This window comes from Microtus oregoni, unplaced genomic scaffold, assembly GCF_018167655.1.
Source record: "Microtus oregoni isolate MIOR12 unplaced genomic scaffold, Mior012 000014F_ref0000157, whole genome shotgun sequence".
Lineage (NCBI taxonomy): Eukaryota > Metazoa > Chordata > Mammalia > Rodentia > Cricetidae > Microtus > Microtus oregoni.
The window spans coordinates 7,973,705-8,262,062 of NW_024543073.1; the positions used below are offsets into that span (position 1 = coordinate 7,973,705).

The following is a 288,358-nucleotide window of genomic DNA, read 5'->3' on the forward strand; positions in this document are numbered from 1 at the left end:
TAGGAAGGCAAAATGTAAGCCTAGAGGTTCCTGTTTTTACAGCAAAAACAAAAACTAGAATCGATCTTTCTACCAGAACACCCCACCACACTCACACACACACACACACACACACACACACACACACACACACACACACCCTACCCAGTCTATCCCTGAGAGGTTGTCTTTCCCAGCCCTATGTTTCACCACATGAGCTGTGGTTGTGCTGAGTTCACAGCATGGACTCAGGATAGAAAGGGACTCTCAACAGGTAGGGGCAGTGGGTAGACAAAGCAAGAGCAATTAAGAAAGTCAGCCTTCCATGACCTAACCCTAGTACAGTGAAAATGAGTTTAACTGAAAATCAAGAGGAATTCTACACTAAAACTGTCCGGTCTTGGGCTGTTTTTTTGGTTGGGAGATTTTTATTGACTGCTTCTATTTCCTTGGGGATTATAGGTCTATTTAAATTTATCTGATCTTGATTTAACTTTGATAACTACCTATCATCAAGAAAGTTAATCATTTCTTTTAGATTTTCCCAATGTTGTGGAGAGCAGGTTTTTAAGTATGACCTAATGATTTCTTAAGATTTTCTTGGTATCTGTTATGCCCTCCTTTTTGTTTCTGATTTTGTTAATTTGTATTCTCTTTCTGCCTTTTAGTTTGTTTGGATAACAATTTGTCTATCTTCAGGGTTTTTTAATTTTTCTCAAAGAACCAGCTCTTTTCATTGATTCTTTGTATTGATATCTTTGTTTCTATTGTATTGATTCCCGCCCTCAGTTTGATTAATTCCTGCCATCTAGATATGCTTATTTCTTTCTATTCTAGAGCAGTGGTTCTCAGCCTTCCTAATGCTGTGACCCTTTACTATGGTTCCTCATGGTGTGGAACTGGATTAAAATTACATCATCGCTACTTTATACCTATAATTTTGCTACTGCTATGAATCATAAGCTGATTGATATGAAAGGTATATAATATACGACCCCTGTGGAAGGGTCCTTCAACCCCAGAGAGGTCATGACCCTCAGGTTAAGAACCACTATGCTAGGGCTTTCAAGTGTACTGCTAAGTTTCTAGTGTAAAACCTCTCTCCATTCTTTGGTAAATGTTGTTGACTGGGGTTCCTGTCCTGCCAATTTTACAGCTATTCAGTCCCAAAGAAACAGACAGGGGCCTGCATTAATTATAAACTGGTTAGCCTATTAGCTCAGGCTTTCTTACTAACTAACTCTTACATCTTACATTAACTCATAATTCTTGTCTGTGTTAGCCCCGTGGCTTGGTACCTTTATCAACGAGGCATTCTCATCTTGCTTTCTCTGCATCTGGGTGACAACTGCAGACAGAGCCGTTCCTCTTCCCAGAATTCTCCTGTTCTGGTTGTCCTGCCTATACTTCCTGCCTGGCTACTGGTCAATCAGCATTTTATTAAACCAATCCATTGACAAATCTTTACAGGGTACAAGACCATTGTCCCACAGTAAAACGGTAGGCACTTACTGCCTTCCTCTCAACATCACTTTTCTTGTGTCCCATAAGTTTGGGTATGTTGTATATTCATTTTCATTAAATGCTAGAAAGTCTTAATTTCCTTCTGATTTCTGTCTTGACCTAGTTTTTATTCAGTAGAAAGCAGCTCATTTTCTGTGAGTTTGTAGGCTTTCTGATGTTTTGCAGTTGAAATTCAGCTTTAAGGGGCTGGAGAGATGGCTCAGTGGTTAAGAGCATTGCCTGCTCTTCCAAAGGTCCTGAGTTCAATTCCCGGCAACCACATGGTGGCTCACAACCATCTGTAAAGAGGTCTGGTGCCCTCTTCTGGCCGGCAGACATACACACAGACAGAATATTGTATACTTAATAAATAAATAAATAAATATAAAAAAAAAAAAGAAAAAGAAATTCAGCTTTAATCCATGGTGGTCTGATTAGATGCAGAAGGTTATTTCAATTTTCTTGTATCTATTGAGACTTGCTTTGTGACTGAATACATGTGGTCAGTTTTGGAGAATATTTTGTGAGGTCCTGAGAAAAAGGTATTCTTTTGTGTTGAGGTGAAATGTTCTACAGGTATCTGCTAGGTTCACTTGGTCTATAATGTCTGTTAGCTCTAGTATTTCTCTGTTTAGTTTTTGGCTAGATAATCTATCTGTTGGGATATTGAAGTCTCCCATCATCACCGTGTGAGGGTTAATCCTCAAGTGAAGAGAAGATAAAGAAAATGTGGTACAGTTACACAATGGAGTATTCTTGAGCAATTAAAAAAATGACATCATGAAATTTGCAAGCAAATGGATGGAACTAGGAACAATTTTAGGAACAAAACTCAGACCCAGAAGGACAAACATGGAGTCTATTCACTTACAAGAGGATATTAGCTGTTGAGTCAATGGTAATCATACTACAATCCATAGACTATAGAGACTAAGTAACAAGGAGGGCTCTATAGGGGACCCATGGATCTACCTGGGAAGGGGAAATAGAATCGACTTTGTGGGTGCACTGGGGGAAGGTGGGAATGGGAATAAGAGGGATCAGGTGGGGAATGAGGGATGGAGGAAGAGAGGGCAAGGAGAGACAACTGGAAGTGAGGGGTATAGTAATAAGGGCGTGGGGCTGCGTTCTCAGCACCCCCGGCCGCCTGCCCGGCTAGCTTATGCCCCGAAATAATTACATGGACACTGTATTCTTTTAAACACTGCTTGGCCCAATCTCTTCTAGGCTAATTCTCACATATTAATTTAGCCCATTTCTAATCATCTGTGTGTAGCACCCCAAGGTGCGCTTACCGGGGAGATTCTAGCCTAGAACATCCTGGGTCGGAGCTTCATCCCGGGAGCGGGGCATGGCGTCTCTGCTGAGGCGTCTGCTCCGGAGAGCAGAGCTGTGGAGTCTGAGCTCACTTCCTCTTCCTCCCAGTGTCCTGTTCTGTTTACTCCTCCCACCTATCCTCTAACCAATAAAATGGGCCAGGGCAGTGCCTTTATTAGCCAATGACCTTCCTCCATCAGAGGGGCATTTGGGGGGTGGTGTGGAAACCTAGTGCAGTGGAAACTACAGGGGTGACCCTAGAGAAGATTCCTAGTGACAGAGGACATGCAGCCTGAACTGGCCATCTCCTGTAACCAGTCCGGCTTCCAGTGTTAGGGGAACACCAACCCAGTCACAAAACCTTCAGCCTATAATCTGTCCTCCCTGAAAGATGTGCCAAGACAACAGTGGTGCAGAAGTTAGAGTAGTCAACCAAAGACTGGTTTAATTTGAGACCCCCTCCAGGAAAGGGAGCCCATGCCTGACACTGCCCGGATAACCAGGAACCAGAGGCTGGGAGACGTAGGGTAGAACCAAACACGACTGGCAAAAATGAAATAAATAAATGAAATGAGTCCTAATGATGCTCTGCTATACTCATAGATAGATACCTAGTCTAGTCGTTGAAAGAGGCTGCCTCTGACAGCTGATGGGAGCAAGTGCAGCCAAACATTAGGCAGAGAGAGACAGAGAAAACCCAAGTTGGAGGTCTCCTTCTACAGGAGCTTGGTTTTTTGTTTGTTTGTTTTGTTTTGTTTTGTTTTTTGAGAGAGGGTTTCTCTGTAGCTTTGGAACCTGTCCTGGAACTAGCTCTTGTAGGCCAGGTTGACCTCCAACTCACAGAGATCCACCTGCCTCTGCCTCCTGAGTTTAAAGGCGTGCACCACCACCACCCCTCCCATTGGAGCTCAGAGAACCCAACAGAAGAGGGGGAGGAGGAATTGTGGGACACAGGTGGGTAAAGGACCCGGGGAGAATACAGCCCTCCGAATCAACTAAGCAGGGCTCACGGAGACGGAAGCTGCATTCATGGAGCCTTCATGGGTCTGCACTCCATCCTCTGCATATATATTATGCATATATATTATATATTATGATTGTTAGCTGGTGTTTAGGGAGTGGGGGTACCTCGGCCTCTTTTGCCTGCTTTTGGGACCCCTTCCCTCCTGCTGGTTTGCATTGGCTAGCCTTGATGTAGGGATTTGTGCCTGGTCTTATTGTATCTTGAACCATGTTTGGTTGATATCCTGGGAGGGCTGCTCTTTGCTGGAAGATGGGGTGTGGATTTAGGAGATAGGGGAGGTGTGTGTGTGGGGGAACTGGAAGGAGTAGAGGGAGGGGAAGCTTTGGTTAGGGTATATTGTATGAGAGAAGAGTAAATAAAAATTTTTAATGAGGTTTCAGTGATTGACATAAAGCTTTGGGGGCTCCCACTGAGTAGTCAGTGAGAAGATAATGCCCAAAGCATGTAAGTTTGACTGCAAGGCTAGGAAGCTGAAGATTTCCCCTGGAGCTCAGTGGGAGATCACTTGGCTGGCATGCACAAGTCCCTGAGTTCAGTGCTGGATGTTAATAAACAAACAAAGAAACAAAGAAATCCTTGTTTAAGGTTTCATTTCATGTTACAAATAAGTTGGTTAGCAGACTTGAAAAATCCTTTTGAAATTAGAGACAATCGTCATGTATCTGTCCCCGTTTCTATCTAAAAGGAAATTTCAAACAAGGGAGAACTTAACTAGCTGCATTGGTTTTAAACAAATTTGATCATTGTTACTTTTTCCCTAAGATCTGAAGATTCGGCAGCCAACAAAACAAACTAAAACCGTTCTCTCCGCTCAGGGACAGAACATTTGTTCTCACGGCAGCTTACAAGAAAGTTAATGCATAACCAGGCAAGAGAATACGTTGTGTTCAGGTTGTGGCAAGCACCACGAAGACAGTCAGGGCATGGGGACTTCTGAGGTGGGGACCTGCCTTGTTGAAGTGTTTCAGGAAGGTCTAGGTGACAGAAGGCCGATGTGCTTTGCTGTGTTTCCGAGACTCACTATGCAACAGGGATGGGGAGCGGGACTTCTAATGTAGCCCAGGCTGTCCTCAAACATATTTCTCCTTCCTCCTGCTCCCCAGTGCTATCTCATGACCTCAGACCTTACATTTTTACCAGTCTGAGAGATGTGAGTTGCCATCTCACTGTGGTTTAAATGCACATGCTCAGAGACACTGAATGTCATTTCCTGAGTTCATTCACTTTATCTTCTAAAATTTATATTTTTATTATTCAGTTTAGATAGTTGATATCTGGATTACTTAAAAATTGTCCATTTGCTTTCTTTTGTTTTGAGACAGGGTTTCTCTGTAGCTTTGGACCCTGTCCTGGAACTAGCTCTTGTAAACCAGGCTGGCCTTGAACTCACAGAGATCCACCTGCCTCTGCCTCCCGAGTGCTGAGATTAAAGGCAAGCATCACCATTGCCTGGCAAATTTTCCCTATTTTTAAACAAATAGTCAGTCATGTACTTCATACAAGTATATAAGGTTGGAGAGTTGGCTTAGCCAGTACAGGCATGCCACATCAAGCCCTATGACCTGAGTTTGGTCTTTGGTATCCACATAGTGGAAAGAGAGAACTGACTTCCAGAAGATGTCCTTTTATGTCTACACTGGCATATGCATACACGCAAGCAAACCACCCACACATACACTATTGAAAAATAGATGGACACACACACACACACACACACTACAACTTTGAAAGTTGTTGGTGTACATAATGAAAACCTCCCTTCTCTCTTTTCTCCATTCATTCTTTCTGTTATCATTGCAGAGATGTTGGCAATTTATTTAAGAGACGATACAAACAAATTTTGTCTCCATCCTTTTTAACAATACAAATATGGGAAAACTTGACACAGTGGCATATTCCTCTTTTTTTCCTTAATAAACAGTGTATCTTGACGATACTTCCATTGAAACTATTTATTCACCTTTTACATCTACACTGTATGACTCAATCACAATTTATTTAAGCAGCTCCTTGAAAAACATTTCAAGGGTATAGTCTTTTGATAAAAGCAATAGCAAACACATGCATATCAGCCCCAGGTACCACTCACATAGTTAATGCACTGAACCTCCCCACCAGCACACTCAAAAGAGGCAAATGATGCTAGGTTCAGTCGACAGACAGAGAAGGGGAGGGAGATTTGGTACCCTATTCAAGGGTACGATGTCATGCTGTGTTGGAGGTGAGATGTTAACAGGCTGTCAGGCTATGATCTCCATGCTTATCAGGTGTGCTGCTGCAACGAAGAACGTTTTCTTTTCTACAAAAAAGCTAAGGTGTGTGATTTTTTTTTTATCTCAATTGCCCTAAATGTATAAAGATAATTTGGTCTCTTTAGACTATTGAGATGAGCCCAGATATAAACATATTTACTAATTCTTCATTTCTGAAAACCATCTTTTCTTTTTTGAGACAAGATCTCACTGCGTAGCCCAGGCTGACCTCAAACCTCAGATCCTTGCACCTCCGCCTCTGCAAGTTGAGATTTTAGATATATGCCACCATGCCTAGCTTTTGTTTTGTTCTTTAAATAATTTTGTGCATGTGAGTGTTTTGTCTGAATGCATATCTGTGTACTATATGTGTACCTGGTATCCGTGAAGGCCAGAAGAGAATATTAGCTCCACAGCGCGGGGCTTACAGATGGCCATGAGCTGCCATGTGAGGATTGGGAATTGAGCCCCAGTCCTCTGAAAGAGCAGCTTGTGTTTCTAACCACTGAGCATCTCTCCAGTCTTGCTAGCTTCTTGGTTAATGTTGTAGTTTTCCCTGTTTTTGTCTTTCACATATTCTGTTAGAATTGCTCATAGGAAGATTTGTATTTATTACTGCTCCTTTAAATTAATCTGCAAATAGAAGCTTTATGCGTATTTATACTGTTCAGTTGTAAATTTAAGAACATCGCTAATTTTTAGATTTAAAATTGTGTGCACACGCAGATAGATGAGCCATGGTGTAACCAAGGCCACAGAACAACATCCTGTTCTTCTCTTCCACTGTGGGTGGGCTCCAGAGATTGAACTCAAGTTGTCAGCCTTGTATGATGGGCACCTTTACCTGCTGTGTCATCTTGTTAACTCTAGAACATTATTCATTTTTGTGTAATGCTGTGTCTTTTGTTTTCCCTAAACTCTCATTTTATTAACTTGGATATTGATTCTTTTAAAGCTTATCTTGAGTTAATGACAACTCTTGAGAATAAATAAAATTTTATTTCTGTTCTTCATTTTTCATCCACTGAGAGACGACTGAATCTATACTGGTTACTTCTTATTCTACACTAGTTACTTATGAACTGAATTTTACCGATGACCATTGAACTTTACTGAGAGCCAGGGTCACGAGGTTTTTAAAATGCAAACCTCTGGATCTGGTTGTAGTGAGGCACACTAGTAATCCCAGCACTTAGAGGCTGAGACAGGAGGACCACCATTGGGATATACAGCAAGTCCTTATCTAATATATATATATATATAATATATATATATACACACATATATATATATATGTACAAACGCACATGCACACACACACACACACACACACACACACACACGCGCACTAAATCAGGGATGATGATTTAGTAGCCCTGAAGGGCAAACCACCATTTCCACACATACTCTACATGGTTCGGATACAGATATTACTCAATACACTTTAACAAGCTGTGTAGCCTGTATCTTCTGCTGTGTCTTATTGCCTACCCAACTAAGTTATGGACTCTTCAGGGAAGAGACTCTCTAACTTCCTTTTGCATCCTTGTTGCCTAGGAGAGTAACATACACACTGTAAATGCCAAATGAGTGTGTACACGTGTCAACTTGCTGCTTACGTGCCTTCAGATGAGTCCCTGCGTATATCTTCCACACACGGAGGTAACTTTGGTATTGTAATCAGGAGAACGCAACGGCAATGTTCTGGGCACATCCCACAACAGCTAGCCCAGCCTCCTTGAGGCATTTCCTCTCCATTTCTCTCCAGCCTGTCGGGCTCAGGGGCTTCACTGCATTTTTACTGTAGGCTACTGACACAAACTATGAGCCTCAGACAAATCATTTCCTTTAGGGTAGTCCTGTTAATGCAGTTAAAAATTACTAAATTTTCATGCTAGAAGTGAGATATGGGGAGATACCATCTTTTAAATGACAGTTACTACTGTAACAATCTTCCCACAAACTCCAGTCTTTTGAAACTGAATAAAGATGTCTTTCCTCTGTGAGGAATTACCACAAGCGAACATGAGATTAACTCTGACTAATTGGATTTCAAATGCCATTAAAATGCTTTCTGTCCTCCCTATATCATCTGAAAGTTTATTTAGTCAATTTATCTTGATGCCACAATGGACCAGATGGGATGGGGGAAAAATCCAACAAATAGTCACTTATAATCTTCTACATTTTGTGATACAGACCTTTTCAAATAGAACTGTTATCATAATTTGTTTCTTATCAATGGCCAGCAATGCACCATCAAGGAAAGCTACATTTTAATGCTATAACTGAAACAAGGATTTACAATAACTAATTAGGAAAGCATCATCATATTTATGCTTTAAAACTTTACTAGTTCTGTTTTTCTTGAATTTATTACCACACACTTTGTTATTTGCATTGTACACTGCTCTGTAAGTTTAATGTAGACAGTTAACTGATGTTTTTACATTCTATAAGTTCACATAATCAGAAGATATGGGGAATCTATCTTACTGGGGGAAATTCATTTGTACTATGTTCATGTTTTGTAAGCTTATTATTTTAATAATCACTGAGGTAACTATGTAATTTCTTACTAACACTGGAAAATTATTCCTTTGACTATCATTACAATTTTGGAAAATGTTCATCAGTTTGGGGTAAGAGGATCAACCGAGGACACACTCCTTTCAACTCAAAGTCATGTGCATGCAAAGCACATGCTCCCCCACTAACTTACACTCAGCCAAAAGACATTCTTACTAACAGACTATCAGATACAATATTATTTATAAGTCATATGCTGCTTTGTATTTTTATAGCATATTGAATTTTTTAAAAAAATTTTCTTAGCTTAAGTTTACCTTTAACAAAACATAGACTAGGAAGGTTATAAACAGAAATTAACTCACAAATGTGTGGATGCTAAGGCCAGGAACAAGAAACTGTCAATTTGGTGTCTGTAGACTTCACTTCACGGGACTTTCTTGCTGGGTTTGTGTTAGTAGAGGAGGCACTGCAGCTCTCTGGAACCCTTTTAAAAGATGCTCCTTTCGCTGGGACTCTCATCTCAACATCTAATCAGCTCCCCAAGCCTCCACCTCTTCATGCCAGAACACTGTTGAAAAGGTGTTACCACGTGAGTTTAAAGGAGCTCACAATAACACTACTGCAATAATAGTAGGGTCACTAAACAGCAAGAGGCGCCCAGAGTCACTGATTAAAAAGTATGTGTGAGGGGCTGAAGAGATGGCTCAGTGGTTAAGAGCACTGGCTGCTCTTCCAGAGACCAGGGTTCATTTCCCAGCACCCGCATGGCAGCTCACAACCATCTGCAAACTCCGGTTTCAGAGGATCTGGCACACTCGCACAGACTTATGTGCAGACCAAACAACAATGCACATAGAAATAAAAAAATCTTTTCTTAAAAAGTATGTGTGAACCTTGGTCACAAACAAGACTATGTATTCAAGTTTTCCTAAACTGTCCAAAGAATATTGCCTTTGATTAAAGTTCATATTCTGAGCTGTTCTCTTTATCTTAGGCATGTGGTTGGTGTTTATTGGTCACTTGGACAGTTCCGAAAATCAGACAGTGGAGATGGGTATATACAGACCAGTGACTGAATTCCTAAGCAAACAGGAATTCCTAAGTTGTTTTCTAGCATTCCTTCTCTTTGGCACAGACCATCAAGCACTGACTGTGCCCATGGGTGTAATTTAAAAGGCAGTATCTTTGCTGTTGATTTTTACATACCTATTTTAATGCATTTCAAATGAGTTCTCTATTTCCAGATACATAGATAAACCAATCTAAGGGTCAGGGATGTAGTTCAGTTGCTAGCATGCTTGCCTAAGCACACACAAAGTCCTGGGTTTGATCCCCAGCACTACATAAACCAGGGACACATGACTCACGGCAATAATCCCAGCACTTGTGAGATAGGAGAAATAGTCAAGGTGACCCTCATCATAGTGAGTTCAAGGCTTTCTTGGGACGTGTGAGACCCTACTTCAAAAAAGAGATATATAGAAAGAGAAGGAGGAAGGAATGGAGGGAGGGAGGAGGAGGGAGAGAAATGTGACTTACAACTCCAAAGCAAAATTTGTGTCATTCAGTTACAGCTAACTTATTTCAACTTTCTTCTTTTCTGCCAGGACAAGGAAAGATTAGATTTGTTCAAAAGGCTTAAGGTGTTACAATAGGTGGCAATGGTGGCCCTTTATGACTTAGAATCTAGAAGGGAGTGAGCTCTTGGTGCATTGAAAACCAAGAGCCCAGTGTCTTGATGATGTACATGGGCAGCTCTCAGCCCTTAGAAAAGCCTTTTTCTGTAGGAGATGGTGACTGATAGACTCACACCTGGTCAAAATGCAGAGGATAAGGGACTGTGGAAGGCTCAGTTCTGGATCACATCTGGATCACATCTTCCCCCAGGGCTCAGGGATCAGAGCGAAAGAGGGAGCAGAAAGCCTGCAAGAGTCAGAGGCAGCTAAGGAATGTTGTGAAACAGTGTTTTCTGTCTGTGACACATAAACTCACGTAAGTTGTGACTATATGCACAAGGACTGCCTAAGATCAAGTCAGCTAAAAGTCCAGCATGGGTCAGCGAGGAGATCACAAAATCCCAGCACTAGCTGACGAGCTATTGCCAAATGGCGGTTGCTGGAGTGGGGGTGGGGAGTACATTTTCCCCCCTGGGATGCAGTTCCTGGTAGGGTTCCCATGCTCCAGTGGATGGCCTTGTACCCATGCACACGCTGACGGCACTAAGCAAAGTCAGTGGATGGAAAGGTGAGAGCAGGGGCTTGGAAGAAGTTGGAGGTGGAGGACAGAGTGAATTGTTCAAAATACACTATAATGCTAGTATGAAAGTCTCCAACATTAAATTAAAAATAAAAACAGAAACAAATGAAGCACATGCCCATGCAAGGATGTAGCTAACAATTCACAAGATCGTTTCTATTCTTCTGAGCACAAAGCAAGTGGTATTTCCCAGTCTTCCTCCCATTTTACACTTGGTCGTGGAAATTAACTTCTGGTCAACGGAATTTGAGCCAAGTGTTACTTGGCACTTCCTTCCAGGTGAGCAACTTTGTGCTCACTTACCTTCTAGGTAGTCCCCTGCAAGAACAACAAATACCCTGAACCACTGAACCATCTGTCCAACATATAGAATTCATTTGAAAAAAAGTTAATACTGATCTCAGGTGTTGCAGAAAAATATGTAGGTGCTTTTGATGTGGTAATAAGCAAAACAGATACAATCTTTGCTCTCATGGAATATTTACAGTCTGAAAGGGACAGCAAGACAAAGAAAAACCAGATCATCTTGAGATAAGACCCGAATACATTTTCACAGCATGGTACAACCTGAAAGTAAGAAATCTACTAGCTGAGTGCTTTTGTATGTCAGAGATATACTTTCTTTTTATGACTTCATGTGTTTTACTCCCTTCTACAAATGACTATCCTAGCTTAATATGTTAACTTACAAAGTCAGTTCATCAGTGGCCACTTTATAATTCAGATGAAGACATTAGAAACTCTTACCATCTCACTCAATACTCAGGCGCATTCAAATCCCAATCTTGCTGCCCTAACTAGGAACCGGGGTTACAGGTGTCACATCTAGTTACTTCTTCTTTCTTGATGAATCTATTATAATTTAAAAATAACTTTAATATTTTCCAATTTCTATAGTGACCACTACTATTTTTAAGTATTTATTTTTATTTGTGTGCATGCACACGTGTGCATTACATCATGTGTGTCCACGTGTCCGAGAAAAGAGTTCTGGACTTCAGGACCTGGTGTTATAGGAGTTGTGAGCCACCTCAAGTGGGTGCTGGGAACTGGACTCAGGCCATCTCAAAGAGTGGGCAAATGCTCTTAACTGCTGAGCCATCCTCCAGTCCTGGCACTTGCTTTTTTTGTTGTTGTTGCTATTGACATTGTTTCCTTCCTTCCTTCCTTCCTTCCTTCTTTCCTTCCTTCCTTTTTGGTTTGGTTTTAAAGACAGGGCTTCTCTGTGTAGTCCTGGCAGTCCTGGAGCTAGCTCTGTAGACCAGGTTGGCCTCAAACTCACAAAGATCCACCTGCCCCCACCTCCCAAGTACTAGAATTAAAGGTGTGTGCCACCACTGCCTGGCCTGCCACTGTTATTTTTAATAACTTTTTTTCAATAGTACTTACCAAAACCCTAATAAAAATTGCATACAAAATACAAAAAAATTATAACACTATAATATTGATAAAAATGATTAACTCAATTTCCAGAGATTTATTAGCAATCCTTTAAGTACAGGTTTGAACAGTGCATTTATTTAGGCACTCCAGATGCACACAGCAGTTTTGATGGAGCATCATGTGACAGGGAGGGAAACTCGAGTCACAGGCCTAGCTCTCTGCTCCTGCTGGTGTTTGTTTCCTAGTTTGGGGCTGCTACTAACCTGTGCTACAAAGGACAACACAAACCAAAGAGAAGTGGCCTGTGTCATTCCCTTGAGCCAGTGCTGAGCATCAGTGGCAAGGAAACAAAACCGCCAGCCAGGCCTAAGGCCACTTGCCAGCTCGGCAAAGTTTACAATATAAACACTGACAAATACAAGGCATAAAGCACAGCTTGAGGAACCTGGTCGCTGACACAAGGACCACATGACACCCTCTTCCTGAGGATGCCTCAGGAGCACGAACCAGGAGAGCTGAATAGATAAACTAGTACAGAAGCTACTGGAGTTTTCATCAGTGCCAAGAGTGCACAGGGCGTTTACTTGCCGATTCTAATACACATAATACTGATAAAGATCACAACAGCTTGCCTTATTTTTCCCTGTTTTGAATGCCAGTTATCTGATTAGAAACAGACAGTGGAGAAAAGAACCATACACCCCACATCTGAAACTATTGTTGACACAACTATCAAGACATGTTATGTTTTATATTACAGGGACTGGTTTATAACTCCATTGGGAGAGTGTTGGCCTTGCATGCAAGAAGCCCTGGGTTTGATCTCAGCACCACACACATTAGGTGTGGGGGCACATGCCTGTAATTTCAGTCCCTGGCAGCATCAGAAATTCATGGCCATCCTGGGCCACATAAAAACTTGGAGGGCAACCTGGGTTACATGAGACTCTATCTCAAAATATGTTTACATCACTTGAAATAATTCTAGAAATCAAGATTTAAGATTGGCTTAAGGTAGCAAAGAAGGAACTTCAAATGTTCTTTGCAAGAAAGAACTGGGCATGGTGGCGCGTGTCTGTAACCCCAGCACTTGGGAAGCTAAGGCAGCAGGATCCAAGTGGGATGCCTGGCTGTGAGGGTTTGAATGAGAATGGCCCCCATAGGCCCATAGATTTGAATACTTGGTCACCAGGGAGTGGCACTATTTGAAAGGATTAGGAGGTGTGGCCTTGGTGGAGAAAGTGGGTCACTGGGGGTGGGCTTTAGGGTTTCAAAAAGCCTATTCCAAGCTCATAGGCTCGTTCTTCCTGTTGCCTGCAGATTCAGATGCAGAAACTCTCAGCTCCTTCTCCAGCACCATGGCGGCTTACATGCCACCATGCCATGATGAAAATGGACTAAACCTCTGAAACTTTCAGTAAGCCTCAGTTAAATGCTTTCCTTTATAAGAGTTCCTGTTGTCCTGGTATCTCTTCACAGCAATAGAAACCCTAAGGCAGTTCCCAAGAGTGTATTTGTGTATTTGATATTGCACACTGCCCCCACACCACCTCTTTCAATATCTCTCTCTGTTTAAAGAAAGAGCAGAGAGGGAAAGCAAATAGTAACAATGATACAAATGTTCAACATAATTGGCTTAATTTAGGCATTGGGCTACGTACACAGCAAGCTCAAGGTCAGCCTGCATACTTAGATAGACTGTGTCTCAAAATAATAAAACCAAGGGCCAGAGAGATGGCTAAGCAGGTAAGAACACAAGCTGTTCTTCCAGAGGACCCAGGTTCAATTCCCAGCTCACAACTGTCTGTAACTCCAGTTCCAGGGGATCGGGCACCCTTACACAGACATATACATGCAGGCAAAACACCAGTGCACATAAAAACCCGACAAGAAAGGAAAAGCCATATCCACAACTGAAGAGTTAACTATAGGCCATGAATCTAATACTTCTTAGCGCTCAGTCCCTCTTGTCCTCCAAGCACTGGTGCAACCTTCTCTGTCAAGAACAGTGCCAGGAAAAGTGGTTGTTCATTCTGCAATTGGTTTTCCCTACCACACTTTCTAGAAGGTAAAATGCCCTGTGCACCAGGCTTCTGTTGCTCCATTTCTGGCAAGGTTTAAGTGGTCTAAGTGCATTGCTTTAATGAGCTAAATCAATCCATTCCCCTGTTCCCCACCCCTTGGTTTTCTTGTTAATATCTGGTCACTGTGATGAGAAAAGTAACCTCTACAGGAAAGTAAGGGCTGGAGAGATGCCTCAGTGGTTAAGATTGTGAGCGGTTTTTTCTAGAGAACCCAGGCTTGGTTCTCAGTATCCACATTAGGTGACCCACCACTACCTGAAACTCCAGTTCCACGGGCATCAGACACTGCTGAGCGGCTCCACAGGCATCCGCACACACCTGCACATACCCACATAATGAAAATAATAGAAACAATTCTTAAAAAACCAGCTGGCACTGAGGGTAGGGTTTGTGATAAGGCTGTTGCTGACACAGAACTAATCATGTTTTGTGAACTTTGGAACAAACTTGCAGGAGAAATGTGGAACGGTTTAGAGTTTTGGGTTAAAATGAAGTTCTGAATGCTGTAAATGGACTCACTGGGCCAATTCCATAGGAGCTCAGAAAAGCAGAGATGCCTGAGGGTCCAAGGGGAAGAAGGGCCCCATCAGCTATGGAATGGGAATGCTTTCTTGTTTACTACAGGGATGAAGAGATATTGGGCTTTCGATTGCTGAAGCAGGAGTTTGGGGACTTCTGAAGTGGAACTGAATGCATTTTGCATTGAAATGCCATGAACTTAGAGACCAGTGATGGAGTGTGAGAAGTCCCCCATGGGCTCCTATGTTCACATATTTAGGCCCTAGCTGGTGGTGCTATTTTTCAGAGATTGCAGAATCTTTGGAAGGTGGAGTCTAGTGGGAGAAAGTAGAGGTCACCTTCAGCGATGATGGGTCTTGACGTTTCTATCTGGCCCTGCTTCCTGTCCTGTCTCTGCCATCTTGCCTGCCTCCTGCTTCTGCTGTTGCAGCTACAACCTGCTCCTTCCCACCACAACGGCCTGTATATTCAAACTGTCTGCTAGAGTCACTGCTTCCTCTTTTGTTTGTCAGGCATTTGATCTGAGATGAAAGAAGTAAATAAAATATTCACCATTTCCCAAGCTTGCCTCAAGCTTACAAAGGCCCTTGTTTCCACTTCCCTAGTCAGTCACCACATTCACGTGAGTCTTAGTCATTGTCACCGTACATGTACAGCATGAGAAGAATTCCACTGAGAGAAGACATGTCTACAAAGGTCATTTTAACCTCAGCAGTGCAGTGAAGGTGTCGTGCACTCATTTTTCTTGCCTGGGATGTGATGTGGCCAGCTGTCTGAAGTTCCTGTCCTGACTTCCCCACAGGGATGGACTCTATCCTGGGATTGTTAACTGACATAAATGTGTTCTCTCCCAAAATGCCTTTGTTCAGGGCATTTTATCGCAGTAAAGAACTGAAACTAGAACACACACACACATACACACAAACACACACATCCATACACACACACACACACACACACACACACACACACACAATCCCCTAAATCTCATACACCCAGAAAAAGAAATGCGGAAGTTAAAAATATTCACTAAATAAGTCTTCTGCCCAAATCTAATGCCTAAGGAAAACATAATGCAGATCACAATGTATACAAGATACACACACAAACACACATCTATGTGTGTGTTCTATATATACAGTCAGGGAAATGTCTGAAAAAATCTGTATAAAACACATTTTGGAACATTCTGAGATTAGGAGAAATAATGACTCCATTATAACAACACAGAGGGGTTTATACATGCTGAATCTGAAAAATTAGACAGAATTATGCCATCTCATCTAGTGAAAACAAGTAAATCCTATATGTGGACATAGGTCTATATAGAATCGTAATATAAAGGAATACACACTAGACCAATACAACTGTGGAAAAGTGTGAAGAATGGGGGAGGGGTACTTGTTTGAGAAGACCCGGTTTCTACAATAGCATCATGGCAAACAGGACAGTATTTAAATTATACATGTGATAGACAAGTACAGAGAATGCCTAAGTCCCGGGTACCCTGGAAAGATCCTAGGTGACCATTACTTTCCTTTTGGAGTTTTACTTTTTAAAAATTATCTATAATGTTTAGAAGGGCTGGGCCACAGACGGAGAAAATGCCCTATAGGCCTATCTACAACTCCATCTTATGGAGTATTTGTAAAATTGAGGTTCTCTCCTTTCAGATGGTCTGGCTTGTGTCAAGATGACATAAAACTAGCCAGGACACATAGAAAACATTTGGTCAGTAAAGTCAGATATTAGGCCTAGCACTAATAGTAAAACCTAACAATTATACACTTAGTTCTCCAGTTCACAGAACCCTCTTTTACTACTCTACTGCTGCTAAGAATCAAGAAGAAAGAGAACGCAATATTGCTGTCAGAGGGGCTGAGCCCTTAGCCCGGTGGTAGTCCTCCTGCCTAATGTGTGAGGCCCTGGGTTCAATCCCTAGTGAACATGTATACACACACACACACACACACACACACACACACACACACAGTGGGGGGCGCTTCATAATAATCGCTCTGGGTTGACACAGAAAAAGAGAGAAGAATAGAAATTTTATTACAACATTTCATGTTTAATCCAGACCCCAGCAAGGATCTTGTTGAGTCTGACAGGAAGGAAATGAGGACTGAGTACAGCTGCCCTTTGAAAGTAACAAGTGGTCAGGGGATTGCCACTGTTCAGACTGTAGGAGACATGAGCTGTAAACAGACAGAAAGCTAGAAGACCTCAATTACATGGAGCTCTCAATAAGAGAATATAAAGTTGCGATGTTACCTTTGCAAAAATACCTTTTCTTCTAATTATCCTTGTTAAAAATCCCCCTGGAGGTGGAAGGGGGCGGCTGGTAGCACAGCCTGGGGATCCAGAGCTGAGACACATCCTACACTCATCAGACCTACAGGCCCGGCTGAGAACAATGACCTCTGTTCCTGTGCTGTGCCCACAGCAGCTGACCTAACACCAAGGCAAACGGGCTCAAACAGAAAGGTTTTCAATAATTAAACCACAGAGAAGTTTATTTCAGCGTTTTATACATGTTAACCTCATTTTAAAACACAGAGGTAAACATCCCAAATTCAGAAACTGACTAAAGAGTTAAAAAAAAAAAATTACACACACACACACACACACCCATGGCAATGTGGTACACACCTGTAATCCCAGCACGTGGGAAGCAGAGGCAGAGGAATGGCTGCAAGTTTGGGCCTATTCTGGTCTACACACAGAATTCCAGCCTAGCTTCAGACTAGCCAAGGCTACACAGTGAGACCTTGTCTCAGAAACAAAGGTAAAAGAAGAGCCCCAAGCCGAAGCCTGCACGAACGCTGCTGATGTAGAGGTCCGACGGACAAGGAGTAAAGGCTGGCTAAATCACCCTTCTTCGTCACTGCTGCTCCATGCATCCACAAACGCTGGATTCAACTGGGATTTAGTCGTAGCCTAAAAAAAGAGAAGAATCTATTTCTGTATTTCATAATTTTAGTCTCATACTAGGCTAAAATATGCTATTTTAACAGCAATTAGATTATTTGGAAACCATATTATTGCCAATCTAAAAACAAAAGTAATGTAAAGAAAATGTAAATTCATTTACAACTGACAAAACTAACTCTTCCAAAATAACCTGCTTTCCTCAAAGGAATCAGATCACAAGCATGCGTAGATCTGCTACAATGCTGTTCACAGTATTTCTACGCATGCGCAGATCTACGCTATGCCACTGTTCACAGTATTTCTAGACAGCCATAGAGCTATGCCACGGCACTTCACAGTGCTCCAGCTCTGTGCAGAAGGTACAACACTGACGTGCAAGGGTTAAGACTGGATGCACGCGCACAGCACACTGGACCGTCCAGAATACATATGCTGGTAACTTTGTGCTGTCTGGATTAACTTTACCATCATACATAAAAAATACCAAAATCTGAGAACTATTTCATCCATCAGAATAATGTAAGCCCTCACCTCCCCCTCCCCGAGACAGTTCTTGCTCTGTAGTCTAGGCTGGCCCAAAACTCAACACAGTTCAGGGGCTACAGAGGGTTGTGAACCTTATGTGGGTGCCAGGAATCTAACCCACATCTTCTGGAAGAGTAGCCAGTGCATTTAACCACTGAGCCATCTCTCCAGCCCTACACACTACAGTTCTGCAGCTCAGCTGACTTTTGAGTTTGTGGGAAGCACCACCCTTTATCCTCCTGGGGGCTAAGATGATAAGCATGTGACACCAAGCCCAGCTGAATACTACAGTTTGTAATAAAAGGTTACTGTGGCTTACTACGCAGTTAAGTCTAAAGCATAGGTAAACTACAGGAAACCGGTAGCAAGGGCAATAACTAGCACTGAGGTTTCCCTGGGAGATTTTTCTAAAAACTATTTGGATTTTTCACTTAAAACTGTAAAAAAAAAAAAATTCACAATATTCTTCCACCTTATAGCCATCAGTGAAAAGATTTGGCAACTATAGAGATTTTAATTAAATGAATTATCATGTCAGTTCACTTGTTTCTTATCTCAAGGAAATGACTTCAAAGGCTTAAAAGAGGCTCTTTTTTTTTTCTTGAATTAAGAATCAGGTTTGTTTCTTATATTGCAGCTTTTGCATCTGGCTACTTGATATGATCTGGATTTCAATAGCTAACAAATTGCAAGATTACTGTTAAATTATTTTAGATATTCTCTCTTTTGCAATGTAGGGAAACATCTTCTGTGAAGGTAACCCTTAAGTCATGTTTAAGAATGTGGTCTACCTTACGATCAACATGGCAGAATCTTACAATTCAAATGGGAAAGCCAGTGCTCCCAGTAATTTTCCTCCACTAGCTAGACTAGCTAGAAAACAATATAGTGATGTAGGCATGCTGCAGTTGTTAAACAGGCCAGAGGCCATGGCTAAACTTACTGGCTACCATCACTACACACACAATAAAAATTTACACTTACACTTGCCTCCAAATGGCCAAATCAAAACTATGACCAAACTCCAGCTAACCACTCATTTCCAGCAGCAGTGATGGAAGCTGGAAATCTATTTATTCACTTACTCTTTGATCCAATGTTTGCTGAATCTCGTGATGCCCGAGATTAATAAGGGTAAGTTCCTTACAGTTCAAATCTGACTTCCACCAAAGGTGCTGTTTGAAGCTGGGTGTGGTACAGCATGTCGTAATTGTTCCACTCAGGAACTTGATGATTTAACAACTACTAAGCTAGACTGCTCACGATGGGTTTAAGCTCAGAAATAACACTTCTCTCCTGTCTTTAGACTTTTAACTCCACCTTAGATAGCTACCAAAAATATCCTTGAGGAATAAAAGCTACACAAAGCTCATCTCTTCTAATTCCACAATGGAAGCCCAATGTGCAATCTAAAAGTCACTTTGATTTCATTTGACAATTCAACAGAAAAAATTTATTTCGTTATGAATTACTTTGCTTTGGTAAGGATAGAAACAAAAACAAGATTTTGACATATTTGCACATATATTTACTACTTACAGTGGTAAACAGATATTTAGAATGTATTATAATATTACTGGTATATTTTATTGCTAAAACAATCATAAATAAAATTTCAACCCTGTGGTCAAGAGCTGCAGTAACAATGTTGCAGGCGGATTTAATACACACTACTATTCGAGATAGTAACAAACACTATTTGAGTTAGTAACAATGTTGCAGATGGAGTTAATGCATACTGCTTTTTGAGACAGTAACAATGTTGCAGGCGGATTTAATACACACTACTATTTGAGACAGTAACAATGTTGCAGGCGGATTTAATACACACTACTATTTGAGACAGTAACAATGTTGCAGGTGGATTTAATACACACTACTATTTGAGACAGTAAAAATGTTGCAGGTGGATTTAATACACACTACTATTTGAGACAGTAACAATGTTGCAGGTGGCTTGAATACACTACTATTTCAGAGTCCTCTACTTTGGTTTTCTCTACAACATCTCCTCCTAGTGGACATCCAGTCTATGCATGAACACCCCTCCTACCTTACCAGGTTTCTGGTTTACTGGCAGAGTTTTGTGCATAGAGATGCTTAAGTTGGGTTTAGAAGGGATCCAGTACAGAACCAAATAATGAGAAGGATTAAAACAGCACCACAAGGACATGTCTTGAGAAGTTTCAAGTGTCACTGGAAAGTCCCAGAGCTTTCCAAGTCAACAAATGATACATCTACACAAGTACAAAGTAGATACAGACATTTACTGTGCCAATGTCTAATGTTTTGTTTTGAGACTGAATCTTGCTTTGTAGTCCAAACTGTCTTAGTCCCTTTAATGCTAGGATTACAAGAATGAGTCACTACACTCAGCTGGAATTAGGATTATTGATAAGAAGTAAGATTAGAACTCTAGTGTACTGTCCCTATATATCCCTGGCAACTAAAGGTACCTAGGAGCTACAGATAGGCTTGAGGTGAGCATGCCAATTAGAAAATCTGAGTGAAAGCAAACAGACACATTCCTCAGATATAATACAACAGTCTGACAATTAAACAACAAATTTGAAGATCATAAAATATCCCTGTCATCTACGGTCTTTCAATTTGTATAGGTAGACTTAAAACACTCCTTAAAAATCTGAGAAACACTCCTCAGGCATTCTGCCTTGGTTCGAAAGGAAACCTAACAACAACTTTGGTTTAACAACCTGATACATGCACTAGCACTCAATTTAAAAATACTACTTTTTCATAAAAAAAAATACTTTTTGTAAATTTAAGGTAAGAGAGGCTACTACTACTTCAGGGCAGGGCTCTTGCCTCATCTGTTTAACACCTATACTTAAGGCTGTTTATTCACCCTGTCATATCATCCTGAGATAGGCACTGTGAGGTTGCTGATCTAAGTGTGAACTGACATTGTGAAAAGACAGATTTTTAAAATGTCATAAATAATAACTCCAAAGCCAACTCCAGCTCTTTCCTTTCCACAGCTGCCATGCCATCCAAACTGGGGAAGATCCAGAAACTCTGTGACTCCATGAGCTAGGGCCATAGCCGATAGGTGGCACCACAAGCACCCAGAAGGTCAAGGTAATGCTGGGGCATGTGTTACCACCACAGGATCAACTTAGACAAATGCCATCAGGTGACTCTGGTAAAGCTGGTATGTGGTCTTAACACTTAGAGAGGAACCAGGGCTCACCTGCCAAGCTTGGTAGACTGTGAATCTTGTCAGTGAACAGACATGGGTAAATATTTGCCCCCATCATCAGTGTGGTATGGAGTTCTGGGGAAGGAAGAGCTCCCTAAGCAGCCCTCATTGTGAAGCCCAAATTCTTCTGAATAGCCAAAGAGAAGATTAACTGTATTGGCCACAAGACAGTTGTCCTGGGGGCTTAAAGCCAGACAGGGAGCAAACAAACAACAACAAGAGATAACTCTACTTTTAGGAGTATATCCTAAAACTAATTAGAAATATGAACAGCTTTTGAAAATATATTTATATTGGTGTTGTTTAAAACAATCAGCAGAAACAAATACTTAAACTATGACATATAAATGACAGATTACTATATCATTAAACATATTTCTAATTCGTAGCTGGGCAATGATGGCATATGCCTGTAATCCCAACACTTGGGAGACAAAGGTTAGTGGCTCTCTGTGAGGTTGAGCCCAGCCTGGTCTACAGAGTAAGTTCCAGGACAGACAAGGCTAACTACATAGACAAACCCTGTCTCAACCCCTCCCGCTACAAAAAAGTTTCCAAATCTTACTCATACATGAATGGGGGCTATTGTATCATTTCAATGATAACTCTAAATTATGTGTCTATAAATTAACTATTGCTTTAAAAAAAAATTAATGACAGGGAAAAACAGTAAAGCAAATAAAAAATCTTTACTAATTAAAATTGAGAAATTATGTTCTTTTACTATTTTTCTGAATTTTAAATGGATGTGTGGCAAAAACTATCTGTACAACCAGAAAACAGCCAGAACTGCTTTAACAGTCTCCCCCATCAAATAAAGGACTAATCTTTATAATTAGCAATCACTGCACAGCAGGTAGAAATACCACTTACTTCATCATCGTCGTCAGGTATTGGTTCATATAAAGATGGTACCCAAGCAAGAATATTGCAATCCCTGCTACCACTGTACAGTTCCTGTAATACAGAAAGCAAAGACTGATTGTTGATCAATTTAAAGCTTGTATAATGAGGAAATGAGCTGTATCAATTTTTGAAATGATCAGACTAAGTAGGTTAATTAATTTAGACTAATTTCATTTATTTAATTTCTAGTCATTAAACAAAATACAATAATGCTCCTCAGTTTTTTAAAAATGTGATGTCTTTAAATTCTGTGCATGACACAGGCAAACTTTTTAGAAATACTACAAAGCTCTGGTTATATCCTGAGATTTCATTCTCCAAAAAGATCATACCAATTTGTACCTTCTATAAATGAGTTTCCACTCCACTGCCCTTGGAATCTTCCCAGGAATAACCAATATAATATGAAGCTTTATATTTTAAAATAGAGCCAAGCGTTAGAGCTTACAGTGAGAAAATCTTACAGACATCAATGTCTTACTAGTTTTGTCAATACTCATGAGCACATTTCTAAGTGTTAGAAAAAGTAAAATGTACAATATCTTTTCTCTGACAAAAACCTGAGGCATCTAGAATAATGACTTCAAAGAAGAAAACGAGATTCTACAAAAACAGGCCAAAAGTTCCATTTAGCTTACAGCTACCCGGCTGTTCTTCCAAAGCTTCAGGACCCCACTCTGTCTGCGGAGACATTCAGGACATGGAAGGAGTCATGGGCTGATGCACATGTGTGTCAGTGTCTTAATGAACATGCTATTTGCTCCCACTGAACAACGCTCACTCCTTCCCAACAAACTGAAAGCGTTCTGGTCATGCAGTAAATTACACAGTGTTTCCTGATGTGTTTAGTGACCCAATCTTTCTGAGTCTGAAGCAGATAAAGACATGGTATTTGGCTGTGAGTAGTGGCACATGACTTTAATCCCAGCACTTGGGAACTGGAGGCAGGAGGATCAGAAGTTTGAGATTACTCTCAGCTACATAGCAAGTTTGGGGACAGTCTGGTTTATATGAGACCTTGTTTCAAAAACAAAGTAGAATAAAACATAACAGGCAGAGCATTTCCCAGGTAACCGACCACCCAAGGTGTCTGGCAATCTGTCTCAGAATATTTTGTTTTTAGTTTGAAACTTGCTCTGTAGCCCAGCACAACTTTGAACTCTTGAAAATAATCCAGAATGTTGGGAGTGCAGGTGTCCATGTCACCGCACCCAGCGTATTTGGTCCTGTTATGTTTTGCCTATATGAATTTGTGTGGTCTGTGTGTGTCGGGTACCATGTACCTGGGGAGGCCAACAGGGCATCAGGTCCCCTGAAACCAGTTACAGATGGTTATGAGCTGCCGAGTTAGTGCTGGGAACTGAACCCAGGTCTGCTGTAAGAGCAGCAAATGTTTTAACTGCGGAGTCATCTCTCCAGACCCTTCTTGATACAGTTCCAACAGACTCCTAGGTTTTCCTGCGAAGAAGCTCCCGCCTAGAAGAATGTCATATACTTTGTAATCAGAATATCTTGTTTAAGATTTTGCTTGTGTCTCAGAAAGACTGTTTTCTTTGATCCAACAGAAATGAAAAATGTCTTTGAAAGAAAAAAGTAAAGACATTTAACAAAATTCACAGTACTGACAATCTTCACTGCAAACTTGACTGGCTCTGAAAACACACTGAAACACTTGTAGTTGTTCCTTTGGGGGTGTTTCCAGAAAGATTTGTTTGCTGAGAGAAGCACCACCATGAATGTGGGTGCTATCAGCCAGGAGGCTGGGGTCCTAGACTGAAGAAGAGCCAAGCCAAGTGTCAGCATTCACCTTGCTCGGCCTTCTGCCGGCTGAGGCAGAGACCACTTGCACTGTGTCCCTGCAGCCTGACCTCCTCGCCATTACAAACTGCGTCCTTTCTAATCATAAGCTCAAGCAAACTGTTCTCCGGGGAAGCTGCTTCCAGTTATGTATTTTGGTCACATGAACAGAAAAGTGACTAAGGTGAGTATTTAACAAATTTTGGGTTGCTGAGGTGGTTCAGTGAGCAAAGGCACCTGCTGCTTAGCCTGACGTCCCACAGGATGGAGGGAGAGGGTCGATTCCTGTAAGTTGTCCTCTGATCTCCACATGCATGCCCTCATATGTGCCATTCCACACACAAATAAATAAATGGGAGAAATGATGTGAGCTGCATTGATTCAAAGGGATTCTTTACTAGTCATTTCAGTATCTAGTCCTGCAAAGGCATACTTCCATCAGCCTCTGGCAGAAAATAAAGAAATGAAATAACATAGCTAAACCATGGTATACTATAGTTTGGAACATATATATATTTTACCTAAAGGATTATTCATGAGAAAATACTTGATTACATTTCAAATGGTTAAATGGAGCTCATATTCAAATGAAAAGACAACATATCCCAACCAATCGCACAGTATTATATTGATTCATATACACTTCCTATGCCATATGAGAATTAGGCTCTATTAATCTCTCTTAAAGAAATACCATCTCAATGGTGGATTGTTGGCATCATACTTCAGAATGATTAAAAGCATATAACACTTGAAAATAGAACTGCAACTTCCTGTTTTATACACTCTACTAGTCTGGCAAGCCAGCCGTCTAATGGTTGTTAATTCCCCTAAGTATCATTCTTACCTGGAAATGAGGCTGGAACACACAGCAGTCGACACTCTTATAATGTCCCCTAAGCACAGTCAGCTGCTCTCCTGAGTGAACGGCATAGACAGCAATGGTGCTGCCATATGGAACAAAAACAAACTCTGAGCTGCAGCCCCAGGAGACAGTGAACTTTAGTCCTTTCCTGCTGTCAATACAGACCTTCCCATAGTTCACCTGCAGAATTCAAACCATAATGTCACTCATTTTTTAAGTTGCGTTAAAAAAGCAACAAAGACTGAAAAAAACACTCCCTTCCCTTGTTACAATTTAAAGAAACTAATATCTTAATAAAAACAAGGGCCAATAATACAAATGTACATTTTATATTTGAAGAAATAGAAATAAACCCACAAGGGACAGATTACCATCTGTCAACTAAGTCAAACTTGAATTATTTCTGACTGTCAAACTTTCAAAAACTTTCCCCTCTCTTTTTGGTATCTGAAGACAAAACTCAGGGGCCTCATGGATGCTGGGTGAGACCTCTAACCTTACTACATTCCCAGCTTCTGGTTGAGCTATTTTTTTTTTAAAGATTTATTTATTTATTATGTATACAACATTCTGCCCGCACACCAGAGGAGGGTGCCAGATCTCAGTACAGATGGTTGTGAGCCACCATGTGGTTGCTGGGAATTGAACTCAGGACCTCTGGAAGAGCAGCCAGTGCTCTTATCCTCTGAGCCATCTCTCGAGCCCCCCTGGTTGAGCTATTTTAAGAAACCTTCATATTGGTAAAAAAGTAAGGAGAACATGTAATTGGCGTCATAATGTGGCTATTCTTTCAAACGGGACAAATGGGACTAAACTTTTCCTAAGAATGAGTTGTAATAAACCAACACAATGCATGCCTGATCATTACAACCATCTTAAGTGTGCAGATGAGCAGTATTAATGCTGCTGTACACTCTCCACTTTTATTAAAACTAGCTGAACAATAAAGATATTCTTACTTCTTGATCTAGTAATTGCTCGTGGGAATTTATCTTAAGGAAACAATTAAGCAGCAGAGAGTACCATGCCCAGAGGGCTCAATACAGCACAAGGGCAAAACAAGTGGAACTGGAGCCGAGCTTGTGCCTCTAGCCACTCTGTGGCAGCTGAGGTGAAGTAAATCAAACACTGAGCTTGGGTTCTGAAATCTATGTTAGAGGGGCCACTCAGATTTAATCTCCAAATTCCATTCCTCTAATATGCTAAACGGAAACAAAACCACTTACCATAGTGTCACTGAAAAAACACAAATGACATCATACACATGAGTGCACCTGGGAAATGAAGGTAGCCAGCCAGTGACGTTCAGACTTAATTGATTCAGACTAATTAATTAGGAGGAGCTATCTTCATTTCTACCTGGTGAGCCAGTATGTACCATCTGACTATGGGAGGGATGGTTCTGGAAGTTAGAACGGACCATAAACGGGGAGGGGCAGGAACATAGGGCTGATATGGAGATATCCTAAAGGATAGGATATTTAGATATCCTAAAGGAGTTTGAACACAGGTACCATGCATGGGTGGACAATGCTTCTCACAGAAGACACAGTTAAGTGAAAATCTCAGTGCCAGACGTGGGATACTTTCCTACAAGTTACTGGTCAGTGAGACCCAGAGGCCCTTCAAGTAACAAAGGATACAGCCATTGCTCTTGGTTGCTCATCAGCATGGCATGACCCTATTGCTGAAGATGCCATTCACTGTGGATGTAGTATATAGAGAAACCAAGTTATAACTGACCCCAAAACCACCCATGCTAGTGAGCTTTCAAGTGTTGGAAGGTGTGGTGCAGGCTTATGAGGGAGAAGGGTTATTAATGGTATTACCCAGTGATGAACCCTGAGTGTAACACCAACATGCCATGGGGCGAAATAGTGGCACGAAAGATCTTTGGGGAATCAACCATTTTCTGAGTAGGTTTGAGACCACGGTTACTGCAAACCCAGTCAAAAGCTATGGCTGTGGAACTCACAACTCCTAGAGGGGACCTACTACTAATGCTAAGGGGACATGGTATCACAGCCTTCTAAATATTTATGTTTATACCCATAGACCAGTGCTGCCTCAGGAGGAGCTTCTTTTTGCAGTGGGTAGCAGCTAGCGCAAAAACCTCTAACTGATGGAAGTGCTGAGAATAAGTGACTGTTGTGTGCTTAGTCACGCAAATGGGACACCTGTATCAACCCCTGTAAAACCCAGGAAACATCATGGAAAAGAGGGCAGAAAGAAGGGAATACTTGGAAAGGCTAAGTAACTTCTTTTCCTTTTTTAATTTTTTTGGTTTTTCCAGATAGGGTTTCTCTGTGTATATTTGACTGTCCTGGAACTCACTTTGTAGACCAGGTTGGCCTCAAACTCAGAGAATTCGCCTGCCTCTGTCTCCCGAGTGCTGGGATTAAAAGTGTGGGCCACCACGCCTGGCAAAGGTAAGTAATTTATCAATGTATCTTGGCTAGTACACATCAGACTCAAAGGCTGCATCTAAACTATGTTAACAAAACCACTGAAACATTTTGTTATATGACATTTTTCTTTCATTGTGTGAAGTGATAGTCATAGTACACTTCAAGACAATAAGCCCAGGGTACTCTGGGAGCTTTTAAGATAGAGTAGAAGATTCAAAGACAGGCTGAGATGAACCTTGAAAGCTAAGCTGTAGCAGCAGGAGGGGTACTCTAAAGGGAAGGCCGCAGTCAGTCCAGCAGAATAGAAGGGCAAGCGGGGATGGTAGATCTTTATCTCTAAGGAGATCAGTGCACTAAAGGTGGGGAAATGGGAAGTGGCAGAACGCAGAGCCAGAGGGCAAGAATGCACGGCTTATACAACTGGTGAAGGCAGTCAGTTTGAACAGCGCGGAAACGTGGAGGAGCTAGGAACAGTTAGGGCATTAGTGTAGTTAAACAGACACACTGGGGCCAGCACTGACACACGGAGAAACTAACAGCACTGTGGCTGGCTTAGCAGTGGTGTCAACAGTCTCAGTTCCTTCCCTGCGCCACCACACAACACGAAGGATGCGCCAGTAACTGGGACACATCAATTCCCACTCTCTATTCTTCTCTTCTTTTGTTGTGCCAAACCTGTCTCCTTGTGAACTGGCCCAGCTGGAATTTGCTCTGTACTTTAAGACATTGTCCCCAGACTTCAAACTATGGGGAGATTACATCAAGGATCATTAAGGATCCATTAAAGATTGTGTGAGGGGAAAACTTTTAAAATTCTATTTCTATTTATTGTTATCTAAAAAATAAGAAATTAAGCCTAAGTTTAATATGTAGACTCAATATTTGTATATAGTTTATCGTTAAACATATTGGAGATGTGTATTTGCACATATTTACACAAGTAAGGCAAAAACAGAGAATTGCTACTACACTCTGCCCGCTATTTGGTAGCTCAGCACTACATTGTTAAACTTGTAATTAGTTTTTAGACAGACAATATTCATGATTTACAAAATGATGACACCCAAGCTGAAAAGAGTATTAAGTAAATAGGGGTGGAATTTGTTTTTTGATCTGTAAGATGTTTACAAATTTGAGGACAAAGTATCTCCTTGGAGTTTATTTTTTGGAATCAGTGTCTCAAGTCCTTTCAAGTCCCCTTTCTAGGAGAGATTCTAAGTTAGCTATGTTTAATTCTTTATGAATAACTTACTTTGATGAAGTACTATTTTTTTTTTTTTTTTTTGTAGACAGGGTTTCTCTGTAGTTTGGGGCCTGTCCTCAAACTCACAAAGATCCGCCTGCCTCTGCCTCCCGAGTGCTGGGATTAAAGGCGTGCCACCACGTTTAAGGAGACAGAAATGGACTAAACGGTATCAGCCATGGCCGTATGCACAGTGCCATTGGCAGTCGTCACATCGGACTCCGACACACGCCGCAGAACACTGTCCAGTCTGGTCCTGTCACTTCTCTATTGAAGGCCTTTACTTGTTCTCCATCTAGCCTAAGCCTCTCGACATACTGGACGGTGGGGGGAGCAGTTAGCGGCAGAGGGCTGCCTGGCAGGAACAAGCCTCGGAGTCTGTGCCCACTGTGTCGCACACAGAGACAATTGTATCAGTGTTAGCACTAGAAATACTAGTATTAACAACAGTAGTCAAAGTGACCCTCAGTACTTAAAAGAGATTTATTAGCTAGAAAAGATGGGGAAAGGAAAGGATATGACTAATGTTAAATGTAAAATTTGACTGTTGGTACCTTTATCTGTAGTGGTTCTCAATCTTTTAATTAAAAGCATCAAGTTCACCCCTGTTATAGCAGTTCCACAGTAAGACAAGGAATGAGCCGGGGTGCCAGGTAGGGTGGCGAGCCTGAGAATTAGCCGTTCATACCTAAAGTATTTTTTCAAAATATATTAACAGCTGTGACTCAAGACAAGAAATGAAGTCACCTCTATAGAAAATGTAATATAATGTGTATAAATGTACATCACAGACCATTTACTAAACAGGTCCTTTAAAGCCTCTCACCAGTGTGTTCTCCCCACTGGAGCTATTCCAGAGCCTCATTCGGTTGTCTGTGCCAACACTGAGCAGGTGAAGTCCATCACTTGTAAAACATAAGCCATTAACTTTCCCATTGTGAGCAGTGTTTGCTGCAATGAAAACACATTCAATTTATCTTTTTCTGCGTTAATTATATTTAAAACACATTAAAGAATAACTAATGAATTACCTAAAATATAAGTTGATTATGCATAAAATTAACCAATCTTTAGGTTATGTAAGCAAGATAAGCTACATTAAAAAAACCTTCTAGAGGAAAAGAATAGGCAAAATATTTGCCAAGTATAATTTTTTTTCAGTAAGCAAACTATACTAATTCAATTAAAAATAACTTACTTTAAATGCTTTTCAACGCTTTCATATATTTCCCTCTAAATTAGAAATCATTTGACAAAGTATTAAAAATCCAAAATGGCAGGGCATGCCTATAATCCCAGCACTTGGGAGGCAGAGGAAGGAAGGAGGGCCATTTGTTTTAGGCCAGCCTGGGTTCAGTCTCCAGCACTATCAAGAGAGAAAAGAAATAAAGAAAGGAAAATATTAATGTTTTCTATCAAGAGAAAGTTTAACAGAGAAAAACTATTCTAATCTTGGGGAAAAAAAAAACCAACTGAGTTTCTAGTCTAGAATGGGTGGACACTGCTTTTAAATCCTGTATAAAAACACAACTGAGCCGAGTGTCACAGGGATGGCACCTGACTTACACGCGCACAACCTGTAGTCTCTGTGGTGACACAGAAGCACAGAACACGGCTCTTGCATCACTCTACTGCAGCTTTCTGTGTAAAACTGAGTTGACATAGTTGGCCTTAGAGCAAACATATTTGCAAACCAAGGTACACATGAGAAGCTTGTATGTTTGAAAGTTTGGAGGCAAAAGCAGTCTACATAATTATTTGGATCTTGGGAGAAAGAAAACCACAATTATGTTTGATTTTGAATACCATTTACAAAAATTAATTTTTAATTTGTCAATATATACTTATTTGATTTCAATCTAGAAAGCCACCATAAAACCATTACTGTATTATTGACTGTGGTCTTTGTTACCTGATTCAACAGCTTGTGACTTCTTCCCATTATGCTGATCTAGAGTGAGCAAACATCCTGATGCTCTTCTCACATCCCATAATTTCACTCTACTGTCAGCACTGAGGAGAAAAAAATAGCTCTTATATTGACATGTGTGACTAGGGTAATGACTCTACTCTTTACTTTGCTAGACTGAACATGGAGGTTTCACTCTATGTCACAAATATATTCCTATAATTGTACTGTATTCTTATTTTCAACAAATATTCAACATTCAAAACTCAACATTCCCATAAAATAGTGAAAACACAGTAAAGAAAGATAATTTTTCTTTACAGATCACAAGGATAGAATTCTGCTTTTCTCCTATCACACTAATTATGACGTATTTTCTGTATTTCTCAAATGTTATCTCATTTACTTTTCTCATTGTTCTGACAAAACAACTAGCAAGAGGAACTGAAGGAAGAAAGGATTTGTTCTGTTTCCTAATGTAAAAGTACCATCTGTCATGGAGAATTCATGGCAGACAACCAAGCAGTTAAATAATCTCATTGTTTAAGCATTTATTATCTTGCCTTTTATAGTAAAAATTTCAAAATAAGATATATAATAAGGACAATCTCTTTCCAGTTGTTTTTTGTGCTCCAATAAGTTTTGCTAGAAAACTGTATTTACTATCTTCTAGAAACTGAGCACTTCAACAGAATGTGAAACAACAAAGGCAAAGACAAATTAAGTATCAATTTCACCTCTAAGAAATAAATGAGCTCCCAACTAGATCCAGTCACCTATCATGTCTGCCTAAAGACCTTAACAATATTCTTTAAAAACTTGATTTTAATTATTTACGTGCATGCGTGTGTATGTGTGTGTGTGTGCATACATGTGTCCATGAACACAAGCCAAAGGTTAAAGGACAACTTGCATGAGCTGGTTTTCCTCCCACCACACAGGCTCTGGGGACTGAACTCAGGCTGGCAGCCTTGGCAGCCTTGGCAGCAAGTGTCTTCACTACTAAGCCATCTTGCCAGGCCTAGATGTCTTTTGATAGCTACAGTCTAGGCATCATTGTACCTCAGAAATCACACACTTTTACCTCCTCAGGTCACATTACTGATCCCTCCTACAGTTTGTGTGTGTGTATGGTTTTCTTTGTTTTAGCAGAGTTTCCACACCTTTCATATGTTGAGGCACTTCCCTTTAGTCACCAAAAAACCACTGTTTGTGTCATGTGATGTTTAGATTTCCGTACATCTAGACTAGAGTGGTACAGCTCTAGTCCATTTTTGAACTGAGCACAGCTGTCCAGCGCTTATGTACTTGTAGCCAGCCCCTCCCCCACAGCCTATCATTCAGTATCTTTATGATCTCAGCCCTTCAGTGGACAACCCCCACCCTCACACCAGCAAGCAGTCCTGCTCTCTTCCTGTACTAGTTACTGAAGGTCCACTCTTCACTATTTCTCCCTCATTCCTCACCCTCACACTGCCGGACCTCTTTCTGTACTAGTCACTCAAGGTCTACTGCCACTAAGGCACTCCAGAATGTTCTGTAGGCACTGGTCTTTCTGACGTCATGATCAACCTGTGCCTTTAGTACACTATTTGGACTGGGTAGTGCTATGGGAGCTCCTTCCGCTCCTTCACCCAATAGCCTTTAAGATACAAGCCCACTTGGGTGTGGTCTCTTATACTATAAATGCAGCTGTAGAGCATGTGCTCACTCTCTTGATTCCTTGCTTCCAGCTCTGGCTTCCAGCTGCTAGACTCTGTTCCTGTTCCCTGTTTGTGCAGAGGGCTGTTATCTAGGACAGTGATCTGTAAGTCTCCCCTAAATAAATAACCCTTTATTATTCATAATTCTGAACTAGTGTGGATTATTTTGTGACTTCCGCCATCAGGATAGTAACCATTAAATACTAACAAATTAAATCAATGGATTCATGCATACTTTGTATCAGGACAAAAGTTATGGCTAAAAAAACTAAAAAATGTCATCTTACGCGAGTAGTGTTTTACTTCCATGTAGAAAATAACAAGTTTTACTAGCAGTGCTAGATGATTTATGCAGAGGTTCTCCTGATTTCTCTCTGTTCTAAAAAGTGAAAGCCTTCAAGATGGATGACCATGGTGGGCACAGGGCAGATGGCCATTAGGTAAACCCTGCAGCACCCGTATGAGGACGTGAGTGCGGGTCCCTGAAAAGCTAAGTGCAGCTGTGTGCTGCAGAAGATAAACACAGTGGAAGGCAACTGAGGGAGACACCGAGTGTCAACCCCTGGCTTACACACAAGCATGTGCACCTGTACATGCACATACACACAAAAGGAAATCTTTGCTGACGTAAACTCAAACTTGTTACTCAATATTTCATTTTCAGGTATTAACAATTATATACAATAAAATATGTATCTTATGAAAACTACAATCTTTCAAAATGCTTCTAATTATTAATATTAATAGTAAAACCAAATATATTGCAATTTACCTGGCTGTTGCCAAGATATAGTCGTAGCGTGGTGACCAGGAAACTGCCAATATTTCTTGTCTGTGACCTGCAAATCCAAGAGTGTAAAAATTATACACTTATATTTTAAAAACATACAAAATATAAGGTGCTAATAATTTTGCCTAACTCAGAAAATAGCAAGCATAAATAGCAGTGAAGATATATGATGACTTCTTAAACTTGCAGGATCTATGTTTAAATACTAATGTGAGATTGCTGAGAAGTATTTTTAATTTCATTTTCTTTTTTTAAATTTTTTATTTAAAAGTTTGGTTTTTTTTTTCCCATTTTACATACCAACCACAATTCCCCTGTCCCTCCTCTCCTCCTGTTTCCCCCACCTTCTTCCCATCCAGTTCCCCCATCCACTCCTCAGAAAGGGTAAGGCCTCCCATGGGGAGTCAACAAATTTTGGCATATCAAGTTGAGACAGGACTAAGCTCCTACTTCCCCCCTGTATCAAGACTGAGCAATGTATCCCTCCATAGGGAATTGGCTCCAAAAAGCCAGTTCATGTACTAGAGATAAATCCTGGTCCCATTGCCAGAGGGCACACAGATTGCCCGAGCCACAGAACTGTCACCCACATTCAGAGGGTCTAGTTCAGTCCTATGCAGGTTCCCCAGCTATCAGTTCAGAGTCACTGAGCTTGGGTCCGCTGTCTCTGTGGGTTTCCCCATCATGATCTTGACCCCTTTGCTCATATAATCCCTCCTCCCTCTCTTCGACTGGACTCTGGGAACTTGGCCCAGTGCTTAGCTGTGGATCTCTGCATCTGCTACCATCAGGTACTGGATGAAGGTTCTGTGATGACTATTGGGGTGATCACCAATCTAATTACAGGAAATGGGCAGTTCAGGCACCCTCACCACTATTGCCAGGAGTCTTAGCTGGGATCATCCTCCCCTAGGAGTTTCCCTAGCACCAGATTTCTCCCTAACCCCATAAAGGCTCCCTCTATCAAGATAGCTTTTTCATTGCTCTCCCTCTCTGTCCTTCCCTCAACTCAACCATCCCATTTCCTCATCTTCTCCCCACTTCCCTTCACACTCAGCTCCCAATTTACTCAGGAGATCTTATCTATTTCCCCTTCCCAGGGGCATCCATGAATGTCTCTCTTAGGGTCTTCCTGCTACCTAGCTTCTCAGGGGTCATGGGTTGTGGCCTGTTTATCCTTTTCTTTACTACTACTGGTGGGAAGTTTTTAACCCACCACCTTTTAATATAAAAGAACTGGCTTCTGTTTTGAAAAAAAATACAATTACTAATTTATATCAATCAGTCTACATAACGGAGTCATCTCTCTTCATAATTAGAAACGCACGTAATAAAATATAACCATTTTACAGAATAAAATATTTATTTCTTATAAAGTTATAAAAGAAAAATTTGATTGAAAAAGCATCTTAATAGCTTTGTTCCTAAAAAACACAGGTCATAAATTCAAAGAATAGTTTTACCTAATGGAACTGTTCTAATCAGACATTTTCATCTGCCTAGCTTTTTAATCAACAGCAATTATTAGTAATAATGTCATCACTACCCATTGGGCTCGAGAACTGCTTCAGTGGTTAAGAGCCTTACTGCTTTTGCAGCTCCAAACAGTAACTTTAGTTTCGGGGGAACTGACGTCCTCTTCTGACCTCCAAGGGCACGAGGCACACATGTGGTGCACATACACACATGCAGGAAAAACACTCATAGATATAAAAGAATAAAATAAACCTTAAAAAAAGCTACCCATTCCATCAAGTTTTTCTGGTATATTTATTATATTTCTCAGAAACTGATAAAATATGTGTATTTCTGAATTATATCCCAGCATTTGTTGTTTAGAATTAGATGGCTAAAAATTAATAAAATCATTTATATTAATATAGTTTCCCCAAAGTATTGCTTCAAGACTTTTTCTAAATATTTGTAGTGAGGAAAAAAAAATTTTAAATATGAGGAACAAAGCTTCCCCATTAGTCACATTATCAGACAGCAGACACAAGACCCATCTGATGACCTAAGTCCCAATGCTCGTCTGTTTAAACGTAGAAATGGCTGACGGTTTTGAGCTGGCTTTCCTGTTCTCCTTATCCTCTGTGTTCCCCTTACAGTCACTGTTCATACAGACATCTCAATAGTTCTGCTGGACAAGAATAATGCATAGCAGGACTTCTCTTTCTTTGCTGACTTAACAACTAGCTCAAAATGCATCAGTCACGTCTTTTACAAAGAACACATGGTAAGTCATGTTTCCTTTTACTGACTAGTTCACTCAAAGTAGTAGTTGTTGCAATTAAGAAAAATACCTTGTAGAATGTGAGAACAGGATCCAGACTTTAAGTCACAAAGTTGTACCTTGGGTCCTCTAGTACCAACTGTCAGAGAAAAAAATGAAAAGATTTTATATAGCATTTATTATAAATTATAAGATCCTAGCAAACTACAATTAAGAATCACAACACTTTCACTGTATCTACACAGGAATATAAAATGTATGTCACATTTACAAACCTCTAAATCATCTTGAATGTTTGTGACTATAGAAATGTTCCTGTATTTGCACTGTATTCATGCAGAACTGTGTGGTCCACAGTCTATTCTCATCACAGCAGCTACAGATGTGCACAGCCTGTGGAACACAGTCTATTCTCATCACAGCAGATACAGATGTGCACAGTGTGTGTGTCCACAGTCTATTCTCATCACAACAGTTACAGATCCACACAGTGTGTGTGTCCACAGTCTATCCTCATCACAGCAGATACAGATGTGCACAGGCTGCTGGGCTACTTCACAGACGACCGAGAGGTAACCACAGTAAAATATCACAGGAAATCTCTAGCAGCACTTTAAGTGTGTTTATAGCTCTTTGCCACTTTATCACAGAAGATCATTCAATTTCAACAGTTCAGTTTTCTCAAGCTAATGCTATTACTACCCCTCCAGTTGCTAGACACAGCTTCATAGCAAGTCTGACTCAGATGAATGGATCTTGCAAATCCGTTAAGTGTCTCTCTCCTATAGATGAAGCAGCTGATTGGTGTCCAGCTGTGAGGAGAGGCATGCAGTTCTCAGGAATAACTGAGTCTTGGGGACCAGATACCTGATAGTAGGTTAATATTTTTTCTTCCTTATGCGCTAATATTTGTTATTGTTACAGGAATTATATAGATGCGTATCTGCTTTCAATCAATGTTAGAGAGAAATAAGTTTTCCTTTCATTGTGTTGAACTTGAAAATTTATAAATTAAAAACATTACATTTACTTTGTGTGTGTGAGCCGAGGATGGAGCATAGCCTGCTGTAGTCAGCTCTATCCTACCATGTGGGTTTCAAGGATCAAATGCTAGGTATTAGGTGTGGCAGCGACAGCCCTACCCACTGAGCTACCTCACCAGTTCAAACTGTCCTATTTTGTTCACATAAAATATCTTAAAGTTTAGTGACTTAAAAGAACTCAGGGAACACATAAAAACTGAAAGAAACCAAAAAAAAGGGAGATAGAGAATCAATACTCTCACAGTCTGAATCCCAGATAATAGCATTGCTGGACTTACACTAGTTTATAATGTTTAAAAGAATCTTTCCCTGGCTTAAAGTTTTTCTGTCAAACATAACCCTAAAAGGGGACAGTGTCCCACATGCAAAGGGCAGAAGGATGGTGTACGCACCTGCTACCAGACAGTGCTTGGTGGCTGCTGGAGACATGTGATGGCTATAAACCGTTTCCTCAAAGTTAAACACATCTGCAACCTGTTAAACAAGAGACGTTAAAAATGCGCAAAATCAATTAACAAATTCTCTTTCCCACATTTTAAACATATTTTTAATTGACTGTCAGCAATTTATCAACTAAAACAACAAATCCCAGAAATTAAGGAAAGACAAGCCTCTAGAGGTTCACTGCCCCTCTCCAGCAGGCTAGCGTCTCTATGGTCTCACCACCCCTCTCCAGCAGGCTAGCACCTCCATCCAAGTTCTAGCTAGCTAGGAATCTGCCTCTCAGCACCACGTGGCCTCCGTTTCCAGTATGCTAATCACAATCCTTTGGAAGGATAAATTGCAGTTATCGGTAACCACAACATCTATCCTTCTGGCTTTCTTCACCAACTACTCTAGAACTTTTGAACAAGCCCCAGAGTCCCTAGCATTCTTTCCTGCCCACTTTTTCCTAGTTGCATTCACTGCTTTAGTAACGTCTGCCAGCCTACAATGCACCATCTCAATAAACTAGTTGTCTGTTTTCTCCGAGAACCAGCCTATCAGAATCTAGATTTCTTAGCAGGTTTTCAAAACCTTTAAACAGAACTTTGCTGGGTTTTGTCAATGGAGATTGGTTCAGCTACAAGGTACTCCACTGTGGTCAAAACGGGAAGTTCATGACATGCATTTAATCTATTTAGTTTAGGTTTTTTCTTTTTTCTTTTTTTTTAAGATAACGCAGAACTTACTATTTAGCCTGGGAAATGCCAACTCTAAAATTATGTCACATTTCTATAAAGAGGTATTACAGGCAGGTAGATATAAAGCTGAGGATAAGTAGTACTATAAATTAAATTTCATTAATTATATAATTCTGATCTCTATTATCTATTTTTACTAAGCTATATTATGAAAACTTCCTTTTTCTGCAAGTTTTTAGATAAAGAAGGGAAAAGTCTAATTCTATTACTTAGCTTGAAGTTTTCAAATAATAAAAATATTTGCTAAGGTTTTGAATGCTGGTTACATGTTAGGCCTTGTGCTAGGTATTTTATGTATGTTGGCTCATTTAACCCTCAAAACCATTCTAGAAGGTGCCATCTTGGCCCTCATTTACAGACAAAGGAACGATGCAGGTGCTCTGGCATTTGCCCACTGTCAAAGTGTTAACCAGCAGAAGTTAGTTAACCAGGATATAAGCCCAAACACTAGTTCTCCTTAACTATACTACTTTCATATCTGACACACAGAATGTCTTACCAAGAAACCACACCAATATGGTTGAGGATTCAATTTTCCATTATCCTACATAGCATTTTGGAAAGGTTTTAATGTACTTACCTGCAATGTATTTGTATCCCACACTTTCAGAGTTTTATCGAATGAGCTGGAAGTGAACATGCCTGTGTCATGAGGGTACCACTGAACAGTCTCTACGCTGTATTTGTGAACATCAGGATGGCTTCTACAAAACAGCAATCGAAATTTAGAGACTGCTGACTTGGGTGGGTTTCAAACGTAGTATTATGAAAAAGTAGCAGGCATGGGTAAGGAGATACGGATTACTACACTCACATCACACATCCTGTTCTAGCTGTTAAGAAGGCATCTTCAGATTAAGTTTCCGCAGTGAGATGTTGGGGGCCTGCCCTCTCCTAAGGCTCATCAGGTATCACTCATTCCTGTACTGTATACAGTTGGGGGGTGGGGGTGTTGGACAACCATAGCAAACTTCTTTCACCTTGCAGGTGGAAGGGGTTTTCTTAACTGGAAAAATACATCTTTTTGCTTTTCTTTTCTCAACTATCATTATTAGAACTGGGGAATGCTTCACACACTGCCATGGGAACCCACACACTGCTGTTTACCAAGAAACTTACTCTGGCACAAAAGAATGCAATTGGTGGGTGTCAATGGGACCTACTAGTTTCATGTAACCTATCATGAAATTACAAGTATCATCTTGTGAAAGGCTGTCTTGCTTAAAAGACATGTTGTGTTCTCTGAGCCAGTCATCAGAACAGTAAGTATGCCATCTTACCCAATCTTAAACAAACTGGCACTGTGATACTTTTGAGACAATGAAGGCAATCTGAATACCAGATGTTTGATTCCAGGGATTACTGTATATGTGAGATAGTGGTACTAGAGTTATATTTACAAAAAAGGTCTTCATTTCAGTGACACAAACAAGTAGTTATTGATGCAATAATGTTATCTGGGATTTACTTGAAAATAATCCTGCAACTGTTTGAATATGTAGTAGATATGAAACAAATAGCTTATGATTGACAGTTGTGAAGGTTGGGTGATGAGTAAATAGGTTATTATACTCGTTATGTTTGTACATGGGAGAAATTTCCAAGAATAAAACAAACAAGTGTATAGAACATTATGTAACCCTGTGCAAACAGGACCATTGTGGGCTCTAATTTCTAAGAGTGAATGTCTGTAGTGCTAAATAGAGGCAAGGTCCTAAAGGCCTGCTCTGGCCTCGAGACAGATGTATATAACATATGGTCTGTATGACCACCCATGTTTCTGTATGTGTGCATGTATGTATAAGTAGTCACTAACTTTGCTGCTTTCTCCATCATTTTATATGGGTTAACTATATACTTGAGCCCACAATTTGCATAATTCTGAATTGTAGATACATCATTAGGTTATGCCAGAACCGTGTTTTTAAAGGCTACGGGGGAGGCACATACAGACGTTGAGTCAAATGTGTGGGCAGCAGTACTCAGGTGTCTTTCTTTTCTGTTAAGGATTCAAACTCCTCCTAGTTACAAGGAACCTCTGCCTTGTTATGAGCAAGTAAGTACCTACTTTCTGCTATAGAAATCGAGGGACTCTAGGCATTGTCTTTTCCTCTTCCTTGGCACCAAAGTTGCGTGCTTAGCTTTATTGATCTGTTAGGAACTATCATTGTCCAGGTCTGAATGGAAATCCCCAGGAGAGTTAGCTATTAGTCAGGGCTGTGGAGTTGGCCAACACTGGTCACATGTACTAAAGTTAATGGAATTATTTCTGTAGTGTGACCTTGGCTGTTCCTTGCTTTAACCTTTCTTTCTCCTTCCTTCCTTCCTTCCTTCCTTCCTTCGAGTAAATTTGATTCTCTAATTTTCTCCACAATTTCATGATATACAATCATCATTTCAGTAAGTTTCTATTTAAAATAAACAGAATTAACTTTGATATCCTCTAAGAATCTTGATTTCAATATAGACTTTCTGGTGAGTTGTTTTAAATAAAACCAGTTCTTATTGTAGAAATACAAACAAAAGCTCATTTATATTTTAAATTTAAATTTTAAAACAGGATATGATATTGTATCATTCTCTTATATATGACATTATTCCCATGCACATTTAGTAAAAATATTGGTAATAGAATCTTTTTAATGTCCAAGAACAAATAAATTAAGTATATTGAGAATAAATATTACAACGTAGTCTAAGCCACAATACTATACTAATTATTAAAAATACTATAAATACTATACACATTCGCTACATTTCCTTTTAAAAGGTGGATCTTGCCCACCTCCCTTGTCTTGTTTGACTCTCTCTCTCTCCCTCTCTCTCTCCTCCCAACAGGCTAGCTTTTATGGTGGGGAGGTGTTATGCAAGCCACTAGGAGAGAAGTCTCCTCAGTGGTTCCACCCAGAAATGGACCCTGCATCCTACAATCCCAACCTACCAGGCAAGGTAGTGAACAGTGTCAAGACTGGATTTGAGGTCTGCTCCACAGAAAGAACTTAGTCCTTGTTAAAATGTAAAAAGCAGTGAGGAGGGACAGTCATGCCATACAACAGGGCTCACATGGGGGGTTACTGGAAGAGGAGAGAAAAGGGACAGAAAAAGGGACAGAGAAAAGGGAAGAGTAGGGGACAAAGAGGGGGATGGAGACTAGTCTCTGGAGATAAAGTAGCAGGAGAGAGAGAGAGGGAGAGAGAGAGAGCCAAACAAGACAAGGGAGGTGGGCAAGATCCACCTTTTAAAAGGAAATGTAGCGAATGTGCACAGGAGGTGTCCTTAGTGGCTGCAGCTGTCAGGACCCCAAGGAGAGGCCAGTAGGTGCCTGAACACTAACAGTGCTGGTATTGTAAATGTGGCCAAAAGTCCATGCTGGGGAGTTCACAGGCTCTGCAGCAACTTGCCTACTACTGTTGTTTGCTAAATGGACCTGGAGTCAAAGGCCACTTCTCTTCTACTGTGTGGGGTCAAGGACAGAACTCACTGAGCCACCCAGCTGACCCTGGACTTTTTCTTTAGCTATATTCCTTTCCATTTACACAATAGTTTTGTTTTTTTAAACAGCTTTCAAGATGCTTTAACAATAATATTCACAGAAACCTGGTAAGAATGAGGGAGCAAATAAAATTACCTCTAAAACAAAACAAGCTGAGTCTCAGAAAGATTTTCAATAATTGTGTTTCTAAAATGAATCAACACTGTAGACACACAATTATAAATCTTCGGGACCATGACCTCAGGGCCTTTCCATGCTTTGGGAATATCTACAAAAGGGTGGCTGCTTAGATCTGTGAGCTTCTTGTGAGAACACCTCTTGGCAGCTAGTCTCTAAGGCAAAGTTGACTTAACAGATCAGAGAAACGGCAAAAGAGCTTTAAATGACTGTCACAAAAGAACTACCAAACAGCTAAGGAAGTCAGGACAAACAGGGCTATTTTAAGTTGAGCATTTTTATTTGTTGTGTTTTGTCTTGTTTTTTGAGATAGTTTCTCTATGTAGCCTTGGAGTTGTCCTGGAACTCACTCTGTAGACAAGGGTGGAAATCCGCCTGCCTATGCCTCTTTAGTGCTGGGATTAAAGGCATGCACCACCGCCACCCAGTTCAAGCTGAACCTTTTGAGTGAGTAACAGACAAGAAAGAAGGGCACACATGTGTGTGTGTTGAGAGGACTGCCTATACATTTATTACATCATGTTTTTAATCTATTCTCCTTCAGCATGAGTTGAAAATTTAGTTTGTATTTATAATTCGCGAAACATTCATAACTGAATCTTATACTAAGTGGTATTAAAACCATAGCCACTGAGGTATGCTCTGTAGGTGCAGAACAAAAAAGACACAAAAGTCTTTTTAGAATTTCATTTGAGAGCTGATACAAAAACTGTTTGGAGGAAATCACATGACAAAAAAAAAATCTATCAAATTTTAATTGTTTTTTAAAAAAGCATCAAGGGAATTCTCAGTCAATTGAAAAAGCTGCTTCTGTCGTGCATATGACTGCTATTTTCATGTTTTGCATTTGATGCAAACAATACTGAACTGTTTACATACTCATGAGTTACACTTTCAAATACACACCTGCCAACGGAACACACTGCTTTACATGTGTAATAGGGTTGTCTGCTGGCGTTCTCAAGGTCATAGAGTACAATCACACCATCTGAACCACCCGATAACATGCTGACAATGGAAAAAGTCACATTAATCACTGTAAGAAGTCCACCTATTGATGATGATTTCATATCTGCAAACACTGGCCTATATACACCCCAAAGTAGTAAGGTAATAAGTACAGTTAATTCTAACAGACTTTAATAAACTAAAATTTCTTAATATTTACAAAAGAACAGATACAGAAAACCTCAATCTCTGATCATTTTAAGTTTACCCCAACAACTGCAAAAAAGAAAAGATGGTAGAAATAAGATGGAAAAGACACTTAAGAAAGTAAAACATTACAGTATTATTTTACATGTCTTCTTAAATCTGTACGAAATGAAAACAGTGGCTACCTGTTCCTGGGCAAGTTATATCACCTATCTCAACCTTTCAACATTTGTAAGAATAGCAACAATGGAGTGTGTGTTGGGGGAGTTCTCCCCTAAATAACAAAGCTGACATGGCAGTAAATGGAAGCAGGCTTCCTTTCCTTCATAATCATAATCATTCACTTTGTTTGTCCAGAGTGCCTACAGAGCATAAGGCACTGTGCTAATAACTGGGAATGACACCGACCACCTGGAAGGCCAGTCTAGCAGGAATGACTTTGTAACTGCCTCACAAACTCTATGTACTAATTGGAATCACTGTGGCAATGGATGCTCCTTTTATTTTAGCTTGAAGCTTCAAGGATAGCATCCTTGGTTATATTGTATTAAAACTGGTACCTGAAGGCAGAAGAGAAAGTAGCCAGCAAGGTATGGGAAGTTTGCGATCCGTACTCAGTCTAGTGACCGAAGGAAGAAATATGTTGCTGACATGTGTACGGAAGGAAGATTTTTACATATTTAACTTGATTTAAAAATATGTATCAAGCCGGGCGGTGGTGGCAAACGCCTTTAATCCCAGCACTTGGGAGGCAGAGGCAGGCGGATCTCTGTGAGTTCGAGACCAGCCTGGTCTACAAGAGCTAGTTCCAGGACAGGCTCCAAAACCACAGAGAAACCCTGTCTCGAAAAACCAAAAAAAAAGTCTTCCTTTGGGCTTTTTGTGACCCTTTCCCTTACCCACACACTGACAGTGTGACCCTTTCCTTACCCACACACTGACAGTGTGACCCTTTCCTTACACACACACTGACAGTGTGACCCTTTCCTTACACACACACTGACAGTGTGACTCTTTCCTTACACACACACTGACAGTGTGACCCTTTCCTTACACACACACTGACAGTGTGGCCCTTTCCTTACACACACACTGACAGTGTGACCCTTTCCTTACACACACACTGACAGTGTGACCCTTTCCTTACACACACACTGACAGTGTGACCCTTCACCCTACACACACACTGACAGTGTGACCCTTTCCTTACACACACACTGACAGTGTGACCCTTTCCTTACACACACACTGACAGTGTGACCCTTTCCTTACCCACACACTGACAGTGTGACCCTTTCCTTACACACACACTGACAGTGTGACCCTTTCCTTACACACACACTGACAGTGTGGCCCTTTCCTTACACACACACTGACAGTGTGGCCCTTTCCTTACACACACACTGACAGTGTGACTCTTTCCTTACACACACACTGACAGTGTGACCCTTTCCTTACACACACACTGACAGTGTGACCTTTTCCTTACACACACACTGACAGTGTGACCTTTTCCCTTACACACACACTGACAGTGTGACCTTTCCCTTACACACACACTGACAGTGTGACCCTTTCCTTACACACACACTGACAGTGTGACCCATTCCTTACACACACACTGACAGTGTGACCTTTTCCTTACACACACACTGACAGTGTGACCCATGCCCTTACACACACACTGACAGTGTGACCCATTCCTTACACACACACTGACAGTGTGACCTTTTCCTTACACACACACTGACAGTGTGGCCCTTTCCTTACACACAGTGTGACCCATTCCTTACACACACACTGACAGTGTGACCCTTTCCTTACACACACACTGACAGTGTGACCCTTTCCTTACACACACACTGACAGTGTGGCCCTTTCCTTACACACACACTGACAGTGTGACCCTTTCCTTACACACACACTGACAGTGTGACCCTTTCCTTACACACACACTGACAGTGTGACCCTTTCCTTACACACACACTGACAGTGTGACTCTTTCCTTACACACACACTGACAGTGTGACTCTTTCCTTACACACACACTGACAGTGTGACCCTTCACCCTACACACACACTGACAGTGTGACCTTTTCCCTTACACACACACTGACAGTGTGACCTTTTCCCTTACACACACACTGACAGTGTGACCTTTTCCCTTACACACACATTGACAGTATGACCCATTCCCTTACACACACACTGACAGTGTGACCCATTCCTTACACACACACTGACAGTGTGACCCTTTCCTTACACACACACTGACAGTGTGACCCTTCACCCTACACACACACTGACAGTGTGACCCTTTCCCTTGCACACACACTCACAGTGTGACCCATTCCCTTACACACACACTGACAGTGTGACCCTTCACCCTACACACACACACTGACAGTGTGACCCTTTCCTTACATACACACTGACAGTGTGACCCTTTCCTTACACACACACTGACAGTGTGACCCTTCACCCTACACTGACAGTGTGACCCTTTCCCTTACACACATACTGACAGTGTGACCCTTTCCTTACACACATGGCAGTATGATCCTTTCCCCTACACACACACTGACAGTGTGACCCATTCCCTTACACACAGTGACAATATGACCCTTTCCCTTACACACACACTGACAGTGTAACCTTTTCCTTTACACATAGTTGTAGATCTGTAGACCAGGCTGACCTTGAACTCAGAGACCCATCTGCCTCTGTCTCCCGAGTGCTAAGATTTAAGGTGTTTGCCACCATGCCTGGTTCTAGTTGTAGATTTTACTCCATGTAAAAAGGTTTATTTTATTATAGTCTCAAGGTTATTTTGCTTGCTTGCATTGGTTTTCTGTGTCGACTCTTGTCATATGCAGTCTGGGTCTTCTTGGCTTTTATTCTGTTTGTCTGACTACCTTCACATCTGTTGTTAGTGCTGGGATTGAGCCTATAACCTCACACATGAAAGGCTAGCACTCCACTACTGAGCTACAGCCTGGTCCTTCATCCCTTTTTTCCTAATCTTAAGTTCTCTACACTTTTGCCTTCTGTTTCTAAGGAATTACACCTGTGGTGATTTGCTTGTGTTCTTTATGCTTTGTCTCATTTCTGAAATATTTTTCTTTTATTTCTAATTTTCCATTGTTTGGTAACCTCATTTCTGAGATTTTTTAAATTTGAATTTATTCTTTCATGGATTCCATGTTTTGGGGATTAGGCAAGAGATGGATCAGTTGGTAAAGTGTCCGCCACACAAACATAATGACCAAAGTTCAGATGCCTCAGGAGCTGCACACATGTAAATACACACATGAATGTGTACCACACATACATGACAACAAACTGACTTTTCATTAATTTTGCAATATCACATTAGCATTCTCACATCTTATGACATAACCTGTCAGGCATGAAGTCATTGCAGTGGCCATCAGTTCTCTTTATTCTCTTAGCTCTTACATCTCATATCCTATTTTTGCATATTTTCCTATTCTTTCAGAATGGAGTTAGAATTTAGGTTTAGAATTTATAATCCAGATTTAGAATAACATTTAAACTTTTATTCTCAGAAAAATCCTCATTCTAAAATATATTTTCTTTTCTTTTGAAAGATACTTAAAAACAAACGTTTTTAATTAGAATTTTTTTCTGGTTCTGTTCATGTCCTAAACTTTTAGGTGAGCTGTCCTTTCCCATGTCTCTAGCACCACACTGCTCAAGCTGGGTTCTATTCTTCAGTGTGGGGCTCTGTTCTGCAGGGAGCGTTGACCTATTAGTTCCTAGGAATGATTACAAGGGCCACACTGAGCTCCTTCCAGTCTCGCCTGTTACTGAGGTGTGACATGCTTTCTTGAAATTAAATGACTTTCTGTTTAGTATCTTACACCAATATTACTTAACTATGAGGTTAGAATTTTGCTAATCATGATCATATTATGCTGTAGGAGGATGGTCTCTAACCTATCAATTGTATTTTAATAAAATGCTGATTGGCCAGTAGCCAGGCAGGAAGTAAGGGCAGGGTGATGAGAACAGGAGAATTCTGGGAAGAGGAAATGTCAGTCTGCAGTCATCATCCAGACACAGAGGAAGCAAGAAGTGACTGCCTCGCTGAAAAAGGTACCAAGCCACATGGCTAACACGGACAAGAATTATGGGCTAATATAAGTTATAAGAGTTAATAAGAAGCCTGAGTTAATAGGCCAATCAGTTTATGATTAATGTAGACCTCTGTGTATTTCTTTGGGGCTGAAAGGTTGCAGGACTGGGTGGGACAGAAACCTCAGCCAACAATATTAAAGAGGTAGGGCACTGCTTTTATGTTAAAGGAGGAAACTTACAGAAGGTGAATAAATTAGAATTTATAAGATATACAAAATTTAATCTTCATAGGTGGTATGCAAACGTATTCTCTGTAGTTGAACCTACAAAAATGCAGTGTATAGGTAGTCTTCTTAAAAGCACACCTAATTGTGGAACTGCAGACTGGTCTACCAGATCCGTGCATTCTGGCTGTGACTGTGGTTTTTAGTGCTTCTGCTACAGCGTTCATAGTAGATGATAAATATTAAAAGAATTTTGAACAACTTAAATGTACACTGATGTTTGTTAAGGAAATAAAAGACTTGGTTTTCGATTTGACATATACTTTCATCTTGATTTCTTCTTGCTCCTGAGTGGGACTGAATATGTCTTAACAAACAAAGAAATAAACAATTGTACCTTTTACCATGTATTAAAGGGAGTGCTGCTATGCTGAGTGGGACTCCGACAGCCCCGTGGAAATGCTCTTCAGCCTATATTCCTCAAACATACTCCACACATATGTAAACTGTAATTCACCAGTTCAGACTGACTCTGCTAACAGGTTCCACCATGCCACACAGCTGGGCTGGAACACTACTATATTTTCTCCCCACTCGCACCAACGACCAAAAGAAATCATCTGTCCTTTATTCCTTGGATCTGCACCTATTTTGACAAATGCGAGCCCCACAACTGTCTTTGAACAGGAAATACTATGTTTTGCCTTGAAAAGCTAGGGAAAAGGAAAGAATTATTGTGTACCATCTTTTAAATTTAGCCACGTGCTAAATGGAGAACTCTGTTCACCACACATTTCTTACACACCATTATTATGGCAGAGGTAAAAGCAGAAAGTGCGATTCTGCCAGGCCTATCCTGACTTACGTTAAAGCGAAGGACAATACTTTACTAAAACAAAACTCTAGGGTGACTGCTGAACAGACTATAGCACGAGAAACTATTTTCCTTAGTTTTTTCTTTCTTTCTCATTTTTTTTTTAAATATACAAGGTCTAATTGTAGAGCACATAAAGACTGATTTGTTCTATTTTCTGTAGTGTGGGGCTTGAGTCCAGGTCCTTGTGCATGCTATTTAAGGGTCCATTACTGAACTACAGCCTCAGCCCTCATGAAGGGCTCTGAGTTCACCTTCCTTACTGCTGTTCTTTTCTCCTCCCCCTTCTGCTCCAGATTGAACCCAGATCCTTGTGCATGCAAATCATATATTCTGCCGGACAGTTGCATTGTCCCCCAACCCCTCCTATATGAGTAGTGTGGTGTGACGACAAATTGTGACTAGCTACAGTGTGGACAATGAGCTGAAACAATTCAACATGCATGTGAAGCTGCTTTCAGTAGATTTTCTCAAATTCTTATGACAAATAAGCTAAACACGATCATTCCCATCAAACAGCTATGGCAACTGGAAATTTGGAAGGTTAGGTAATTGCACAGGTCACAGAGCTGGTAAAAAAGAAACTCAGGAAAATTGATGCTTCAAACTTAATTTGCCAAATACATTTCTGCTTTTCTATTTTAGTTCCCATTAGATTTCTTGACAGTAACAACTATATTTAAAAGAGCACCCAAGACACATCCCAGCACTTAGAAACCTACTGCATAACATAAATTCCTGGGTTTATTGATTTAACATGAATATATCTATGCCACAGTAGTTTGGAGTATTGATCGAGCTGGCAACATTTTGCATATTTGATTTTGTTTTTATTTCAAATGAATAAATGCCAGCTCAACAAATGCAACAATTTAAATTTTTTAACATATTATAACTGATTTCTACTAATCAATCTAAAAAGACAAGATTTTACTGCATCTCATTTAGATAGAAAAGTGAAGACACAACTTACTATCTTCCTTCAACAGGCTCAATGTCAAGAGTGTTAACTCCACTGCAATGGATTCTTTCAACATCTCTGTCTTTGTTTAACTCCAGTCCCAGGACCCTTCAAAAATTAAAGAGAAAAAGAAAAAACTTAGCAATAAGAAAAACTTTAACATAAGCAAATTCCTTATTTTCCCAAGATTACATGGATTACTGCAAATCTTTAGTCTCTTACCATATTTAAAGGTGTTCAGATTTGTAAATGTAAGCCTCTCAAACAAGTTCCCAACAACTATATGCAAATATTTCACTTGAAACATTACCTTAAATTTCATTTAAAGAGTTTAGTCCTTAAAAAGTTATCTAGGGATAAATTTTCAAGAAAAAGATTCTGATAAACTTGACTGAGGACACCCAGTGGATAAAAGTTTGAATTACACAATTAAAAAGATTCTCATTTCTCTGAGAGCATAGAAATGCAAATTATACTTCTTCCTGCAGCAGTTTAAACGAAGTGAATTATTTTCTTTTTCCCATTAGTGTCTTGATTTTTTTACATGTCTTTATTATTCTGAATTCTGCCTTGGGCCCAAACATGAAATGTGTGGTATGACAGTAACCATAGGCCAAATTTACTGACTGAAGGACCAAGATGGGAGTTCCAGAAAACTGGGCAATCACAGCAAAGAAGGAGATCAGAAGGAGAGTCCATAAAACAGTTCACAAACTCCAAGACTCATCCTCAAGTGCAATATGCATGGATTCAATCCTGAATACTCCGCAAAAGAATTTCCAGACTCAACCACATGCAACTTAGGTCACTGCCTGGCCAGTGAGAGTCATGCACTGTGGAAGACCTAGTGGTTTTGAAGCACAGCCTACAGAGAGGTAGGAATCATAGCCTATATCTAATCTGATAAATTACTACTGAAACAAAAATATCAATATTTTTCATAGAGTAAAGAAGGACGCCACACCCTGCAAGTGCTCAAAGTATTCAGATGAAATTCAAAATTATTTATTCTGCATATGAAGAACCATGGAAATTACAACTTCCATGGGAAAAGACTTCAATCAGGAGGAGCTATAGCTGAGACAGCATGGCTTTGGAGCCACACCTCAAGGCAGTCGTAGAAAATGCTTGTGCGAGAGATTATAAACACGTCCACACTCACTTAACGGACTCGGTAGCAGATGGGAACTGGCACAAGCTAACAACATATAGGAAAAGACTTGGGGAGAGGACATAATAGAACTTTAGGGACCAAAGGAACAAGTAAAACAGGACTAAGGTTAATCTAACCAGACTCCAGAAGGACAAGAGAAAGAACACAGGGCAGGCAGTACAGCCAGAAGGAAAAATGACTGAAAACTCGCTGTGAACCTACAAACTCGAGAAGTAAAACAGATGCATGTAGAGTAAACCTAGAGAACGCTACATCTAGACACACCACAGCCAAATTGCTGACAACTAAAGACAGCTTTAAAGCAACCCTGGTGTCCCAAGAGATACGCTACCCACGTACACATCTGTTCATACGCCTTCCTCCCCAGGTGGAAACTTTTGACACATGTGTTATAAACCAGGAACTTTTGCTAGAGAAAAAGCAGCAGCAGTTGTCAATCATCTCAGCGTAAGACTGAAAGGGAAACATTTATAGTCGAATCTCCTTTGCTTTTGTGTCCTAAATCAAAAAAACACCTAGAATTGCTGCAAATTTGTTTTGTGGGAAAGTACGAATTGAACCCTTGTGGGGGTATTTACCATCATTTTTGCATTTGTAAATCAAAATTTGTGCACATGTTGCTATATTTATTGGAGAAATAAAACATAATAAATCTCAAAAAAAAAGCAACCAATTGATATAGATATCAATCTATCTACAAAGAAAAAAGATACTGGGATACAATCTGTGCAGTCATCGGATGTCATGGTGGCTTGAAAAGGTATGGCCCCCATAGACTCAAGTTTGAATGCTTGGCCTATAGGAAGTGGCATTATTAGATGCAGAGGTGTGGCCTTGTTGGAGGAGGTGTGTCACCATGGGGGTGGGCTTTTAGGTCTTAGACTTGGCTCCTCCAGGGTTGAACATAAAGCAGAAAAGCCTCAGATCCCATCAATGGTCTCAATCCAAGCACAGCCAGTACCATTTTATTATAAACACACAAGACAACTGGTGGGGAAAAGTGTTTGGTGTTGCTAAGATACAAGTTTGCAGGCAGAAGCACAAAATTGTGCTTTGGGAATAACACTTCACAGAGAAATGAATTTCGTTGAAGGTAGATTAATCTAGTGGGACCTCTTACTTGTTTGTAACTTTTATTTTCTAATGAAACAAGAAATTTAGGTCACAGACTGTTGACAAAGACCTCAGGGCTTCCTTAGAACAAGGACATTTGGACATTAAGACTTGAATCCCACATTTGCAGATCCTCTGTGGCTTACTTACTTAAATTATTATAAGACTAACTATTAACTACAAGGAGAAAAAGAGTAATGCTGTTTTTAAAAAAGTTTTTTAGCTGAAATTAAGGTGAAGTAAACACGGCCATTCATTTCCCAGTGTTTCCTTTGCTGAACATAAAGAAGAAACCCCAGAACTAGTTGGAGTAACAAGTCACATAATCAGAAAGATGGGCAATCCTGATGTTAGGTTCTTGTAGTCTCCGAAATGAAAACTTCTGTCTATGTCCAAGAATGCAGAAGTGAGTTAGAAAGGAGTCATTTCTGCACGGACTGATGAGAGAACATAAGGAGCAGATACAAACAGCGCCGATCATGTTTAGAACTCAGCAAAATGTGGCTGTAAAAAGGTTGCCTGTTAACTCATTTAGTTAAAACAATTTAAATACATTTTGGAAGGTATTATTCTAAATACAGAACACTAAAATGTAAAAATGAACGCAATATAATTATATTTCAGTATATAAAGCGTAATTATTGAAAGTAGACAATTTGTTGGTTTTGTTTGTTTCTCAATGATCCTGGAAGCCTGGAATCGTCTTTCAGTGGTCTCTAATTCTTAGTATTGGTGAGCTTTGGTAATTCGCTCACCTTGAGCGAGCCAGATCTGTGACTCACTTCTGATTGGCTAGGATATGACAAAAATGATGAGCGAGAAATCCCGAGATTAGGTCACGTGAAGAGGCTGCCTCCCACCTTCCGCTGCAGTGTGCTTTGGTGAAAAGTCAGTTGTCATGTTCAGGGATCCTATGGGGTATTTCAAAATAGTGCAAAATTACAAGCACGGCTTCCCCTTGGGAAAATCTGGAGTACGCCACCAGCATTTGACCCACAGGCATATATCTGAGCCTCAAACTCCACACATCCGATCTATTTCTTCGATAATTCCCAGCTCTATCCATTCCACCTGCAACCTCACTCCCTGAATGAACGCCCATCAGCTCTCCTGGAGCGACAGTTCCCTAACTCGACCCACACCCACTTTCAACTACATTCTTCAAGCAGACGGCAAGCTACGATAATTGTGACCGGCGTTCCACCTTCAGACTTTGCTCTACGTGCACATGCGGGTCTTCCTCTCTGGCACCTGCCGACTTCTTCATCTCCGGACCAACGGTCCTGCCATCCTAAGTCCCTGCTCGGGAGTTTCACTCCGTACGTTAGAGGAAAAGACAAGGCGTCCCCTACCTCCGTGTGGACTGCGCTCTCCGCAAACGAAGAGGGTCCTCCAAACCCGTCTGTCGAGCGGACAGAAAACTCAACATCTCGGTTCCGCTCACCGGCTCGAGGCCTGGGTGCCGCCATGACACAACTTGGCCCGAGGTGTAGCAACACCGTCTCCCATTGGCTCATCCGCGATGTGACGTAACCAACGGGGAGCGGCGTTACTGGGAGGCGCGAGAACGCGAACCTGAGCGGTAGGCGGGGCCTCGTGTAGGCGGGCCCTCCCGGCCGGCGCGAGTCCCGGTACACTGAGCTCCGCGCGGCGGCATGGGCTGGTGGCGGGCTGTGCTGCGCTCCTTGTGGAGCTCTCTGTCGAAGGAGGTGAGGGAGCACGTAGGCACGGACCATCTGGGGAACAAATACTACTACATCGCCCAGTACAAGAACTGGAGAGGTGAGAGCGAGGAGCGGCTGCGGGTCGGTGCGCCTTCCAGGCCGGTGTCTGTCGCCGCTATCCGGGACCGGGCCTCGAGTGTCCCGGCCCCTTCTCCCGGCGTCCGAGGGCTAGGTCGTTGCCTTGCGTGACGAAGCCTGGACCGAGTCCTCTTAGATCTGCCAGAGGTGTTTGGGAAGCATCGGGTAAAGCTTTTGCATCAGTGCCCAGCCAGCCTGGTTTTCTGCTCCTGGCTGTCTGTCTTCAGAGTTTACGTTTTCCAGTGGCGCTGTGGCTGGGGCGCTCGCCCTTGTCACCATCTTTATCTTATAACTAAGAAGTATCCACACACAGCGATCTTTTCTAATTAGCAGTTCCCGTTTCCTTTCCAGGGAGTCTGCGTCCCAAGAACCTGTGCAGGTCAATTTCAGAGAAGGATCTCTAAAGATGTTTTCAAGAAGTGGAGCGTGTTGTTTGGGGGAGGGGGGAGTGCTTCATTTTAGCCAGGCGGCGGTGCCACACACCCTTAATCCCAGCATTTGGGAGACTGAGGCAAGGAATCTCAGAGTTCGAGGCCAGCCTGGTCTACAGAGCGAGTTCTAGGATAGCCAGAGAAATCCTGTCTCGAAAAACAAAACAAACAAAAGAGGAGTTCCTTTTTGTTGTTGTTGTTTGACGCCATGCCGCTAGCGGCTTTCACAGCGCCTTCTGCTTTTCTCTATTGCTCCAGTGTAGAGTCTCAGAGGTGGAAGAGGAAAGAAGTTGGATTAGAACCTCTGACTGAGGTAGCCAAGGGACAAGTCATTTATTCTCGCCTTGTCTCAGTGGTCTTACATTAAAGAGACAGTAATAGTGTCACTACTGGGACACCTGAAAACCCATTTAACGCTGTTTTCGTTTACTTCTCACACTTACTAAGTATGTTAAATGTTTATGTAAAATTGTTTTTACTTAGCTTTTAAAAAAGATTTTTAAAATTTTATGTGTACTGCCTGCATTTATGTATGTATGCCATAGAGGTCAGAAGAGGGCATTTCCTGGAACTGGAGTTAAAGATGGGAGATGGGATTTGAACCTTTGTCTTCTGTTAGTGCAGCAATCACTCTTAACCTCTGAGCCATCTCTCTCCTGACCCTGCTTAGCCCTTTTCTATAACTCACTACCGTGGACTTTTTTTTTTTAAAACCTACTGAGCACTTAAATATGGTCTCCTTGCTTCCTATACCCAGACAACCACGGATCTGATTTCTAACATGATGGACTGATTGTTCTGCATTTTCTACAAGTTTTATCAGTGAAAACGTATAGTAACTCTTCAGATTTCTTTCTGAGCTCTTCAATTATGATAATTTTGAAATTCACCCTCCTGTGTACTAAAATGTTAACTCTATGCTAACGTTCCAATGTATGGAATGTAATGTAGTTTGCCTATTCATTCACCAGTTCACAAATCTTTAGATTATTACCAGTTTAAGGCTGCCACAAATTAATCATTAACATCCGTGTAGTTACGGCTTTATATAGATAAAGTTCAGCTCTCTTTTAAAGGGTCTGCAAGGAGAATGGCTTTATCAGCCAGTAGATGTATGCTTCACTTTGTAAAAAATAAAATGACCATGGTGGTGTCACATGCCTTTAATCCCAGTTCTCGGGAGGCAGAGGCAGGTGGGTCTCTGAGAGTTCGAGGCCAGCCTGGTTGACAGAGTTTCAGGACAGCCAGGGCTACACAGAGAAACACTGTTGCAAAAGAAAAAAGGAAGGAAGGAAGGAAACAAAGTGACTTATCAAGCTGAGTGTGGTAGCACACACCTTTAATCCTTGTTTGAAGCCAGCCTGGTCTACAGAGTGAGTTCTACGACAGCCAGGGACACACAGAGAAACCCTGTCTCAAAGAACAAAAACAAACAAACAAAAGTACTGATATCCTTGTATATTACCAGCAGTCAGGCTGGAGGGTTCCCTTGTTTCTTTTTTAGTTAATTAGTTGGTAGTCCTGAAATCTCAGTTTTTATTTTTTTTTTATTTGTTTGTTTCCAAGCACTAAGGAAATGGCCCACTGTTTTTGATAATCGTCCAGCAAACAGGAGGGTCTGAGTTTCGATCCCCAGCAGCTACATAAATAGCTAGGCAGGCCTGAACCAGGCATAGCTCTGTCTACCTGGCAACCCTAGCATTTCAGGAACAGGCAGGGTGGTGGATGGTCAGGCAGACTAGCCAGGAGGCAAGTTTCCAACTCAGAGACAGTGTCTCAAGGTAATCAAGTAGAGAATATACAGGAAACATCTGCTGTCCAGCTCTGCCCTCCGTGTGTGTGCACAAGCATGTACACTGGCACACTCAGGTGTAGTAATAAGAGCGGCGGGGCTGCGTCCCCAGCACCCCGGCTGCCTGGCTAGCTTATGCCCCGAAATAATTACACGGACACTGTATTCTTTTAAACACTGCTTGGCCCATTTCTATCTAGCCTCTTCTAGGCTAATTCTCACATATTAATTTAGCCCATTTCTAATCATCTGTGTTGCACCCCAAGGTGCGCTTACCGGGAAGATTCTAGCCTATGTCCATCCTGGGTCGGAGCTGAATCGCGTCTGTCTGCCTGGGAGCGGGGCATGGCGTCTCTGCTGAGGCGTCTGCCCTCACTTCCTCTTCCTCCCAGCATTCTGTTCTGTTTACTCCACCCACCTATGTTCTAAGCTATGAGCCCAAGTAGTTTGTTTATTACTTAACCAATGAAATCAAAAGATTGATATATGACACTCCCACATCACTCAGGTGTGTGCAATGCACACAGAACTCACACACAGCGCAAGCTTTCTTTCCAAATTCAAATGCTATAAATCGGTCCACATTTCACATTTTGACATGTCAGAGATTGATCTAACCGTATGAGTCAGGCATGTCAGAGATTGATCTAACCGTATGAGTCAGGACACAGAACAGGCACTGCCTTCAGCATCTTGCACATGCTAACCCTTAGTAGTTGTTCTCTCAGTTCCTAACCTTGGTAGCTGATTATTATATCAATCATCATTTTGTCGTATGAGAATATTATTCAGAGAGAGTCATAACGTATGTAACTTTTTGAAAATGGCACCTTCTATTCTGCATAATAATGCCTTTGAGAGTCATTGTATGTTTCAGTGGTTGGTATATACGTGTGTGTGTGTGTATATAAAATTGCTGACTAGTACTCCATGCCAAGGATACACTGTAGTTTGTACATTGACCCATTGATGACCACTTGGGCTGCTTCCAACTTTGGGGGCTTAGGGATAGAATTGCCATAAACATTCGCATGTGGATTTTGCATGAACGTTTGTTTTCATTTCTCTAGAGGCATGACTGATTTTTAGCCTTTTATAACACTTATTAATCTCCATACAAGCTCAGTAGCTCCAACTTGCTCTGTAAAATGTAAGCAAAAATATACTTACCTGGCATCAGGAGACATTTTTGGAACTCAAGAAATAAATTAGATAATGTCTCTTTAAGAGAGTGAGATTTAATGTCACAGTCTACTTGATTTTGGACTTGCTTCTTTGATTTATCACTTAGAGTTTTCAGCATAAGGAGTGTTCATATATTTTGTTTTATTTGTTTAGAAATTTATTGTGTTTGATATTATGAAGGGTACTTTTCTTCTTTGAAGCAGCCTTCCTATGTAGTTTTGACTGGCCTGGAGCTCCATGATCTCAAAAAGGTCCACCTGCCTTTGCTGTCCCAGTGATGGGATTTTTATCTACCTTGTTTGTTTGAATGAGTGCGTGTGTGTCTCTGTGTATGTTCCTGTGCACATGCCTGTGTATGGAAACCAGAGATCAATGTCAGCGTCTTCAGTCACTGTTTTCCCAGAGCTCTCTGCTACAGCTGGATTGGCTGGCCAGCATGTCCTAGGGATCCTCCAGTCTCCACCTCCTCAGCACTGAGATTTCAAGAATATGCTGCAGAGCTGGCTTTTTTTTTTTTTGAGATTGAAGAATAGATATTTATTGTTACAATTTTCCTTGTTACCAAAGTTGGAAAAGACACCCACAAAAGATATGTAAAGTTTATCAAGGTGAAGAGACATGAAGCTTCAATTGTTTATGAAAGAATATGTCTTAAGGTCTAGGTTGGAAATACAAGCTATGATAAAAAGTTAATTAGGTATAAAACTTTGACCTCACCAAGATAGAATAGATAACAGACCGTTTTCTCCAAAATTACCAAACACAAGTGGACTGGCAGTCTCGAAAAACAAAACAAAACAAACAAAAAACCCAATAAGAACAATTATCAGAGCTGGCTTTTTACATGGGTGCTGGGGAATTGAACTCTGGTCCCCACACTTAAACACCAAGCACTTTAACCATGGAACCATTTTTCTAACCCAGTTTTAAAGATTCCCTTTGTAAGCTTAATAGTTCCTTGCTCTTCTCTGATAGTTCAGAGAACTAAGCTGAAATTGCAAAAGCTGAAACTTCGATTGACTTAATCAATTAATAATTACTTGTTTATTTATTTATTGTTTGTGTGTGTGAGAGAGATGCCTGTGCCACAGTGAACTTGTGGATGTCACAAGACAGTTTGGGATTGTCTGTTCTCTCCCTCCACTGTATGTGTTTTGGAGTTCACACTCAGGTCGTCAGGCTTGGAAGCAAGCACCTTTGCTTTTGGAACCATCTGACTGACCCATGGCTTTACTTTTAGATCTGTTTTAGGCTTACAGAAAAGCTGACTGGAAGCTACTAACATAGTCCCTTTACACTACCGGTGTCTCACATTGGTGTGTTCCCCATTTTCTCCATCCACTTAATCTGTAGTGATCACTTAGTTTTTACTGTCTTTATAATTTCATTTTTTTCTAAGATGCCATAAAGTTGTAATTACATAGTATATAACCCTCTTAGATTGGCTTTTCACTTAATAATATGAATTTACATTATTTCCTTTTTTGTGTGTGTGAGACTTAATGGTTTTCTTTCTTCCTGTCTTCTTTCTGTTGATTATATGTTAGAATATGTTTATTGACTTTTTAAGATTAGTAGACTTTATTTTATGTATTTATTTTAAAGTTATGGGTTTTTTTTTTAGATTTTATTTATTTCTATTATATGTGTTTTGGTGTTTGAGTGTTTTGCCTGTTTGTATGTTTGTGCCTGCTATGCCTAGGAGGCCACATGAGGTGTCAGGTCCTCTGGAGCTGAAGTTATAAATACCATGCGGCTGCTGGGAACTGAACCTCAATCCTCTGGAAGTGCAGCCAGTGCTGAGCCATCTCTCCAGCCCTTATTTTCATTTCTCTTTATAACTATTTCTCCTCCTCCCCCATGTGTGTTTGTATGTCACTAGTATATGGGTTCCCACAGAGGCCAGAAGAGGGCATGGGATCCTCTGGAGCTAGTTACAGGAGACTATCCCAGGGTGGCTGTTGAGGATACTGATTTCAGTGAAGTTTTAGACCTATTGATGGAATGTTGATCCATTTTATAGTATAGCTCTGAGCCTCTTTTATATATAAATTGAGCAGGATTTGGGGAGATTATGAGGTAAACATGAATCAATGGTTTTATTCATTTGAATTTTACATAGTTGTAACACAAGTTAGGAATACATTTTCTTCCATTTTGTTCTCACTGTCTCATAACCTCCAGTCTTTTCTCTGTCATTTTCGTGAACTTAAATTAACTGTAGTTACCATTCTTTCATTAAATGTTGATTATTTAATATCTTTATACCCAGACACAGGAAACTCAGCTAAATATGGGGAAATGAAACGATGACCCCATGTTTAAATGAGAGTATTACCTAGTTGGTGGGTACTGCAAAGGCAGTATTAAATGAATTACCTTTTTGTCCAGGATTCTAAAAGTCAAAACAAAACAAACCACATAGATGGATGAAGAATCTTAAAGAATATTAGAGTAGGTAATTAAGATACAATAAAATAAATGAGTCAGATTAGCCTTGGAGTAATAAATATGCTTACCAGTAATAAGAGTGGCTGTACATGGTGCAGTCACCCTCTTGTGTGGGCCAGGTCGGGACCTGCCCTTCAGACCCGCTAAATTGAGTTTTATTACATCATCAGACTTCTGAGGGATGTTTAGCTTTACAGTTTCCCTTTAGAATCATCATCTAATTATTCAAAACCTGCGCCATCCACTGTTGTGTTTCTAGTAAAGGTGCATTGACTACAAGATCTCAGCCTATTCACATTCATTATCTAATGGCTCACCATTAGTGGGAACAGTTACAAAGAGTATGGAAAGGTAAACACGCAGAACTGAAAGTCTAGCTTCTTTTTTTCGTAAATATTTGGAAGGTGGTAATAAGGTTCCCCGGAATGACGCTTGACTCTTCAGCGTTTGGGACGAATGAAAATATTTCCGTTTTTCCAGCAGATGGCAGCATTGTTCCAAAAATCAAGGTTGACAGTTTCTTTACTTTTTTCTTTAAACTGATTTGAAGGAATGATCACCTCTTTCACACACCCAGGTGGGATCAGAGTGTTTATTTACCTCAACAGCAGCAGCAGCAGCAAAACATAATGAACATGGGAGGAAAGGGAAATACACAAGATGGACAGAGAACAAGGGGCAACGTGGCAGTAAGAAATACTTTGCTGTCAGTAGTTTTCCTCGAAGATTTCTTTCTTTTTTTAAAAAATTGTTTCCTGGATCCCCTCAGTTGTGTATGAAGTTCACACACTTAAATACTAATGGTACTTTGGCAAAGAGGGAAAGACCCATTGTTTGCCCTGTAGCTTTCAAATGAGATTCAGCAACTGAATCCTAATCTTGGTTTTCCTGCCAGGGGAGTGTGGGATCTTAGTGCTGAAATGGAGACTAATTGTGGGTGATTGACAAACTGTGTTATATCTATTTTTAAATGAGGCCAAACGTATTTCCTGGAAATGAGTTGCTAGCTCTCTGTCTCCCAGGGCTTCATAGTTGCTTTATATTAGGACAGTAAGGTCAGTATGAGTACTGATCATCGTATCTAGTAAATGCTGTGTGCAGACTGACTTCTTACCGTTTGTCAGGAGACACTGCCTTTGTGGGAAAATTACAGGACTTAAGAAAAACAAGAGTGTTGCTTCGTTAAAGCCACTCAATTGTATCGTGTTTACCCAGGGCCCAGTTTCTCCAGTATTTTAAAACAGATTGATTGGTTTCCTCGTCTGACTCTCAGAGAGCTGCTCAGGCCAGCGAGTCATCTCTGCTGCTGCTCAAGGCCAAGCTGTCTCCCCAGTTACCAACTGCAGTGCTTACTCTTAGATGTCACGGTTGAGTGAGGGCTGGTGTAAATAGCTTCAGAATTACGTGGCAGGCTTCATTATTCAGGTTTGTTTCTATTTTAACCTTTTTTTTTCTAAATCCATTTTTACAAAATGTGTGGAATATATACATTTAAAAAATACCTTGAATGATTTTTTTTTAAAAAAAAATAGCTTGAATAATTTCAATCATGCTTTTATCTTGCATTCCAGCTGTCTAATGGCTCCATCTTGTGGTGTAAATAACAAACTGCACCCTTTGCCCTAACTTTCCAACTTAGCTGAATACTTCACATAGAATTATTTATATTGCCTCATTTATTAAGACACGAGGCAGTAAACATACATTAGTTGCATCTGTGTCTCTCTAGGGCTTTGCTCTGAAAACCACCCCCCGTTTAATGTATTTTCTGTCTTCTTCAATGTTGGTTCCACCTTAGGGTTCCTTAAGATCCAGAAGCCATTTGTATAGTGAACTGCCTATGGGTAAATAGAGTTATTAAATGCATGAATTTAAGCTGCTCATGAATATACACAGCATTCAATAACCCTTAAAATATGTATATAAGGCTGGTTGGTGGTGGCTCACGCCTTTAATCCCAGTACTCAGAGACAGACTAATCTCTGTGAGTTCGAGGCCAGCCTGGTCTACAGAGTGAGTTCCAGGACAGCCAGGCCTACGCAGAGGAACCCTCCCTCAAAAAAACTAAAACAAAAAATATCTAAGGAGTTTTATGATGGTGCTGTGAGAAATGGACACGTTTGTCATGAAAAGTAAAGTGTAAATCTTCAGGAACATTAGCCCCTAATTACAGCTGTAAGATGGTTGCTACCGTTCAGAATGAATTAAGTATTTTCTCACTTCAGCTTTCCTTAGGTTTCTTTTGAGAAAGTTATATGTAGCTGTGCTGGTCGGGATTATGTCGGCAGTTACGATCGCACGATGTGACATTCTTACGTGTGCCTCTTGGTGAGAGTAAGAAGTGGGTTTTTTCTTTTCAAAATTTGAGGGAGTTATCATTTCTTCTAAACTTTTATAATGCTCTTTAATATATCCATTATTGTTTGAATTATTTTTCATATTTCCATCCTGCTGCGCTCTTGACCATGTTCTTAATTAAAAATCGATAGTGTTCTTGTAGTTCTGTATTACTGTCGTAGACTCTGTGAAGGTCTTTCTAGTATGTAGCATAATTTGGTGCTTGCACTGCAGACTGCACTAACATGTGTACTGACTCACATAATTGCTGTTTTTCCTTCTTTAGTGAGAATACCTCAAGCCCCACAGCAAATGTCAGGTTGGTAGTGCGTGGTTTGGTTTTAGCCATAGCCACCAGTGCTTGTAGTCAACACGTTCGTCCATCCTGTCCACCCCAGCTCCCAGCGTAACTCACCACCTCCTGAGAAGCAGCAGCATTGTTTTATGTGTCTTCGAGTTAACTGATTTTGTATTTCACATATTTGTGAGATTGTATTGTATTTGTCTTTCTTTGCCTCTCTCATTTTTTTTTTAGCACATTCTCTGTGGTTATTTGAATAGGTTTGACTTGTGTGTTTGAATGCTTGGTCGTAAGGAGTGGCACTGTTACGAGGTGTGACCTTGTTGGAGGGGCAGGCTTTGAGGTCTCACGTATGCTCAAGCTACGCCCAGGGTGGGGCATTTCATTTCTTGTTGCCTACAGATCAAGATATAGCGCTCTGAGCTCCTTCTCCAGCCCCGTGCCCGCCTGCATGCTGCCATGCTTCTCACCGTGATGATAGTGGACTAAGCCTACCCAGCCAGCACCAGTGAAATGTTTTCCTTTACAAGAGTTGCTGTGGTCGTGGTGTCTCTTACAGCAATAGAATCCCTACAATGTTCTCCAGATCTGTCATTTGGCTGGTTCCACTTCCTGCGTAAGCCTACTCAAATAGCACCACCAACTGGAGACCAAGTGTTCAGAGCCTCTAGGGGACATTTCTCATTCAAACTACCACCACATAATATCCTTTAAGCTTGTTTGTGATGTCACAGATAGGATTTGTGATTCCCTTTTAAAAGCTAAGCAATAGTACATGATGTATACACACTGTATTTTCTTTATTCAGTATCTGTTGACGATGGACATTCAGGTTGAATAATATTGTGTAACATAGGAGTGCCGGTCACTTCGTCAGCTTGGTGACACTATAACAAAACACATGACACAGGCTGCTTGTGAAGTAAAAAGTTTATTTTAGCTCGTGGTTGTGGAGCTTAGGGCCCCGGTTGGACAGGCAACCTTATTAGCTTGGCCCTCTCCTGAAGTTAATCATGGTCGGAGCTTGTTTCAGACCAAGGAATCATGCCTTAAGGAAGAAAGGTGTGGAGTGTACCACCAGGGCGCTGTGGTCCCTTTTAAAGGCTCACAAAGGCGCGCGTGCGTGTGTGTGTGTGTGTGTGTGTGTGTGTGTGTGTGTGTGTTTTAGAGAAGACTGTGTTGGGAGATTGCAGTTTGTATGACCCCATTATCTGGGGTTGCTGGTTTTGTTTTTTGAAGTGAGATACGAAAAACAGTGTCCTGAGGATTCTTGTTTAAGCAGTTGCAAGAGGAGAAAGACTGGGGAGGACAGACCACATCTTCAATCTTTTCCACTTGAGATTTTGGTTAGACATCTAAATAGAGATATTCAGAACATTATATAAATTAGCCCGGAATTCAGAAGTCTGATTTGGACATAGAGATTTGCAAACCACTGACAAGGGCAAGAGCAGATGGTTGAAGTCAGTTGGAAATGGTGGCTGGGTAGTGTTGCTAGCTGTCATTTGAGCTGTGGCTTGTTAAGACTGAAGGTGGTGGGAGGCTCGCTTGTTCTACACGGACTCTGAAGACAGAATCTAATATCATAGCATGCCTTGAGTTTCTGTGTATCACTTTGTTCAGAACTGTGGCTTTAACTTTTCCTAGGGCGGCATGAACAACATCTACTCAGTTCAGAAAGGGTACTAATGACAGAACAAAGATGGGGCCCTCTCCAAGTCCAGCCTGATGAATCAGCGAGTTTAATTGGGGTTCCTTACAGGATCACGAGTGAGGAGTTTTTAGAGATGTATGTTAACCTAGGGTAGCTAATCCACTCAAGAGTCACTCTCCCTCTCCAGCAACCATTAACCACCTATGTGTTTATTATTTTAATCGATGCCATCAATTAAAAGGATATAGTCATGTCAAGTCTGGAACATTTTACAGCAGATACTGAGAGTAGCGAGATCTACTTCTAAGTAATAAAAATGATTATTGTTTTTAAGTAGATCTTTTAAAAGATGACATCATGAAGTATAACTTCTTTAATTTTATTAAATTGGTTTTTTGTTTTAGTATAATATCTATTTGCTGTAATTCTTGTCTTGTTGTTTCCTTTTGGTTTCTTAAAATAGGGACTCACTGCATAACCCACGCTGGCCTGGCACTCCTAATACAGACTGGGCTGGTTTCAAACTTGTAATCTTCCTGCCATGAGTGGTGGTTTACACCACACTCAGCATTTTACTTTAATTCTAATATCTAATTTGGTGGACTTTGATTAGCGTTTGTGTGATTGCTTTAGCTTCTCTTACTCTAAAGTCAGAACCTCTCTGGGTGTGTGCCTAGGCTTCCTAGTCATTCATTTCTTTAAACCTTTCAAATGCTCCTGAAATGAAGTTTTTATACTTTTCTGTTGTCAGCACTCCAGTGATGCCAGTACACAGCAGCTGTTTCGTTAGTGCTTATTAACACTGAGGTGGACCTGGGAGATAGACTTTGGCTCATCTTGCCTCATTACCTTTCTGGCAGAGTTTCCACAGCCTTCTCTTGAAGCAGAATACAGAGGAAAGCAGTCCCTTTGAGGATATGCAAGCCCTTGAGGTGTGTCCTTGTAAACCTGAAGGATTTCCTTGGCATTTTACCTTGAACAGTTGACTTCCTTTTGGTGAGGAGTCCTGGTAGTCTGTCCTTGAGACTGAATTTCATACATTCTGTCTCTGCACGTCTTATAGAATGTTCGGCCACACTCCAGCCTACTGAGATGGTCTTTATCATAATAGCGTCCTCACGGACAATCCACATGTACGTTAATGTCAGAAACAGTGCTCCAAATGCCTGATCTCCTGGTCAGGGCACTATTGTGAGTTGTGACTAAGCACACAATGCTGTCCAGTGTTGAGAACAGCGGGGAGTTAGGAACGTGGCAGAACAGGACTTCCTGAACTACGATTTTAGCTATTAGGTGATTACTATGAATAAAGGAGAAAAGAATAATTTTCTGTACTTTTTGGTATGCTGTAAAGATTAAGAACACATAATTTGTTCTTATGCCTTTTTTTTCCTTAAAATGATCTGAAAATTAGTCTCCAGGAAGCTTCAAAAACATCTTTGGGGCGGGCTAGATGGTTTAGTGACTAAAGGTGCTTGCAGCTAAAATTGACAACCTGGGTTTCTTACCTAGAACCCACAGGGTCAAAGAAGAGGAGACTCCCACAAATTGTCCTCAAACCTCTACAAGCGTGCTATGGTGTGTGTGTGTGTGTGTGTGTGTGTGTGTGTGTGTGTACAAACACACACATAGAATAAATGTAATTTACAATTAAAAAAAATATTTGGATTTTCTCCCATCACTACTTTAGCCCATTGCTATGTTCATAAGCTGGAGAACATAAGGGCATGGAGAGTACATACTCACACAACTTTCAATAAAGCCTTTATAACAGAGACCTTAATACAAGAGCGTGTTTCACACGGACTGGGCGTGAGTGGTATGAGTGTGCTCATGATAGCTATGGGTGCCATGCTTATGTGGTGAGCTGCTTCTTGGTCCTTTGCTCTAAGTTTATTGACTGTTGTTTAAAGTGGTATAGATTTTCTGAAAATAGAAACTCGTGCCTTTTTCAATTGCCTTTCCTTCTTTTGTTATCTTTCTCCTTCCAGCAATGGCAATCTGAAAAGAAAGAAATTAGTAATTCTGTCACAGGGCCATAGAAACTTCTGCTGGAGTGCCTGAAACTGATTGGTGAGACCCTAAGGAACTTCCTTTTCCCTTCATGTCAGCTCCAGGAAGAGGGTGCTGAAACCAGTGTCAGCTCGGAGTATCATCCCTGTGAGGGTGTAACTCAGGTTTTGGGTGTGACTGTAACTAAGCTGATGGGAAGTCTTTGATCTCGCAGTATTTCAGATTTAGACCCTTAAGCATTGGAGCACTTACACAGTTAAAGTAGATAAATCTTACTACAAGGATGCCAGTACTGTTGAGTGGGAAAGAATAGACTTCAACAAATGGTACTGAGACACCATATGCAAAATGGATAACTGTTAACGTAGGAGTTAAGCTTATAAAACATCTAAAAGTACTACCTGTGGGTAAACCACCTTAACCTTAGAGTCGATGTATAATGATAATTAGACAGGCTTCCTAAAGCACAAATGACAAGAAATTAGATTTCATCAACATTAGACCTGTATTCATTGAAGACATTGTCTGGAAAGTTCATAGACAACTTACAGGAGGGAGAAAATACCTGTAATCCTATAGTGTATGTAGCATCTAAAGTTAGAACTGGGTTAACTTGGTGATGTAAAGAATGGGGACAAAAAGGCAATGGAGACCATTAGACCTTTCTGTAAAGATGAAACACAATGGCTAACAAGCTCATAGAAATATGGCCATCTTTCTTCTTTGAAAAAGTAGAAATCAAGAACTTTACCACCTTCAAAGAGGACAAAAAGTGAGTTAGGCCTGGTGACACAGGCCTTTTATAATCCTGGCTACTTGGGAGACTGAAGCAGGAGGTTACAGTTTCAGGCCTGCCAGTGAATTCGTTTTAAAGTAAACTCAAGGCAAGTCTAATTACTTAGGGAAACCTTACCTTGAGCCAAACAGTCATTTATTAATGATAATGAAGATGATTAATAATAATAATGATAATATAAGACAAAAGGGCTAGGTAATGGGGCTGTGGCTGAGTTGTTGAATGCTTGTCTAGCATATGCCAGGCTCTAGGTTCAAGCCCTGGTCTGAAAGAAAAGAGAATGATGACGAGGGTAGGAAATCGGAGCTCTCTATGATCCTGGTGAGAGCTGATGATGGTGTACTGCTTGGGACATGTTTAGTAGCCCCTCAGAGGGAGTGTTTAGTGTTAAATCTCCAACCCAGATCATCAATTCCACTATTGGATGTGTGTCCAAAAAGAAAGTATACTCAGGCAAATGCCTTAAAACAATGTTCACAGAAGTCAAAATGGAGAAGCGTCCCAAGTGTCCATCAACAGAAGAAGGATAAACAAAATGTGATACTCCTGATTCATGCCTGCTGCAGTGAGGATGAACCAGTGAGTGTCTTGTGCAAAGTGAAAGAAGCCAAACAAAGATTGATACTGTGCAATTTCATTTATCTGCCTTACCAGAGTGGATAGATACACTCGGGCAGAAATACCGCTGGGACTACAGGGAACTGTGGTGCACAGGTGGCAGCTTACAATTTAGGGGTTTGTTTTTTTGTGGGGGATAATGGAACTACTTTGGAACTGAGTAAGGAAGTGAATGCATTGCAAGTGCACTTTTTACCACTGCTTTTTCCACTTTAAAATAGTAAAATCTATGTTATGTGGATTTTATCTCAGTTAAAAGCAACAAATCAACCTGTAATTCCAGCTTCAAGGAATTCAGGATCCCTTTCTACCCTCCAAGGACATCGCACTTAATACACAAACCCACACACAGACATACTTAAATGCACATAAAAATAAACAAAATACTATATGAGTGCAAGTTCTAGCAATGTGGCTTGGCCATCTAAACCAGATCAAGACAGGGATAGATAGGATTGGCAGTGAATTAAAAGTATTCTGAAGAATTCACACTATTTTCTAGTGAGACTTGTATAAGGGATAAGTTTAGAAACTAGATTAGGCCTAAAAAATGTTAAATTTCCATCCTGCCTGGCACACTCAGCAAAAGGTGAATAATTAAGTTGTATTAACACAGACGAATAATGCTGTTCATATTAGTATTTTTAGAGTACTGTGTGTTTTGGGAAAACTATGTTGTAGAATATTTTTTTTTTGGAACTATTTAGCCAAAGTTCTTTAAAAATTAAAAATTCTGGGGCTGGAAAGATGGCTCAGCAGTTAAGAACACTGGTGTACTGATTTTTTTAAGGTTGAGGTGTGTTTGTTGTATACAGCAGAAGGCTGGGGTTCTGTTTTCTTACCTATTCTGTTAGCTTGTGTCTTTTTATAAGTGAATTGAGTCCATTGATAGTAAGAGATATTAATGAGCAGTGATTGTTATAACCCCAGAGAAGCTAGGTAAAAAGGAGGACCCTAAGAGGGACACATGGAGGGCCATCTCCTGGATAAACTGGGAAGGAGGGGATGGGGAATGGAAACAGGAGGGATTGAGATTGCCGAGTGGAAGATTGGCAGAGAGGGAGAGCAGTGAGAGAAATATCTTGATAGAGCAATTATAGGCTTAGGGAGAAACCTGGTGCTAGGGAAATTTCCAGGAATCCACAAGATTGACCCCAGTTAAGAATCCTAGCAATAGTGTAGAGGGTGCCTGAACTGACCTTCCTCTGTAATCGGATTAGTGACTACCCCAGTTGTTATTATAGAACCTACATTCAGTAACTGATGGAAGCAGATGCAGTGATCCACAGCCAAACACTGGGCTGAGCTCCTGGAGTTCAGTTGAAGAGAAGGAGGAGGGATTATATGAGCAAGGGAGGGGATCAAGATCATGATGGGGAGAACCACAGAGACAGCTGACCGGCACAGTGGGAGCTCACCGACTCTGGACTGACAGCTGGGGAACTTTCGTGGGCCTGAAGTAGGCCCTCTGAATGTGGGTGAAAGTTATGTGACTTGATCTGCTTGGGGGTGGGGTCTGTTAGTGGGACCAGGTACATGAACTGACTTTTTGGATCCCATTCCCTATGGTGGAATACCTTACTCAGCTTTGATACAGGGGTGATGGGCTTGGTCCTGCCTCAACTTAATGTGCTAGACATTGTTGACTCCCCAAGGGAGACCTTACCCTCTCTGAGGAGTGGATGGGGCGGGAGAGAAGGGGAATGAGGGGAAGTGGAGTTGATATGTAAAATGAAAAAAAATTCTAAACAAAAAAATAAATTAACTGGAAAAAAAAAAGAACATTTGGTGTTTTTCCAGAGGATCTGGGCTTGATTCCCAGCACCTCTGTAGTGGGTCACAACCAGCTAGAACTCCAGTTCCAGGGGATCTGATACCCCCCCCCCCTTTCTGGCTTTTGCTGGCACACACATCTAGAGCATAGACATATATTCAATCAAAACACCTGTACACATAGAAAATTAAAATAAGAATAAAACATTAATATCTTAATAATATATTTTGCTTTATTATAAGCTTTTGCTTTTTATAATAAAAAATTTGATAATGTTTACAATTCTAGAAAAATTTCCTTTTTTGGTCTGGAATTCACATAATGAATTTTGGCAGACTAAATAAAAATGTTAGAGGACAGCATAAAGGAAAAATTGAAATATAGTTATAATTGCTTGCTAAGGAGTATAATAAAACTCAGTGGAGAATCAGTGCTTCTATAATTTGTTAGCATGAAAAATTTGCAAACCCTCACATCACTTTAAGTGGGCGTGTGTGGATTTAATGATAACTGTGCACTACATGGTTCTGCTAATGGCACTGAGACATTTTGCTGTCACATTTGAGACGTTATGTTGATGGAGGGAAGCTCAGCCTCTTGACTGTCTCTTCTGCCTGTCGAGTACTAATACATTCAGCACTTTCTAAGTGGTGTGCTAATGCTTTACTCATAAGTTATTTTGTGTTTCATGTCAATAAATGTTGATAGGAAGTCATACAGATATAATCTTAGGTGTGTTTCTCTAATGATAATAAAAAGGAAAGAGAGAGAGAGAAACTTGCGGTCAGCAAGATGGCTTAACTGGGAAGGACACTTTCTACTAGCTTGATGCCCCAGGCCTGGATTTAATACCTGTGACCGACATTGTAGAAAGAGAACCAGCTCCTACAAGTTATCCTCTGGCCTCTACATACATGCCATGGCATAACACAAGAGAATGTGTGTGTGTGTGTGTGTGTGTGTGTGTGTGCTCATACACAATAAATAAATAAACATTCATAAAAATAAATTTAATTAGAAAAGTCAAACTTACTAAAATGGAAACAATGCTTCCTTTTGGAGTTGACCCTTTTGACCTGCCATCAGCCTGCAGTATGGAGGAACTGGGATCTGTGTATACATCCTCACTGGGTCAATTGCAACTTCTCACTCGGCTCTTTGATGGGTCATCCATCAGCTTCCTCTGACATCCCGTGACCAGTGACTGCTGGGGAGAGAGCATCTAGCGTACACAGAAGTTTGCACATGAGTGTGCTATAGGTCATAGATCAATGAGAGGGGCCCAGTCATGTTAACAGCAGACCAGCTGCAGCTGGAAGAGAGGTGCTGCAAGTTGAGAGTGAGGAATAGGACCAGCACAGCTTTGGAGTGCGGCGGAGGGACAAAGTATGACTTCTGGTCCACCTTCTTTCTCATTCTTCTGTGAATCATTACCACATCACACTATGGCCTTTTTCTAACGACAGCCTCTCTTTGGGCATCCAGCCACCACACGATACTATTCTTAAGGTTCTATTCTTATTCTCCTTCCTTGGCAGAAATACCCCAGGGGAAGAAGCCAACACCGCTCCCCATCCCCAATTACTTTCTAACTATTTCTCCTATCCCATATCCCCAGCTATTCCCCTCAAGGCTTTTCTTTCTCTAATAAGTCCAGATGGGCCCACCTTCTTTTTACTTTTGCTTTTACGTTGTATTTGTCTTCCTGTGTATTTAATGAGCTCTTCCCTACTCCACAATTGCCTGCATTTAAAAATGATTGCAAGGGTGCAAAGAAGGATTCGTAGCAGTTCCCCATGCAACTTTTATTTCTAAACTAAATACTACTTATAAATACCATTGTGAAGCTTGTGAATCAGCATTCCAGACTTGTAATTGTGCCCATGTGCTGTCTGCTTTCCATTAATATCTGGTGGCATTGCACTGAACATATTTTTCTCACCTGTGCCGTTCTGACAGTCTGGGAGACAGACTATTGGTCTCAAGGTAGTGAATCCTTATTAAATATAGTTTGGTTGGAAGCTATGTGTGATAAATATTCTATCTCTTTAGATATTAAAGCTTATTACATTGTGACGAATGATTTAATAAATAAAAGGAAGTCAGAGTTTCTGTTACCACTGCGATGTCTTATATTAGAGACATTTTTCCCTTTGTGTTTTTCTCTTTTAGACACTAACCTCAGGACTTGGCATCTCAGGCATCACCTACAGCCCCGGGTCAGACCTTCCTGTAATGTCACCCTTTATGACACGACCATTGCTGGTCCAGTGCCAGCTCAGATTATCTCTAAAAGTGAAACAAGATGGCAAACCCTGCTTGTTTCGTTTGCCCTCAAACCCGGTGTTCTCTCCAGCTGGATTAGGACCTGGAGGAAATGCTGATGGAAGGATGGCGGGAGCTCCAGCAGTGGACAGGGTGGGCCTGGAGAGGACCAGAGCAGTGCTGCCACTGTCCCTTTCCAGCACATCCTCACAGGCTCGCTTAACTTTAAGTCACCACTTAGGCTTTTTATTCCCCTACTCTGTGACTCCGTTCTAGTCCTCGCTTAACATCAGTAATGTGGTCTTGTTCAGTATCCGACTCATCTGTTGGGTTAGGGAAGGAGGACATTTGCTCCTAATCCTTTAGGGTCTTAATATTATTTCATATTCATTCTGATTTAAGATTCTGAAAATGTGGTTTTGTGTTTCAAAATCTATCACGGTTTAATCATTGCAGAAGTTCAAGGGCATTGGAAAAAGTATAATTTATGGTTCCCTTTCCCTCTCAGCATGAATAACTTCAAATTCAGTAAAGTGCTGCTTTGGCTTTTCTTCCCCAAATGGTTTACTTCTCTGACTCACTTCAGTGGTTGCCTGTTTTCCCTTTCAGAAATGTCTGCTCTCTCACCAGGACACTAAAACACTGTGCAGATGTACAGTTGGATACAATGATGCCAATATAATATATGCACTGTTCAATAATTTATTTTGTATCTGGAGTGATGCATCTGTTTCCTTCTTGTGGGAGGGGGTTTGAGCTTCGTTTTCAATGTCATTTTAGGTACTGGTCCAATTCTTCCATCCAGTTAACCAAAAATGAAAATTTCCATCTGTTCAATTGCCATTCAGAGGAATGTTTTATCTCTGAAGCACATTATGACAACTAAAATTGACAGCATAATCAGTCTGAGTTTTTTTCTCTCATTCCTCTTCATATTCTCTTGAGCTTTAACAAGAAAGGAGTCCTTTTTTCTTTTTTCTTTTTTTAATAGCTGCCCAAGAATTAGGGAGCTGATTTTCTTCTCTCCAGTAGCTATAGCCCAGCAGAGCATGCATGGCTGTTGTCCGCTATTCAGTGCTTCATTATATGTATTTTTTTTCTGTCCATTAGTAACCCTACTTGTTAGCTAAATGCTGTTAGCAGAACAATACAGAGTTCTGTTTCTTAAGAGTAGATGTCTGCCATGCTATGTAGTGTTCCCTTGCACTCCCAGATTCTCTCCAATTGGAAGGAATAGTTACAGGCTGATCTTTATTATTAGTATGTAGTTTTTAAAAGAATCTAGCTAAAGAAATCTTTGTAATATACTTGTAAAGCTTTTTTTTAACTTTTAAAGACTTGGAAACATTGTTCCAAATAGCTTCATTGCTGAAATAGCAGAAATGGTTCCTTTCCCGTACTGTTAACATTGGAGTTTAAGTTAGCCAGTTAATGAAGAAATTTTAGATGCAATGAATAACCTGTGGTTCTATCTACCAACTGCAGAGCTAAGTCGCTGGAGGAGTAACAGGATCAGAATAAAATAGCTGGTTCTTGTGACAATTTCCTAATATATTATAGACACCAATACACTGGGACCAGCTGTGTTGAACTCTATAGATAGCTATTTTTTAATGTCTATACTTTAATAAATACCTCTGATGCCTGTACCTCTTCTTGTGTTCTCAAAGAATTATGATGCTTTGTATAATAATAACTAGCACTTTGCTGTCCTATATAATATTTGCACCACAGCCTTTGAAGTCTCTGCACTTGCATGGTTGCGCGCACTAAGTTTGTCTTTATTCCCCTTGGCCCATGCTATTGGCTTACAGATTTCCCATTGCCTACCTAATGTTTCATGTACCTCTGTGTAGCAACCATGTCAATTATAAATTGTGTTACCCAATGGAAAGTACCGCTTTAAAACTGTAGGAATTAATGTTTTCTTATGATATAAAAGTCTGATAGACTGGACAGCCAGCTAGCTGTAGGCTGTTCAATATATGGAACATTTTTGCAGCTTGATTGTGAGGCCTGTTGGAATATCATATAAAAGGATAAAGAGAACGCTTGAGTGTGTGAAACATTACCACTGAAGGATTCCAGCTTTGCATTAGATTTTTTTCTTTATTGACATGAAATATTTGTACATTTTATGATAGATTGAATAAATTTAAATATCCTGTCGTTAGGATCCGAGGATCTGAGTAATTCGGTAATTAAAATGTAACTTATGTCTGACTCTTACTTCTCAGTCCTGTGAGTGAACAGGTTTTTAGGGGTGTGCAGTACTAAAGACATAGTCATATACTTTAAGAGGAGTACAATCTATTACCATACGAGTCCTTTCTTTTTAAATTTATTTTAAGCTACTCTCCTTAATGACCTAAAACAACAAAGGAGTTGAGAGAAAGAGGAGGCGGCTTTGGGAGGAAGATGGTGGATGGGGAAGATGTAAGAAAGATGTTGCTAGCTGAGGGAGGATGGGAAGGAAGAAGGGTGAGGGCTGTGGGGACTGTTGGTCACGTTTAAAGGATGGGAATGAGTTGCTGTAGAGTTTAGAAGTCCTCTTCTGTTTCTTCCACTAGTTCTGGGGAAGACTTATAAAACAAAAACAAGCCGTGACTCTTGAAATCAGAGTAGGAACTTTCTTAAATTGGGAAGACGGTGGGTAGGATTGCGACAGTGCCGTGGAAGAGAGTGGTATGAACTAGTTTGTTCTTTTAGGTGCTCCCGTGCTGCTTTTGTCACTCTGGCACCTAAAAATTCAAGGCTTGGAATCTGAAATGTTCCTTTCTTCAGTAAGTATATAATAATAGTATATTTTACATAAGCAGTGTCGGATGAGGAGGATACAGAAATAAAGCAGATTCAGTCCTGCTTTGCCAGCAATCCAGGATTAGATGCTGAGTTTGAATCCTAGCTTAAACACTAAGTAATTCTCTGATTCATTCACACATGTTTATTGAATGCATACTATACACTTGATTTTTATTGTGTTACTCGACTTTGGCAAATAAAATATAAAAGGTATATGCTCTGTCACTCTCCTTTTAGAAAATGTGGTATACTAGCAGAAAAAGAAATATATAAATGCCGTAGATCTGTGGAACAAGACAGGGAGAGAATCAAGTGGGTTCTGAACTTGACTGAGTGGTGAGAAAAGGCCTAAAGGCAGGAGCGACATTCTGTTCCTAGAAAGAAGGCTTGCAACTGTCCTCAGTGAATAAGACGAGAGTAACATGAAATGAGATCAGCTGCTGTCTGATTCCTCCTTATGCAGAGGTCATTGGTTATGGTACAGAGTTTGGTTTTTATTCAAAATACGTTTGGAAGCTCTTGGAAGATTTTAAGTGGGATAGTTACATGATCTGACTTCCTGTTTTGGCTTTTTGATTTTTTAAAAAAATAGCCCTTTTGTCCTATTTGTTTTGTAAAGTTGGATGTTCAAAATGGACGTTGAAAATTAGTTATGCCATTTTACATTTTTGCTTAACTGGGAAAACTGAAAATTTGAAATAAACTGGTGTTTCCTAGGAACCCGTACTGACAGTGTCTTTGCCCACTAAGAGCCAGTGAGCCTTGACGGGAGACTGAAGGTCATACTCAGCTTGGTAGCCTCAGTCCTGGACTGATAACTCGTACCTTTTAGGTGAATAGTGTTAGGCCTGAGGAGACGGGATAGGGGCAGGGATCACAGAGGGAGCTTCTCACATCAAAGACTCACCCCTAAGATGTTAAAGCTTTTCTGAGATAGCGACTTATCCCGAGCACTGAATGCAAAATAGTCTAGGCTAGGCCCTAAGCTTGCTTCCTCAATACACACTGACAAGCTAGATCCTATATGACATAATATACTTTCACTATGATTAGATATGTTTATTCATTTTTGAGATAGGTTTTTTTTTTTTTTCTGTGCAGCCCAGGCTGGCCTCAAACTCACATTTCTCATGCCTCTATCTCATGTTACCTGTGAGTCAAGATGTTAAGACTCTCTACTTGTCCAGGACCATGTTTGTCTGTACACCACCATGCCCCACCATGATGATAATGCACTCAACCACTGAGAATGTGAGCTACCCAACTAAATGTTTTCCTTTATAAGAGGTGCTGTGGTCATGGTGCCTTTCACAGCAATAGAAACTCTAACTAAGACAGAAGTTATGTTAATACATAGCTTATCATTCCTATAAATGTGTCTAATGAATGTACTAGAATGCATTACTGTCTTGTTAGTTAATATCAAAAGAAACTTGATTTTTCTCTATTTAAATTCAGTGGTCGTTTGACTTACCAGAAATATTCAATAATGCTATATTTCTAGTTTTGTAAAAAGCTGTCAGTCGATATTTACTGCTTAAGAAACTCATAATAGCGTCTCTCAAGTCTTGATTACCAAAAGTAGTCTTAAAAAACATTGACGGGTTGGAGGAAGCTCAGTGGTTAAGAGCACTGGCTATTCTTAGATGGGACTCAGTTTCAATTCCCAGTACCCATATAGCAACTCATAACCATCTGTAACTACACTTCCAGGGGATCCAACTCCCTCTTCTGGTCACTCTGGACACCAGGCACCAGATTCATAGACATATATTCAGATGAAACACCCATACATATAAAATTTTAAAATTGCTTTAAAAAATTAAAAGATTCTTAAATTTTTTAAATTAAAAAAAGTGATTGACAAGCATGTACATGTCGATAGCAAAGTCATATCTGTATGTATATTCTGTGTGTAATACCTAAAAGTTATATGGAATTTTAAAACAGTTCATTCACACTTTTGCTCTTGCTATTCAAATCATCCTTTTTCAAGATTTTCAAAAATATTTAAATTTGCTTAGGTTAGTTCCATTACTCTTGGAGGATTATGACTAGCAGATGATATGAAGAGCTGGGCGTGGAGTAGTGATTCATCAGTGTTATTACCACCACCTTTGTTTTCAACAGCTGTGTACAGCATGCCCTGGTTGGTCAGATAGCCAGGATGTGATAGGCCTGTGCATGACAAGGCTTACGGGTTTCCACCGGTAGGTACCTTATCCATTGTTCCAGAGCATACGAAACTCTCTAGGACAAGGACATGGACTAGGGCCTTGAGAAGTGATACAGGATCCAATGCTTTTTATGAAATGCCTTTCTCGTTTCACTCATTAGTTTTTCCTTTTTTGTCTTCCCGACTTTGCCTTCTGTTGTGGTTTCCTGTTCGTGCCATTTGTGTTTTGTATAGTCTTGCTTCTAGGGGCGCTATACACTCTTAACCTGGCCTTCGCTGTCGGTCTGTTGTCGTCCTGGCTATGGTTACTCTATGTTTTGTTCCAAGTTTATACTGATGTTTTCAGGTTTCTTTTCGTTATTTATTCATTTGTTTATTTTTAAGGCAAACTTTTTGCTTTGTAGCTTAGATGGCCCTGCTTCAGTCAGCTAATGCCACCACAACTGGTTCTCTGGCTCTGTCTGTTTCTCATACTTTTATGTGTTGTGTGCTGAAAGTTTTCTGAAGCCTATTAAGTTTGGGTAACTTTTTTTTTTTTTTGCAACAGGGTTAAATTTGTTATAATAACTAAATGCAGAACTTGTTAGAGTTTTTTAATTCATTATTATTCACTGTGAATATCCAAGAGGGAAAGAGGTGTAGAGGGGCCAAATATAAAATGAAACATCTTTAAAAGTGGTTTACCCATGAAGTGCACCCCTCTCCCTGATGGATATTGATGGATCAGTTCATTGGCCTGCACAGATTTAGGGCAGGTGATGGCCAGAAAGTTGCTGTGGGTGCACTGTAGGGTAGAGTGATTGGGGTGTCAGGTTTCATAGGCTCCGCCCCAGAACCACAAAACAGAATCTTGAAAAGTAAGAAACACATGCTGTGTCCTCTTTTCCATCTCTTAAGAGACTGGAGCAATGGGAGCTCTTCTCAGCCCTTCCATAGTCTTATTCTTCCTTTCTCTGACGGAATTTGAGAATTAGACTTAGCACTATTTTTCTGAGTCACTGCCAGTACCCTTCAGCTACCAGGAGGGTCAGTTATCCTTTCTGAGTAGCCCTGAATCTTTGGCCTGTCCCTCTCCTCGGGCTCTCTATCCTAGACTGTGTCTTTAATGCTTTCCTCCTGAACTGCAGCTACCCTGTGCTCAGTTTCCGCCTGCCTTTCTCTAATCCAGACCCTACGTGGTCTGAGCATGATTTCTAGATTTCAAGTACAGTCATGACTGTTGCTTTAATTCAGTAACTTGATACTATCCTTAAGCATTAAGGCCAGGCTGCTACATTTAAGAGGCCTTCCACAGAGTCAGGTTCCCACCTATCGGCCTGGTGAATAGTCTCACACGCCACACGGTTTGCTAGCCTGTAGCTCATGGGATTCTTCAACTCTAATTTTAGGTATTTATTACACTAGGTCTTTGCACTCTCGTTCCTTACCTCTTACTGCCCTCCTCTCTCTCCTCCTTCTCTCTCTGACCTTCAGCCCCCTGTCTTGTTAAACACCAATCCTTTGCTGGTCATTTAAACACCCTTTTCCCCCCTCGGAGATCTGCCTTCCTGTTAGACCAGATCTACACTTTGCCCTCGCATAGGATTTTGGGCTTACAGCACCACTTATCATTGCCACCGTGTATCTTATTGATGGGGCTCTTGCTCTCCCGTGTGCCATGCTTGATGCTGCAGTTTGCTTCCCATTATGCAGCCACCTTTTCTTTCTCAGTTTTAGCTGGCACTGTGCCACATAGTGCATGACCGTTCCGTGTTTCTAATGGGAAAAGCCATACTCTTTTTGTCCCTTCTGTCTCTTGGGCTAGAGCAACGTGAATGCTTCAGCTGCCCTCTTACTCACCACAAACTGAGAAGGCACTTTAGGGCACAGAGGATCCACAGAGAAGGACTGAGAAGCCCTTTAGATGGCCAGTATGCTATCATTTAAGGCCCAGACTCTTGTCTTCCATCATTTTTTATGAGGGAGAAAAATAAGCTGTCTTCCTGCCGTTAATGAGAATTCCTACTTTCTTCGTGGCATAGCAGTTCTTTGTGTGAGCCTTTTCCTGTTTGTATTCCTGTACCTTATGTCTTAGCAAAGAGCAGAGCCTGCCTTCCTTTAGTAAAGGATCTATATTCACACACCCCCAGCTTGCCTTGTAGCCAGAATGCGAACATATAGTCTAGGATCTGCCAATAGGAAATGTCTGCCCCACTTATGAATTCATGAATTAGTGATAAAAAGTTAGACAGTAGCAGAAAACCTTCCTGGCAGTGGGTACAGTTGGGCAGTAACTGAGGGGAGGGCAGCAGAATACTAAAGGATGGAAGCGGCATCCATCCGTACAGTGCCAGCAGGTTAAGAGGGGCAACTGTCACATCTAGTGCTTCATGACAGCAGCCATAGCTTTGTTGTTGTTACCATGTTGGTTTATTTAGGATGAGCACACACAGATGCCATGGTGTGTATGTGGAGGTCAGACGGCAAATTGCAGAAGTTGGTTCTCTCCCTAAGCCGTTGTAGGTACTGGGGGTTGAACTCAGGATGCCAGGCTTGTTGGCAAGTGCCTCTACCCGCTGACCAAATAATATTTTTAAATAGTTCTCTTTTCATTACATAGTGTTCTTCAAGCCTTGTACAATGCTATGAACTAACTAATGTTTTCTTTAAAAAAAACCAAACCAAGATTTCTATTGTTTGCACTTAGAGATCATCTGCTGCTCTGCTTGGCCTTCCCAGGCAGGATATAGATGTTGTAAGGACCAGTGTGCTTATCAGTGTTTCTCCACAGTGTGTCCTTCTTAACACCTGCACATTGAAAAGGTGCTCAGTTTGTTTCTTCTTTATCTAGTATAATAGTTGGTAGACCTGCGTCTCTGCTCTCAACCTTCTTACCTACCCCTGCAATTTTGTGTCTACTTCATTAGCAACTCAAACTGCTTGGGTAAGATTACTGGGGGTATCCTGTTTGCTTAACTCTCTGGAGTCTTTTCATTTTGTCACGTGACCAACTTCTTTAAAACTTTAGCCACAGTATTCCTTTCTGGGTGTCATTTTACCATTCTGACTGTTCTTTCAGGTTTCTAAAAGTACTCCTGCTTATCTGGCAGCGCTTCCATCCTTCTGTTCCCCCAGAATTCTTTCTTAAGTGCACCCACTCCTATAGCTTCGGTTACTATACATCTGATTTCCAAACCTTGGCTTCCCCCAGCCCTCTCACTTGAGTTTCATACCGCTATGTCCAGCTGCCTACTCAGTGTATGCACCGTGATATTCCGCAGAGCTCTCAAGCTTCACATGCTCTGCATGTCTGAGGATTCAGTGGATTTGCTGTCCTTCCCAACAGAGGGATAATGTACATATGGCTATTATCTAAATCATTGGCTTACTCTATTCTCAGTAAACTAGCTGAAATGAAATTAATATGCATGTGCAAAGGCACAGTTAAAATTTATTCAGATTTTTTTCTTTCTTTCAGTCTAGGGCTTATGATTTTCTTCTAGGATATAATTAAGGCTGTTTATGATTTCCAGAATTCTAGTTAGTACCAAGACAAGAATGTAGACAATAACAATAGCAATAATAAAAATGATACCATGTATTAGTAATATTAGTATGCTAAAAAACTTAATTTGATTCTGTTACTCTTCTTAGAGAAACCATTTTAATTACATATAAACAGTTTTAATTTATAATTTTTACTTAATAGAATTTTAACGCTTTTTAATGAGTATTTTAGCTTTCAGAAAAAAAGCATAAACCATTTTACAAAGGGAGGGATACTGACTGAAAAAAATTGTAAACTAAGTCACACCTCTTTCTTGTGTAATAATTTCTCCTATAATCTGAAATATTCACATTGCCATTTAAGCATTTGGGAAATTATGTCAACAGTTTGCTTTCCTCGGTTTGACTCCTGCCTGAACTCTGTACGGACAGTTCTGTAGCTAGTAGAGCTCTTCACTAGAGGCGTCTTCAATTTGCCTAATTTGACAGATAAAGATTTTCAAACAGGGGAATTGATAAGTCACTCAAACAAAGGCAAACTGTTGATGTTGCAAACTTCCAAGTACAGAAGTTGAGAAAACAGCTGAAACTGTCAGAGTGGGCTTTAAAATTTTTAATCACCCCAGGAAATAGCTGATACATAGAGCATGTTAGTGCAGTTTTGTTCATTTGAAACCTTCAAGCTTAATTAGATTTTTTTTCCAGGTACTTAATTTATGTATGCACCACAGTTTCCTTTGGATTTTAATTTTGTTTAATGTCTTTTGTTCAAAGGTACATAAAAAGAAAATTCTCCCTTTATAATAATTTCTTTCAACTCCTAAAATAAGGTATTTAAGATTTTCCTTTGTTGATACATTGATTTAAAGCTTTGTGCCTTCCATACTTGAATTATATTAAAGCCAATGGATTTATTTCTAGCTAATTATTCTTTTCTATTGGACAGCTGCCTGGATGTTTAGAGCTGTTGAATAAAGCGTGTTTTTATCCCAGCATCCCATGACATTGCATGTCGTCTGGAAGCTGCATTAAACAGACGCTGTGTATCCCTGGGGAGCCAGGCGAATACTCTTTGGTCCCGTTTGCTCCTGCGTTTATCATTTCCTTTTGTAGCGTTAGGAGTCAGTAAAGGGAGTGAGTGGGGGTAAAACGCGCATTCAGAGCTGAAGTGTTGCTGTACAAGTTTCCAGTGCTGGGAAACTCGTTGTTGCTTAGTACCCACACAGACCCCCGCCACAGACCTCAGTCTTGGGGATTTTTTAATAGTGCTTAGGTTTTTGGCGTAATGCCATCTACTGGTTGAGAAGAACATCCTTTGCTTTGGCTTTATAAGCGGAGTACAGACCCTGCTTCTCAGGGATCTTGTTCATTACCTTTTGAGACCCAAATTGAAGTAAAAGAATCCTCATCACGGGGGTGGCTGACTCCAGAGTCAAACTTTGTTTTGAAGCAGATATGCATAAGTCCCAACTCCCACTAATTTTGTGAAAGTGTGTCATGTCTGCTGGTAGAAATAAATATGTTATCTGACTGGATGGTACAATATCTATATCTCTGACTTGCTATTTTTAATTATTTTTAGCTGTTACTAAATATAAATCCAGTTTTTTTTTCTGTTTCTATATTTAAGATGAGAGTCATGGAAACATGTGTCTAAATAGTTCTCTGCCTTTCCCAGTACTCAGAAATTTTTCCATATTTAGTGAGCAAATGATATTATATTACTATCAATTACTTACTACTAAAGGATAGTTTAAAATCTGAAGGGAAGGGGTTAAAACGTAGTAATAATTGTGGGTATCTTTATTGTATGTATGATTAACTGATTTTAAAAAATGTTTCTACAAAAGAGATGATTCACCTTTTGTAATGATCAAAACCACTTTTTCTATACAAAGAGAATTAAAATAGTAATCTATCTAGATAGAGGTTGGAAAAGCAAAAGGTTGCAACTGTGTAAGATCTGTGTACTATGGGAAATGTGGCTGATCCCAGGGAAGCCGGATGATGGCTATGGTTGTGTTCATCTTGACACTGTAATAATGGCAGTGCTGATAGATGGCAGCCAAGTTTCATGGAAGCTGGTTGCAAACACCTGTGTTGTGGGGAAGCTCCAGGCTGTCAAGAGAAATCACAAGGTGTTCTCTTTTCTGGCCGGTTCTGTGTCTATTTCACTGGAGTGTTCTGTCTCATGTGGTGTATTTCTGAAGGGGGAAGTAAGTGCTGGGCGGTGACTCCCTGTTCTGATGATCAGAGTCTCTGGAACAGTTCTCTCACCAAAACCTGAAGATCCCAGGAAACAAAACCCTTTGTTTCCTCACTAGGTGAGTCAGCAGCTGTTACTTGGTATGGTTGGAGTTTATATTTAGGTGTGAGCTTGGTACCTGAATTGCTATTATAGTAAGAAAGTCTAGTTTAGGGACCAGTGTTATCTTGGAAAGATAAAGAGTGGTGTTGGCTTTTAGATGTGTTTCTTTTCTGCTAGGTGGTGGCAATAGTTCACGCCTTTAATCCCAGCACTTGGGAGGCAGAGGCAGGCAGACCTCTGAGTTTGAGGTCAACTTGGTCTACAGAATAAGTTCCAGCACAGCCAGGGCTACACAGAAAAACCCTGTCTCAAAAAATCAAAAGAAAAGAAAGTGTTTAAGGATTGACTAGTTGCCTCTGAATGTATACCTGTACATCTGACTGCACTATTGATATATGTGTGGTGTTTAGTCCACTTTGACTTGCTTTCTCATCTCTATCTGTTTAGGGACTCAACACTTGCCTCATAAGTTTCTTTCTTTCTCTACTTCCAGCCTTTTAATAAGTTCTTTCTCTAGTGGTACATGTGAGACAGCCTGCAATAGGGTAGGTAGCTGATTAATGTCCTAATAAGATTATTTCAGATGGCACATATTCCTGCCAATGAATTGACAGTGTATGTTAGCACGAGCTAAGCATGTTAAATAAGAACTAGGCTTGAGAATCCTTTCTATATAAATTCATAATCTAAATAAGAGCTTCATAGAAATTTTGCACTAAAATCTATTGTTTATAGGAAGATTTTTTTTTCATTCTGATAGCCCAATTTCTTTAGTTGCAAGTTCTATTTGCTATTCCCAATTTAATGATTTTTAATAATTCACCTATTTTAGGGGCTAGTAATAATGATTAAACTTTACTTAAGAATTCACATATGTAAGCCGGGCGGTGGTGGCGCACGCCTTTAATCCCAGCACTCGGGAGGCAGAGGCAGGCGGATCTCTGTGAGTTCGAGACCAGCCTGGTCTACAAGAGCTAGTTCCAGGACAGGCTCCAAGAGAAACCCTGTCTCAAAAAAAAAAAAAAAAGAATTCACATATGTAATGGCTCAGCTATTCTAAGTACTAACTGCTCTTATTGGTCTTGGGTCCAGTTTTGGACACCCTTCTGGTGGCTCACAACTCGTCTATAATTCTAGTTCCAGGAGAGCTGATGCTCTGGGCAGGCACTGCATGCATGTGGTGCATTTAGACAAAACGCTTACATGTATTTTTTTAAAAGTACATGTATTAGTAATTTTTTAAAATTTAAAGTCTACATGAATAAATGTCTGCTTTTTCACATGTTTGTAAATTCCTAGTATTGTTTACTTGTATTTTTCTTCTTAAAAGTTAATAACAAATTTGTCTATTTTCAAAGAACCAGATTTTTGTTTTGGTATTTATTTTCTGTTTCATTTCATGTTAATTCTACTTCTCTTTTATATATTCTACTTTCTTTATTTCTTTGTTCACTAGTTTTTCTATTTTCTTCAAAGTCTCAGGTCATCAGTCTTCATCCTGTTTGTTTTCTGATATAAAGACTTTGGGCTATGTATTTCCTGTAAACAATAATTTATACCTTCCAAGTTTTACTGTTATTACTAATATCATTTGACTAGTTTTCCAATATGTTCACTAGCATATTTCTTCATAATTTATTCTGTATGTGGTGCACCGATGCACATGCCTGTGTGTGCAGTTCATGTGTGGCCTGTATGTAGTGCATGTGTGTGGTGCACCTGATGCACATGCCTGTGTGTGCAGTTCATGTGTGGCCTGTATGTAGTGCATGTGTGTAGTGCATGTGTGTAGTGCACCTGATGCACATGCCTGTGTGTGCAGTTCATGTGTGGCCTATATGTAGTGCATGTGTGTGTTGCACCTGACGCACATGCCTGTGTGTGCAGTTCATGTGTGGCCTGTATGTAGTGCATGTATGTAGTGCATGTGTGTAGTGCACCTGACGCACATGCCTGTGTGTGCAAGTTCATATGTAGCCTGTATTGTTCGTATGTGGTGTGCCTGATGTATATGTCTGTGTGTGCGTGGGGAGACCAGACTAAGATAGCATCCTGTGTCTTCTGCCACCCCTCTCTGCCTGATTGTCTTGAGACATAGTCTCTTGCTAAACTAGAAGCTGGCTGTTTAGGTTATGTGCTGGGCAGCAGCTATCTTCCAGTGCTGAGGTTACAGGCGCGTGCAGCCTGTCTGGCTTTTACATGGATGCTTGGGATTCAAACTGCAATCATCGTCTTTGTGTAGCGGTCCTCCACTGAGACTTAGCCAGCCTCCCTCAGCCTGCGTGCTTTGTGTTCTTTTTCTTTTTTTTTTTATGTATACAGTGCAGGCCAGAAGAGGGTACCGAGTCTCATTACAGATGGCTGTGAGCCACCATATGGTTGCTGGGAATTGAACTCAGGACCTTTGAAAGAGCAGGCAAAGCTCTTAACCACTGAGCCATCTCTCCAGCCCTGTGTTCTCTATCAGACCAGCTTTCCTTTGATGATTATTCACTGTGCTTCTCTTGGGTTCTTTAAAAACTATTTTCCTTTTGGTTTTTCTCTCCCCTTTTAAAATTCACTCTAAACACTCAGAATTTTAGTTACTTTCCGATTGCAGATGCACCTTGTTTTGCCCTGTGGTTCTAGTCTCCTAGACCTATTGAAAATTGAAAGCAGCTTAAGTTAAACATGCATTTAATTTACCTAACTCTTTGGGCTTCATTGCTATCTGGGCTACCATAACTGTCTTGAGAACATGTATGTGTGCCCTACAGTTGGGTGAATTGAACTAGAGCCTAATTTTAAATAAGGTGGTGACTATCTCATGTGCTGTGTTATATACAGAATTATGATTATATGCATTTTGTTACATAACAACAGAAGGATGGTACAGATACCCTTTCACACCATCAAGAGATCGTAGGCAGCCATTCTAAACCAGAAACAGCACCATCCCAGTGCCGTTTTCTAATTATACCCACTAACGTTTTCCTTCATGGTGGTCTGGTCAAGCTGTAGTCATTTTCGTTCTTTTTTAATAATCATCTTCAATTGGAATTATTTCTGTAGAAATCTTATGTGGTGGGTGTCTCTATAGCACTATTTACTTCTATTTTGCTTGGATCCTAATATAATTTCAAAGGTCTAGCACGATTTTGTTGCTTTCAAGTTTATCTTTCACACTGTCCAACTGAGTAAATCTGAAACCCTTACATACCTGTGATATTTCTCTAAACTTTAAATTTCTTCCTGAGGCTCCCGCCTCCCCCTCCTTCCACACTGTCTGCTTTGCTCCAGTTCAGGCACCCAGGATCTTCTGGTAGATTTTCTGAGAGGCACAGCTCTTTGATACCTCGAACGTTATACACGCTCTCCATGTGTCCCTCTCCACCCCTCATCAGCTAATGGTGTATTTTCTCTCTGGCAAGAGACTACTGCCATTCTATGCCCTCAGGGCCTGCAGTTGGGTTTGAAACTCAGTGATTGCCACAGTCCCAATTCAAGCCCAATTTTGTGACAGCGTGCTATTTTGAGGTATTCTATAGAGCACCATTCCAGCCCACCATTAGTATGAACATTTTTGTTGTAAAAATTATATGTATTTAAAAAATATTGATGAGATTTCATTGACTTGTATAGTCCCCTTGTATTTTAAGAACATTGATTGATTCTGTATATTAATATCTTGTGGTCATTTAAAGTTTTCTTCTAGTGTTCTGTTTGTAAACTTTTGGGAGGTATTCATACGGTATGCAGTAAACATCCAGTAAATGTTTTCAAAGTGAAAATACACCTTTATGCTGGAGAGTTAGCCTTGTATCCTAGTTCTAATATATATAGTTATTTTACTAATAGACCTGGAATATGTCATGGTGTTACTGTCTTCCTCACATGCTGAGTGACACAGAAAGAAACCTGCCTCAGTTATGTGCTTGTCCCGGCAGAACTGGATTTGAGTCAAGTCTGGGCTCTAGGAATCTATGTTCTTTACTGTTTTACTATAGCTTTTGCTTTTATGAGTTTGAGCAATATGTTATTTTTATATTCATGCTTAAAATCCCTCCCACTGCCTTGCATTCCAGATGTTTCAATAAATGTTTTACTATTTCAAAAGTAAATGTTTCAGTAAATATTTTAATCCACAAGCCTACCTAGCATGGCCCATTGTATATCAGCCGTTTGCCTCTCCAGATTCTAAAAGCTTTACATAGTCACAGCGATTTCCTGCCCTGTGGTTGAACTGCATCCGCTCCTCTGCCTGGAGCTTGTCCCTCTCCCTTCTGCTGCCTTCCTGATAGCACACCTCTGTGCCTCTCTAGAAGTGTCGTCACTGCTCATTGTCAGTTGTCCTCTCCAGTGCTCTGTTCCAGTCCATAGCACCTGCAGCACCGTGCTCTCAGGTTTGTCTCTGAGGAGAGCACAGGGCCCTCATCTCTCGGTGTCCTCATGGCTAGTAAGCATTACCTACCCGGCACACCGGGGATACTCACTACATGTTTGTGAAATAAATGACTGAAGAGCTAGCTGTTGCTTCGTTTGTTATTCTAGAACCATCAGACTTGCTTACCACAGTGGCTTGGTGAAATTTTAAATAAGCCTGTGACTTATTTTGTACCTATGAAAACTCTTTATAAGTAGCGGGTGCTTGAGAAAAAGCGCAATGACTTTCTTATGATAGCTTACCAAAGCTCTTGACAGTTTGCTAGTTTAGTTGTAGAACAACATAGGTTCTGTAATGTGTTACTTAACAGCAGTTCTGATCGTTATTTGTCAAAAATGAGTTGTTGATGAAAAATTAACCCAGTTGTAATTACATATTAAGAAGAATGCCCGGTCTGGCTGTATTAATTTTTTTGCTTTAATATTTTTCTCTTGGAAGTATTTAACAACAATACATGTCATTACTTTGTGACTGCTTTTCAGTTATGGCTCAGTTGATATCATATATAGAAAATACTAATTTTACCAACGCTTGTCTCATTATTCACTTATCAGCTAGTGTAATTGAGTGCAGATGACCGTATAGAACACGTGCGTCTCTTCGGCAACAGTTCCTCTATAAAACACATCAGTGTATCTGTGGTGGGGGGGGGTGCCTTGTTTTCTTGTTATTTAATTTAATTTAATTTAATTGTCCAACACGGGAAGGGGGACTTCATGCTCCTTATACATTTTAACTCTTAAAATGGAGTGAAGAAGTAAGGATGGAGAGTTATTTGCTGCAGCCTAGTAGGCTGTTTCCAGGCTGGCAGCTGAAAGTCAAACGTGAGGAAATTGCAGAAATTTACAATTCAATGTGTGTTTCATCAGGGAGAAATCCACAGATTGTTTTGACACTCAGTTAGAAATTCAGCATGAAGATGGACGTCTCATGAAATTTGCAGCTGCTGATTGAATTTATATTTCCATAAAGGCCATCAACAGTAGAAGCCTGCAGGGAAAGAGGGGGGAGAAATGACAAAATTCGTGAGGCTAGCATTTTTCCTCAATGTTGCAGCCGCAAATTACTGGTAATAAGGGTTTACACTGACCAGGATTAAAGAAAAAATAGAAACAGCCAGGAGGGAAAAACTCTTCAGTTTAATTGATTTTAACTAAATATGTCTACATTTGATATCTAAATATATGTGTGTTCATCTATAGAAAACCTAATAGATACTTAAAAGTCAGTCTTTACTATTTAAACAGGAAAAATGAGGCAGTTCTTAAAGCTGCAGAACACTTATGTAGGGTTATCTTTATGAGTCTTCAAAAGATTTGGATATTTATTCAGAAGAACCGAAATATTTTATAATAATTAATTGGTATTCTCAGGTGAATTGTAGGTTGCTGTAAGATCATGGAGTCATTATTTCAGTTCCCTAGAAAACGAGCTTGTCCTTTGTTTCTGTAATACTTTCATTTTGAAAGGGTTTAGGAAAACCCTGTACAATCCTGTATCTTTAAGAACTGCTTGATTTTTCTTATTTATGAAGCAAAGATAAACTACCTGATTTTAAGTAGGTACTAGGTTTTCTACAGATGAACAAATGCATACTTAGATATCAAATGCAAGCATGGATAAATCAATTATTCTGAAAGGCTTATTCTCATTTAAAGTGCCTTTTAAAAGCAAAATAGACAAAACCTCATTTTTTATATTTAATGCTTTTTTTGTAGCCAATTCATATTTTACACAACGGAAAAATACTGTGGGCTGTAGGAGAACTGTAGGATCTGGGATCGGTTCATTGTTTTTTCAGAGTTCTTTGTGTGGACAGCCTTAGTGATACATCATGCTCTCTGATAGCTTTTCTGGAAAATTAGAATTTCTACAACTATAAGTAAAAAGTAGTGTCATACTGAGAAAAGAATTATGTTTAAATAACAATGTGGCCTAAATCTATTAGACTATCTAGAAATATATATGTAATTATTAGAGATTATTAGCATATTAGATTATGAATATCAGAACATGAAAAATGATTCCAATTGTTCTGTTGTATGGTCATATTTGGGAGTCTCAACTATTCTAATTTGAAAATAACAGTATTTCTGATGGCTCTGCTCTGAAGTCACATTAGGCCTTCCCCCCACAGCTCAGAATTTGCTTTAGGTGTCATAAGCTCTTTGGGTCAGATGATGTGAACTGTATATTTGGCTGGGAGGCCGTGAATTGGCTTCTTTTTCAGTATCACCGCCTATTGTCTTCTTCACCCTGTACTAATGGCCAAACTTTTAGCTAAATATATTTTTATCTCTTTTTAAGGTTTATTGATTTAGGTTTTATATCTATGCATATTTTGTTTACTTGCATGCTTATGTACCACATGCATTGCAGTGCCTGTGAAGGCCACAAGAGGGCATCTGAGTTCCTGGATTATGTTCCTGGGTTATGTTATAAATTGCCAGGTGGGTGTTGGGAACCTAACCTGGATCTTCTGGAGAGCAGCCAGTGCTGCTGCTGCTGCTGCTGCTGCTGCTGCTGCTGCTGCTGCTGCTGCTGCTGCTGCTGCTGCTGCTGCTTCTTGTTCCTCCTCCTCCTCCTCCTCCTCTTCTTCTCCTCTTCCATTATCTTCCATTATCCATTTAGAAATGTTATTTACTGTTTTGACTTGCCGCCTCTGTCTATGTCTATTTTTAATTTTTGTAAATGAATTGTAACTCATTCATTATTTATATAGCAAGCATTTACTGACCAGTGTCTGTGTAGCAGAGACTATTTGGATACCGCTACATGCGTGACAGCACGGACTTGCATCCATGGACTTCCTACTCGACATCCAGGAGACACTACTGTGTCGATGTCGAGTAGAAAAGGAGCAGTTGGAAAGGAAGCGAAGGACCTGGCGTGGGAAGAGCATGAGTGTGCTGCCTAGAGGGGATGTTCCTAAAGTAAAGTGATGAGACAGTACTAAAGGATTCTCAGAGTCCCACCTTAATTCGTAGCACAGACACTGGCTCTCTGATCTCGCTTTCTGACTGTGATTTTTCTCCTCTGAACCTCACCTCTTGGCAGCTCCTTATCTGCAATGCTTCTGCAGCTCCCATGACTGCCAACCTATTTGTATATTGATACATAAATACACATAAATAAGATTTGGAGAAGTATTCATTTTACACAAAACCACAGTTCTTCTGTTTACCTTTCCTGTCATTTGTCTCTTATTCTGCAGCAAACCAAGAAGACATTCAACTAAATTATTCTTTTAAAGCTGCATATTTTTATTTTTATTCTTTGACAATTTCATGCATGCATGTAGTGAATTTTAGCATTTTCCCCAATCCTTCCCATCTCTCATCTCCTTCCTCTCCAGCTGAGACCATTCTTCCTGCCAAGTCTCTCTTTTCCTTTCAAGTCTTCTTGAGTTCATAACCCTCATAGCTGCTCACACAAGCATGGGTGGGGTTGTTTATAGGAGCATCGGCAATTTATCAGTGGCTAACCACTGAAGAAAATGATACCACCACCACCTGCCTCAGCAGCCAGTAACCGACGGCAGACCCTCTGTGTGGTGGCACCTCATGAACCTCGGCATCTATTTTCATAGTGTAATGTACTATCATTTTTTTTTGATTAATGAATCGATGGTCATTTGAGTCATTTAATGGGTTTTGTCACTACTAAAATTGCTTCATAAGCATCCAATAAAATATTTTCTCCTACATGTGGTTTTCCTTTTTAAGAAAAATTCCCAGGTGTGACATTGCTGTGGCAGAAGATATATGCAATCATTAGTAGTAAATATTGCTAGAATAGTTTGGACCAGGGCCTTGGAGATTCACATCTCCCCAGCATTAGACATGAGTGTGCTCCTCGTCACAGCCTCCCCAGCACTGGACATTCCGTTTGCTGCATTACCTGCTACATTTTCTTTTATAAACACATCTGTCATCTCATCTCTCCCATGCTCCGTGTGTAGGTATTCTAAGCATGCAGTCTGCCTCTACAGAACAGAACTATACAACCATTTCCAATGATCTCTCTCTCTCTCTCTCTCTCTCTCTCTCTATATATATATATATATATATATATATATATTATATATATATATATATATATATATATTATTCACACTGACCTCAACAACTAAATAATACAAAGCCTGACACATGGAAGAAAAGAATTAGGTAAATTCCTGCTTTGAAAGTTAACTATTTCTTGGTGAGGATGTGGCAATAATGGGAAGGGCTGTGCGTGTATAGGATGAGTTGAAATAGAGGAGATTTCTATATCCCGCTTTCTATTTGTCTGTGAAGCTAAAACAACTCGAAAGAAAAGTTTTAAAAATACAATGCAGCAAATGTTTGAGACTTTTGACTGCCAATCATATTGGTTTCTTTATGAGTACAGATAAGCACCAGCTCACTACATTCTAAAGCTTTGCCCAAAACCTCAATGCATTCTTTGAAGGGGGCACTACTGCCCTTCTGATTTAGAGAAAGCATTTGTCTTAGGTGCACATTACTATGATCAGGACGTAGTTATATTTGTCACATTGCTGCCAACTCTTAAGTCACATGCCTCTTCTAGGCAGGTGATCTGAGTTGATTTTGAAGTAGCATTGTTGATGCTTAGAGCACTGTGTGCTGCGAATGTCTTCCCTGGTGTGGGATGCGCACCACTGACCAGTGGTCAGGCAAGGGGAAAAGCTGGTTTGCTTCGGACAACCTGTTTGTGGCATCCAGATGAAAGTATATTCTTTCTCAGACTGAAAGACTAATTGGAACCCTGCCCCCGTCTCGGCCAGCCTCTTTGTTTTAGAATCATCATGTGGAATGTTTCCGTTACCATAAGCCTTCATCTTGTTTCCCTCCCATTCTAGCACCTGTGTCTGGACTTCTGCCTTTCTTTTCTTTATTCAGCAAGTATCTGGGAGAGTGTGGAAGTTACATTAGCAGCAGGATTCTGAGGAGAGCTTTTTATTTATTTATTTTTTAATATTTATTTATTTATTTATTATGTATACAATATTCTGTCTGTGTGTATGTCTGCAGGCCAGAAGAGGGCACCAGACCTCATTACAGATGGTTGTGAGCCACCATGTGGTTGCTGGGAATTGAACTCAGGACCTTTGGAAGAGCAGGCAATGCTCTTAACCACTGAGCCATCTCTCCAGCCCCCTGAGGAGAGCTTTTTAAATAGTTGCAATCTAATGGGGTAACTGGATTTAGGGTTCATAACAAAATATGGCAATAGTAAAGTTTTCTGAATACATGACAAAAGATTGGTTCAAATTGAGTACATAGTAACTCCAATAGCACTCGCCAGTGTTGTATCTGTGTCTTCACTGTAGCCTTGGTTCTGAACACACATACATTCCGTACATAGAAACAAGGAGCACTTCCTGATATACTCACTACTGTGAGCATTATTTTACTGTACATACAAAGTTGTCTCCTTTTATAAAAGCATAATGGTTTAATTATGGAAAAACAAAATTTGTAACATTTTCCTACTGTTATTCCTCAACATATAAGTGTGAAGTTAGTATAACTTTGGCTTATATTGTGTTAAAACTGCTCTTTGAGTTGCTGACTTGTTTCATTAAAAAATCATTAAACAAATTTTAGTTTGAGGTTAGGGCAGAATTTCTAAGTTTCTGGAATGCCATTGTGTGCTATGAGTTTAGGTGAGGCAGACTTCTCAGCGTTGATGCTTATAAATCAAAATATCAGTCAACCCTGAAAAACACTAAATATTCTGAACATCTGACAGTATCAATTTTTCATCCAAAATTTAATTTATCACATAAAAGCATAGAAGCCTGTCTATCTCATTAGTATGCACATTTCCTTTTGTCTTTCATAAATGGTGAGATTATAAATATACCAAGGAATTGTCTCAAAATATCTTTTATGATTTATTACCAGTAGATGTTTTATTTCTATACACTTATATACCTATATAAACAAATTCCTGTAAAAAATTTCTCATTCCAAAATCGGTCACATGTAGAAAAAGCTTAAGAAGCCCTGCTCTGGAGCAAAGGGAAGGTGACTAAGCTCTGATTGACAGAGATTATGCTCTTACTTGATGGAGAACTTATTTCTGGGACCTGGCAAGGGTATGTCTTGGGCCAAGAGTGACAGATAGGCCATTTAACCATATAAGAGATATAAGATTATAAGAGAGGATAAACACAATCAATTCTCTTACCAAATTCCCTCCTTCCCCTCAATTTCCAGTTGGTATTCCTCATTACTGGAATCCCACTAGACCTCAGAGTGTAAGATTGCCTGTTGATCAATCCATCCACGTCACCTTTTGGGGCAGGGCCGGCTGGATCTGGAAGGGAAGCAAATATTTTCAAGGCCATGTTGATTCTTGCTTTCTAAATTAAATCCAAAGGAAAGTCTCCAACAGCTTGTGTCAAAGTAGAGTTTGACTGCTGCATGAAGAATTAGATGAAATACAAAGTGTGTATGGTGGCGGTGTTAATGCAGAATGCGTCCTGGGGAAGAAGCGGAATTTGCATTTGCCTATCATGGATTGACAGATTTAGAGAGATGAATTGGGACAGAGTTAGAAATGACAGTGTGTATGATTGCATGGAGTACTGTGCGTCAGAGTAAAAGGTGGCCATTCATGTAAATTCACAGAATTAGAGGTAAGAACAGAAGTAGTTTAGGATTAGCCTACAGAGAGCCATAAGAAGCAAACTGTCCTGGTGTTCTGCAACAGCTTACAGGGTATCCTGGGGTGAGAGGACTCTTCAATGAAATAAATTTGTGAATTGATAATTCCCCACCATGATACACACAGTGAAAGTTCACTGAGAAGACACTACTTTTTCAGCCAGGCGTGGCAGAACACGCCTCTAATCCCAGCACTCAGGAGGCCAAAGAGGTGGATCTCTGCTTTTATAGATCTGGTCTATAGAGTGAGTTTCAGGACAGCCAGGGCTACACAGAGAAACCCTGTCTTGAAATAAAAAGAAAGAAGGGAGGGAGGAAGGAAGGAAAGAAGGAAAGAAACTACTTTTTCTGCTAAGCACTTGGAAAAAGAATCTACCCTCTTTCTCCCTGTTTTAAAATTGAAACAGGTTAAAATCTTGTAAAACTGATATTCTATAAAACATATTTTGGGAAAGGCTACAGTTAATGGAAAGCGTTTCAGTCGTTATTTAAGTAGTAATTTAAGGAGATTATTATGCCAAGATGAGTTGGGATTCAGGTGCTCTTTAAGCTGCGGTTGGTACTACAGTGATCCAGGCACACGTTGCTCAGCTGGCGTGGAGGGCAGTGGGTGAGTTGTAAAAAATGATGACTTTGGAAGGGCGTTGGGAAAGAAATGCCAGAATGACTGGATGACAGAGTGGGTAGCCTATATGCCTACCCTGAACATGAGTTTGAGAGAGCATGGCCTTAAGTGTTTGTGTGTCCTGCCTGAAAATTCTCCCATCAATTTATTTTCCTTGCTTATTTTCACACATTCATCCTCTTCTAGCTTTCCAGAAAGTACAAATCCCTGGGTTTGAGTTCCAGCTCCCCTTGAGATGGGGAGAGAGGGTGTTAAAAAGTCAGAGCAGCAGGACACACCTAATTCTAGCTGGGGCATCACAGGTTCAAGGTCAGTCTAGAGAATTTAAAAGGGCTAGGAGTCTGGCTCAATAGCAGTTCACTTCCCTAGCACGTGAGAGACCCTGTGTTCCCTATCTAACAAAATGAAACATTTTTTTTCTTAATGACAAAAAACGGCAGTGTTCTGACTGAAAAAGCTTAACCCAAATCATTGGGGTTTTGTGTGTTTAGGCAACTCCAGCTCTGTCTCTGGTGGGTCTGCACACACAGACCTTTTATTGTCTGCCTTCACCCAAAGGGAAATTTGGATAAGCTGCAGCTGCATTCTCTTTATTTGGAGGATCAAAGTGATCGCTGAAAACATTCCCAGTTTCTCGAGTATGCCCTAACTCTTCTTGAAGCAAAGTGATGTAAACAATCAGCTGCCTGCATGCTGGGGGTTAGCGTGGACATGCAATGGCAGCGACTGGCGTTAGAAAAAAAGAGATGCTATGTACTCCTTCATATATTACTTGTCATTAATTCATAATTCTCACAATTAATCATTCTGAAACTAAAACGGGAGGGAAGCCAGTAGCTCCACTGTTGTTTGGGGTCATGTTCCCTAAGTTATGTTCTCTATGTTGCTGTGGCTCCCCCCCCCATATCATATGATGATTGTCATCTGCCCATTTCTCTGCATGTTTTACTTGTGTTTTTATCTGTAGAAGATGAAGTAAAATGTAATACTTCTTCCTTATTGCTAATTCCTTGCCTAAATCCTAAAGCCCTATTTTAATGTAGTTTAGGATAAATTTACTGAAAATATTCAGTGCTTATATTTTCAGTTTTGAATTTATTCATATTGTGACAGTAATTGGTAGAAAACTGTTTCTCACAGCTGACAGGCCAAAAAAAAGGGGGGTTGAGGACAAAGCTACCACATGCCAGAGTGCTGAGGCCCATAACACATTTAAATAAGTGAGGTTTGTATTTGCATTGTTTAAAGTACTATCGAAAAAAGAGATGGAAAAAGACTGTATTTTATCAACCATCTTCTAAAATTCATTTTGTAAATACTCATTTTTTAAAAAGAGGCCTGATATTTTATACAGCACATAAAACAAACAGACAAACACCTGGAAGCCACCAGTGCTGTTGTGAGTCTTTTTTGAAACTCAGATGTGTCTATCTCTTAGAAAAATGGTTAAGCTTCCAATGGAACCTTAGGCAATAATGTTATCATTTTCTACCATAAAAATACTGCTTAGTAAGTAGTCATTATGTAGTCCAAGTTATTGTCAAAATGTGGTTTAAGAATCCTCCAGGTTCCAGGCATAATGAATGGTCTTTAATCCCAGTACCCAGGAGGCAGAGGCAGGTAGGGATCTGTGAGTTCAAGGCCATTCTAGTCTACAGAGTGAGTTTTAGGACACCCAGAGCTACATAGTGGAACCCTTTCTCAAAAAAGAAAAAAAAAAAAGAAATCAATCCCTTGGTGATAAAATGGTGGTCTTTTGTGTTAATGATCATGTGATCATGACTGTGTTTCTGTTACTTCTGGCAAAGACAAAGAAGTGTACCTAGTAAAAACTCCAACATCTCATACATATTTTATGAAAGAGAAAACTAGGTATGTGCTGATGCTTGTCGGGTATCCTGGGTAGGAGGAATGGACTGAACAGTCACCCCTGCCTTACTGTTTTTAATTCCTGGCAGGTAAGCTTGGAGGAGGTTTCCATGTAAATGGTAGTGTGATGGTGCTTTGGAAGCTCGAGGGTATTATATCAAATCATTTGAGAGTCTTGTTTAGATGATGACTTATAAACTCCTAGCTGGATACTGGAGTAACTTCTCCGAATGCTGTGTCCTGGGACTTTCGGGTTAAGTTTCTAAATCCTCCTATGTATTTGCGTTGCTCTCTTTCACATGTAAGGCCTCTTTTTTCAGTTATCACATGCATATATGTACATGTATATACATATATATCTTCCTACATATAACCTGCTCAGTCTGTATAATGTTACGTGTATATTTTCAGGAACCAACTGCTTCGTATTGAATAACCAATTGGTGTGTTCTTCCCCAGGAAAGAGTGTATCTGCCACAGTCAACATTCCTTACTTGCCTCTAGCTTTTTGTGTTGGGTTGAAGCCTCATGTCTTTCTCCGTTCACTTTGGCATGTCTGTTGTTCATGTTTAGGCAGTCATGCTGTTGAGACTTGTTGGGTGTAGTGTCTGGCCATCCTAGGAGACACAATCTCACAGCAAACTTCCTCTCTCTAACTCTTCCAGTCTTCCTGCCCCATCTCCCACAATGTTCCCTGAGCCTTAGGTGCAAGCGGTTTTTGTGATGTATCCACTGGAACTGGGCTCCACAACTGTGCATTTTGATTGTTATTTTCCTTTTTATTTTTATACATTATTCTTATTCATGAATCTTTTAGGTCCTTGAATGTGAGACAGTGTCATGCTTATTCTCTACCCTCAGCACATAGTTCAGTATCCCTCAAATACTCATTATCATTGTGACTGTGTAGACATTCTTAGGTTTTAAGATCCCCAGATGTATTCTTTATGAACAAATATTAAACTCTTATTAAAACCCATATATTTGGGGAGGACTGCAGTAAAATAAATAACCATAGAATATTATATATGGAAAAGGTTATAGCTGATGGTGAAACTTGGTTTTCTATAGTTAGCAGAGGCAACTGTTATCACTTTTATGTCTCATCCAAATGACAGATAAGATCCAAAGTATGTTTTAAAGCAGCAACTGAACTCTCTGATGGGCTTTCAATTTGAATTCTTCAGGGAATATTGAATATTCAATAATTTTGCTCTAATATTATAGAGCATAGCTGAAATTACAGCTTAACTATCAAAATTCTGTCTGAAGCATAGATTACTTATAAAAATTAACATTTTAGTAAAAAGAGATATAGTTAAAGTTAAGTAAAAAGACTAAAAAGTGTAATTTAAAGTAGCATTTTATTTTAGAAAAGTTGTAAAGATTTAAATTCTTTTATGTAAAGAATTGGTAATATACTAACTTCCTGATGTGAGAAACAATCATTAAATGATCTCAGTATAAACACTCTCCACTTCACTTTTCTCTCTTTACTCTGAGGTAGTTCAAAAGCATTGCTTTGGATATTTCATACAGGAGTTGGAGTTTTACTAGTAGAAGTGCAGATATCTGCTTGGCATGTTGTGGGTGTTTTTACCTGTCTTACTGTTTTCATGAATTTTAATATGCAAAGATTCCCAGTGTTCATTAAATTCTTCACTCTTTTTGGAAAGTCTGAGGGCAGAGATATTGTTTAACACATTCCATAGACCAACATTGGAGCAAAACAGTGCCAGATTTGAAACTTGGCAGACTTGACAGTGTGATTCTTTTAGTTGCAGAAAGCATTGACCTATGAATTATAAGCAGATTTATTTTATCCAACAGAGTGAATGAGCATTTCCTGTCGGTGTAAGTCTTTATATATCCACGAGCAGACACTAAAATTATCTTCCAGTAAAGAGAAAAGTGATGTTTTTACTTGCTAATATATTTTTTTCCAGACCTGTATACACTTAGCTTCTTAGAGGACAGGGAAGATTTTACATGCTATAGAGCAAAATAAAAATTCATGGGAAGCCATGGTAAACCATGTATGCTTAACATGGCATTTGAGTGAAACACCAACATATGGACAAAATTGTTCAGATAGCTCATTAAATATACAGCCATGCCAAATATCTTTGGCACTAATGGTCCGAAGTCTTGTAAAGAAATATATTTGTGTATTTGGACTCAAAACTACTATTAAATATTCTGAACACAGGCATGTGTGTGCACGTGTAGGGGTCAGGCACACAATCATGACCATGTATGTGCATGCCAGAAGAGGACATTAGGACATTAGGTGTCCTCTACTGCACTTCCTCTACTGCACTCCACCTTAATCTTTTCAGCAGGTCTCATTAAGCCTGGAGCTGGCTGTTTAGGTGAGGCTAGCTAGCCAGTAACTCCTGGAATCCACCTTGCAAAGCTGAGGCTACAGACACACGTGCCAGACTCAACTATCATGTGGGTGCTGGGAATTCAAACTCATGCCCTCATGTTTGCACAACAAGTGTTTTTACTTACTGAACCATCTTCCAAGTTCCTCACACAGTTTTGATAGAACTGTTTTAACCACAAAACTATTATTGAGCTTTTATTTGAAATTTGTTGGTTCTTCTTACACAAATGACTCCATGACTATAATTTCAAGTTTCCTTATGCCTGTGTACTCATTCATAGATGGCCAGTTGCATAAGTTATGATACTTATACACAATAAATGCTACTGCAAAAATAATAAAGATAAACTTTTGTGTTAATACAAGCAAATTTCTATCATATACTATTACAAAACAGAAACATAGAACAGTGTTAAAAGTAACCTAAGAGAGAGAAGCACATTCCTATTGACTTTTTTGTGTATAACAGTGATCTGTGGAATGATAAACTTATTGTAGATAGAAGTTTCTGTCCCACATGTCCTGCAGTTCAGTCTCAAATAAACAACAGAGGCTTTTATTAATTATAAACTGTTTGACCTATTACTCAGACTTATTACTAATTCTTACCACTTAAATTAACCCATAATTCTTATCTATGTTTAGCCATGTGATTTGGTACCTTTTCTTAATAAGGCATTCTCATCTTGCTTCCTCTGCATCTGACTGGTGACAACTCTGTCTTTCTTCTTCCCAGAATTCTTCTAGCCTGGTCACCCCCACCTATACTTCTTGCCTGGCTACTGACCAATCAGCGCTTTATTAAATCAATACTAGTGACAAATCTTTGCAGTGTACAAAAGTATTATCCCACAGCAACTCAGGATAGTTCTGCCAGGAGGGTGTCTGCAGAGATGGAACCCAACACATAGGACTGCATGAGAAAGTCTTTCCTTTCTGTATCACTGTGTGCTGTGTGTTGAATCATGAGAATAGATTAGTCAAAAATAAAGATTTTAACCATGTGTATATGATGACTTATTGTGGATTCCAGAGGTTCGCACCTGCATCTTTTTACAACCGTAATTTTAGATGGTAATTTCTTCAAATAATTGTTACTTGTGTTTGTACTTTGAAAACTACTATCTCATTTTATTTATTAACTTAACCTAATTTATTACTCATTCTAATTATAAAAATAGCACAAAATTGAAATAGTTCGTATAAACATCAAAAAATCTATCATAGCCTGGCAGTGATGGTGCACACCTTTAATCCCCACTATCTCACTTTATTTATTAACTTAACCTAATTTATTACTCATTCTAATTATAAAAATAGCACAAAATTGAAATAGTTCATATAAACATCAAAAAGTCTGCCATAGCCTGGCAGTGATAATGCACACCTCTAATCCCGAGGCAAAGGCAGGTGGATCTGAGAATTCAAGGCCAGCCTGGTCTACAGGGTGAATTTCAGGACAGCCAAGGCTACACACAGAAACCCTGTCTCAAAAAACAAACAATAAGGTCTTCCATTATTCTTATCTGACTTCCTGAGACACTTTATAATGTGTGATAGATTTATATTAGGGTGCATCATTGTGCTGTGATGTGAGTGGTTTATTTTCACTCCCGACTTCAGTGCCCCTGACCTTTGTTAGTTGTCTGTAATAGCTACCATCATATACATGGCCTGTTGTTGACTCAAGTGTCATTTTGTGGTATATGGCTATAAATGGTATGGTATCGATTAGAAATACAACATTTAGTTGGGTGGCGGTGGCTCACTTTTTTAATCCGAGCACTTGGGAGGCAGAGGCAGAGGCAGGCAGATCTCTATAGTGAGAAGGAGGCTGCTTGTTTGTCCTGGCTGCCCAGAACCAAAATAATCACACAAAAACTGTATTAATTAAATCACTGCTTGGCCCATTAGCTCTAGCTTTTTATTGGCTAACATCTTAATTTAACCTATTTCTATTAATCTGTGCATCGTCACATGGCAGTTGCTTACCAGTAAAGTTTTGGCATGTCTGACTCTGGTGGTGGCTCCATAGCAGCTCTCTGACTCTGCCTTCTTCCTCCCAGCATTCCATTTAGTTTTTCCCACCTACCTAAGTTCTTCCCATCAACAGGCCAAGGCAGCTTCTTTATTCATTAACCAATAAGAACAACCCATAGACAGAAGGACCTCCCACACCAGATCTCTATGAGTTCAAGGCCAGTCTACTCTTCAAGAACTAGTTCCAGAAAAGCCAGGGTTATTACACAGAGAACCCCTGTCTCGAACCCCCCCCCAAAAAAAAGATAAAGAAAAAAGAAAAGAAAGAAAAAACTGACATTGTTAAAGTGCCCACATTATCTTAAGTAATCCTGAGAATCAAGTCCCAATAATAAAGAAAAAAATTCTAAAATTCATATGATACCATAAAAGACTTAAGTAACCACCACCATTTTTTAGCAAAAGAGTGAGAACAAGTATTTTGCTCTTGGTTTGAAAATGTAGAGTGTACTCCTCAAAACAGATAGAAAGGCCAGTGGAGCAGACCAGAACACCCAACGACAAACCTGTCTATTTCAGCAAAGATACCAGCATGGTGTGATAGGGTGTGATAGGGAAAGGACAGTCCCTTCAATAACCGGTGCTGGAAAACTGTATATCCCCTTAAGATAATGAAATTAGACCTCCACCTAACACCATACACTGATGTGGGAGTGATTTCTTATTAATAAAGAAACTGCCTAGACCCATTTGATAGGCCAACCCTTAGGTAGGCGGAGTAAACAGAATGGAATGCTGGGAGAAAGAAGCTGAGTCGGGGAGTCGCCATGATTCTCCCACTCCAGACAGACGCAGGTTAAGATCATTCCTGGTAAGCCAGCTCGTGGGCTACACAGATTAATAGAAATGGGTTAGATCAATATGTAAAAGCTAGCCAATAAGAAACTGAAACTAATGGGTCAGGCAGTGTTTAAAAGAATACAGTTTCCGTGTAATTATTTCGGGTAAAGCTAGCCGGGTGGCAGGACACAGCCCGCTGCTCCGTATTTCAACAATACACAAAATCAACTCAAAGTGAATTAAAGACTTACATGCTAGACCTAGAATAAGAAAGGGAGAAAAGCCCGTGGCCTTGACGGTAATTTACTGAATAGACACTGAAAGCATAGTTAAGAATGTGGTCAGGCAAAGTACGTGCGGAGGGAAGGGGAGCGGAGGGGAGAGCCAGGATAAACTGCCTGCTGAAGCCCCTTTATTAAGGCAGCCAGCTGGAGTTGCTGGTAAAGTTCTCTGCAGAGCAGTGTCCACCAGGTGAGGATTTCAAGTCAAAGAGTTACAGCTGAAGGCAGCAGCATCCACTGTAGGGGTGTGTGAAAGACACTGACTGGGAAGTTGGGCTGCCCGCTGGAGGTCCCTCCTGAACCTCTCTCCATTGATGATCTTGTCATGGCTGAACTTCCAGCTTCTCTTTCCCACTGTAGGCGCATTTGGACCATGAGCAGACAGTTGTCGCTTCTCTTGGAAGTCATTCTCCTCCAGAGGGGTGGTGCTGTTCCTCTTGGACTGCTTGCTGTTTTCTCTCTGACGGAGTTAGGGGCAGCAAATCCCCTGACAGGGGTTTGAGCTGATCCTATTTGGAGAGCCAGCTTCACAGTGAGCGCAAGCAGCAGGGGAGAATTTACCAATATGTTTTTAATATTCTGTGACAGTAACAGAGAGCAGACGGAGCATGTGACTTTTGCTTTGTTAATGTGTATTCCTTAGATAACGAATTTGTCAAAGAGTTTTTATCGTGAGAGTATCTTACATTTTGTCCAGTGCTTTCTCTTCTCTTACGGAAATGATAGTTGTTTCTGTTCTTCGTTCTGCTAATATATTTTAGCTCCTGATTTGCATGTGTTGGCAAATCCACGAATCACAGAACTAAATCCCAGTTGATCATACTGATGGTCGTGTTTATGTGATGAATGTGTTGAGGTCTTTTACATCCATGTTCAGCACCATTATCAACCTATAATTTTCTGTTCTTGTACTGTCTTTATGGGTTGCAGGTTTACTCTTAAGTTTTTGGAAAGAGTTTAGAAAGATTAGCACACTTATTATTTTCTTGTGCTATGATCAAATGTCTAACGGAAAACAACCTAAGGGAGGAGATGCTTACCCCGTCTTAGTTTCAGAAGAACACAGCCTGTCATGATGGGGAAGGCACGTAGCGGAGTGAGGCAGCTTGTCACTGTGGCTGCAGGGTAGAAACAAGGGAAGTCAAATACCAATGCCCACCCCACCCCCAGTGACTCATTTCCTCTAAGCACCAACCTCTTCCATTTCCCACAGCTGCCAGCTGGAGACCAAGTGTTCCAACACCGCAGCCTATGGAAGACAGTTCGCTTTCAAACAGCAGCATTTGATAAAGCTCAGCAATGAAGTCATTTGGTCTTGGATGCTTTCTTTATAGGAAACTTTGCTACTCATTCTATCTCTGTCCTCTTTATTGGATACAGATTCTTCATGATTTGATGGTGGTTACTATCTACCTATGTAGATGCTATAGCTACTATCTACCTATAACATCTCTTCTAAGGGACTTCAGTAACAGGAACATATCAGGAAAAAGGAAACTAATAATTTGAATGTGTGTTTTGTGATTGGACTAGAATTTAAGCAAATCAAGGTGACATTGGGATTTATTTTTAAAAAGCAAATGAAGCAAACATCACTATAGCATGCTATCCAATCACCCAGGGCTCGGGGGTCATGAGTGCTCTGCTCTATGCCCTAAGTGTACCTACCCAGATAAGGAGGAGTCCACCTCATACTCAGAAGGTAGTACCATGACCCAGAGTGCACAGCCTTCATCACATCTGTCCAGCTTCTCTTGTTGCCTGCCCCTCCTTAGTGTTTTGATCCTTATGTCATTAGCACTTTCCAGGCAAGAAATGTGTCTGCAGTGAAAGCTGCCAAGGCTGCTCTGACCTTGGTAGCATTAGACATCTTGTCTGCTTCTTCCCTTCAGCCACGGAACTGCTGGGTCTTAACCATGATCTTATTCTACACAATCAAAATCTGTCCCTTGAGGGCCCTGTATTCTCCCACCCTATGGTGAGCACTGATACAAAAAATAATGTTAACACATTTAATATTTACCAAGTACTTGGCATTATTAGCACTTTAGGAGACTCCCATGGTTAAGTTTTTTTTTTTCTTATTAGCCCTATTTTATAGATCAACCAGGACACAGAAAGTCACATAGTACTAAAGAAGATAGGCTAGTAAGGACAATATTCAGAGAAGACACATAACTGTGTGTGACAGAAGCGTAAGGACACCTCAGTAAAGCGTTCTAAACAAAGTGCATGACAAGCCCACTGAATACCTGGAGTTATGGGAGTGATCCTGATCGTTTTGGTCATAGAGATAAAAGTTAAAGCCGCGGAAGCTGACCTCTGGTGTCACTGATACGGCTCTCTGGAGTCGGTGTAAAATAGCTGCGGATCTCATCCGTCGTGTCAACAGATACCGGGTGACCGTGTGAAGGGCACGGTCTGCGCTCCACAATACAAGGCAAGCCCTGAAGTGCACCCAGTATTGCTGTGCCAGCATTCTACTTCTTCTTGCTGTGGATCTCACTCTGGAAGACTTAATGCTTCAATATGTTTTAATAATATGACAAGTTCCTAACCCACAAATTAGTTGAATTCTAAAAGTTCTATGTAAGCAGCTTATTTAAATTCAACACATTTTCCATAGAAATTGTGTTATGAATTGTAGTTCAGTTTTCAGAATAATTCATAGATCTCATTTAATCTAAAATGTATCTGAATTATTGCATATTAATAAAAGCGTATTGATTAGCAGTGAAACAAAGAGAGATGCAATAACTTCACGTTTTTTAAGGAGAATAGAGAATATATATGATACATGTTTTTCCACGTGGGCTTGACTCAGCCATAATAATAAAAAGGAGAACAAAAAGAAAGCTCAAGCTATGCGGTCATTTTTCTGAGGATTAAGGAAGTGGATGCTAAGATTTTCTATTTTCCCGGACTTTCTGCCAGTTCATCAGTGCTGTTGTCACAGACTGATACAAGCAAAGGCAGGACTGGACATAGGTGTGAGCCTGATTGTGGGGATACCTTTTGTAGCATAGGAGTGGCTATTCTAGATTATGATCTTAAATCCATTTGAAAATGTGATAGAATTGTATAGTTTTCCTCAATTATAAACATGAAGATTGTTGCAAGAATTAAAGTAGAAAAATAATGCCTAGAAGAACAATGTATGTAAATGTCACTATAAACAGTGCTGCTCACCTCCAGACCAGCCAGGCAACAATGACCAATAGCCCACGGTTACAGCATCACCAGTGTCGCTGAGCTGCACTGGATTATATTTCCTTGGGCCTCACAGTCTGAACATAAGGAACGTTTAGTCCATTGTTTGTGTCTTGGTAATGAACTCACTATCCACCCGACCAGTGCACAGGGGAGGAGGAGATTTCTTTCGTGTTCTGAGATCCCCATCCCAATAACAGCAGGTCTTCATCTTGTGACTGTAGCCATTTTCTTGCCGGTTTCTGGGTCTTGCCCTCCCCCACCGCCCAACCCGGCCCACGACAGGGTCTCACCTTGTAGCCAAGGCTGGTCCTGTTCAGTTGATGACTATCACATTCCATTAGACGATTATGTGATCTTTCTTACATCAGAATAGATTTCCATTTACTAATGATACATACTACTTGATGTTTAGCTAAATTAAACAGATTAATGAGGGGTATTAGTAATTTCATGGATTGATAAATATAATTTCTGAGAAATTAAGATTAATGCACCAGTAAATGCACTCTATTTTCATTAATCTGTTTGTATTTAAAATCCGTCATCTATCCTATGAACTAGGAACAGTAGCCAGCAGTGCAGCCCTTGACTCTTTTATGGCCTATAATAAATGACCAAATCCTTGATTTCTATGAAAACTTTTGAGTCTAGAAATCAATTTCTAAAAAATTGTTTTTAGTCTGAAAGTAACAGAATATATTTACTACATTTTAAATCCAAAGCAGAGTTTGGGCTAAGCTTTACAAGTGTTGTAATTTTAAAATTCTCTACATCCTAGTAATTGCTACTCTTTTTTTTAAGTTGAAAATAGTGTTTTTCATACAATATATTCTGATCACATTTCCCCTCCCCCAGCTCCTCCCAGGTCCTCCCTATTTTCCCAACCACATGCCCTTCTTTCTCCCTCTCTTTAGAAACAGGCTAATGAAACAAGCCAGAATTTAAAAAATAACAATAAAAAGCACAAGAAGCATACGTGCACAGAGACAAGAACTTATAAAAACACAAAATTGTGAAGCATAATATATAGGCATAAGACAAAAACGATAAGAGCCATAAGACAAAAAAGGCCCAAACAAAGCGAAGTGAGACAAAAGAGCTACAAACATACCAGTGACCTCATTCTGTGATGGCCTCTGCTGCTGGCCGTGGGGTCAGTGACCTCATTCTGTGATGGCCTCTGCTGCTGGCCGTGGGGTCTATCTTTAAGTGTGACTGCTATCCCCATCAGACTCCATTGGAGAAAACTAATTTCTCCTTTGTGAATGGATTGGATTGGAGATTGCTTCTTGGTTAAGAGTGAGAACTCTGGAATTTGTGTCCATTCCCCGGTCTCAGCACTGGGTCCCTGTCTGGTTTGAACCTGTGTGGCTCCTGTATATGCTGCCAGTCTCTGAGTTCACATGTGGGGGGTTTTGGGGTGTCTGGAAGACAATGTTTCTTTGGTGATAGTCATCCCCTCTGGATCATACAATGTTTCCTCTCCCCATGATTCCCCGATCCTTGATGGGGTTTGATGGAGATATCCGTTTTAGGACCAGGTCTCTCGTTCTGAACCTTGTCCAGTTGTGGCCTGTATGTTAATTCCCATCTACTGCAAAAGGAAGCTTCTCTTTTTAATTAATTCCTGTTTCTCTTTTTACTTCTTTAGCTTTACAGTGTTGTAATTTTATATCTCTCCAAATCTAGTAATATGCTACCATTTTCATTAATCCCTGCCATTCCTCATTTTAGTGCTCTATTAGCAGTCCCGAGTGTTCAAGTTACGTGTTCAATGCATAATCAAATACTTAATTATACTGTACTTCACTGTGAGTATTTGCTGAATTTGCTATGAAATTAGAATTTGTTTCCTTTGTTCTAGAACAAAGCTTTTCCATCACAGCCACGCATTTCCTCTTATTTTAAAAGCTTTTTTGCTGGGCTTGGTGGCACACTGTTTGTTTGTTTGTTTGTTTTGAAGCTATAGTTTAATCACAACATTTCTCCCTTACCTTTCCTCCCTCCATACCATCCCATATGCCCCTCCCCACTCACCTCCAAATTCATGGGCTCTTTTGTCATAAATTGTTAGTGTATGCACACACACACACACACACACACACACATATTCCCAAATATAACCCATTGTATTCATATAATGTAACTTGTAATATGTTTCAGGGCTGTTTGGCACTAGACCAGTTGGTATGTTCTTCTCTGGGGAGGTCCTCCTCTCCCAGCTTTCCTCAGTTGACCCTTGTTTTCTGTGTAGGGTTGAGACTTCGTGGGTTTTCCCCTGTATACTTTGGCATGTTCATTGTCCTCTTGTTAGGCTCACTTTGAAGTGATATTCCGAGGAGACACAGTCTCACAGGAAAGTGACTGATGCTCCGACTCTTAGAATCTTTCCTCTCCCACGTCTGCAGTGTTCCCAGAGCTTTCAGTATAGCTGTGTCCATCAGGACTGGGCTTCGTTTGCATTTTGATTGGTTGTGGTTGTCTGTAGTGGTCTCCATCTGTTGCAAAGAGAAGTTCCCTTGGTGAGGAGAGAAGACTGTGAGTATAAGGACAAATGTTTGTAGATTGTTAGGGGTTGTGTTGGTTTAATAAATTAGGGGTTGTAGATTCTCCTCCAATAACCATGATTTCACCAGCACTGAGTAGTTAGGTAGGTTGTAGCATAAATAATAAAAACCCAGAGGCAGATATTGGGGGACTGAAGATCAGAAAAACAAGCAGCCAATCACTACTAGTGAGCTCTTACCCTACCTCAGACTGAAAATGGGCAATCCTGTCTCCTCTACTTTATATACTTCTTTTCACCCAGCCACATCACTCCTGTCTCCACCTCTCCAGACGGGAGGTGGAGATTAAAGGCTTGTGACTCCTGAGTGCTGGGAGCACCTTTGTGTGAGTTCTGTTACTTTTTTAGACAGATGCTATCTCAAGTAGCCCAGGGTGGCCTTGAGTCCTGGGATTAACCTGGGATTAAAAGTGAGTGCCACCACTCCCTGACCTCTGGGATTAAAGGTGTGTGCTATTACTGCCTGGCCTGTGTGGCTGCTTTGCATTCTGATTTTCAGGCAAGCTTTATTTATTAGATACAAAATATTTATGAAATATTACTATAGTAGATTTTTAGTACCAGGCCTGGAACCCCTCTTGTTGAGTGGTTCCTTAGTCCAGTTTGAGAGCAATTGGTTACTACCGTAGAATGTGGGTGGTACCCGCTTTTATCCCAGTTCTCGGGTGATAGAGGCAAGCAGATCTCTGCGTTTCAGGATCACCTGATCCAGAAAGCAAGTTTGAGGCCATCCAGAGCTAAGTGTGTGTGGGGGTGGGGGGGCACGTAGAGCTGGCTTTTTAAAACTGTGATTTTTCTTATAGTATGTTTTATGGTCTATTTAATTTGGCTAAAACAAAATGCATCCTTCTCTTCCTTACTTTTGTACAAGATGTATGAACTCATAATTCACATTCATTTATTCCAGACTTTGCTAATGTTTCTTGTGGTATTTTGTTCAAATTTTCATTTATAAAGAAACTATATATTGTTTTACAAAGAAGTATAGAATATGTTAACAAAATACTTCCAACTCTTCCACCTCAAACAAAACTTAGATCTTCAGGTCTTCCAAGTGAGGTTTTTTTGGTTTTTGGTTTTTGTTTTTGTTTTTTGGGGGTTTTTTTTGTTTTTGTTTTTTTGGTTTTTTTTGGTTTTTCGAGACAGGGTTTCTCTGCAGCTTTGGAGCCTGTCCTGGAACTCGGTCTGTAGATCAGGCTGGTCTCGAACTCACAGAGATCTGCTTGCCTCTGCCACCTGAATGCTGGGATTAAAGGCATGCGCCCCCACCACCCGGCAAGTTGTTGTGATTTCAACATTGATGTTTTTCCTTTTTAACAGAGTCCCATGTATTTCTTCAGGGACTCAAAAATCTCTTGCAACTTGAAAAAAAAATTAAGTGCTTCTTAGAAACATACTGTAAGCAGGTGTTCTATGCGGTAATGAAAAAGATATAAACGATGTGAAGTGCTGGGCATTTCTTAGATATATGTGTTTGATATGGGCCTCTATCAATAAACCTGTTTAACATTTTATTGTAAATCTTCCCAAATGTGCAGTTTAAACTCCCTGATATGTTTGTTGCTTAAAAGATGTTTTCTGAACTTTACAGCTGTTAAGTGACTGGCTCGCGTGCTTTTGTGTGTGTGTGTGTGTGTGTGTGTGTGTGTGTGTGTGTGTGTGTGTAGGTAATGAGGTTTGAATGGGCCTCACATATTCTAGGCAGGTATTCTCAGATTATTCTCCCAGCTATTTTTAGAACCTGAAATTTTTGTTTGAATATAATATTATTTTGAGATTTTTATTAGTAGTAAATGAGAAAGTTTGTATTGGAAATTTGCTATAAACTGATGTATTTTTTCTTGAATTGTGATATTCTTGATATGCAGTTTCAGAGTTAAATTTTATTACATGCTTACTGCTTTTAAAAATATGAATGAGTTCAAGTGGTTTTTTTTTGTTTGTTTGTTTGTTTTGTTTTTTTCTTTTCAGTTAAGAGAAGAACACCAATATGTTACTAACTGGCCACAGAGCATTTTCACTGATAGAGGAAGCACATTGCTTGGGATTTTTCTGTTTCTTCCTATATGATGTTTGAGGTCCTTCAGCTTTTGCAGCCCAAGAGCTAAACCATGTTATACCAGGCATTTCAGAATAGCCAAGCTTTGTGGCACAATTTTTTTTCTACCCTGAAATGACCTCAGATTATTTGTGGGGACCCATGACTGTGGGAGACCTAACAGTTTCACCTGGTACAGTGAACTCACTGGTGGTCTTACGAATTCGGGAAGCATATCTATCTGCAAGGCCTTTTTAATTGTTTTTTAAAATGTTTTGCCTGCTAAGATCCACCAAGATCATCTTCAAAGCTCTCATAATTATGTGTAGAATATGTCAAATTACGGAGTCATCAACTTTCCAAGCAGGAATGCTTTATGTAATCACTATAGGAAAATAATAGCTTATGAAAGTTCTTAATAAATGTTAGTTTTCAGCTTAATATTTGTAATGATTCCTCATAGTAAATTTGTAAATACTAATTTAAAATTCTTAAACAGATCATGCTTATGCTTAGAAATAAGAAAAATACTTCCATTAAAATGACTGCTATCTTTCTTTACCCAGTGTCTTGGGATAAGTTAATCATTCAGTCTCTCTCATTTGTAAAAAGTTACTTTAAAGATGAGACGTAATATATGAAAGACAGTTAAACATTGTCTGGTCCTTGGCTGTGTCCTAATGAATAGATCCTGCATCTGAGGAACTTTCTTCAATTCTACTGTAAGTCATATGTAAAGTGGTTTTCAGTCTAAAGAGTTCCTATTTTGGTTCTTAAAATTGAGATTCATTTTATATATGATTCAGAATGTATCAAAATTTAGAAGTTCAAATCTAGTATCTGTAGTTGACTTTTCAATAGGCTTGACTTTCATACATTATACATTCATGTTTCTAAGCCTCCTTTTATATGCAGAATGGAATCTTTTATAGTTAAAATTATCAGCAGGCTGCACGGTTTGCTGCCCCTGTGATAAAAGGCCAAAAGTCAGTGAGACCTTAAAGATCTTATCCTGCCTTTCTGTGTATTTCATAACCATTTCTCCAAGCTGAGAGCTCCTCTCAGACATCAAAAGCCTGGAGCTTGCTTATTGACAAGGGACAGCGGTCTCAGCTCTGTCACCTCCCTTTGCAACCACACCTCGCCTACACTCAGCTCTCATGTGTTGACTGGTTGGGGAGTACTGGGCTGAAAGTAGACAGGTGCTTATCTCTATCATGCTGTCCATCTTTCTCTCTGACCTTAACCAGCTCCGTCCCCCAGTCCCCGTCCTGGAGCCAGGGTCTCACACTCTAGTCCAGGACAGCTACAGTAAGCTATAAGAACTTACTATGTCGCCAAGAAAGAAATGTGTGGGTTATGTTTTGTGATCTATTTAACACAAAGAGTCATCTGTGAAGAGTTAACCTCAACTAGGAAGATATTTTCTTGATTAATGGTTGATCTGGGATGGCCAGCTGGGTAGTTCACCCTAGGCAGGTTCTCCTGGGTTATATCAGAAAGCAGACTGAGCAAGCCAGGGAGCAGGCCAGTAAGCAGCATTCCGCCAAAGTCTCCGCTTCAGTTCCTGCCTCGAGTTCCTGCCCTGACTTCCCTTCCTGTAAGCTGTAAGATGGAAAAAAAAAAAAAAAAAAAAAAAAAAAAACACTTTTTTTTTTTTTTTTTTTTTGGTTTTTCGAGACAGGGTTTTTCTGTGATTTTGGAGCCTGTCCTGGAACTACACAGGCTGGTCTCAAACTCACAAGAGATCCACCTGCCTCTGCCTCCCGAGTGCTGGGATTAAAGGCCTGCGCCACCCCGCCCGGCAAAACAACACTTCTTCAAATCACTTTTCTTCATGGTCTTCATCACAGAAATACCTCTGGAGTTCTGAAGCACTGAAATTTGAAGATTTAAGATGACTCCAGTGTCTGCCCTGGCCTGTGAGGGTGGATAAAGAAAGGAGTGGTGGTCCAGGGAAAGATGCATGAGTCTGCCCTCGTTCCTCAGAGCCACTGTGCCTCTTGTCACAGGGATCTGTCAGTAGTCTTGTTCGCCTACAGGGTAACTAAGACCGCATGAAGCAGGATGTGTTGTGATAAAGCTGGCAGTTCTTCAGCCAGATTCATTGTAGAAAACGGTTTCATTGTGGCAGGCAGATACATATGTATGATACAGTTTACCTGCAGTCATCCCTTGTGGGACTCTCTGCCCTCCCACAAGTCCCTTTCCTCTTTCCAGATGTTCATCTTTTGTTGCGGGACGTCCTCCGCTCCTCCAGCCTATAGCCGCTGAGATACCAGCCCATTGGGGCGTGGTCTCTCTCCCTTTAAAAAAGCGGCTACTTCCCTTCTTGGTCTCTTCGCTTCCTGTTTCCGGTGACTAGACTCCTTCCTGATTTGCACAGAGGGCTGTTGTCTGGGACGGTTATCTGTAAGTTTTTTCCCCTTTAAATAAATACCACCCTATTAATCATAATTCCAAACTGGTGTGGCATTGTTTGTGACTTACGCCTTCAATCTTTACTACTTTAAAATCTAGATTTTGCAGGTGAGTGAACATTGCATGTGTGCTGAGTTGGCACATTTATGGGCGCCGTCATGCATGCGTGCTGAGTAGGCACAAGTATGGGTGTCTCCCTTCTCATCCTGGCTCTTGGCCATTCAGTTCTCTCTGGTGCAAACCAGAGACTGTTTCTGAAGCAGTCCTCCAGGGTTACTTTTAGCTGTACAAGCAAAAGTGTAGGAAGATTTGGGGGACGGACAAATGACACGGATGGTAGCAGATGGCTCAGACTGCTATGCATATCACTTTTTTTTCTCTCCCTTAGTAACCTGCCTCAGAGCTTCTGCACACGAACAGAAAAGACCCATCGCCATTCTCTTTTCCAATTTTGCACCTTTTGCTTTTCTTCTTCTACTTTAGTTTTATTATTTTTTAATAGCCCTGAAATAGTACAGAGAATGGTGCAGCCCAATCTTTCCTTACTTTGTATTGAGGAATGTGTAAGTAGTTCCTAGCCTTTTGCCATTATAAACAGTATTGCAATGAGTAACGTTTTCATATATCTTTCCAAATAAGTGAGAATATATAGATAAAATTTCCAGAATTGTACTTGCAATTTTGACAACTTTTTTCTAAACTGTTGCCTATAAAAGTTGCTGAGTTTAGCTACTGCAGTGGGCACTAAATTGCCATTTTTGTGCAGGCACTTGGCATTTCATCTTATATGCTTTTGTCCTTCTTTTCTCTGCATTATCTGTTCATGTCCTTGGAATATTTTTCTGTTTACTGTTGCTCTTTTCTTAATGATTCATGGGAGCTCTTTTATATATTTAAGAATGACTGCATTAATAATACATATGCATACAAGTATTCATTACAGCATTAGCTGCAGTTGCAAGTACTGAAAATGACTTAAATAGCCAAGCCTCATAACTCTCCTGAATGCACAGGGGAGTGTTCTGGAAGTTACATGTGTAATATACCACCATACGGAATTATAATGCTCATATGAAAACACGGCTTTTAAATTAAGCCATCTGTATCAAACATGTATACATTTCCCTTGCTATTATTCCCCAGACACACAGCACAAATATATATACCTGATGGATAGGAGTGGTATGAAACACTGGCTTCTGGATTTGAATGGCTATTGAATTCATGAACCCATAGCAGCTATAATTGCCTGCCTAAGACATGCACAAGATTAGGCCCTTCAACATTCCATCATGAATGGTGAGGGACACGTGAGTCCCCACACATAGGTGAAGAGCTACTGTCAATTAATAGTTGCTAGGGGAGGCCAAGTAATTTTTTTTTTTTTGTGGCGGTGGTGGTGGAGTTACTAGTAAGCTGCCTATTATAGCACGAGTTCTTGTAAAGGGAGGCTGCTTGTTCATTTTCCGGCCATCCAGACCCAAATAATAACACAGAAACTATATTAATTATAACACTGCTGGGCCATTAGCTTAGGCATATTCCTGGCTAGCTCTTACATCTTAAATTAGTCCATATCTATTAATCTATGTATCACCACAAGGCTGTGACCTACCAGTAAGGTTCCAGTGTCTTTTTTCCTTTGGCTACTATATGGCGACTCCTTGACCCTGCCTTCTTTCTCCCTGCATTCAATTCAGTTTTCTCCACCTAGCTCTATTCTGCTCTGCCATAGACCAAAGCAGCTTCTTTACTAACCAATGCTAATAAAACATATTCATATCACGCAGAGGGGAATCCCACATCAAGTTCTAATTGGTCTTAAAAATTAAAAACTTGGAGCCAAATGTTGGGTAAATGTTGAAAGATAAGAGAGACAAAGGAGCAAGCCATGGTCAATTCTTACTTTGCTAACTCCTTGTTCAAAAAAAGGACCAAGCTCCTGTCTCCTCCCACCTTATTTTCCTCTCTCCGCCCAGCCATAATCACTTCCCGTCTGTACAGACCTCCAGTCCTCTAAGGTTAACTCGTGGATAGCTCTGCCCTCTGATCTTCAGGCAAGCTATTATATTATGTTATGTTATAGCATAAACAAAATTTCAACACAACCTATGCTTCAGTAAAAAAACCCTTAATCCATATTCATGCCAGAAACCTTAACTAAACTCAGTGGGTCACACATGCACCACACAAAGGACATGACTGTAGGAGGAGGATGAGTTGGGGAAAGGCGCTAAGCAGGAATAGGAGTGAGTAAGAGAGGGTGATGGGAAGTAAGTATGATGAAAATACATTATATACATACACTGGGTTGTTAGAAAATCAATTATAAATTTTCTTAAGGATCTTTTCTGATTAGAGTTAATGGCACTGGAACTGTAGCTCAATGGCAGAGCACTTTGCCTAGCAAAACAAAACCATGAAATCCTTTGGGAAAATACCTTAAGACTAACAATAACGTCTGTGTTCTGAAAATGGTGCATAAAGCAATAAAAACATCAGATCTTTCCCACAAAACGTGTTCTGATTATTGATTGTTTTGTAGAACTTTATCCAACACTAAAGGACTTAGTTGAATCTCTGTCAGTGGGGTGTGGCTTGGCATTTCAGTCACACACACACACACCATGGAAGGGAAGGTGTGTGCTTGATAATTTCATGAAATTTATGAAGACAGTTTACTATCTCTAGTATTCCTTCCTCTTTTGAGTCAGAATTTAAAAAGATGACAGGCAGGCTGCAGCACCAGGGACACAGAACATTGTTTGGCTGTCGTAGATTTTTGTCTCCCAAAGAGAGAACTTATTTGGCGACCAATCTGCTAAATTATTGCACTTTATCTCTTCCTCAGATCTCAAAGTTATGCCTCAATTTGTAAAACTAAATTTTAATAGCATACCTGATACATGTTCTTTAATTGACTTAAATTTTCTTTTAGTATTAACTCAGTTTATTGGTGTTGTGTGTTTTAAATGTGTTTTCAGTTGAAAGAAAATTTATCAGTTCTCACCTCCTTTTCCTTCTTTCCACACTCCCACTACATTCCTGTTGTAGGAGTCCCCTCTGTATGCTGTGAATATGTTTTATTACCATTGGTTAATAAAGAAGCTGCTTTGGCCTATGGCAGGGCAGAACATAGCAAGGCAGGAAATCCAAGTAGAGATAGAGGAAGAAAGAAGGGGAAGTCAGGCAGACACCATGTAGCTGCCTAAGAAGCAAGAGATAACAAACCATGAGCCTCATGGTAAAATATAAAATAATTGAAATGAGTTCATTTAAGATGTGAGAGTTAGTTAATTATATGCCTGAACTAATAGGCCAAAGAGTATATAATATTAAGTCTCAGAGTGGTTATTTCATAAGTAACTTCAGGAACAGGCAGGTAAAGAAAACCCAATCCAAGGGAACCAGCGGGCCGGAGAATATTTGTAGCTACGCCTTCCCTTGAACCTGTCCCGTGTCGCTCCACTCAAATTGATAGCCTCTTTGTCTAATATATATATATATATATATATATATATATATATATATATGCACACACACATATACACTCATGTATGTATGTCTCTGCATGTCTGTATGTACATATGTATATGCATATGTACTCATACATGCATATACATATATACATACATACAGATGTGTGCACATGCATGTATGTATGTGTCTGCACAAGTATATATAAATACAACCTGCTAAGTCCATTTTGTTGTTTGTGTGCATTCAGTTTCAAGACTGACCACTCTGCATTGAACATCCAGTAAGGGGCTCCTCCCTGGGAGAAGTTAATTCTCCTCCCCATAGTTATTGGTTACCTGGTTTTTTGTCTATAGGTTGAACCCTGTGAAATTCCTCATACACGTATCCACTGATATTTCCACTGTTCCAATCTTGTTAATGCAGCCATTTCTAGAAGAAACCATTTCACAGGGGACTTTCAGGTTGTGGTGGTTTGAGTAAGAATGGCTCCCAGACTCACATGTTTGAACACTTGGTCCCCAGTAGGTTGACCTGTTTGGAAAGAGTTAGGAGATGCGGCCTTGTTGGAAAAGATGTTTGCCTTGGTCCTGGTGTTTTCTCACAGCAGTTGAGAAATAACTAAGCCACTGGTGTTAAGGCTTTCACAACCTTTCACCCCCTCTTTCTCCGGGTTCCTGAGCCATAGACGCAGCAGCTGTGATGTTGATGTCATTGTTAGAGCTGGGCTCACCATGAAATGCTGCTCTCTTCACTGTGTCCAGCCGTGGTCTGCATTTGCAGTGAAGAGAGGCTTATTTGATGAGGGATGGTAGCAACTTGTATCCAGGAAAGGTGGCTTGTGCACAAAACGCATTCACAAGTCATGGGTCTGGAACTACACTTGTGGGTTTGACTGCTAACTCTTAAAGCGGCAAGTTTTATTTTTATCTTCACATTAAAACACAACAGAGGGGAGGAAAATGTTAGCATACTTACACAGGAGCTTTCTTTTCATCGAAATGTCAAAACATTCAAACTGGATATTGAAATTTTTTTACGGTAGGGAGAATGACACGCGAAATTTCATATTTTCTGCATCAGAAACTTCTGCATGAATATACACTTATCAGTGTGTGTGTGTGTGTGTGTGTGTGTGTGTGTCTGTCTGTCTGTCTGTCTGTTTGGTATATGTGTCTATATATAGTCTATTAAGTGTTAGTAATAAGCTATTTCAGGTGATGGGATTTTATTTGGTTTGTATTTTCTGACAGTTGCCTGTATTCTGCAGTTAGTGTTTGGTGATTACTATCTTAACTGATGTAAGGGATGTTTTCTACATTCTTAAAATCTGGTAAAGGGTAGCGGGTTTTCATTTTTAATTGTTTTAGAGATAGCAGTTACTTTTGCTTTTAGCATTTACTAGCTGAGATGTGCAGGTCTACAAATGAACAGTTAAAGATACATAAAAGTTCAGTGATAGGGACTGGGACCAGAAGGTCTGCATTTCCTCCTGGAGCTTGTTTGCTGATGGTTTTACCTCAAGTTAATGAATTAAGTTCTTGTAGGCCGCCGTACCTTTATTTATAAACTAAGGTAATGGTGCCTTGCAAAGCTAATGGTGCTCCATAGAGCTGTGGCATTTGAGGGGGTGGGAAAGGCCTGAGTGTAAGAGCTGAAGCTTTGCACCATGCCAGGGTTTAGGAATGGCAAGGACTTTCTGAAAAGACACAGTGACGATCCCAAGAATTGGCAAATGGGATTAAATGAAATTAAACACTTTATTATAGCAAAGAAGACAACCACCAGAGTGAGGGGACAGCTTGCAGATGGGAAAATGAATAAATGCCAGCTAGGTCTAAATAGGGGACTAATTTCTAGACTATATAAAGAGCTGAAAAGATTAATTCCCTAAATACGTCCAATCAATAAGTAGGTTAATGAACTTAACAGTTCTCCAAAGAAGAACTACAAGAACCACTAAATATTTGAAAAGTGTTTAATATCTTTTACTGACAGAGAAATGAAATTCAGACTCTTTTTATCTTCCATCTCACCCAGGTCAGAATAGCTGTTGTCAAGAACACATGACAGAAATGCTGGCTGGATGTGGCGAAAGAGGAAACCTTGCATGCCCCGATGGGAGAGTAAAGTGGTGTGGCTGGGTGGATTTGGTCAGAGAACTTAAAACGAGTACTACTGCATGAGGGCCTGGCACTCCTGGGGTGTACCTCAAGTCAGCACACAGAGACACTCGCACGTTTGTGTGTACTGCCTCACTATTAACAACAGCAAATAAGTGGAGCCTGCCTAGTTATCAATCCCTAAATGAACTGACAGAGGAAATGTCCCCATAAACAAAGGGAGCTTGTTCAGCTATAAAGGCAGATAAAACACTACAGGAAAAAGAACACAACTAGAGATTGTATTAAGCAAAATAAGACAAAATAAGATACTCAGATACCATTATTTTCTCTGTCTCGCACGCGCGCTTGTGTGTGTGTGTGTGTGTGTGTGTGTGTGTGTGTGTGTGTAAAATAAAAATAGAAAAGGAGCCATGAGAGTGAAAGAAGATACCTTAAGGAAGGGGAATTGGGTGGGGCTGGAGGGAGGTAGACTGTAAGAAGAAAGCTGGAGACCTATTTGGGGGAAATAGGGAACTAGCCAGGGGAGGCAGGAAGACAGGGAGAATGGTGAGTGAGATGAATAAGAACAAAGGGCTGGGTGTGGCCCAGTTGGTAGTGAGGAGGTAGAAGCCAGAGAAACTCGAGTTCAAAGTTATTCTTGGCTGCACAGTGACTTTGAGGCCAGCTTGGGATACATGAGATACCGCCTCAAAAAACAAGGCCAGTGTGATAGGTCAGCTGGGAAAAGCACTTGCCTGATACCTAGGATCCACATGGTGAAAAAGCATGATGGCGTATACATGTATCTGTATGTATATGAAAATGCTGTAATGCAATCCAATACTTTGTATGCTAACTTTACAGAGGTAAAACTTACCTTGGCATGTAGTAGACATATAAATATTAGTTTTGTATTCTCTTTTAAAATCTAGTCATATTGGGACTCTGCCTTTTTTAGACTTATCATAAGATAATTGTGTGTAACACAATGTTATGAAATGAAGAGTAAATATATTATAAACAAAACGTTGATGTTAAATCAGACATTGCCTGTCCACAAACTCTCCAGCCTGGTTATACTGGCTTCTTAGCCCTTCATATGTTACTGACGTGTCTAGACAGACTAGTGAGTTCTGTAGAATGGTTATGTAAGGAGTTTCTAGATGACTCTTTGGATTTATTTCTTCTGTATCTATTTTAATGTATTTATGAACTAAAAACACAGCAAGCATATGGATGGAATCTTTTAGGACTAGGTAAAAGTGATTCCTAAAAAAAGGTCAACTTGGGGCTGGAGAGATGGCTCAGAGGGTAAGAGCACTGGTGGCTCACAACCATCTGTAATATAATGAGACCTGGTGCCTTCTTTGCCAGCAGTACATTGTATGCTTAATAAATAAATAAATCTTTAAAAAAAAAAAAAGAAAAGAAAAAGAAAGGTCAACTTAATCAAGAATGTCAATTCGGATATTATAAAGTATGGCAAAATTGATATTGAATTAGGGTTGGGACTTTAAAAAATAAAAGAGAAAAGAACAAGCAAATTGACTGTAGGTTTTGGACTTTGTGCTCTGAAGTCTTATTCTCATCTCTGTGCCCTGGGTCCCCATAACCTTTCTGGCTTCCAGCCTAACCTGACAAGCTCCAGGTTCAGGGAGAGACTTTGTCTTAAAGGAATAAGGTACCCAATACCCTCCTCTGGCCTCTACTGTCACATGCAAACACACACACACACACACACACACACACACACACACACACACACACTACATTTACATACAGACAGATAAAAAGTAAAAAAAAAAGTTCATTAATTACTCTGCCTGTATTTCCATCCATACATATGCAAGTAGCTGTGACTTGTATTTTCAAATTATTTGAAGACCTTACATGAAATTTGTAGACAAAAATAAGAACAAAAAGCTAGTTTTTGTGTCATAGATATACCTATAGCAAATATGCTTTAGTGGTGTTCCTGGGAGCTGCAGACCTTCCTCCTGTACCAAACTTATTGACATACACTTAAAAGCTTATAGGCCACACGTGTTCTGTTTTGTATTAGATGATTTTCCCCTTTATTTAGCTGTTGTTATTAAAAGAACATGCTTGTATCTTAGTATTAAATAATGGCTATATGAAGACATAAGTATTCTGATTCTCAGACATTTTAGTAAGTAATGTACAGGCATCGTTTTTAGCAGCCCATTGTGTTTGTATGCATCTTGGGTCTTTGGAAGTGGCTTAGTGGGTAAAATGCCTGCGACATAATCATGAGGACCTGAGTTCGGATCCCCAGTACTCAAGTAAGAAGCCAGTTGTGGTAGCATGCACCTGCAAACCCAGTTCTGAGAAGACAGATCCATGGAGTCCTTTGGTCAGTTAGCCTTGCCAAATAAAGGAGCTCCAGATGAAATGAGAGACAAAATAAAGAGACAGACAAAAGGTGGTGTGTAGTGGTGGAGAAAGACAACTGATAACGAATTATGACCTCCACAAGCATCGTGGTTCATGATTTTTTTGGTTCTGTGCATTTACTCAGGACCTCCCTGGTAACTTTTCTCCATATTTCTCTTTCCTTACATTCCCTGAGGTAGTGAACCAGCTGAGTCACAGAATCCAACCTAGTGTGCTATGGGAACAGAGTGCAGCCCTGCGTACAATGGGAGGAGAGGCAGCAAAGTCTTGGGTCTCTTACATACTTAATAAGGGCTGTGAATTAACTCCCTAGGGCAGTCACAACAGCTGTTGACTCCTGTAATACATACACTGTGAGTATGGGGACACAGACGCATCATTAGTATCTTTATTATTAGTGTCCTGGAGGACTAATTGCTTGCTCTCTTTAAATAGAATCTAGATTTGTTCTATAAAAATTAATTTTGCATACAATGCTAGAAAGTATTTAAAATTTGCAGCAGTTTCGGAACTGCCTTCTTCACCATATAACTCTAAGTAAAATTTATTCTTCTTGCTGATAATTTAATAATTTTACATATAAAGTAGTGTACAATAATCAAAAGAAAAGATAGAACCTGTCATGGTGTAGTGTATGCTCTTGTCAAATGTTCATTTGATCTTACAGGACAGACTATTCGAGAGAAAAGAATTGTAGAAGCAGCAAACAGAAAGGAGCTAGACTATGAAGCAGGAGACATCCCAACAGAATGGGAAGGTAAGTGTTCACTTCTAATAGGGTGTTCTGAAAGGCAAAACATTTAATGATCTATAAAATTAGAGTACATAGAATTACTTCTCCATGGAAACACTTTACAACTTTGTTTCTGGACCCCTGCATTTATTTTAATAAAGGAGTGCATGTCCGGCACCAAGAGTTAGTTGTAAGACTCCATTGGGACTTGGTGGTGAGGCAGGCAGACCAAGCTCCTACATGTAAGACACAGGAGTGTGCTCATGCCTGGCCCTTGCACCTCCACAGCCCCCGACTAGAGTTCTTTTTCCAGCATTCACTAACTTCCAAACTTGGGAAAGTAGCATATTTTGGGTCTTCATTTTCTCCTTTATAATTTGTAGAGAACACTTATATTAGATGCTGTTTGAAAGTATTTATATAACTCACAAGGAACCTGTGAAGTGACTTCCTCTTAAATTAAGGATAGATGTTTGACCTTATCTGAAGACAGAAGTTGATGTGGAAAGCTACATAAAACAGCTCTTGCCTGTGATCTTAGCACTTAGGAGCTGAAACGGGAGAATTGCCTCAACCTCAAGGTCAGCTTGGGTGACATAGTAAATTTCAAGCAAGTCTGGGCTATAGTATGAGACCTTACCTCAAAACCAACATATATATATATATGATCAGGAAGACCTTAGATGCCACAGAAAAAGCTGTGTGCAGCTGCTGGTGCACCTGTAACTCCAGTGCTGTCTGGAGTGGAGACAAGAGGATCCCTGGTGTGTGCTGCCTCATGTGTGGCTCCAGATTCAGTGCGAAACTCTTTCTCAAGAGATTAAAGCAGAGAGTAATAGAATACTCAGTGTCCTCTCCAGGCCTGTAGGAGTAACTGCACACATGTTGGTGCATGTGTGCACATGTGCACAAACACTAAAAGTAGAATACTTATCTGAAATACCAATATTTGTCTTCTACTTTGCTTTACACTTGCCAAGTGTGGTTGTTTGCTATAGTCATTATCATGTTTGATCATAACAGCAACCGTCTAATTCAGACACTAATTATTCATGGTTAACCTAGAACATCTAAGATCCAGTAAGTTTAGTTCAATTGCAGCTCCATCCATTTAGAGCCCTCACTTCCTGGGTGGTCACGGCATGAGAGCCATGATAGCTTCCATGTGGCAGCCATGAGCTGTATGTTCCGCTTATGGCAGCCTGTGCCTGTAAATGCCATTTCAGAGACGACCATTTCTGCTCCATGGTGGATAACAGAGCTTGTTTGCTTCTGCAGTGAAGTCTCTCCGTTGGCAGCTTGTAGAAGGAGCAGTTGAGCTTTATTTTCCCAGATTGTCAACATTTGCAAATCTCTAGTAGTAATGCTTGTGCCTTCTTATGAGCCTAGTTCGTCATTTCCCAATAATAGTATAGAATTAAAGTGTTTATAGGAATAAATTAGGTTATAAATAAACAAATAGGTAATGGCTAATTTTTCAGCCTTTGAGACTTTCAGAGAATTGGAATGAAGTTTTAATGCTTTTTACGACTCTGTCCTGATCTAGTAATTCAGCATACGATCCCCACGGGGCATATTCTTAAAAATTATGAATCAGCCAAATACTGAAACACAAACACTTTTACAGTGGCACACATCAATTAAGTGAAGAAAAAAAATAAGTACTTTGTACCATGCAAATATATACAGCGCAATGTACAGGGAAGTGAGGGAGCTGTACATTGAAATCATTGATACCAGCACCAAAGGAACCTGCTTTCAATCCAGGTGAATAAAAGTTGACATTTTTAATTGTTAACATTAAAGTACCGGTACCTACCAGTTGCCTGCTGTCACACAATAAGGATTAAATAGTGTGGCTTTCATTCGTTTATCTAGGAAGCTGTTGACTTCCTGGAGCAGACATTCGGGAGTGGGAGCAAGACACTGGATTAAGCACTAAACTACGTATATGCTAATGACCATAGAAAATGAAACAGGCAAGGGACAAATAGAGTACTCTGAAAGCTTTTGCAATTTTAATTAGTTTTCAGAGGGGCCTTTCTGAGAAGGTATCTTTTTTCTTCTTTGCATAAAGACTGAAGAAAGATCTGTCCCTGCTCTAACCAGAGAGGGGCATTACTAAAGCAAGTACAGTGGCCCTGAGGCAAAGGCCTTCCCTGGTGATTAAGGAATATCAAGGAAGCTAATTTGACTGGCATAAAGGTGAGAGATAAGTTTAGAGTGTTAAGAGAATGCCTGATCTGGTGGGCAGCTTTGTGGGCTACCATAAGGACCCAAGCCTTTTCTTCCAGGGAAACTGGAAGCCTCTGAGAAGTTGGAGGAGGAGCGGTGTACTGAGTTATAGTTAAAAGGATCTATCTGGATACTGAGTTGTAAGAACTGAGGGCAATGACATCAGAACATGGAGACAGAACGTTTTCTAATACTAAGGCGAAGAATAATAATTGTGACTTGGAGCAGGTTAGCATCAGGAATAGAAGGAAGTAGATACATTCTGGAACAACACAAGTAGAGCTAATGGGATTGTTGACACACCAGACACGATTGTGAATAAATATGCTGAGCCTTCTAGTCTCACCTGGAGAAAACGCAGTGCTGTTAACTGTAACAGGAACAGTCTAGGAAGGAGGTAAAACCAGTGTTGGAAATGGTAAGTTTGAGGGGCCCATTTAGCGTCCGATTAGAAATGGTGAATTGTGAGTCAAGAATTCAGTGGAGCTGGGCGGTGTGGCGTACTCCTTTAGTCCCAGCACTCTGGAGGAGAGGCGGGCAGGCAGATCTCTGAGATCCAGAACAGCCAAGAAGACACCGAGAAACCCTGTGTCCAAGAAGAAAAAAAGAATTCCTTGGAAATATCTGGGTTGGGAGTAAAAATGTGGAGTTTCCAGCAAACAAATGCCACCTGAAAGGCTGGATGAGGTCACAGAGACACAGAGTGCAAACAAATGCCACCTGAAAGGCTGGATGAGGTCACAGAGACAGGGAGTGCAAACAGGAAGTGTGGGACAGGCTGGAGCCTGTGCTCCTCGGGTTTAGAACAGTGGAGACAAGAGGAGTGACAAGAAAATTAGGAGAAAAAGGAAAAACTTCCCGTTCTGGAAGCCAGTCATCAGCAAGGAAACTGAAGAACATGTCACCCATTAACCATTTACTTTAGAATCAGACAGACCAGCACTGATCTCGACAAAACAGTTCAGTAGACTAGCGGAACCTGAGAGAAAAGAGAGACTTTGGGGAAGTAAGCAGAGATGGTTCTTTGAGGAGGTTATCTGTAAAGAAAGTTACCTTAGTGAGACCCACCTAGAGAGGAAGGCGGGGGGGGGGGGGGGGGGGGGGGAGGGGAGAGATGAGACCCATCTAGAGAGGAAGGCGGGGTGACAAGAGACCCTACCTAGAGAGGAAGGCGGGATGACATGGGACCCCATCTAGAGAGGAAGGCGGAGTGACAAGAGGGTTTATGCTGGCTGTCTTGGAGGCAGGAAATTAGAGGATTTTTCAGTAGTGGTGGTGAGGATCCAATCCCAAAGACAGCATGTATCAGTTGAAAGCCCTTGAGAAAGGAAGCTGTGCAAGCCCTGGTCCATAGCTGGAAGAACACAGAAGTTCCATCAGTAGGAATTGTGGGTAGATGAGACAGTGAGAATATCTGTAAACTCCTGGTTTCTCCTGCTGAGTCGAGAGTGCTTACAACCTTCCCCAAGCTAACAGCTGCTACAAGATTTGAAATCAAATCATATCTTCTAAGTCTGTGACGTTTTGTTCTCCTGTTGTTGATTCAGGGACAGAATTAGGGCCTTGGACATGCAAGTCACAGCTGCACTGCTAAGCCCCAGCCCCAGCTCCTTCACTCATTGCCTTGTATGAAATTCCCTTTTATTAACTGTATGATGTTACATTTATCCCACCTCTGTAGTAACTTGACTAACACCTCCTTTTCCTTCAGTGGGGTAGATGTTGATGCCCACTCTCAGCCAGTCCTAGCCCCAGATGAGATGTTTCTTGTGTTGCTGCTCATTTCCTATCCTCCTCATAGCACTTAACACACTAACAAGTTACCTGATTGCTTTGCTGCCTCCGTCTCCTGGACTCGACAGTTCTTTACGGTGGAGTCCCTGTGCTTCAGGGCCTCCCTCAACACTTGACATACAGTAAGGTGGTTTTTAGGGTAGTCTCTGTGTGGTATTTCGAGTGGTGCATCTCAGACCTTATGCACATTCAGACTGTTGTTCAGGCTTCAGCGCTGTTCCATATCTCCAGAATGTTTTCATCATTTCAAACTGAACCCCTCCCTTAACAATGAACTACTCTACCCTCTATCATTATGCGTTTGACCGTTCTAGACTTGTCATCCAGGTAGAAGCAGATGTGGCCGTCCTTCTGTATTTGGTGTATTTCTCTCAGCCCAGCGTGCTTACATTCCCAGGTGAACAACTGTGGTTGTACGTTGTCACAGTTTCTGCATTCCTCAAAAAGTGTATGCTTGGCTTAGCTCACATCCATCTTTTGGTTATTGTGCAAGATGGAGCTATAAATAGACAGTCATAAACATCTTTACTTTTAAATATAATAGTAAATATTTAAAATAAATTGAAGTCCAAAAAGACAGTGTGAAAGCCAGAGCTTGTCAGAATGATATTAAAAACAGTTATAATGAATAATTTTACCTAGTGAGAACTGTACCGAGAAATTAAATAATGGACATTTTTCTCCTCACTTTGGATCACAGTGTAGCCAGTACTAGTTTTATGAAACCCAGGTTATCTTGTTTATCAATCCTGACAGAAACAATGAAGAGATAACACTACAGGCCAGAATCCCACATCAACACAGACACAGAAACCACTGACACAATGTCAGCAACCTAAACCTGCAACCGATCAAAAGTGAGCCGGATGTGATAGTGTATACCTCTAATCCCAGCCACTTGGGTGGCTATATAGTGAGTTAGTTCCAAGTTCAGTGAGATGATTCATCTTAAGAAATGAGGGAGAGAAGGGCCAGTGAGTTGATTCAGTGGATAGTGGGCACTTGCCACCAATTCCAGCAACTTCAGTTCAATCCCCTGAACCCGCTTGGCAGAAAGAGAGAAGCAATTCAGGTGAGTTGTTTTCTGACCTCCACACATACATGCACCTCCTGACGTTCACACACTCACATCTTCTAAATGGAAGGTCATAGAGGATGGTGTCTGATGTCAGTATCGTGTGCGGAGGCGTGTAAACACCTCCCCTAGCACTAGTTTTTTAAAACTTGATATGCTGATTTTGACTTGATTTATATCAACATAGTAAATTTTTTTAAAACAAGAATAAAACTGGGAGATAGAGAATGGAAATGTTTTATCAAGACAGCTTACTTCTGAGAACATTAGAATTTAAGAATGGGCAAAATGTGGAGCTGATATTTCACCATTGTAAATTCTCTCAACCTTTTATAAATTGCCGCCTTAAATATAAAATAATAGGACGACAGCTACAAAAAATAGTTCATCAGTTCTTTATAAATGTGAACATACACCTGCCCCACAACTTAGAAATTCTACTAGGTGTTTACCCAGAGACATAAAGACATATGTCTGTCTACCTAAGTAATTGTCCTGCTTCCCTGCAATGCAAGAATGAGCTGATGAGCTTGCTCTGCTTCCTCTTGCCTTATATAAGTATAGCAAACTTCGCTACTCCAAACAGCATATGCTTATTACCCCAGAATTTCTGTGAGTCAGGAGCCCAGGCATAGCTTAGATGGGTGCTCTAGCAAGGATCCTGTGAGACTGTGATGAAGGTGCCAGCCAGGCAACGATCTGCCTTCTTCCCACCTGGATGTCTATTGGCAGCATCAGTTCCTTGCACTTTTAAGGTGAAGCTTCAAGTTTTTGCTTCATATTTAAGAAGCCACCCTGAATCCTAAAGGTCACCAGATAATTCTTATATCTGTCAGATTTACTTAAAGTTCAGTTACCAGAGAACAAGTCATTTCACAATATGTCTTTTGAAGAATTTCTCAAACTTGAAGAAAGTGTACCTTTATTTATTTATCTATTTATTTGTATGAGGTGTCAACACTCAGAACTGGTGAAGATCACTTGTTTCTTTCTTTTCTAATTATTAGACTTTATCAGTCTCTTCCTTAAGTAAAATACACATCTCTTCCAAATTTACAGATTTTGAGTGCAAACCGGTAACATCTTTATATTCTTTATACTTTTGATTTTATTCACCTAGTAACCTGGTGGTAGGATATCTAATTTACCATACATGGTTAGCAGTGTTTCTAGAAGGATCCTAATGCCTGTAGCGATTTGGAGAAAGTATGCCTCATGGAGCATTCTTCCCTGCATGATTAATGGGAGCCTTAATTGCATGCTCACCTTTATACTCAATGTAGTTTGTATGTGCCAACAGGAATATTAAAGTTCATGCAGTGATGAGAATGCAGATGAGCAGATGAAAGACCACTAGGATCTTAGGGCCTTAACTGTCCAGTCCTTTTGCTGAATTCTCTATCAACAATGGTAGCATAAAGACGACTGGTACAGAAATCACCTTATAGATATTTTACTAATATTAAGAACGTTTTATGATTCATAATTGGATAGAGGTATTATTTAGATTGTTTTGAGATTTAAAAATCATGCTTCAGTAGTATTTCCATCCCCTCCTCTTCAGCCTTTTGCCTGCTCTCACTGGGATATGTCTGTGTGACCTGTGGTAGCTGAGAAAGTGGGTCTGATTGTCAAAGTGAGTGATCACATGGAACGTGTCCAGCTGTGGTCTTTACTTGTTATGGATTCATAACAAACAGTAGTGCCACCGGCCATCATCTAAAGAGGTTTCAGGTATCTGGTTTGTGAAGAATCATAAATATACAACTTTATTGCAGTAGTTAATGTTTATGTATCCATGTAAAGCAAAGATCATGAAATGATCATCTAAAATGAAGCCTAGAGAAGCCGGTGGTCGTTTTTCAGAGGATGATGTGCTGGGACAGTGACTGGCTGGCACCCAGCACTCGGCATCTGGACTCTGTTACATTCTCAAACTTATAAATGTGTATTTTAAACTTAAAACCAATAAACATCAGAAATCACATGTTTTAACCCAATATGATATATTGATACTGAAATTTTTAATTCTATATAATTTTTATGTCATAAAACTTTCCTTCAATTTTTATAAACTAATATTTAAAGATGTATAACAAGAGATAGTACTCCCATGTCTTCACCTTTATTAAAACCTTTTAAAATAAGTAGGGGTGCAGCTTACTGGTGCAGAGTGCTTGCCTGCCATGTACAAGGCCCTTGGGTTCAATCTTCAAGTACTGAAAAAGACGGTAGAATCTTTTGTAATGCTCTGTGTTTATTAAAACATCTTTTTCCAATCTTGGAAGAAATCTGAAAATGCTGCTCTGTGGACTTCCCGGTAAAGCAGTTATTTTGCGGTGTTTTCTCCTGATCATAGTGTGCATTATGCTATTACACTTCATCACAGTCTCTTCCCACTGGTATGTGTTTATAGACTCTAGAATATACAGTAATCATTAGTAGATATATAATAGCTGATCATGAAGTTTGTTTTAGGTATTACAGTAGTGGTTTGCATTAGATATATACTTGTTACTGAATGGATTGTACTAAATGACAGCCCTGCGGGTTGGCACACATTTTCTTTAAAGGACCAGATGGTATTTTGGACTTTGTGGGTCATTTGGGCTATTGGAGTTGCTCAATTCTGCTGCTGTAGCCATAGATACAAATTAGCATGGCTGTGTTTTGATAAAATTGTATTTATAGACCCCGAAAATTTAAGTTACTTATAATTTTCATATGTCATGAAATATGCATCTTTTGACATTTAAAAACGCCAAATAAAGATGTAAAAACAAGCAGTAGACTGAATTTAGCTTGAGTCTCAAATTTGCTGAATACTGTCTTGGTGGTTGACTGTTCTGAACTAAGTTCTAGTGTGAATTAAAGCTGAAGAGTTATCTGAAACTTTTAAGAAGGGTAGGCCTTACACTGAATGATTTAATCCAACCTCTTTTCTGGGGGGAAAAATCAACAAATATAAATAACATTTTGACAATAAAGAAGTAGTTGAAAATATTGTAAATCACTTCTTTTCCTTGATGACATAGAGGAGTTCTGATGTTACAAAGCCTTTTTTTCTAATGGGCAAGAACTATTACAATTCATTGTAATATATATTGGAATATGCATTGGACATGTGTATGCATTTAAATATTAAAGACTTACTTTCTCAGGGCATTTGCATGATAGATAAATTTCCCATTGGTGCGCCCTGATGTTGACAACCTACAGTCATATAAAATCTTTGCAAGTTTTAGTTCGGATGGGTCAAATAGAAGCTAAGGATAGTAAAAAGAGAGTGCAGAAAAGAATCAGATGTAGAGTAATTCACAAATGGAGTAGAGGGTGCTGAGCACGTGGGTCAGTGCAGGAGAGCACAGCAAAGGGGCAGTAATTCCAGCCCATAGTGCAATGTCTGTTTCCACACCCACAACCATGCAGAACTAGACTCTGCAGAAAGGTAGGTCCTGGTGTTATTATTTGTGTGATAAAGCATTCGGCAAAGCTGACTTGAAGAGTGGTGTCTGGTCTGTTCAGCTGGGAGAGCTCGATCTTCACGCCCATTTACCATGTTTAATTCCCAGCCTGCTCAGTCTGTCTGAACCTCTTTCCCTGGTGTGTGGAACGGGGTCGATGTTTTGTCCTTTCTGCCATGGTTAGGTTTGCAGCTAGCCCTCCTCCTTCTTTGGTGCCCTTTGCTGCTAAAGGTTGACAGACTGCTTAGGAAGGCATGGTTGATTTCAGAGCCAAGGCAGGAGCAGATCTTCAAACCTGGAGAATTTATCTAATTTCCCTATAAGATAAGGAAGGACACTTAACGGGTTTACAGAGAAGACTGAGTCAACTAAAATTAGAAAACTGTTTTTCCCTTTCTAAAGCAGTAGTTCTCAACATGTGACTTGCGACCCTTTTGGGGGTCTAATGACCCTTTCACATGGGTTTCCTAAGACAGTTGGAAGACACAGATATTTACATTATAATTCATAAAAGTAGCAAAATTACAGTTATCAAATGGCAACAAAAGTAATTTTATAGTTGGGGGTTACCACAACCCATGGGACTATCTTAATGGGTCGCAACAAGGAAGGTTGAGAACCACTGCTCTAGAGACTACATAGCCAACAGTGAGCTTTTCAGAATTTCCTGTAAACCCTCATAGGACAAGCAGATGTTATTGAGTCTTTGCTTTTGAAAACATATATAGACAATGTGTAAGACTGGGGTGGTGCTGTACACCTTTTGTTTTATACTTGTGAGGCAGAGGCAAGAAGATTTCTGTGAGTTCAAAGCCAGCCTGGTCTATAAAGCCAGTTGCAAGCCATCCAAAGCTACGTAGTGAGCCCCTGCCTCAAACAAAACAAAACAGAAAAACAAACATAGATGTACTAAATAAAATGAACAATAAGAATACATTCAATAAGCTGAAGATATATGTAAATATAAAAATCATGTAGCTTTCAAAACAACTATTTGCTATAGGTACCATTTTAATTTCCATTTTACAGAATCGAAATCTGATGCTTTGAAAATTAAGTTGCCCTGGGTACTATAGCTAGAAGTGATAGAGGTGGAAGGAGAACCAGACAGTCTGGTCTAGAGCATGCTGTGTAGCTTTTCTGGTCTAGAGCATGCTGTGTAGCTTTTCTGGTCTAGAGCATGCTGTGTAGCTTTCCTGATCTAGAGCATGCTGTGTAGCTTTTCTGATCTAGAGCACACTGTATAGCATTCCTGATCTAGAGTGTGCTGTATAGCTTTTCTGGATGCAGCTGCTCTATTCCCTTCCCTCTGCTGCAGTGTCTACTAAGTGGGCATTGAACCAGTGTCTGTGCTCTACCTCTGTATCCTGCCTCCCAAGAGTTCAAGTGAAGACTGATGGTATTCTCCAGCCACAGATGGCAGCTACTTACTAGAGCACATAAGAAGAAAAATTCCTGTAATAAAAACTTTTCTAAATCCTCGATAAATTGGGCAATTACAAATTCAGATTTTCAGAATAATATAATTTTGACATTGCCTAGAACTTTATTTTGATTTGTTCTTTATGCCATAAATAGACTAAATTGAATTCTGATGATTATGAGCTGCGGTTTTGAAGATATGAAACTGTCCTCCGGACAGTCTAATATTTTTTCACAACACCTGTCACCACCTGACTTTATACATCTGTGTGTTTAGTTCCTGTACCCCACTTCCCTCGTGTTTGTCGTTTGAGGCATTTCATCTGCTCAAACTCCAGTATTTAAAACAGTTCATCATAGATGTTTAAAAAAATATCTTATAGATGAGTGCATCAAAGCTTTATGTATGGCCAGCAAGATGGCTGAGCAAATAAAAGCTCTTACCACTAAACTTGATAACCTGGGTTCCATTCCCAAAACCAACATGGTAGAAGGAGAGAACTGACTTTGCTAGGTTACCCTCTGATCTCCACACATGCTGTTGGGTTCCTCATTAAAAAAAGTATAAAAGGAAAAAAATGTTTACTTTGGATAAATTATGGAAAACAGACATTTAAATGCTATTTTTTCATTCTAGCATGGATTAGAAGAACAAGAAAGACTCCACCTACTATGGAGGTAAGAATACATGGGAAAATATTCAAATAGTTTATGCTTGTAATGCTGTGTTTTCAGCTGAGAACTTGTACTACTAAACATACATAAATTCTTGGGAAAAATATTATACATCTCAGAGTATTAATTTTACTCTGTAAGAAGTAATTCTCAAGTATTTCTAGTAAAATAATTTATTATAATATATTACCATTACATAGTAATAAAATATTGTATGATAAAAATATATGCACATATTCTTGTATTCTTATAATTTTTCTTTATTCTTGAGAACTTCATGCATGGATTCAATGAAATATAATTATATCCATTTTCTCATTTCTCTCCACCAACTACCCTGTATCCCCCTCTCATATTCCCATCTCTCAACTTCATGTCTCTTTTTGTTTTTCTTCTTTTCCCACAATCCATTGAGCCCTTTTAGCACATATGTGGATGGACATGGGGCCAGCCACTGCCACAGAAAGCTTGCCAGTGGGAATATCCTCAAGAGGGAATGATTCTCCCTCTCTCAGCATCCATCAAGTGCCAGCAGCTTATGCTGAGGGGCGGGGTGTGGAGAACACACTGCCCACCCACACATCCTGGAGTTTTGCCTTGTTTGACCTTGTTCAGGGACCGTGAGTGGAGTGCAATAGCCACGTCCTGTCCAGAAGACGGCATTGAGGAGCACCTCTCCCCATCCTGCAGTTCTTATTCTTTCACAGTCCCTGAACCTTGGAGTTGGGAGGAGGTGTTGATCAGTCTCTTGTTCTCAGCACTTAACGGATTCCATGTGTCTGCCCTGAATAAAGGCACTGGGGAAAGAATCTTCTTTGGCCAAGGTTGAGAACAGCCTGTGTCCAGAAGTATTAATGTGAATATTTCAGAAGGCAGTTTGGCCATGTGACTATAATAAATGCACATCTTATGGAACTGATAAGAATATTTAAAAAAAAACACTTTGACAGGAAAATGGTTTAAAGACCATTTTCTAAGTCAGTTGCCTATAATACTATCATCTCAGAAGACTGGGTCAGGAAGATGGCTAGTTTGAGGTCACCCTGAGAACCTTGGGGGGGATCAGTCCTTAGATTTTTAGAATAGTATATGTTTGAAGCTTAGCAGTTTGTGATAAACTCTAAAATACTATAACATTACTATTTCTCCCCTGGCCAACTTGAAGGGGAAGGAATCAGTTTCTAGTACAGTTCTTGGGGGTCTCTGGCCAGCGGAAGGTCTGATTCCTCCCTTGTTGACTTCGTCCTCTGACCTCCTTGTACCTGCTTTACTCATACTCCTTAGAGGAGCTTCCGGGAGGCTCTCAGGCTTAATGCTGCTTCCTGTTGCCATCAGCAGACAGACTTACCTGTTTATATTTAATTCTTCTTAAAAGGTCTTTAAAATGCTAGGATACCTCTCTGAACTTTTTTCTTTCCTTTGTTCCCTTTTTTCTTACCCTCCTCTCCTTCCTTCCTTCCTTCCTTCCTTCCTTCCTTCCTTCCTTCCTTCTTTCTTTCCTTCCAAGATAGGGTTTCTATGTGTAGTCCTGGCTGTCCTGAATCTAACTCTGTAGACCAGGCTGGCCTCAAACTGAGACACCCTCCTGCCTCTGCCTCCCAAGTGCTGGGATTAAAGGTGTGTGCCACAAGCACCTCCTCGACTTCTTAACTCATAGATTTAATTATTCCTTTCTTGAATACCCTAGCTTTGACACCTTAATAGGCCCTTGGAGTTTACCTTTCAAGTTTATTGTTTACTCATCTTTCTGATGGCATTATAAGCAAAGTAATACAAGAATTAAGCCTTATTCATCTTTGCATCCTAACCATCTGATGCAGGGCTTGATTTGTTATCATTAGGCTGATTTATATAGACAGATTTGAGTAATGAGCTTGAGTTTCTATCCACCAATGTTGAACATTGCTTGCTGTATTTTCAAAGAGGTTCATATGCAACTACAGTACATCAGTGTGGTTCAGCACTCGCTCTGCAGTGCAGTACGAAGTGAGCTAGCTCTGCTTCACAAAAAAAGTAGACTTTTCCTGACTCTTATATTAGAAGCCATTAATAGCAAATGTTTAAAAATACTGTTCTTTTCAGACTAACAGAATAGTTGGAAGCACAATAAACTCTACTGGTTGAAAAGTAGCCCTGCTTTTTGCTATTTTTGACAAAATGCATGATGATTCAGTGATATGTTTACAGACAGTAAAAAAGAAAGGCACATTAGTGGTCTGCCAACTTCGATTTCAATTGTTTCATGAAGGGGAAAAGGAGTTCAAGACACCAATAAAGAAAGACTGGTCAAAAGTACTTGGAAATGATGCTGCTCTAGTCTAGGCAAAGGTTGGGTAGATGTGTAGGCACACTCATCGTGGCTTTGTTTATTTACTGGACCATGGTCTTGACTCTGGGCTGGAAGCTCTAACGACTTACTATGTCAAATGATCGTGAAATGGTGAGGAGAACTCCAAGTACTGGTTTACAGTGGGAATCTAGCAAAGCAAGGGGTACAGGAAATGATGGGAAGTGGGTAAAATAAACAGTTAAATGTTTTATGCTTATTTATGTGACATATTGCATCTACTTCAACTGAGATAGTTTGACCTACAGTGGTGTAAATGGTTGAGAGACTTGTATGTTGTTATCAGTATCTGTTCATACAAGCAAGATTGTATGTTGTTATTAGTATCTCTCTTCACACAAGCAGGATTGTATGTTGTTATCAACGTGTTCATACAAGCAGACCCTTGTGGAACGGAACAGAAGATTTTCAGATGCTGGTTAAGCTCCCACTCTCATGGACAGTATTTGTCTGGATTATCTTCCAACTTTTGTCTCTAGAGTCTCATTTTCTTGCTGCTCCCATTCTGAGTGACACCCCCTTTTACTATTACAGCTGTTTTACTATGGTCAGATGCTACCAGTCCTACAACTCTTCTTCGGTTTTACCTTTTCATACTTCTGCTCTTGCCTATAATATGTTGATTTTGCAGCTTAACATTCAGAGAAGAATATTGTTTCCAAATTCTTGAAGTCTATTTTGGTGTTGTCTTCAAGTAACTGGCATTCATTGAGTTCTGTGTGTTCAGTATTATTAGGCTAACAAAATGAAATGTCCTAATTTTGACATTTTGCATATATGGCTCTACTTTCCTGTTGACTTAAATTACAAAGGTGAATGTTGGAAGCGGGGCTGCTTGTTTGTCCTGGCAGCCCAGAACTGAGATAATCACACAGAAACCATATTATTTAAATCACTGCTTAGCCCATTAGCTCTAGCTTCTTATTGGCTAACTCTTATATCTTAATTTAACCTATTTCTATTAATCTGTATATCACCACAAGGTTATGGCCTACCAGCAAAGTTTCAGCACGTCTATCTCCAGCAGCAGATCCATGGCATCTATATGACTCCACCCTTCTTTCTCCCAGCATTCAGTTCAGTCTTCCGCGCCTACCTAAGTTCTGCCCTACCAACAGGCCAAGGCACTTTCGTTATTCATTAATGGTAATCACAGCACACAGAGGGGACTCCCACATCAAGTGAACTATGTGTTCTTTCAAAAAATAGACACCTCTCTTATCCCAAATCTTGTATTTTTAGAAATGTGGTAGAAATTTAGGAGAAAATTGCAACATTTTTACACTCTGGGATCTAGCATCATTAATTAAAAATTAATGAAGTAGAACTGATGTCTAAACATGAGCAAATCTCAGAAAACATGGTATTGCATAAAAAGAGCAAATCACAGAAGATTCCATACTGTATGCCATTCATATAATCTTGAAAGTAGGGAAAGAATGATGGGCATTCATTCAGTTAAGGTGGGAACTTAAAACAGGGGTCCACTTTTACAAGTCTAGTGGGAATGACAGTTAATATGAAAGACAGAAACCTACATAAATAAGTAAATAATGAGGAGAAGGCAACATGGATAAAACTGTTTAAAAACCTTACTACCATCTTCAGAGATACAAAGCAAAACAAACTGCTGCTTAAGGAAAATACCGTTTCATCACACAAATGGTTTGGGGGAAAATATAATAAATGAAAACTATTTAATGGAAAGATTAGAACCTTATATTGAAGTAATTTTTTGTAAGGCAGGACAAAGGACAGAGCTGGCTACAGAAAAGGAAATGGTTGGCAGCACTGGACGCTAGAGACAGTGCCCTTAGTGCATAGGTCAGTGGTGGCCTGCAGTTCTGTACTTATTGTTATCAGCTAAGTTTGAGTAGGGAAAATCATTTTCAATCATGGGAGGTCTCACAGAATTGTTTTCTACAAACCCGTTGTCAGGAAGTTATGGAAATGCAAAGATGAGAGAACAGGAGACAAGCGTCCAGCCTAGGCAAAGAGTAGTAGAATACAAGGGCAGCTAGACCACTAGGTGGTGTGGGGGCAAGAAATGCAGGGAGAGTGTTGAAATACACAGAGGACGTGATACACTGGAAGACAGTAAATGAGCCTCACTATACATCAGTGTGTGAAAAATAGAATTCACTCATTAGCTCCAGTAGGAACAAAACATGGTGTTTTAGGACAAAATGACCACAGGAACTCTTTTAAAAGAAAATATTTAGTTGGGGCTGGCTTATAGTTTTGTAAGTTTAGTCTATTATCATCATGGTGGGACATGGTGACATGCAGGCAGACATGGTGCTGGAGAAGAAACTGAGAGTCCTACATCTTGCAGGCAACAAAAAGTAGTGTGAGATACTGGGCAATATCTTGAGCATGTATGAGACCTCAAAGCCCACTTCCACAGTGACACACTTCCTCCAAGAAGACCACACCTAATCCAACAAGTTTTACACCTCCTAATAGTGCCACTACCTTTGGAGACCACTGAAATCAAACCACCCCACATGGGTAGAAAAAGGGAAGTAAGCATACATAAGTCACTAGTTAAAAGTATTCTTGCAGAATAATATAAATATTAAATGTTGAACTGTAACTGGTGGCTGCTGGAAAACAAGGCTGGGGTAACTCTCCATTTCCCATTATACGGAGGGAGTCAACACACAAAGCTTAAATCCGAATAACAAGGGAGTGATCATGAAGGGTTACAGGCTGCTGCAAAGGCCCTAGGAGCAGAGCCTGTCTTACAGCTCTTGGGCGGGCCTTTGCATCCTTGTTTGGCCTGTGCTGTGACCCTAGGTGGCAAGTGAGCACTGGGTGTAGAGCCCTGCACTAGGAGTGCTTTACCAGCACACTTGAGCCCTGGCTCTCATCCCCAGTCCTGCAAACAGCCATCCAGAGTCAAGTAAAATACGTAAAGTAGCTTCGAGGAAGGAGTTATAGTATTTTCATAACAAATATTTTTGTGATATTAGCCCTACAAACTTTGACTTAAAAGAGGAAAAAAAAGAATTTGTTTTGTTTTGCGAGACAGGGCCTCACACTGTAGCACAGATTGTCCCTGAATTCACACCAGGTTTCTTGTCTCAGTTTGTTCCCTGATTGCTGGGGTCTGATGGGCAAGTCCCATACCCTACTCAGCTTAAGCTTTGTAAGCCAAACCATGCTGTAGTAGACTTGGCAGTTACTGTAGAATGTGTCTGATTGTGGTTGTGCCCAGTAAAACTTTATTTACAAAAACAGTAGGTCAGTGAAAGCAGTCAGTTTGCCAAATCAGCCACAAATCAGTGGTTTCTAGACTGTCAGCCTGTACCGCTGGGCATGGAGAAGCTTGCTGTCTAATGTTCAGGTTCAATAGCTTTAAGGAAATCAATTCCATCTTCTCTCTGCATGTGCAGTCTTTCACTTAAAAGAAAAAAAAATCTTCCTAAGAACTCCTGACCTGCTGGTTGTCATCAGACCTACTTTAAGATTACTATTAGAAGTGTCGACCTTTTAAAAGGAAAGATTATCCTTTGTCCACACTGCACCTGACTATGGGACCTTGCTTTGGGGGTTAAAACTCTCCAGGCTCCCCTGGGGCCTTTGAAGAGTGAGTCTTACCTGAGGGAGTGTCCCTCAAGAGCAGAGCAGAGGCAGAGCTTCAGTGGGAATGATCTGAGAAGCAGCACACGGTCTTTATTCAGGACACAGGCTTTCAGCCAGTCTATAAGACAATGGCTGATCTGTCCAACTAGCTAGCTAGCTGTCCGCTTAGCATCCGAAATTTAAAATTCAGAGGTGCGAAACTTGTCATGGGGATGCATAATAACACATTTATTTGAATTTTAAAATTAACCCAGACTTATTCTGACAGAGAATAAGTCAGACTTGGCTGATCGGGTTTGACAATCAGGACTAGCTTTGCCAATTAAGTTATATGGTTATATCTTCCATAAATTGAACAAGCAGAACTGAAACTCTGAGGCTTTAAAGAGCATTTAAAGTCTACATTCACTGTGCAATCAGTACTGATGCTGGCTTTGCTATTGATTTGCCACCTGAAATGTGACATGGTTTGTAAAATCTTATACATAAAAGTGCTGCTGTTGTTTATGGATGTATCGGGATACAGTGAAAGCTGGCATGGAAATGACAGACTAGAAAGGAAACACAAGGCTGTTGTTACTAGAAGAGAAATCAGGAGAAACCACCAGGGGCTTTTATCATATCAGCAGAGTTTAATCCATTCAGTTTGATAGTGGGGACATAGGAGTATATTGTTAGCTATATATATTTCTGTTCATAAAATATTCTGTTTAAAACAAATACCAAGAGGGCTGCCCTTGTAGCTTGGTTAGTAGAATGTTGCTTAGCATACTCTGGCTCCATTCCCAGTACTGCATAAACCAGGCATGGGGTGCAGCCAGTTACCCCGGTACTCTGAAAGTGTAGGAGGATCAAAAGTTCAAGATCATTTTAGCTAAGTAAAAGTTTAGCAGTAAGTTTGAGACCCCGCCACAGTAAGACAGATAAATAAGCAGTGCCTTATAATCATATCAAGTTGAGCCAGGCAGAGAGAGAGAGCGAGAGCGAGCAGGTTGAATCTCTGGTAGAATGATAAGACATTCATTTTTAAAATATAATATTTTCCATACATTTTAATCTGGTTATGGTTCCCTTCCCCCAACTCCTCCCAGCTCCCACCTACCCACCCCTACACTCTTCTTTCTCTCATTAGACATTCTTAAACTAATAAATGATATATTTGAAATTCAAAAAAAACACTTAAAAGAATTTTCTTAGCAACTTCCATAGAAAACAAATCAGCAGGACTTAATTTTTGAAATTCCTTCTGAAAGTTGTAATGTTTAATTAGGCTTATTATTTATTCAGTTACGATCAAATACCTCACATGGACTTAAAAGTTAATGTACTTTCCCTATAGACTTCTTTTGCACATGCCAATCTGACCTAAATGCATTGAACATAACACTGTTAAGTTATATTTAGTTTCTAATTTTAGTATCTCTTTTTCCTCCTGTGGAACTGAATTAGTCCGAAATGGTAAAATTGTGAAGAAAACCTCTTCACGTATCACCTTAGCAATGGGACCTTGCTGCAGTTTACACAGGAGTGCCGCGTGTTCTGTGCCAGTGTCGTTCTGGGATCCCGTACTTGCAGGGCTGAGAAGCTTCCTCAGTGACTGTTCTTTATTTGGCTGCTGCCTTAAGTGTGGTGTGCTGCAAAGCCGTCTCCCTTGGCCAACACCGTGACTCTGCTTGACTTAGTCTTTTATCTTATTAAAATATTAACGCTAAAAAAAAATTTCTTTTTTAAAGACAGAAATAATAAGTTACCCCCAAAAGTTCTGGTAGATTCCACAGCTCTCAGTTTTAACAAGTTAATTGACTCAGGCATGCGTTAGTGCTTCATTGCCAGCGGGAGTACTTGCCCCGTGGGTTCTGCTCTTCCTTAACTACCACAGTAAATGAAAACACACAAGTACCTGCTTGCAGCACACACACACTTAGCTTTGGAGAGGATGTCTCCCTGTCTGCCTTCCTTGGTGTTGACATCCAGCTCTGTGAAAACAGCAAGGATGTAAAATTCACCTTGCTTCCTAGAGAACTGTGCTAAGAGAGGAAGATGAACCCCGGGTGCATTTTGAGTTACAATCCTGAGCCTGTTCTTAACTGCTAAGTCCGTCTGTCTTCCTGCCTGAAGTATGAATATCGTTAATCATTCAAGAGCTATTTGAAAATGAGTTTCTTCTCATTTTCAAAACATTGGTTGTAGGTGAGCATTGCTAAGAAGCATCCTGTCAATTCCAAAGCTCTTGCTTTTTCTTGGTCAGGGGTGCTGCTCCCAAGTCTGTCTGAGCAGACTACACATTTTATTCTTAGCACAGTTTGTCATCCATTTTGACCTTTATCTGACGTTTAAGGAACAGAAATATATATATATATATATATATATATATATATATGAATATATAAAAGAAAAAGTTTTAAGTAAGTTATAAGTAAGTTGCTATTATTTATTATTTTTAGGTAGATTCATCAAAACATACTAGGTACATATTAAATAGTATACATAATTAGTTCTGAATGGTTAACCTAAATCATATCAACGGTCAATAAGACAAGTCTCATAAGCTGGAGTTATATCCAGATTGGGAATGGCTGAGGGAGTACAGTTGGGAGATAATGTCTCTAAATTCATACTTTTCTTGTTATTTTTTCACTCATCTCCATACTAGAGAAGTAATGATTTTATGCGATCTCAGTTTAAAGAAAAGCATGACTGATAATCACTTGTATGTGATGCAAGATCTCGTTGGGAAGGAGGTGTTTAAGAAAAGTACATCTGTTTGCGTTGGTGATACACCTTCTAAAAGGCCAGGCATAGCTGATCACCCAAAGGAAGAGATACAAATGACTAATAAATATTTGGGGAAACGTTCAATATTTACATCAGAGAAATGTAAATTAAAACTGTTGAGTTTCCATCTCATACCAGTCAGGATCATGAAGACAACAAACAACAAATGTTGACAAGGATGTGGGGAAAGGGGACTCTAATATACGGCTGGTGGGCTCAGAAACTGGAGCAGCCCCTATGAAATCAGTTGGGAAGTTACTCAGAAAACGGAAAGGGAACTACTGTGCAACCCAAAGGAATCCAAGTCAGCACAACAGAGATGCGTGTCTGTCTGTGTTTACTGTTGCCCTGTCCACAGGAGCCCAGATGGCCCATCAGCACAAAGGAGTAAGGCAGAGGGCATAGACGTGTATAGTGAGATTCTATGCGGCCATAAAGAAAAATGAAATGGTGTCATTTGCAGGAAAATGGGCAGAACTGGAGAGCATGCTGTTAGTGAAGGAAGCTACCACATATACATGAAGGCGGGAAAGAAACTGTGAGGAGGGGAATTCATTATAAGAGAGGGATATGGGACAAAAGAAAGACAAAAATACCACATTTCCCTCTCTGTGCAGACTCTACATTTAAGCAATGCAGGTGCACATGCGGACAGGACAAGGAAGCAGAAGGTAGATTATTTCAGGGGGGTGGGAGGAAGAGAGCCATGGTAAAGGCAATGGGAGGTAAATAAAAACAAGATACAAGCACACGGGCATGTGTGTGAGAGAGAGAAATCTCAAAATGAAACCCAATATTTTGTACATTACAACAATTAACTTTTAAAATATTAGAATTTGAGTAAAAGGAACTACCCTACAATGTGTGGGTAAGCCTCTAATCATTGAAGATCTTAGGGGAGAAGTCCTGGTAATCCCTAGGGTGTCAGTACTGCCCCGTGTGAGGGTGTCTGTCAGGACTGTACCTGTGTGAGGGTGTCTGTCAGGACTGTACCTGTGTGAGGGTGTCTGTCAGGACTCTGTCTGTTTCTGCTTTTAGATTGAGGTAAGACACCCACTCCTCCCAGTGTTTCTCATTCACATAAACTCAGAACCCAGAAATTTGATAATTAGTCATCTTGTGGGTAGTTCTTTAATGAGTCAGTAAATAAAGTGACTAGCCAGAATAATTCAAAGTTGCAAATATTCAATGAATGATAGTCGCTATTATTTTATTGTCATTTCTACTTTCTATTAAAGTCCACAAGAGGGGCTTGAGGCAGCTCAGTGGCTTGATGGCTTGAATTCAGCCCACAGTGGGAGGAGAGAACTGACTTCCATGGCCTCCGTGGGTGCTGCCACCACCCAAAATAAGTGAAGTGTTTAGAATTCATACATAAATATTCCACAAGACATTTAATTTCATGTGAAGTTACAGAATTAGATCTGTACTCCACATTCATTTTTGTTGTTGTTGTAGTATTATCGTGTGTGTGTGCGCGCGCACACACGCGCAGTTAGTGTGGGAGGTCAGAAGACTACTTGTAGCAGTCAAGTTCCCCTGCCACTGTGACCCCAGGGATTGAACTTAGGTCCTCAGGCTTTCACAGCAAGCCCTTTTACCTGCTGAGCCATCTTGCTGGCCCTTGTTTGTCTTTTGGAAATAGTTATATTTGTGAACAGTCTTATGGTATTTTTGAATGCTTACTTTATAGAAATAAATGTAAAATAAATTTCAGGGTTTGTCTCCCTATTTTTTGTGGGTTTTTTGTTTGTTTTGTTTTGTTGCGGGGGGCGGGGTGTTCAAGACAGGGTTTCTCTGTAGTTTTGGAGCCTTTCCTGGATCTAGCTTTTATAGACCAGGCTGGCCTTGAACTCACAGAGATCCCCCTGCCTCTGCCTCCCGAGTGCTGGGATTAAAGGCACGAGCCGCCAGTGCCCAACTTTGTCTTCCAATTTTTCTAGCCTAAGAACTGCCAGTTTTCTACTTGTGATATTCAGATCAATTTAATATATTTAAATTTTTAAAATGCAACATATTTGAATTTTAGTAATATAGCTACTTTCTTCTAGAGGTCATGATTTGAAATGTTGAGTCCCAATGGGAAGAGAGGCGAGCGCGTAGGAGGCGGTATGAGATTCCTCTGGGACTTGCCTCTGCACTCCTGTCATACCATTTACTCCTGCCTCCTGCTCACGGTAGCTCTGCCTGCGTGGGGCGTCTGTGGGAAAGAATGTGACATGTGCAAGAGTTAAGGTACTGCTATCCTCCATCACTGATAGGGTATCATCAGGGATAGGCCTGAGGGGTGAATGCTCCCTCTGTCGCCTGGGCAGGCAGCTGGTGCACATATGCCTTGCTTTCTCAGAGCCCAGCAGCCAGTGTGGTGACCAGTTACAGCACATGCTGATGCAGGGCTCCCTTCCTCCCACTCTGCCATATCGTGTTCCTTTCACTGGGATCCCTTATTCAACATCAGCTGAATCAAAACCAAAATTGTCTTTAGCAGACGTGAGCTCAAACCATTACTGGTCAGTACCAGGTCATTAAATTCAACAGGTCTACTCATTTTGTAATCTGACTGCATGTCGTTATGCTGACAGAAACAGTATGCTCATTAAGAACAAGGCTGAAACGGTGTGTGGAGTGCCCGACAACTTGGTGACCGAGACTGTCTCTGGAGATGAAATGCTGGAGAACCCCCAGGTTAATGTTCACTAACAGTCTGGTATAGCCTGCAGCTGTACAAGTGGATCTTGTGAGGAGATGATTGCCTTCCCCTGTGAGTTGTGCTGTAGGAATACCAGTTGGGACTGGGCTCCACAACTCTGCATTTTGGTCAGTTGTGATTTTCAGTAATGGGTTCCTAAGTTGCAAAGAGGAGTTTTCTTGATGAGTACGGGGAGTACACTTATCTGTGAGATAAGGACAAGGTTTAGAACGCAGTTAGGGATTGTTCTCCTTTAGTAGAGCAAAGGTTGGGGGTCCTCTTCCAAGACCCCGACAGCTGTCCACGTTCCTGGGGCCAGGCATGGTTTCCCTCCTGTGGACCCCCGACAGCTGTCCACGTTCCTGGGGCCAGGCATGGTTTCCCTCCTGTGGACTAGGTCTTCATTCCAGTCGAGCTGCTGGTCACTGCCAGGGTATGTGTGCACTGCCGCACCTTTAGGTTATGCCGTGATGGTCGTGGTTGCGGCTCATAGGTATCAGAGCTGGGTGGGACTGCTGGCTGCTTCCCTCCTTTGGAAGGTGTCTTCTGTCACCACGACAGCTAGTCCTCAGGCAAGAGGCTTGTAGGTCAGATCCAGCATAGGGGTCAGCTCAGGGTTGACCTTCATTTTTTAAGGTATTTTTAAAATGTACACAAAAATAAGAGTCATTTCTGAGGAAAAAATAGTGCTTCTTGTTTAAAATAAATTCCATCATCCTAGAATTTTGCTCAGTTTCTTTTTATTAAAATATTTTTATTTCAGTGTGTCTGGAGAGTAAAAATACATTTAGCTTTTAAATTTTGCTTTCCATCTTTAATGTATAAAGTTCTTGATACGCCCAGTAAAGTGCAGTGTTTTCAGAATTGCACAGTTGGATATAAGGTGAAATGTTCAGAAGGAGAATGAAATTCTTATGACAGGCCCTGTCTTCTTCCCAACTATTTCCAGCTTTTCTCTAATTACGTATTTTGACAGCCTTCCTTTTTCAGACGGGTAGAAGGTATGTTTCGAGAGGACTGAGAAGCACGTGGCCTCAGTAATTGTCTCCCCCACAAAATTAGACTAATTGCATTATCAGCTCTCGCCAAATTACATGGCAATTCATCATCAAAACACTTATTAGTGTTTGTCTAGAACAGCCTCACTAATGACGCCTGCGCAGCAAAGGAGCTCTGCGTTTTCATCAGCATTGGATGCTTTTGCCACATTTATGCTGCATGGCCATTCGACTGCAATAATTTTTTAAAGCTATGACATTATTGCACTAGAGTAATACTTGTTAACAAAATTCATTTGTGTATTGGCAAAATATTTGCAGATAATAAGCTCAGTGATATATTGAGTAGTAACATGGATTTACCTAAGGAAACATAATTATTGCCTTGAAGAAAGCAAGACCATCCTTTCCATAGGAAGACCTCTCCTAAAACTTAACTGATTAATTAATAAGCACTTTTCTTAAAAAAAAAAACATAAAATGTAAATGCTATTAGGCTACACTCAACCCAGCTTTGTTCAAACTAAAGGCTTTCTGATATCAGATGTTACTTATATATATATTAGAATTCTTTTAAATCTGTAAATAAATTTATTGCTAGATCTTTCTATTTGAGCCAGGTGGTGGTGGTGAATGCCTTTAATCCCAGCACTCAGGAGGCAGAAGCAGGTGGATCTCTGTGAGTTCAAGGCTTCAAGAGCTAGTTCCAGGACAGCCACCAAAGTTACAGAGAAACCTTGTCTTGAAAAACCAAAAAAAAAAAAAAGTATTTGATAGCCATTTGTGTAAAAATTCTAAGTAAATTACTCTTATTAATACATAATACAAAGGTCAGGCTTAGAAGAAATATTATGGAAATATTAGATACCTTCTTAATTAAAAATATAATCATTTAAGCTTTCATATTCTTATAACATTTTATGTGCTTAGCCTGCCTAACAGTGTGTACAAACAGGGTTCAACATCAGTATTAGAAAGTTTTTTGAAATAAGAGCTTTGATAATTCCTGCCACATTTATAAGATACCTAATGACAAGGAAAGGAACAAAATGGGACTTTTTTTACATTGAGTAGGGCACTTCTGGCCAACAGTAGGTATGGAAGACAGAGGACAGGTCACAGAAGTCGGTTTCCTTCCTTCTATCCTGTGGGTCCTGGGATCAGACTAAGGTGGTCAGGGCTGGCAGCAAGCACTTCTGCCCACAGAGCCATCTCACCAGCCCAGAAAGATGCTACTAAGGAAAATCTGAAAGTCTCATGTAGCCTGAAAATAAAGCCAGCATGAAAATATGAAAGTAACCATCTACTATGAGAAGGTCTCTTACCTGACAGGGGGCATTGCCACCTGTTCTGATCCCATCCTGTCCTGATTACCTGATTAATATTCAGGGACTGGCCATCTCTATTACTGAATTTTATTCTTAAATACTTGAAGGAAATGTCACTTGCCTTTCAATAAGGGAATTATCGTCAACACAGAATGATTGGCAGTAGAAATTCAGTCACAATTTCCTAGCAGTTTCTGATTTTTTTTTAAATTTATTTATTTATTAAAGATTTCTGCCTCCTCCCCGCCACCACCTCCCATTTCCCCCCCCCTCCAATCAAGTCCCCCTCCCTCATCAGCTCAAAGAGCAATCAGGGTTCCCTGACCTGTGGGAAGCCCAAGGACCGCCCACCTCTATCCAGGTTTAGTAAGGTGAGCATCCAAACTGCCTAGACTCCCCCAAAGCCAGTACGTGCAGTAGGATCAAAAACCCATTGCCATTGTTCTTGAGTTCTCAGTAGTCCTCATTGTCCGCTATGTTCAGCTAGTCCAATTTTATGCCATGCTTTTTCAGACCCAGGCCAGCTAGCCTTGGTGAGTTCCCGATAGAACATCCCCATTGTCTCAGTGTGTGGGTGTACCCCTCGCGGTCCTGAGTTCCTTGCTCGTGCTCTCTCTCCTTCTGCTCCTGATTTGGACCTTGAGATTTCTGTCCGGTGCTCCAGTGTGGGTCTTTGTCTCATTTCATCACCTGATGAAGGTTAATATTCAGGAGGATGACTATATGTTTGTCTTTGGATTCACTTTCTTATTTAGCTTCTCTAGGAACGTGAATTATAAGCTCAATGTCCTTTATTTATGGCTAGAAACCAAGTATGAGTGAGTACATCCCATGTTCCTCTTTTTGGGTCTGGCTTACCTCACTCAGGATAGTGTTTTCTATTTCCTTCCATTTGTATGCAAAATTCAAGAAGTCCTTGTTTCTTACTGCTGAGTAGTACTTAATATGTATATATTCCATACTTTCTTCATCCATTCTTCCATTGAAGGGCATCTAGGTTGTTTCCAGGTTCTGGCTATTACAAACAATGCTGCTATGAACATAGTTGAGCATATACTTTTGTTGTATGATAGGGCCTCTCTTGGGTATATACCCAAAAGTGGTATTGCTGGGTCCAGGGGTAGGTTGATCCCGAATTTCCTGAGAAACCGCCACACTGCTTTCCAGAGTGGTTGCACAAGTTTGCATTCCCACCAGCAATGGATGAGTGTACCCCTTTCTCCACAACCTCTCCAGCAAAGGCTATCATTGGTGTTTTTTATTTTAGCCATTCTGACAGGTGTAAGATGGTATCTTAAAGTTGTCTTGATTTGCATTTCCCTGATCGCTAAGGAAGTTGAGCATGACCTTAAGTGTCTTTTGGCCATTTGAAGTTCTTCTGTTGAGAATTCTCTGTTCAGCTCAATGCCCCATTTTATAATTGGGTTGGTTAGCCTTTTACAGTCTAGTTTCTTGAGTTCTTTATATATTTTGGAGATCAGACCTTTGTCAGTTGCGGGGTTGGTAAAGATCTTCTCCCAGTAAGTGGGCTGCCTTTTTGTCTTAGTGACAGTGTCCTTTGCTTTACAGAAGCTTCTCAGTCTCAGGAGGTCCCATTTATTCAATGAGGCCCGAACACGAACACACTGAACCTGATAGAAGAGAAAGTGGGAAGTACTCTACAACACATGGGCACAAGAGACCACTTCCTACGTATAACCCCAGCAGCACAGCCATTAAGTTCCTGATTTTTTTGAGGGCCCTGACACCACACTCCTTCTTTTAGTCTAAATTTGTTGGGTGTCTTATAATCACTTTTTCAGATGTTACCTAATAATACATTTTGCATCAGGTTTCTTGGCATTCGACTATGATACCCTATTGGCCATCATGAAAGCCATATGACAGGTTCTTAGACCCGACCAATTGCTGTATGGCAGTGTTCAATCGAGCCCTACTGTTGAGTCCCAGAATAGCCTAGGCCTCACAGTGCTTATTTTGGAGGAAAAGTGAGATTTGCTTCCTCCTTCTGAACACCTTTTTAAGAGAAAGGTTAATCCAGCTGCCTTTAAGAGTATTGGTCAAGAGAAAACCAGCAGTAAGCTCACAGAAAGGAAAAGCTCAAATTTGCTTAACAAACACCTTGTGAGTACCTGTGGTAGCTAGATGTTGACGGAGGATGGATGTTGACTCATGATGACCCTAGCAACATCAGGGTCATCGTGGAACTTGTACTTAGGAAAGTGTGTATGCCAAAAGGGGTCACTGCAAATGTGAAGAAGACTCTGAGAGAGGAGCAAACGCCTAAGAAACAACACTCAGCCTTCCTTATGTAAGACAAAGTTCAGGAAAGCTACCTTGGAGAGTTAGCCAGGCTGAGCCCTGAAGGGTGAGAAAGGACCGCTCAGGATGCAGAGTCGGCTGACACCAAAACCTCACCCATAGGTGAGAGCAGTTTGACAGCCTGAGGCATTCCCTAATACAGAAGAGAGGTAAACCAAATGCGTAGGGAAGGCAAGAAACACCTTTTCATTGACAAAGCGATGGGGAAGCACCTACTCTCATTTGCTACACAAACAGATGGAAGTTAGTGCTAGATACAAGTTTTCCAAATACCAAAAAACTTTCTGATCTAGAAGTTCCAGTCCTAAGAAGGTGTGCCCAGGAATGAATGGCAAGTGAGCTGATTTACACAGAGATGTAGTATTTGTAAAATATGAAGTGTTGTAAACATGCACCTGCATGTGATTCATTGGATATACCACATTCCTCTGCACAGTTATGTTAGCTACGAAGCAACCAGTGAGAATACTGTGGTCCTGACTGTGGACACACAGCTATCTAAGGAATATTAAGTCAAAAGCTAGGAGACAGTATGCATTGTGTATGCTTTATTTATTGTGACAAATGTGTTTGTAAATGAGATACCTTGTATTCATAAAGGCCATGAAGGGAAAGTATGTAGTGATGCATTCTGGCCTTTTCAGCAGAAGAAATAAAAGTGTAAGAGATTTTTGTTCTCTACTTCAGGAAGTTCTGTTTGTTTGGATTCTTGTATCTCTTTTAAAGGTATTTTGTAGGGAAAGAGCTGGGTGGAGGTGGTGCATGCCTTTAATCCCTGCACTCAGGAGGCAGAGGCAGGTAGATCTCTGTGAGTTCGAGGCCAGCCTGATCTACAAGAGCTAGTTCCAGGACAGGTTCCAAAACTACAGAAAAACCCTGTCTCAAAAAAAAAAAAAAAAAGCTATTTTGTTTTGTAGTGAAAGAAAAGTAAGAAACATAGTTTTTCTTTATTGAGAGTCCGGTTTACTCCTTTGCAAGCACTGGCTTCCTTTATGTTTCCAGTTTGTTAGGAAGCAGCAGAGCAGGCTGGATGATTAAATCAGGACACAGCAACGTCAGTCATCAGCCTACGTACAGTCCCTAGCTGTGGTTTCTGTCTTTGTAAGGCTTGCGAGAACAGGTCCTGTGGTCTGGACCTGCTACATCAGTAGGATCTAGAGCGCTCCATAGCTCGGAGTGTGCGCTCTGGATAGGGAAGGATCCATCTGCTGAGCCCTCCTTTGCCTTGTCTCTTCTCCTTTGTCTCGCATTGCTGCTGCTGTTGTTTTAAAGGGTAGGGCACAGGTTGACCTGGCAGCAAGTGGCAGGCAGTAGACAGCTTTGGGAATCAGTTCTCTTTCTACCTTACATAGGTTCCAGGGACAGGACTTGGGTCACCAGGCTTGTGTGACAAGATTCTTATCTACTGAGCTGCCTCACCGGCTCCTCATCAACCATTTTGATTACCTCCCACAACTCCCATGAGAATTCTCATCTGATTTTGTTATTTCAGCTTCTAGTCTCCATCAATGGGACATCAGGGACATCATGCCTGAACCTCTTTTACTCCTGGCACCAATCCTAAAAGAAGCCCAGCTCCACTGGTACCCATTCGAGCTTACACCTGCTTGCCTGGCCTTCAGGAGTCACTGTATCCTAATTAATACGCTTGCTTCTTCAATTTCTCTGAGGAGAAGAGTTCCCACTGTGGTTGCTTCTCCTCTCCCTTCATCCCTCCCTGAGTATCGTTTCAGTCAGTTTCATCAGAAGCAGCCCTTCAGAGACTTCCACTTCCCTCCAGTAGAGTTGCTTCAGGGAGCTCCAGCTGTCTGGCTGCCAGCACTAGTCACCTGGCTCGGGGCAGGTGCCACTGTTAAGCTTCTGCAGTGTTTGCCTCTCTGCACTTCTGGGTAGTCACAGATCATCTGTGACCCCTGACACTGCCCTCCCCATTACCTACTCTGTCTTCTTATAGGGCAGAAAAGGCTATGTCATCTAGGGAGTTGAGTAGGGGGTAGGTGTACTGAATTCCACTTTAAATGACCAAGAGTCATTTACCCATGCTTTCCTACGACCTACGCCTCTTTGGGAAATACCAGTAGGCTTTCTTGAGCTCTTGGGTACCTGTTGCCATGTTCCTATTGGTCTCAGGCACTAGGGATGGATGTTGTGATCTGCCACATTTGTGTTGTTATTGCAGATGTGCTATCCTGGGTAAATTACTCAGTGCACAATGGGTTAAAGAATATAACCATCATTATAACCTGTTTCTCTAGGCGGGTGGGACGTGAAATATTTGAGGTCTAAGAAGGTGGCTAATCATTAAATTTTCCTACTTTACCTAACGTAGGAACTCTGTATTTGCATGTTGATATATTCAAAGCCAAATACTTAATGATTGACAAGTGAAGAGTACACAAAGGTAGATTTTTCCCCAATTTCAAAAGCATCATCTTTGCCATTTATTTTTAAAAACTAATATAAATTCCTAAGAGTATAAATATCTCATTTGGTTTTCAAGAATATATGGCATTTTTCTCATTATGAAGAAAAGGCCTGTAAATTATTTAGAACCAGAATTTAATTAACAGTGAAATAAATTTATTCTTAATTGTTAGGTCTTTAAATTTAGGTTTGCATGTGTAATACCATGCAGCATGCAGAGCCAAATCCATTCATTCAGCAAGTACATGCTGGCTACATCTTACTCGCTAGGCCCTGTTCTAGGCACTACGTGTGAGGGACAAAAGGGAAGAGAGCCAGAAAGGGCTGACAGAAACTCATTGCCTTCTGGCCACCAGACTGCACGTGCACATATTTACCTTCTGCCTTGGCAATCCAGCTTCTAGAAATCTCCTCAATTATCAGACAAAAGCAATGGTGGAGCCTCACAAGGAGGCTCCCAGCGACTAACGATGACAAGATGTAGCAATGGAGTTAGTGCCCTGATGGTTCCAAGTGAGAGAGGCAACCAAGAGCTGAGTGTGGATGGGTGCAGACGATAGATGAAGAGTGGAGAGCCTTTTGTGAAAAAGTGGAAAATATGTAGAAAACTGTTTGTTTGTTTGTTTGTTTGTTTGAATAAAGATTAGAGAAGGAAGAAAAACCCAGAATGGAAGAGCAGCAGTGGAACATGAACTTCGCTGGTTGTGCCATTCTGCTTAGTTTTACTTGCAACAATTGTTACATAGCGCAGCAAGGGCCGTCAGCAAGGGCCGCTCTCTCTGTGGTCTCCCCTTAGCCACGAGGCTCAGGAAGCCATGTGAATAACTAGAAGAAAAGCCTTCCAGGCAGAAGGAGGCCAGTGAAGTGTGTCTGGGGAATACACAAGAAGCCACTGGGGCTGGAGGGGAAGACCCCAGGCAGGTCACCTGACCCTTGTGGGAGACTGATTGTGCATGCAGGCCCGAGGTGGAGTTGCAGCAGGCGGTGTGGACACAGCGCAAAGCTGAACACTGATGGAGGCCCAGCCAAGCTTTGGCCACCTCACTGGGATCTTTAGTGTTTAGACTGCCCATCTGGCTCCTGTGGCCTGGCTTTGTGTCCCTGCCTGTCGCAGAGTCTGGACAGGCTGCCCTTAAAGCAATTGCAAGGTAGCCATCTGCTACTGACACACGTGGACAGACATGAGTCACCTTGTCACAGTCCCCCTGTTGCTGGAAAGGCTCTCATGAGTGTTCTCTATCTGCCACATGCTAATCTGACGTAACTTCTAATAACCCAGGGAAGGCTTGTTAGAGGGAACTGGCATGAAGTTACCCTCTGCCATGTGAACATTACATCATAGAGGCCCAACGAGACCTGTGTGGGGGCCTATAGTCCAGACAAGAAATGCTGTTGGCAAGAGAAGTGGAGAGAAGTGTGATTTCAAGAAACAATTTGAAGAGCTGGTAAGATTTTAGTTGCTCCCATCCTGACCAGTGGGACATTTAGTGCTGGTAGCTATAGGAGGGGAGGGGACCCAGGAATAGCTTTGTAGACACCCACAATGATGCCAGGGCAGCTAAGTTATCCGCTGCTGACTGAAGCACTGCTCCCTACCATCCTCACAACTCGCACTTGCTCCCCCAGCCCGTCCTCCTCTAACTCCTCCTACTTCCCACCTCTTCGTCTGATCCTGCCCACTGTGTGCATTTGATCCGGACAGAGCCTATTGTAAGGGGGACAGTTAACTCCTCGCAGGGCTGTCTGCATGGTGTGGGTTTTTGCCTTGGAGCTGGTCTGTAGTTTAGCAGGTGATAGGGAAGAGGCCGAGGGAAATGAGACAAAGCTGCCAGGCACCAGCGAACACTGGAGATGGGCAGAACGGCACTGCTTCCAGCTGTACACAGAGCCTTGGGAGTGTCTTGTGAAGAACCCTTCCAGGCAGTGGTTGGTGGAAGCAGATACCTATTTCAAGTGTACAGTAGTTCTGTGACCTTTGTTGTCTTTGGACATGTTTAATGAGACTGTCTGTTAGACACCCAACACTAATGGGCTCTGTAGTTTGACTTAAGACCTTAGGTAACAGTCAGGGCTGAAGGTATAAATTTGAGATTGTTTAGCATATGGAGATGGTATTTAAGCTTGCAGCGTGAGGAACAATTACCTGTGGAGAGAGTGTAGACAAGAACAGGGCCTGTGCCTGAGCCCTGGAACACTGGAGGCCAAACGTGTTTGAAGGTATGGCCACAAAGGAGCGGACAGCTTTGTAGGAGAGCCTGGATGTCTAATAGACATTTCATTTGCTGTGTCTAACATGGAACACACACGCACCTCCTTCTCTCACTGCGGCTCAGGACGGCCTCACTCTCACCCAAAGGCTGAGGGTTGACCTCTGCTCTTCTCCCTTCCAGCTGTGGCTAACGGCATGCTCTGCAGTCATGCTTTAGCAATGGGGGTGGTTCTGCTTGCCTGCCCCTCCCTATGTCTCATAACCAAATGCCATGCTCACAGCTGCATACTGACCTGTCTTCTCGGCCTCGCTACCACCGTGTGCTTTCTGACCTAATGACTCCCCGCCTGCATTTCTGTGGTAACACCCTAGCTGGTTTCTCTATTCCAGCATGTCTGCCCCACCTCTCTCGCCTTTCAGTCAATTTGCACAGTTGCCATAGTCATATTTTTAAAAAATGAAGTGAACATGTAAATGTTGTGTTTGTTGTATTTATGATTGCATATTAAGTAACAGAAATGTAGTGTAACCCATCAAACATTAATTACAAATAAACAACTAATTTTAAGTGTAAGTTTGCCCCATGCAGTATTTAGGGCATAAATACAAAGAAGTTGTTTGTTTATCTGAAATTCAAATTTACATTTAAAAATCTGTATTTTCTCTGGAATCCTATTCATGCTTCAAAGTCTAAATTTCTTCACTAATGAAGAATGAAACCTTATTATCCTGAGACTGTATTGCAAGAGCCAGCATGTTGAGTCCTGTGTTCTTTGTGAACTCTCTGCGCTGCTCCCTCCTCATCTCTGGACATGTGCACACCTCTCCCTACAGTGACTAGTTCCTCTTGGTTCTCTGAGTAATATCTGTAGACTGGTTAAGACTCGAACATTATCTTCTCCGAGACATCATTTCTAACCTAGTCCTCTCAGAGAAGTTAATATTCAGGAGACTACCTTTTCTTCTGCATTTGCCAAACATTCTATTCTCAATAGCATGATTGATCTTTCTATAATTTAATACATTTGTACTTATCTTTCTCCCCAAGATTGTTAGTTCTTTGAGTACAGAGAAAAAATCATATCATTTTCCAGCCTTGGTGGCACATGCCTTTAATGCTAGCACTGAGGCAGATGGACCTCTGTGATTCCATAGGGTGAATTCCAGGACAGTCAGGGCTACACAGAGCAACCCTGTCTCAGAAAACAAAACAAAATGTGTCCTTCAACTCTACTCTGTGGCACATAGTAGGCTCTTCGTAATATATGAATGACCCAGTGAATGGGGAAATAGGATCCCTAGGCAATGGCCACATGGTTAGTGCTTACACAGCTTTTCCAAGGACAGTTCCATTGTTCCAGTGTAACACATCAGTGTCACATTGATGTGTAGGTGCTAGGTTTTTTTTACTGAGTGCATAGGAGAAAATGCAGGGGTGAGTGAGTGTGTCTTCAGCAGTCTGTGTTGTCCCTGCATCAAGTACTAAGAGTACAACCTCTGAGACAGCCTTCTTAGAGCCCAAGCTGTGACTCTTGATTCCCTTTCATTCTTCCCTCTCTCAGTATAGAAGGGACCCCTTTTCTCTCTCCGGCCTCTGGCACAGCAGTCAGTAATGTTAGCACCTGCTCACGGAGGCTGCCTTCTCTCTTCACCCGGCTTATGCTTCTCTGCCACATCACTGCCTCTCTCAGGAGAAAGCATGGAGTCCCAACATTGCCTTTTCTTCCAGGGATTACAGCCTTCCCCCTTTCACATAAGAGAGCAACGTTTTCTTTGTCTTCTCCCAGAGCAGTTCAATTAAATAGAACTAAAGCTGCTAAGTAACTTTAATTATTTTCTATTAATGTTTAACCACTCAGTTTCTTTTTCTATTAAATGATGGTGTCTTTATGCTCAGAGGTTATACATATATGGGGAAGTTCATTTCTTTTATTAAAGGAAATATCACTACAAAACTATTAATGACTTGAGCTCTGTGATTAGTTCTTTTTAGTGACATTTCAAGATTTAATTATTAATCTGGCTCAAGTTCAAAGACAGAAAACTCAGTGCCAGAAATTCCTAACCAGTAAGAAATATAAACAAACTTTACAGTTGTCCCTTCTTATAACAAAAACCAGCAAGATCAACTTCTTGTAATTAGAGATGTTTGGGGGAGGTTGCAGAAGGGGAGTTCAAGAAAGCATGTCAAAACAACAAAACTCAGTGTACATTTTCATTGCTATAATTGATCGGAGGATGTTTGCAATGGATTTGAAAGTGAATAAATTAACTGTGACATTGATTTGGCAGAGGCTCGCTAGTGATTGGCAAGAACACACAACAGAGCAGCGTCTGCTGGAGCATAGCTCCCTTGACTGTTCATTGCGTCTGATAGATCTCTTTGCATCCTGGTGCTAGCCTTCTAGTTTGAGTGCTAGAGCGGTTCATCCTACCATCTGGGTGAGACCAATTGATCTTTGATTACTATGTCAAGCCGTTTCTTGTGTCTGAACACAGAACACTTTCTGGAGGATCTATGTACCTCTCCCTTTTCCTTTCTATACTGCTAAGGGGTGAGCTAGTAATACGTTGTTTCATCCCAACAGTAATTGAACAAAGTAACAGCATTTCCAAGCTTAGACTTTAACACGGTTTTTGCTAGGAATGAATTTTTTTCACCATGTGACAAAATTGATCTCAAAAAGAAATTCCCAGGGGGTAGGATATAGGGGTAGTAGTCAAGGCCCTGAGTTCAATTCCAACTTCCACACACAGCCCCAATGTGCATATTCAGCTTAGAAAGCTTCCACTGTAGAAATGTTGAGGATTGGGTCTCTGTGGCATATTAATAGTGTACTATGCTCACATCTTTGTGGCTGTCTGTGATAAAGGATTCAGAAACATACTTCTGGCCAAGTTTCACTTTTAATCTGTTGATTAAATCCTTTTGTATTTGTAAATTTTTAACTCAAAGGTAATAATTCATATGCTAAAATATTTAATATGATTTTAAACCAAAAGTTATCCCTCAGCGTGATAGTTTAAGTTAGGAAAGAAACTAATGGAATTGGTAAGATTGAGTTTATCCCTCTATGGGATATGTCTGGTAAGAGATTAAAATATATAAATTTCAGAGAGTGTACTTAGTAGTATAAACATTTCAGAAATATTTCTTTTTCTGAAACCAAAGTTTTCTTGATATTTTTATCTTACATATTTTCCTATATGTAGCACCAATAACTATTAGATGTATTACAGTTTTAATTATTAATATTTTGTAAATTCCGATTCTTATTTTCTGTGTGTAGTATAATTTGAACTTCATAAATGAGTCAAATTTGTTCCTATAAAAAATATAAGGACCGGGCGGTGGTGGCACACGCCTTTAATCCCAGCACTCGGGAGGCAGAGGCAGATGGATCTCTGTGAGTTCGAGGCCAGCCTGGTCTACAAGCGCTAGTTCCAGGACAGGAACCAAAAAGCTACGGAGAAACTCTTTCTCGAAAATAAAATATATATATATATATATATATATATATATATATATGAAGAACCTAGTGGTATACATAAATATGATCCCTAAGTCTTGTTTATTCATAAAATAAAAAACTTTCTAACAATGAAATGTTGTTAAATTTATTTAAACTGCAGTTTGATTTGTTGGTATTTTTTGAACTTGCATTTGAACCTACTTTTGTATGATATACATAGAATTTTCAAGTTCTGGTAGGTACAGACACCCTAGGAACATGGAGCTTGAACACTCAGGCCCTGATATGAAGTGTATGATTCTGTAACCTGTATTAGCTTTATCTTTTTTTATGATTAGATTTCTAGCAATTTCAAAGCAAACTTGGTAACAGCCTAATAAAAGACTGATCATTAGCCTGTCCCACCACTGTGCCTGTCCATGTGAAAATGACGTAGCGGAGGGTGTAACTCAGTAGGAGAGTGCATGTTTAGCATGTTCAAGGCCCTGGTTCAGTCCCAAGCGCCCTCCCCCAAAAATGATGGACTAATTCTCAGTTTCTTAGTTGGAATATTTTAAAAATAAGAACTGGACTGGGGGTTGGGGATCATGAATAATATCATAGAGACAATTACTTTTTAATAATATATCACACAAAGTGAAAAGAAATTAGTGATATATGTCTTGAATAATAATGAGTTGCTTCTAACCTGAATACTTTGTATTTACTTTCCCTTGTTACTGGGTATTCTACTCAAATCTGCTTAATAGTATAGACTCAGAATTGTTCATTTGCACCCCTTACTAGCTGTGCTCTCAGAGACAGAAGAGCTTAAAGTAGAAGACTCCGGATAGTATTTAAATAATCACTTAGATATTTCTTAACCCTTCCCTATCCACAGCTGAACCCATCAAGTCAGCGAGGCCTTCACCCAGGAGCTTCATCAGTCCCCCTCACATCGCACAGCTCTGTTCCCAGGCTCAGCTTTGCACTGCCTCCCTTGCTTTTCTCATGACACGTCTTGTGGGGACCTTTTATCTAGTCTGCCATTTGTTTTCCCTCTCTTTAACAGTCTAAATTCCTGTTTGTTTTACTTAAGATTTCCTATAGCCATAACTGTATGATAGAGCTGATTTCCTCGGCATTGTGGAAAATGCTTCTGTACTAGAATTTCACAGAAAAGACTGATAGAAGTGAGATAGCTATCCTGATTATACATGCCTAATGTCTGTGACTGAGCTATATGTTGGCATATTCGTGGAGTGAGTGCATATTTAAGCCTTTAAAAAACTTTAAAAGCTTTTTGGCATTATGATTTATGTATCAATTTGCAACATTGAGTATGCTACCCAAAGACTCTTAGCAAAGTAATGGTATTACAAAGGGCTTGAGCACCTTTAGGGAGCTTGAGTCCACATCAACGAATCAGACCAGGAAAACAGCCGTTGTATTTTTGTCTTAGGTGGTGACCATCCTGAAGACATTCAGGCTGTTTTCTTTTGCTTTTGTATCTCATCCTCCATAATGACATTTAATGTTATAATTTTGGCATATAAAATAAGTTACAAATTCAAACAATAGGAAACCCTGATGGATCTATTGGTTTTCACCAAAACAAGACTCCACTAACAAACCTAAACATGGTAGCTATAGCTGAAAAACTTCTGCTGCCTGTTCAGATGAGAGTTATCACAACATACTGGTCATTCATAAACAAAGGAACAACGTGGCCTACAGATTTGACAGCGTTCACTCTGTCTTCTCTGTTGGCATGGTTTTTCCTTGAACTGGGTATGGAATACTATTATTCAGCTATTCACACCACGGGACTCCAGGTCACTCTCCCAGAATGGGGTTGACCTCACACGTGACTTCTGGGTGACACAGGGATTACCTCATTTGATCCCTTACCTTTCCGACGTCATAGCTGGGCACTCCCCACTGCTAAGTTTAATTACATTTTATACAGTTTTCGCCGTGTGTGTGTGTGTGTGTGTGTGTGTGTGTGTGTGTGTCTGTGTGTGTGTAGACCAGTGTGCTACTAATTGCACCATTTTGGTCTGAAATTTGAAGATTGCGTTGCCCTTCACTGTTTGAAAAGGAGCAGGGCAGAGTAGGGTTGTAGCCCATCGTAGAACATTTGCATGCATGCACCCTAAGCTTAATCCCTAGGGCAAGAATTAAAAGTGGGGGGTAGAAGTTGGTGTTTGTTTTGTTTTGTTTTAGTACAGAGGAATAAACAATCACTATTTTGAGATCAGCATGAACTTTCTTTTTTATACTGTCACCACCCAGCAGCCATTTCCTTAGGATTGCCATCAGAAAAAATAGTACCCTAGTACCGTATCTCCATTTTATTCATGAGTCAACTGAGGACTATTTTTAGGAATGTCTTTGTCTATGTTTATCAACATTATTTTGCCCAACTTTAATAGGTTGCATTGTCTGCCATTTGTCCGTTTCTCCTAGATTGCCCAGCGTATTAGCACATGGCTCACCTCACGTTACAGGCGGCTCCTCATCCTGGGTTTCAGGGGTACCTCATGTGCTGCTGCCGCCTTTGCCTTCAGTTTTACTTGGATTTTCTCTTCCTTTCTTTTCCTTACTTGTTTCGGGTTTGTCAATTTTTAAATCTTTTTCTTTTAGTCTTTTGCTCTGTTATCACTTTCCTTTCTCTGATTTGGGAGTTAATTTCTCCTTTTTTTCAGAGACTTTGAAATGTATCATTAGGTTATTTACTTGACACCTGTTTTGGTGTCAGTTTATTTTTTAACATAAGATTTCAGTGGTATGAACGGCCCTATTATAACTGCTTTAATTTATAGCCTACAAATTCTGGTGTGTTATGATTTTTATTTGACAGGATTTTTCCTACCTTCCTCCTGGTTTCTTCAGTGACCCACTCTTTGTTCAAAGGTGTTTGTTTAAGTACACTTCTTTACTTCTCCATTTATTTGTTTATGGAGCGTGCATGCCACAGGTCATGAGCTGAGGTCAGAGGACAGCTTACAGGAGGAGCTGGTTCTCTCCTTCCCCCAGATGGGCCAGGGGTTGCCCTTCCCCCCCCCCCCAGCCATCTCCCTGGACTCTCAGAAGCTTTACTCAAGTTCCTGCGTTTATTACTTGCTGTTGTTTCTTTTGCTGTTGATTTCTGTCTTCATTCTGCTATGATTTCATAAGATGCAGGAATTTCAGCATTCCGTATTTTTAAGACTTGCTTTTTGACTCAAAACATAGTTTGTTTTTGAAAAGTATGTTTTAGTAATGGATAGTTTGTAGATGTGTAGTGAGTCTATTTGGTCTGTAGTGTAACTTAACTCTGAGGTTCCTCTGTTGATAGTTTCATCTGCATGATCTAGTGGTGAAATATTAGTCTCACCTACTTTTACTGAATTGGGGCTTCTCTTTCCCTTTCTATTGTGTGGTGCTAATGTTTGATGCGTGTATATGTACCATTATTAATCTTCTTGGTATATTGGTTTATGTAGTGACGTCCTTTGTCTCTCCTAATTTTGGCATGAGATGTGTTTCATCAGATAGGAATATGCAGCTGTCTCTCCCTCTTTGTTTCACATTCCTTTGCTTGGAATATCATTTTCCATCCTCTCAGTTTCTGTGTTGTTTTGTTAATAAGATAAATTTCTTACAGGCGACAGATTCTTTGTTTTTTTTTAATCCACTCACCCCATCTCCTTTAATTCAGGAGTTGAGACCTTTATGCTCGGAGTTCTTATTGAAAGGTATTGTTGGCTGGTTTCTCTCATCCTGTTTTTCATCTGGTTCTAAATAATCTGTGCCCACTTCTTTCTCCCTTATAAGAGGTTTGTCTACAAAATTAATCTTCGAGTCTGTTGTTCCATTACATTTGTACTTACAATTGTGCTTATCTTGCTTGCTTTTCTATCTGTGGGATTGATTCCTTTACGTACGTATCTTCCAAGATGCTGGCTTTGTAGTCATGTCTTGTCTTTTCGGTGTATGCTTCTCTCCATTTCTCCATTGATTCTCAAGGGTACGTTGTTGCCGTAGCAGTCTGGTTGTCTTCTGTGCCCTACTGGCCTTTAGTTTCTACTGGGAAAGCTGCTCTTGCTCTCCTGGGTTTGACTTTAAAAGTAAGCGGTACTTCTGCAACACTCAGTGTTCATTCTTTGTTCTGTGCTTTTCAGTTTAATTGTAATGTGATATGGATAGGTTCTTTCTGGTTGTATACATCTGGATATTCACACCATCCCAAGATCTGGAGGATTCCTGGCATTATTCTCCTAAATTGGTCACTTTGGGGCTCCTATGTCTTGTAGCCTGAACCCTGCCAGATGTTGAACAATACAGCACAAGAAAGGTTGTATTCACTCGAGACACACATGGGTGCCACTGCTAGTCTCCATGAGCATCAGCGTTAAATGCTCGTGTGCTCCAGTCTGTGCCCCCATCCATAGCAAACATACAAGTCCCCAGGTCCCCTGATGCTCAGAACAAACCATCCAACCAGTGAATTCTGTGCCAGAAAGGGGCAGCCATATAAGCAAGTCCTGCTTTCAAACATGGTCTCCACAGTAAACCATATCCACCTGCTCTCTCTTCTTGCTACAGATCGAGACGCCTACACCAGACCTGCCACAGTTCCCCCTCTCGACTGTTGAAATGTCCTAAGGGCTTTCTTGCGGTGAACTCATCTCACTTCTCCATGACTCTGTGTTTATTTATCTTTTTTGTACTCTTTGCTCTTTTGGGGACCTACCACCCAGCTCCCAAATAAATCATGCACACGGAGGCTTATTCTGGGCTTTTATCTTTCTCTATTTCTGTATACCTTTTTTACTTCTTTCTCCATGACTTGCTGTGTAACTGGGTAGCTGACCCCGCTGTCTTCCTCTCCTCTTTCTCTCTTCTCCATCTTTTTCTTCCCAGGTTTTTCCTTCTATTTATTTATTTTCTCAGCCCAGCCCCGCCCATCCTTTCTTCTGCCTCACTATTGGCCATTCAGTCTTTTAGGCAGGCAAAGTAACACAGCTTCACAGAGTTAAACAAATGCAGCATAAAAGAATGCAGCACATCTTTGCACCATTAAACAAATGTCCTACAGCAGAAACAAATTAACCCATCTGAACATATTACTCCACAGCACCATGGTTGTTTGCTCACCCAGCCAATGCAGCAGGGTGTTCCAGGGAACCCTACATTACAGTTGTCCATGTCTTCTGACCCCCAGAGTAATTAGTCCCTAACAACAGACCCTTCTCTAGACGATCGCTCATTACAACACTTTTGTGGGGACTTCTTTTCAAAGCTAGTTTGCTGCTGCAGAGCGGGGGTCAGTTTCAGACTGAATCCCTATGGTGAATTTAAAGCTTATAAGAATCATGGGTTTCCCTGTAACTGCTGGTCTTTTAGTACTGGGGAACCTGTCTGCACTCTCCCAGTTAACATCACACTTGCCCTTCCAGGGAGCTGGACTTGACCTATGGGTGCTTCGTGCCTTTCCCTGTGCTCTATGGCTTTCCAGTTGTCTTTCTTACCCTGTTTCCTTGCTCTCTTGTTTCTTCTTGTTCATGTGGAGGATGCCCATTCTGCTTTCTTACCCCAAAGGATCTCATTGCTTTTTCTGAGTCATGCATGTAATGATGCTCTTCAGATAGGACATTCTTCTATTCAGTGAAAGACAATAACAGCAGATTCATTACAATTTGTAATATAGAGCCTAGATCCAGCAAAGCTGCAGAGCTTACTACAAATCGCACTGACTTGAGGAAGCATTTCCAGTAGTGAAGTTCATCTGTAGCAGTGTCTAGGACATGCTGGACTCGGCTCCTGTCCTCCACTAGACCACTCTAGGGACAAAGAAGTAGGTAGGGGTCTTAGTTACAGTTTCTGTTGCTCTGAAAAGACACCACGACCACAACACTCTTATAAAGGAAGCATTTAATTGGGGTGACTCCTTGACAGTTCAGAGGTTTAGTCCATTATCATCACGGTGGGACATGCCTCTGCTCCATATTTTGGGAGCTGCATTCTGGCAGACCTGGGGCTGGAGAAGTAGCTGAAAGTCCTACATCTTGACTTGCTGGCAACAAGAAATGGTATGAGACGCTGGGCATGGCTTGAGAATATATGAGACCCCAAAGCCTACCCCCACACTGATGCACTTCCTCCAACAAGGCCATAGGTATTGCAACCTACAAGTAGTGCCACTCCCTATGAGCTTATAGGGGAGGGACCGATTATATTCCAGCTACCACACAGTAGGGCTTGGTTCTGGCCCTAGAGAAGGGAAATGTAGCATTTCCATGTTAATTCCCAGGACACAGGAGCAGCAAACTGGAGTAGTGCTCTAGGGTACCCCACACTTCTTCCTCTGCAGTGGAGCAGCAGCACTGATGTAGCCCTAAGGCCGAAGGCAGTAGTGACACCTGACCATTTAGGGGAGTGATTCGGGTTCTCATGTAGCCTATGCGTATCTACACGTGTAATGCAGTATCTTTTAGTATTTTGAAATCTTTGAATTTTGTAAACTAAAATTTTAATCATGTTTCCCAATTATGTGTATGTGCAGGAAATACTAAAGAATGAAAAATACAGAGAAGAAATTAAAGCAAAAAGCAAAGAGTTTTATGAAAAAGATAAACTCGGTAAAGAAACCAGTGAGGAACTCTTGCCTCCACCTGCAATTCAGATTAAAGGTCATGCCTCTGCTCCATATTTTGGGAAGGAAGAACCTTCAGTGGCTCCCACCAGCACTGGGAAAACTTTTCAGCCAGGGTCCTGGATGCCAGAAGATGACAAAAGACCAAATCAGTGAATACACTATGGTAAAGTCATTTCATTTATATGGACATGGCTATTGTAACAAATAAAACAAAGGTTAAAAGTTGATCACTTTGTATTTCTTGTGATCCACAAAGCTTGAGTTTTTATGTGTATGTGACACTTGACTTACTCATCATTTCCCTCCTTGGATTACCGGTAATGCTGGCCAGTGTCATGCCACTGTAAATATTCAGGTACATGTAAGGTTCTTGGGTTCAAGGAACCACCACAGATAATGAGGACAACAGTGGGCTCCCACAGCTGCTAACAAGTGAGATAAGGGAGGGGATTCATACTTCAAAAAGAAAACTTAGATAGAACATGTGACTCAAAGAAAATTTAATGAAAAGTAGTACTAGGTTTGATGGTGTGTGATGTAGGAAGTCATTTGAATCTCCTACATAATAAATAAGATATAATTTTATTTATCTTGTGCCTTGGGTTCCTGTTTTGTTTTAGAGACAGGTTCTCATTGTATACACCACACTGGCCTCAAATTCAGAGATCCACCTGCCTCTGTTGGCACTCCAGGCCTCAACTGCCTTCCTACTTTTTAAAAACCACCTAGCTGTAGCAGGGTGCTGGTGGCGCAAGCCTTTAATCCCAGCACCCAGGAGGCTGCGACAGGAGGATCTCTGTGAGTTTGGAGGCCAGCCTGGTCTACAGAGCTAGTGCCAGGACAGACTCCAAAGCTACACAGAGAAGCCCTGTCACAAAAAAAAAACAAAACAAACAAACAAACAAACACCTAGCTGTGAAGCATTCAAAGTAGAATTTAAATATTAAATAATAGCTTGCCTGCCGTATTTCATTTCTTAATTAGCTATATTAGAACACTTCAAAGTTTATTATCTTTCAAGACAGACTTAAACCTATTTTAAGCTTTTTGTCTCAAGTGAAAATGTTCACATTAACAAAAGAACACTATATTCCTTAAGTATATACTTAAGAGCTAAATTCGCTTTCTCTGCTAAAATGTATGTAGGATACTTGTGCAATGATGGGCTTAGCACTATGCAAACTTTTAAAACACAGAAAAAATGCTTCTGATTCCAGGGTTTAATCATATGTCCTTGCTATACCTATATTTGAAGTATATCCACACAAATAACTATATGGAGTGAGCATATATATAGGAATACGTACACATATGTATACACGTATGTATATAACAAAGAAAAAGAGGCTACAAATTTGAAAGATGGCAGAGGATGGAGTTTGTGGGGTATGGGAGGGTTTGAAGGAGGAAAGGGAAGGGTAATTATAATCTCAAAAAATAAAAAAAATTAAGGAAATAATCATACTCCATTTTTAACCAACATGGAAAGCGCTCATTTAACAACCTTGAACCAATTACCATTGTATTGATTTTAATTCTATTTCATTAAACATTTAAAATAAACCTGAGTTTATTTAAACCAGACTTTTCAAACTGTTTATATTCTTTGAAAAAAGGCATGTAGAGACTGGAACTAGCTGAGACTTGCAGAGATTGTGAAGGAAAGGAACTTGTCTGAGTTTCATTTTCAAAACTCTGACTGTTATTGTTTGAAAATGCAGACCTTGGCCTTAAATATTTATTCCAACTAAGTAATAGACCAGAGTGATCCTATATCCAGATACAGACACTAAAGGCAACATTCTGAAGTAGATTTCCTCTACCATTTTGGCAAAATGCTTAGACAGCCTCAGGATCGCTTGTTTCTAGCCATGAAAGGGTTAACAGCTACATTTAGTTTTCAGAAATTCAGAAGTGACAAGCAGCCATTTCTTTTTAAAAGTATTATGGATAACCAGTTCTTCCAACAGTAAATGATAAAGGATGGAATTCCTGAAGAATCCCAAACCTCACAGTGGTCACTGCCTTGCGCCCAGCACTCAACATGCCCCCTAATATTTTAAATATTTGTTGATCTCGTGTATAAAGTCACTGTCTTGTTTGAGAAGGCTGGAGAAATAAGAGCTTATATCAAATAAAAAGTTGCCACATTAAGAGAAATTATGGAAAACCAGACTTTATTAGTTAAATACATACCTTTAAATTACTAAAACCAAAGAAACTTCAGTTTTAGTGGGTAACTGAGTTATTTATCTTCTGCTTCAGTACTTGAACTCCAATCCTAACAAAATATACTGACTTTCTGTGAAATTAGTGACCCCCAAACTGTGGGCTCTGCAGACCCATGGAGACCAGTAAGGTTCTACATATCATAATAGTACAGTACAATCGAGATCGCCTATCATAAGTAAATACTGAGTTAGTCCAGTGCCTAGAGCTGAAGTGGGACCAACCAGGAGCCAATAACCTGTAGATAACAGCACTCACGAGTCCTGGGAAACACTAACCTGTTTGTAGCACAGTTAACTATGACTGAAATTCAGCATCTTTTGAAGCCTTAAACTGCATGACATACATAACTTAATCACTCCTCCCTCAAAAAGGACAAAAACTCAAGACCTCTTTATAAAAATGTATCAAATTTATTTCAACATTTAGTTTCATTTTTAGTAAGACTATTTGACAATTACTGTAACCTAAAATTCCATTATCAGAGGTACAGAAAACATTAATAAGCAGTTAAATACTGCGGTAAAGTTACTGGACCACGCATTTAGCAAAGTGTGTTTAGTCTCTGGCATCTGTTTCAGCACTGGAAGGTCCCTGGCTTCATCCTTTAGCCACTTTCCTGCAGTCCCTTCATCACTGCTACACCCATGAAAACTTCTCCAAATTTAAGCCTTTATTGGCTTAAAGTATGACTTCATACACTTGAAACTTTAGTTTTCACGTTGAACCTGTTCATGAGTAAAAAGTAACAGGATATCGCTATGGTATTAGTTACAAACAGAATATAAACAAGAATAGAGTCTGTGTGATCAGCCACTTATCTGGTGAAGTATTTCAGAGTTCTAGTGCGTGTGCGATGAGCGGAACCCAAGGGTTCAGAAGCACATGGCATTTCCACTGCTGACTTCTTAGCAGTTCACTTAAGAAAATGGCAGTGTTTGAAGTACCAAGATTCTATCCATGGTCAAGACAATAAAAACTCTATATAAAATGAGGTTTTAAACTGAAAAAAAAAAGTCTTGATAATTGCCAACTGTGGTAAAGTCTACGTAAGAATGCAAATAGCCATTATCATTAATAAAATTTTCTTTTGAGAAAAATCAGTGATGCTTCCATTCCAAAAAATAAGCAGATTTTAAAATAGTGATTAATATACTTTATCTCTTTTAAGCCAAAGTAAACTTTTTCACCTTAGAAGATAATCCTTTTACATTCCTAATATCCTCTGCCCAGAGATGAACCCCATTTTAAACTATCATTTACATAAGATTCATAGTTTAAAACCATTTTTCTCCACATGGTGTTTTTTACCTGAGTACATTAAGCTCCAAAATGGTAACTAACTTAATGTTAGTGTAAATTTTTACTACAGGTTACAGACAAAAATGCTTGGGACCAGTAATGTTTTATTTTTATTTTTCATATTTTGGAGGATTTCATACCTTGAGGATGGGATCCAAATACAGTAATTTGTATTTCTCATGGCTTGACGATAATTTTATGTATTTTGAGCACACCTGTATTTTGACTACAACCCATCATAAAATAAGGTGTCAAATTTTCCACTCTTGGCATCACTTCTGAACACAGGTGTTAGATTTTACGGTGCTTTGAGTTTTGAATTTTTACATTACGTATGCTCCACCTGTACGATAAATGCTAACTTAAATACTTGTCAGTGGGTTCCAACAAACTTCTGTTTCCAAACCTAAAAGTTACTATAGTATTGAGGTCAGAAAATGACTCTTTACACAGTCAGATTTAATTTACTAAACAATATTATCATGAAATTGATGGAAACTTAATGAGTCCTTCCGATGCTGCAGAATTTTCCAGATGATTTTTCTCTAGTTACATAGTCTGTTCACTCCTTCAATCTTTTTTTAGTCGTTTAGCTTTTGCAATGTTTTCTTGACGTTTTTGTTTCTTCTTTTGCTCCTTCTCTCTGGCTTCAATCATCTTGGCCAATTTCCAGGACAGTACAGCACTAGCTAGAAACAGTGGCGTAAGGGCCAAGATGACTGTGGTGAGGAAGCCATATGGGTCCTTTGCAGCCCACTCCACAACATACTCAGCCCAAGCCTTTATATCAAGCATCTTCGTAGTAAGCAGGAAACTGGGGCTTGGAGAATGGAGGGAGGAAAAAAAACAAAAAAAGAAAAAAAGAGAAGACTATATGGTTAATCCAATCCTGACAGTTATAACACATCCAATTAAACTAGAATTCCATTATCACTCATATTTTTTAAGTATTAGCTAGTAGTATTTTAACAAAGACTAATATTTCCATTTAGGGAAAAATAGTTCAAATACAGCACAGATAGTCAATTTATAGAAAGTAAAGCCCATCTGAACTGTGTCCTATGGACATTCTCCATGCCTCTTATGATACTCAAGACAAACTAGGAAGGAGCAGATGTACAAGGATCTTGAGGCTCACGTGCTCATTTCAGGAAAAAGCCAAATCCTGTCAATTGTTGACATACTATTAGTACTGCTAAGGACTAGTTAACAAAAGTACAAATCAAACTCATGTCTAATTTCTCAAGCCAGACCATAGACATTCTCTCAGAGAAAGGGGAAGTAGATGGCTATTTCTAGAATATAGGTAAAGAAACCATGATGCTAAATCCACATTAATATGTCCAGCAAAAAGAAAGAAAGAAAAGAAGAGAAGAGAAAAGGAAAGGACCGCTAGGTTACAGGCTTCCGATTAAGAGAGTGTCATCTGGTAAAAAAGATGGTGAAGACTTGAGGCATTTTTCTATTTTGCCCCAGAGGCAAACTCTGTGTTCTTGTTTCTAGCAACCTGTACTCAATTACAGGCTGAATTACAATACACAGAGAGGGAATGTTTACGCATATATACAGCCACCTAAAATCTCAAGCTAAGTTTTTTAAAAACATCTACCTTATGCTGGAGTAGTGACTTCTAATTTTTCCTGGGAATAACAGTGAGCCAGTCACAACTCAGACGTTGGTTGCTCTCTTCTTTAGCTTGATCATACACTTTGGAAAGGTTTGAATTCTATACAATGAATGAGTTGGGGGAAAAAAAGAAAACTAAGTCATAACTACTGTTAAGATTATGAATGGGGAAAAAAGTCTAAATTCTCCTAAAACACAAATGACAGGTAAAAACGTCTTTTTATAATACCATAGCCCCTTAACACCCATCCCTTTCTAATTTACCACAGTTGTAAATGCCTGGAAATAAAGTACTAGTTGCAAGAAACCAAGTATTTTAAGTAACTTGTTTGGTTACTATATTTTTAATTTGAATAATAAAAGTACAACTCTCGCTGACTTATAAAAACATTTACAGGAGCCATGCCCATAGAAACCTTCAACCTTTGTCTCTACTGCTGGGAATCCAACCCAAGGCCTAGAGCATGCCAGGCAGGTGCTCCAGTGTGGACCAACTTCCCCAGTCAAGAGCTGTTCCTACTCGGCGTCCTCATTTATACGTTGGGTTGGGTACATCGTTAGAAAATCAAACACCCTGCCTTGCTCTTTAAAGGTTTTGTGGTCCGTAGTACAATTCGTGTACCTTGTAGGAAAATAAAGGCTACCAAAATAACTACGGTACCCACAACTCCGTCTCATCAAGAAAGCTGCCACTGGTTTAACTTGCATGGTCCCATGCTCTCTTCGTATTTGTATTATTAGTCATGCCTCTTACTTTCAACACATTAATCTTCCTTGCTACGTGTAACATCCCCGTCCAGCTGTAGCCAGGTTGCAGGCAGGTCGAGGAAGGATTGATCTTTTTCCAGCCCGGTAACTAACACAAGTTTCAGCGCAAAGCGAGTAACTTTGCAAACAGAACAGCGCGACTGGCGGGCATGGTTTGTGGCAGTTACCATCCATGGGCCACACATCTCGCGGGCACCTCAGTCTCGAAGCAAAACGTCCTCGCCTCACTCGGGCACACTCCTCCACCAAAGAAAGCCTGGGGGACCCGGAGCTGCACCTGGCGGCACTGTACCCTCAGCCTCTCCTAACTTCCCCTCCCTAGATTTCCCTTGCCCCGGGCCACGTCCACCGCCATCCCTCGGCCTCACAGGCGCAGGGCGTCGTCGCGCCGAGCCAAGCCGGGCAGGACCCGCCGGCTGGGAGTTCGCGAAGCCGGGGGTGGCCCCGCCACACCCCCAGTCATGGCCACCGCTGGGAACAAGCACACCCCAGGGACTCCCGTTCCCATTCCCACTCACCCGCCAGGCAGCTAGGAAGAAGGCGGAAGCCGCTCCGCTCGGGTCCCGCCCACCGGCGGGGCGGGGTGAGGAAGTCGCAGGCGGGCTTCCGGCCGCGCCGTAGCTGGAGCGGGAGGGCGGGGCGGCGCGGCGCTGAGGTTTCCAGGCAGCGGCAGGTGAGGCTGCGCGGAGCTTCTCGTGCACTGCCCCACGTGGGTACCGCGACTTCGCGTCCTGAGTGGGACACTGGAGAAGGCGAGGCGACTGGAAGTGGGCCGAGTGGGTGAGGTGTTCGGGCCGGGGACACTCAGCCCCTAGAGCGGCCGCAGGAATGAGCTGGACCCCACAGATTTCTTGGAGCCTTCTCGCGGCCGCGGAAGGACCCTGGCTGGTTCCCTAAGTCACATCTTCCCCGTGCATTATGGTTGAGCAATAGTTAAATATTCAGACAAAGCAGCAGCCGGCCGGGATGTGTCCACTGAGCCTTGTTACCAGGAGAAAATGCTGCCACGCTGTGGGAAAGAGGTTTTGTTGTTTGTTTTTAATTTAAGAGCCTCGCTCATTTCACAAAGGAATGGTCGATACTTGCCCAAAGTAAACTATCAATAATTAAACTGCCAGGGCATAGAGATCCCACAGAAATACTTGTTCTCCCAACACATAAATAAAGGGCCGCAAAAGTCAACACGCAGGAAGGGGTGCGTTAAATAGGCCTCCTAATCTACAGGAACTGGAAGATTAGCTCTGGTTTGGTTGGTCCTCAGATTCTGTGACTGCTTGCCTGAACTGCTTGCTCTGTTTGACTGCCTCTGGCAAATGTTGCAAGACCTCCTCACTGTTTTGTGCCAAATAAAGCAAGTTTTGATTCCTGAGAGACTCTTGAGCGTTCTCTTTGAGGAGCAAGCCGAGACATGTATGACTAGTTAAAGTATAACAACAGTAACCATTATTTACCAAGAAGCAGACTTTGGCAGATAACCTGACGATGAAAATACTGCTCCTCGGGTAGACGCTAATGTGTGCCCGTTGTATTAGCCGCAGCTGTTTTCTTGCTCTTGTGTGAAAACTGGAAGGGTGGCTTAGACCCGCTGCTGAAACTGAACCAGCCAGAACAAGCAGGCCATCACTAGCTCGTATCAATGAAATTTTCACTAGAATAGATGGTTTCTCTCCAGTACTGCCTCCCAGTCTGTTACTTTGCTTTCTCGCTCAAGGTCGCAGGGTTCCTGGAATCTTGAGAATGAAGGGGAAGCCCCCGAAGACTGAGGAGCTTGCTCCCTGGCGTGTACACGCATAGTACACACCTACAAAGCAAAGACAGAAGCAAGCCTCTTTGGCTATAATCTATTGGAGTGACGGTAAGCCGCCACTTTCTAGTTTTACAGATCTGTCTTCTGGTATATTAGGCAGGCTTGTGCAAGCCTAGAGATTGCCACAGAGAGTACTCCCTTCCTGTGGTCTGCATTCCCTTAACCGAAGATGATATGATGGGCTCCCAAACCATGGACTGTTCAGTGATGGCTGTAGCTTTTGAATTTCCATACTAATCTCCCTATGGAGCCATCTACAGGAGATTTTTCCTCGTGTGTACCCAGAAGGAATCCTAGTTGACCTCTCGTGTCCTTTGGGCCCCTACAGATCAGTAAATGAGTCTGTCTTTGGCCAGTCCTCTGACTCCTTGTCCTTTTTGAGAAGGAGGAATGGTAGTGTTTTGTTTTGTGTTTTGGAGACAGACTTGCTGTGTATCCCAGGCTTGCCTTGAACTCTAGACCCTTCTGGCTCAGCCTCCCAAGTGATGGGATTATAGGCACGTACCCTCCACACTTGTCCGCTTAACTTGGTTTTTATTCTCTTCCAAATGTCTCTCAGAAAGTCATTTTTAGATAACAATAAGTTCTTCCTTCTTTTTAAGAAGTGAATTTTAGCCGGGTGTAATAGTTTACATCTGTAGCCCCAATACTTGAAAGGTGGAGACGGGAAGATGAGGAGTGGAGTGTCCTCCTCAGCACACAGTGAGCTGTCTCAGAGAGGAGGAGGTTGGATGTTAAGGTCTCCTCTAGGAGACCGGACTAGGGAGAGCTGTGTGTTTGAAATGAAAACGACACCACCATAAAGGGAACTTCGATGTGAAAGAAGGTATACACAACGTTTGCTCTGCCGGGGAGCCTTAAAAACTGTGAGTCTGTTCTGGGCTTCTCTTGAGAAGGTAATGCCTAGCAGATTGGTCATGCGTTGGGTTTTTACTCTGAATTTATAAGTACAAAGTTGAATCCTGCTCTAACCATGTGTAAACTGAAGGAGTGTGCCCGGAAGACTCAGTAGGACCTATCCAGTGAGTCTGTTGTAGTAATGTAGTTATTCGCTCTGATTAAAGGTCTCACCTGTCCTTATGCCTAGTTCCTACAGTAACTGTATATAGTGAACTTCTTTTGATGGAATTGGATTATATCCCTGAGATTTTATTTCATAATGTTTTGTTTTCATTACTTTCAATCAGTACAAATGGATTTCTTAGTCGGTATATATACAACTTTAAGAATTAATTGAATTCATTATGTTTTGAAGATCATGCTGAGGAATAATAACTTTTAAAAGTCTGTTGAGTACTTTCTGTATACCAAGTACTGAAGTCAGTGTTTCTCAAATACTATTCCTAATCCTGAGACTGCGTCACCCATCGAAACTGTGTTCTTACACTGATTTTGCAGATAAAGAACCAGAGACTCAGAAAGTAAAGCAGGGTTCTCAAATGTGCCTCACCAAAATCCTGTTCCCTCCTAACACTCAGAGACTGGGCAAAAATGTTTTTTGAGTCTTCTCATTGTTAGCTGACAATAACTAAAATCCCTGACTTAAAAAGTGCCTCCTACTGCCCAGGTGGTGGCAGCATGTCGCAGAGAGCCAGTGTGTTGGGAAGGCTTTCCCAGCCTTGCTGGTTGGCCTCTTGCGGAAAGTGCATGACCTGTCTGTCTCTGCAGAGCCCCTCCATCTGTGTGTCTGTCCAGCAGTGATTCATCCTGCTGCAGCCTCTTCTGGGCAGGTCACACTCTGGCAGTTTCTTCTCACTTGTTTTATCTATGAATTATCTATCAGAATCTGTCTAGAAGACTCATTAGGACCTATCCAGAGAGACAACTTTAGTTCAGGTACAGCTATCTTTTTAGCCATTATTTGATGTTATTGGGCAGAAGCACTAAAAGTGTTACTATTAGCTAATATTACTGAGAACTGTTTGCTTAAACTAGAAGGTGTGTCCTAAACACACACATACATCAGTGAACGCACTTATGAAAAACAGAATTAGTATTCAAAAGAAAAACAAGAAACCCATTAGGAAGTAATGCAAGATTATTATATATGGGGCCAGGGAGACAGTGAGAGGGTAAAGATGCTGTCAGTCAAGGCTGACTTCCATCCCTAAATTCCAGACTGATGTCAGGTCAGACACACAAAGAAATATTTGGCTTGTTTTTGTTTGCTTGCTTGTTTTTTAAATTAAACCTTTGGTTGAAAGTTTCATGGAAGATTCCCTTTATGCATTTGAAGGCGGCTTTCAAACAAGTGCTACCTCCCCACAGGTGACCTCCACACCCCGTCACTTCTTTGCTTGCCACAGCTCTTCAGTCTGATAATTGGTTTCCAGTGTATTGTCTTTTCCCACTAGAATATAAACTACAAAATTAGTTGCCTCAAAAATATGAATATCACCAGTCAGTGGTAGCACATGCCTTTAGTCCCAGCACTTGGGAGGCAGAGGCAGATAAGTTCAAGGCCAGCCTGCTCTATACTGGACAGCCACTCTGTCTGGAAACACCCCCCTCAATATATATATATATATATATGCACACATATGTATTGTATATGTGTGTGTACACACATATGTATGAACATCACTATATTGTTTTTGCAGTACTGGGTTGAACCCAGGTATGTGGCACATGCCAGACAACTGCCTAGTCCTATGTGTGACCTATATCCTTAGCCCTTTGTAATTTAATATTTTTGCTTCTGTGTTTGTTTGAAACAGAGTATCTTAGTCGTTGTGTTGTTATAAAGAGAAACCATGACCAAGGCAAATCACAAAGGAAAGCATTTGATTGGAAGCTTGCTTACTAGTCCACAACCATGACAGGCTGCTGGCAGGCATGGCTGGAGAAAGCTGAGAGCCCACGTCTGAGTCACAAGTTGCAGGCAGAGAATAAGCTAGACTAGGCTGGCTGAGTTTACCCAGTGACACATTTCCTTCCACAAGGCCACGCCTCTTAATCCTCCCTACACAGCCCGTCTACTGGAACCAAATATTTACATAGATGAGCCTATGGGGGCCATTCTCATTCACACCACCACTCAGTATGGATAAGTTGGCCCTCCTCGGCTTGAACTTGCTGTTGTTTTAAATAGTTCATTTCAGGGTATCAAATAGCAAGTAGTGTTGAAACGCATTTAATAAATTAAATTGTAAGCATTTGTGAAGTTTGTTTTAAAGTGCTGAGGCTGGGAGACTTTGGAAGCAATAAGAGATGCCCGGGGAAGGGTGTCATGTGTAAAACTTAATAACGCTGTTTGTAGATCAATAAATACGTTGTGGTTGTATCTCGTTAATGAAAGAAGTGTAGTTGCTTAATGCTTTCCAAGTATGTAAAATTATCTACAGGAAGGAAAGTGGTGATTCATCATTTTCATTGATAAGATAAAAAGAATTAGTTCTAGACTGTAGGTGCTAAGATTTAAGATACGAGCAGCCAGACTAGTGATCTAAACGGAGATACTGAAAATGGGATGAGGATGTATATGCAGACTAGATGCCCTTTCCTGATAGTTTTCAGCCTTATATTCTCAGCGCAGATAGCAAGAGAAGCAGTAGGTAGCAGGTGCCATTCTTGATCCCTCGCCTGCCTGGGCTTTTTCCATATATCTTTGAACCCATTGCGGGAGAGAGATTGATGTTTTGTTTTATGTTTTTCAGTCAGTACAGGTGGTTGTATATTACTAATTTGGGCCATTTATAGACTTTTGCTAACAGAATACTGAAACATGGATGCCTGCTGTTTTTAACACTTCCTAAGTCCTAATTTCCAGAGTACCTTGATGTGCACATGTAGCAAACAAATTGTGTGTAGTTGGAGGAGGCCCATGAGGATGAGCAAAATGTTCTAGTAAATCCCCGTGATGCTGGGGCTGTGATCCTGGTCAGGTCTGAGAGGCCGCAAGCTTTCTTCCTGAATCTCGATGCTCAGATGTTAGTCCTATCCTTACTTGAGCGAGCTGGATTGCTGTGTCGAGATGCCTTTCATTTTCTGCCCGGTTTTCCTAGCCACCAGATAGAAACTGCTCTGCCATTGGGAAAACCAATCCATGTATTCAAAGCCTTTGAGTTAAAACCATTTACATCATCCTTAGCATCATCTCCTTCCCCATGTAGCTTTTGAACTTTAAACTTCTGCATATAGGCACAGAGCTTAAATATCAAGTTTTAAAAGTAGCTATAGTTCCTGAAGTCTAATATCAGGGACATTTTAAAGCCCCACTTAAGATGTTTTGGAACATGCTTGTAAGGAAAGGTTTGAGAACGACTCTGATAGAATTGGGCCTCGCTGATTTCATTGTGAAGAAACTTGAGCCAAGATTGACATTCACGTTGAGCGTTCATCCTAACTTCATATGTCCTTACTCTACCGTGATCAACACGTTGAGTTTCCACATTTCTTCTTTACAGTATTTTTTCTTAGAATAGGCATCCTGCTTAACATCTGTTCATATAGCAAGGCACCTTAAGTCCTTTGTTAAGTAAGGGGGCAGGGGTATAGGTTAACTTTAAGTCAAGTGTGAAATTCCATATTTTACAGAAACCCCTGATGTGGAACAACTAGTTATTTGCTTTTCAAACTCTTCCACTGATCCTAATTTTTTCAGTCTTGTATTATATTAAGAACCACTCGTTCAAATTCCAAACTAAAGAACTGAGGGGATCATAACTGCCACGCAGTGTCTAATTCTGAAAGCCAGCTGTGTCCTTAGTACCCCTCCCAGTTTAAAGTATATATTTGGAATCTAGTTTTTAAAGTAAAGGAACACTGAATGATGCCCAGCTATAAGTAAAGCACACTAGACCATTAGCACAGACAAGCATCCTGGTCTCAAATTCCTTCTTTGCTGGGTTCACGTTTTATGCTTTGGGACCACTCAACTTGAGTGAAAGGCTCTGATTTCAGTAACTCCATTTGCTTTCGTGTGTGTCCTCTTAGCAAGTAATAAGTAATACTATGATTTTTCTGGAGGCTGTGAATTGGGAATTCTAAATTTTCTACTTCTGTGTGTTTAACAGTTTTCCACTGTATTATACCTAATACACAATAGCATCTGCCTCCATACATATCAGTGCTCTTGAAATTATCTTTTCATGTCTGCTTTTGAATATCCTGTTTTAAGATTATATTTCAATTGTAGGATTATATTGTTAATAAATACAGGTGCTTAAGTATCTGATTTAATATTTCAGCTTATATTTGTTCTCTTGTAGAGCAAGCAAATCAAATATTTTTGTACCTTGGTTGCCATAGCCATAAAATAATAGCAGCAATACCTATTTCCTGTAAAATAATTAATAAGTAAATGAACCCTTTTTACAATAAAAAATATTGCATTCCATAGAATACCATTTGTGGAAGACAAGATCTCCTGAGTAAATTGGGAACATGGGTACCATGAGAGAGGTTAGAAGGGAAGGGGAAAGGAAGGGAGGGGAGTGGAGAAAAATATATAGCTCTATAAAAACAAAAAGAAAAAAAGAAAAAATCCATTTGTGGAATTTGTTGGATGCTTACAGTGATCAGTAAGGAGCTGATGTTTATTGTTTGTTATCTTCATTCAAGCTAGTGCATGCCTATAAACCCAACACTTGGGAGGTGAAAACAGGGTCAGGAGTTCAGTGCTATGTGAGACCCTATCTCAAAACATGAAAGTCTTCTCAGACTTTAATACATACTTAACACAACCTAAGTGGAAAGAGAATATCTGCAAAAAAAATAGAAATTAAAAAATATTTCTAGCACTTGTAAGAAAATGATTTTTTAATTGTTTTTTTTTTTTGCTTCAATTCTTACTACAGTAAGATTTTTACAAAGAATATAGTGGGAAATGAATTTTATAGGTTCTTCTTTAATTTTCACATTTTTGTACCTTAGAAAGTATGAATGCTTAGCCACCATCTTCTGGCCATTTTAGTGTACATGCAGCGGACACATCTTACTTTATAAGCATCCAGGAAATACTTTTGCTTGCATCTGTTTTCCAATCTGCTAACCCTTTTATACTTCAGGAAACTAAAGCCACATATGGTTCTATAAATTATTCATGTGTATATCCAATGCATATGTAATTTGTCCATATACGTTACTCTGTAATGTGCCCCCCCACACACACACACACAATAGAATGAAATACCAAATCCTTAGAGAAACCCAAAGACTTGACCAAGCTTCCATGCAAATTCTCAGGGTGCTAAGAGGCCCATTTCCTGCCGATCTCTGCCATTCTGAGATGCTTTCTAGGGCAGTGAATCAGAGTATCAAACTACCTGGTTTAAACTACTGGAACAATGGTGCTACCACAAGAACACACCATAGAGACAAGCGGCGGCTGTACTCTGAAATCCATCACTGTTTGTAGACTTTGCCTCTCCAGCTCCATAACTAGTCATGCGGAACGTGGCCAAGCCAGCCTGTTTCTAAACAGAAAATCCCTCTAATAGCTTACACCCTTTGTTTCGCTGAATCTCCCTTAGGATACATGGTAGTCTAGGATGCTCCACCCAACAGACCTTCCCTGTCACTTGCACTTGGGGTCAAACTTGAAGTGTCAAGTGATAATCCACCCAGTCTTTCCTAGTTCTCTCCCCATCTTACAAAAAACCTACACATATAATCCTCTCTTGGCATCTTCTAGGGTAACAAAAATCAAGACATCGGTGTTGGTGTGTAGGGTATTCATAGTCCCTGGCATAAGACTGCAGCTTATGTTGACCTGGGACACCGTCCCAGTGGCGGCAAATACATTAGTAGGTGTAAGGAGACAAGGATTTGGAATATAGAGTGGGAGTGATGCCTACAAAGACAGCAGAGTTGGCTGGGCTAACTTGTGATGGAGTCCTAAAGAAATGAGAAATGGCTGTTAAGCTGTGAGTAGCCAAGTGTGTTCTGATTTATAAAGAGTCCTTTAGCACCTGAAGCAGGACAGACCCAGCTGGACTACAGCTTTAGAGCTCATTGGTAAGAAGCACAGCACTCTACCTACATCCGGGCATCGAATATTTAGGCAACTATGTTAATATGAGGGTAGAGAGATGTAGGATCCTAAACGTGGAATGAGATCATCTGATTGATACCTTTAGACTCCCTCTGGCTTAACTGACATACCTGCTGTGCTAGGGGTGGGAAAAAGCCCTTGCCTCCCTCCTCCCTGAACTGTATTTCACTTACCTTCCTGGCTGCCAAACCAATCACTAGGATTAAATCCCAGCATAACCCAACTAAGCAAGTTGGCATATCCTGACAGGAATCAGGAGAGTCCACCTGGGACTAGATATTAACAGCCCTTGTTAATATCTGTGGATTGAAAGCTCTCATGGTAGAGAGAGCCAGATGAGAAACTGCAAATGCTTCTTGTTCTGCCCAGATAGATAAGAAGCAAACATGTATGTTGGAGGAAGCTAGAGATCCGTGCCCCATTTAAGACTTAAGGATAGAAGAGAGATCTTCCAGTTTGAAGCTGTTAACTTATCAGGCTGCTCTCTCATGGTCTTAGAGAAGGCTGTAGACTATTGCTGACTTAACCAGGTAGAAACCAGATCCCAGCCTCTAGCCTAGACTCCTGCTTCAGCATACTAATACTACCACAAATGCAAAGTATGTAACTATCCCAATTAGAAAAGAGGAAATAGTTCACCTTCACAAAACACAGACAGTAATGTTAATGGGGGAATGACTTTTGCCTCAAGCCTTTTAACTTCTCCACCCTCAATCATAATAAAACGCATTAATCTGAATCGTTTACATATTCCTTAGGACAACTGCCTGATCCTCTTTGTTGATGGGGTATGATGGACAAAGGACAGCTACTATGCTGGATGCCTTCGTAGAGCATGTGCTTCAGAGAAAGGGAGGAAACACTAAAAAGATTAAAAGTTCTCCTAATTTTTTTAAAAAACTCTAGCATTTCCTGTGTGTGCATACATGTAGAGGCTGAAGGCGACCTCAAGTGTCATCCTCAAGACTGTTATTACCAGGCTGGAGAGATGGCTCAGCAGTTAAGAGCATTGCCTGCTCTTCCCAAGGTCCTGAGTTCAATTCCCAGCAACCACATAGTGGCTCACAACCATCTGTAATAAGGTCTGGCCTACAGGCATACACACAGAATATTTTATACATAATAAATAAATAAATAAATTTAAAAAAAAGAATGTCATCTACATCCTTTGAGAGAGGGTCTCTCGTTGGCCTGGAGCTCACCAAATTAGGCTGGGCTGACTGGCCAGTGAGCCCCTGGGGTCCTCCTCTCTTTGTGTCCCCAGCACTTAGATTACAAGTACATCCCACCATGCCTGGCATTTTTATCTGTTCCGAGGACTGAACTCTCATCCTCAGGCTTGCAAACACTGACTTAGCTGTCGCCCAACCCTGAGCTTTCCTACTTGAGAAAGATTTTTCAAGGTCCTGCTCATGGAGTGTTAGTAGTGGTATCTTGGTTAGAGTTTCTATTGCTGTGAAGAGACACCAGTGCAGTCGTCACCCAGACACAGAGGAAACAAGATGAGAATGCCTCACTGATGAAAGGTACCAAGCCACATGGCTAACACAGACAAGAATTATGGGCTAATATAAGTTGTAAGAGTTATAAGAAGCCTGAGCTAATAGGCCAACCTATACTCAATATAGACCTCTGTGTGTTTCTCTGGGATGGAACAGCTGCAGAACGTGGTGGGACAGAAGCCTCAGTCAGCACACCATGACCACAGCAATTCTTACAAAGGAAAACATGTAATGGAATGACTTACATTTTAGAGGTTTAGTTCATTATCATGGCAGGACGTGGTGGTACGCAGGCAGACATGGTGCTGGAGAGGTAGCTAAAAGTCTATAGCTTGCGTAGGCAACAGGAAGTAGTCCGGTCCACTAGGCACAGTCTGAGCATATATGAGACCTCAAAACCTGCTTCCACAGTGATACACTTCCTCCCACAAAGCCAGGCCTACTCCAGCAAAGCCACACCTCCTGATAGTGCCACTCCCTTTGGGGGCCATTTTCTCTCAGACCACCACAAGTGGGAAAAGGTGCTGGGGAGTTTATAGAAACTCGAGTTGAGAGTCAGAGCTCAAGCTTTTCAGATTCTGGGGCAAGGCGGTGCCACCTGCAACAGAGAACTGAGTCCCCATTGGGACAGCTGTGCTCTTGGCACTAAGCCCTAGAGAGACTAGAGTCCACGGAAGCTTGTTCTTCCCAACCCCTTAGTGAGCGATAATCCTCCAATCGTTTCAGAGGTATTTATTAGTCTACATTCTGTGGAAAGAGAGCAATTTTCCCTCCTCCCATCTTTATCTTTTCATTCATAACACAATGCACTTACATTTGATCAGCAGGTTAAAACCCACTATGATTACTTATTTTGATGTTCTGAATATGTCTGATTTGACCAACCAATGGAAGGCCCAGGATGCCCGTATCCTTTTTTGTGGGTCATCATTTATTTGGCCCTTTCCTAACTTTTTATACAAGAGGATGTTCCAGGCTCTACCTTCCCAGCTCCAACCCTGGAATCAGCTGGGTTTCTGGGGAGTCCTGTTTATTTTTCCATGACAAATGGTATTCTGTAACCAAGACCCTGTGTCGGGCTTGCTGCTGCTAGCTTGTCATTTCTTATGGTTCTCAGTAGATAGTAACACACATACTACTTTAATATATTAAAAACCACAAGTGTCGGCCAGTCAGGGTAGTACTCGCCTTAATCCCAGCACTCAGGAGGCAGAGGCAGGCAGATCTCTGTGAGTTCAAGGCCAGCTTGGTCTACCTAGTGAGTTCCAGGCTGGCCAGGGCTACCTAGTGAGAGCCTTTCTCAACAAAGCAAAACAGCCCAAAAGTGTAATCAGGGCCATATTAAGAGTGCTTTCTAGCTTTCCCTTCGGCTGTGTTTTGAAGTCACTCAGCAGAAAGAAACCTGACTGCCATTAGCGTCAATATTCATATGTTCTGGGGTACACGATACATAAAGTAATTTTAGAATTTATCCCTGATATTATCCGGCAAAGAGAACTTACCAGAGTTTTAGGTGGCCCATCTCTTGTCAGTCATCTCTCAGCTTGGTCTCTGAAGTGGCATCTGTGGAGTCGAGTTAATAAAGTCAAACTCAGGTCCCAAATATCTGTATGTAGGCCCTCAGCTGGGGACCCAACACTCTAGGCTGTCTACGTTACTAGCTTTAAACCTATCTATTGCAACTAAACATGCCTGACACAAACTTGTTTTCTTCGGGCAATAGTAGCTGATCACGACTTTGTCTTATGGATCTTATATGGGACATATAATCATGTCACTAGAAACTGCCACCTCAGCCGAATGAAAGGGCAGACTTCCCCCAGTGGTGCTGTTTAATCCGTTTAGAAGCACACCATAATGGATTGCTTTTAAGTCATTTCTATCCGTGCAAAGTCCATGAAGCCCAATTCTCACTTGTGTCATTTTGTGCCTTGCATTATAACCACATCCTTAATATATATTTTACAAAATACAAATGTTTCTGAACAAATATTTAGGGAATTATTCAAAGGAAAAGGTGCTGGCAACGGCAATGTTCCCAGAGTGGAAGGTTGGTACTCTAAAGACAGAGGCAGTTGATCTTTAGGAGGTGGCATAGGTAGTCAGAATAGAAATTCAGAGACTGGGATTTTGTGATCTGCTGTCAGCAACGAGAGGTCAAGTCACTTGTGCCTTCAGAAGGGTTCCTTCTTGTTTGTGATGGTTTGTTGTAACTTACCAAATACCATTAAGCAACTTTAACTTGCTGTGGTGGTTTAGATAAGAATGGCCCCATAGGCTCATATACTGGAATCCTAAATCACAGTTGGGATAGATTAGGCGGTATGGCCTTTTGGAAGAGGTATGTCAAGGGGATGGCATCTTTGGGAAAGGCTTACAGCGTGGTGCTGGCCACCTTGTTCATGGTCATCCAGTACACTAGCTTTTGCCAAGAACGTGAAAAGTGAAAAGCACAGCTTGAGTCTTTTCACCAGCCTGATAGCACATGCACTTGCCCATTCTCCATGGCATGTTAGCCTTCCTGTTAACTGCTTTCTCTTTACTAAAATCAGATTTTGTGTTGTGTCTTTAAAGTGCTTGGCCTATTTCCTGGGAACTCATATAGCTAAGAAGATGTTAGGTGAGGGAGATAAAAGAAAATCGCTTTTAATCTTTGGAAAGCACATTGATCTTATTTATAAGGCCATGTGAAGGCTGCTTCTATACAGGTGGACCTGCTTGGGTACTTTCTCACCTAAATAGCTTTAAATTAATCTATCTGTAGTTAGATAATTAGACAAAAATATGAATTTGTTATTATTGAGTACCCCTGTCTGTTGACTTCCAGTTCGTTTCTGTAAAAGCCTTCTGCATTGGGTTTACATTGACGAGCCTGCTCGTAGGGTTAAGACAGACTATTAGGTGTTCCTTTAAGGGAGATTAATTTTTAAGCCAAATATTACTAAATGTTTAGATAGGCAACTTAAAGATGGCCCCAGTCACGCTCGCTTTGTGGCCTTTGTGTTCTGTTATTGTCTTCTCACTTTCCCCTAATTCCCGCCACCATTTCTTTTCCTCTTCTTTCATCTTTGGTACGGAAGATTTCCCGGTCTCATCTGCTGTCCCAGCTCCACTCCTAGGATCAGCTGTGTCTATCTAGGAGCCCTGTTTGGTCTGAGTTGGGGAACATCCACTCCGATCCTTCCCCCGCTTTCCCTCTTTTCCCCTCTTGTAGAACCAGTTGTCACCCTCTGAAGTGCTCTAACGAAAAGCAGGGACCCAAGGATGGGTAAGGGCCAGGGAGGAGTCCTGTCAGTAGGAGTGGGTTGGGACATGCCCTCATCCTTCCAACAGAGCCAGAAATGACACCGGCCATGGGCCGACACTGTGCACGTGGACTTGTGAGAAATCTGCAAGGCAGAGGATGCTGCCAAATTGTGCCTAGATTATTGGCTAAACAATCCTGTAAGATGGTGAGGTGAGTGTTTGAAGTTGCTCAGTTTTGGAGTAATTTATTACTAATTAATTCATGGATAACTGATGGAGTGTCTTTTAAAAAATAAAATCACAAAGGACCCTCATATTTTCTATTTTCCTTGTTACAGCTTTAACTAGCATTTCTAAGTAAAAGAGGAGGTGTGGGAGTCTGGCTACCCAGAAGACTACCTAAGAAGTACTTCACATATTCATCTGGAATTGGTGTGGGTGGACATCCTGTCTCAATAGTTTTCAAAGTCCCCCAAGTATTTCTAAGGGGTGGATGAAGAATCACAGACACAACGCAGGTGAATTTACCAAACCCTTTCTGCACATCAGGTATAATGGTGACAATACAGACTAGGACATGATGCTCACCTGCCTTCTGGGTAAAGTGAGTGACATGCAAAACAGGTTATAATTACAACGATGGCAAATATTCCAGAAGAGTTTCGGGATGATGGGCGAGAGGAGGGAACCCCTAAGTTAGCTGGATAAAAATCAGAAAAGATTTCACAGCCTTCAGTATAAAACTAGTCAGCATAAATATGGTGGAATGAGTTATGCCAAGAAATGGGAGAGTTAAGATTCCTGGTTATCAAATGAGCAGGGAGATGGCATGTACTCATTTGAATAAGTATGTAGGGGGGACTCTCTTGAGGGTAGGGGTTGGCCACAGAACACAAAACTGGGGGTTCAGCAGTCTGAGCATGCAAGGGAGGACAGGGCTTATGGTGGTGGCAGAAGAGGTGGGGTCTAGGGGGCTGGGTTGTTACTCAGGGTGGGCAAGGATCTGGGGCTGGACTGGGAGCTCCAGTCTGGTAATAATATGGCAGAAAGCTTGGGGCTGGTAGCTCACAGGATGGGAGCTAAAGCCCACGGCAGAGCTGATTCAAACTTCCTAATTTTAAAGCCTCCACATAACTAAACTGTCAGTGCCATTTGCTGGAAGAGCACATGGGAGTGGACATGCTGAGTTTGAGAAGAACGTGACTTCGAGGCTTTGTTTTTCTCGGTGTTTCAGTGATCTGTAGTCAGCTTGCAGTAAGAACAGGGAGATCCCTTGCTTTTTTTCCTCATGTATTTGTTTGCTTATTTATTTTTCTTTTGAGACCAAATTTAGGTGGCCCAGGCTGGCCCTGAATTTCTACTTCTCTTGCCCAGCCTCCAGAGAGCTGGGGGTGTAGATGCGCACCATGCTCGCCAAGACTGAGACTTAGCTGTGCTGACTTTGAGAGCACATTCTATTTCACGATGAGCCCCCGCCACTGCTTTGAGCTCTATTTTCATCCACTGGCTCCAGTTTATTCGATACCCTCTTCCTAGGTGCCTTTGTTCAAACTAAAGTCTTAGTTTGCCCAGCAATCGGTAGAATTTTGAACTGACATTAACATCAGATTTTTTTTAGCATCTACTTTATTTTATTTTTGAGGATATCATTCATAAGTTCTGTATTTACATTATTCCATTCTTCCCTTCCCCCATTCCCCATGGTCCCCCTAACTCCCTCTCAAATTCATAATCTCTTCTTAATTATTATTGTTATATTCATTTATATTCTCATATATATCCATTACACACACACACACACAATGTGCCAAGTCCATATAGTGTTCTCATATGCATATGTGTTTAGGGCTGACCACTTGACATTTTGATTTTGAGCCTAGCCTTTAATGGCTGAACCATCTCTCCAGGCCAGGGCTGACCGCTTAGGGTTGGCTAGCCATTCAGGGGGCTCGACCCTGGAAAAGACACCTCCCTCTCTTAATAGCCACTAATTCCCTGTAGCTCCGCATCTCAGGGTGGGGACTTGTGGGTGGTAGCGTTCCTGTTTCTTGCTAACGATCTAGTCGTTTTTACTTCAAAGAGCAGTACAGTCTAGCACATTCAACTGCCTAAGACATTTCTGCCCCGTGCATCGGAGTGAACGTTCGTTCCTACTGTGGATCCGTGACAGACAGGGACGCCTACTTCCCAACTGTGGTCTGCTCACCTGTTGTGTGGGGGCTTTTAGTTTTTCATTTTGTAGATACTTAGTATTCCCATTACTTAATCTTGATGCTTTGACCTTGTCAAGGTGTTTTTCTTTCTCCTTTAGTCTGGATAGCTACTGTGTCCCCACAAGAGGAGGAGCAGGTGCAGACATACAGCTGAACCTTGCTGTGGCAAAGAGAGAAAGAAAAAACAATTACAAGGTCTGGACATCGAGCCTGAGGCTGGTGTTAAAGAAGAAAGAAAAAAAAAAAAGATGCTTTTGTCTGCATAACTTGACTTGTATCTCTCCAGTAAATCAAGCCTGCAATTCCACTTGGCTGCCTCTAAGTCACTTAGATGTCTGCCAACGAGAACGTTAATGAACTCAGTATCTCGCACAGGTTTGTTCATGTAGAGCGCACGATCACTTGGCCTTTCTTGCAGTTGCTGCCTGGGCTCCATCTGTTGAAATGGAAGCTGGACCAGGTCATCACATAATCCCAGGATATGGTAGGTCGTGGTGGCCAATTCTTCTGTCCAGATTCAGAGTGGCCTGGCTTTGACAAACCACCTGGTGGTAATCCCTGGCATGGAAAAGCTTTATGAGGCTCGGCTCCTTTCCGCCTCTGTTCTTCCTGTTTTAGGCACTGTGGCAATTGTGCATAATCTGTTATATTCTTGCTCTGGGGTCTTTGTTTACCTCCACAGATTTATAGTTATGGCTATTCCAGTGCAAATCGTCCTCCTTACATTTCCCCAGATGGTATGAGAGTATTAAAAGAGGCATGCTAAAGTTGGTATGAACCCAATTTGTCAGAAACGTAAGAGAATTATAGCTAGATCATTTGTTCCCAAACTTTTCTGTAGGCAGTCTAATGGAGGTCTATAAAATTCTAAATCACAGGCCATGTTCCAGACCAATTAAATCACCACTTTTAAGGACGGGCCACAGGCATCAGTAGTACTTTGACTCCTCAGGTCATTCCCATGTGCAGACATGTTTGCAGACCACTGATCTGGATGAGGCTGTTTGGATAATCGCGAGGCGGCACAGCTGTGGCTCGTTCTCCCCTGCCCAGCCCTGCCCTTGCCGGTACGTTTTTGGCCTTTTTAGCATCTTTGTTGTCTCTATCCACAAAGGACTCTGAGGGCGTGTGCCTGAGCAGGGACACTGGACCAGAGGGGAGTCCGTTACCAAAAGGTAACAACAATTGAAGGATCAAGGACCACAGGTGGATGTGGAGCACATTATTCAAACTTGTTTGGGGGTTGATGCGATTTTCTAAGCACGTCACTGATAGATAACAAAGGGTTTTTTTTTCCCCCTTCACAATTTCAGACACTAATAACTTCTCAAACAGTTAGTTTGTGAGCTCTGTCTAACAAGACTCAAGTTTCTCATGCTGTAAGCTGTAGAATCCCCTTGCTTTGGAATTTTTGTGCTAGCTTTCTTTGTACAGCTTGGCAGTAAAGCAAGGCGTCCTGTGAGCATTGAGTGAGAACTGTCCACCTGCTGTTTAAGAATCACGATCTGAGAGAAAGATAGCTGTTCTTACCCTACAGTTCTATGTCTCTATAATGTGTATACACAACTCATGGCTAATTTATGCCAAAAACTACTCAGTTCTGGAACTGAGGGGAGTGTGACTTTTAATTATAGCAACAATTGTTTACTCACAGGTGAATTTACATATTGGAGCTTAGAGCTCTAGCAATGTACAAATAATTACATGCTGGCCTATCAAATTTTAGAACTAATGGAGTAACTCAGTTGTTTTGCTAGCTGTACCTTGAGAGAAATAAATTGAAATAAATTTATAATTGAAATTGTGGAATGATTGCAATTATCCAAGTAGATGTGGCCTTGACGTTGAGGAATTTAGAAGTAAGTTTACTACACTTCACTAGTTTTTAACCTTTATCCAACTTAGGAACGATGGGTACTTAATTTTGATCTATTGCTTAATTAAAACCTTCTGTCTAATATGTAAAAGTTCTACACCTTGTGCTTCATTCATCCTTGCCTGCTACTACTGAGGAGTGGAAACCAAGACATGTAACTGTAATCTAATCATTCATAATGTCTGCAGGGAAAACATTCAGGAAGCAATTCTGATCGGGAAATGCATGTTTGATTTTTTTCCTCATATTTTATTCTGTATATAATTGTTTGGAGTGTATTAGTGTACTGAAATCGCAGAGGATACTTATGAAGCAAGAATTAAACTTGAAGTTTTTGGTGGCTGAAAGCTCTGATGCATCTCATGGTGATGGGCAGATAGCAACAGCTGGAGCACATCTGCACCAGAGCAGAGAGGCCAGACTCCAGAGATGGCTTGGTGGGTAGAAGCATTGGCTGCTCCTCCGGAATCCATGTTGGAGTCCTAGCACCCACACAACAACAAACAACCATCTGTAGGTCTAGTTCCAGAGGATCTGACCCCTTCTTCTGGCCTCTGCAAGAAGTGAACACACACAGTGCACAGATATACATGCAGGCAAACACATAAAATAAAAATAATAAATCTTGAAAAGAACACTTCCATGGATCTAGAGAACTTCTTTTCCAATGCATGCACTATGGACCTGCTTTATCTTAGAATTCTTTCTTTGAGTTAGCCCAAGAGCTCACCTTTTAGAGGTGCCACCACCTCTCAACAGTCCCAGGCTACAATATATGAGCGCTTAGGGGGGCACCAACTATATTAAGCCACGACAGGCTGATAATGCACATGTCATTAGAAATAAACCTGTGTCCAAGATGTGAAGATTACTATGGTCATTTTTATATGAAAACTTTAGCTATATCATTGTGAGGAAAGTAAGGATAGCTGTAGTGTATTACAAGTTATGACAACGTCTGGAGAGATGGCTCAGTGGTTAAGAGCATTGCCTGCTCTTTCAAAGGTCCTGAGTTCAATTCCCAGCAACCACATGGTGGCTCACAACCCTCTGTAATGAGGTCTGGTGCCCTATTCTGACCTGCAGACATACACGCAGACAGAATATTGTATACATAATAAATAAATATTTTTTAAAAAAACAAAAGACAAAAACAAGTGTATGACAATAGCATCTAAATTCTAGTTACTCTAATATAAAGTGGAATTTTATTCCTCTTTTATTAAATGCCTTTTTAATATAGAAGTTTACATTTTGTCCTAGGATGTACTCATGCCACTGCACAGAAAATGTCATCTCCTACCTACCAACTTTTAATTTCACTCCAATATTGCCATTGTATACATAGGTCAGTAGTCACTAATCTCTGGATACCTTGACTTTGAAATGAGCCTTGGCGTTTGTATGTGAATGTGGATAATATTTCCAGAAATTAATTCAGTGACGTTGAGAAACAAGGTTATTAGCTAGGGGTGGCATCTCCCATCAAGTCACTTATACAGTTATATCTCGGCCCATTATTGTTTGTTTTGTTTTGTCAAACAGTAGACTATCATTCAGGCAGAGCAACATAATTTTTAAGTAAGACCATTTCACCCTGGACAACACCAAGAGAGAATCCATGTGCTGCCGAGTTCCCTCTTGTTTTGGTTTCCATGTGGCCTGGTGCCCAGGCTCATTACAGATTCACCCTCACAGGATACAATACTCGTTAATATGCTTCCCATGCTTATAAAAATAAACACTGCTAGCAAACACCACATGACTTTTATAGACATGTGTATATATACTTTCACATGTTTATCCGTTTGTGTCTGTATATATGTGAAGGCACATGCTAACTGTGGCACACGTATAGAACTCGGAGGACAACTTGTGAGAGTCTGCTCTTACTTTCTGCCTTGTTTTCAGGACGGGCCTCTCTTGTTTCTGCCCCTATTCTGTGTACCTGCCCATGATTCTGCCTACCATTACACCATAGGAGTGCTGAGATTACAAATGATACCATTACATTCAGCTTTATGTGGGTTCCTGGGGACAAACTCAGGTGGGCGGGCTCGTACAGCAAGTGTTCTTACCCACCAAGCCATCTCCCTGGCCTCCAGAAGACTCGCTGTGTGGAGAGAAACTCTATCCACCTATTTCCATAGGACCCGTGGAAGGATCGTTCTGACTGGTGTTTCTGTGGCTATCCAGTATCTTCTTGGCAGGTTGTTTTTATTGTTCTGGGGCACACACTTAAGATTTTTTTAGGGGCATAAATTTGACTAAAATCAAAGAACTAGGAAAATATATCTCAGAAACGTTGCCAATTACCCATGGTGAGGATGGGAAGTTACTCAGGATGGAAAAGGCCATGATAAAGTAGCTGACTGAGCCAGGTATGGTGGCTCACACTTGGAACCCTGGCCCTTGGGAAGAAGAGGCAGGAGGATCATCACAAAACTGGGACTAGCCTGGTCTACACAGCAACTTTTAAGTGAGTTATAGCAAGAAGTTGTCTCAGAAAAGACAAAACTATGGTAACAACAGCAAAGAAAAAGTGGGAACAGCTAGAGCCAAGGAACCCAACATTCTCTGATGTTTTTTCTAGACTGCTGTACCATGGTATGTTCTAAACGCCTATACATACTACATGACATGCGAACAGGAATGGAAATGCTATTCTCTTAGAGTTGGAATTCTTCAATATTATGCATCTTGGTGTTCCAACAAGAGTTTTTTTGTTTTGTTTTGTTTTTTGTTTTTTTTGTTGTTGTTGTTTTTTGTTTTTTTGAGGCAGGATTTTTCAGTAACTTTGGAGCCTGTCCTGGAACTCACTCTGTAGACCAGATTGGCCTTGAATTCACAGAGATCCACCTGCTTCTGCCTCCCAAATGCTGGGGCCCAGCTAAGAAGAGCTTTACATTTCAAGAGATGCTGGAGTTACAAGGAAGCAGACATTTGGAAACACTGAATCATAGGATAGTATAACATGAGGGCCTGCTTGTTGGGGTTTCTATCATGCCCAGTTTCTGCAGTCGTTATGCCCCAAAGAAAATCACACAGAGTTCTACATAAGTTCTAACTGATTGGCCCATTAGCTCAGGCTTCGTATTAACTCTTATAACTTATATTAGCCCATTATTCTAGTATATGTTAGCCATATGGCTCAGTACCTTTTTCAGCGGGGTAGGTCACATCTTCCTTCTTCAGTGTCTGGACAGGACTGGGGATGCATGGTCTTCCTCCTTCCCAGAATTCTCCTGTTCTCATTGACCCACCTCTACTTCCTGTTGGTTGTCTCGCCTATACTTCTTGCCTAGCTACTGGCCAATCAGCGTTTATTTAAAACATGATTGGCAGAATATAGACAATTGTCCTGCACCAGGGTAGTCATCTGATATATTGGGTAAAAGGTCATTTTGCTTGAGCACCACATAGTAGGAGTGGCCACACCGCTTTGCTGTTGTCTGGGATAGAACACACAGTTATCTATGTCTTTCTCTCTAACAACTAGACTCAAGAGAGGTTGACCTAATGGAATGGGAAAGAAACTCAGCTGAGGTGTGGCAAATGCCTTTTCTGCCTCTGTAGTTTCCCTTTCTGTTTGTAGGCATGATGAATTCCATGATTTTCTGTGAAAATCTCTATTTCTGTGAAAATTTCTCTTGACTATGACATCCTGCTTTTGTAAAAGCATATTGTTATATTTGAGGTTGCAAGTTTTTGTTTAATTTTCACATCTTTGTTCATACAAAATCTTGGCCTGTGGTTGACTTTTATCAGAATGACTTTGTCTGGTTTCTGGTGTCATTCCTAGTTTGAGCTTTAGAGAATAAGTTAGGAGGTACTTCCTTGACTGTTTTTCATGCCACTATATCACCTAACATCGCAGAGTTTGTTTGGGCTTTATCCTTTCCGTATTTGTAGCCCCCTACTCTCGCAATGAAAATCCCACCTCCCACTACCTGTCTTTATAGGCGAATGCTCCTGTATGTGACCAGCATTCCCACTGCCATCCCTTCCTTATCCAAATGTCCCCTTTCTCCTCGAGCTTTGCTGCAGTTAGTGACCTCCTCCCCACCCAGACGGATACCCATCTATCACCACCCAGGCTAGCAGATACCCAGGGCCAGACTACTCCATGGCTTGGACACCCTCTTTACCTTCCTTTTCAAACCATTTTTGAGACTATTCCTGCCAGCCAAGTCAGTTTTGTTCAACTTGAGCTCTGTATAATCCACACACAATTGACAAACAATAAATAACTAACCAATAAGTATTTTTTTTTAAAAAAACATACATTTTGGGGGCTGGAGAGATGGCTCAGAGGTTAAGAGCATTGCCTGCTCTTCCAAAGGTTCTGAGTTCAATTCCCAGCAACCACATGGTGGCTCACAACCATCTGTAACGGGGTCTGGTGCCCTCTTCTGGCCTGCAGGCATACACACAGACAGAATATTGTATACATAATAAATAAATATTTTAAAACCATACATTTTGAAATAGGTATGTGCTATCGTGACACTGATGAAAATGTCTTCAGAATTGTTGGAGTTTGCATTCTTGGCTGACCAGCCTTAGGCTTCATTTGCTCTTTTAAACGTTTGTATTGAGTGGGATGATGATTAAAAAAAAAAATTACAGTAGCCAAACGATAGTGCGTGCTTGCTACCGTGCACCTGTGCCATTCTCAAGACTTGACAGCTATTAGATCATGAGACCTGTAAAACAGACTTTCCAAGTTCATTCTGTCATTACCTGTTTCTCACAGAAGAGAAACCTGGTACTGAGGTGGGCGCTTTTACCTGCTCTGTTTCATAGATGGAGACACAGAGCACAAAGACTCTGAGGTCTTACAGCTGGAATCCCAACCCTCTCTCCCTGGAAAGAGTGATGCCTGACACTTGTAACGTGCCCTAGCACGGTGCTTGCTTCACAGTGGACCCTAGCAGTTAATAGCCGTGTTCACTCGTCACGTGACGAACCGTGGCGGCTCTGACGTTCCTGCCAGGGTATGGCGCTGTACCGTCAGACTGAGAAGGACGATCCACTCTTAGCCTGAGTGTGAACAGGTGACACTGTTCCTCACTACCTGACACTTAAAGTTCTCCCTGTTTGTTGTAGATGGGCGAAGGGGGCGTTTAATAGAAAAGAAGATGCTCTTTGCAATACATGACATATTTCAAACTAAAATGGAAAGATAGGAAAAGATAGTTTCAGTTGATCGAGGGAGGGACTAAGGAAAGGAGATAAGAGAGTGAACAATGGGCACGTAGGAGCTGGAGAAAATAGCTCAGAGGGTGTAAGAAAAACAACAGAATTTCAAGAGAAGTAGTTCCAGATCAGGATTTAAAAGCTGCTGAAAGTCCACAACCCATTAATGTGACTAGTGTATACAGCTGGTGCATGATAGGTGCTCCACATATGCTTGTTGACAGTGACAATCCTTTAAAAAAGGTGATTTGCATCTCCAGGTAGAAGTGCAAGCCTAGGATAAAAAGGAAACGGACAGAGGGTAATGTCGGAACATTCTGGAGCCTGGAAAGAATAGAAGTACCGATGTAGGACTAGAGGGAGTAGAAGCCGGAATGGGGCCGTAGGAAAACTCAATTTACATTACAAAATCCCCCAAGACTCCGGAAAGTGAGGGTGAAGATGAGGTTAAGGTCTCGCTGACAGTGTGTTAATGAAGCAATTATTCTTTTAGCTCTTTTCCTGCTCGGCGTGCAGCAACAGCTCCGCCGTCTCCGCATCTAGACGCTTGCCTGTCACAGGCTCCTGGCAGAAACGTAGAAACCTGCTCTCGGGAGGGAAAGGAGTATCCCACCATCCGGAACCCCTTCAAAGGGTAGCCTATGATCTTAACAGTGCGAGCCCCCAAGTGATCGGCCCAACTAGACTACGGGACAGAGATGGCTTCGGTCAATGATGTGCATACTCAGAGATCCAAATCAGTATTCTGGTGTACAATGTTGGGGATAAACAATCAGGCAGTGGCAAAAAAAAAAAAAAAAAAAGAAAGAAAGAAAGAAAAAAGAACTTGTCTGGCATGACTGATTTCCAGAAATCTTGGAGGAAACAGTCACTTCAGAGAGTTGTCAACCACCATTGTATTCAAAGATTACTCCAATTCTTATTTTTTGTTTTTTTAATGATGCTAAAAAAAACAGATACACACTTAGAAAACATGAAAAAATTAATTAGCTTTAGAAACTAAAATTATGCCAGCCATCAAATACGAAACTGATTTAGACCTAGAAGGTAGAATTTAGAAAATAGCTTAGAAAACTGATTTTTTTTTTTTAAACAGGGAAAGCAGGAAAAGAAAATTAGAAGGCCAGTGCAGAAGATCGGCTATCTGAGTAATAGAGTTTCCTTTAAAAAAGAAAAAAAAGGGGGGCTGGAGAGATGGCTCAGCGGTTAAGAGCATTGCCTGCTCTTCCAAAGGTCCTGAGTTCAATTCCCAGCAACCACATGGTGGCTCACATCCATCTGTGGTGAGGTCTGGCGCCCTCCTCTGGCCTTCAGGCATACACACGGACAGAATATTGTATACATAATAAATAAATAAATAAATATAAAAAAAAGAAAAAAAAGAAAAGGGATAGAGGAGAACTAGGAAAGTAATTTAAGAAAGTGACTGGATGAAAGCTCATTATTGCAAACAGCTAATTAGGACTGAGACATTAATTGCAAATATAAGGACATGAGTTCAAGCCCCAGAACCCATGCAGACACACACACAGCCTGCCATGATAGCTCTTTGTAATCCCAGTTCTGGGGAGGAAAAGACAGCTGGATGCCTTGGAGCTTGCTGGCCAGTCAGCCTAGCAATTTCAAGAGTTCCAAGCACTGAAAGACCCTGCATCAAAATAAACTAAAAAGTGAATGACACCTGAGGAACACCATGTGAATGTGAGGTTGTCCTTTGACCTCGGCACCTGCACACATAGGCACACTCACCCCATACACACATGTGCTCCTACACACGCTCATGGCTCCACATCCACACTCAGAAAGAAACCAGCTAAGTAAGAAAGCAAAGGAAAGCCAAGTACAGCCCAATGACAAGTGTGTGTCACAAATCCTGTTTAACATAAACCCATGAACCTCAGTTTCAATTAAAGAAAAAACTATGTAGGAAGGAAATAAAGTCATAGTGTGTTACTCAGCCCAGGACGATAGCACTTAAGCCATGTAAGTGTGGAACAATGAGCTCAGGACTGTCACCGAGCCAAACGTGCAGATTCAGAGGATGACTGTGGAAGAGCAGGAAGCAAATGACGACTCAATCCCGATTTCCCTCATTGGGACAGCAACAGATAATGTCCGAAATGGAAAAGTTGAGAAATTGCAATATTAATTCGAACTGGGAAGAAAAACAGAGTCTGCCCTCAGAGTCAGAAATGCCTGTCCCTAGGTGTGGTTGGCCGAGTTGGGAGGGAAAAAGGAAACTGGCATTTGTGACGCGGTTGTTAAAGCTTCTTTCACTCCTTATATTTAGATCTTAAATTTTACTCGGTTGTTCTGTGTGCATGTTTGATGTGGGAGGGGCACATGTGGAGATCATAGGACAACTTTGGGAGGTTCTTTCCTTCCTTCCACCCTGGCATCCAAAGGTTGAACTTGGATTATTATTGGGCTTTCATGGCCAGTGCCTTTGCTTACAGAGCCGTTCCACCAGCCCTGTCTGATTCTTTAAACAGCTGTAAATTTTGTGAATTTAGTAAAAATAAAAGCTATTAGTGTTAAGGTGTTATCAGAAACTAAAAATAAACGAATCATATAATAGAACGCAGAGGAAGCTCATGAATGAAGATATTATGCCTAAAATTTATTCTATCACTTATCTACTGGTTCAGCCAGTTGGGTTTCAGCTGGTTCTCTTGTGCCCCACCCCACCCCCATTTCACTTAAAGTTAGAATCTCACTATACAGCCCTAGAACTCACCTTGTAGAACTGAACTCAGAAATCTGCCCGCTTGGCTTACCGAAGGATTAAAGTTGTGTGCCATTATGCCCAGGTTCTTTTGCCTGTGAAAACAGTATATATTGTTCACTTGCATGAACTTTCTAGATCAATGTCTGTAGTGAATAATCCTTAAATTCTAGAAGAGGTTAAGCTTTCCTAGGGAAATTATGAACTAAAAACACAACTAAGCTACTGTTTGGGTTCCAAAGAAAAGTTCAATAATAATTGTAAACTTATTATTGGGTAAACTTCAGACTAGGAGAAGTATTGATTAAATGATATAACATTGTTAAATACCATGATAATGGTGATACGTTTTGTAAAATATCACACACATGCGCACAAGCACACACACCGCTTCACATTTCTGGTAGAGAATATTCATTTGTTCAGGCATGCATGGTGAGCGGCTACTGAGGCTGAACTTTTCACACAGTTTCTGTTAGCCATAAACAGTGTGCCTTATCTTCTAGTTAATGTGTATCAAGCTTGGCACTCATTCAAATATCACTTCTCAGATCCCAGGTGTGAGGATGGGCACCAATCGGAGCTATCTTCTTTGCCCATTGACCTTACAACTAATCCAAAAGTATAGTTGTAGAAGTGCTGGCCCCAGTGAACTCTGAGTTTGTGTATAGTATTTAAAACATATCCTTTTGTTTTGATAACTCTGAAATCAGACGAACCATGCTGGCTTATACGTATTATGGAATTCCCAGAAAAGAAGTTACAATGCCTGTCAATAACTACCAATAAATAAGTAAAATATTTGGCGGTTACATATTACAGTAAACAAGGGAAAAGTGAAGTTAAGTTGGATATCAAGGTAGGGACTGAATTGTTTCAACTTTTCAGAGTATCTGAATGAGCAGATACCATGCAGCAAAAGAAAGTGAACCATGTGATTGATATGTTATATAAGTAAATTGTATAAGATACATTATATAAGTGAATACATAAATTTTATTTACTAGATGCTATCTCCTAACTCTTTGTCGAGAACAAAATATGTATTTTTTTGTACTGACATATCTGCAAAGGGATAACTCAAAAGTTTAATTATGATTATTGAACCATCTCCATTCAGCTCCTACCAAAGTAAATGAATGGATACAGGACATTTTTTGCCTATGCTGTAAGCAACAATTTAACATGCCCCATAAATTTTTTGGTTACATGTCTTGAGAAACCACATTTTGAGTTACAAAAATCACAGATCTCATGGCCATTAAAAGTTACAACACCCCCACCCCATTAGATATTGCAGTCATATCTAGCTTATTCCTTTCTGCCTCCACATTGGGTAACTAAGGAAACAATGATGTCACTGCTCAACAGAGCTCAGAAACTTCTCTGTGTGGACCTCAGGTTTGGAAAGACTTCATTTCTTGCTAGCTCCCACCTCTGCTGCTGGAACGAACTCACACAACTTTCTTCTGACACACTGATAGGGAAAATGATAGTCTGTTGTAAATATGAGATTGTATTTGTAATAAATAATATATTACATTGTTTTGAGAAAAATTATTTTAAAGTGTACTATTTCTGAAAAGTCCTCTGCATTTGTAGTAGGAGTTTTCTGATGTACAGCGACATTATGAAACCAACCATCTGACCCCAGGTTCCCAATAATCCCACCAAGCTATGTCCTATGGATCCTTGACTTCTTGGCAGCGTTCATTACAACTGAATACATTATTCTGTTTTTCTGTTGTTGTTGTTGCTGTTGTTTTATTTTGTTTTCAAATGCTAGCCCTTTATTATGGTTTGAACTTGAAATGTCCCTCAGGAGTTCATGTTTGGAAGGCTTGGCTTTCAGCTTGTGGTACTAGTTTGATGGCTGTGGAGTTTTCAGGGGTGAGGTCTGGTTGTCAGGACTAGATGACTAGGGGTGGACCTTTGGAGGTCATGCCCATTCCTGGTTCTGGCCCCCAGAGCTCTGCTTTTGGATGTGATATGACTTCATGTTGGTGCTCCAGCTTAAACTGCTCCTCCCCCAGCACTCTCTCCGCCACGATGGACCGAAATCCTCAGAATCCGTAAGTCAGAATAAATCTTTCCTCCAGTAAGTTGCTTCTGTGAGGTATTTGGTGACCGTGTGAGAAAAATCACTGATGATTTGCTCCCAAAAGTAAAGCCCACAATAAACACTCATGCCTGGGGGTGTTATTTGGACAAAGAACTTATTGAACATCAGAGGGCTACAGGTGAAGGCAAAGTTATGTTTTGGAGGTGTCCACAATTGAAGGTGACTCCTGAGGAGCCTTATGTGCCGCAGAACTGTCTTTGAGGGGTTTGAAAGGAAGCTAGTGTCTAATAGGTCTTATCCCTCGCACCTCTGGGGCAGACTTACTGATGTCATCTGCTCTGCCCTGGTGTCTGCATGAATGCTGGTGGATTGCTGAAGATTCCTACCTCAAAGTCAGAGAAGCAAAGGGCAGGAAGTGGAAAGTACCTGATTTCTGCTAGGGGAGAGCAGGTGCCTGGCCTTGCAGCAGCGAATGGAGTTTAGACTGAACCAACAGGAAAGGGAACATTCCACTCCCCACACAACGCTCTGGAATAACTGAATGAGGGATTAGCAGTCACCTGCTAAGACTCTCCTTCATTGTCCTTGTCAAGCTTTTCTGCCACAACACTAAACACTGTCCCCACCCATTGATCACCTCTCTCTGTCTGCCAAATTGCTGCCTGTCGGCTACCTGGAAGTTTCTTTCCCTGCAGTTTTACCCGGCAGGTTCTAAAATTTTCATTAAACTATGAAACTACCCAAGGATGCCTCCTCTAAACGCACCAACAAACCTACTTAAAAATTCTCTTCCTGTTATGCATCTGCATGACTTCCTGCTCCGCGTTTACCACTGTCTGACATTTTCTTGCTTACTGTTTCTGTTGGACTTCGTGAGAACAAGTATCCTATCTGTCTGAGTATGGACAGCCTTAGCCCCTAGTGGGCACTATCAATTGTCTACCAAGTGAATTAAAAGTGAGAATTAAAAAAAATGAAGTAAACAAGAAATTCAGAAACATTCTTAGTGAGAAGAGATGCAAAAGGAAATAGAAATTAAGTTTTTGAGACATACCCAATACTTCACAGTTTTGAAATCTAGTAAGATGGAGGAGCAAATCTGGGTCTCACCACTTACTAGCTATGTGTTTGTGAATAAAGTACTAAGCTATAGTTTGCTTGTTGAGTTGGTTGGTTTATTTTTGTGGTGCTGGGGATCAAATCTAAGGCTCTCACACATTTGCACATGCTAGCCAAGTGCTCTACCACAGTGCTAGCTACACAGATGAATATAGTGCTCATCTCACCAAGCTATTGTGAGGATGGCATGAGATAATGCAGAGAAAGTGCTGGGTACAGTGTCTGGTTCATGGTAAATGTTAAATGTATCCTAATAATTGTTGTCATCATCATCATCATCACTATCATCACCTTCACCATCATCACCGTCACCACCATTATTACCATCACCACCACTATCACCACCACTATTACCACCATCACCACCACCATCATCATCATCACCATCATCATCACCTTCACGGTCATCATCACCATTACCATCATCATCACCATCATCATCATCATCACCACCATCATCATCACCATCATCACCATCATCATCATCACCACCATCATCACCGTCACCACCATCATTACCATCATCATTACCATCACCACCACTATTACCACTAACACCACCATCCACATGCTCAATCTTATTTCTCCATTTGCTAAAATAGCACACCAAAACTGTCAAACAAATGTTTGTTTTATTTTCATATTGTATCTTCATCTTCTCAATTTATAATTCAAACTCCTCTCAATCTGAGTCTTAGACTTTCATCTGGCTTCATCTCGTCTCATCTTCTTTCTCTTACAGCCTGGGAACATGTGGTAAGGCAAAATGCCTTTATTGTAGTCATCACACAGAATATTAGTTATGTTTCTGTTGGTGTGATAAAACACCATGACCAAGGCAACTTAAAAAGAGTTTATTTGGGCTTATAGGTACAGCAGGTTAGAGTCCATGATGGTAGAGTAATGGCATGGTGGCAGAGGCAGAAGCCAGGACTCATATTTTGAACTGCAAGTAAAAAGTAGAGAAAGAATTGACTCAGAGTGGCATTAGTCTTTGAATTCTCAAAGCCTGCCTCCAGTAACATCGTTTCTTCAATAAGGCTACCCTCCTGAGTCTTCCCAAACAGTGTCACCAACCAGGGACCAAGTATTCAAATGGCATAGCCTACAGAGAAATTCTCATTCAAATTGCCACACTCAGGTCATGAAATGGACTCGGGAACACCACCATCCACTCCTGCAATTTTAGTATGGGCTCAGAACTGGCCATTCATTGACTTACGGTAGTATTTTTTTCTTATGTTCTTGTGTGATGTTCTTATCCATGTTGAAGCCTTATACTTTATAGTATAGTTTAAACTTTATAGTATAGTTTATACTTTATAGTATAGTATAGTTTAGTCCTTGTACTCTACAGTTTAGTCTGGACCAATTCTTTCTAAATCTTTTTTATTTCCTCCACAATTAATCAGCTGATCCTCCCGAGTGTTCTCCATGCTCTAGCTTGAGGTGCTGCTCATCATGGTCCTCTGTTTTCTGGATTCCTTGAAAACTAGACCCAGATACTTGAACAAACCCAGGTTAGGTCATTCCTATAAGACTGCAGGTAGTTGTGTTGTTTCCCTTATGAAATGTCACCATTGTTCACATGAATTAATTTGTAAGGCTGAAAAATGATGAAATACAGAAATGCTTTGCCATTTCGTTTTCTCTCATTAATCGGAATGATTTTTCAAGAGCTGCTTCTTTTCATCTCGAATTTGGTGAGTCAGTAATACAGAATATGCAGGAAGGATGAGATAAATGTTTGGGTTTTCCTTAGTTTAAAAGTTTCTCCAATGATGGATTAGTTCCTTGTCATCCTAAAGTAGACAAGTATTTTTAATATTATAAATAGATGACTATATAAACACTTGATAGGTCTCAACTTGTTGAAATACTTATCTCATTGAAATTCAAAACGTTCTATTTTCAGAACCTCAATGGGTTGCATCCTGTGTCACAATGCTAGGGACTTTTGTTAGTGTTCTTTCTATCTGATACAGCAACACATTCTTGTTTGTTTTAAATAGATCTTGCCCCAAACCTAAACTCATGTGTTCCTCTTCCTAGAAGCTCTGGTTTACTTTGTAGTAAATGATGTTTCAAGACTATGCTTTAGGACCACATTATTTCTGGACTCTTTATGGAAGCAAAAAATATAGTAGTATTAAAAATAAATTACATACTATATAATAAAGTAAAATATATCCTTAAAGTTAAAGTACCTCTGAAGTTTATGCTGCCATGTTTGATTCAGTTTCTTGACTGTAGGACTTTTATTTAGCCTCCTTTATAGCCACGTCTCTTTTCTTCTACACCATGAGTCTTGGTTCTCAAAGATTCAAGAGATAAGAGAATAAGGATATCCTGCAACAGTGCATGTCATAGTCTCAGAGCAACAATTCTAATATTACCACCAAAAATTATTACTAGAAACAGTTAAAAGCATTTTTGTATATCCTCTATTTGTACTTCTCTATTTATAAAAGATTCACTGCTTTTTATGTATATGAATGTTTGTCTGCATGTATGTATAGACTCCATGAGTGTGCAGTGCCTGAAGATGCCATAAAAGGGCTTCGGATGCCCTGGAACTGAAGTTATGAACGGTTCTGATTGCCATGTGGGTGCTAGGACCTTATCCCATGTCTTCTACAAGAATAGCAGTGCTCTTAATGACAGAGTCATCTCTCCAGCCCCTGTCCCTCCATTTTAAACCTATATTATAGCATAACTTATAATTATTACTTTTTGATCTTTAGTCTTAGTTCTACAAGTAATTATGTATTTGATGTACATAATCAATCCATCTGTAGCTCATTTCATTGCTGTTGAGTTTCTCTTTAAAGTGATTGCATTTCTTTAATTGTGTGTATATGTATATGCATGTAACAGTACACATGTGGAGGTAAAAGCTCCATCTGTTAGGACTTGTCTGTCTTCTTTCACTTTGTGGGTCCTAGGTATTGAACTCAACTTGGAAGGTTTGGTTACAAAATTTCTTGACTCATCAAACCATCTCATTGGCCCTAGGTTATTTTTGTTGTCTTACTGTGTTGTCCTATTTAGTAGAGTCCTAAAGAACTACTCATAGGAATGACCCAAAGTTCTCACATAATGCTAATAGTTCACACACACTTTTTATAATTGAAGATATGTTTTGCTAGATGCAAATCTTGAATATGTTCCTTGGGTAACATCTTAAATATGTGTTACTTATGTAAATCTTAAATATGCCCTTCTGTTTCCCTTTGCCATAAAACATTGCTGTCAAAATGTCTGATTGTAATCTAATTTTCTGCCCCCCTTTGGGATAGATGCCCAGGGAATTTTTCTTCTTCTACTTAGACTGTTAAAAAATCTGGGTGTGGTAGTTTAAACCTATAATCTCAGTACTTGGAAATCTGAGGCAGAAGGATTATGAACTGTAGTTTGGGTTACATTGTGAGACACTGTCTCAAAAGTGAAAGTAAACAATCAAAAAAAGTGTTCAAGGCTTCAACATTTTGCTTTAGGAAATACCCTTAAATTATATATTTTTTTCCACTGTTTGCTTTATTACCTGATGTGGGATTCCCCTCTGTATGCTGTGAACAATATTGGTTAATAAAGACACTCTGCTTTTCTTCAAGAACTTCTATTGTTCAGATTTGGGATCATTTTAGCTTTTTTTCATATATTTTGTTTTTTTCCTCCCCCACCTACTTCCATATTCTCCCCACCTCCCTATCCACCCTTCACACACTCTCTCAAAAAAAAATAAAACTAAGAAAGAAAACCCCAAAACAAACAAACAAAAACCATTAAGACAAACAACAACAAGAACCAAACAAGAATCTCATCGTGTTGGCCTGCCATGGATATGGTTGATATACCGCATGATACTCCATGGAAGGCCACCGTAACCATTGCACACAGCTTCTGGGCTAGAGGTGGGCTTTGTGCCCACTTGCCCTTCTCCATGCTGGGGTTTTGTCTAGCAAGCCTGTACAGCTCCTGTGCATGCTGTCACGGTCTCTGTGAGTTCATAGTCATGACTGGAAGATAATTTCCTTGGAGTCATCCATCCCCTTGGGCTGTTACAATCTTCCTGCCTCCTCTTCCCCATAGATCCATGAACCCTGAGATGGGGAGAGGTTTGGTGGAAACACCCCATTAGGACTGAGTGCTCCAAAGTCTCTCTGTCTCTGCACATTGCCCTCCTTCTCTGCTTGTTTTTAGCATTTAGCCCTTAACACTTTTTTCCCATGTAACATTTTTATTGATTCTCTGGGAGTTTCCCATCATACACCCGATCACAATGCCTTCACAATCCATCCGTGTTCATCCTCCTCATAACCCCCCAAAAAGAAGTAAAGAGAATCAAAAATTTTAAAAGAGAAAGTCTACTTTGTGTTATCTATATTCTCGCTGGAGCATGGTCCAATTCTCAGTGGCCTGACCCTTAAATTCCATGCTTTCACCAGAAGCCATCAGTTGTAGAGACCTATTCTTCGGCATCTACTGACTTCTGCTTGACCCTCAGTGGTAACATGTGCCACAGACATCATCCCAGTCCTGAGCAGGGCACAACTGGGTGGGCGGGTGGAGCAAGGGTGGTCACAGTCCAGGGGAACCAAGCCAGTGAGGGGACGTAATTTAAAGTTTTTAAATTGTTTGCGTGTGTTTCCTTTTTTCCTTTTATTTTTTTTATTTTTTTTTATTTTTTAGAAACCAAGGTGCTTGCTGGAGAGTTGGCTCAGTGATGAAGAGCACGGTTGCTCTTTTCAGAGGACCCAGGTTCAATTCCCAGCTCACAACTGCCTGTAACCTCGGTTCCTAGCGAGCCAACGCTTTCACACAGACACACATGCAGGCAAACACCAATCCACATAATAAAATAAATCGTAAGACAAAGGAAAGAAGGAAAGAAAGAAATCAAGTGCCAGTTTGTTTTGTTATAAATCTCGTGCTGGCTTTGAGTTACATAGAACAAGTTCTCCTGGAGCTCATCAACCTCCTGCCTCAGTTTCAAAAACACTAAGCCTGTGCTACCAATGCACAGTTTCCTCTTTCTTTTAATTAAAAAAAAAATCACGTTCTCCTTCTGCTGGTTTATTTTTATGCTCTTTCTCATTTACCCTTCATTTCTAAAATGATTTTTCCTTTTATTTAATATTCTTTCCTGAGTTCCATTATCTAATTTTTCTAATACAATGTTCTTTTATGTCACCATGTCTTGGTGTCTTCTAGATCATTCTGATGAAGTCAGCTACGGCTTGGGCTTCTGCAGGGATGTTATTCAGATCCTTGTCCAGTGGTTGACATGGTTAGCACATGCTTTGACTTCAGGCTTTTCCTGTTACCTACTTGGGTGTGAAATCCATCCCCTCCACTGTGAGAAGGCCTGGTTCAGATTTCCCAGAGTCACTTTTGGTCCCTGCAGTGCTAATAACATGTTAGCATGCATTCTGAACTTCCTGCTTTTGTCTCTCTCCCTGATTTCACCTGGACCATCTCTGCCCAGAACTCCATTGTCCTTGTCTTTCTCATACTTCATTCAGATCCGGCCATCTTGCTACAGTGTCTGGCTCTGGACTTGGGGAGCCCTGTGTGGAGGACGTTCTCAGACTCTGACTTCTGTGACTGACCACTATTGGTGCAGATAAAACCCTGTGGATTTCAGCTGGTACCTTCCATTCATCACACTCTGCTTACAGTGAATGTCCCTGGGCAGTTTAGAGATCTGTCACCTGCTGTCCTGTCTGGGGGCTGCCTATGCTTTCCCTTAACCTTACCTTTCTCACCACGACTAAATATTTCTGTGGTCCCTGGTAGCTGCCCACTGTAGCAGGCTTTCTTGGACTGCCAGCCCCAAAATCATGACACAGAGGCTTATTATTAATTATAAATGCTCAGCCTTATCTTATGCTTGTCCCACTAGCTCTTATAACTTAATATAACCTATTTATCGACATTTTGCCTTGGGACTTTTTTTAACCTTTCTTTCCTACTGTATGTCCTACTTTCCTGCTTCCTCCATGTCTGCCTGGCTGACCTCAGAGTTCTCCCTTCCTTTCTCCTTCATTCTCTCTTCTCTAGAGCCTAGATTCCTCCTCCTCCTCCTTATTCTCTCTGCCCACCAGCCCCGCCCATCCCCCACTACCTACCTGTTAACTGTCGCGCTCTTTATTAGACCAAGCAGGTGCCGTAGGCAGGCAAGGTGAAACAGGTGCAGCGCATCTTTACATAGTTAAACAAATGCAGCACAAACAAATGCAGATACAGAACTATTCTGCAACAGAAACAGATGTAACACATCTTGACACAGTTAAAGGCATAGTCCACACCACTTGTTTGCTGGCGTCCGTAAAGATTCCCCATCACCATGCAAATATAGTCCTACGCTCTGTTTTCGGGAGGGGATTTGGTTTCGATGGACACTGCCGCCCGGCTGTGGCATTCTCAATTAGCCATTTTAGGCCAGTTGGCCAAATCTTTCTTTCCGTTAATCACTTGATATTTGATCGAAATGAAAAATTGTGTGGGTCAACACGATCATATTTTACTTTTATGATGATAAAACCAAAGGTTTTCCTGTTTCCTGCCAGCTCACATCTGTAACAATTTTCTCGGAGCTTTATTAAAAATGGAGCCACGGAGTGAAGTGTATTGCTTTCATTGCCTCTAACTCAACACTTTCCAGGTAATTAGAGCACATAAGTGTGCGTGTCAGAGAGCTGATTGAGAGCTTTATCAATCACTGTGCTAAGTGTATACGGTTCACTCTAGCGCATTAGCATTGGCCCCAGTTCAGTTTGTGACTTCATGCTTAGGTGTTAACGACTGGACACCTTTAGCCATTGGTTAAGGGAAAATAGCTTCTCACATTCATGGCTAAACAGACTAGAGAGCCTGAGAAATATTACTTAAACCTTTGTTAGGCGGTCTCCTCAACTTCCACATGGCAGAATTAATGACTCCTCTGCCTACTGCACTAAAACAGTACTCACCCAGAGCAAGTGTTAAAGCTAATTTTAGATCCTCTCACCAGGAAAAAGTAGCCTTACAAAGCTAAACCATATAGATAATATTTTTATGATTAAAGAATATTTAGAATTTATTTTCATGTGAAGGTCCCATATGAGATGCTTTTTTATTCTGCATCAAAGTATAAAAGTGTCTTCTTAAAAACTATGTTATCAATAAATAGCAGGATAGACATATAGAGACATGCTAGAGCAAGCTTGGAAAAATGTTAGTGAAAGAATCAAGATAAGAGGCATAGAGATTTTTCTATAGGACTTCTTTAAATGTGCTGTCTGCTTGAACATGCTTGCAATGCGGTATCAGAATAAACACTATTGTAAAAGAGAAATGGAAATCGTTTCATTCTAGAAGTTTCTTGTTTAAAATCAGGCTTTGTAAGACACGGAAGAATTACAGCTTCAGAGTTTCTTCCTATGGATCTATGCACATTTTAATTCCTCTCATCGAATGAGAGTTCCTCAAAAACAGGTTGTATCTGTTCGTTCTTTACGGATGTTCTCCATCCAAAATAACTCCAGGAAGGAGGTTTCCTTGATATAGGCTTAAAATAAAACCCAATTTAAAAGACTCTGGCTGACTGAGATGGGTGCCAGGAGACACTGGGGTAGATGGCACTTCCTCCCCACCTGCGCTTGCCCTCCACGCAGCGCTGGGTTTCAGCTTGCACGGGAGAGAAGATTATGGTTTCTGCACAGGCTACAAGAAGATTTTGGGAAAAATAACATCATCCTGACTACTTATCCCTAGAAGTGGGGGTGGTTAGAGTAAAGGTCAGGGACTAGCGCTCCAGGGCTACTGTGTGGCTTAGGTAGCTAGGTGACAGGGAAGCGAAGGAAGGGGCTATGCTTCCCGCTCTGCAGAGACGTCTGCTCAGTGCCGGCGGCGGCTTGGGGAATATCTTATATCAGCTCGTTAGGAATGGACATGGTAGTTTTCAGAGGGAGAGCTTTTTGTAGGAATCCTAATGATGTTTCATCAATGAGGTTCACGAGTGATGACCAGGATATCCAGGTGGAGAAGGACTAGACAGTGGATCACCAATGCTGCCACCATGGCCGTCTGGCAGTCTGTAGCCATGACTCCTGTGGCTGCCCATCAGAGCACATCCGGGCATTCTCGGAAGGCGTTCACTCTTTGAGAAGAGCTTCCATCAAAACCCCTGAGGTAGAAGTCCCTGGTTGAGCGATTGTCTTGGCAAAGTACAGCAAGTGGATGGGATGGGAAGGGGAAGAAAGGCCCCGCAGCTCGAGGTCTAAGTTGATCACGGAATAGGTCCCCCCTTGAGGCAAGCAGATGGATCTCCTGTTCTGCGCTGGCCATTGGCTGAGGTTCACCCCCAACTGTGAGAGGCCCCTAGAAGCTACTCTTTGGAGAGAAGGGCATGGACAAAGAAGGGCGGGGCATCAAAAGCAAGTACCAGTGCCTGCTCTCTCCGGGAGATGTTTCGGAGTTATTGTAATGAACATAAAGATAAACACCGCCCTCGTCTTGTAACCACAGGCTTGTGAAATCAGACATAGCAGCCAGATATTACTTAACCTTAATCATGTAAACTAAAATAAGGCCAAAAATGAGCTAAATATTTTCTTTTTGGGGGCAGCATCTGATTTTTCTATACTCGTGATTAGAAGTATGGCTTATTGCTTTGTTTTCACAGACATTTTACAATGTTAAAAAAAAGTAGCAGTTGTCTGAAGAGAGGCTCAATTCAAATTCAGAGCTGGAGCACAGGGAACTCATCCCTGTTTCCACCACTTCTGTGACTTCCGCTAAGTCTTTAAACATCTATGATCCCGAGATAAGGGACAGACTGACATTAACCAGAACGCTATGAACACTCAGTGTGTTACGTTTATGATGTGATAGCGAACCAAGTAGAGTCCTCCAGCGAGCATTGAGAAACATCTTTGAGAAAAGTAAGCCAGTGTCTCTGTGCCTGGAGGAGCGAGGGACAAAGAGGCGAGGTTTAAGGATAGACGCATCACTCGGGCTTGAACTGTGACTGCCATCTTTCACCAAACAAGGCGGGGGTTCCTCTCAGGCCTCTCTGAAAGCATCTTGCAATTTCAGGTTCAGTATGCACTTAATTAGCTGGATTTCGCTTTGTATTAGCCCGACCTGTCCATCATCACATAGGGTCCAGCAGCTCTTTGAGAGACAAATGGAGGCTTCAAATTAAATAGAGAAATATAGTTGGACTTGGTAGTGACGGTCAAAAAGTGGCAAATCTTGGATTTGATGCACAGAAATGTAAAGCTTTAAGTGCAAGAGGGAGACTGATAAAGCAGTTGGAAAGAGTGTGTTTTCTCTGCTGCCAAACAGACTGCCGCCCACTAAAACAACACGCTGGTTCTGTGGATCGAGAACCACGGCCCATGTTCATGATCACGTGGGCAGCAAGGACAGTGACAGCAAATGAAGAACCTCTCATCTGGAGCTTTGTCTCTTCTAGGCCCTTGGAGATCTTCAGCCAAAATCAGCATCTGCAACGGGAGGTGAGAGCCCCGGCCCCTAGAAGTGGCGGTCCGCAAAAGCAGTCAGTATGTGTGTTTCTCAAGACAGGCAGGAGTAGTAAGTACCCCTCTTGCTTCCATCTCTTCTTTTAGATGCGGCCTGTGCCCAGTGCCGAAAGGGTTCTCTGAGTAGGTCAGGCCCAGATGCGAGTGTCTCTCTTTTGATTAGATAAAAGCCAGGCGATTAGGGGCTTTTTATCTGCTAAATCCCTTCACCTTGACATTACTCTGTTGGTTAGCAGCCAATCTTCGACTCTGTTCGCTGTTGAGAAGTGAGGATTTCCCAGAGGCTCTGACAAGGGAATCGCCCAAGTCTGGACGCCTGTCAGTCGGCTCAGGTGCTGTCAGGTGTGAGCGTCAATGGAGGACGAGAAGTCAAGATCTGACTTATGGCTTTGACAGTTGATGATGTGAGAGGGGGCCTCACTGAGAGAGGAAAACAAAGGACCAAGATGGTGCTTAGGGGGAAAGGTTTATTATTATTAATTCCTTTCTTTTCAGTTCTGGGGATCAAAATGGGGCTTCTCATATGCTAAGCAGATACTCTACCAATAAGCCAGCTGCATGTCCAGCTCTTGGGTTTTTGTTTTGTTTTGAAACAGGTTTTGTTGTTGTTGTTGTTGGGGTTTTTTTTTTGTTTTTTGGGGGGATTTTTTTGCCAGTCCAAGCTCACCAAGAATTCATGTTGCTCCTTCTTCCTCCTCCTGAGTTCTGGGATTACAAGTGCATGCCGCTACACAATGGAAGATGTTCACTGCTCGAGACGCTGAGACAGATGAGCTTGCATAGGGGAAATGAATGGTGACTGCCCTGGCCTGGGGAAGGAATCTCAACAGCAGCGGGATTAGCTGAAGCAAATGTGGCTACAATGGAGGATACGAGGGAGGCTCACTCATTTACCTGTGTGGTGACCTCAGAGGAAGACTTTTAGTGCACTTGGTGACATCAGGTGAGAGTTGTAAGGCACCAACTGGGCATGAGGAATTCAGAGGAGCTGCAGTCAAAGGGCAGAGCTGCCAAACATCTCCCTTCTTCCTCAAGACAATGAGCTTCCCCAGGCTCTCATCAGACCGCTTCCCCCCACAACAGTCCTCAGTGACTTGTATCTCCACAGGTGGGGCCTGGCTGGAGCCCACAGGACTCTCATCCAGAAAGGATACAGTAAGACACAAAACACATATGTGCCTAACTTGGGCAGCATCTGAGGTAGGAAGCCCTTCACTTCTTTGAATAATTAAAAATGGTCTGTTTTCGTCTAGCTGTGAGAGGAATTTTTAAATGATTATTGCAAATCATTGCTCAGTTTCTTTCTGGCCAAGCCTCATTTCTTTCAAGCCGGGAGCCCAGCTGCCCTGGTTGTTTTTGAAAAGATCAAGGAGAATTTGAAGGAAATGAAATAGTAGGAAGGATGAAGCAATTGTTGGACCCAAGGCAGACATTCCGAAGCTCTTGAAATAGCCAGCGTTTCAAGGGGGTCACATTAATCAAGTGTAGTATTGCCATATAAAAGCTAAATTTAATTCTAATATAATAAATCCATAAAATGAGATTGTTCTCTTTATGCTAACTTCTCTCCTTTCATGCAGGGGAGAAAAAAAAGCAACCTGAAATCATGTTTGTTTTATTAGGAGAGCTGTGCGGCTAATGCGGACAGCCAGTCATCAAATTCTGTGCGGATAGCAACAGGGCCAGCTCTGTCTCCCGCTTTCATTATTAATTGCAAATATCACTTCTGACAAAAGCAATCAGCGTGTGTAATTCCAGCAGATTGTTTTCTTTACCCTGCCGTAAAACTTTCTGGAAGTGATGCTCTTGCAGAATCACAGGATTCAAACCTCTGGCTCTAAGAGTTTGCCCCTGAAACCGCCCATGTATTCATCTAGCATTTTAAATGGATTTTTCCATCATTCTAAACAAATAGGGTAAAAGCTCTGCACACCTTTGTGAAAAATATTTCCTGACTCATCAGGCCTTTCTGTCTTTATCTCTCCAATATAAGCATTTGATTCAAAATTTTAGCTGTTTAGCTGACAAGGAAGAGGAGATGGGAACTCCTCCTATCGGAATCTCCAGTTTGCGTGGGACAATAGTTGAGGAAGAAATTAATACCTTGCTTTGTAGGAAGTTAGAAAAAGGTTTGGTTTTGTTCCGTTCTCCCCCGGGAAAATCTTCTGGTATTATGACCTAGACACCTAAAGCCACTCCACCTTCAAAGTGTCCCTCTTTGTAAACACACATGCCAAGTCTCAAATGACCCCTTTGAATGTTTGCATCTAATTTCAAACTTCCAACACACACACAGTGAGAGAGAGAGAGAGAGAGAGCGCGCTTTCATGTCAAGCAGCCCACACTATCTATGCATGCTGCTTTCTCTGACATTGCTTCCATAGATGAAGCTGAGTTTGACCGGTTCAAAAAGAGGAAAGCTTCTCAGCTCAACTGAAGTGATTCTGGGCTCACACTGCCAACTTCATTTCCCTGCAGAAATGTATATTCCCCGTTATAAAATGTACTCATAATAGAAACGAGGCAGTTCCCAGGAGTGTGGTTATCCAAAGGTAATCTCCACCCAATCTGATTAGAGGCAAGTGGCTCATGCCTCAAAATGCTCCAGGGTGCGATTATTTTATGATAACCATGCCCTGTATCATGTCTTATTGATTAACTAATAAAGCGTCAGCTTTGCCATTTAGAAGCAAAGCTGAGGAACTAGGTGGGGGCGATAACTGGGTCTCAGAAGGAAGCGATTCCTTCCGAGAACCCCAAAGACCCCTGCGCATCACCTCTTTATAATTGCTGCTCAAGTCTGAAAGTCATCCCGTTGCTATTTAGTGTTTCTCTGGTGGTAAGCTAATTGATTTATTAAATCTGATGTAAGTAGTTCCATTTCAGTGTACCCTAAGTTGTTACCTGTGTTATGGATCCTGCCTGAGAGCAAGGTGACATTCCTCAACTCTACATTCTTATCAGCCAGGTGACTTAGCCACATAGGGCCAGAGAAATGTGTATAGAATCCGAAGAACACCAGAACTACCTTGCCTATGGTGGCTGTGGTCATGTCGTCCAGCATTTTGGTGGGAAGAACAAAGGACAAGCAGCAAGCAAGTACTTTGCAGCTAGCACTGTCAGGAGTAGGTCCCTTGAGACAATATGCTGACATCTACAGTATCCTCCTTTCCAAAGGCTGCAACTGAACATCTATAGAAGAAGGTGGGGGTGGGGGAATTAAAGCAATTAACTTAGGTGCTTCAGTTTTTATGACCTACTTTGTCATAATTAGTTTGTTTTCGTTGTAAATATAAGATTATGGTCTGAGCTACTGAGTCATTGCTTCAGTATCCCACTTCCTCTTACTACACAAGCACGGCCAGCATATTCACAGGGGGAAACATCCCATGAGTGTTTTTGTTAGAGTTTTGTTTTGTTTTGTTTTGTTTGTCCAGTAACAAAATACCTGATAAGCAACTGAGGTGGGAAAGGATTTATTCTGCTTCTGGTTTCCAAAGCATTCAATCATGTGATAAAGGTGTGGCAAACTCACTTTGTGACAGAGGAAGCCAGAAAAGACAGAAAAGGGCTTCAGGCAAAATATAGGCCCCCAAGAAACACCCTTGAGGACCTGCTTTCTCTAACTGGGCCATACCTCCTACTTCATACCGTAGTATCAACTACCAAGGAATAAATCTGTTGATTAGGTATGGGGCATTATAGATGATCACTTCTCCAAGCCCATCAGCTAGTAAGCAAGCCCCTAATACATGATGCTGGGGGGCAGTGGCATCTTGTTGCGGAGGAGGTTTCTGTCCTGCCCAGTCCAGCAATAAACACACAGAACTATATTATTTGCAATACTGTTTGGCCAATAGCTTGAGCGTATTGCTAGCTAGCTCTTACATCTAGAATTAACCCATTTCCAGTATTTTATATTTTACCATGAGGTTTGTGGACTACAGTCAAGGTTCCAGCTGACAGCTCTTGTCTTTCTTTCTCCCAGCATTCAGTTTAGTTTTTTTTGCCTAGCTCTATTCTACTAAACCATTGGCTAAAAACAGCTTCTTTATTCATTAACCAATAAAAGCAACACATGTGCAGAAGGACCTCCCATACCATTTCCCCTTTTCTGTTTAAATAAAAAGGAACATTTTAACTTTAACATAGTAAAATTACATATAACAAAACAGGTATCAAGCAAGAATTACAGTTACATTTATATCTACTTTATCTTTTATCATAACTAAGGAAAACTATAACTGTAACTATCTTTCTTCAACTCCATCAAAAACTCCAGAAGGATATAATATTACCTAAGTAAACAAGAAAGACATTGTAAGCAATTTCCAAAACTCTAGAACTGACAGAGACATCTTGCTTCTGGACAGTCACCCAGAATTCTTCTATATCGTTGGGGTGTCCATCTTTAGCCTACAAGCCCATAGTGTCTGGCAGACTTTTCCATGAAGCAGGAAATTTCAAAGACAGTTCCACCTATATTAGCAGCTTGTCAGTCACTTTATTCTGTGTCCTGCAGAATCTCTGGCAGACTCTTTCATGAAACAGAACCACAAAGGACTTTCTCACCTTCTTTAGGCAACTTCAGCATTCATTTTTCTGTGTGTCCTGCATGTACAGGTCAGGCAGTTATAGAAAGGTCAAACCGAACTTTACAGGATATGCTAAACAAACAGAAAGGGATGGAAAATACCCCCAGAAATAGATTATATAATGCTTTATTAACCTTAACACTAATGAAAAGGAACAATGGCAGCAGAGAGACATTGGATAATAGAAAAAACTTCTGCATTAAATCAACCCATGTATTTCAAGGATGTTCTGACCTCACAATGGAAACTAGGAGATGTGCTACATTCGGAAGGGGTTTCACTCTTGTTTCCAATAATTATGGATACCATCAAAATAAATAAAGATTTGCTTTGAAAATGAGAAACCTCTTGAGAAAGAGAAATGACAGCTCATTCACAACGGTAACAATCATACAAGTGGTAAGGAAACCATATAGGGTTGGAGCAGGGTTCTATTCTTGTCTTTACAGGAAAATACACATCTTTGAAAAGTCAAGAGATCCTGGACATTTGGATGTTGAAAGAGGAAAAAACAACTATCCAGGAAGGATCACCAAGCAAAAAGGAATATGACCTATGAGGGCAAATCTTTTTCCTACAGTAATCTTTGAAGTTTCCCAGAAAAAGATACTGCCCTACAGCAACAACTCCTCCTGGTTGAGATGACATCATGATGCTGATAATACTACTATAAAGACTGGTTTTTAGGTACTAGCTGCTAAAATGGTGCACCTTCTCACAACATTCTGGCCAGAACTCCAAATAAGAATTTTGGAAAAACCCTGTTGACTATTTGGAAATCATTTGCAATTTATTTATTTATTTATTTATTTAAGATTTCTGTCTCTTCCCCGCCACCACCTCCCATTTCCCTTCCCCTCCCCCAATCAAGTCCCCCTCCCTCATCAGCCCAAAGAGCAATCAGGGTTCCCTGCCCTGTGGGAAGTCCAAGGACCACCCACCTCCATCCAGGTCTAGTAAGGTGAGCATCCAAACTGCCTAGGCTCCCACAAAGCCAGTATGTGCAGTAGGATCAAAAACCCATTGCCACTGTTCTTGAGTTCTCAGTAGTCCTCCTTGTCCGCTATGTTCAGCAAGTCCGGTTTTATCTCAGGCTTTTTCAGACCCAGGCCAGCTGGCCTTGGTAAGTTCCCGATAGAACATTCCCATTGTCTCAGTGTGTGGGTGCACCCCTCGCGGTCCTGAGTTCCTTGCTCGTGCTCTCTCTCCTCCTGTTCCTGATTTGGACCTTGAAATTTCTAGACAGCAATTTTGAAGCTTAACTATCGCTTTACTTTTTACAGGATCCCATAGAAAGAATATTACCACCATTTAGGAGTTGATTATTACTTGTATAGGGTAGAGGATTGGGGTGGAAATTATGTAGGCCCAGAGATCTCCTTGAAAAAAAAAGGAAAAATTGAATGGGATAATAGGTAATTTAGTGTGAACTTATTCACACTAATAATAATAATAGTGAGTAATAGAGTGAATATTTATGAGCTATTATTTATCGACAGTTTACATTGGCATAGTTTCTTGTATATTGATTTAAGTTCAAATTATATTTGTTATTTCTGTTTATAGTATTTGTACACCTATGCAAAGTTATTTTGTCAGATTGTATGCATGCATGTTTCTACCTCTGTTTAAGACATTCTATAAGGCTGGAGAGATGGCTCAGAGGTTAAGAGCACTGACTGTCTTCCAGAGATCCTGAGTTCAATTCCCAGCAACCACATGGTGGCTCACAGCCATCTATAATGAGATCTGGTGCCTTCTTCTGGCATGCAAACAAGCATGCAGACAGCTGAGGTTGGACTTCTCATTTCTATTTCGTGAGTTTGCCCCTTATAATAAAGAAAATATAATTGGAATATCTTGGAGTTAGCCTGGGATTCTTTGACCCATGTCCATCAACAGCATCTCATATTCAAACTATGGCCATAGGTAATTATGCCAGGTCTAGTTCTTAGTCCCTTTGATCAAATTTGACTCTCAAAGAAGCAGCATCAGAACAGCATAATTACAGCTGCTGGAGTCACCAGACACTAGACTCAGGATGTTCTCCTCCACCCCTCCATCTTTCTGACTCCATGGTATTGATGTGTCTGAACAGAATAATACTTTGAGAAGATATGCATATACGGTTAGCTTAATTTATACATGTCTGCTCTAAGTCTCCGACCGTTCACAGAGCCAACGGTATTTTTAACTTCAAAATCCAAACCTTCTAGGGTGGAATTTCTGTTAATTTTCCAGAGAACATTTCAGCAAATCCTCCATCTTGAATATCTAAGTTTAGAGTTTGCCACAGAACCCATCTGAACAGCTTTCAAAAAGCCCTGAAAGCAGAGCCTACCAATTCCAAGTGCAGCCTCCCTGTTAACCCAAAGCCCCTTCCCTCACTCTTCAAAAATTAGTGTTTTTCCATCTAGGTCTTTTCTCCTGAGAAGTTCTGGGGTTTTGTTTTTGTTTATGATCTTCTGGGTGTGTGTATGTTGTTTAGTAGTCTCTGCCGAGCAGTCACAACCCCCTGCAGTTATCGCTGACCAGCTCTCCCAGCAGGCTTTGAAGATCCTGTCTTAAGGGCCTATTTATTTGTTAAGGGAACGTGGACACCCAAAGATGGAGGATAGCCTTTTTCCTAAGAAGAGCTGTCTGAGAGCAGTGTCCCACACTCTTTCCTTGGGGAGAGAAGAGTGGACTGCTCTGCTGATTGTGACCTTCTCAGACATTCACAGCCTCTGTGATTGTCAACACAGGTGAGCGATGGCTGGCCGTCTCCTGTCTTCTCGTCTATGCAAACTTACACGGCTCCTTCCTTCCTTCCTTCCTTCCCTCCCTCCCTCCCTCCCTCCTTCCTTCCTTCCTTCCTTTCTTCCTTCTTTCCTTCCTTTCTTTTTAATAAAAGAAAATAGCAGAGGTTCATAAAAACATTAAAAATGAATATCCTTTTATCTTCTCATTCCTGTGGCTCTGGCTGACATTTTGGGCTATATGGGTTCATTTGTCCCCTTTTATGTCAACATGAGCTTAATCATGTTGCAGTAGCAAGTGACCTGAGATAACAGGGTATTAAAATACCGGAGATTTATTCTTTACTCATAATAGAGTTCTAGCATGAATCCCGTATCCTTTCACCCCAAGAGCAAGGCTATGAGGGGCATCTGTATGCTCTGTAGCAGAGGGAAGAGAGCCAAGGAGAGTCAGGGGCCATAGCCAGACCAATACCCATTACTTCTGCTCCCATCCAATTGACCACTGTGATGTACATGGTCTATCCAACAAGAGTCACACAAAAGGGACAGAAAGCATATCATGTCAGCGGTCATGTTTCTGGAGTGGGAGAAATAACTCACCAACATGAATGGCTACCAAGTGACCTGGAGTAAGAAAATAGAGGTGACTTGTTTCACATTGTAAAGAAGCACATTAGCATTGTCTGTCTGTCCTATTACCTAGCAAGCTGTTACCTTAGCTCAGAATCTCAGGTTGGGGATATTTCCATTACATCTTAAGGCTTAAGGGACAGATGTGTTCATTTTGCTTATCACTAATTTGATGCCTTACAACAACATGCATTTCCCGTCTCACAGTTTCCTTGCATTAGAAACAAGGATAAGGATTTTCTGAGCCTACTGCTCTGGATCTCAGTAGGTTGAAGCCATCTGCCATCCGAGGCTGAGAGTTCTCTTCCAGTCTCACCAGTTGGGTGGAGTCAGCTCGCAGTAGTCAGTCCCCAGACCCAGCGGTTAGTCCCCAGACCCAGCGGTCAGTCCCCAGACCCAGCGGTCAGTCCCCAGACCCAGCGGTCAGTCCCCAGATCCAGCGGTCAGTCCCCAGACCCAGCGGTCAGTCCCCAGACCCAGCGGTCAGTCCCCAGATCCAGTGGTCAGTCCCCAGACCCAGCGGTTAGTCCCCAGACCCAGCGGTCAGTACTCAGACCCAGCAGTCAGTCCCCAGACCCAGCAGTCAGTTCCCAGATCCTTAGTGGCTGTTGGCTGGCGAAAACTCTCAGTTCCCAGAGGCTGTTGGCGCAGGGTCTTGCCAATTTGTCCTCCTAAACATGTGGTCCCAGCACCACCACTTCTGCATCCTCAGCCAGACAAGCCTCTCTCCACTTGAATTGCTCTGATTTCTTCTAAATATTCCCCTGGTTAGATCGGGCCTGCCTAAGATAATCCATCTTTTGATTAACTAGAAGTCAACTAATTAGAGATCTTAATTACACCTGTGAAATCTCTTCTTCTGTGTAACTTAACAGTTCCAGGAGTGGTACCCCATCCTGTCCATCTCATGTTCAAGAGCAGGGGACGACACTGGGCGTAGCTAGGCTCTTAGGGTCATCTTGGAATTTTGTCAACACAGAGGGGCTCAATATGTGCAATCGGAGGTTGGCCAGGGGAAATGGCGTAGTATTAATGATCACATTAATAGCTGATTTCGCAAAATTGATTGGATGTCTTTTTCAATGAATCAACATTTAAAAGATGGAGATAGAAAGAGAGGAGGAAGCTGCTGTGAAATGGCCAGATTAGCAGATGTAGATCGAGAACTTCATGAGGCAGGTATACAATAATTCAAACTTCTGGGTGCAAAACTTCCAGCTCACGGTCAAGCTGCCATATTTCTAACCGTGCTGAGTGACCAGGGATGAGATCCTCAGTACACTGCCCTTTGGATTCTTTATAAGACTTGGTAGCTCTGAAGACAAGATGACCACATTGTCCCTTTCTGGAGAGGACATTTGTTCCTCTGCTTCATGTTCAGCTGCCTAAAATGGCTCATTATTTTGCAATACATGCAAGATGGCCCAGAAGTAATTTTCCTTCTATTTTTGCCCACAAGGTGGAAAATTAGGGGTAAAAAGGGATAAAATACAACTTTGTTTTTGCTTTTCCCAGAAGAGGTAACAAGGAAGTTTTTTTATTTTGTTTTGGGTTTTTTTTTTCTGCCTGTTTTTCCACTTGCAGTGAAATATTACGTTGGCTGTAACTGTTGCTCACTTCGTCTTATTTTGTCCAGAGTTTTCTTGTGTATGACCAGCGCTCATCCCAGAGACTTATGGGATAGAGAGGATTCTGTCTCCTGAGCCTTGGGGACATGATCTTTCTGCCTGTCACCACAGTTAGATGTCCTTTTATGTCATTGCTTCTTTCTCTGGATTGAAACCATTGTTCCCAACATGTCTGCTCAGAAAACACTACCTCCAACTGTGGAAATGCAGGTGCTCCCAGGGAGACGGGAGCATATGTGGTCCTTGTTTCTTTTTGGTCTTCAATATGAATATATTAGTAAGACCATTGGCCCACAGGAACGCTGTACATTTCAGGAGAAATGTACTTCATTTGACTTCATTTTATTGTTTTTTTTATCTTCTACTGACTTTTAAAAATCAATTCTAATGTGATGGAAATTTTCAAGCAATTTAATAGGAAATAACCCCCAGGATTAGCTGCTATGTCTACTTTTACAGACCTTTTCTTCTGTTCACATTTTATGACAAACTCATTTGTGAGTGAATGAATTTTTGTGTTCTGATTTTTTTTTTTTTTTTAGAACTTGGAGTCCCAAAGTATTTTTTTCAACTCGGATTCAAAATGCTGTCCTGAACATCAGGGCAAGAGCAAGCTCAGGCCTCTGCTCTAAGAAAGAACAGCTCACAAAAGGAACACAAAATTGCAATCAGGCAGATCAGGGCTTGAACTCCTTTCTGGCCACATGCTGGGTATAAACCACAGTGTGTGCCACAAGTCTGTGTGCTTTCTGTCTGTAAACTGGGCATGATGAACCGAGTTTCACTGGGATGTAAATACCAAAGGACCCCAGTCACATGAAAATATCGAATATATCATAACCGAGATGGGATGATCAAAGAAATGAATCATTTGGTATTTTAAATTTTCATAAATTTAATCTTGACATTCACCAGTCATCAGAGAAAAGCCATATGTCAGTTTATACAGAAAAGGCATTTGAAAAACTTCAGTATTTAATTCTGAGGAAAACTGTACTGATTCCTATGAACCCCCTTTGATAGCATGCCCACCAAAAACTAGAGCCACTGTCTGTCTTTTCGGGGGTTTTGTTTTCTTTTGTTTTGAGACAGAGTCTCTCCATATAGCGTTGGCTGTTCTCTAACTTGCTACATAGACCAGGCTGGCCTGGAACTCACAGAGATCCCTCTGCCTCCTGCCTCAGCCTCAGCCTTTCCCTCCGCATGCTGGAAACAAAGGCGTGTGCATCTTTCTTCATGGTAATGTTGGAAGGAGCCATTTTCTAGGGGCAGGAGAGATGACTCAGGGCTAAGAGCATCTGTTGAGAGCTCGAGTTAGAATCCACAGCATGCAGAGAAACAGGCCTGGCCATGGAGGTGTTTATACCCCAGAGCTGGGGGAGTCAGGGCACAGATCGAAGGATTGCTGTGCCCTGCTGGCTGGCAGGAGCTCCAGGTACAGGAAGACTTTATCTTGAGGGAATAAGACAGACCAGTGGTCCTCTCCCTTCCTAATGCTGTGACCCTTTAATACAGATTCTCATGGTGTGGGGATTCCCCTACCATAAAATTATTTCACTGCTATTTCACAACTGCCATTCTGATACTGTTATGAATCATAATGTAAATATTTGATATATAGCCTACCTGATATGTGACCCCTGTGAAAGGGTCGTTTGACCCCCCCCCCAAAAGGGATTGTGACCCACATGTTGAGAACCACTGACACAGAATGATGGAACAGGATACTGGAAGTCATCCTCTGGCCTCTACACATGTGTATGTGTGTACACACCTGCAGACACTTGTACATATAATACACACATACAATTTTTAAAATTACCGTATTATTTTTATGTGTATGAGTGTTTTCTCTGCACGTATGCCTGTATCCCACATGCATGCAGTGCCCGAGGAGGCCGGAGGAGAGTGTCAGATCCCCTAGGACTGGAGTTGCAGGCAGTTGTGAGCCACTCTGTGGGTGCTGGGAATAGAACTCCTGTCCTCTAGAAGAGCTGCCAGTGCTCTTAACAGCTGAGTCATTTCCACAGCTCTCCCACACACAAATTTTAAGCCAGTCCTAGAAGAATGATATGCAACATTTTCTAGTCAATATTATGCTGGAATGGCTAGTCAACACAGCAGGCAATGAAAATAAAAACTAGAATAGAAAATAAAACTGAACAAAAATTGTCAATATCTGGAGTAATAAAATAGGTTTTCACATTTATTTTTAATTTATTTTTGTGTTAATGTTTTGCCTGAATGTGTGTGTGTCTTGTGCATACCTGGTACTCAGAGAGGTCAGAAGAGGTGTTTGATCCCCTGCAACTGGAGTCACAGATGGTGTTGAGCCAACATGTAAATTCTGGGAGTTCAACCAGAGTCCTCTGCAAGAACAAATCCCTCAACCTCTATGACAGCTTTCAACCCCTTGTTATATGATAAATTTATAAAAATAAATTTTATTTGTATGCTCTAACAAAAACTAGCTAGAAACACATTTTAAATGCTTTTCATTTCATGAAGAACTTAAAAATTACTTTTATAAATAAGTAATCTTGCCCTGGCGGTGGTGGCGCATGCCTTTAATCCCAGCAGAGGCAGGCGGATCTTCGTGAGGTTGAGGCCAACCTGATCTACAAGAGCTAGTTCCAGAACAGGCTCCAAAGCTACAGAGAAACCCTGTCTCAAAAAGCCAGAAATGAAAAGAAAAAAGAAAAGGAAGAAATCTGTGAGGCCAGTATGGAAAAATTCATAAAATGTGTTTGACCTGTGATCCAAACTATAATCATTTAGAATTATATGCATATCTTCAATTCCTTTGCATTTTTCTTGCTTCAACACATTGGTTTAACTAAGACCAAATCACAGTTCTATCCAACACTTATTCTAACATGTACCTGCATGTACCATCTGTACAAATGAATGTGGCTGGAAAAAAAGTAATATGAAAATAATGGCTGGTTTCATTTTAAATTCAAGATTGCTGATCTCAGTGGAGCCCTACGAATTCCCCACAATTATATCCTATTTCTCTTGCTTGTTCTTGCTCACATTCTTTTAGACCCATTTCTGCTAAATAAATATACAAACAGAAAATTACCCATACCACGTGATCCAACAATTATACTTCTGGATACATACCTAAAAAAATTGAAGGCAAGGATTTGAGTGGATGTTTATATACATGTATTTATGCCAGAATCATTCACAAATGCCAAAAGATACAAACCACTTGACTGTCTATTATCACATAAACAGATGAGCAAAAGTGTGATATGAGTATAATACATATGTTTATACCCATAATGGACTATTATTCAGCTTATAAAATGTAAAATTCTTTATTTTTATCTTTTGCATATTTTTAAATTATGTGTACACGTGTGTATCTATATAAGGGTGTGTGCCTAGGAGTGCAGTTGCCCCTAGGGGCCAGAAGATAGCACCAGATACCTTGGAACTGGAGTCGTAGGCAGTTATAAGCCACAAGATGGTGGGTGTTGAGAAGTGAACTTAGGCCCTCTGCAAGAGCAGTACACACTTTTAACCACTGAGCTATCTCCCCAGCCCACAAAATGAAAGATTCAGATGTGTGTTACAGCATGAGCAAATATGAGTGACATTCTGCTAGCTGGAATAAGGAGTCACAAGGACAGATACTGGTATTTGATTCATATGAGGTATTCAAAATGGTCAAATCCAGAGAAACAAAGAGTACAGGTGTGGTGGCTAGTAGCTTGAGCAGAAAGATGGGTAGTTACTGTTCAATAGGCATAGAATTTCAGTTTGGGATGGGTGCTGGCTTGTTTTTACGTCTACTTGACACACGCTAGAGTCATCTGGGAAGAGCAAATCTCAACTGAATAAAGGCCCAATCTGATTGGCCTGTAGGCAAGCCTGCGGGGCATTTTCTTGGTTAATGAGTCATTTGGAAGGGCCCTGGACACTGTGGTGGTACCACCCTTGAGCAGATGGGCATAGGCTGTATAATCAAGCAAGCTGAGCAATCCGCAGAGTTCAAGACAGTAAACAGCCTTCCTCTGTGGTCTCTGCTCCAGTTCCTGCTTCTAGAGTCCTGTTGTGACGTCCCTTGAGGATGGACTGTGACCTTGGCTTGGCCAATGTTTTACCATAGCGACAAAAACCTAACTAGGAGAGCCTGAAGGAAAGTTCCAGAGATGCTTAGCAGTGGAGATGCATGCCATGCTGCAGTTAGCTGTAAACTGTTAAAATCTGACATGTTGGTTTCTTTTAATTTATCGCACAAGTGCATGTAGGCATACCCATGTCAGGACACAAGCGTGGCAGACACAGGATCAGTTTTGAGCTCAGGTCATTAGGCCAGTGCACAAAAGCTGCTAGCCACTGGGCCATCTTGCCAGCCTTTTTCTGTTTTACGGTTTTTGTGGTTTGAGATCCAACCAGGGGCCTCACATACACTAGACATTTTGCTACGATTTCTAGGAATAAAAGAATTTTGAAGACTTCCTCAAGAGAAGCACTAAGTAAGGATCCTTGGGAAAAGAAACTTGGTGTGTATATCTGTCACCCTAATCACTGTGATTTTACATTTATTATTGGCACATTCACGCCACAGCACACATGGAGGTGTTCTCACATGGAGAGCTGGTTCTCTTCCTATCACGTGAGTCCTGGGCATCACACTTAGATCGCTGGGCTTGGCAGCAAGGTCCTTTACCCACTGAGCCATCTTACCAGCCCGAAGGACCAAGTTTCATTTGTTAGAGACGCTTTTGGGTTGAGGAGTCTCCTTTCACAACACTCCTCATTTTTAAATTAAAACTATGCATATTATCTTTTACAAATTTTAGTGCACCGCATGTCCCCAATAAAGCAGCTAAAGAACAACCTGAAACACTCTTGTATGTGTTGGGAAAATAAGTAGCTGATTTGGGAGGGGGATATGGTCTATTGCAGCTTAACTTCCAATCCTTTGCTTTTAATTAAGCTGAACAAGGAATAATTACATTGTTGCTAATACATCATTAAAATTATTTTGATAATTGATATAAAGTATTTGCCAAGATAGTTTTTCATAATCGAGAAAAGGGTCATAACTCTGAGGAGTTTCAAAAATACCCGTTAACCTTGCTTTATCAAAATTCTTCTAGCTGCTTATTTAAGTGGAAGACTTCCTTCACAGTGAATGGCTTTAACTTATGATGAACGGTTTCGGGTACCAGTCTTCACGCATGTGAGAGTTAGCATCTCGTAAACACTAGTTTAGAAAACACACAGTCAAAGGAGTCAGGTAACGCCTGAGCTAGTAAAACAGCTCATGTTTTTCCTTCTCTTCCCCAAACACCAACGTTTCTGGATTCGGTCAGCATCCGACCTTGCTTACTGACAGTGAGAAGTCAAAGAAATGAAGAGAGAACAGTTTCCACCCGCTTGCCTCACTGGCACACCCAGCACACACCGGCACACCCTCCAGCAACTGCGCCTGCCCTCTGCCAGGCCAGTCCACACTGCTGCACTCGGGCCTCCTCCCAGCCACTCGCTCCCTACAGTCTGCTTGTCCTTGGGCAGCAGCAATTGGCTTCTCTCTGGTGTCATTCACCCCCCCCCCTTTTTTGCTGGGTTATTCCTATCAGTATACAAACATGCTGTTATTTCTTTTCATCCTGTCCAACAACAAAAAGCCATCTGTTTTGATCTAACTTTCCTTCTGGCTGCCGTCTATTTCCCTCCATCCTAAATATTTAAGTCTATAATTTATGGAAAACTTCAACTTACCTCTTCCTAATTCTTTAATTTCTTTGTCAACCCGACATCAGTGCTGTGCCCCCCCCCCCACTACCATTGCTTTCCTTGATGTCAGTGTGGGCTGGGTTTACTGTGTCCAGTGATCAGTGTGCATGTCTCATCCTCTCAAGCCCCCTGAACCTGTCCACAGCAGGTGCCCATGCAAGCAAATAGCAGCCACTTTTTGGATTCGTTTTTCACTTGACTTTCAGACTCTGTGTTCTATTGATGTTCGTTTCTAGTTGCTTTCTCCATCTGCTAACTCTAGGAACTTGCAGAATGCTCCAGAGCTCAGTCCTGGACCTCTCCAAGATCTTTTCTGTTTACATACTTTATATATAATTTGTGAGTGAATACATTTTTGTTTTCTGTTTTTATTTCTTTGTCCAGCTACAGTTATTTGTTTTTAAAGAATCAAGAGTCCCAAAACATCATTATTTTTTTTTCAACACAGATTCAAAACGCTGCCCTGAGCACTGGGACGAGAGCAAGCCCAGGCCTCGTCATCTCATGTAGTCTCAGTTTGGAATGCCATTTGGTGTGCTGGCTCCCAAGATCTCCCTTGTCTTTTGGACTTACACTGCAGCCAGGTCTCTACACGGAAAGTTGATGTATGTATACTCAAGCCCTATACTCAAGACTTCTACTTGGTTGTGGCCAAAATTAAGTGGTGGCAGGATTAATAAGAGCCAACATAGCGTGACAGAGTGACACTGGGCTGTTATTTCCTTGGCTTGGCTTCTTATGTGGGAGGAAGTTTCAGTCCGTGGCAGTTCCTCCTGGAACCTTCCCCTTTACCCAGATCTCCACCTCCATTTTCCTACAATATTTGTCTCATGATATGGTCCTTCCAGCACAATTAAAGTGTTCTCCCCCTCCCCATTTCTCTGTCTTCATCATTTTTTTCCCCAAAAGTCTTTCTATGTATCCCAGGTAGGCCTAGAACTCACTATGGCAATTCATGACTGCACCACCACACCCAGTTTAGAGCACAGTCTGCTTCCATCTCCGAAGTTCCTACCTCTAAAGATGGCCCCCTTGCAAACGGGCTGTTGCCAGCATTTCTAGTTGAATATTTGGTTCTTTTCTGTTGAGGTCTTGAATGATATCATGCAAATGATTTTTAAATGCCTGGCTTTGCTTGTTGTCTACCTTCAAAGTCTCAGTCTTCTCTGTCTAGCAGGCTACATGGCATCATGTCTTAAAAATCTGATCAAGCTCTCAACCATCACATCCAGGCCACTCCTGGTGTCTCCTCCCATGGTATCCTCCATATTATAAAGGTAACAATTCTCTTCAAATGGTTTCACAGTTTCACTACAATGTCAGTGAAAATCTCAATAGGATTTTGCAAGAATTTGGAAAACTAAATCTTCACATATATTGATGAGCTCAAACTAAGGGTAGTCATGCCTTTGTGAAGAGAAACAAGGTTTTACACTTTTCTTTTTTTTGTAAACTTACTATAACTAAGATAATGTGGTATTGGTTTGGGATTAAACAAATTGGCAGGAGAACAAAATGAAAAACTTAGAAAATGATCTATATATAGGGAACTTAATACGAGAGCAATAGCTTTGCAGTCAGTCACTAGGGAGGTCACGAGGTCATGTTGACCTCTGGTTATTCCCCCCCCCCCAAAAAAAACAACCAAGATGGAGCTGAAGCCCACAACATGTACACAACCAATGCCAGGCTAATTACACCTTTGATGCATTGAGGCAGCAAATACAGACTGCAGCTTTCTGACTTTGAAGTAAATACTTACTGAATGAAACAGATGACCCTAAAGAATACTGATAATGGAGCTGGAGAGATGTCTCAGCAGCTAAAAGCCATAGCTGTTCTTGTAAAGGACTGGGATTCTGTTCCCATCACCCACATGGTGGCTCACAACTCCAGTTACATGGTATCTGACGCCCTCTTCTGGCCTCTGATGGTACTGCATGCACATGGTGTATATACATGCACACATGTAAACACTCATACACATAAAATTAAAATACATTAAAAAAAATACTGGTAAAAACTGTGGAAATAGTTCAGCCAGCAAAGTGCTTGCCTTAAAAGCTTGAAGACCTAAGATAATCAACAAAACTTACATAAAATAAAAATAAAAACAAAAAGGGGCAGTCATGATGACAGGTGTTTATAATCCCATCATCAGGAGAGCAAGGGGAGGGAGAAACTGATGTATCCCTGGAAGTCAATGGCTAGCCAGCCTAGCCTACTTCACCAGTCCTAGGGCAGTGAGAGTCCTAGCCAGATGAAACAGCTCGGAGAGTGTTCTGAGGAACGGTATCCAAGAGTAACCTCTGTCTTCCGTACACACACTCACCTGGGCACACACATCCTCACGCAGACACATACACACTCATTTAAAAAATACCAACAAATCTATCTACATAAAAAAACCATTTGTTTATTAAGATAAACTATTTTAAAAGTGAAAGTATCACAAATGGAAGATGTATAAACAATCAATAACGACCCTCCAAAAGTCAGTAAGAAAAGTGTGATTATCTCCAAGTAAAAATGGCTTAACCAGAAGTGGAAATACAGTCAGTCCACTAATAGCCATTTTAATATGCTCAATTTCATTAATAACCAAAATTTTCTGATTTAAATTTGTGATATAAGTCACAGGACTCTTTAAAATTTAGAATTAGTGGGAATCTGGTGTATGAGGTTCCTAACATTAAGTAAGAAATGTTGCTGGGGGGCCAGGCAGTAGTGGCGCCGCCTTTAATCCCAGCACTAGGGAGGCAGAGGCATGTGGATCTCTCTAAGTTTGAAGCCAGCCTGGTCTAGAGAGTGAGTTCCAGAACAGCCAGGGATACACAGAGAAACCCTGTCTTAAAAATAAAAGAAAAAGAAAAGAAAAGAAAAAGAAATGCTGCTGAGAGTTGGATTGTTCTAGCATCAAGATCACAATTGGTTCTAGCCTCTAAAAGCGAACATTCCCCTAATGGTATTCACTGTTGTTAGCACAATAAGTGTAAGTAGGATATTCCTGTAGTATATTTTGTAACGGTGGAAATGAGCAAGCCACCGTGCTTAGTCGGGTGAGAGGAGAGGGTCTTGGAGGAGGCATATATCAGTTGAGTTTGAAGGAGCATTAAGAAAATCTAAATAATCGTCAGTACACTGTTTTAGAAAGACCCAGTATTACACAGAGAAAGTCTCCACAAATTGATTCATAGTTCCCCTGCAACTTCAATGAAAATCCCAAACTACTCTCTGTTCACTGCTACTGAACAGCACAGCAGGCTGCTCCGTCCCCGCTGGGGGCAGCCAGTCCATGAGTAACAGTGCAGACTTCCACTTCCCCTCAAACTCAGGGCTGACTCATCTGCCTCTGGCTTCGTCGGAACCTCACCCCCAAAGCAGCCATGAATGTGTGTATGAGTGTGTCCGTGTACAAGAAGAGGAGAAAGGAGGATTCTAGAACCGGTTAAGATGCTGTTGGGAAGAGGACTTGGGGATAGTTTCTGGGATGCAGCCTGGAACACTCGTTCTGCTCCCCAAGGCTACCTCTCCTAGCATACTGTATAACGTTCTGGACTGCATTAGAACCGTCTCTGTGTTTCCAGCAGGGTACCAGGCACATCTCGGGTACTCAAGATATAGAGAACAAAAGATTAATACCCAAAGACCTAACCGATCAGACCAACTCAAGCAGAAATCAGGTCAAGAGCCTCTCCTCGGGACCAAAGTGCTGGCAGGAAAGCCTGGGTGGCCAGAGAGAGTAGTTGGTAAATTGGGAAGCTAAGCTGACTTAGTGACTTGCTGGACAGACACATTGACCTTCACTGGGGAGTGCGTGGAGATGGCAGCGCTGGGGTGGCTTCTTTCCTTCTGATGAGAGGGGTCCAGCCCCAATATTGTGCTATGCTACATCATCTACCCAATTTTAAAAGGCCCAGAGCAGATGTCTGTCCACTGGTATTTAGGTGTGACACATGGCTTGCTGTCCCACTGGAGCAGGACTTCGGGCGGCAGCAGCTCTCAGGAACAGTACCCAGCTTGCTCCGTGTTCCAGCCAGTCACTTCCTGGACTAGCTGGGGTGACACCACAGTGCTGATATGATGTGGGAGTGTCATATATCAATCTGTTGATTTCATTGGTTAAGCAATAAAGAAACTGCTTTGTCCCTCATAGGCCCACCCTTAGGTGGGTAGAGTAAACAGAACAGAATGCTGGGAGAAAGAAGCTGAGTCGAGGAGTCGCCATGATTCTTCCACTCCAGGCAGATGCAGGTTAAGATCATTCCTGGTAAGCCAGCTCGTGGGCTACAGCAGATTATTAGAAATGGGCTAGTCCAGGTAAGAGAGCTAGCCTAGAAGAGGCTAGATAGAAATGGGCCAAGCGGTGTTTAAAAGAATACAGTTCCGTGTAATTATTTCGGGTAAAGCCAGCCGTGCGGGCGGCCGGGTGCCGGGGACGCAGCCCTGCTGCTCTTATTTCAACACTGATACACCAGGTTTATAGGGTCTACACCCTGCCTCTGTTTAGTGGGCTAGCACACTGCTAATGTCTCATGTCTCATCAGTGACGATACATTTCCAGCCCTGTGTGGAAGGAAGAGTAGGGAACTCAGAGAAATCCAACAGTTTCCTGACCTAAGGCCAAATCTAAGCCAGTGTGTCCCAAGTCTTTCTGGACTACAACCAGCCTTCACTTCGGTTATGTAGAGCGTTAAGTTCACTCTCCTTTGATGGTCAAGGGGCTGGATACAGCCTGCAGTCTGCCCTCTACATCCCTACATCTGCTGGGAGGGAGGGCACCCTTTTCTTCTCAGACTCACTTCCCGTTTGCTGAGCCAGACTATCTCAGCCTAACAGAGGTCCTCATCTAACTGGCACAGAAGCCCAGTATTCTCTTCCCATCCGGTCCCTAGGATGGATCCAGAAGCCTTGAGATTGTTCTTGCTCCAACAGGAAATGTGCCAGAGACTTTCTTACTGGCAATGAGGCTCTCAAGATGTTTGTCCACCTTGGCCCTGAGGGACACCTGATTCCCACGTGGTCCATCTTCTCAGCCTACGCATACCTTTCTGCATCTTCCGGGTTGTGGTCTGTCTGCTGTGCATCCTCTAACCATCTGGCCACTCTGCCATGTGCAGGCCAGAGCTGCGGCTCGGCTTACCCTCTGCCTGACCTTTGGCTCCATGCCTGATGGTTTCCTGGCTCACAGCTTGGCCCTGACCTTCCATTCACATGTGCCTAGCCTTCTGCACTGATGCCTACATCATCCCTGAATGCCATTGCTTCCAGCATTCCTCAAGACTCCAAGGCTCAGAACTAACAGCCTATGATCTGGACCAAAGGCAATGGTTCTGTTCAGTCATCCTTGACCAAGTGGGTATGCATCCCCTACCCCTCTTTACAGATAGACCCTGGACCCTCCCTTATGCCACCACTCAGTCCCCACCTCCTGTGCTCAGTGACTCTGCTTTTGCCCCATTGTTGTCTTGCGGCCAGGGTGTCTTTTCAGATGACAGGTGATCATTCCCGGCTCTGTTTTCATCAGCTGGGTCACAGGCTCTCAGAAACGCCTTTCGTAGTTTGACCCAGTTCCTAAGTTCCTCCCAACGTTATTCGTCTTTGTTACTCTCTTACCCTGTCCTCTCACACACATGGCCTGCTTTGGGATTGGGGTCTACAGATTATGTGGCCTCCAAAGTTACAGCAGGAGGAAGCAAAAGTCTAGTCTGAGTGAAAGGGAGGTGTCTGTGCTAAAACTCCACACTTGCTGGATTCCCTGGTGTCCTCCTGAGTGGCCTGGTGTGCCAGACCTGAGAAGCACAGGCCAGCAGAACTGGACAGAAAGCCTGGGCTAGTGAGAGCTGAGAGACCAGGAGTTATGGGCTAAATGCTTGTGTCCCTCTTGTCAAATGCATGCATTGATTCTGGCCATGTGTTAGCATTTGGAGGTGGGATGTTTGGGAGAGAATTAGCATTAAAGGAGGAGGTCGTGAATGTGGTATTGTGAGATATTAGTTGAAGATGTGTTACGTTTGTTTATGTGGTGGAATTCCTAATGATGCAGAGATGTGTTGCGTTCATTTATGTTGCATTTGTTTAACTCTGTGAGGCTGTGTTACTTTGCCTGCCTACTTTTTAGACCTGATTGGTCTAATAAAGAGCTGAACAGCTAATAGCTAGACAGGAGAGGGATAGGTGGGGCTGCTAGGTAGATAGAATAAATAGAAGGAGAAAGAGAGAAGAAGGAAGAACAGCAGGAGAAGGAGAGAGGACACCAGGGGCTAGGCACCCAGCTACATAGCAAGCCAAGGAGTCAGAAGTAAAAAAAAAAAAGGTATATAGAATATAGAAATATAAAAGCCCAGAGGCAAAAGGTAGACATGGTAATTTAAGTTAAAAAAAAATAAAAAGCTGGCTAGACTGGACCAAACTCCCAAAGTCCAGTTGAAGAGTGGGAGGAGTGGGAATATGAGCATAGTGGACAAGACCTTGATGGGAACACCCATGAAAACAGTTTACTTCAGCTAATGGGAGCTCACCAACTCTAGCCGGACAGGGAAAGAGCAAGCATAGGTCCAAACTAGTCCCTCTGAATGTGGGTGACAGTTGCATGGCTGGGAGAGACTGCAGGGCCACTGGCAATGGCACCAGGATTTATCTCTGCTGCTGTACTGGCTTTTTTGGAACCTATTCTCTTTGGATGGATACCTTGCTCAGCCTAGATACAGTAGGGAGGTCCTTGGACCTTCCCCAAAGCAATGTGCCTTACCCTCCCTGAGGAATAGATAGGGGGTGTGGTGGGGGGGTAGGTGAAGGGAATGGGAGGAGGAGAGGGAGTGGGAAGTGGGATTGGTATGTAAAATGAAAAAAAAAGATAGTTTGCTTTCTTTTTTAAAAAAATTAAAGAAAAGATTTGGATCCAAAAATAAAAACGAAAGAAAGAAAGGAAGAAAGAAAGAAAGAAAGAAAGAAAAGAAAGAGCTGGCTAGAAACAAGCCAAACTAAGGCCAGACATTCATAAGTAAGAATGAGTCTCTATGCATTTATTTAGGAGCTGGATTGCAGGCTCCAAGATAGGCTCCAAAGCTACAGAGAAACCCTGTCTCAAAAAACCAAGAGAGAGAAAGAGAGAGAGAGAGAGAGAGAGAGAGAGAGAGAGAGAACAAACGATGTGGGACTTCCTGTGGGATTAGAAGTCTTCTGAAGGAGGATGCGTCTGCCTCTGTCTCTCTTTGAGCATTCACCAAAGAAAGGCCACATGAAGGCGTTGCAAGGAGTTGGCCATCCACCAGTCAAATAAAACCTTTCCACAGATATCTTTCTGCCAACCTCGACCTTGCATTTCCCAGCTTCAAGAACTGCGAGAAAATGGACGTCTTTTGTGGTATTTTGTGATGGTAGGCCCAAGTTGAACAAGTGACGAGGGAGGGCCACAGAGGCCTTAGCGGGCAAATGTGCTTGCCACACAGTTCTCAGGGACTCAACATGAAGGGTGGATGGGGAGAAGGGACTGCACTAAGTTTTCCGCTGACCCCCACATACCTGCTAATATACACGTGTCCACAAACATAGTGCACAGATACTAACATGTAAACACAAGTAATAAACATATTTACGAGGACACTAGGGGAGATACATGATCCTGTCAATAGTCTGAGAGAAAAGATTATAGACACACACCAGGAAGGAAGGAAGGAAGGAAGGAAGGAAGGAAGGAAGGAAGGGAGGGAAGGAGGGGGGGAGGGAGGGAGGGAGGGAGGGAGGGAGGGAGGGAGGGAGGAAGGGCTCACTCCCCATCATGCTTCCCGCTCCCTTCCTTTCCCCAATACTACTTCCTGCTGCAACTTTGAAGACCCCAACTCGGCTTGTTTCTGGGCTTCATTCTTACCGCCCCTCATTTCAGCACATCATTGGCTCTGATATCGATTGCACATCATATCATTGGATCTGATATCCATTGCACAGCCTCAGATGCTTACTTGCCTCAGCCACCTGTACTGACAACCTGTTGCTGGCTTTCTAGCAGGACACCCCACCCGTGTTTGCTGGCTGATTAGAAGCGCACTTTGGAGAGTGGTGTTTTTCCAAGTTGCTCTCAGGACCCTTTGCACCAGTGAATGTTTCCTCAAGTTCAGATTCTTAATTTTACCATACACTTAATAAATTGGAATTTTCTAGGACTACAAGGCTATCATTTGCATTGAGGTGGTAAAAGGGCAACCAGAAATTATTTGGCGTTTGACATTTCTTCCATAGGCAGATGGACGCGTTTCTCCCCCCGAAACTGGCTTGTGGCTGCTTTGATCAATGCAGTGGCTCGTACCCATTCCAGGCTACACTTTGGCCTGGAAGTTCTGACCCATCAGAACAGTGTGAAGAGACCGTGAATGGAAACAGCAGATGCTGATCCCCCCCACAGTTGTCCTTCCAACCTCACAGGTATGGGGATGCAGCCCTTCTGAACCCTCGGGACAGGATCAGCTGAACCTTGAATGATCCCGGCCAATCACACAAGTAGAAGAATCTTTTAGCAGAATCCTGCCAGAATTCCTGACCCACAAAATTAAAAACTGCAACTAATATGCTGTTGTTTTATTCCCTATATTTTGGAGTCATTTGTTATACAGTGACAATAATAGGAAGATACCGTAATTTTTAATGAATTAATTTTCTCATTTCCATTTTCTATGTATAGGAGACTAACCCATATGGATTATGTGCAGCACATGAATGCCTAGTGCCTGCAGAGGCCAGAATAGAGTGTGGAAGCCTTTGACACCGGAGGACAGATGTTGTCGGCCTTTCTGTGGGTTCTGGGAATGGAACCCAGGTCCTCTGGAAGAGCCGACAGTGCTCTTAACCACGGAGCCATCCCTCCAGGCCTCCACAAATTTCTTAAGATTGTACTTGTTTTTCTATAATCAGAGTCAGCGCTAAAAGGGATCTGACGTTTAATGAGTAAACTTTTGTATTAAAGGACAGAAAATATAATTTATGTTGTACAGTGTTGTCTACACATCCCAGAGGAAGGAAAATATGGTAAAACAAAATCTCATCATTTATGTTGTTGGTTCTGATTTTATTGGACAGCCGTCTGGTTCTGTTCATAACACAAACAAGAGGGGACTCCAGCTTCCCTGAACCCTTCTAGACAATCCAATTGCCACAGACAGTGTTAATAAACACTGTCACCCTAGTGGAATAAAATTCCGCTTTGGGTTTGAAATGAGCGAGCCCTGACAGCATTTGGTTTGGACCTGTTTCCACAGTCTATGCTTCCAGAGCCAAAACTAAGATGTTTTTTTTTTTTTTCTGGTTCATCTCTTGGGAGTGTATTTTAAGACTAAGCTTGTGGGTTTCTTTCAGTTTTCATAATGAAACCTTTAGGTTCGTCAGTCATGTGACTGACCCCTGCTTTTATGTCTCATTGGATTAAAGCCACAGGACCCTACCAACCCCACTGGGATTAGGGATTTTTGTTTTGTTTGAGTTTGGTTTCTCAACAAGGCAGTTTGGACAAATCTGTAAAATTTTTACAGACTCAGCAGAGAGCTGTGTGAAACTCAGCATCTTCCTTGGCTGCGTCGGCTCAGCTTCGGTGGGTTTGGATGGGCCCAGTGCTTAAAAATGGAACTCAAAGCGCAAGACCACATGAGCCAAAAGGATTTTCCAAAATGCGTTTAACTAAACTGAAAGTGCTGGGATTTGTGGCCTCTCTGTGCAGACAAGTAAATACACCCCTTCCAACTCGGCCTCCAACTTGCCATCAAACATAGCCTTCTGCTGTAGGCCGAGCGGAGCAGAACTGCCCTCCAGAACAGAACTCCATCCTCTCTGAATGTTCATCATGAGCAGAAGTGTGTTCCCCAAAACGCAGTAATCTAACTCTGGCAAGGAATCCATCTCACCACATTTTAAAATTTTGTGCAGCAGGCTAAGTGTTGGTATTATTCACTGAGCCATAACTTGGAGACAAACACCCTCTGCCTATAAGCCAGAAGGTCCCTGACAACAGGTCAGCCCGTGGCAGGTTGCAGTCAATACCGCTTGAGGCTCTGGGTGCAGATGCGAGTTCCCAGGCAGCCCCTTCGGCATCGGGAATTCTGGGTGGAAGCCCAGGAATCTTTATTTTTAATGAGTTTCTCAGATGATAGTACACATCCAAGTTTAGGAAACACTTTGGTGTCTAAAAATATGACACTTCTACTTCTGGCTGGGCTGGAGGACGGGGACTGATTGGCTCGCTTCTCCGTCTGGAGCCTCTGAAATGCAAAGCAGGGCGATTTGTAGCCCACAGAGGTCGGGCAGCTCAGGGCAGTGACCCTGAGAGGGCATCAAATAGGCTGAGGCTGGAGAGTGTCCAGATTGCAGTGCAGGGAAGGGACCTATGGTGAGCTCTGTGGTCTTGGAGGTAAAACCGGGGTAAGGGAAGCCAGAGAACCAAGATAGATGAAAATCACAGGGTGGGTGCCAGATAAGGGGACTGGGTCACAACTCATATGTGGTAAAAGCAGTTTATAAAGACGGATCATAAGATACATAAATACATGTTTTTATGTATTATAGAGTCAGCGTACAAGAAGGTCTCAGCTCCTGACTGATCTTCCTTCCAAGGCCATGTAAGGCAACACTGGAAAAGGTGAGAGACAATGGAGGTGCTACTCCGGACTAAACAAAGAGAAGAGTGGGATTTGTACACAGGTCCCTTTGTCTTGAAAAACTGATATCAGTATCTATGGTGGTTTGAGAGAAAATGACCCCCAATGGTAGTGGCTCTCTTAGGAAGTGTGAGCTTATTGGAGCAGGTGTGGTCTTGTTGGAGGAAGTGTGTTACTGTGGAAGCAGGCTTTGTGGTCTCATACGTACTCAAGATACAGCCCAGTGCCTCAGACCACGTCCTGTTGCCTGATCAGCTACCTCTCCTGCACCAGGTCTGCCTGCATGCCGCCACATCCCACAATGATGATAATGGACCGAACCTCTGAACTGTAAGCAAGCCACCACAATTAAATGTTTTCTTTATAAGAGTCGCCATGCTCATGGTGTCTCTTCACAGCAATAGAAACCCTAACTAAGACAGCAATTTACAATATTCAGGATGTTCTGTAAGGACCACGGTACATGTCTGTGCTGTTTTACTGTCTCTGAGAACTGGAAATAGGCCTGACAATCTGAGATTAGATGGAGAGAGATGTTTTCCCTTCATATTTATTGTTTGTTTGTGGTTCCTGGGGATTGAGCTTGGCCTTGAACTTGGTGGGCCTCCCAAGTATCTGGAATTACAGTTCCCAGTGCTGTATGCATTTTTACTCTTAAAAGTCTTATAATGTTCGTGCATTTCCTTTTTAATAAAAAAAAGCTAGTTAAAATATAATATTAAAATAAATGAATCACCTTAAGGGTTGTTTTAAATATTTAATCAAATTTTATTTGATTTTTCACAAACTTATAGCACTTTAGGGAAAAGTCTACAATAGGAAGCAATTGTTATAATATACACTCGTGCAATAGCTTATTCTGATTGTCATTCACAATTTAGTTTTATCTTTTATCCACCTGGGCACAGAGCACTAGACAGAAACAACAGCAAACGCATTGCTATTGTGTTTTGACTTGCTTGAAACACAACGTTTTCTCTGTTCATTTCCAAAATATGAGTTTAAATTTTTTTCATTTTAGGGCTTGTGTCTGGCATGGTGCCATACAATACCTTCGTCAATTATCTGCCTATACACATCCCTGAAGCCACTGAAATTTACAGAATTGTTCTGTTGGAGACCTGCAATTGTCAAAGAGTAAGCTACCGTTATCCACCTGTTAATGATGGTCTCCATCAACAATGGACCACATGCCTACACAACAGTGATCCCATATGATTATAATGAAGCCAAGAAGGTCCTGTCACCTAAGTGAGGCCACAGCATCGTAAGGTCACAGCACACAATGCTACCCGCTGTGACCGAAGCCTTAAGACAGGGCCTTTATGGCAATGATGGCCCAAACAAACTTACCTACTGGTGGTTTTACTATTACATAACACATGAAATTGTGTACAATAGCTAATACTTAATAACAATAAACAACTGTTTCTGCCTAGGCATTTGCTGTACTTACTATACTTCTATTATTATTCTTAAGTGTGTTTCTTCTGTTTAGAAAACAGGTTTGTAGTTAAAACAGTCCTCCATGTCACACGGCAGCAAGCATCTTGTGAGTTTACACAGCTCTTGAAAACATCATTTTCTCTTATGCTCGGTTTGCTGTCATGCCAAGTGCTCATCACGTCTCTAAGAGTAATAGGCTGCAGGACACACCCAACCTTCCCCATGCGTAGATCTTACAGCCTGGGTGAGTGTAGGTTTGTCTTGGTATAGAATGTCCGTACAAGAACAAAATGATCCAGGGATGCATTTCTCAGAAACCCCCCCAGAATTCAGTGATGCATGACTAGGTTTTGAAGGTGCCCATCTTCTCGATCTGTAGGTCCAAGACTAAGAAAAGCTAAAGAGAAACTCTACATGGAACAGGTGTTCTCTACTCTGGCTGTCATCAGCATCCCTGCTGTAAGAAGTGATGAGAAAATGTGCAGACCTGAAGGGACCCGGGGCTATCCTTGCTGTTGGACTTGTTGATGTTGTGTTGGGTGAGCGGGTTGTGAGTGCTCTGAATTATTGAGAATGTTGCTAGTGAAAACAACAACGTCTTCCTTAAGGACAAAGAGATCCCAAACAATAGGTTTAACGGAGGACCTGAAGATCATGTGACATGGGATTCCCCTCTGTGTGCTGTGAGTATGTTTTATTACCATTGGTTAATAAAGACACTGCTTTGGCCTATAGCAGTGCAGAATATAGCCAGGCTGGAAGAGATATAGAGAGAGTAGGCAGAGTCACAGAGACACATGTAGCTGCCGAAGGAGAAAGACACCCCAGAATGACCGGTAAACCGTGAGCCTCATGGTAAAATAGAAAATAATAGAAATGCGCTAATTTAAGATGTAAGAGTTAGTTAATAAGAAGCCAGAGTTAATAGGCCAAGCAGTGTTTTAATTAATACAGTTTCTATGTGATCATTTCAGGTCTGGGCAGCCGGGAAATGAACAAAACAGCCTCTGTCTACATGTCTGGTCTAAGTAACAGAAGTTGTTCCGATACTTCCAAGCTGCTACCAACCACTGTGCCTTTGCTGCTGGTGTGTTCCCACCTGTGGTGACTTCTTTTGTCAATCTGACACAAACCAGAGTCACCTGAGAAGACAGACCTTCAGTTGAAGAATTGCCTCTGTTAGATCCATGGCCTATAGGCATGTCTGTGGAGTTCTTCCTTGATTAATGTTTGCTGTGAGCAGATCCAACTCAGCATGGGTGGTGCCAGCCCAGGGTAGGTGATCCTGTGTTGTTAAGGAAGCCCGCTGAGCAAGCCAGTAAGCAGTGTTCCTCCTCCGTCTCTGCTTCACTTCCTGCCTCCGGCTTCCGGCCTTGGTGTCCCTCAATGATGTCAGCAGTAAGCCAAATAAACCTTTTTCCTGCCTAAGTGGTGTTTGATCATGGTCTTTATCACAGAGATAGAAAATTAGCTAGGACACAGTCCTGGACAAATTGGCCAGTTCCTTGTCTCCTAAATTCTTTCTTCAAAAGACGAGGAAAATATAGGAATGTTTGTGTTTGTTTGCATCAGGACACACCTGGTAAACACACAAGAACTAACAATGCACAGACCCACAACGGTAAACAGGTATATGAGGACAGGCTTTTCGACACATCGACTTTTCTGTTGTTCTGATATTGTGCCAAGTAGATGCAGCCACCTATCCCTGGGATGCTAGGTAAAACTGTTTCTCAGGGTCTAGCTCAATTGATTCAACTCTGTACACAACAGCTCTAGGCCAGGGTGGAAACAATTGTAGATTAGGAATGCATGTTAGGAAACTGAGTCAAACAGGAAGAAGCTGGACTCCAACCCACACTTGCCTCCTCTAGTCAACTGAGATGAAGAGAGATCTCTAGAAATGTCCTATTCAAGTTCCTTCCCACTGCCGTCTTCCTTGGCTCATGTCAGACGAACCCATAGTTTCCCATAACATTTAGAAAATAAGGCATAGTTTGACCTTTGGTCCATTTTTCCTTTGGGGACTATTTGGGCATCTCAATAGAGCATCACCTGCATGCATGTTAGGAAAACAGAAGTAGGAGCTACAGAGCTGTCTCAGCGATTGCTCTTGCAGGGAACCTGAATTTGGTTCTTGGCACCCTCATGCTGGTTCTGAACCATCTGTAACTCCAGTTCCAAGGAACATGGCACCCTCTTCCGCCCTCTTCAGGCACCAGGCACACACATGGTGCATAGACATAAACACAGGTAAAGACTTATATACATAAAAAAACATCCTGAGAATGTTTTTTAAAAGAAAGAAAGGCAGAATGACTCTGAGGATCCTGGGAAACCGAGAGGAGATATGTGTGCGTGTCTGTGCGTATGTCATGTGTGTAGGGACAGGATAAAGAAGGATTGGCTATTTCCCACTATAAACATTACAGGTTTCTTTTTTGGAGCAGCTTTTCTGGTGAAATATAACTGACTGTATTTAGAGATGATAATATAATTTAGGATCCTCTGGGCATTATGGGGACACTATGATTTTCTTGGTGGAAATGCATCTTCCCTACCTCAGAATAGAAGGAAGACTGAATAATTTAATATTGGACACTTTCCCTTTTGGGGAATAATTTAAGCTCTACCATATGTCTTCTTATTTTGTCCTTCTACTGTCTCTCAGGAATGACTGGGCGTTGACGATGCAGAAACAAAACAAACACACAGAGACACACTTGAGGTGCGTGTGTGTGTGCACGTGCCTGTGTGTGTGTTTAAAATCATTTCGGTGATTCCCCAGTCACCGGGCCATGGTAATTATCCAGGAAGGTGTTTGAAGCCATGCTCCACTGAAAGTGATAACAGCCTACAGAAACTGCTTCATCCCGAGGGACTAAAGCCAGTCTGATGGCGGCAGCACACAATGGAAGCAAAAAATCACCGAAATTAGAGCCATCGAAGAGCGGGCGCCTGAGGGGTGCTTGCCAGCAGCTGGCAGTGAGGAGAGCTGGGGTCCAGGCAGCAGCCCCGCCCCAAGGCACTCATGAAGAGTTGATGTCTTTCTCTGAGTTGCATGGCACACTGCCCCACATCACAAGAGCCATTGGCTCCTGGGAGCCTGGAAATCAGAGTCCGGGGCTTGGGGGGGGGTGGTGGTATTTATTTATTTTTCCGTTTCTTTACCTTTTCCCTGCACTGAGGAGCTATGCAGCTGACTTTATTTACATCAAACAGCTGTGGAGTTTAAACTTAACTCCAAGGCAGAGCCTTATAATTTACTTGAAAAGTGCAGTGACTCTTTAAGTACACTTACGTCCTAAGTACTTGGCGAAGCACGTTATTCAGGGAGCCTCTTGTCTCAGAAAGCTGATTAAATTATATACATTATCGAGACATTTATCTCAGAGATACTAAGAAAAAAAGTGCCCCCCCCCCCACTCTCTGCCATCCTCTCCATTCAAGACGGGCTGTTGAAGACGGAAGAGTGGTACCCTGTGACCTGGAGGCTGGTTCAGAAAAGTTCCTACTGCAGCCTCTGGGTTCCCTGGGAGATGCCTGTCCTTAAGAAGCCTGACCAGAAGGAGTCATTCAGAAAAGTCTCTGTTCCACAGCCAGCTGCGTTTCCAGCCCCTGCGACCCCACGGGCAGCCTTTGAGCCCAGCTTGGATGGTCTGACGCCCCATTTTAGCCTTCAGATAGTGGCAGACTTCATCCACAACTGCCAGCGCCTATGTGGAGAGCCCTCTGGCTGTTTGGTTTTGGTTACCTCTGTTAAGTTTTGGGATAATCTGCTATGCCTCATCAATGGGCAAGATCTTTCTCCCCTTTGGCTTTTCTGACCATTTCTGTTTCCTTTCGCTGTGGGCCTTTCAGGCTGCTGTAGTTTTATCTGTCTTTGCTTGAGTCTGACTTTTCATAGTCTGTATTAATGCCACACACACACACACACACACACACACACACACAGAGCTCGGCACACGCCATCACAGCTGCCCGCCCATCACCTGTCCGTTTTCACTTTTCCAGATCTCTTGATTTAACCGTCGCTATTGAGCTGAGCAAACTCTGGCTTAGAGGGAGAATGGTTTCTGCCCATGGTCACATGACTAAGCTGAGCTAAACCCAGGTCTTCAGAGGCCAGGTTTCATAGTCCTTAATGACTTTAATTTCCCACTGACCTCATTAAAGGGAAAATGGACCGAGCCTTTTCTACCCCAAAGGCTGTAAATTTAGGGCATGACAAACAAGCCCAAGCCCCTGGCGGTAGCACCTTCCTCGGACCTTTGGGGATGCCCAGAACACACCTGGTGGCTGCCTGCATCTCTAAGGGTGGTGAAGGAGGAGAGCAAACAGGGAGGTGACAGAGGACCTAGCCTACTCCCTGTCTTCTTCCCCCAAGGCTTGCATTCTGAAGACAGCGTGCTAATTATGGTCAGAGTACGGGCGGGGATTCCTGAACACGCTGGGAAAATGCCAAGCTCCCGCCTCTCACGCTTTTGTGATGGACACCTCTTACCAAAAGAGAAAAAAGAAAAAAAAATCCAAAAAAACTTAAGTTTTTTAAAGCAACATATTGCACATTTTGGAACAGGGCTCCAAAGAGATGAGTGACTGGAACAAAGGAGTGGAAAGTCTCTGTGAGGACCGAGGCTGGCTAATGTCGGGAGAGTATGCCTGTTCTGTCTGCCATGCAACAGCCTAGGCAGGCTGTCATTAATACATCCTCTACCGCCCACTGCCCCAGAGTTGCCCCTAATTCTTCCTAAGCCCTACAGCATCGTCATTTCATGTGTCTGGCAAGGGACTTAGAGCCGATGAATAAGAAGACCACCTCCCCCAGCTCTTGGTAATGCCATTATTCCCATTCCCTTCAGCTCTCTTGCCAACCATCAAGTGAGTTCTCCTCCTCCATCTCCACCAGCTCCCACTCTTCTGTCCTGAAGAGGAAAGGGCGATTGTGAATCTTTTACATGAGGTGTGGTTTGGTTCAATATGTACTGTTGGTTCTGCAAATATGCCCGTGGGAGGTTGACACGTTATGTGCCATATGCCACTCTGCTGGCTGGCATGCAGGGGAAGCCTGGAAAGCAAAGGAGGGGAACGGAGAGAGGCTTCCTGCTCTTGAAGCACAGACTTCAATAATAACAATCACGAAGCAAGACTTTGAGAGCAAAAGAACCCACATAATTGAAACCGTGTTGATCCTTCCTAGGTTTCCTTGTGCTGTGCACACTGCCCCTCTAAAAAAGACCCGTCCGCAGATAAAATGAACCTCCTTCACAAAGCCGTGCACGACTGAATGGACCCCTACACGTACTGCATATATTGTAAGTTGAATTTTTGCAAATCTAGCTATACTTCAAATATTATCAAGGTTTTTGGGATTTAAATTGGTACCATTTTGTAAGGCAAATAATAGTTTTGTAATGGAAATAGTTACTCCCTTATTTGCTTTGCAAGTTTGGGATTTTTCGTGTCTGTATTTTTTTTCCCAATAACAAGATATCCTTATAGTTAAGATTAGGAAAATAATAATGACAATGATAATAATAATGATAATGTAAAGTTGTAAAATACAAGTTAAAATGTAAGAACCTATATTCCTTTTAAGGGGAACCTTTCTTTGAAGCAGGTGCGAATTTGTACTAATCCCACAGCTAAACTGTAGAGCACCATAGGTTAAGAACACAGGAGGCAATTTTCTCTGAGATAGCCTAGCATCATGTAGCAGAATACTGAATTTGATATGTGTAACACGCATACATACACACACATGCACGCATGCATAGCATTGTTTAGGCAAACAAAGACTAGAAAGGAACATAATTGTGCTGGTTGGAATGAAAATGACCCCCATAGGCTCATAGGGAGTGGCAAATATGGCCTTCAGATGCTCAAGCCAGGCCCCGTGTCTCTCTTTCTTCCTGTTGCCTGCTGATCCAGATGTAGAACTCTCAGCTACCTCTCCAGCACCTTGTCTGCCTGCACACTGCCATGATGATAATGGACTGAACCTCTGAACTATAAGCCGGCCTCAATGAAATGCTGTCTTTGTAGCAGTGCCGCAGTCATGGTGTCTCTTCACGACAACAGAAACCCTAAGACAACAAGACACTGTGAGCAGAGAAGTCATGCAAATACAGATTGTTTATCGTTATGAAATAGTATGCGGCTATTAGACAGGACAAAGTAGTAACTGGAGTATTTATAACCTCAGACAAACCTACACAGGAGTTTTTGACTTAAAATTTGGAATTCTTTGTGAGGACCAAAAACCCTAAAGCTAAAAGAAAAAAAAATAAAAGAGTTGGTTTCAAGTTACAGTTGCCACAACAAATGTGATCATCTCCTGAGAACACCACTTCAATCATTCCTAAAAATTTCCCCAGATCAGCAGGGTGTGGTGGCACTCACCATTAATCCCAACTCTTAGAAGGCAGAGGATTTCTGTGTGTTTGAGGAAGCCTGGTCACACTAGTGAATTCCAGGACAGCTGGGGTTATGTAGAGACTCAACTCTGTTTCAAAACTAGAGAGAGAGAGAGAGAGAGAGAGAGAGAGAGAGAGAGAGAGAGAGAGAGAGAGAGAGGAGAGAAAAAAGAAGGAAGAAAAAGAAAGACAAAACAAAACAAAAAATCCCACAATATCGTGGAAAACAATGGCCTGATCAAGAAGAAGCCTTATACACAAGCAGTCAGGACTCCAGTATGGAATATCCAGGAGACAAAGTAGAAGAATCAAGCCCCCAAATGATACAAGATACTGTCAGTCACACACACCACAAGTACATCTGGTTGGCAAAAAAGTATTGATAGGGAAGATTAAAACTACACATAGGACTAAAAATAATGATCTTTCCAATTTGCTAGATAAGAAGAATACCTAAAACTTTTAATAATGTTATAATTAAAATAAGAACCCAAATGATACGGCACAATAAAAACAAACAGACAAACACAAAAACCAAGATGGAAGAAAGGTATTCATAAGATTTGTAGGGAAGGACAGTCAAGGTTCTTAGAGGATGTGAGATGTTTTAGAGAGTTAAGGGTTTTTAGAGGAAAGACTCAACATCAATAATAATTTTAAAAAATTTCTTTTTAAAATGAGGAACGAGCCAGGGAGATGGTTCCGTGGACAAAGGGCTTACATAAAGTGAAAGCGTAGGAAAAACCAAAGAGGGCAGCGCCCACCTGCAACTCCAGTGCGAGTGGAGTGGGAATGGGGACTGGAGACTCGCAGAGAGAGCCCCAGGGCTACACAGCCAGTCATCCTAACCCAATCAGTGAGCTCCAGGTTCAGTGAGACGTAGGTGCATACACTCACATATGTGCACATGCATACAGCACATGTGTAATAATAGCAATAATAATGATAGTAATAATAAGTACCAAAGTGACTGAATAAGTTAAGCAAACAGCAGGGAATTATCCTTAAACCTGTTGGCCAGAGGGGTCATTTGTCTTTTGCTGGAGGATTCTGACGCTAACGTCCTTCTGACTTTCACACAAGCTTGGACATTCAGAGCAGAATGCATGCATGTAGCCGAGCCTAGACGGGGGAACTGCGAAGTGCCCCGCCCTCCAGAGCCTAAGCTTGCTATGGATCGTCTTTCTGGTTCTGTATAATCAGCGGCATCTAGCAACGGTGGAAGCAGTGTCTCCTGAGTCCTCACACCCACGCATTTTAAAACAGTCAAATAAGCCTTTTCGGGATACTTTGAAAAGCTTGATTTTTCTAGTATCAGATCTCGTTTTTTAAATGAAGACTTAGCTCTCCCCCTCGGACCTCCATGGAAGGTCACAGTTGCATCTCTTCGGCCTGGGATGTATCAGAGATTTAGGAATGGCAAGCTAGAGGCAAACCGGATTGTTGAACAATCATCCCAATCAGAAGCTGCCCGTGCCCCGAGGTCGAGCAATCGGGTCACAGGAATCAGCGCGCTCTCTCCTCTCACCTTCTCTCTCTAGAGCCTCACTTCACGAGAGTTCAGAGCTAGGGTCTCACGCTGTCTTCAAACCCAAGCTTTCCTGTTGTAACCTCGGCTATGAAGAGGAAGCAGGAAGAGAGTATGGGCTCAGCTTAAGAATCAGAACAGGCCAGGAGGCCACCGCAAGTTCACCAGCCTGAGAGACTGCCTCCGGCCCGGCCTGGAGGTCCTCGGAAAAGCAAGGTCATGGGCCTTGTCCACCCGAGTTCCCGATAATAAGCGGAAAACTATGCAAGCCAGTGGGTTCACACAGCAGTACAGACATTCTTGGGGCATTACTGAGAATTATTTTGAAAGCATACAATCAGATTATTGAGGGGCTGGTTTGTCAGCGAGCCACAGTAAAGGCCCTGGGAAAAATGGGAGTCTTTCCTAAACCTCGTGGTGGCCAGGGCCATACAGAGACGCTTGACGCCCTATAACAGGGCATCGGTGTCTCCTCTGTCCCACTGCCTGGGTGACTCAGGCTGTCTTGCTTGCCTATAAGACTGCTGCCACTGAGGTTACAGTCAGCATATCTCCCAAGGTCACACACCCTGGATCCTGAAGACCAAGGTCTGCTTCTGTTCCAGGGTCTCAATGTTAAACCCCGCAAAGGAGGCACGCTTGTTCTAAAAGGTACAGGAGAGACAGGAGCCGAGACACAGACACTATATGGCATTGTGGGATAATACCAGTTGGAAGGCTTTTTTAAAAAAAAAAAAATCCAAGCGCTACATAAATAAAAGTTAATACTATTTCTATATAATAGCACGGCTTAGTGGCTCTACACACTGCAAGCACTGAGCCGTGGCTAAGCTGTTCCTTAAAAATAGAACCAAATCCTGCCACCTTTTCTCGGAGCTCTGGATCCATAATTCGGCCTTGTGGAAAGGCACCTCCGTGTGGCAGGCAAATGGAGCCGGGTGTTTCTGTCTTGACCTTGGTTGCTTTCAGATAAGAAGTGAGAGAAAACCAAATAGCACCTAATTACTATGTACCCGGCTTGGGTTTCCAAAACAGGTTTGTTTTGTAGCCTCTGGACTGAATGAAATAGGGGGAGGTACCCTGTTTTCTGGGAAGGAAATCATGGCTCAAAGAAGCCACCTGAGGGTGGCTGGTGGGAACCAGGTTCTCATTCTGAAGGCAGAAACTTAAGCAGTTACTGCAGCAGCCTGGTTGCACTGTTCTATCCCTGGCTCTGCTGAGAACCTCAAGGTGCCTGGGAACAGGGCATTCGGCTTCCCTCTCATTGCTGCCCCTGCTCTTTCAAAGCCTGAGGAGGGCTTGCCCCAAGATCAGGGTGATTGCTCAGGTGGAGGTGAGCACACCTCAGCACTTTCCATGTAGATGCTATCTGGCTAACCTTCCCTGTGTCCCTGCAGGCATGTGGACTGGCCTCTGTCCATCTAGAAAAAGGCAGAGCCTTCCTGTGTACCTAGGACTAGGGCCTTAGGGGCTTCCATTATTTACCAGGGTTGAAAAGCTCCTTTATATCCTTCAAAAGGAAATGCCTGGAGTTTGGGAGGCAAATGCAGGCTATGACTGAATGCTGACTGCAACTACAGATGGTCTTGATGGTTTTTAAAAAGAGATATTCTCTATTCAGACAACGTCTTTTGACATGTCTGTCATAAACAGTGTTAACCTTCATTTTATAAGAATCTGGGGCCATATAGGTGAAATACCTTGCTTCAGAGACAGTGGTATCAAATGGCAGATTGCATTCAGTTTCCAGGTCTGAATTCAGAGCTGGGTGGCTCTGGAGCCAACAAACAAGGTGCAGGCACCCTGTTACTTATTCTGTCCTCACAGGCTGAAGGGACTGAAGGCCCTGAATTACAAGGTCTGGCTGGCATTACATCAGCGTGTAGACTTCCTTTAGCTGCTGGAGGCTGGGCCTGAGGCAGAAGAGTCATAAAGGGAGTCTTGGTCCCCACTGGGCAGCTCCTCCCCACCCCTGGCTGCACTGCTGACATCAGAGAGGTTGGTCCAAACTCAGAGAGGGTTTTCAGGACCCCAAGGTGGGTGCAGAGGGAGTCGCAGAACAGAGATGAAGACAGAGCATGGTGATGCAGTCCTGTAGTTCTAAAAAAGAAAGGGGTTCAGAAGTTCAAGGGCATCTTCTGCTTTACAGCAAGTTTGAGAACAGTCTAAAAAATATGAACGGCGGCAAAAGGAGTGGGGAAATCCACGTGCAGATCGAGAAACGAGGTGGGGGGAGGGGAACTGGGACACAGCCCCAGCTGCCAAAGCTGCCTGTCAGCTGAGGCTGTTGCTGTAAAAGACTGATCCAAGGAAGGAAAATTCGTGAAGGGATGCTGCATCTCAGAACAGCGCATCCACAGTTTAGCATCTGTCCTACACGTTTTAGAAGAAAAAGAATTTCCCAGTGACCATCTCGGTAAAACAAAGTAGTACAGGCTTAATCAAAACAATCGCTTTTTAAAAAAGCTGTTACTACATCTTTATTGTATTTACATTCACTTCAGGGGTAATGTAAAGACCAAATAATAATAGCATTTTTTATGAATTGGTTATAAGGGGAGAGATAGCCTTTGTTCCAGGTTAATTATGATCCAGCTCCATAATTCCACAGCCAGTCAATCAACCTGCAATGCTATTGATTAGAGTTCTTCTTTTAGCCCGGGTCTTAGACCTAGGAGCCCGTGACCCCAAGCTGAACTACTCCACAGCAGATATGGTCAGAGGAACAGACCAAAGCCAGTACTTACTCCTGCAGCCTAACAGGGGAAAGTGAACTGGAATTGGCATCAGCCGTTCTAATAAGCACCCGGGAAATAACCAGCCGCTGTCCCCGAGGCTACGTTTCTCATGCAATGTCCTTGTTCTGGGCATGTGACTAATTGCCAAGCTCTGATAAAGCAGTGTGTGTTCAACGTAAATTATACACTGGATGCCAGGCTGACGCTCCAGCCTGATAGTGCTGGAACAGGTATTTCTAGCCTTGCAAGGTCACACCGAGAGCTTAATGATGCTTGTGGAGGCCTATCGCTGATCCTCTGCTTAAACTTAAGGAGCCTCTCTCCCCCAGAGTACTCTACAGCTACAAAGTGCAAGTTACTGTCTGGTTATTCCCATTGCTTTTAGGTATGTGAATCAATAAATGCTTCAGAGACCCACCCTGGCCCTGTCCTTGTTTCTCCAAAGGACAGAATCATCCTCGGTAACCTATTGTGTGTCTTATCATTCTTAGAGGCAAGTTCTCCTTTAAATGTAGTCGGTTGGTGCTGCTCAATTCCTCTTCCTTTCTTCTTAGATCTCCAGAAGCCATGGGAATATCTTCATGATGTCCTGGCAGTAAAACCTTCCATGAATTTGAAAACCAATCTCATGGCCTGGCAAAATGGATCACTAGGTAAGTGTGCTAACTACCAAGCCTCGTGACATTTGTCAATCTCTAGAAGCCACAGAGTGGAAGGAGAGAACCCAGAGACGCAGGCACACACACACACACACACACACACACACACACACCACAATGTAATAGAAAAATTTAAGACTCCAAGTTCATCCATAAGGTTTTCTCTACCATGACGTAAGTTCTCTGGTTCCTTCTAACCTTTATTTCTGCTAAGTTTTTCCTGATAGAAGAAACTTGACTCTCCTCTGTTTCCTCATCCTCTTTATTAATTAATTGATTAATTTTATCTTGCATTTATGAATGTTTTGACTGTATATATGCATGAGAACCATGTGTTTGCCTGCTACCACTGAGGTCAGAAGAGGGCATCAGATACCCTGGATCAGATGGCTGTGAACCTCCACGTGGGTGCTGAGAATCGACCCAAGGTCCTCTGCAAGACCACTGAGCCAACTCTACAGCCCCCATCCTCATCTTCATCAAGTGGGATGACTGTACTATTATATGCAATCAGGGATTGTCTGGCATGCCGAAAGTCTGCAGGCAGGATGGCTTCTGTCCCAGTGTGCCATCAAGATTCTTCTGTGGTCTTTAGTGGGGGTAGCTCCTTTGGGCTGCAAGATGTCTGCAATAGTTCCAGATACCCAGTGCAATATCCTAATAACGAGTTTCCTTTCTTGAGTTCTCTGTAGCATAAAAAAAGCCTTTTGCTAAAGCTCTAGTACTTTACTAGCTGGGAATGGACCACAGGCCAGGAAAGTAATTACCAAGGTTGGCTAGATCAATCACCCATTACATCCCTATCCCAGAGTGCTAAGGGAAGTTATTCCTGAGCACATGCTCTGAATAAAACGAGGACCCCACATAAAGTGAGGAGGGACCCTGATAACTGTTAGGTAGGCAATCTGCAGTGTTCGCCATAAATAAGCCAATATAGGACTGGACCATTCTTAGTATAGGACAAAGTCTTCCCAGCAAATCAGTGACTACAGATAACCCACAAAGTGTCAGCAGAGGAGAGGACTTGTAACTACACAGAGATAAAGATATGTCCCTTGACCCATGGAGCTAGCAATAGTGTTAGGGATAAGGCCCATCCAATGTCAAAATGAGTGCTACGAAGAGGTATGTCAGAGAGTTCTGCAAAGAAAGATGGAACTTGCAGCTCAGCAAGATTGTGACTTCCAGGGAGAGGCCCACTGGACTGGCTATGAATCCTAGGAAGGAGTTAGGGTAAGAAAAGAAGGCTTGGGAGGAACCATGAAGCATGTTCCTTGTCGTTTCTGGATCTTTGTATGACAGCCTATGTTTTATTATTATGCCTCATCCAAAGTTAATGAAACAGAAAGTCCTTTCAAGTCTGGAGGGTGGTGTGGATTTCAAGGGTCACTTCCCATGAGTTCATTTGTTCATGCTTTGTGTCTGGATAAAACCCATTTTATGATCAGTGAATTCCATATTTAAACAAGGAGGCCACTCATCTAGTAGGAAAATGTCTGCAGGAGAAAATGAATGCAGTTCTGATTGCCATGATGTCATCGGCTCTGTAATGGGCTTGTTTTTCAAGTGTTATGAGAAAACGGCGGTGATTTAGACAGAGGGAGAAGCAGCGAGGGTGAGTGAAGGTCTCAAAAGATGCAGTTTGTATTAGCTTTGCCTTTGTGTGCCTAAGACAGGATAGAGAGTTGCTTATTGGGGCTGGCTGTTTAAATAAGAGTGATTTTCTTAGTGTATTTGCTATCTCTCTAAAGTATTCCTCAGAAGAGACCCAGAAGACAAGCTGTTCTGCTCCCCTACATTTTTCTAATTTTAATTTTTCACCCATTTTGTAAGTATCCCTTCTTTCCATGAGGGAACTTCAGTGGATGCCTGAAACTGCCCGTAGTAGCGAACCCCAGATTGACTATGCTCTTCTTTGCTATGACAACAGTTTATGTATTGCACACAGTAAGAGACTAGCAATACTTTACCACAGCTCTTGGTAACTTCTTCATTATTGAGCTAACGGAAGCACTTCACAGCTTCTCACTGGCACTCCTACACCCCCAGCATCACTACACTTTGGAGGCAACCATTAAGTAAAACAAGAGTTACTTGACCGTAAGGTTTCACTATGGCAACGGTAGCTATGATAACTGAGGGGACCGCTATCTTAGATGGCCCCCCAAAGCTGTGTTGAAGGCTTGGTCTTGATCCAGCAGTGTTCCCAGGTGAAGTCTGCTGGGAAATAGTTGGAGACTGAGGACTCTGACATAGTGAGCCCCTAAGAGGTGATAGAAACTGGAAGATGGAGCCTATTGGGGAATAATTAATGGGGTGTGTCTGTCAGCAGTATATTTTTCCCTACTCCCTTCTTCCCCTTTCCTGCTCAACTCTTTAAAATCTCAAGACATAGGGCCAAGCGCAGAACAGAACAAATGTTCCCCATGCGCACACATAAGGAGATGCTTACAACTCATCATGCCTTCTAGAAGGCCCTTAGAAGCTGTCTCAGTAGTTATGATGCTTACCTTTGGGGCAGAAGATTGACTTTGTATTGATAACCTCTCTTCGTGGTTTGATTAGGCATAAGAAATGTTTTATTTTAAAACATGGTTTTTAAAAAGCATAGCTTCCTTCCTTGTGGTTCGGTGTGAAGAGCTATCACCTGCACTATCAGAAGAGAAGGAGCTGGCACAGACTACGTAGAACGTGGCTGTGACGACTTGAGAAAGAGGTGTGCGGGGATGACTCGGTGGAGAAAAGTGCCTGCCTGTCACAAAGGCTGAGGATCTGAAGTCAATCTCTAGGATCCAACCTCTGGGTGAAGCGGGAAAGCTGCCCTCTAACATTCCCAAGCACACTGTGGCAAACGCCCCCACCCCCACCCCACACACAAACAAAAATGATAAAAGCACTTTTAAAAAGCCTGGAAGAAAACTTTGCTGACCCAACAATGTGGCCATCCTCTAGACAGAAGTAGAGCGTTAAAACTGCAATCTTCCACTTTCCCTGCGCTGTCTAATTTTGTGCAGTGAACGAGAAAAAAAAAAAGAAGAAGAAAGAAAACAAACTTTTTCAAACTGGAAAGAAAGGTGGGAGAGAAAATGAAAAACAGCCATCCAGCCCTGCTCTTCCCTTTCACAGGACTTCTGTGTAGTCTATACAAAAACAGGAGTTTGGCTCCCTCTCTCTCCTGGATTCTCTAAGCCTCCCCCTCACCCAGTTCCCTTTTAAATCCCACCTCATTGAAGCCTTTGTAGTACCAAGGTGAGAGGGTGAGAAATCTCACCTCAGATCCAACTTATCTGCCCTCGCCTTACCCAACTAGAAAAACTGGAAACCAAAATCCAAAACAGAATGTTCAAACACGATTCTGAAAACTAGCCTAACCTGTAAATGAAATCATATTTTACTACACCTGGGATCTGTGTGCAGAGCCAGCACAGCTCCACTAAAAGAAGGCTTGGCCAAGGATGGAGACCCTGTGCTCCCCGAGATCACTTGTGGAGTTTCCCTACTCTTTGATCCTCCTTGTTTTCCTGCTCTGCTCATCATGTCTGTTGCCCTCACTGGGGAGGCTACAAGCTGCGGGGCAGGAGCGCTATGGAAATGAAGGATGATTAACCAATCTGTAAGCCCTGGAGGGAAAAGCTTGTATCATGGGTTTGTTATGAATATTGCCTAGAAAATTAGGAGAACCCCAGATGTTCATTAACCCTAATACGCTCTGATATTATTTGGAAAAATACCATGACAACCCAACCCCAACAATTGCTCTCTTCATCTCAGGACTTCAAAAACACTTAAATTTCACTTTAAGTGTTACATGTGACCCACGATAACAGGTGTGAATTACTCTGGGACAACCAATGTGATCGATGCTGACTTATTTTCCAGCACCTCCCCCAACTTCCATAAATAATAAAGGAAGGGGGTTGTAACCTGGTGGTAGAGTGTTTGCCTAGCATGCTTAAGGCCCTAGGTTCAATCCTTAACACCACAAAAAGTGGGGAGAGTAAATTTTGTTACAGGTGTGAGACAGCCTTGCATATAAAAATTAAGGCAGCTCAGATGTGCCCCGGGGCTAAGTGAGATCTTGGGCAAGAGAAATCTCAGTTTAAAGGACAGATCTCATTTCTACTCTGTCCAGGGAGACCGGAAGGGATTTAAGCCTACATAGAGAAGGGGAGTAGAAAGCAGAAGCTGCAGAAGGCCAGGCTACTATTTGTCCTATTGAGCAGTTCTCCTTTGCCATGTGTTTGAATGTCATCATTAATATAGTCACAGAACATCCCACATGCAGACTCACAAACCGGAGACAATATCTTTCTTGGTACATTGGAAAAAAGTTCAAGGTCTGCTGTTCCTGGCTGAATTGTGTCTCCCCAAAAGATATGTTAAGTTCTAGTTCCCATACCTCAGATAGAGTTTTATTTGAAAATAAAGTCTTTACAGTCTTTGTAAATAAGATCTTTACAGACAATATAAATTCAAATTCAAATGAGTTCAATGAGGTATTTAGGGTGGGTCCTAATCCAGTCTGTCTGGCGAGTTTATGAGAGGGGAATGTTGGACACAGAGAGACTCACAGAGGGGGAAGGAGGCAGGAAGGAGGCCCTGTGGAGATGGGAACCAGATCAGAGCATCTCTAAGCCAGGAAAGCCTGAGGCAAGCAGGAGCTGGAGAGCTTGGAAACAGGTCTTTCTGCAGCCTTTGGAGGAGCACAGCTTGCTCACCTCCTCTGGAGAACACTGCTCTTGTTTTGTTAAATAAGTACACACCCAGTTTGTGATACTTTGTTATGGAGGAGGCTCGAGGACGGTAATGTGCTGAATTCTAGCAATGGTCAGGAAACAGAGTAAATCTGTTTATTCTAGTGTGTGATCTTTCCATGAGAAAGTGACAAGAGTTCATGGCTTCTTCTTCGTTCCAGTGATTGCTTTTTTTTTCTTTTTTTTTTCCTTCTTTTTCTTTTTTTCTGAGAACACAGGGCCTGTTGGTGGTTGCCTTCCTATAGAAAGTGGAGAGCCAGTAAAATTCTTCTGTCTGTGGTAAGGCAGAGGCCGGGTGGGAGCCCTGTAAGTTAGGTTGTACCAGAGATAAATACAATACCCTATACCTACTGGACTCTAGTTCTAACCAGCTGCTGGCTAAAATGGTGACAGGCTCTTCAGCTGGGCTGCTGAGTCCTGAGCCCTGGAACAAGATTGAGCTAGGAGTCAAAGGCTTCACCAACAAACATCTGGCAAAACCCAAGCGGGTCCCCTCTAGCCATGACTTTTGTTGTTGTATTTATTTACTTATCTATCTGCCCATCCATCCGTCTGTCTGTCCATCCGTCTGTCCGTCCGTCCTCCCATCCATCCATCTATCTATCTATCTATCTATCTATCTATCTATCTATCTATCTATCTATCTATCTGGTCAGGAAATACAAACAGAACCTGTAGAAACTGTGAAGGCAGACCAAGAAGTGCCCCCATGCTCATGAGAAAGATCCTAAGGGAGAGGCCAGCAACTGGCCTGGAAGCCCCATGCCAGGAAGGACTTCCTGCTGGTGGGAGGCGGGGTGCACAGCCTGCACAGCCTTCATAGCCCTGGCCTCATTTGTGCTGAATGAGACAAAGGCCTGGGCCTGGGCCCTTGTTATCCTTTCCACAGTCCTGAGACCCAGCTCTGCCCCCTTTTATGTAAAGAGAGGCCAGGCAGGGAAGAAGGTGTGGGGGGGGGGCGGGCACTGACACCATGGAGAGGCCTCGAAAACCGTCGCAAACTTGGGGTGATTTCCCTCGTTTTCCCCTCATCCTCCAAAGACTTCTTTTTGTCGTGCAAAAAGAACCTATTTGTTGTTATTTTTGAAGAATTTGAACAGCGAAGGTGTTTCCCCTGAGACTCAGGTTCAGAATCAACAAATGGGCACCTAGCCCGAAGACAGAGACATGGGGTCAGGTCTTATCAGTCTCCTGAAGCAGCTAGCCTAGTGACAGGAAGGTGCTCTCCATGCCCTACTTCCCCCTCCCGCAGGTGTGGGGAGGGCCAGGCAGAAAGGTCACAGTACTTGGTGTCTTGCTGTGCCTGAGAAAGGCTTTGTCGCTGGCTTTTAAAAACTTAGAACGAGGTCTCCCCCACCCCCAAGGGTAAGAGAGGAAGAAGCAAAGTGCCCACGTAGCTGTCACCGATTTTTTTCCTCCTGGTATAATCAGAGTGGCAGCAAGGTGGGTCTAAAAAGCTTTATAAACATATTGGAAGTCGTTTTAAAATGAACACTGCCAAGAGCGAGGCCCAGGTAAGAGCCAAGCCATGGACAGTGGGAAGTTCACTGGGAGGTGCCCAGCACCTTTCCACCCAGCATAGCAGTGAGGTGATCTGGGGTCAAGTGGAAACAGCAAGTCTACTTCCCTCCAGACTTAGTTGAGCAGGGAGGAAGCTGACCTAGGGCCCCATGCTTTAACACTGCTGACAGTGTTGACTGGGGGACTTTAAAAGACAAGTGTTGCTGGGCCTTCACCTTTCTTTCCTCCTTCCTCTCTTTGTGTGGCTCCCTGCCTTGCTCCAAGGGAGGCAGTCTGTGTCTCTGGGTGTAGGGGATGGGGACTTCACTAGCAAAATTGAGTGACCCTTCCAGGCCCACATTGCCCGCTCCATCCTTGCAGCATGTTCTCTCCTCTGTTTCTTCAGCAGGCTCAGGGAGAGGATGTTTGGTCAAAGGGCATGGAGATGGGAAGGAGAGGAAATAAGGGGCCGGAGATAAAGAAGTGGGAGCCGAGGAGGAGAGAATAAATAGAAACAGATTATGAATAGCATCAGGTATGTAGCAGACAGGGAGCGGCATGCAAAAGGAGCGAGACAGAACGCTTGTCTTCCAGAAAGAAACAATTCAAAAATAGGAAAATGTGAGAAACCCCAAAACAAACAAACCCAAACTTGTGCAGGAAAGCAAAGAACCCACTGGAAGCAAGAAACAGAACGCTAAACAGGAAGGAGCCTAAATGAGGAATGCCAGCAAGGGAAGGAGGAACAGAGGGGCCTTTGTGGCCAGTTTGTCGATTAGAGCGGAATGACAGAACAGAGAGAGGCCAAGAGTGTTTACTCCTTGCGCTTGGCCAACAAAAAATTCATTATTTTTTAATCATGGGTGGCGCATGGAGGGCGCTAAGCCTTTCATTCTGTTATACTATCGGCCGACCCCTCCCTCCCTTCCATCCCTTAGGACTTTTTAAAAGCATAAGGAAATGCGCAAGCAGGGAAACCAAACTTCCATCTACAATATTTTTATAGACGGTTTCTTTTGTGGGGCTGCCATCCGTCCTCAGGGTTCAGGCTGGGTTACCTGTCCCCGACGGCAGTCCGGCTCAGTCTTCATAGTCTCCATGCACCCCAGCGATACCTCGTGGAGGTGTATGGCTCCCATAAAAATAAGGATTCCGAAAGGAAATAATTATTTGTATGACTCAAACTTCAGAAGCCTGCCTTACCATTAATAAGTTAGAAGTTGTCTTGTAAGTTTAAATAATTTAACAAATGGAGTAATAAAAAAAAATGTAAGTAAAGCATAAACGGGTAAACATCACACACACCCAGGAGAAGTAAGGATTAGTTATCTTATTACTGCAAATTGTCGTTACTAAACATTATGATAAATTACCAAAAAGATGCCTCTCTGCCCCCTTCTGTAATTTTAAGTTATTAATATATTCACACATGAGTATGTCTCTCCTTATATTGCCTCTCTTGCCCAGTCTCTCTAATGAGAAAATGGGGGTGTGTGGAATGCCACAGATAAATGTACCAACCGCGGTTGGAGCAAATGAAAAAAGATATCAGAAACAAATAACATTATCAGCTTTGAGCTCTATAATAAGCTCTTATTTATTTAGACCCTATTAATTTGGAATTTATAATAACTTGATTGGGATCTGGGCAGGAATTTTCCTTCATTTAGCAAACGCTGTCTGGCTAAAAAGAGCAGAGGAATAATCTAAATGAGATTATAAGGGGAATGCTTGAAATACATCTTGGAGCACTTCGGGCAACCCCTTATATATGAATAATTAATGTAAGAATACATATTATTCTTATCCAGTAATTATCTGGTAATTCAGCAGGAATTTGTTAGGTCACCCTGCAGAGTAAGAAAGTGTGGGCTTGCCACGAAATAGCTCTATGACCATCGGCAAGGCAGTTAACTTTATCAGCCCTTATTTTTCTTACCTGCAAAAGTAGATGGATAATACCAATTCTGCTTAGTTCGAGGGCTTGTAACAAGCACGGAATGAAAGAGTGGGTGAGAAGCCATTTTGAAGTCTACATGTAAGGTACCAGGAAAAAAATCTATCATATTATGAGCCTAAATTCCATACTTTCAAGCCAGGTGTGGCAGTAATGCTGATAACCCCAGCACTTAGGAAACCAGGACAAGATGATCAAGGCCAGCCTCAACACTGTTTCAACAGCAATGACACAAAAATGAAATTTCATACTTTCTATTAATTCAGCATGACCTTTCTTCCAATAGTCTATGCTTGACACAGTTTCAGTGAAAGAAAATTCCTGTTGTGTGTGTCCCAACAGATCCTTGAAGTTGTTATTTGTGCTTTAGGTATAACAAATACATTTAAGATGGTATAATTTAAAAACTTATTGAGCATAGATGGGAGAGTTCAATGTTGGGGTCTGATGGCTTGAATTCAAATGCATGAGTCTCCACATAGAGGTTTTAGCTAGAGCATTTATATCTGAGCCCATTTCTTTATAAAAATAGTAAAATTGTAAGTTTTATACATTTTTTTAATATGAAGACTGAAAGAGAAAATGCACATAGCACAGTGCTTTGCCCAGGATGGCAGTGGTAGATGAGAATGGGGGCATGCAGAATGGTGTGGTTTGTTGGGGGGTAGAGGCTGCTTGTTTGTCCCTGGTTCCTTGGCCCTGAAATAATCACACAGAAACTATATTATTTAAATCACTGCTTGGCCCATTAGCTCTAGCTTCTTACTGGCTAACTCTTACATCTTAATTTAACCCATCTCTATTAATCTGTGCATCACCATGAGGTTGTGGACTACCAGCAAAATTTCAGCACGTCTGTATATGGTGGCTGGTCCTTGGCTACTCCCTGACTCCACCTTCTTCCTCCCAGCATTCAGTTTAGTTTTCCCACTTACCTCTATTCCCTGCACAGGCCCAAGACAGTTTATTAACCAATGGTATTCACAGCATCCAGAGGGGAATCCCACATCAGTGGTTATAGACAGGATGGGCATAGCAAAGTGATGATTATCAACAAGAAAAGATAATTTATTTTGAAATAATATATGCATTAGAGAAATATCAAGGCTTCTTACTTCAAGTCTATACCTCCTGTTACAACTTAGCTTTCAAAATATAAATCCAAATACACACTGGCCTATGCTGCTGAAATATATGCTGAAATATATGTTGCAAAGTATAATAATAACATCCCGTCCATTCAAGGATACCTGCTTTTCCCTTCTGAATGTTCTGGAAATCAAAAGGAGTTTAATTGTTATAAATGTGCTGATTAGCAGAGGGTTACTTAAGAGAGACTATGGTTTGTTACAATGGATGAATTTAGCCAAAGTTTCATAATAAAAGGAGTTTCAGGGGCTAGAGAGAGAGTCCCATGGGTATAGCTTCTGTGGCATAAACAGAGGACTTGAGTTCAGATCCCCAGCACACACATTAAAATGTGAGCACAGAAGAATGGCTCGGTAATCCCAGCCCTGGGAGAGAGAGACAAGTAGATTCCTGGGATCTGCTGCACACTGAGCCAAATTGGTGAGCTTCAAATTCAGTGAGATGCCTTGTCTCAGAAAACAAGGTGTACAAAAACTGGGGAAGACACCAAATGTCAATCTCTGGCATCTACATGCTCAAGCCTTGAGCACACACATACACAACACACATACACCACACATATACACAAACACACACACCACACATACACACATATACACAAACACACACACCACACATACACAAACACATGCACCATACATACACACAAACATATACCACACATTACACAAACATACACACATACATAACCACACATATACACAAACATATACACCACACATACACCACACATATACACAGACACACTACAAAACATACACAACACATACACACACACACAATTCTCAAAGTCATGAGCTTTTGGTGTTTGTGTTTCACTCATTTGGTAAATTTTCCAGAAGGAGGGAAGGAAGGAAGGAAGGAAGGAAGGAAGGAAGGAAGGAAGGAAGGAAAGGGCAAGATGTCAAGGGCAAGGGAGATAATTCTGCAAGCAAAGGTACTTGCTGTACAAGCCTAATGCCTGCAGTTCCATCCTGAGAGTCCGTGTAAAGGGAGGCGAGAACTCCATAAAGCTGTCCTCTGCCCTCCATGCATGCATGTGCCCCCCACATGTTAGAATGCATGCCTACACATAGACACTGTACATGTACACACTATATACACACATCACACACACATTGTATATACACATATTGTACACATATTGGATGCACACACATTGTATACATATTATACACACAATTGTATACACATATTCTATACACACGAGCATACACATTGTACGCACTGTGTACATGAACACACATTGTGCACACGCATGCGCACACACATGTACAAAGGATCAGTTGAGCTACTTGTAATAGGTAGTTGACTACGGGGGAACATTAAGACTTAAATGAGGAGAGCTGGAGGTGGTGAACACACAGAGCTGCTACGGGTGTGCCATGCTGCTTGAGAGCATCACAGCTCCTCTTGAGTGAGGCCAAGGCCCCTCAGAGTGGGTTCAGACTGTGGGGAGCGGAGTGACATGCATGCTGTTTGTTGGCAAAATTTGTGTGCCTTTTTATCCTGTGAGCAAAGCTATCTTTTAATTAGATAAACAAGGCTCCTTCCCTCTGACTGACAGACTCATCAGAGAAAGTGTCTTGTTCTTCGAATCACTTAGAAGCAGAGTTAAATATGAATGTGTACTTAAGATGTCTATACTTGGTGATAGCATGTTCTGTTTTAACAAGGCATTTAAAAATTATAAATTTATCTGTACATTTAGTTTAAAGAATTGACTATATTTGTCAACATATAACCAGTGACAGACTTCACATGACTGAATGAAAATACCGACAGGAATACCTTCCTGACATATACTGGGCACTGTACACGTGATATTTAATGACAATAACAGTAATTACTGAGCACTCACGATGCCCTTCTCACCTGCTAGAGACACACCGAGCAGCTTCTTTAATTTTAAAAGACTAGAGATGGCGTTATTATCCCCTGACCCTATAATGCTTTGTTATTATTATTTACCAGTGTGGAGGCACAGATAAGACACATGTAAATTAATTACTAAAATGAAGTCATACATCTGGAAAGTCATTGGAATTAAATTAGAATCCAGGCAGTTGAACCCCGGAGACTGGCACAGCGTATCTTCACAGAACTCTTCCACGGCATGCACTGTAGCCTGGATTTTCCTCACTTCAAAGGCGGACGCTGAAACTCAGAAACATCGAGGCCTTTGGCGGTGTCACAGTTTGTAAGTGGTAGAGCCAGGATGGGACCTGTCTCCAAATAAGCTAAATGCACTTTTTTCTGAAGCCATAACTTTGGAAGGATCGCATGGCAACAGAGCCTAACAGTACGAGGAGCACAAACAGGGACAACTCGGGAGGGAAAGAGGGGGAACCCTGGAACAAGTCAACCACTTGAGTACTGCCAGTGACCTTCAACCCAGGCCAGCCAGAAATGGGCATTTTCTTCCTGCAGTCACCATTTTAGTTGTTATGATTGTGGATGCAGTTCCCAGAGAGGCTCAGTGCATACTGGCTGACATACTATGACATGAATTCTCTCTAACTTGGATGTGCACTTTTTTCTTCCTCATTTCGTTTCTGGCTGGCCTCAGCACACACCTACCCTCCCGAAAGAATGAAGCACACTTAACATCAGCAGCAACCGTAACAACTGTAACTACCACTACTGCACACCCACACCCACACCCCCCCCCCCCACAGGACTTTCCGGGAGCGTCTTCCTCAACGTGAGATCAGCCTTGGGTGGTGGGATGATGGAGTTGTGCCCTTCATCCATGCCTAAATGGTTAGGTCTGTTTTCTTTTTTCACTTGTTTTACATATAAATTAAGAGGATTCATTCTTTCTAGATTCCAACTATATAATATATACATATACACCACATGTATATACTACATGCATATAACATCTACATATATGTATATAACATATACTCGTGTATATGTATACATATGTTTATGTATGTGCATAACATATGTATATAACATATACATAAATGAATACGTACATGTATGTATGCACACATAGATGGTACTTTCAACAATCATTAGCTTGGAGCCATTTCGATTGCTTGCACTTTACTTTAGGACATAAAAATTATGACTGAGGTCAGCTCTGTTGTCTAGGAAAGAAGCTGTCCTCTTCCACTGCCTCCTGACAGCTGCCATACCGACTGCAATGGCGTAGGAATTTGGGAATGTGGAGCCCATTCGGGTCACAGATCCTTTGGTACCCTTTCCTGTGCCCTTGCATCTCTTCTGGGGCACTCTCTTCCACTTGTTAGCTAGCTTTAATGATGATGTCCATGCATGAGTCCAGACTTCTTAGCTAACTAACCACATAGCAACCATCTATTCTATGTCCCTGGGTACCTTAGCCACAGCATGCTAAAGCTGGTCAATCCCCCACATCCTCTTTTTTGGTGGATGGCTCTATTATCCACCACGTTCACCAAGCCAAATCTGAGAGACATCCTCTCTTCTTCTCTTTCCCTCATTTTCACACAGCTGACTTTCTGCTTGACGTTTGAATCTGGTCCATCTGTTCCCGCCATTATTTTCTCTGTCACTTCTCCAGCTTTTTGGCTGAGCCCTGTACTTGCAGCCCTGCTTCTCAGTCAGTTCTACACTCTGCTCCTTTGGTCTGGTTGTCAGATTCCAGATACCTTAATTCAGTTATGAAATCTTGCATGTCACGGCCCAAGGTGCAGGCCTACTGCTCACATCTTTAATACCTTCTGTTCTTTTTTACCTTTGCTCCCACGATCTGCAGTGTCTCTTTTCTGCTTGACTTTTGTCCATCCTTCAAGTCACAGCCTGAGCTTGACTTCCGTCCCTCTGGCATGATCAGCGCTAGCCCCTCACACTCCACCTGCAGCTAGATGTTCTTCTCGGGGCCCAGTAGTCATTGTCTTGTAAAGAATGGCTTCTTTAGCTTGGTCTCCTCCACAAGCCTGAAATTTCAGACGAAGTATACACCCTCTTGGAGTAGCAGGGACCCCCTACCACAGTCTGGGCATGTGGCAGACACCAAGTAATCAGTGTCCTACCAGACAGACGTACGGCCAACTCCTGAGTTGTGATGGATCTTAACAAAGAATTGTCATTGGTGCATCACTGCCTTTGTGGGACCATTCAGGAAAGCTTTTGCCAAGGGGCAATCCCAGCTACTTTGTTAGAACTCCCCTTGTGTGTTTGATATATTTCTAAAATTTAAAGGATGTTGCACTGGTACATGTCTTCATCTTTTTACTGTTATTTATTCATCTTCTTTTAGGGGCAGGCTGGCCTTGGACTCTCATGCTCAAGTGATACTCCTACCTCAGCCTCCAAGTCGCTAAAATTGTAGCCACTCTGCCACTAATGGAGATTTTGGAGTTTTGTGCTAGAGACAACTCAGGACTTTACGTGTGCTAAGGGCTGTGTTACACTCCCATTCTCGGCTCTCTTTCTAAAACACACTTGTGACAGTGTCAGAAAATAACTCTCCAAATTTGAACTTTGTGACCCAGTAGTTTGAATTGAAAATCTGTTCTTTTACAGTCTTTGATAAAATGTATGTACTTATGTGTATAGGTGTTCTGTCTGTATGTATGTCTGTGGACTGTGCACATGCCTGGTGTCTACGGAGGTGAGGAGAAAGTGTTGGATCCCCTGGAACTGGAGTTAAAGACAGTTGTGGGTATGGGTGCTGGGAATTGAACCCAGGACCTCTGGAAGAACCACGAGTGCTCTACTGTTGAGTCATTTCCGGCCCTTATTCTGTATTTTTGTTTATTTTTTGTGTGTAGTATTTATATACATGGACCTGTGGGTATGTACACATCCCTGTGCAGGTGCAGGTGTGTACATATGAAGTCCAGGGGACACAGTCAGGTGTCTCCCTCCATTGTTCTCTACATGATGATGATGATGATGATGATGATGAAGGACAAGGTCTCTTACTGAACCTTATAGATTCAGTGACACTGGCTGGCCAGTGAGTTCCAGGAGTCCATTGGCTCCACCTCCAGTACTTGGGGGATTTACAAACACACACACACACACACACACACACACACACACACACACACGGCTAGGTCTGGCTTTTTTTGTGACTCCTAGAGATTTGAACTCAGATCCTCAAGCTTGCTCAGCAAGTGCTTCACCAGGTACACTTCCTGCACCCCAGAAGACTGCTCTCTGGAACACTTTCCAAGTGTTTACACTGAAACAAGTATATTGTAAAATTTCTTTTCTTTTCTTTGTCTGAGCCAGGGTTTCTCTGTGTAGCCTTGGCTGTCCTTGAACAAGCTCTGTAGACCAGACTGGCCTCGACCTTCCTCAGTCTCCCATGTGCTGGGATTAAAGGTGTGCACTACCATGCCTGGCTAAAACTGGGTATTTAAAGATACATTTCAAGGGCAGCTAGAGACAAGTACATTCCTTATTGTGTAAGACATTTTAGCATGTGGATACCTTAAAACGCACCGTTGAAATAAAGTGATATATACATTCCCAGGATCACTGCGATCAGGGTCAGAATTAAGAATGTCAGTTGGCAGAAGAGGAAGTGTTTGGAATCGGATAATACAGCTGTCTGCTGAGGTTAGTTTTGACAACGCAGCCAGGAGAGCAGGAAGGACGCAAATCTAAGCAGTCCGCAGCCAGGAACTGCTAGGAATGCAGTCAGAGGGTGAGGGAAAACCCTAGAAACTGGAAAAATTAAACATCAAGTTGAACAAATAAATAAAGAAGGCAAAGAAATGCCTAGGTTCGGTTTTCAAGGCAGGGGAACTAGAGCAAGCAATGCCCAGTGCCTCTTATAGAATCCCCAGGAAAAGAAAAGGAAGACAGCCTGAGGAGAGGGAAGGGTCGGAGCTGTAGAGAAGACCCAGATTCCCTACCTCACAGCTGGCCCCGGGCTCCTCAGCATCACCCCACCAACCTCCACAGAATCCTAGACTCTCCTCCAATCCACCCTGGTCAGTTCTTCGTATTTGAGAGCTTCCAGGTCTGGTGAAGCCACCAGCCCCACTGACACTCTCCTGAGTCGTGGATAAGAAAGGTCAAGAAAGGTCTGGGTGGGAAGGGGGAAAAGGGGGCTGGCAAGGAAATGGGTGCTCCACCCACAATTTGTAGGGGGTCCAGCCTGCCTCTAGCACAGGGGACTCTACAAGCTCAGGCTTCCTTTTCCAGTGTCCTCCTCTTCAGTAGAACAACCAAGACAACATGAGGCCCACGTGGCTGTATGAGGATTAGATGAGGTAATCTAATAATAATACCTGGTTAGTAATAATAAACAATACCTGGTTCATGGTAACGACTCTGTGAACATTAGCTACTGTGACCGTGACGACTCATTCTCTGCTCCCTCTCTCTTCTTCTTCCTTCCTTCCTTCCTTGCTTTCTTCCTTCCTCCCTCTCTTTCTTCCCTCTTTTCTTCTTCTTTCTTTCCTTTCTTTTCCCTTCTTTTCTCACTGCTGGAAGCCAGGGCCTAGTACTTGCTAAAGGAATCCTTGGCAGCTGAGCTTTAGCCCCAGTCCCTTCTTGATTCTTTTCCTTCCTCCTTGACATCCATCTTCCTAAAGTGATCCTTGCAAAAACAACCCTGCTTCTAACACTTTCCCTCTGGAAATGCTTGCGAAATGCTTGGGGGTTGCTTTTAGGAGCTACCCAAGTCCTTAAAAAGGCCTCCAAGGATAGGCGTGGGCCGGGCCCTCTTTCCCCAGCCCCATCTTGCACCTTCTCTCCGTGTTGACTCCAGACTCTCTGACCTTTCAATTCTTCAGACTCAGAGGCTGCCCTCCAGCCTAGAGCTTTTACACAAGCCGCTTCCTCTGCCCAGAACACGCCAACTCATCCTTCCTGTCTGGGCTAGCGCAGCATCACTTCCTCAGGGAGACTGTGCCCAGCCGCCCTAACTGGGCCAAACCTCTCCAGGGCCACCAATTCCTTCATGCGGAACTTGGGGTAAGATCCGGCATACACTTGTGAGTGATTAGTTTACAGACTAGATCCTCCCCCTCCCCACTCCCTACATGCAGCCTTCACAGCCCAGCACAGGGCCTGATACATCACACAGTAGGTACTCAGTCAATAGCTTTTCAATAAGGGGTTGACAATGCGCACCAGTGGCCTTGCTATTCTTAGGCTGCTCCTGAGAAGCTTGGCAACAGGCGCAAGAAATCTATCTTAGTAATGCTCGTCCCACTTCCTGTTTTCTTCCATTTATTAAGGCGTTTCATTGGTAGGCTGATATTTGTTTTTTAGGAAAGTGGTCATGATGGCAGTGTCCCGCATCTTTGCCTCTGGGTCAGAAATGGTCCTTCCCATCTTGGATCCAAGCAACTGTGCCTGTCTCTACGAGGCTCAAGCAAAACCAGGCCTCTTAACTTCTTTCCCAGAAAGAACGGGAAGTTCCCAAATCTCCTTGGCTCAGGGGGTTATGCACAACTTTTCTGGGAGAAGTAAGTTTTCTGGAGCATGGCTGCCTGCACGCTGCACAGGGGAAGAGTCCAGTGGTCCAGTTTTATCATCAGTGGCTGGTGCTGGAGGGAGGATTCTTCAGGTGCAACTGCCGCTAAGCTACCCAGAGGCCTTCCAGGTCTTGTAGCTGCCTTGGGATCAGCCATGCTCCTGTGAGAACCCCAATAAGCTCACTGACTCGCCAAGCCTGACTTGAGCATCATCTTTTCTATGCCTGTCGATGGCCTCGCTGTTCTTTATTTTAAGTTTCCCGAGAAAAAGCCACATTATTATTATAGAGGAATAACCTTTGGGTGTGGGTTCTGGCTTCTGCGGGCTTGTTTGTCTGTGTGGACGTCTCATGATCCCAAGAAAGGAGAAGATAACGAGAGTGAAGGCACAAGGGGAAAGCTTCTACCCAGTCAAGTCTAAAGGGGATTCCTCTCTCGGCCATCAGATCAGCGTGATCCCTGCTCTTTATACTTCAGATAGAGGGAAGTTCCCAGGAGGGGCTCCAGAGCCAGCAGAAAGCAAAGGATGGAAGGGACATGGGGACAAAGCCACCCCAGGACCACTCTTTTCAGCTTTCTAGAGAAAGCACCCAAAGCGGAAGTGGGGAAGTGAAGGACAAATTTCTTCCTAAAGAAAATCTCCTAGTATACACGCATGACCTCAACAAGGAAAGAACAATTCCAAGGACAGTCACCATCTGAACCCAACTCTGTTCTTCCATGAGGAAGGCTACTGAAGGCTACATATGACGTTTCATGGAGGTCACCAAGAAGGGAGTTAGGGGCAGGGTACAGCTTTATCAAGTGACTGTCCTTCTGAGCTCCGCCCCACAGATTAGGTACTGTGTCCCCATTTCATTTTGACATATTTGTGTGGAGTAGATTTCATTACCTACACTTTACAACTAAAGACGGGAAGGCTCAGAGAGGCCTGGCGCCAAGACGGGAAAAATCATTCAGTGGAAACCTGTCTCTGCCGACTCTGCCAGGTGTTTTGGCTCAGCCGGGTCTTGTACAAGCCCACATTGTACCAGAGAGCCCTTATCTGCTGAGTGGCCACACACTCTGGCTTGTGATTGTCAGACCTGGTTTACCCCCAGTCTCATTAGTATCAAGCACCTCATTTCTCTCTCCAAAGGATTCCAGCAGAGATAATGTGTTTATTGTACGGCTATTTAGCTGCCATAAAATGGGGACATTACTATTACCAAGGTCGCAGAGAGGGGGTCACAAGGAATTAGTGAGACTTTGCACATAAAATTCATGACACCTGGTACGCAGTAAACACTCACTGGAAGTTCTGGGTTACCACTCTTAGAAGAGAAGCACATCTTAGGAGGGGCAGCGGGGAGTGCGCCAGCCCAGTTCACCACTGTTTCTGTGAAGGATGTAACTGCTACCCTGGGCTTGTGCAGTGCCAGCCTTGTTCCCTTCAGACTGAGCCAGTGTGGGGACCCTCAGCCACTTTAGCCAGCTTTACCCCCTTCAGACTGAGCAGCGTGGGGAGCACTGGCCTCTTTAGATTAAAGCCATATGGGGTCACCATGCTGCGTCTCCCACCTCTGCACCAACCAAATTTACCACCTGCTCCTCCTGTCACATGGCTCAGAAGGAATCTTCTCTCTCTCTCTCTCTCTCTCTCTCTCTCTCTCTCTCTCTCTCACACACACACACACACACTCTCTCTCTCTCCCTCTCTCTCTCTCTCTCTCTCTCTCTCTCTTTCTCTCTCTCTCTCTGACTCGAAGGTCTAGAGCCCAGATTGCATAAAGAGGAAAAATGTCAAACCCACAGAATCCTTCAGAGGACCAGCGGGGGCCCTGCCCCGAGCCCAGGCTAATTAAGTGAGTGACTTTAGGGAGCTGCCTCCTCTTCAAGATTAAGAGGTGGGTGTGACTATTTTCCTCTGGCCCTGGTAAATGTTCTTGATGACAGTCATAAAAGCGCTAAGCGCCCCTTGCTGTCGAGAACTCCCCCTTCCCTGAAGATGCTAATTGTTGATGCCAGCGCACCTAAACAGGTGTTCTTCAGATGGCTTTTCCTAATGCCTTTTCACTGGGAAGATCAATTTAAACATTGCTTTAAGCTAATCAGTGATTGCTTCTGTGTTCCTCCAAATTTATATCGCTCAGTCTGAGGAGCCAGAGGACACACCGCCTTCCAAGTCTGTAAATTTAGACAAGATTTCTTTTAATTCTTTGTCCTCACCTATGAATCCAGTATTTATATATTATTTATGTAAGAAGCTGGGGAGATGACTCTGGGCTAAACTGTCGAGTGTGCGAGCATGAGAACCCGAGTTTGGACACAGAAAGCCGTCCATGGAGGCACAGTCTGTAACCCCAGAGCTGGCTGGCAGAGGCGGGCAGATCCCGGGAGCTCGCTGATGAGCTGCTCTAGACAATAACTGAGCTCCAGGTTCAGCAAGGGTTCTAAGAGGGATAAAAGAGAGTGGTGCAGGTAAACAACAGACATGATCTCTGGTCGCCACATACATGTGCGTCCCTGCACAGACAGGTGCACCTGCGCGTGCGTGGCACACAGAAGCCCAGGAATGTATATAAAACATGAATACGCACTTCTTTTATTATCGAAAGTGCCTAGTTAAAACCTGTATGAGAACGATTGTACAGACGCATCTCTGAATGGCTGTATCAGCAGCCATGGTGCATCTTACAGGATAAGTGTTCCGTGAGTGTCTGTGGATAGGATAACTTAATATCCCAACCAGGAGCACAGACAAAGTAGATTTGTTGCCTCTAGGCACTTGAACTTAGGAATTCCTCAAGTATCTGACTTTTCTGTTCAGGTATCTGTGTTTATTTTCTTCTTTCTACCTAGAATTCCCCCTGTTTCATCTGTTTTTCTGGCAATCTCACCATTTGCTCAAGTTTCTGATCAAATGGCAACTCTCCCACACAGTCCAACTTGCTATGTCTAAGAAGATATGGAGTTGGTATTAAAGGAGCTAGTATAGGCCATGCCCCGTTTTTCAAGCCTTATCTTACTTTGGCTCCCGGTCAGCTGTCCAGTGGGTTAATTTTACTCTGTCTAGTCACCCAGTTACTGAACGTGAGTCCTAGGAAATGCTAAGAAACTTGTTAGTAGTTTTGAAAATGATTTCTTTTAATTGGGTATATTCAATCATAAATAACCAATGTGGGTTTTTAATTCAATACTTTAAAGCATGGAGTTTTAGAAACTGGACGTTGTCCATTCGGACTCTGGTCTACGAGTGAAGATTCACCAGTGACACGTCCATTAGGGTCTTGTATGAGGTCACCTGACTGCAGAAGAGCAGGTCCCCTGTGTACTGTGGCATGTGTTTCTTCCTAACTTAAGCCTTCCTGGTTCATCCTGGAGTGGGAAGGGTCCCGGGTCCCTGTTGAATATGGGTAACTACCTCCTCATACTCCCTTTCAGTTCCCAGCTGTAAGCAGCAGAGTTGTGGCTCAGTGCCTTCTATCTGGAAACTAGGAAAACCGGTGCCCAGATAATCTTGATGAGCGAACTCCATCCCTCAATTATCATGCCTAAGCAAAGCCCTCTGCTCTGCTGTTCAATACACGCCTTCCTATGGGGGGGCAGACGGTGGCTCATCAAATAGCTGGGGTTTTATATTGCACATTGTCAAGCAGGGAAAATTGTCATCCTTAGAAATGACTGACAGTTTCCGTGCCTCATTTCTGCTGCACCGAGCTAAGTAAAGTGAAAAAAAAAAAAAATCTTTAGTCCTCTTCTGCATTTCTTGCTGAAAACGTGTGTGACAGGACTATCCATTTGCCCTGGAAATTGACGGGAGAATGGGTGCTTCCCAAGTTGTGGAAGTCTTTGAAGAGTGTCCCAATTAACAGAATGTGGCTAGCACCTCAAAACTAAAGTCAACTGAATGTTGCAGTGCGAAATAGCTTAGAGCTCTGGGCTGTTGGCTGATTGCCTGGGGAGAGTGGCCGCAATGGCTTGCCAGCTGGCTAGGGACAGGCCTATAAAGGATGCGGTTGGCCTACACCTTGACAAACTAGGAGTCTGCTGGGAACCGTGGAGGTCAGCATCCAGGCACTCTCTCTGGTGAGGTCCACCAGCCCAGGCCACTGCTTTTGTGTGAGTGGAGAACGTTATCTAGATGGCCAGGAGTAGTAGGGCTAAGTCAGTACCCTGCAAACCAGAGTCTGCTTCTGGACCGGACACACAGATTCTCTAGTGGAGATGCAGGATGTAACTGCACCATCTAATGCCAACGGGAGACAGTCATGCTACCCAAACAAACCCATTGGCTCACGCAGACAAACCCCGCCCACAGTTCCCTCTCAAGGACCTTGTTTTTAGGACAGAGCTCCAAAGTTACTGTAGCTCTGTCTGCTGCTGGTCACACACACTCAGCCTTGAATGACTGCTCTTTTGTTTCCCACCACAATAGCTTGCCTGGTGCTTTTCTTCTTTCTTGTTTTTTGTTTACACTTTTCAAGACAGGGTTTTTCTGTGTAGTTCTGGCTGCCCTGCAGCTTGTTCTACAGACCAGGCTGACCTGGAACTCAAGAGATCTGCCTGCCTCTGCCTCCCGCCTTCTGCTGTTTTAGAGCTTTTCAGAGAATGAAAGAACTGCTCTCTCTCTCTCTCTCTTTCTCTCTCTCTCTCTCTCTCTCTCAGCATTCCTGTGAGCAGTCTGAAAATGAGAGCCATTTAAACGGTGTTACTGGAAAAAAAAAATGGGCAAAATACCCTCGGTCTCTAGAAGATTTCTTTTTGAAACTTGTCTAAATTGATTTAAACACTTATATTTAAAAACAAGCATTTTCAAATAACCACAAGATTACTGTGAATACGTTAAAAGACAGCAGAAGAAATACCTGCAATACTGAGTGTGGAACCAACAGAAGATCAGCACCCTTGCTGCCTGAAATGATCTGGGAATTCAGGAAAGAAGAAATGTCATACAGAGCATTTTCTACATTGCTAATATCAAAAATACTAATGGCAGCCAGTGTCTCCTTTCATCTTTCAGACAAGAAAACACAGAGTTATCCTGAATAGTCATCTGATACTTCCATACATTGCCCCGGCAATGAAAGAAATGAAACCACCTTTCCTGGGGCAGGGTATGCATGAGCATGCGTGAATCTCTACCTGTAGAAACTCAACTCAAAGGAGCACTTAGGGCATAAAATGATGTATGAGAAAACTAAACAGACTAAATGTTAAGAACAATACAGCGCTTACCAAATTAAGCATAATATATCCAAACTGTTATGCAGTCCTTAAATCAGTTACCATGTGGTCATGGTTTTTTAAAAAATGTGTGCATATAGTTCAACGCATGTCTACATTTGTGCATATACGTGCTTACATAGATGTACATAAGTGTTTGCATCTTATTTGTGTTTTTTCAAAGCTGTTCTCATTAGAAAAGATTGTGTTTATTTGTCTGAAGGTAATAAAAATGAAAGCTTTGTTCAAAAATACTTAAACATTTTTAAAAGCACATGTTTAAGAGAGTTGATAAGAAGAATAGAAGAACAGACTTGAGTATCTAGAATGGAGATTTTACTAACACTTGAATGAATAACATTGAATAATGAATTCATTAATTTTCCTTTGGCAGAGATTGGCTTGGGTTGTAGACTTAAGTATTAGTGAATCTGAAATACCATTTAACATATTTCCATCTCCTAACAGAGAGGTTGGGTCAGATGAAACGCATCGGGAGCTCTGTGCTTCAGATATACTATATTGTCAGCATGTTTATGCAACCCATCACTTACCCCTTAGTTCAATACTGGAGAATCCTTATAAGTCTAGAGTTAATTGCACAACTTCCCGTATGTGGAGGAGGAGAAATGGATGAAGGATATTTTAAAAGTAGTTGAGAAAAAAAAACTATAAAGAAGTAAAAAAAAAAATCAGTTTTAAATGTTATAAAAATTGGTTGGTATAGGATAGTTTAAAATTGCAAAAAGTTAAATATAGTAAGTCAAATTAGCATTAATATTTGTGAATATATGACTGGGAAAAGATGGACTAAATGACTAGCTAACTGTCTTCTTAATAAGACTATTAGTAATAGAATCAATTATGGTTCGTTATTAACTATATTAACAGAAAATTAGGCTTTCCTAGTTATTCCAAATATGCAGCATTTTAATAGACCATGGTCCCTTGTCAACCTATGTGCAATGTAAAGGCTTATAAACCAATTCCTTTTCATGAACTAAACTGGATTAGATGATCAATTAATGGTTAAGATGTTATTATATCTCTTTGTAATGTTTCTTGTCAAAATCTTAAATATTCTTGATTCAACTTGTGCTTCTATGTGCACAATATAATTTGGTCATAATTGGTTTCATTTCGATTTTCTTTACATTGGGGGTACTTATTATCTTTTCTCTCGTCCACTGGGAACGCCAAGTACCAATTTTTGCTATTATCAAGTCAGCAAGGAGCTTCCTACCGAGTGCTTTAATTACGGTTAATTGAATATTGTAAATGGTTTTCAGGATCACCATCTTGGCGATGCACACAACATTCTTCCCTACAGAAGTCAAAGCACCGGGAATCCCTTCTGTTCCTCCCTGATGAGTGAACCAAGTCAAGTGTCAAGAGTGGTGAGTTCCTGTAGAACCAACCTCTTTTCTTCAAAAAGGTCCCATCACATACACACTTTGCATGGTGCTTTAACGTGGCAGGTGTTCACCAGGTATGGGACAGCGCTTGCTCTTTAAACAGAACGATTCAGGTCTGAGGCGTCTATCTGTTCTGTTCTGTTATCCAGGCCACACCATCCAGCACAGCCCGTTCACTTTTCTCCCATAGAGCTGGCTCGTTGTTGTGGGCCAGAAACAAGGGTCCAAGGACTTTTTGCTGCTCCGACATCAAAATTAGACAAAAGACAAAAGAAATTAGTAAATTGAGAGCCTCAGAAGACTTGAGGATATCGGAAATGTTTCCAGAAAAACCAAAAAAAAAAAAAAAATCATTGAGCCTGCATTCCCATGTACTTCATGTCTAAACATGGACAATAAACAAAAATTGAGGAATTTATGGTTTTAGTTATATAAAATGTTGCCCCCCCCCCCCGTTTTTCTCTGTGTAGCTTTGGAGCCTGTCCTGGAACTCACTCTGTAGACCAGGCTGGCCTTAAACTCAGAGAGATCTGCCTGCTTCTGCCTCCCAAGTGCTGGGATTAAAGGCGTGCACCACTGCCACCTGGCCCTAAAATGTCGCCTTCTTAATGATTGTTTCCTGTGTCATCCTGTTCTATCATTATAAACTCACGACCAAAAGAAGCCTTGAAATATAATCTAGACTCCCCTTCCTTGTTAAGGCTGCCCACCGAGCAAAACAGGGAGAAAAGGCCCTGTCCCTGCTGAGGAACAGGTTTTCACAGGTTTGTTCCACAACCCTGCCTACTGTAAATGGTGTCTTCTTTCAGGGCTTTTCTATTGTGTAAAGCCACTCGCTGTTAAATTTGAGAATCTCAGATTAAAAGAAACAAAATCGCTGCTCACTCTCTTAGTTCCTACCCACTGCTGCAACAAACCTTATACCTTAGGCTAAGTAATTTATACACAATAGAAAATTATGACTGCCAGCTCTTAAAGCTAGAGATGCAGTGTCTGGTGAGGCATCCCTCTCTCCTTCAAAGACGATGCTTTCTTGAACATCCTCCCAAGGAACAAGGGGCAAACGGGATTCTGGAGGACTGTCCATGATACCACTAGTTGGATTTGTGAGAACTCCGCCCTCATGATCAAATCACCTACTGAAGAATCCACTTTGTGATATTATTACATCTAGGAGCATAAATATTTGTGAGATACAACTAGACCATTTAGTAATTTTCCAAAGTTGGATGGCAATATACTATACATGCTATTTTTTCCCTGTCTTTTTTTCTTTCTCATTCGTTTCCCTCTTTGTATGCCTGTATTTTCTCAACTATGTGATCATCATATATTGAATACAGACTAGTACGTCTCTTCAAACCCTTTGTAGTAGGGTTTGCATTTGAATGAACCAGTGATTTAATGAATACAAATTTGTTAAAAATGAAATAAACAAGAAGAACACGTCCTCGAGCTGCAATCAAAGCACACCAACCCTCCAGCCCTCTCTGAGGAGAAAGGACTTGACCACACCATTTTACCTTCCTCCTCACATTTGCTTTTATGAATTTGACCAGGGGTAGACGGCTGGCCAAAGAGTAGCCATTATATTGGTTGGACAATAGTCTGTGATGTAACTTGACCCCCAAAGGTGAATCAAGCCAATCAGAATTCAAACTTCAACAATAATCTGCTGGAGGTTTGTAGCAGGAAGCCTGGGGGATCTGAAGTAGAAGAGAGAGTCTTCATTAAAGAGGATGTGAGAAGCCTCTGTGTGGCACATATGCAACCTGATTACGAGGGAGAAGACACCACTAGGAAGCCAGGAAACTGGTTAAGAGAGAGAAAAGGATGAATCAACTGGGAGCAGAGTCACACTCAAGAGCTGCCTCTGGTCCTGGATGCCTGCTTCTGCCTCTCCCAGCCCACACAGATGCTTCTGGGACATCTTCCTCTTCTCCACAGTGACCTAACAAAGACTGTGTTGTGTGCAACCGATATTGCCAGCTGGTGTCAAAGCCTTTTCTTTTTGTTCTGTTCTCTTGCTTACTTGGGAGGTTTTATTTGGCCACTTTGGTAAATTCTTTTTCTCCAATAAGATTTAAATTGTTTTCATCTTAGAGAAATATCATTTGGAGTAGAAGTTTAGTAGAAATGAAGAAAGTAGGGAGGGATAATTCTTGGTATTCAGTCTCCTTTAAGTAAGCACTATGTTTATAAAAGATTCCCAGTGTCGTCAGCACATATTAGAACACTTGCCTAACATATGCAGAACTTTGGGTTTGATATTCAGCCAACACACACACACACACACACACACACACACACACACACACTACACATGTACTGGCTAGTTTTATTTCAACTTGATACAAGCTAGACTCAACTCATTGGGAGTGTGGGGGCTTCAGTTGAGAAAATGCCTACACTAGATTAGCCTGTGGACAAGCACATGGGGCATTGTTTTGATTGATGGTTGAGTGGGGAGGGCCCAGCTCTTTGAGGGTGGTGATCTCTGAGCTGGTGATCTTGGGTGCTATTAGAAAGCATGGTGAGGGCCGGGCGGTGGTGGCGCACGCCTTTAATCCCAGCACTCGGGAGGCAGAGGCAGGCGGATCTCTGTGAGTTCGAGACCAGCCTGGTCTACAAGAGCTAGTTCCAGGACAGGCTCCAAAACCACAGAGAAACCCTGTCTCGAAAAACCAAAAAAAAAAAAAAAAAAAAAAAAAAGAAAGCATGGTGAGCAAGCTATGAGGAGCAAGCCAGTAGGCAGCACTCCTCCATGGCCTCTGCATCGGTTTCTGCCTCCAGATTTCTGCCCTGACTTCCCTCGGTGATGAACTGTTAGCCAAGATATAAGATGAAACAAACCCTTTCCCCCCGCAAGTTGCTTTAGTTCATGGCGTTTTATCATACTCTTATACTCACATACCCCAAATATCTATGGAGAGGTATTCTCTACTTCCCTTCAACGGGTTTTTAAATTTTCCCCACAGAGATTCATCTTGGAAGAAGCGCCTGTCTCATATTGGTACATATTGTGTTCCCCTCTTCTACTTATTTGGGATAGAATCATTTAACTTTTGGCTTCTCCCTGAGACACTCCTGGTTCTCAGGAGTGAATCCTGGGTAAGAGACTTCCTTCTCTAGGATTTGGCACCCTGGATAAATAGATGTTTTTCTGGGGGATGGAGGGAGATTGCAGATGTTCTTATGTGTGTGTGTGGGGTGGACCATTCTCTGGCTACAGCTCTGACTAGAGGAAGAGGAAGAAGGAAGAGAAAAGACTCAAAACATTTAGTCATCCCACTTTCTATAGAAGAAAACATGGGTTCTGCCACAGTGATGTGTCTTTGTCACTGGGTGAGCGACTCTTCTTTATTTATCAGAGATGTCTCTAGATTTAGAAATAAATAGTTAAATGCCCAGAAATCTGCACTAGTTCTACATTTTCACTACATTGGTGTCTTTTGGGCCTAGAATATCTGCTACGAAAAGTTCATAACTTTTTAAAAGTCATGAATTTATCAACGCCTGGTTTCTTTTGTGGTCATCTTAATTGCAAAATTGACTAAACAGCAAATCAAATCAACTGTGCATAATCCAATTCAGTCATCAACCGAAAATATCAAGACTTTTTCCCTCTGAATGCGTGTGGCTGCCGATGTGCCAAGAAACATAATTCTGAGTCACGGTCTGCTACACACGGACTGTGGTTAATTCCCAGTCGTGGTAGCTGGATTCGCCACGTTACATTTCATGGCGGGGTCAGCTAATTCTCAACGCTGTGAGCACTTAGTGCCTCCTCGACACAGGAGCTCACTTTGTTACCATCCCCATTGCTTTCCTAGGCTGCTTAATGGTGCCCACGTACAAAACCACTCTGCCCGTGGCACCGTGGTGCATCCCTCCATGTTTTCATTCCACTTAGCTGGAATAGTTTCCTTTTTGTGTGGCTTTCAAAAGTCTCTGTGAATGTCTCCTCTCTCCTGAATTCTTCTTATTTTTTCCAGACTTCTTTGGTGTTCAGTTTTGGATTTTAAAGCCTTCTCCATCCGTGGCAGCTTACTATTCTGTTATATGTTTTTATTTAGGTGTATGTGTATCCCTGTGTGAGCCTATGTGAAACCACGTGCATGTAGGTGCCCATAGAGGCCAGAGGGCATCAGATTCCTTAGAACTAGAGTAATAGGTGCTTGTTGCCTGACCTGGGTGCTGGGAGCCAACTCAGATCCTCCATAAGAGCAGCAAGCCCTCTTAACCACCAAGCCATCTCTCCAGCCCCTTACCTCTATATTATTAATACAAGCTTCAGTAGTTTGTTCCCTGCCATGCAGTTGGCAGTCCCTCAGTCAGATCATATGTTTTGGGATGGAACTGTAACCACGGCTTTTACCATGACTTTATATTTTAAACATTTTGCACGAGCACATCTGTCTACATAGGCACACACGGAGCGGGGCATCATTTTCCACTCTATTTTTTTTTGCATGTGGAAAAGCAGATGAGATACAGCTACCATTTGTACTGTAGGGAAAGCTAGAGAGAGCTGGAACTTTTCATTCGTTCTAGAGAAGAGCCCTCATTTCCCCCAGGAACTGTGCTGCAGGAGGGCGGGGTGGAGGGAGAGGGCAGCCACCCAGTTCTCCTAACCTCATTTCCTTCACTTGTTCGGAGAGAATGCGGCAGATGCTCCGACATGGCCACATTCAGACATCAGGACCTAGACCTGTGCTACAATGAGCCCCACAGGATTGGTCTCATTATGCTTCTGACAGTGGAGAACTGAGCAGGGACCGCATAGGAATGACCGGTTGTGAGCACAGCGGTATCACTATCATCGTCCTTGTAACCGCCAGGAGAAAAAGCCATCACAAAGGAGTCTGCAACGATTGGAGTTGTGATGTCACTCCAAGAGTCTTATTTCCAGACTCTGGATAATCTGGATGCCACCGGTGCCGAATTACTTGTACTATTGCTGTGCTGTGGCTCCACGGATTTTTACAATTAAGATTTCTGTGGCATTTGCTCACAGCCGAGGAGGTTGGAGCTTGCAAGGCAAGCCCTATTAAGATTGGCTAATTTCCCTGAAGCCCCAGGACTGCAAATTAGGTTGCTGCCACCAGGGTTTTCATTTGACTCAACTGTTCTCCAAGCTCTCTCCCTGTCTCTCTCTGCTGAGGCAAAACATTTAGCACACAATACTGTCCATACCGTCAAATGAGATAATGAATGTGAACAGGCTTGGGAAGTGTCCCCCTCGCTGCAGGGGACCAAAGGCTGACAGCACTGATGGGAGAATCCAGACAGTCACAGTCTGAGCCAACCTCAAGGACACCAGGGGAGGGAATTACTCCTAGACTTCAGCTCCCCGCCAGCCTCCCCCCCCCCCCCGTGTGTGTGTGTGTGTGTGTGTGTGTGTGCACCAGTAATCGAGACTGAGCCCAAGTTTTTGCACATGCTAGATAAGCCCTCTACAATAGACCTATATCCCCAGATGGTTTTCCTCTGGGCAGCAGGAAGCAGCAGTTTGCTTGCATGAAGACAGAACGTGGGCCTTGCAAGTTACCTAACCCTCAAGTGGGATGAACAGAACAGAGCGAGGGAGGAAGGCCGTAAGTAGCCACATCCTGGAAAGAGCACAGCAAATAAGAAAGTTGCAGGTGCAGTTGAGGGAGCCTGGGAGATGCAGCTGGAGAAGCGCAGACTCTGTCTGGCCGAACCATGGCCGTCCAGATCCGGTGGAAACTCCTTTGCAGGCCGTCAGCATCACTAGCCCTGGGGCACATCTGCAGTTAGGAGAGCGCTGTTCAGAACAACCTGCCTGCCACCACACGCCTGGAGCAAACGCCTAGGAAAAACTAAGGAAACGAAGTCAGAAGTCTAAGATTAATGTTCCCGCTGCAGAAATACAGGAACTGGCTTATAAGAGCCATGCATTCAGTAATGTCAGATTTGGACCAGATGTTGCTAGAATGTACCACACAACTGGCAAACAAGAGGGGGCTGGTGAGATCAGCCAATGGGCAAAAGAAATGACAATGACAAAAAAAAAATGTCAAGGCTGAGGACTTGAGTTCAATTCCTGCCACTCACATAGTGGAGGGGAAAACTAATTCCTGAGTGTTGTTCTTTGACCTTCACATATGCACGTGTGTGTGTGCACAAGCCTGTGGGTGTGTATGTGCGTGTGTGTGCGTAAGCACACACACACACAATTAAAAGAATATCAAAAATCACTGCTGCTGGGTTTTGTTCCTCCTGGAGCAGCTCGGTTGCATAACAAACCCCCTCATTACTGTGAGTTTTTTTGAGTTATCCAACTCTTAGCTGATACGCGTTTCACAAGGTTGTTGGTGGAAAGAAGGTAACACACAGAAGTTTCTCCAGGTGGTTATTCGAAGGCATTGAAGTGATAATGTCAAATATAAAGTTGCAATGTCTGTTGAAGTTAAAACATGGGATGGGCACCTTTAATCGTAAGAGTTGAGGACTTCAGCAAGCGTGCCCTCAGGAAGCTTGTGTTTATGTAAGCTGAAATCCTTACTGGAACGTCTCTAAACCCCAAACTCTGGTTGGCTTCAAAGTGCAGTGTCTCCTGAGCTCAAAAGGCCCATTGGGAGCTCTGGCTTAGCCCAGCTAGTTCAATCCAGAGCAGGGTCTTAACCCAGCAGTCCAGATGCTGGTCCTGGGGCAAAGGGTGACCACATACCCCTGGTTGTCCAGGATCTGTTGCTCCAGCATCCTTTAGCATCTGGGTTAGCTTTTGTTCTGCCCTGTTTCATGCCCGTGATGGTCCTAGGTTAGAAGACAGATGCTGTCTGCTTGACCCAGCTCTGCTCTCTTTGCTCAGTGGTTTCATGTTGGCAGTTGTCACCCCCAGTATCACGTGATACTTCTCCCTCTCCAGTTCCCGAGAGCTCCAGCCTCTTCCAGGGGGACGGAAAAATTCCCACCAGCCTCTCCAACATGGCTTCTGCCCTCTGGGAGTCACTGCCTCTCCCTGGTCCCATTGGTGTCACATGGCCATTCCACTTGGAAAAATGCATTGGATGATGGACTTGGCAATGTGTGCCCCAATAGTAGGTGGGAGACACTTCTACACAAATTGTGCATGGAGAATGAGGAAGGGATAAATGTCCCATGAAAAAGTGAGTATCTGTTGGCATTGGAAGAGAAAGGTAGGTAATGGGAGCTAACAAAATGGTTTACCGTAAGGCGCAATAACAAAAGCGCTGGAGTGGAAATGGTCCACCTGGCTGTGAGCTCCTTCGCTGACTGGGGTTTGAAGGGTAGACTATCGGTTGCATAGTTTCTGCCTCAGTTTCCTTTTAGGGAGAGTGGGATTTTCGAATCAGTTTCACTCTGAATGTTTGATGTATGAATAGATCCTCTCAGTCTTCAGGGTTACCAGTTCCAGCCTCCCTTCCCCCAGGTTCTCTCTCTAAGGGAAAGACAACTTACCTTGGCTTTGTATCTAATGTTTAAAAAAAAAAAAACCTTCCAACATCGGTGAGGGTTTGAAGTGTTCCATGGCTCCTATTATGTCATATTCTTTAACTAGCCAACTTTCCCTACAGTTTACAGCTTGTGTCAGGCCCCGGGAAGATCTGCTTCTAGATTTTTCCCTGTGAACAAAACAAGTCATAAAACCAGATTTATATTATGGTTTCCTTACAGTTGCGTTTCACCCCAAGTTTCTTAAATCAAGGAATTGACTACCATAATGGCCGAATGAATAAAACACGCAGCAATGAACGACTGCCGTTAGCAAACCAAGAGGAGCCTTATCATTTAAATATTCCTGGGTACATTAAGTGGAGCAAAAGCCTCGGAATCAAAAGTGAGAGAAACAGGCGGCCAAGTAAAAAAAATGCCACCAAGCTGTAAATAAAATATGAAACCGGCTCAGAAAGGAAGCATTACTGCGGAGTCAAACACTGATATGTGGTCCATAATTGCGGGACGTTTGTAAAAGGTGACATGGCACCTGTCAATTATCCACCAACAGCCAGGAAATGTAGATTACATGAATAATTCAGCAACCTAGTGCCCTTTGCTGCTCAGCTGTCTAAGCCCAGATCCGTAAAATGACTACCGATATGAAAGAGAAAAGGATGTTTCAATCGCAGGAGCCTTAGGTTACATGCAAAGATGTTTGCAGGGCGGGTTCTTCGTGCGCTGTGTTCCAGTTTTGTACTAGTGACTGAAGAATTAACAGATGCGTCTTTTTCATGTGCGACAAATGGTGGGGGGTCTTGGGCACTAAAAACTTTATATGTCCTACAAGAATCTGAAGGATCATAAATATATTATTATGTACCTCTCTGAATCGCCTCACCTTCCCAAATAGCGTGCGCTCTTTTTTAAAAAGAATATGTCAGGACCGGGTGTGATGATAGGTGCCTGCTGGAGACGGAGGCAGAGGGATCACAAGTTCAAGTCGCCTGGGCTGATACTGAACCCATTTCGAAACACACAAGACCACCATTAATTGTGTCCAATTATGGGGCATAATGTGATGGCAATATTTGTACATAATAGGTAATGATCACATAAAATCTTTGAAAAGGGCCAAGCCTGAGCTTTGGTTTTCGATTTATGATACTGAAGACTATTCCGTTTGGAAGCTCACTTAGAGACAGCCCAGTGGTGGTTTCCCGAAACATGTGAGAAAGGCTAAGGATGAAGCTCAACATAGAACATTGATTTGCTTGGCAGATTCAGTCCCATCCTCAGCAGCACAAAGCGAGACAGCAACCACACAGAGCGTCTTGTCTGGAAGGCAACAGAACCCTGTCAGAAAACCTGAGGTGAAAATCCAAGCAGGAAAAAGGGATGTTGTCTTCACTAATTTTAGGGGTGGTGGTTAGAACTATAGACACCCAGAGTCTGCCAATTCAGCAACCCCTGCTCTGTAACTTACTCTCTGCCTTTCCAAGGACCTACATAAGGCAATCACCCCATTTCAAAGAGGAGACAACATGAGACTCTTGAGAGACGAAAGGGCTTGCTGAAGCCCCAGAACTGAGCAGTGGTTAGAGCTGGGAAGGCACATATGCATGTACAACTATTAAAGACAGCTTGTTTACACGGCCTTATGAGCATCCAGGATTTAGAGAAATACCAGTTTGATTGCTCTCGGGACCTGACAAGAGAGCTGGAGGGATGGAAATAACTTATTTCTCTCATGTGTGACTGGAGCCAGCCGCCTCCTTTCTTTCCATTTTCTCCACAGCCGTGGTAGGCACAAGCCAGGGTTAGAGGTCACAGTCCAGGTTGCAGGTGAGGCCCTGGGATGCCCAGAGGACCAGGCAGGGAGTAACAGGAAACTGGATAAAGATTCCCTCTAGTCCGTGTGCTTCCCTGGGCTACTGTAAGAGAAGCCTCATTGGAGAGAGCAGCAGAGGTGGCAGATTTGGGAGCATGCCCAGCCAACACTCTGGGGACAATTTTCCCACCTCCACAAGGATGGTTGGTTCTTTGTAACTTCCTTCTAGCAGACAAAGAGAGCCCAAACCCGGTTCCATTTCAGAATTTACACAGGAAAAAAGGCTTCGTTATTATGCACAGCCATCCCCGTTTTTCAGAGGCCCGTGACTTTTTCAATTTCGGCTTGTTTTCAGGTGAGGTCTGACCCTCTTTAGGACTCAGAGCGCTGGCACAGGCTTTCTTCAGCGCTTGTCATTTTCTTCTAAGCTGGCAGTTTAGAGCAGCTTGTCTTTCGGGCGGCTGACCCGACGAGGAGGTGCAATGGAGAGGGAACCACACTCAACACCGAGTGCAGGGCAACAAAGCCTCGAGCTTTCTGGGTTGATGTCTTTGCTATCAGTTACCACGTGTGGAATGGACATGTTATAAATTCTGCATAGAGATAATAATGTGTCTTGTGTTTCTCGTAAGGCTCGGAGGCCGAAAGCTTTCTGTTTTAATTCTGACGGTCTCAAAGAAAGCAACGTATGAGACTGCAGGCATCTTGATGTTTCACTGCTTTGAGACCACTTCTCTCAGTCCATATGTCACCATGCCCCTTTGACTGCAAAGCTGGGAGCTTCTTCCAACAAATGGAGGTAGTTATTAAATGAGTCAATAATGGTCTAAACTAATTAATGCCATTCTAATAATGCTTAAATGTCTCTCAAGGGGAACCTGGAGAGCTCTTTCATGGAAAGGAGCTAGAGGAGCGTGAGCTGCAAATGCGAGTCTTGGTAATGGATTTACCTTCCTGAACCTCGGCTTCATTGATTGAGGCTTGGATTTCACGAGGAGGGAAACGGTGTCTATCGATGGGAAGGCTGTGACTAGGTAGTTACCTTGTTTGCCTGGCAAAGCCCTTGCCCAGTTGGGTGACAGCCTGGAGTGTCAAGAAAACTGGGAAGAAACAAAGACTTAAGCATGAGGTCTTCACTGTGTACATGACGCCAAAGCTGGATGCGACACGAGGCGTTGAGCAGGGTAGGAAGAATGTCCCAAGCAGGATAAATGGTCAGGCCACTGCTCAGGGCTGCCACGCCAAGAAAATATAAACAAAACACGCAGCTAATGTGCTGAATAGTTTTATGTCAACGTGACACAAGCTAAAGCCATCTGAGAGGAGGGAACCTCAATTAAGAAAATGCCTGCATAAGATCGGGTTGTAGGCAAACCTGTAAGGTATTTTCATAATTGGTGATTGATGGGAGAGAGCCCCACCCATTGTAGGTGGTGCCATTCCTGGGCTGGTGGTCCTGGATTCTATAAGAAAGCGGGCTGAGCAAGCTTTGTGGAGCAAAGCAGTAAGCATCACTCCTCCATGGCCTCTACTGCCTCCAGGATCCTGCCCTGTCTGGGTATCTGCCTTGGCTTCTTTCGATGATGAACACTGGTTTGGAAGTAGAAGCCAAATAAACCCTTTCCTCCCCAACTTCATTTTTGAGCACAGCGTTTCATCGCAGCCATAGAAACCCTGACTAAGACAGTTAACTTTCAATTTCAGGTAAGAGACAAAAAATTCATTTAACCACCCCTACATGCCACATGATATTTAGGGTTGGCTGACATTAAGAAAGTATCAGTGGTTTGCTGGGAAACCAAAGTTAACTGGGCGTCAAGTATTTTATATGGTATCTCTGCTCATGCTTGCAGGGACGAGTCGTTTGATCTCTGCAAAATCTAGATACTGACTCATGCGTGCTAGCATGCTAGCTTCCTGAAGCACTTCTGGTCTGCTCGCATCAGGGCTCTCTGGGTTCCTATTCGACCCACAGTGCTGGATGAGGTGCAGCTGTGTCTCCTGCAGGAGGCCGGTCAGAAGCAGACGGTGGGCAAACACCAAGGGGCTTCAGGAACAGTGAAGTTATGGCCCAGAGCTGCAACCTTAGATCTGCAATGTTTCAGCTTGAATCCCAGCTCTGCTATTTACTAAAGCAGGTTTGAAGGCTTGACTTCAGTTAACTCATTAAAAAAAAAAAATGGAGACATCAGGGTGGTGGTGGCACAGTCAAGAAGCAGAGGCAGGTGGATCTCTGAGTTCAAGGCCAGCCTAGTCCTACAGAACAAGTTCCAAGATAGCTAGGACTACTCAGAGAAACCCTGTCTCAAAAAAAAAAAAAACAATAACAACAAATGGAGACATAAAACAAACAAATAAACTATTCACCTAGTAGAATTCTGACGTGGATGAAAAACACTTAGAAAGTTCTTGAGGCAGCCAGAATATCTGCTGTAGATATTCCAACCGCGGCAGCTTGGCAGACTCGCGCGCCTCGAACACCTGGCAATTGCATTGCCAGATTTCGATCAGCGCTTAAAATACATACGTTTTCCCCATCGTCACCTCGCTTAGCTGGTTGTTCTTCAGCGCTGGTGAGAATTATATTCCGCTATCACCATGCTCTTTTACATAATCAGGACCCACCAGACATGTGGCTTCCCCTTCGGAAGCAGCTCAGTTCCCTGAACTCCTCACCCCTCATTTTAGCCAGGGTCCTCCACATAGCCCCTAGGGCCCACTCCGCTGGACCCTGTTGTTTGATGCTGCGGTCCTCCTGCATATCTACAGTGTAGCAAAATCAAATTCCTCTTGCTAAGGGGACTATGGAGTCCACCAAAGCTCCACATAATGAGACTCATTCTTTTGGCCCAATGTCCATTTTTTTTAACTCTTCCAGTGTGTGTGTGTGTGTGTGTGTGTGTTAACGGAGAAAAAAGTCCAAGAAGGCAAATGTGCCTCAAGTTGATGAAAGTCTTAATGTGGTTCTGATTTTGAAAGAGTAAGTAAATAAATGGGTAAATACACAATGATTGTTAAAAAGTGCCTTCCCAGTGATAAAGTGCCATGAAAATGTGGCTTATTATTGAAAGCTGACAATTGTATTGCTGTGGTACCCTTCTCCTGCTCTGCAGGACATTGTACTCTAGAGGGTTTACATGATTTGTGCAAGTGGAAAGATTTTCTTGGTCATGCTCATATTCCTACTCCTTTTGAAATGGAACTTTCCAGCAGCTTTACCTAAAAAGCATGACTGTGTGGATGGGAAGACCTGGGATGTAAGGACTTCAGGAAACCAAAGCAGTACCCCAATATCACATATAACATAAACCCACCACACGAGAAGCTGGATTGTCGTAGAAGTCAGCCAAAGTGACCACTCTGGGGTTTTTGGTTTAACTTTCACATCTCATCATTGACACCCCGCGGCCCTGACTGGCCTCCCAGACGTGACCTCCAAGCTGTCCCCGTGCTTTCTGGCACTGTGTCCTAAGGTTGGTTGCTGGCAGAGGAATCCAAGTTCTCCCCTGGAAGGTTTTGATGCCGGGGACACTCTGGCTCTGTGCACTTTTTAGAGTTGGTGGCCATGCTCTGATACACGTCTTGCGTAAAGAGATAATACTCTGGGTTTCTTTGCTGATAAGGAGGGTTTGGTTGCATCCTCCCAAGAACCTAACTACATACATGGATAGTCTTCATGTTCTCCAATCACACTCAGGGATGTGAGTTCTTCTTAAACCCTGGGACCACAAAATGAACATATGTGGTAGAGTTAAGGAAAGCAAAGGTCTCGGTTTCTTCCTTTTCTCCGTCTTCCTTTTCTTTCCATTAGCTGGTCTGGATTCGTTTTCCAACAATAAACAAGGGAGACACACTGTCGATAAAGACCTGAGCCCAGCCTAGACTATTGCTATTCCCTCTTAGTTGGGTTTCTAGCACTGTGGTAAAACGCCATGACCAAAAACAGCTGGGAAGGACAGGACAGGGGTCATTCCCTCTTACACTCCCATTTCTCAGACAGGGCATGAACCAAAGGCAGGAACTTGGAGGCAGAAAATGAAGCAGAGACTAGGAAGGAACGCTGAATACCGGCTTGCTCTCCATGGCTTGCTCAAGTTACATTTTTAGACACCCCATGACCACAGCCCAGGGACACCACCACCCACAGTGGGTTAGACCCTGCCCATCAATTGTTAATCAAGACAATATCATCACAGACTTGCCCACTGGTCAGTCTTACCAAAACATTTTCTCACTTATGACTCCCCATTCCCAGATGTGTCTAGGTTTGTGTCAAGTTGGCAAAAAAGCCCATACATGTACATGATCTCATTTAAGAAGCAAATTATGAATATGATGTGATTTGTAAAGACCACACAAAACTTTCAAGGACGTCACAACTGTTCTTCAAACTCAAGACAGAAACTGTGATGGAGAAACCGGCTGCATGGATCCACCCCGTTCCCGTTCTCCCATTGGACGTGTGGGTTAGGCCTCCCCATGACTTGGCTTTCAGGTGAAGAGCAGGCAGAGAAGAGAGCTTGCGAAGACAGACCCAGGGCAGGACGGTCATGATCAGGATTCAAGAAACAGCCAAAGAGCAGAGAGCAAGAGGATGAAGCCTTGTAGCTGTGGGGACCACCAGCTCGTGTGTGCACTCCGGCAAGCACCATTCTAAACACAGAGAAAGACCACTTTTGGAGATAGAAGTCTCCTCTGGGCTGGGAGCTATACTAAGTGACTGGATATTTATTAACTGCTTTCATCTCTGAGGGACCAACAGAGAGGTCTCATCTTTACTCTCTTACTTGTAAACAAAATTATCCATGCAAAGAGGGGGCTCAGTGTTGTGGTCTAAATCACCCACAAATGGCACATATAAGATGAACCCCAAAGGTCAAAGTTTTGGAACCTAATACAGGTCTCTTAACAATGCCAAGAAGTAAGGATTCTTCTATGTCCCTGCTTTACTTACAGAGAACGTGAGATTTTGATGAGGCTAGGGAACATTCTTAGGGCTCTTGAGTTGGTAAATATCAGAGCAGAGCAATTTCCCCTAGCCACCTGGCTCCCAAAGCAATGTGTTAACTCATTTCAACATGCAGGCCTCCGTGTTTTGTGGGTCTCACCTCTAGTCTGTTTGCTGATGTAAGCGTGGCAGAGAGGCTGGAGGCCTGGAGAGAGAGATCAGGACAAAGTGATTGCTGGGGAAATGGAGATCTGAGCCTGGGTTCCCAGCAGCCACGGAAAATGCCAGGACATTTTCCTGAACACCTGCAACCCCAGTACAGGGAGGAAAAGACAGGAGAATCCCCAGAGCTTGCTGGTCAGTCAGTTTAGCTGATATGGCAAGCTGTAGGTTCAGTGAAGAGAGCTTGCCCCCCTCAAAAATGTGGAATGCAGTTGAAGAAGTCATCCTGATACCGACCTCTGAACCAGAATATATGCATGAGCACATATCCCTGTAAGCATGTGTATACCCACATAAACATGTTCTTGTGCATAACACACACACACACACACACACACACACCGAGAGGGAGAGAAGAAATGACATGTGTGAGGCTGGGTGTGGAGCAAGAGGAGGCATTCGAAGAGATAAAGCGGGGTTCGGCTCTCGACTCTGCTTTATGGAGCCGACGGTTACAGCTTTCCGAGACACAAGAAGAGAGAACAGATCAGGAATCAGCTAAGGCAAAAAGACAGGATGTAAGCATGGTGTGTGCTAAAAGGAGAAAGAAGAGCAAGTGAGGAAACTGTTCAAGTCAGCCCCAAGCCTCCAGCTGGAAGGCCAGTGATGGGTGGTGGGTGACACACAGCTCATGGCATGCCCGAGACTGCCTGCTGATGCTGCAGACGATCCTGGGCCCCAGCACCAGGCAGGCCCTTTCTCCACTCGGGTGACACAACACACATGTGAGGATTGTAAGACGAGGCCCTTAGGGCTCTGTTCACAATGAAAACATTGTTCGAGCCCTTTACACATGACTCAGGGTGCATTGTACGTCTCGCTGGAAAAAAAAAAAAAGATGAGCTTCACCTACAAGCACTAACGTGTTGGCCAAGTTGAAAGCGGTGCACGGTTACATAAGAACTACAAATACCTGGGGCGCAAGTACCTTGTATGGGACAGGCTGAACTCCTGGAGGCAAAGTGCCAGCATCTCCGTTGCCAACTGAGAATCATTGTGGTTGGACTGGGTGTTTCATTTTGTTTTGACCCTAGATTTTTGGCAGTAAGTACTGAATGCCAAGTGGGGCCCCTGTATCCTGCCTGACGCTGGCTGGCCTGTATTTTATATCATTATTCCTGCTTTACTCTGTTTGGAAAAGCCTGGATGACAAAACCAGGGGTAAAGGAAAGAGTAACTGAAACGTGTTCGGTGCAAAACACTTATGTGTCAAGCCTGAAAGAGGTCAAGTGCAAAAAACCTGTATCTAAATATAGTTCTAGTTGCTAGGTGGTGGTGGCGCACGCTTTTAATCCCAATACTTGGGAGGCAGAGGCAGGTGGATTTCTGTGAGTTTGAGGCCAGCCTGGTCTACAGAGTAAGTTCTAGGGCAGGCTTCAAAGCTACAGTGAAACACTGTCTTGAAAAAACAATATATATATATATATATATCTTGGCTTGGCTCCACCGTATCTTAGTTGTGAGTTCCCTGATAATGACTCAGTGTTCCCAAGCCTCAGTTTTTTCAGCTGTAAAATAGGTACAGCAACACTACCAACCCCCAAGAATTCAAGTCCGAACATGTGAGATATTCACAAGAAATAGCTTGTGCCCCAGAGCCTAGCAGATGTCAGCAAGGGTTATCCATATAATAAGGGGGATGGCCTCACCCAATTCCCTCCAGGGATGCTAAGACTGAAATAAAACATCAGCAAAGTAGCTCTTCTGAACAGTGCTAATTCCCTCCTGTGTGCAGTGTGGTACACAGAGAACAATGGGGGACATGGAGTTGAAAGACTTAGACTTTAGACGCCCGCCCTCTTACCAATTAATTCTCAAGGAAAGTTACATGCCATTCACTGTGCCTTCCTTCCAGCCCCAATGCTTCCCGGATTCCATGTCCTGTCTGCAACAAGACGGTTGTGGAAGCAACTCTCCTTTTCCATGAGCTGTCGATCCAACAGACTGACTTAGCAAGTGAAAGAGAGATTGTGATACACTGCTGTCTCCTGTTACTCCACACTTGGGAGCTGAAGCAGGTGGGTCAAGAGTTCAAAGCTAGGCTAGCTTTGGCTGCATTGTAAGTCTCAACCTCAAAAGAAAAAAAAATATGAAGAAGAGAAAAGGAAGAAAAACAAAGGAAGGAGAATATGCTCCAGACATATTAGAGGAAAAAGGAGCGACTTCCTATAGTGTTTGCCCCAAATACTATGGGCATATTTTTTTTAATATTGAAAATAATTAGAATAAAAAATAAGTGTTGAAATTGTGAACAATTTGGGGAAAAATAAATTAAAAACTCATTCATCAATCCTTACCTATAAGTATTGCTAGTAGCATTTTAATGTACATTTTTCCTGTTTTTTTTTTCCTGGACATGCACATCAAGTAAAAAATATGTATTCTGTATTTACAAAATACAACCAAACATGCATGCTATGTTATAACTTCCCTCACTTGACAATCTCTTGTTTATATTTTTCCACATCATTAAAGTTTCCTCCATAATCTCCAGCTTGATATTAATGACTGCTTGTTTTCCTACACTGTACAGAGCCAACCTTCTATGGCTGCACATTTTGGCTCCTCCTGGTCCCCCTATTGTAAGTATTGACAGGCTTTTGGAGAATAACAAGGGTGAACTGTTTGGCTTGGTTTCACCAGTTGGGGAGAGTCGGCTGCTCGCTCTTTTCTTCTTCCTCTTTGTATCCTTTAGCTTTTGGGTGGAGGCCCAGAGAGCTCCACAAGGGGTAGAGTGTGTTTTAAGAAACTCAGCTAAAGAAACAAAGTGATTACAAAAAGCTCTGAACTCGGAGGGCTGGGAAACTGCTGAACACTGCAATTGGCCTAACTCTGCTCCCTGTGAGAGATGCCATCTTCCTTGGCCTCCAAAATCCTGGCCCTGGATTGTAACTTTGTGCATCCAGCTGATGCCAGATAAGTCTTCATTACTTCAACAGTTAGGTGCAACCCCCGGGGTATTTCCTCAAACCTTTCAATCATTCTTTGGATATACTCACCAGGCCATCCTGGGAGATAAAAGGCCTAGCAGGATGACGCCAGCAAAACAGGACTGTAGGCTTTAGGTTTCACGTAAAACGACGGCCTCTTGGAAGAGGCTGCAACGTCCTCTCTGAGCCAGGCTGCGGGTCAGTGTTGACTCAGGAAGGAATGCCACTGATGAGCCACGGGCATGCCAGAGAATTGCGCAGTGCATGCCAACGAGTAACCTCATACGATAACCAAGCACGAGCCAATCTGTGGACGCTTTGCGTAACAGCATATTTGGATTTGGGGCTTAGCTTTCAGGGCTTGAGTTTCACGTTTGCCTGAGCACACTCCCAGCCTCCCGGGGGCCCCTCCTGGGTGCCCTGTCTCTGCTTGCAAACGGAGAGAGTGGCTCCTCTCAGAGCTAGGACTTGGCTCTGCTCAGCAGGTAACACGGAGCTCTGCCAGGGTTCAGCTGTCTCTCTGGCTCAGCCTCTTTCCGGCCTGTGCTCCTTCTCCACACATCCTGATTCTTGCGTGAAGGGTCAGCGATGGGGCCTGTTGCAATTCTTAATAGACAGCCTTGACATTGCCCTGACCTTGGATGCACCTTAACAATGAGATTTGTTGACTGGCAGCTGCTACTATAACAAATTCTGTGCAGTCACGGCTTTAATAACTGGCAAAGCATCACTGAAGCAACAAGTATGTGGGCTGCCAAGAGCTTCTGAAAGGACAGAGAGGTTTATACTTATTAAGGCCCCTTACTCCTCGACTGGACCCTGCAAGCCCTGGTTCTGTGAGTCGATGGAGATGTGTTACTGCAAATCATCCCTGCAGAATGAGGGCCATGCTCTGGGTTTCCTTTGAGTGTGAAGTCAAAGACCTGGGTAGACCACTCACCTCACCGTGCTGTCTCCGAATTATGGGTATCGTGTACTCGAGATAACAATAAACAAGAGGGTTCAACAGCAATAACTTTAGTGTCAACAATGGCGGGCTAATGACGACGGAAGAGTCTTCCAGTGAAAGAACTATTTATTTGCATTCAAACCCTAAGTGAAAAGAAAGTGTTCCCTGAAGGTAGGGCCCAGCACTGCGCAGGGACTCTGCTCTTCTGCAAGAGAATGGGGTTGAAAACACAGAGAGCTCAGCTAGAGAGATCAAGAGCTAGAACATCACTCAGCGGTAGCGGTATCCACCCTAGAGGGCCACTAAGTCTCAGTGCCTATAGGTGCTGGCTGCCAAGCTGACGACCTGAGCTGTGCCCTCAGGACTCACATGGTAGAAGGAGAGACTTGTCTTCTGCAAGTTGTTCTCTGACTTCTACACATGAGCCATGGTGAATACATACATGTGCGCGTGCACACACACATACACACACACATGCATACATACACGCATGCACACATACATGCATGCACATACACAAACACGTAAATATTAAAACCTCTTTAAGACCCTGGAAAACTAGTGCAGTTAACGGTAAGATCTCATATATTTTCTGCAAGTTCTCCAGAGCAGATGCAAAGAAGAACTAGAAGTCTCTCGCTCCCATCTGTTAAAGGTTATCTACCGCTAGTTCAAGAAGAACTTAGGGTTGATATTTGAAAACCTTATAGAATGTGCTAAGAAAAATAAAACTTCTTTCTCCAGAATTAAAAAATTTTCTCGAAGACTCTTTAAAAACAGATAATCCAGGCTGGATAGACTCCTTAACCATGGCTCTAGTGCTAGTAAGGGATGAGAGAAGATGCCCAATCTAAGGGGCTATCAATACTCTCTGGCCACTGCGTAGAGGTGAAGGCCAAAGCTGTTACTGAGGTGAAAACTCTCTCATAGTAGAATATAAGCTACTCGTATCTTGTGAGAGAAAAAGTAAAGTACAATTTTTTTTCTCAGCATTTAATTCATGGTTTTAGTCCTCCAAAAACCTCAGCAAGTTGCTCCTGTACCACCTGTGTAGGAAGACATAAACTGAGACCTCTAGTGATAATAAGGAAAGCAGAAGTGTAACAAGCTCTCTGCGTAGTTCATTCTAGAGATCAGTCACCCCAAAGGTCCCAAATTACAATTTGGGAGCGTCTAAGAGGTTTGCTTTTAAGAATTATTTCTGTTGGTCGGGCGATGGTGGCACACACCTTTAATCCCAACACTTGGGAGGCAAAGACAGGCAGATCCCTGTGAGTTCGAGGCCAGCCTGGTCTACAAAGTAAGTTCAAGGATAACCAGGGCTGTTAAACCGAGAAACCCTGCCTTAATTAAATTATTTCTTCTATGTAATAAAGAAGAAAACAAGTTTGAAGACATGCTATCTGTAAATTTGTGATCATCAGGAAGGTTGCAGAGCTTGGCACCGGAGCCAGCGTTCTCCCTGCTGCTGCCTGTGCATGGCACAGAGTCAGTCCCAGAACCCAGAAGAACAGGGGAACATGGCAGCAGGGTGGGGCTGGTTGGCAGTTTGCTTCAGCTCCTGAACACTGGCTGCTCAGCTTGGTCATCCCTGCCTCCCTTACACAAGAAACTTCAGCACCATCTGGGCTTGTGTGGAAGAGATGTGGGTGTCCAGGTCACCTGCCAGTCATGTGTCTTTGCTTGCCTTGAGGACTGCTGTGTGGGTGGGTGGGTGGGGGTTATCAAGCAATCTCATTTCCCATGTCGTCCCACTCCATTTAACCCTACACCTGTGTGCTGAACTGTTATCAAACACGGTACCGCGTTGCCTCTTGCTTCACTGTTTATCTAGTGGTTGTTTTCCCTGAATCGAATTCTGATGATTGGAACATCACCCTAGCTCTAGAGAGCCAGTCCTTATCACATTCTCCCCGTGTAAAGAGTAATAGAGTCTCTCTTCCAGAGAGCATCAGGATGACCTTTCTCGACTCAGCCTCCTCAAGGAAAAGAAGCCGTTGACTTATTCACACACACGTGACTTACATGCAAGCTTGCACACACAAACAAGAAGGCCCTGCTCCATAACGGTGTGAACAGTGACGGGGTGACTGCTTGGATCAACCTCTGGAGAGTCAGTTGTATGGGAGAAAGCACTCCAGCGTGCAAATTATTATAAACCAGTGGTTCTCAGCCTTCCTAATAATGCGATCCTTTAATATAGTTCCTTACCATGTGGTGACCCCCAACTACAAAATTAGTTTCGTTGCTACTTCATAACTGTAATTTTGCTACCATTGTGAGTTGTAATGGAAATATTGGATATGCAGGATATATGTTATGCAATCGGAAGGGGTCGTGACCCACAGATTGAGAACCACTGTAATAGCGGGCTTCCCAGTTACTTTAGAAGACTGGTTGGTTCACCTTGATGCTTTCAGATGGTGTCCACAGCACCATGCTGCTGACCTTGCTTGTCAACTCTTCTATGTACGGGGACTCACATATGACCAGAACATTGCTTCTTCCTTCTGCAATGTCGCTTCGTTCCCCACCCCCAGGATTTCTTTACTTGTCTACATTAAGCCTTTCACAAGGGAGAATAAAATCATGGGTGAATGAAAAAAGGGGACAAAGGAAGGTGAGTTTAATGATTTAATTGTCAACAATTCTTCTCTAGAGTTGGCTGCCTTCTGTCTGAGTGACTTGGATACTCTCTGGGCTTCTACATTTTATTTATACAGTTGGAGAGAGGAACAGGGTTAAGCCCTGGAAATGGGGGGCAGTAATAAGGTTATTACTCGCTGTGTGTGCAGAGCACTGTGTGGCTCTCGGTCAGTCTTCCCTTAGTGCTCTCGTCCTCCTCGTTTATTAATGGACATGGATATTTTGTGCCATATCCCGCATCCGGGGCCAACATCAGCCAAGTTCCCACACATATTTGTCTGTGCTTGGAGGGGAGCGTGAGGATTAAGAAATGCCAGGTAGGGCTGGAGAGATGGCTCAGCGTTTAAGAGCACTGGCTGCTCTTCCAGAAGTCCTGAGTTCAATTCCCAGCAACCACATGGTGGCTCACAACCATCTGTACTGAGATCTGGCGCCCTCCTCTGGCATGTGGGCA

General features: G+C 41.9%; 3 protein-coding genes across 5 annotated transcripts; 1 reads left to right on the forward strand and 2 right to left on the reverse strand.

Annotated features, from left to right (window-relative positions):
• Positions 1-17,347: 17,347 nt before the first annotated feature.
• Ercc8 (ERCC excision repair 8, CSA ubiquitin ligase complex subunit) lies at positions 17,348-52,365 on the reverse strand. 2 transcript variants are annotated; one of them, XM_041663427.1, is made up of 12 exons: positions 52,237-52,365; positions 48,610-48,705; positions 42,189-42,290; positions 38,193-38,316; positions 36,821-36,902; positions 35,456-35,524; positions 33,135-33,201; positions 30,663-30,763; positions 29,577-29,701; positions 25,082-25,279; positions 22,405-22,488; positions 17,348-17,792 (listed from the first exon to the last, which is right to left on the reverse strand). In XM_041663427.1, exons 1-12 carry the CDS (start codon positions 52,311-52,313, stop codon positions 17,724-17,726), a joined length of 1,194 nt encoding a protein of 397 aa, XP_041519361.1. In that variant the 5' UTR covers positions 52,314-52,365; the 3' UTR covers positions 17,348-17,723. The 2 variants fall into 2 exon arrangements, with proteins under 2 accessions (XP_041519361.1, XP_041519362.1); XM_041663428.1 differs by lacking the exon at positions 42,189-42,290 and having other exon boundaries at positions 52,237-52,278.
• Positions 52,366-52,477: 112 nt separating this feature from the next.
• Ndufaf2 (NADH:ubiquinone oxidoreductase complex assembly factor 2) lies at positions 52,478-160,792 on the forward strand. The gene is made up of 4 exons (XM_041663551.1): positions 52,478-52,666; positions 119,062-119,151; positions 129,755-129,795; positions 160,475-160,792. Exons 1-4 carry the CDS (start codon positions 52,540-52,542, stop codon positions 160,718-160,720), a joined length of 504 nt encoding a protein of 167 aa, XP_041519485.1. The 5' UTR covers positions 52,478-52,539; the 3' UTR covers positions 160,721-160,792.
• A 2,401-nt stretch (positions 160,793-163,193) lies between these two features.
• Positions 163,194-167,061, reverse strand: Smim15 (small integral membrane protein 15). Of its 2 annotated transcripts, none has more exons than XM_041663193.1 (3): positions 167,011-167,061; positions 165,708-165,824; positions 163,194-164,918 (listed from the first exon to the last, which is right to left on the reverse strand). In XM_041663193.1, the coding sequence occupies exon 3, from the start codon at positions 164,891-164,893 to the stop codon at positions 164,669-164,671; it is 225 nt and encodes a 74-aa protein (XP_041519127.1). In that variant the 5' UTR covers positions 164,894-164,918; positions 165,708-165,824; positions 167,011-167,061; the 3' UTR covers positions 163,194-164,668. The 2 variants fall into 2 exon arrangements, with proteins under 2 accessions (XP_041519127.1, XP_041519128.1); XM_041663194.1 differs by lacking the exon at positions 167,011-167,061 and adding an exon at positions 166,479-166,494.
• Positions 167,062-288,358: the final 121,297 nt, after the last annotated feature.

What these genes read in the sequence shown, in the direction of transcription:
- Ercc8 (XM_041663427.1), bottom strand. Translation starts at nt 52,313, where the DNA reads ATGTTGAGTTTTCTGTCCGCTCGACAGACGGGTTTGGAGGACCCTCTT. An exon ending in CAAGCACTGTCTGGTAGCAG is followed by an intron (nt 35,525 to 36,820) that starts GTGCGTACACCA and finishes TTTCTCTGACAG; the next exon opens with TTGGTACTAGAGGACCCAAG. An exon ending in CTGTTCTCACATTCTACAAG is followed by an intron (nt 33,202 to 35,455) that starts GTATTTTTCTTA and finishes TTGGATTTGCAG; the next exon opens with GTCACAGACAAGAAATATTG.
- Ndufaf2 (XM_041663551.1), top strand. Translation starts at nt 52,540, where the DNA reads ATGGGCTGGTGGCGGGCTGTGCTGCGCTCCTTGTGGAGCTCTCTGTCG. An exon ending in CCAGTACAAGAACTGGAGAG is followed by an intron (nt 52,667 to 119,061) that starts GTGAGAGCGAGG and finishes TTGATCTTACAG; the next exon opens with GACAGACTATTCGAGAGAAA. An exon ending in AGACTCCACCTACTATGGAG is followed by an intron (nt 129,796 to 160,474) that starts GTAAGAATACAT and finishes GTGTATGTGCAG; the next exon opens with GAAATACTAAAGAATGAAAA.
- Smim15 (XM_041663193.1), bottom strand. Translation starts at nt 164,893, where the DNA reads ATGCTTGATATAAAGGCTTGGGCTGAGTATGTTGTGGAGTGGGCTGCA.